Source organism: Protomyctophum bolini (genome assembly GCF_963924005.1).
Source record: "Protomyctophum bolini genome assembly, chromosome: 22".
In the NCBI taxonomy this organism is placed as follows: domain Eukaryota; kingdom Metazoa; phylum Chordata; class Actinopteri; order Myctophiformes; family Myctophidae; genus Protomyctophum; species Protomyctophum bolini.
The window spans coordinates 12,116,049-12,332,921 of record NC_137883.1 but is presented as its reverse complement, the minus strand read 5'-3'; the positions used below and the strand labels follow the sequence as shown (position 1 = coordinate 12,332,921).

Below are 216,873 nucleotides of genomic sequence, written 5' to 3'. Positions count from 1 at the left end.
AAATGTACTGTCACTATGAGACTACTTCCTCATGGGTCTTATTTAGCGAATGTGTACACTCTCTCTCTCTCTCTCTCTCACGCACACGCACGCACACACACACACACTCACACACAAACACACACACACACACACACACACACGCACACACGCACCATGCATTGTGCCACCATACAAATGAACACACAGCTGGTCACATAACATAGACGGTTGGAACCCAAGCTATTGATTGTTACCTTGGGAAATGTCAGAGTTCAGGAGAATAGACCTGATTCCTTCCCACACACACCTGCCGCATTGTGTCACATGATCATTGTCACATCCTTACCCTGGCCGTCTCTCTCTGCCACACACTCTACCACCAGTGGTGGAAAAAAGTACTGACTTTACTTAAGTAAAAGTACCAATACTGCAATGTAGAAATACTCTGCTACAAGTAAAAGTTAGGAATTCAACATTTACTTGAGTAAAAGTACAAAAGTATTGGTATCAAAAAGTACCAAAAGTAGAAAGTATACTCATTATGCAGAATGTCATAGTTATCATCGTCTAAAATGTATTACTAAAGCTTTCAAAATACACGTTGCGCTTTTGTGATCTTGTAGATCGGCTATTTTCAAAATGTATATAGGGCATTGGGTGTTGTATGTTTTGTAATAAAAATCTAAATGTAATTAGCAATGTAACAGTATAGTGATATTATAGTAGGGATCTAATAATGACCTGTGGATATCTGATGTCAAGTAGACGACGTCTATGATGTCAGTTCTGCCCAAATCTGGAGGGAAATATGGCGGGACGGTTCATCGTAGGTTATATAGGTTAGGCGATATGTGAAATCTATACATGAGTGTTTATTTCCGTTTCCTACTGGCAGTGCACACAAGACATTCACTGCCGGCCCAGGGGTTTGTAAGAGACCTGCAGAGACACACAGACAGACACACAGACCCTCTTCTAGATATAGGGCCCATGGCGAAGAAAAAACATTCTGCAAGCTTTCACGCATCAAAAGCTTCATTTAAATGCAGTATCTTTTCCCGGACAAACTTTGGAGCCGTGCCTCAAGCAACAAACAAACCAAACCTCAGTGCAGTGTGTGTGTGGCACGCTCATGTCTACTGTATATGAACATGCTTGGGTCTCTCCATTGTGTTCATTATTACAAAGAGCACAACATCCTTCGATGCCGTAACATCACTTAATATCTCGTCGTCTCTCTCTCTCTCTCTGTCTGTCTCTCTCTCTGTCTGTCTGTCTCTCCCTCTTTGTGTGTCTGTTTCGTTCTTTCTTTTTCTCTCACTCTGTCTATCTGTCTGTCTGTCTCTCTCTCTCCCAGCTTTTCCCAGCTAGAATACACAGGTAACCAGAGCGCCCGTGTGGATCTGGGTGATATTCGACACCACAGAGGAGAGTTGACTCTTTTCTCCGAAGCCACGGGAAACAGTGGATTGCAATCTAGGCCTCTCACAGTCGGCACGCTATCCAGCGACGCAGGTCTGAAGCTCGGGTTACCACTTTAGCCTCTTCCCTTTGTGGATCCCTCCATTCAACAGAGAGGGAGATAACTAGAGCTGTTTCAGGCCCCGAGGACGGATTAACGGCTTCTTGGCACTGAGGTGTCCCCTCTGTAGTGCTGGTGGGAGTCTCCACGTTCACCACAGAGGTGTCCCTCTGTAGTGCTGGTGGGAGACTCCACGTCCACCACAGAGGTGTCCCTCTGTAGTGCTGGTGGGAGACTCCACGTCCACCACAGAGGTGTCCCTCTGTAGTGCTGGTGGGAGTCTCCACGTCCACCACAGAGGTGTCCCTCTGTAGTGCTGGTGGGAGACTCCACGTCCACCACAGAGGTGTCCCTCTGTAGTGCTGGTGGGAGACTCCACGTCCACCACAGAGGAAGGACTTTAAACACTGAAAATGGCCTGATTGTAATTAGCCACGTTCAGCCTGGCACACCTGTTGGACATGTCTATATGTATATATCCAATTTTTTACAGCAAACAAAATAATTACCAAATATATTAAAAAACTATCTTGAAAATGGCACATTGGCTTTCTCCGCCACATGCATGACGCCATCGTACGATGAAGCATAAAACAGCCGGGTGGAAACGGTTACTTTTCAGGATTCAAATAGTAGCAGATCTACTACTTTTGATGCTTTCGTGTGAGGCTTTATAGTATAATCAAATAGGGTATTCATTCACGATAAAAAACACAAAAATCTGGAGGATGAGACTAAGGTTGGCTTTGAGGACCCCCTCGATGATGCATCTCAAGGGCTTTCCTTTAAATAAATAAAATGTCAATATATATATTTTCGTCAAGTGACACTGTCGTATATGATACAGTACAAAAAAGTACAAATCGGACTGAACACCAAAAGAGTGAACACGGATGAGTGAGGAGTGAACTTACATGCGTGTGTGTGCGTGCGTTACACCAGCTTCCCATAGCCTTGGGAAACGTGTTCCGTGAAAGTGATCCACTCTTCTCCGAACATACATTTTTGACATAATTAAACGCACCAGAACATGGCTGAACGAGCTGCCGATGGCAGGAGCGTGTCATCTGTCCCAAGTGGAATTACAATGTTTGGCAAAAATAAGTAGGGGGTATCCACTTTCCACAAGACCTCTAATTACTAATTACCAAGGACTTTTTTTAGTAGAGCGTGGCTTTGAAGCATATCAGCATACTGTAGGTTAGGCTATAGCCAAGGCTATGGCACAGCTTATTTTCATGCCGCACACAAAAACACTGAAAATACTGTAGACATTAAAAAGCAAGTCGATTCAACGGAAGACATGACGATCCAAAACGCCCATGGGTGTTTATCGCACAGCTATGAGCTCTCTGTTGTCTAATTTCCAAAGGCTTTTTTTGTTTAAATACCATTTTCTTCCAGGGAAAATAACTCTCCCAATCAATCGTTTCCCCCGGAGAGAAAGATAAACAATCTTCACACCACCGATCATTAGACAAATGGGCCCACGCCTGTGAACGTCTGTGCCCAGTGAGCCAGCTAACTGGTTTTTGATCAACGTAACGACTACTGGAAATTGCTGTAGCATAATATTGTGCTCTGCAAGTGGAAAGTGGCGATCATTAACATAACAACTGGAGACAACCATCACATTCTACATGAGCACTATCATATGCAGGCGAGGTTTACATTCGTCAACAGAACAAGCCCATTTCTTCTGATTAGAACCTTCTTAAATCAAAGCCATTAGAATGTGTCTCGTTACGGTAGTATCGTTGCAATACGCTAATCACCATTGCTTGATTGTAAATACCCTCATCAGTATATGGAATAAGGCTTGCGTCGAAAGATATATTACGCTTGATTTATAATCCTGAAGCAGTTCTACACATGATAGATCTGCAATGGCAGATCTAAAAACTCACAATGAATCACCAAGTGGCCTGTTGTTAGGTTGTAGATCGGACACTTTTGGCACTTGTACTGTAAAACTGCTGTGATGAAGTAAGCTTCATGCTCAACTTTATGCTAGTGAAGTTTAGCAGAGTCAGGCACTGTGACACCTGTTCAACCAGCCACTATATAGCATCGGATGGAAACCTTCCTATTATATTATTATTGTAAAAACAATTTAAAGTAGTGAAAATAGCCAATCGCGACGCAAGGCGGTTCTCGTTACTTTTGTGAGACACTCTCACTGATGAAGTAGTTGGACATTAATTTACAACAAAACATAAATAGTGGAATAGCAGAAACCTTGTGGAGGTTTCTGCCTGACAGGCGACAGACAGCGATATCGAAACATCTGGCTACATCTGGCTACAACGCTGCCTGGCAGGCAGATGTCTGGGGCTGTGTGCGTGCGTGCGTGCGTGCGTTTGTGTGTGCGTGCGAGAGAGGAGTGTGAAAGAGTAGTGAGCATGACAATATACTGTGGAAGCCCGCACACACACACACACACACACACGAGAGAGAGAGACATGCACTGTACTATAGAATGGAAATATAGCATAGTAATGTTTCATTACTGTGCCAATGAATCATGTTGCTGCCATAAATTACCTATAAAATAAGTCACAGTGCTGGGTGGGAGGTGGCAGAATGATATTACTGCATGTGTAATTAGTGTAATACGCAGTGTACTTAGTATTGTGTAACGCAGTACTAAGTACGGTACAGTATCTTAATGACCTCAGTATCTTGACCCATAGACAGAGACAATGAATCATGTGAACAAGGCAGAGAATTGTAGACCGTTTTGTGAGATAAACGAAAAGAGTGAAGATCACTGATGGTCAATGCTTGTACCCTGAGAAGTTTTATACCTAATGGCCAAAGTCTGACAGACACCAGTCTGGTTACAAGTAAAAGTGCAGAATTAAAAATGTACTTGAGTAAAAGTACAAAATTGTATTGGCAAACAAATGTACCAAAAGTAAAAGTAATCATTATACAGAATGTCACATTTCAAATGTATAAAAATCTTTTGAAAATAACAGATCTACAAATTCACAATGCGTATCGTGACACATTGTGAGCTTACGGCCAAAATTTCCCTGGCCTCTATACCAGATCAGATGCCATTTCCCTGGCCTCTATACCAGATCAGATGCCATTTCCCTGGCCTCTATACCAGATCAGATGCCATTTCCCTGGCCTCTATACCAGATCAGATGCCATTTCCCTGGCCTCTATACCAGATCAGATGCCATTTCCTTGACGTCTATACCAATAATAATAATAATAATTATTTGTTTAAAGCGAACATTTTTAACTCAAATCTTTGCTTCTGGGGGGGTCCCTGGAACAAAATAGTTTTGGGGGGTCGGCGGCCAAATACAAATAATTTTGGGGGTCTTTGACATGAAAACTGATATAGCAAAGTTTTCCAGAAAACCGTTATAGAATCGTCTCAGGTCTAAATGGTTGAAACAATAACACTGTGATTTGACAGTATGTGTGTATACGCAGCTGTGCCGAGCTCCTCTCCTTAACAACACACCAACCATCAGGACTGTCTACAGTGGAACTGTGGAGTTTACTGCAACCTTGTGGCTCTCTTGAGGAAAAGGAACACAGTCAGACCAAGCGTTCTTTTTATGACCACCTAGGTGACGTTTGGAGCCGAGTACAGTACCGTTACTGTAGCTCATCCTCAGACAAAGAGCTACCAGGCTAATAAAAACAAAAAAACACTTTCGGGGTTTGATCCGTGATGTGGACTCTGTTCCTTTTCAGTGCTCGCTTCTTCTGCCCGCGCATGACTTTACGTGCGTGCGTCATTTACTGCTTTTGTTTCTCTTGGGGATAATACCTTTGTTAAATTGTTAAAGAGTTTTAACAATTTGTAACTCTGAGAGTACAAACCGACTGAAACCGTAACCCACCGATGAGAAACAGACAGACAGACAGACAGACAGACAGACAGACAGACAGACAGACAGACAGAACGTGTACAACATGCCAGAGGGCCTCAAAGAAAAAGAAAAACAAGCTGCTAGCTGATTGTTTTTGACGTGTCACCTTATCCACTGTGTGTCATGGTAGCTGATCCTTTCTCTCGGGCGTCACACACGTAACACCTGTTGCTCGCTCGCCGGCCATGAAATGGCAACCTTGCGGCTCCATCATGTTGACACACAAACAACCTGCGACAAAAACACAGCCAGCTTCTGCTCTATTGGCAAGATCAAGATCACCCCTCCCCCCCCCCCCCCCCCCCCCCCTCTTCCCCCACCCCCCTAAGGATGGACAACACCCCCAACAGCTGTGGAGTGGAGAGCAAGTTGATGACGTCCTCGGGGGGTAATTATAGACTGTAAAGTCTGAAGGGGTTAAATAAAGAGATGTAGACTCTGGAATAATGTTAGCCGGACAGAGAGAGAGGGGGAGAGAGAGAGAGAGAGAGAGAGAGAGAGAGAGAGAGAGAGAGAGAGACACACTGAGAAACAGACAAAAGGAGAGACAAGAAAGACAAAGAGAGACAGAGAGAGAGAGAGAGACAGAAAGAAAGAGACGGACAGAGAGTAACATGACACCAACCACCATCCCTCTCATTGAGAGCATCAGCAGCACCACATATGTTCTATATATAGCTTGTGGGCTGCTTTCAGTTTCAGTTTCCACCTTTCATTGTATTTGTCTGTCTGTCTGTCCCTCTTCCTTCTTCGGAGTTCCCACGTTCCCATGGCCTCCAGCACACGACCGCACCACTGTACAACCGCAACGGTATGCTCATATACACATACATACATGTACTGTAGAGTACAGTCATATACATGACATGACATACATACTATACCTGCATATATTGCGCACACACCCCTAGACCCCTGGAAGATGGATGCTGAGGTGGAGTGCCACACATCAGCTCCCAGTACTTATACTGCAAGCCGTGCTACTCAAACGCTGAGTTGGCGGTGCCCGGGACCGAACCCTGTGGCCCAAAGGCCAGAGCTCTACCCTGACACCAAACACAAAGCACAAGCTTTTTGAACAAGTCTCTGGCACAGGGTGGGATTAAGAGAAGTTAAAGTCTTTGAGGTATACAGGACGGTTCTAATTATAACGCTTTGAGTTTTGTCGTTGCCAGCCCACAGACAGTGTTACAGTTACACTTTCTGGAAATGTTAATGGAACGTCACCAACAAGTTGGTTCACAGTTCAGCTTTCTTTTTTCCTGTGGGAAAGTACTGTATGGAGAAATAATGGTACAGTATGTGGGCTACATGAGAATTGATATACTGGGGGGGTCAAATGCGGTGTTATTAATATCACTGTTAGCTGTGTTTGTTATGCGTTTGCGTCAGTCTATTCCGGCAAGTACACTGGCCTGAAAAGAATGTAGTTCCTCCAGAGAGGAGAATTAAGCCACAACATGACACTAGTAAAATATAATTGTAATAATATTAAGTTTAGAATCCAATTTCTCACACCCACAAATTAAGGATTGGCTGTTTGCCCAAACAATTTCCACTTAATGGGACCAGCAATGTGTTAGTCCTTAACAACAACTCAGGCCTTTAATAAAAAAGGGCATATGATTTGAATGTTCAGGACTTTTGCGATGTAGGCCTATTTTAAATTCCATGGAAACTAGGGGTTAGGCGTTAGGCCATAGTACCTCCGGCTTGACCGGGCGCTCCCCAAAAAACAACTGGTCGCGTTCAAGGTTGGGAATTAAGCCTCTCTGTCGCTGCATTAGCAGCATGGCCCAGCCAGCGTGATTTCTGGTCTAGAGGGGCAGGTGCCACTAGGATCACGGCAGTGGATCCGAACTATATATTGGTTCACCGATCTGAGTGCCCACCCCTGCCCCCCTTCTCCCCTCCCCTCCCTGGTAGAAAATAGCGGAAAACACTGAAGTCAACAAATTTGGAGCGACGCCCCTCTGCACTGTAGTTCACTCCCACTCCTAGACCAGGAAATGTGGCTTGTTTGCCCAGGCTTTTCTTTTTTCTTGTGAAAATGAAACGCCTGCGAGTCTCCGAGGCTACTGCATTAGTGACTCCTACTACAAGTTTTTCACGCTGCCCGTTGAGCAGGGAGAGGAACTGAGAGGGATAGCGTGTTCCTCTGCACGTGTTACAACGTCCTGAAATTCCTCATCGCGGTCAGGTGAAAAGAAACTCCTATGCATCGAAGGAGACGTACACGATCCAATGCGGTCAGCAGGGATACACATTCTAGTCCAGGGGACAGATTGGGAATTGGCACAGTGACTTAATTGGGAGGGGGGGAAAGGGAAAATAAAACAAACACTCAAATTAGCTGCGACCTTTCCCAACCAACTATGTTATTTTGTTAGTCATCTTCTACTAGTACAATATGTGCTGCCAGATGTACAATAAAAGCTGTGTTTCTGTTTTGTTTTTCAATCGGACACTAGCAGACGCGCAGGCGGTTCCTAGCTCTTTGTGGTTCCAGCAGTGGGTGGGTGGGTGGCTGGCTGACGGCCGGCCGGGGCTGCCTGACTGACACCCGTTTCCCGCAAGACTCACGAGGAATGACAAAAACTTCGAAAAACAGAGCAGCTAACACTCCAAATCGACTCGTGCCATAAAACCCTAATTAGCTACTGGCAATAATGATAATAAAAATATAGTCTAGACATGCTGTATTGAATAAAAAGAGGGGGTTTTATGACAGTATAATTCTCTGTAAAAAGAGAGAGAGAGAGAGAGAGAGAGAGAGAGAGAGAGAGAGAGAGAGAGAGAGAGAGAATAGAAGAGGCCCCAAAACATTGTCTGCTATGCCAACAACAGCTTATACTATCCTGTTTTATAAATAATAAAGCGGTTTGCAGTTTTCTTGTTTGCTGATGTGAGGGGAAAGTATATGGTGTTGTGTGTGACACTGCCATGCTGGAAACAGCTCAGCATTTTTTATGAGCTTGGCTACTGTCGTTTTATGGTCATTGAAGTGGCTGTTAATTTAACCAAACCATAATGAAGAGCTGTGACAATGGTGTCAAGGATCATGGTGCACTCTTTGACAGTGCACGTCTGCAGAGGCAGGGGCTCAGGGGTAGAGTAGCTGATAAGAGAACCCAAGCTCCCCCAGAGTTGGTGTCGAAGTGTCCTTGAGCAAGACTGTGAACCCCTAATTGCTCCCAATGTGCAGGTTGGTGCCTTGTATGGTTTCCTCTGCTTTCATGGAATGAATGTGTGTGTGTGTGTGTGTGTGTGTGTGTGTGTGTGTGTGTGTGTGTGTGTGTGTGTGTGTGTGTGTGTGTGTGTGTGAGAATGGGTGAATGTAATGCACAATCTATGTAAAGTGCCTTGGATAAAGGCGCTATATAAATTTACCAGGTGGTAAAAGTACTTACATTTCTTACTTAAGTAAAAGTATCAATAATGCAATGTAGAAATACTCTGTTACAAGTAAAAGTATACTTAAAGTACAAAAGTAAAAGTACTCATTATGCAGAATGTCCCAAATCACAAGTTTTCAAATTTATAAAAGTAAAGTACAAATACCTCAAAGTTGTACTTAAGTACAGTACTTAAGTAAATGTAAACACTGCATGTTAGTCTTGTGCATGTGCACGTCTGTCTGCTTGCATGTGTTTTGTACGTAGCCTATCGCAAATGTGATGCTATATCTAAAATGCCCCCATCCCGCACATTATGAAACATTATACGACACAAACAGAAACAGCATCACTGGATATACAGACAGACAGACAGACAGACAGACAGACAGACAGACAGACAGACAGACAGACAGACCAGACAGACAGAGCAGTCGACCTTTATTGATCCTGCGAGGGAGACTGGGTTGTCATAGCAGCGTTGCCGCAGTATCAAACACCAGAATCTAAAAACAGATCTAAACAGAAAATATACAAAGGGACCGTACTATACGTTACTGCTGCTGGCTGGCAATACCTGTTACTCCTGAAATTCAACAAACTGGAGTTTCATTTACATTCCTCTCTGCAGCGTTCTTTTTGGGCAACGGTCAGTGTGAAACCGACATAAGTGTGCCGAACCAGTTCAAAGTGATGTGGAGCAGCCGGGGCATGTCAGGGACAGCAATGTTGTGTTATTTACAATAACGCCCCAAGCTTTGTAAGCCCAGTGGTGGAAAAAAGTACTCAATTATTTTACTAAAGTAAAAGTATAAAAATACTGCAATCTAGCACTACTCCATTACAAGTAGAAGTCCGGAATTCAAAATGTACTTGGGTAAAAGTTTTGGCATCAAAATGTACTTAAATACCAAAAGTACAAGGTGCAGAATGTCCCATTTAAAGTTTTCAAATGTATAAAAATATTCAGAAAATACAGCATATCTAAAGCGCACAATGTGTTGCATGATGGCATCATGGCACAAATATATAGGGCTGAAGTGGTTAATGTATGTTTTGTAATAACAATCAAAGTAACTATGCCCCTGAGATGTAGAAGGAAAAGTATTGGAAATTGGAAATACTCAAGTAAAGTACAAATACCTCAAAACTGTACTTAAGTACAGTACTTAAATAATTGTAGTTAGTTACTTTCCACCACTGTGTAAGCCTCCATAGAAGATAGATGATCTTTAAGACCCCCAACGCGTCACACTTCGACACGTTGTGAGCTTGTAGATCAGCTATTTTTGGCTCGCGGCAACAACATCAAGGAAAATTGGTCTTAATAAGCAGTCCATGTCTGTCTGATGAGATAGGGTGGATGCATTTTTAGGTCATCATGATAAATAGAATTACAGTGTGGCGCTAGTCTTTCATGTGGCCTTTTTAGTTCCATTTTCTTGGAGGCAGGGGAGAATGCCTTGATGTTTCTTAAATGGCTTTATGAGGCAATATTTTAAACGTATAAAACATGATCTTTCTACCACAAGGCTCGGATAGATATTTTCAGTTTTTTTTGCTTGCTAACTGGTGCGTCTTTTTTACAGACACGGTTCGTACCGCTGTAATTTGAATAACTTTTATGGTGGATTTTTTATGTGATTGTTTGGGACTCCTCTCCTCACCAGCTGACCAGTTAATCAATGCATAATGTAGTCTTTCATTGAGAGCGTGAGTGACGTAGGATTGCAAATTCCAAAATCACGACAAATTTCTAAGCCGTTGGTTGTCTTTATACAGTAACACGTCAGTGTACTTGACTTATCTGACATGATTTGTTACTCTGCAAACATCAACAAAAGATCATTCAACTACTAATCAAATGCTGACATACTGTATGTACAGTATGTGTCCTCATGGGTGAATGCCAGAAGAGCAACTCTGTTTTTCCATGATGTCATCAAAGGGATACCTGTGCTACAGCTCTGATGTCACAGCTTTGTTTGAACTATTACATACATTGGAAACTTACTGTACATCAGATATTGAATATTGGTTATTATTATTATTATTATTATTAGATAATCTAAGAAGATACTTTCATGCTTCTATTAAAACAGCTCAACTTCTGACAATACATTTAAATAACTGATCCTAATCAACATTAGTCTTTCAATCATAATGGTTTTAATTTCACTGCTTTTTCTCCCTCATTTTGTTGTTATGCCAATTGATTCCACCCCAGACACACATTCCTGTGTTGTCACTGCTCAAATGCCAATGAGGAGCCCCCACTGGGAGGACGTCATAGAGCCATTTCTTCTTGCTCCTCAACACTCCCTGCGTGCGGACAGGTGCCACCCCAGCCCCGTAGGAGAATACATGCAATGACGAATATCACTCTCCCTCCCAGCCCGACTTGCCTCCCCCGAACACGGGCCAATTGTGTTCTTGTGTTCGTATATAGACGCTCGACAAAGCCAGATGCACCGTGGTAGATTCGAACACACAACCTCCGCGATGGTGGCCCCGGGACTACCACTGTGCCCCCCGAGCTCTGTCAGTGCTTTAACTTACGTGTGACATTATGCTCGATGTGCCACCAAACGGCCAATTACGTCCGTCATTGTATTTCCTAACAGCTTTGTTCTGCGTTGTTCACCCCCCCTGGGCTGGCCTTGTCCTCCCTAACTCGGCTCCCCAGGCGGCTGCCTTGTTGCATCCCCTTAATCAAAGCAGAGTTAAGATTTAGAGAGGAGGTAAACACTCTGGGTTTTTTTATGATTGGGGCCCCTTCTTACGGTGCGGCCTATATAATTGAAAAGCCCTCTGTGACTATTTTAAGACACTAGTGGGAACAGAGTCCCATAGCAGCGTGTGCTGCTATGGCTGGGAATAGGGAATGGGGCTCTGTCATTCTCTGTGCTGCTGGTCACAGATACAGTATAAGCCCGGTTGTTGTACGACCGTGTAGCAGCACCAGCATGCTGAAAATAGATATAAAAGCTCAGATATTGCCACTGTCGGGGGACAATATTTTGTATTATTATTTCAAAAACATAATAAATGGCTACGACATGAGCTTTCTGAAATTCTGCACGACAGCAACGATATAGAGCTTGTATATCTGCTATTCTTGGCTTTGGACGCCATTATAGCCTATAAATTAAGCAATACTCTCTTTGGGGGTGCTTCCCCCCCCACACTATTATTTAATTACGGCACAGTAAATTATAGGAAATATCTGCTGACACAGCAAGTCAGTGTTGTTTCATGAAAAGACATAAGAGAGAGTGTTTCTGAATAGTTTTCACTCAGACATCTGTTCTTCACACCACTCTGTGTTCTGTTCCCCAAACCACCATGCAGGCCACAAACCTAAATGAGCATTGTTTCACTGTGCCCAAAATGTTTTAAACAAACAGAAAATATCAGCAGTCAGCGTCTTTTGCCTCCGCCCGCGAGTGTATCGTAATGGAGGCTCTCATTTTTGACTGCGTGTGTGTCTGTCTTTGTGTGGGTTACATTATTATGCTATCTATGTTTTAAAACTACTAGTGTTGCAACAACAAGGTTTGTGTGCAGCTTTAGGAAGGGATTTAGTGTGCCATATTGTACACTTTAGTCTACTATGTGTGCTCATGTTCCCAGGATTCATTGTCCATCACTGCTTTGAGAACCAGATGTACCAGTTAGTCTCTCAGCAGATTGTAAGCCACTGTACATTGTGTGTTATTGATACCGCACTGCGCACACACACACGGCTGATGTTGGTGTCCATTTCAGTACAGTGTGTATCCATGTGTCAACACATGATATTATATGTAGGAGATTCGAGTCAAACTCCGGTAGTATACTGTCAGATTGTCAAAGGGCTCGATAACGCCAGTATAATGACACCTGCTGATCTCATACTTAAGTACTTAACCACTTTAAAAGCCATAAAATCATTAAATGAAAACTAAATGAAGATGTGTTCAAAACAAAAAGACGATGATTTTTTATGATGTGTGGATCATATTGAACTTCATCGGCGGAGAGGAGAGATCCAGCAGCGGTTACATTCCTAAATGTTCTGATTCTAAAGTGAGTACATTTTGTGACAACGCTTCTTTAAAGTGAGTACAAGTGACAACATAGAAGTATCATAAAACAATATAAACAAATTGTAAAATAACGAACATCCAATAAAAGACAGACACCAAATAATTACGGAAACACCCATCTAAAAACGTGTCGCCTTTAGTCGCTTTTACAAACTTTCCTAACATAAGATGTAGACGTGTAGATGCAAAGGCTCTGTCACCTTTGCTTTGAGCCTTGTATGCAGGTCGGGATGGCCACGCAAACCCTGATCTGGCTGCGTTTACATGGACAGATATATTCCACTTGTAGAATAAAAATGCTCATGTAAACGCCTCAATTGGAATACAATAGAATATTCCATTCCAGTCTGACCCAAATTAATTTTCATTCGGGTTTGGAGGGGTGGTTTACTTTATACAGTACCGTTTGACTCTGGATATATTTACCATGTAAAGACTTTTTTTTCCGAACACTACTGAGAGTTTGGAATATTTTCTTTTACACATGTCTGCCCTTGTGCAATTGTGCTGTTAGACCAAAGCACAGTGCTTTTGGTCATGTAAACGAATGAGGAACGAGGAGGAATACTTTTATTCAGGTTCCATGTAGACAGTTGGGTATGAATCTCTGTTCGGAATGAATTCATTCTGAATGAATACATCTCTTACTTGTAACAGAGTAGTTTTTCCAACAATGGTGAATACGCAGATGCATGACACTGGAATTGATGGCTCTGTACGTGACTACAAGAACTGGTGGGAGGCCATGAGATTGTGAGAATGACCGTCTTTGCGGTTGGAACGCAGTACAGAGGCATAATAAAGTTGAACCAAACAGTGTACACCAATATACAGTAGATCACATTCAATCTTCAAACATTCAGCTTTCTTCCCCTATTTTTCCCTCTGACAACTGGCAGCCTTTTTACCAGGCTGCAGCTAATGAGCCTGGACTGCTACATTTACAGGGGTGTATTCAAACTCTAAAACATACATAAACACACACAAACACATATCACTTACTGTACATATTACAAAACTCTTAAGAACTACAACAATAATGAGTCTTTATCCCTTTTCACACTATACTACCAGTAAGACGCCCTGAGGGCGAGAAGCGACCTCACCCTTCATCCGCCTGACGGCAGACTGCTGGGCGAGCGCTGGTGCTTTGGCATGGGGGGGTCAGATCAACATATGGAATGAATTCTGTACTGGCCATAATATGGAGCGTGTCTTGAGTGTACAGGGTTTGATGAGGTCAGATCAACATATGTAATGTCAGAACAGGAAGGGCGGGTGGGGAGGATCAACATATGGAATGTCAGAACAGGTCAGCTCCATATATGGAGATCTAAGGGTTTGAGGTCAGATGTAGAGTTGCTGGTTGGCTCCATAATATGCAGATCTATAGGTCTCCATGATGTCACGTGATGTCACAAGATGTCATGAGGCATGACCGTATATGGAGGCGTGTTGTCACAAGGCGTGACCATATATGAAGACGTGATGTCACGAGGCGTGACCATATATAGGCGTGGGTGACTAACTAACTAACTAACGGACAGGAGATGCAGGTTCTCAGAGTAAATGCGACTTATGGTCGAACACATCACAACCCCGGACCCCCTCTGACATCCTGACTATGATCCAGCCCAATCCACACACTCACACTCACACTCACACTCACACACAGTTAAGCATTCAATCAGACTCAGCAATAAAACCTCACAATGCATCTAGCACTTAAAACATTACACACATTACACTTAATATTGCACACAATTAAAGTGTCAATGCTGTGCAAATGTTATTCAATAAATAAAAGGTTATAATATAACCTTTACCTTTCAAATATTACGTGCAAAAATGAGTAACAGAGGACCTCTCTCTGTTACAGAGGCCATGATGACAGTGATGTGACACTCTGGCCACCCTGGGCATTGGGCAAGACCTACGCTGTAGAGGCTATCATTTGTTTGGGCGGAAGTTGCGGGATTTTAGCGGAAGTATCACCCAAGCCCCAAGGAAATTACGTTGATGCTTTACAAATCAGTTTACATTCTCCGCGAATGAAACAAGTGTTGTGATTGGTCGGGAAAATATCGTATCCGGGTGAAATACATCTGACGGATGTTCCGGACGATACATCCGCCGATGGCTTCTCTGCCTTACGTTGTGACCAGGCTTTTTTTCCCGCAGATAAGCAAGCCTGGGACCGAGGCTACACTCTGGCAGGATCGTTAAGTTATGGACCAGTTGAAAGCGGTCCACAGACAGATGATGCAATTGTGCATGCAATTTATATGCATACTACATACTAAAAAAGCTATATGTTTTATTTCAATGCACGACTTATCCATACATCTTTAATGCAGTTTTAAGGGTACTTTTGATTTTTGTTGATCTTTAATTCAACAGGTCAAACACCCCCATCTGGTCTTTGTCAGCTAGCTGGATGCTCAGGGGATTATGTTTTTTAACGAGCTACTCTTTATAGGAGGCAGATTATCCTAATCAATATTTCAACGCATCTATTAACATTATCCAAAGTGATTTAGTAGTGCACTGGCATCCTAAAATGTTGTTTATCAAAGCAAAGGTCACTTTATGTAATTAGTTGTTCAACAGGCTGTCTTTCTGTGGAAGACATGGTGTAATATTGATCAATGGTTTAGGAAATTATCAGTGATTTATAATGAATCATATTAATGATTAATTAATTAATCATTATGGAACGGAATGCATTCACCCATTTACAGAATATGCTCTCAATGTTTATGAGAAACTATGCCACACAAAGAACACCCACAAACGGATGCCAAACGTACAGTAAGGAATTAGTAAATAAATGGTGCACTTACTTTATGGCACCATTATCTAAACTAAAGCACTGAAGGGGAGACAGGGATTGAACAGAGAACACAGTGAATTCTCTCATATTAATGTGCCATACTGTAGTGTAGGTTATAGTACAGTATTCCTTATCTGTGTTACAGTAGCTCCTTTCAGTTTCTAGTAGGGGTGTAACAATATACTGTAGTATAACTGCATCGGAAAATCTATTTTAATTTCAAGAATCGAAGTATATCGAAACTCCAAATATCGTATCGTATCATTTTTAATTGCAAATAATCAATTGTATCAATACGAAGCACTACGTGTGTTGTATTTAGCAATTTTAAGAAGAAAAAGGTAAAAGAGAGGTTTAATTAGTTTTCCATTCCATATAGCTACACTTGGTCTATCGATAAATGTGTGTATATTCTCTGTGTTCATGTCAAGGTGCAGGTTTGTTCATAATGTGTTCAAATATAATGTCCATATATTTGCCAGAGATAAATGTTTCCCTTAAAAACCTGCTCTATCCACATTTATCACAGAGATTTAATGTATTTTCTAAATAGTTATTGTATCGATTTTAAATCGCATCGCTGTTAAAATGTATCTTTACACCCTATTTCTAGGTATACAGTAGGCTTGGTTATTTGGTTGTGTTTTAGAGTTTCATGCATTGTAGAGAAACTGGACATGACATCTTGGGAAGAGCTCAAGGTCAAGGATGTGAAATGCATCAATTTCACAGCAGGTTTCTGCCTTCAGACGTGAAGAATAATGCAGATTTTTGTGACTGTTGAAGCCAATATTCAATTCTGTTTTGATGCATCAGAAATATAACATGTACATGTATGCTTTTGACCATGAACCATGAACATACATTGGTTGTACTTTATAGAGGCAGGACAGCATGTGCTTTTGGTGTCACATTATGCTACATTATGATCGCAGCATTTAGACCTTTGTATGTTGTTCAATTGATTCCGTTTCCAATTGATTACTTCTGCTTAAATTTAAGAGGAGAAAAGGTTGCAATCAGAGTGCAAATATCTCTTTAGAATGCAGCGTGAATAACTATAATAACTAGAAAATACTGTCCCTGAAGAAACAGTGTGGGCTCTAGTAGCTCGCCAAGTGCATTCTGGCATCGTGCGGATGAACTGTAACCCCCCCCCCCCCCTCCCTCTGTCTGTCTTCCTATTGGTTGACCTACAGGACGTCACAGGGGCGGACTATAAAACGGGAATTAAGAGTGACAATAATAATAGCCTTATTAATAGTGGGCTTGATACTCATGCCTGCAACTAGAAAATAATGTTCCTGAAGAAACAGTGTGGGCTCGATGATGTATTGACCCACATGACTTCACAGCCTAACCTGACTCCGCCAGATGGGGGCTGTATTGATTCACAAGTTCACAACACAGCCTCCATCTGGAATCGCTGATGTAGTAGCGATGGACCGAGCCGCCCGTGGCTCGGACCAATCAGCGACAGCCATAGACCTATGGCATAGACCTAGCCATAGATCTGCCAATCACCTGCCAAGTAGCTTGACAAAATAGGACTTCTTCAGCAATTGGGCTACATACAGTGAGCCCAGATGGAAGTAGTTTGTGAAACGAGTGTGAAGCAAGGTTCTTCAATTTGGCGGAGTCAGGTTAGTCACAGCCCAGTAGCCAATGAATACCGGGCAGGAATAAAGAGTGGAAATAACATAGTGGGCTCAATAACAATTTTGATAATACTATTATTATTATTACTGTCTTTACAGTACAGTATTCTTTACTGCTTTATTTTGACAGGATGGTAGACAAACTGATGGCAGAGAGGGGAGAAGCCATGCAACATGTCTCAGCTAGAACCCAACCAACCAGCGAAGCTGACATTATGTGGTTGACGGCACTTGACGCACAACCCAGTTATCTACCGACACGCCCCAGTTAGTGGTTTATGGCCAGCACTCCAAACCTGTGATGAGTCATCTGTGGTCAAATTAGTTTTTCACTGATACTGTAGATAATGAGAGAACAGAGCAAATACAGAAAATAGAGCAAATACAGAAAAACTAAGACAAATGATCATGCATAATAAATAACCATGCACAGATGCACTCAAGACTGGAATCGTTTCACACATTGGGAATGCAAATGGAACCACTTCCAGTACGTGCATTATACTCATTAGTGCACAATGGGACATGGTCTAGAAATATAATTAGCTTGGCAGATCACCTTCAACTCCTTGCTTTTTGCTTCTCTCGTGTTTGGGTTATGGCACAAATATACAGATATAATACTCGGACCCTTCATTGTGTCTGGAGGGGATTTACTGTACAATGCCACATGATATAATTATGCCCCACAATAGCCGACTCTAAAACCCCAAAAATGTACCCACAATTCACACGTACTGTATATTTAATCTAATAAATTGGACCACACACAAATATTTTCTTAGTTTAAAACATACTGTATTCATGTTCCACTTCGGGTGCATGCACACGTGTGTGCGTGCCTAGTCAAATTCAATAAGCTATGCATCATTCCTTGATAACTTCAGTTTAAACATTATTAAGTGTGTCACACGTAAGCCAATAAAGCTCCATGTCCACTGCACTGTATTTACTGTGGTTTGAATTCCTGATAGTTAAATGCTTCGGTGAGATTTGACTCAGGGCTAAACAATGCGAGGGCGCTGACAGCAGTCTGAGAGAAACCTTTGTTTCACAATCGCACAATTCCACACCTTGATTGAGGTTTCAGATCCAACCCTCCCAAAGGTAAACAAACTTAAGGCTGGCAGCTCATTCATGAATCTAGGCCTTTTGAGTGAAAGTGCAAGTCTACTGTCTCAAGGCCAAGGGACGGCCCCTGTTTTTCGTCTCTCTCTCTCTCTCTCTCACTCTGTGTCTCTCTGTGTCTCTCTGCCTGTCCCTCCCTCCCTCTCCCTCTCTCCTTTACAACCCATTCATGCCCTGTGAGGCACATCCTACACCCAAACACGTGTGAATGTGTGTGTGTGTGTATCACCATGGTGATGACACACACACATATAGCCCAACCTTTAAGGTGTGTGTTTGTGTTTTCCTTTTTTTTTTCTTCCTCCACCTCCCTACCTCTACGAAAGCAGCCTTTGCACCGTGACAACGGTTGAACTTCCAACGTCAGCAGATAAGGGGCTTCCCTCCCTCACCAAGGCCTCTGGTCGCCCCGGGCAACGCTCCTGACAACATCAACAGAGAATCTCCCAGGAAGAGGACTCTCCCAGGGCTTGCCTGCATGGCCTGCTGTTGCTGTGCTGTTGCTATAGTAGTGATTGCAGACATGGGGACCCCGTGCACCACGTGCAGGTGAAAGCCTCTGGTGCAGCGGCCTCTCTTTAACCATTTAAACCCCAGTAGTTCTCAAACCTTTGTATCAATGCATTGGAATTTTCCGAATGTGTTAAAAAAATAGCAGATGTACAAGCTTGCAGTGTGGCACTTAAGTGACACGCCGTGAGCTTGTATATCTGCTATAGCCAATGTATAAATGGATAAAGTGGTCAAAATGATTGTGAAGCTGTATGAACATGATGTTTTTTTTTGCTGGAGGGCATGTGCAGCTCATAACTCTGATCGATATTAAAGCATTATCTAAAATAGTAATTGCACACAGTGGATCATGCCAGGACTTTTAAACTGTTAATTGATTGATGTGACTTAAAAGCATGCGTCTACATGATAGACATAAACGTTAATGCACTTAAAAACCAAAACAACCCACACGCACGCAAGTGCGGGTGTGTGTTTCTAAGAGCAAAGGGGAGGTTTCTGCAGCAGACTGCAAGCGTCAAAGCAGCACATAGCTACTTAGTGAAACCACAACCCTTCAAATCTCTGTGGACAGTGGGGAGTTTTCAGACCTGACCCTTGGAAAAGTCAGCCTGCATGGTGCTGTGTGTGTGTCTACGCACAAGCACACGTTATGTCATGGTCACTTGGGAGGCGTGAGGCTCGCAGCCGTTCAGCGAAAACACAAACCAGCGCCATCTGCACTCCTGGATCCCTTCCAACCCCAATACCCCCCCCCCACACACACACACACACACACACACACACACACACACAAGCCTGGGCCGTGATATCATGAAACTGGGTGTAAGCAGGCTGAAGCACTGCGTGTTTCAGTGTCAATGTAACAATAAGATCCGGAGCCAAGAAGACAGAGTTATGTGCGTTCATAGTCCTCATGCTTCAGCAACAAACAACTCTGGAAGGGTTTTGCTTTGCGGGGAAAAGCTAAAACAGATGAAATGGAATTGTTGCTGTACAACATTATAATCGATGCCGTCGATGCAAGGAAACCTGCTGTAGAAAAAATATATAGCATAATTATAATCTATGCCGTCGTCTAAATAATAATTTAAAAATAAATCTGATCTACAAGCAACGCCTCGCAACCCGTTAATTTGTAGATTTCAATTATTATTACAAAACATACATTAACCACTTCAGCCCGATATGCTTTGGCCATTTGAAAATAGCTGATCTACAAGCTCACAAAGCTGCAATGCAATTGCTTCTAAAGATTTTTAAACATTTTGAAAACCTGTATGTGAAATGGTACATTATTGCATAATGACTACTTTTACTTTTGGTAGGCCTATTTTAAGTATATTTTGACGCCAATACTTTTGTATTTTTACTCAAGTAAATGTTTAATACTGGACTTTTTCTAGTAACAGAAGTATTTCTACATTGTGGTATTGGTACTTTTACTTATGTAAAAAATAAGTACTTCTTCCATCACTGTGCGTGCGTGTGTGCGTCCGTGCAGCCATGCGTGCATGCTACATACCGCCCCATTAACTCATGCAGGTCTCCAAAAGAGTTAAATTGGTTTAAATTGTATTTGGCATGTCTTATTGTCTTGTCAGCTTCATAGCATGGAATTCACCCACAAAGACGAATGACCTGCAACAGGTTGCCATGACGCTTAATGCACTTCTGATGTTTTTCACGTAAAGAGTTGGGACTGGGCCGCACCGAGTGCTTGGCAGCCTATAGCGAGCAATTCTGTTTGTCAAAATGTGCCGAGAACATAGATTTATCCCTGCAGTACAACCTTCACAGTAAAGTCAATGGAATGTTCACATGGCGATCTGCTTTACATTTTATGTATGTGGTGAGAATACATTTCAGAAATGAGCTGTTGTGTATTCCCCGGGGCAGATCACTACACGCCTGTTGGCCTGTGTGGACCACAGCCCGCCTGGACAACATCTCTCTGACACTTGTCTTTATTATTATGATTCTTTTGCCTACATTTTTAAGTGGTCCCTACACAATAACAAGTAGGAGCATGACAATGCTCAGGGCCCATGTTAATGCTGAGCCCCGACCCTAATTGAACCGAGGGAACATAGGACCCTATAGGTCACATAGAGTAGGAACATACATAGGGGTGACCCCTTAACAGGCCATTGTGTTTCTCAAATCATGCTTGCGTTTGTGTGACATATTTTACATAATGATTATTATCAATAAAGATGTCAAAGTCCCTGTCCCGTATACCTATCTATTATATCAATCTTGTACCTAGAGCGTCGAGCAGCAGGACAGGTAAGATTTTAATTCCAATCGTGTACCAATAAGGTGGTATTATATCACATTGTACTACGTACATAAGCTCTGGTGACTTTGACATTGGAGGGGTGACTGAATCAGTCTAAAAGTGGAGGACACTACAAGGTTTTCAGATAAGGTAATTGACTCTAACCGTTTCATATTGTATGTCAGATGTTTTCAAGGCTTTAACACATGCATATTAGTGACCTTTTGGCTAAAGAAGTCATGCACTTATCCATACATCCTCTGTACATGTAGAAATATACTGTACTTGCATTGAAATAGGGAGGTTTGACTTTTCAAACTGCTTTTCAGAGAACTGTGATTTACTGTAACGTACACCCCTCCCACAGGGGGCCTGTAAGTTGTTTGTATACACAATATATCACCATACACAAATGCATGCATATTCAGCAGCTTGCGTAGCAGGAGAGAGAGGGAATTGTCCAGCAGCAAGGATATAATCCCTATACAATTGTGGGAAGTCAATTCCACATTTGAATATGAGAATCCCATTTTTTTAAATTTGTTTTTGCAAGTGCAGTGATACGAGTCACGCTAGCTTGTCGGTAACCGTAACGGTTTCTTTGAACAACAACGTTGACACAAAGACATGTCGCTACCTGCTCTTCCAGACATCTTTCTGCTACCTGGTCTTATCAGATGTGTGAAGATACAGTAGTTCTGCCAGAGCCAGACCGACATATCGGTTTGGCCGATACACTGTCATTATAACTTAAGGCAATCATTTGTATCTGTATCGGCAATTATGCAGCCGATGCGTCCTGATTTCTGAAGTTTTCCGAAATATTAAAAACTTGCAGATTTACAAGCTCACAACCGCAGTGAGGTTGCAGATCGGCTATTTTAGAATTTTATATTTCTGTGAAACTTTCGTTGAATCTAAGTTTTTAGAATTGATTAGAACTGATTTCACAGTTTTTGACAACAAATTGGTCAAAACATTGGTAATCAGTGGGCTAGGTAGGGCTATACAGTAGGGCCCTCCAAAATCAGGATCTGCAATGGCCCCAAAACCAGTTTGGGCTACTTTCTGCTACCCGTACCCGCTCCCCCATCATAAACCTTTATCAGATGGATGAACATCTTTGCTGTCAATAGAACATGCCATGGTAGTACATCTCCATCAACCCTGCTCACTCTCACATGTGTTAAAGTTCATGTGCGTGCATTGGGTTCAAAGCTGTTTTCATGATACCATCTACACAGCATCACACCCACTGACCTTAATCTCAGTGGGCTATTTAAGGCTCTTGAAAATCTTTATACCATTTATGAGTCACAATTTCCTTTCTGTCCATGGGAGAGAAGCATAACTCAAAGTCTACAGTTTCACCTTTCACGTGAGCATCTCGTATTACTCACCCCCCCCCCCGCCCGACCGTACTACACAAAAACGTAACCTTTACTAATTTGAATACCTTACTTACAGTCCTAGACTTTGTAGGTCAGACAAAACTGAAAGAACATTTTCACGCCATAGCCTTGGGGAAATGCGTTCTCTGCATTATCTACTTGGGGAGCAGTGAGCAGCCACTTGTGCAGCGCTCGGGTAACTACTGAAGTTGTATTGTCGAGTACCTTGCTTCGAGGTTCGAACCCGGGGCCTTCTTGTAGTGAGGTAACAGACAGTGTTAACAACTGTTCCACCTTGCCACTTGTCTGCATGCCATCCGAAAAGCATTGTGTGTTACATTCACTCTTTCCCTCACAGACAGCGGAGCTAGGCAACTGTGTAATTGGCACCAACATGTTCATCTGTGTTCATCAATGTTTTACTCCACTAAATCTCAAAGGCGAATATTGTACTTTTAATCCACTACATTTATCTAGTTACTTTGTAGATTTGAATTTATTATACAAAAATCTGAAGTGAGTGGTACTGTACTGTACTGTACTGTACTGTACTGTACTGTACTGTACCGTAGTACAGTACAAGCTCTCCTCCGTGGCCTCTGTCTGTGTGTTAGGCTGCACAACAGTGACACTTGGTGGTGAAAATATGCTACTTCCTCGGACACAGGGACACAAACACACATAGCTGTCTATAGGAGTGGTTGCACCACTCAAAAATGTACATTAACCACTTCAGCCGTATATATATATACACACACACACACACATTACCGGACTTTTACTTGTAACACAGTAGTTCTACATTGTAGGATTGATACTTTTACTTATGTAACAATTTTTTTCACCACTGCATCTGGGGCAGTTACGGGGTTCAGCGTCTCGCTCACAGACATTTCCGCAATGCTAGAAGGAGCCAGGTATCGAACCAGGAACCTTCCAGTCCTCAGAATATCACATCCAACCAGACAATATACCGTCCTTAATGAGATAATGATGATACAGAAGATTCTTCTGGGTTGAAATGGCCAAATCATAAACAGCTCAAACAGAATCGTACCACCCGTCAGAAATTAGGGGGACTAGACCTGTACGTGCCCGTCGCAGTCGGCCACCAGCCTATTTGGGAACGATGCCACTTGGGAACCTAATGATATACGTTGTCAACTTGTCATATCACCTGGTGTCCCACATGGAGATCTGTGTATGTGACTGTGTGTGAAGACTACAAACTGAAAAGTGTATTTGGCAATCAATTCGGCCCACTGGCAGAGCCTGATTGGTTGAGCCTCAATTAGCTGAGGCAGAGGCTGGAAATTGCACAGGTGAAAGGAGTTGGCCTCATTAGGCCCACTGGCAGAGCCTGGCCCAGGTGAAAGGAGTTGGCCTCATTAGGCCCACTGGCAGAGCCTGACCAGAGCATTTTGTGGCGGTTCTGAAGAAGCGTGGGTCCGACGGTGGGTCAAACGGTTCTCGAGTTACGTGCATTACAACCGTACACACATGCACACACGCGCACACACACACACACGTATGCACGCACACAGATGTGGCGCATTTATAGTAGGATGGAATACAATATCTTGAAACAACCTTTGAAAGGGCTGATAAACTTTACTTGAGAGATTTCACTCACGGACTGAAAGTTTAAAGGTTTCATGACATTTAGGTTTTATGACCTCAATTACACCTCCAAAAACCTGAACTTTGAACATTGAGTGGATTTTCTGGATTTTTAACTTTTTATCTACTGTAGATGTGGTGTGCCAATGAATTTGTGCCCCTCTGCATCCCAAATGCAGGGCCGGGGGTATATTTACTCACGACCCACAATAATCGGTCCGAGCCACGTGTTGGAAACCGTGATCTAAGCTGTTTCCTGTCATGTGACATATAGTGAGCTCAACAAAGGAAGCAGAACGCTGACGTTTACAAAAAGAAGCCAGGTCAGGTCTTAGTTGGTTTTGATTAGAGGCGTCATCTCAGAAATAAAACTAGTCGGTACTGGCAACAAAAAAAAAGTTAACCCTTCAAGCCCTATTTCAAAAACAGCCTAAAATCTCAAACAGTCACGATGCAACAGACTCACTAAAATAATTAAGCATACAACTGTTTACATGTGCAACCTCATCATTGATGACAAGTACAGTATGTTGATTATTAATTAGAGGCTCCTCACTATCGAACACTCTATACCTTCTCTTTGAAATCCTCTACTTTCTCCTTGAGAAGGCAGATGATGAGGAATGAGATCACATACTGTAGGAGTGTAGCCAATATCAACTCAAATCAAACTTCTTTGTATAGCACATTTCCGACGACCAAGGTCGATCCAAAGTACGCCAATGAGCATATACAGACGGGCAAGAAAAGAAAAATAAATTAAGACAAAAGTAGAGAAACGCGAAAATAAAACAATTATATGCAATATATGCAGCATGTCAAAGGTATGCCATGAGGGCCAACAGCATTGAAAGCGAGCGAGAAAAATAAATTGTCTTTAGTGAGGATTTGAAAACCGCCAATGACTGAGCAGAGTGAATGTGGAGTGGCAGGGTGTTCCAGAGTCTGGGCTCGGCCACCGCGAAGGCTTGGGAACATAATATATACTGTATATTATAGGACACTGAACTTGAACTTTCTTGTCCTTTCCTTAATGCAGTGGTTCCCAACACTAACATTGTATCGATAAAATAACACAAACCTATGATTGATCATAGAAATAAACATGCTCTGAAAATGCAAGCAGCCCACCCATCTGGCCCGGGTGATGGGTGGGCCGTGAACGCATCAAGTGAGCCCCGTCCCTGATTCAGAAAAGGTAGTGGCTTAATCATGTACAGCTATATGTTACGTCCAGTATAACATTTTTGCCTGCCTTCCCTCTCAGCATTTGTAAAGACAGATCTGATCCTCTATGAGGCTAAACCACAGAGCGTCAGATGCCAAGAAGAAGCCGCTGGAGTCACATCAGGTGAGTCTATAGTGTCAGCAGCACTAAGTATAACAGAGTGTTCAGAGTAACAGGAATAAGAAGGTTGATAGGACATTACCTCATGATGAAATTAATTCATTACGGCCGGTGCCATTGGTCAGTTGTCCAGGAACAGTGGTGGAATGATTGATCACTCAGTCACATGCTGTAGGTGCCTGGAAAGAAGAATATATTCAACGGACGTGGTTAATCTCGGGTCATCAGTTAGACACACAGCTCAAAGATGGCAAAGAACTATTTGGATCTGATACTTTTGCAGAATGTTTTCCTGTTACCAGAACACAGGGATGCTAGGGTTCATTAACCCATTCTGACCTGAGATCAGATTCATACGAGGTTTCCACTGGACACACAACTGGTCTGATGAACCCATTCTGACCTGAGATCAGATTCTAAAAATGTCAGTCGCTCTTCGATTTTTCAAAAATAGCAGACCTACAAGCTCGTAGCGCGCCACTCGGTGGCGCGCTACGAGCTTGTAGATCTGCTATTTTTCAATAGCTAAAGCACAACATGATGCTAAACACCAAAATGGGTTCCCGTTCAGAATGGGTTAAGCCCCATTTTATACTTGGTTGTGCTATAAAAGTAGGTAAAATAATAACACACTGAGAGCTTGTAGATGTGCTATATTTTTCAAATATGTTTGTACAATGTTTTTTTGACAATTTTGAAAAAAGGTTGAACATTTTTGGTTGGTTGGTTGGTTGGTTGGTTGGGGTGAGAGATCATCAGGGATGGAGCACGTGACATCATCAGGGATGGAGATCCTCATCAATTTTAAGCCCATTATATGGAGACCCTGATGTGATCAATATTGGCCAGCAACTCATCACCTGACCTCAAACCCTTAGATCTCCATATATGGAGCTGACCTGTTCTGATATTCCATATGTTGATCCTTCCCCATCCATCCTTCCTCTTGGATGTCTCCGTGACTGATACCCGTCCATTTAAACTCTAGACGGGCCTGCCGACCATGCCAAAGTGCCAGCGCTCGCCCAGCAGTCTGCTGTCACCCAGGCGGTTGCCTCGCCCTTTAGGGTGAGGTAGCTTCTCGCCCTCAGGCATCTTACTGGTGATTATGTGCTGGTAATGCTTATATATTCTTATAAAATAATCTAGTTTAAGAGGACTCTTTACTTTTAGCTCACACACCATGGATACAGTTTAGAAACACTAAGTAGGTTTACAAGTCAGTGCAGTGAAGAACAAGAATAAAAAGGCAGTTTGTGTACTATGGTCTTTTACAGTAAATGCCAACCAATCACATCCTGTCTTGTGGCACTCTATTTTGTCTGAGACAATGTTTCTGTGAATAAAACTAGAACCGTTCTATTTTTGCTCCCCCGTCTCTGACTGAGACAAGCAGTAGGGAGGGATGAACGCGTGCTGTCTATTACAGGGTGTGTGTAAGACAATGTGCTTCAAAGTGACAGCAGAAGAAGTTGAGGTTAGCGACAACAAGCAGTGGGGAAAGGCGTTTCTGCAAGGGTTTTGTTCTTGAAAATAGAGGATGAATGATGATGGCCTTACTGAGTTGAATCTGGTCCAGCAATCTTCATCTCCATTTCCAGATCTGCTCAATGTATCCCTTTCAATTGATTTCTTACAGTTCGTAATCATTTCTAAATTGGATTGTTTGACTAACACATTCTAAGAATTATCTGGGTTGGGCCACATTGAAAGATTTGACTTTTTGACATTGTAGTAAAGAGCAGACTAATTGCCAATATCTGGAAGCTCATTCCTCAAGTTTTCCCCACCCAGAATGAAGATCTAGAAGATGTATAGGCCTATATCAAGCTATCTCCCAGCATAACATGAAAACTATTCTCTTTATTTACTTTTGATGTACACAGCGAGATGTGTTAACTCTGACCATATAGGTTCATTTTCACTGTATACATGTATACTGGGCCTTGCAAACACATCTTGCTTGTGTTTTCTTTTGCTTTAACTTTAAAGTGCTACAACTGAGTTCAGTGCCTGTATGAAATGGTTGACAATATGCTTTCGTAATGCACACATTTTGTGGAGGGACAGGTCAGAAGTATTTGTATAGGGAAATGGCTTTATTCAAACAAGTTGGATGGTAAGACATTTGGGGGTCTTGGTACTCCATCTAGTGGCTACATGAGATATCTGTTTAGGCAGCTTCCATATTAATTGCATTATAATGAATTACTGACTGTGACTGTCTATATATATAGTCGACCAACAATGAAAAGGAAAGAAAATAGTCTTAAAGCAATTTAAGACTATTCTGATGATAATACTATTTTATGATGATATGACAGGTTTTAAAACTGTTGACATAATATTATCATCAGTTTGTATTCTTTGTTTTGTTATGGGTGACCCATAAGTGAAAGAGCTATACTATATCATACATATTTAGGCCTACATAAACTTCTGTTAATACCAAAGCATGATTATGCTCAGTAGGCCCACTTGTGGCTAGTCTGACAAAATATCTGAAAATGTGTGGCATGAGGCAATATACCCTTAAAAATAAACATACGGTAATTGGTAGGGCATTGTATTACCAGTACAGTGGGCAGTGTGTGAGAAAGAAAGAAAGAAAGAAAGAAAGAAAGAAAGACAGGCACTGGGTCTGCATTTTAAATTGAACATATACTGCCAATGTGAATGTCAATATTGAGCAGACAGGATCACTCATATCACTAGACAGCGGCCCATTGGGCTCCAGCCTACTTAAGAATCAATATTGCAATATAGAAATACTCCGTTACAAGTAAAAGTCCGGAATTCAAAATTGAGTAAAAGTACAGAAGTATTGGCATCAAAATGTACTTAGAGTACCAAAAGTAAAAGTTTTACAAACACAGGATATGTGCCGTGGACTCTGCATGGCAGGGGTGTCCTCCTCCCTGAGCCAAGCTTGCACCTGAACATACCATAACATACTCCTTGTGCAGAATGTGTCATTTCCAGTTGTCAAATAATAATAATAATATATAATAATCTTTTGAAAATAGCAGATCATCACATTGTTGTGAGCTTGCAGATCGGCCATTTTCAAATGGTGCATGTTTTTTTAATAATCAAAATCTAAAAGTAACTATAGTAACTAAAGTTTTCAAATAAATGTAGTGGAGTAAAAGTACAATATTTTCCTCTGAGATGTAGTGTTGTAGTAAAAGTACTGGAAATTGAAAATACTCAAGTAAAGTACAAATACATCAAAATTGTACAGTAAATGTACTTAGTTACTTAGTTTACACCACTGCTGACAGAGTCATGATGGAGCTGTGCAGTCTCAACCTGTGGGCCGTGAGGATACGGTGGGCACGCAAATAATTGGCAAAACACTTACACTTACTAACATTCATATAAGAGGAACCCCAAGGTCTTTTTTTTCTTAAAAAAGCTTGCAAAGTGATTTTCATTGGGATACTGCCTAGCTATAACTTTAGCGTATTACCGGTATGTTAGTTTCATTGACCGAAGCCGGAATGCAATCGATAGATCATAATAATAAACATGCTCTGAAAATGCATGGCTGGCGTGTTGTTACATTTTATTCTCAAATGTCACTAGAGGATATAAGTTGCAGCAACTCGTTTCGAGGGCCCAGGTTGTCCTCAAGTTAAGTGGTCATATGTGTGGGCCGCGAGCGTTTGAGATTTTCAAGTGCGGGTCCCTGACCCAGAAAGGTTGAGAGCTACTGGAGCAGAAAATCCACATGTTTCTGTGCAAAAACATGGGAAACTGTGTCTTTTTACAAATTGCACATAGTCCAAGGACGACAGTTCAACAGAAAAATGAATTATCTTACAGTATTGCAATACATGTATAATTTAAATATGAGATTTAAGATTGGGAATCGCTGATAGTGTGACTGTTTTTTTTGCTTTATACACCCACACATTTTTGTCATTGTGTTGTCACTGCTGTCGTTCATTCATTCAACGATTTATTTTCTCAGAAATGCATTGAGGACAGAGCCCTCATGTTCAATGACGCCGACATTACAAAAGGCAACAGTGTGAGAGTATGAAAACAATAATAAAGGACATCTAAATAAATAATAAATCTCTATAAATGGTCTCGTCTCATGGAGAGAGAGGGCTACCCAACTCTAGTGTATAAAGTAAAACGGGTATATGGGTCACCTGTGATTAACCTTGTATCCTACCGAGTCAGTACTGACACATCTGAGGAAAAACAGCGCTCTCTTTTCCTTTGAATTTGCAAGTCAATACCGACAGACTGACCTGCCAGTGAGGAGCCCCCACCGGGAGGACGTAGAACATTCGTACTACTCCTCTCGCCCAGCACTCCCGGCTGACACGTGCCGCCCCAGCCCGTAGGCGTACTGGTCCCTCCCCAGCCCGTAGGCGCACTGGTCCCTCCCCGCCCAGCTTCCCTCCCCCGAACACATTGTGTTCATATTATAGATGCTCGACAATGCCGGATGCGCCACGGTGGATTCATGACTGTGTTGTGTATTGTTAGATTCAGAAAACATAACAAAAGCCAACTGATAGCATCAACATTATCGCAGACTTTTCTCTTTTCATACAAAAATAGAGAATTTAATTACAAATGGAGTTAGAGTTTCAGGTGATTCACCTGGTCTCACTTTGCTTGCTATTCTATAAACTCCAGGTAAGTTTCATTTTTGGTTTTAATTTTAAACAAAAGTCTAGGAAGACAGAAACATTCCTAACATTATTTAGACATTGTTCCACCTTGTAGGGTGGGTGTGAGTAAGAGAATGCCACACAGGCTACTCCACTGACACTAGAAAAGCATGAGTCCGACATGAACCCATATGAAACGTGTGAGAAATAAGCCTGACCTGGAATGACCGGTAACTGCCGGCCGCCTTCCGAACGTGTCAGTGGTTGTCATAGAAACTCCAGCTGTGAAACACAAGAAGATAAGAATTAGCTGTCCTGATGAATGCACAGGTGTCAAATAAAAAAGGACACACACACACACACACACACACACACACCTTTTCTTCCTTCTTTCATTTTCATTTATGTCTTTACTTACTAAGAAGGGAAGGTTGAAGAGAGAATTTAAGACGTGTTGTATTTTACTTCCTGCTGGTAAGTCCTGGCCTTAATAATTCCATAATTACATTTTATTGTCATGATCTTTGTGTAAAAGTGTATGGCTTTATCTTTGAAGAAAATATTTAGATCTTGCTCGCATCTTCAACAAATAACTACCATCTTCCCTTATGGGAGTGGAGTCCCTACACAAGGTAATATCTAAATGTTTGTTTTGGTGGACTTTTTTCTATTCTTTTTTTCTATCCCATGATTTTGCAACCCATTCGTTTTTTCACCCAGTGTAAATTATCTAATGTAATCATGGGCACTACACCTCCTCTGCCAGCCTGGGGAGAGCAACAGACTGACCTCATGCTTTCTTGTTTTGGGGGTCCTTGACCACTGAATTAGAGACCCTACAACACAATAAATCATACAAACCTATTTAATCAGAGTACAACATTGGTTGCAGTTGGATTGTTTTGAGTCTCCTTATTACTATTGCAAAAATAGAGAATTTAATTACAAATGGAGTTAGAGTTTCAGGTGATTCACCTGGTCTCTGTAAATGAGTCCGTTTGATGAGGGCTAGGTGCACAGAAAAATGACATACCAAAAGATCTCCATCGTTGCCAAAGGTTTATTTCTCAGGAAAATATTTTTCACAAAAATAAACTATAACTTTCAAATAAAATGAAAATAAAATAAAATTACATGCTTAAATTCAAGCATCCAGTGTGGACATTACCAGTCCCTACACTGTCCTAGGGCAGAGCTTCCCGCATTGTGCCCCCTCTCCTTCTCATGTCTCACCATGGACTGACTACATGAAGTCCAACTCAGGCCTCTCCCTAGTGGCCCATACCAACTGTCTCGAGACAGGTTCCCCAAAACATTCACTTACACAACTAGTGAACATGTAACCAAGAAAACATTTCCAAACATTTCCAGTATAATTGTCAATCCTAAAATGATTAACAACCAGGTTTTAAACAACCCGTCCCGTTGTAACCATACTAAATAGTATGTATTACCAGACCCATGCACCCCTGCAACATGGTGCAACCCAATTGAATCCTCCACCTATAAAAGGAGCAGTGGATTCAGTAGTGACTCTTTTGTGGAACTTTGACCAGGAAATGAGGATGGTGTGAGTAGTGGGTGTTTGACAACATAGTACTGGTAACTCAAAACTGTTTGACTTTGAAAGAAATAAAAGTATGTTGACCAACCAATTGTCTCTGTCCAAATGATTAAATTAAATGAATGAATATATGCATATAAAACGGTAGAAGTCACAATCAACTGATTGCTAACTTAGCCGGCATAGTTAAACAGCAAACTGTTGGATAATGACTGAATACCGACATGTGGGAATACCGAGTATGAAATGAGGTTATGCCAAACAGAAAATGAAAAACAATTAAACATGTGTGGCTCAAGAGGAAAAGTGAGAAAGCATTCTGTCTTTATCACAGTCTCGCTTTGCTTGCAATTCTATAAACTCCAGGTTTCATTTTTGGTTTTAAACAAAAGTCTAGGAAGTCAGGCAGAAACACAAACATTCCTTAACATTATTTAGACATTGTTCCACCTTGTAGGGTGGGTGTGATTAAGAGAATGCCACACAGGCTACTCCACTGACACTAGAAAAGCATGAGTCCGACATGAGCCCATATGAAACGTGTGAGAAATAAGCCTGACCTGGAATGACCCGTAACTGCCGGCCGCCTTTCCGAACGTGTCAGTGGTTGTCATAGAAACTCCAGCTGTGAAACACAAGAAGATAATAATTAGCTGTCCTGATGAATGCCTCTTTGTTTAGTTTGTCCATTATGAAATTAGTATGACATAATAGTATGTCAAAACATACTGATCCAATTCCTCTTTGGAGTCTTGTTTGAAGTGTCGCGTGTCGCTTAAATCAGTGGTTTATCAATGGCCATCTGAAAATACCTTAACCCTAGCAGTAATTTGCAACTCTAGATTTTTTTTATAATGGGATGAATCTAGAGTTGCAATACCCTCCATTGACTCCCCATTCATCCAATTTGCGTTTGCGATTTGCTTGTATAAACAACGTTAAACTCGCCAACATTGCAGCTCTAGGCCAAGCTTGAATTATCCTCTTTCAATCTGCCAAGCTTTTGTTTCATAAAAATCCAACTCCAGATTATGAGCTACTTTCCGTCAAGAAATTGTGCACGTGATTCTTTTTAGAATTTGCACATAATGCAGGAGGCAGCAGCACGACCCGTTAATAAAAACGAGTGCTTCCAAACTCCAACACTTGGAAAAAGAATCACCTGCACAGAATTTCTTGACAGAAAGTAGCTCATAATATGTCTATGGTGAATTTTTATGAAACAAAAGCTTGACAGATTGAAAGAGGATAATTCAAGCTTGGCCTAGAGCTGCAATGTTGGCGAGTTTAATATAAGCAGATCGCAAACACAAATTGGCTGAAGGGGGAGTCAATGGAGGGTATTTCAACTCTAGATTCATCCCATTATAAAAAAAAATCTAGAGTTGCAAATCGTGGCTACCTCAACCCTAACCTCTATAACCCTAAATTGAGGGAACCTAGGTCTGAGGGAACATTGTGACCGCCTACTGTAATATATTTTCTAAAGACACCTGCATTATTTGTTTTTGGAGCCTAATTGAGTAAACATTTGTCATGCTGAACTATTCAGCCCTTTTCCCAAAACAGAAAGCATTTGTACGGCAGAACGGCAACCAAAGCAACATAAACAAGCAGAAAGAACAGTCGTCCGTTATTCCGAAATAACGTAACTGCCCACATCGCATTTCCAAACAGATATAAAGCTTTAGTGAGCACCATACCAGCTTCTGATGGCTTTATTGGTCTCTCTGCTTCAGGATAGTGTTCTGCTGCCATGACACTCTGTTATAGCCTGGAGTCCTTTCCTTTGACCAGCTCTGGTCTTTGTTTGTTCATGGTTTGAGCATGTGGAATAAACTAAACTAATGCTAATCTGCTGTGGTTAGGGGGAACATGGTTCCTCAAAGTTGTCCATGCAGGGTTTCCTCATAAAAAAGTATTCCCTCGCTCGGATGCCGCTCTCCAGTGTAGTGCCTCACTGAGTGAGTTCCCATGCCAAAACGTATCTCTCACACAATTCCTTCCAACCTGAAACTAGTCAGTCGTTGAAACAGCTATACCAGGTGAATGTCATTAACATGATTTCTCCTGCCCACCAATCTCATGGCACCATCAACAGGCACTGTGACACAGGGCTTTTTGTGTTATCTTTTAGCATTACTTGTGGAATTGTACTCGCTGTACTAAAAATGTGGACAATTCATGTTAAAGGTTTAAAATGCCTTGTTCAATTAGAGCTGCTCTACAAGCTTAAAGTTCAGCAATTTTTCTTCACTTATTCAAGTTAAAATGCTAGATGTTTACTTAACTTTAATAACTTATCCAAGCTTAAAGGGTAAAGTAGTTTGAAATGTTTAATTTGTTTAAAATGTTGACTTTAATATGTTAATTTAAAAGACTTAATTCAGGCATTCATTGTTTAAGAATACTAATTGTTTAAAGGACATGATTATTTAAGAATATTTAATGTTTAAAATCAAGAATGGTTAAAAAGAGAACCTGCTGTTTTTGAAAGGATTATCATTTGTTGGTTGGCATTGTTGTTAATCTTTGTTTCTCTGTGTTCAAAGGTTTTCAACCTAACTGAAATGACCAGCCAATCAGCAATGAAGCCAACAATGAGATAAAAAGTTGGAAAATAAAGAATCATTGGATTGAGTTGGATATTGGAGTTGCGTCCTTTTATGTCATTTGGAGTGGAACAGAGTAGTCTTTGCGGTTTGCATTCGTTTGTTTTTTGAGAATGACTGAACCTCCATTCCTTTTAAGGTGCTCCTAATCAAGTAACGAGCAGCCATCTTGCTGCTGCATTATGGGAAATGTAGTTTCTGAGGTCTGAGTTGTCATGCTGACCAGATTTGTGGTCCATTTCTGAGTTTTGACTCAACAGTAATGTAATTGTCTGGATTTGCTGTATATTCAATCCCATATTCCCATTCCTTCTCTCTCTCCCCTCACAGCTACAAGGGGAATCATGTTCATATCAGCGCCAAGTGAAGTTGACCGGTCCAACAGCAGTGTAGAGGGCTATGATGACCATGGCTGCTGGCCCTCGGCCTCTCCTTCCCCACCTTCTACTTCTACGACACATACCGGCCGACACACCTGACCGCGGACTACGGGTGATATGGAGACTATGACGCAGCGACCGCTGGTTCAACGGTGGCGATTAATATAACAGATACATCGGCATCCTTGCACGCCGGCGTGGGGAACGCGGTGTGCAGGTTTCGTTTCGAGAACAACGCCATGGCTCGGCAGATGGCGGTCCTGGTCCCCGGCACCCAGATGTTCGTGGGGCTCTACCTTCCTTGGCTGATCGTGGTGTTTTGTTATTCCAAGGTCACCATCATCCTGCTCAGAACCAAGAGACACAAGGAGGTTTGGGTGTTGCTGGTAGTGGTGTTGGTGTTTGTCGCCTGTCACTTTCCATACAACATATCTCTCTATTTCTATATCTTTAATACTTAACACATGAAGGGTACGACCCTCAAGATCGTGGAGTTTTTATGCATTTCTCCATATGTCTTAGAAATGTCAATTTATAAAGCATTTTGGAGAAATAACTCCTTGGTCTTGTCACTCCGACTGTGACACTTATTAAATATTGCAGATTTTACTCCACCATAATCATTTGACAGCTTTATATATTATACTGGTCTATATGATAGCACATAGCAGCATTGTTTGAGTAGGTTAACAGAGCACAAAGATCTACAGAGTGGTTGAACAAATGCAACCGTTTGACATAGCAGCATTGAATGGTAACAAATTAACAATGTTGCTTAATGTTATTCTTCACAGCATGATCAAGTACCAGTGATAATACTTACTTGTGTACTTACGGTGTCCCTCCCCCTCTCTCCATGTGTGTCCGGTGTGGCCATTTAGTGTCACATGACTGAAAGAAAAATAAATCAGTGACATTTATCATATTATTGTGCTTCTTCCTATGGGTCTAAGTGAAAAAAACTGCATTGTGTAGACTAGAGCCTCTCAACGTGTGATTCGAATTTAGAGTCCATCAGCTGCATTCATGATTTGTTGTAAAACATGCCCCTCGATCCCACCAACCTTGGAAAGCAATTGTGGCCTGCAATCTGTATGGAACATCATAAATCTGTATGATAGCCACATGTTTATCACACAAGTCGTAAATTTGAATGAATGTGGTGTGAATTCCTTGAGTTAAATGGATTATGTTATGCATTACGATTAGACTCCAAGAACAAAACAGAAAAGTATTTATAGAAGACATTCTGTTTCTGTGTGTATTTTAATTAAAATGTTATTATTACGAAATCATATAGATTGTATAGATTGTGAAACTATAGCAGCTTTTCCCCCTCATATAGGCCTTGACCATTTATGTAGCTTACAACCTAATAGCACTCAACACGTGGCACTATACTGTACACACACACACACACACACACACACACACACACACACACACACACACGTCTATCAACCAATGTCAATAATAATCCCTGCCAGTATAGGCTATAATATGCATGCTGTCGATTGGACCATACAGCCCCATCCATTCATGACTGCAATCCCTGCTTCACTGATACAACATTGTTAGAGCGACGTTAGCCTAATGCTGTCGTGTGAATCTTACTGGACAGCGGACAGACGAGAGGAGGAGGAGGAGGCGGGGGGGAGCAGGCAGCCAGCATCTCATCTCATCTAGTCTGTCACGCAGCTCTTCCTCAGCATCAGGACCACCGCGCGCGCGCGCACTTTACGCGCTCGATCTAGGAGGCGCGTGCGTACGTGTCGTGTCGGTTTCAACCATATACTCTAAGGTTTCAACCTGTAGAGTCTAGTCTTCCTCTTCGGTTGTGCGTGTGTGTTGTGTAGAGTTGTAGACTTCGACGGGCTGAAAGAATCTCCCCCCTTTTTGTATCCACATCCTCAATCCTCTGAAGATAGAAATCACGTTCAAGTCAACAGGATCAAACAGGTGCGTGAAAGATTATCCTTCGTGTTGTGTTAAGGTCCCTCCACCTCTCTCTCAAAGACTCTCTCCCTCTCCTGTCGAGGATATTCATGGTCTGACGTTAATTTTAACAGCGACACACACGCACACACACCGGACTCGAATTAGCCTAATTGCCTATTAACGCTCATGATGTAGGCCGTCACACAAATACTCGTTTCGTTTCTGCCAAAGTGGTTGTCTATCCTAACAGGCTAATTAGCTATTGTTTAATGAGTTTCTGTACCGTCCACGAAGGCTGGAATTCAGCCACAATTAATTCTTACAGGTGGAATTTCGGTCAGCCAGCAGCAGGAAATACTAGACAAAAATATTTGATTCTTTCTTCTCGCTCTACCTGTCAGACTGGAAATATAGGGCGGTGGCAGCAAAGGAAAAGAAGAGCGTCTAGTCTCGTATTGTCACACGTTTCAACAAATAAAGAGAGAGAGAGACGGCGGTGCTTCAGAAGCCCGAAGAATAACTAGTGTCTGTGTTTTTTAATTTCTTTCTTTCTTATCCAACCAGCTGTGCCTGTGTGCTCTGACTGACTGTTCTGTGACTGTGACCATATCATTTGGGAGTCAAGAGAAGAAAAGGAAACCTGCCAGCAGTGCCATGGACGCGTTAATGAAGGGTTTCTCCAAAGCCAAGGACGGGGTCTGTTTAGTGGCAGAGAAGACCAAGCAGGGGGTGACTGGAGCCGCCGGGATGACCAAAGATGGGGTCATCTTTGTCGGTGGGTAGCCTAATCTAATGCAACTCTGGGAGTTTCTATTTGTAAGCTCTAAGAGTTACAAATGGGCTTCGGTTCCAAAAAATTACATTTAGGCTGAAGTGATCGTTGTAGAATGTAGATTGTCTGTGGGCTTTCAATTTGGTTAATGCTTCATTTGCATCTTTCGACAGGCACCAAAACAAAGGATGGAGTCACTACAGGTAAGAATTAATATATTTTTAAGTGTAGAGTATTACTATTTATGTGAAACTAGGGCTAAATAATATGTATTGCCCCTTGTACTATAGGCAAGACAGTATATAGAACATTCAACATCTGAGCTTTCTACAGATGTCTACTGGAATGCTGTGTCATAGACTACATAATAAATAGTCAGATTGAATGTTAAAATAAAAGTTTTGATCCAGATCTGTAAAGTGGTTAGAGGGAATTTTCACTATGTCCCTCCCTATCCGCCTCCTACTTCCTTCTGTGGGTGGGAACCATATGACACATGACAATCAGAGAGAAAGAAATCACACTTGTGTGAAGTGAGGGGCGCTCATCATCATACATCATCATACATCACATTCTGTGCTTAGCCAAACAAATAATCACTATGGGATACATACACAAAGCTGGGCATAGAGGGACTAGCGCCCCTCAAAAATAGAAGCATGTGGATCTCAGGATCCATAACGACACAGCTTCAATCTCCATCTCTGTGATGTATGAGTCCAAATATGGGCAAGGTATAAGACTGAACAAATTAAGTCTCAAGCCATTCATTAACCCATTCTGACCTGAGATCAGATTCATACGAGGTTTTCCACTGGACACACACATATCATGTTACTAACACCAAAACGGGTTCCCGTTCAGAATGGGTTAATAGAAAGGGGCGATAAACAGCGCAACTTGTCTGTATTAAAATGAAAATGTTATATCATGGTTATCCTGGCCAAAATAATTGCGATTCACGATACAATTCAGATAATCATCAAAATATGCTTAAACATCACAATATAGAACTGATATTAATATTTTGACTTTTTTTTGTATCACAGGACACATTTTGTGAAATCTGTTTTAGTGAAAAGCAAACAAATAAAGATTCAGACTAATCACAATGTGAGAAACAAAATACATTAGTAAAAAAAATATCTAGTTTAAAAAAGCAGATGGCTTGCGCACATCCAGTTCCTGGCTGGTGCTGGACTAAGGTAGATACATACAGTGAAGAAAGTAGTCCGCACACAGTCCGATGAAGGCTGTTCACGGCCGAAACGTCGTGTATTTACTAATGGTGTTTTAGTACAATAAAACTGGAGAAAGCCTGTGTGCGGACTACTTTCTTCAAAAAATCTACCTTTCAACCTGATTCCAAGCTTTCACATATTTAATTTAGTGACTAGTTTTATTTCCAGATCATACAGCACAGCACACGTGCAAAAACCAAACATGAAATCATAATACATTCTTCTTAAATAAGTGAGTAATAAATCATAAGGTCTCTGGATAAATAAAGGGATAAAAGTAGCAACATTGTGTGATTCTGCTCTTAAAAAAAATATATATATACAACTGGCACCATGGCTGAAGAAAACTACTAATTTGTGGTGTTCTTTTAATGGCAACAACACTGTCACTTTTCTGTCATCAAACAGTACTGCTACCCTTGTGACTGAGAGAGTGCGACACGACAAAGCCTTGTTCCTGTTCAAGATAGATTGAAGTGACAAAAATGTCAGCATGTTCACTTTTTCATCTTTAGTTGTGCTGGTAGAGGTGTAAGAATGATCCTACTGGCCCTAGAGTAGACCTTCTCAGAAGGAACATTGTTAGTGGAGTAGGTCAGGTCTACAGATTTTTCATGGTGCCGATATTCATGATTATCCCACTAACGGAAATTCACCACGATAACATTTCCCGTGTATTAGCATTTTTAAAAGGCATCTAGCTATTTTGTCGACTCCAAACATTTCAACAATAGTCAACAAAACCCACTGATGCACCTAAGGCTTGTAGTTGTACGCATGCAAAAGAAAGCAATGTCCACAGGTTGTATATCATTATTTTGGTTTGTATATTTCACTTAACTCATCCATTAAAGAGCATTGGTACAAACTGGAGCAGTTAATGCTCTGATCAAATGTGATTGTGTCCCTTTCAATGCATTGATGGCATTCTGTTCCACAAAGAAGCATTATTAGCATATTAAACTAAAGTTAAAATGTTAGGTTACAATCAGCTAGGTTAACTTGACCTAAAAATACCATCTTGATTCATCACATTGGACCTTGATCTGATCGTGGTATGTCTGAGAATCCAGTTAATATAATATAATAATATAATGTGGATGTAGGCTTTACATTTCAGCCTACAAACGGGAGTAGTTTCAAGAGTGCGGCTAATGTTTGTTCAAGGCGAACGATCTCAATAACATCCTGAAGCCTCATATGTCACTCGTCGTTTTGCAGTCACACAATTATAAACCCTCTGCATCGCATTTGTTTTGTTGACAGCTTCTTTTAGCACTCATTTGCGGAGCATATCGGCATATTGTCAAATCAAGTTTGTATATTTTATTTCCATTACATGCTGTAGCTAAGATATTGATTTGTTATGTAGCCTATGTGGTGGTAATCTAACCGGGTTTTAAAAATGAAGCACACTGATGACTGATTGTCTGTTTTGAAATTCATAACTCGCGTGAAACAGCTGACACATCGTCAGATATTTCCCCAACTCGTCAAGATGGTATGACATGACTTGGGAGTGGGAATATGTTGGGATATGCCACATTGGACTCAATCAAGTCAAGTCAAAGATATCTTCAGCTACCATTCTGGAACAGAACCTAGTTGTAGGACATATAGTGATCAATGCTGTAGTTACATTCAACACACATAACTGAAAGTACTTTGATGTACATTCATTCCGTTATTTTCTGTAAGACAACCCACCCCTTATTGTATCAATTTATTATCTTCATCCTTCCCTGCTCTCCTCTCTTTTCCTCTCTCCTCTCCTCCAGTTGCAGGTAAAACTGTATCAGGTGTGTCCCAGGTGGGCGGGGCAGTGGTTACCGGGGTTACCGCGGTGGCCCAGAAGACTGTGGAGGGGGCAGGGAATATTGTTGCTGCCACAGGATTGGTCAAGAAAGATCCAGCAAAACAAGTGAGATGCCTTGTATACTAGACCACACACACACACACACACACACACACACACACACACACACACACACACACACACACACAGTTTTTGCCATATTATTCTTCACCATACAGCATTGATTATACAGCCCCCTCGTATCAATATGTATCCATAGGGCTTAAACGTCAATGTTTATCTGTCGCTCTGCCTTTCCAAAGTGAGAGCACAGAGGAGAGGTCCCAAATGGAAAACACAATGCACTGATGGTAGTAGCGTTTACAATACTACGACAAGACAAACATCAATAATTGTATAGAGAAATCCTGTTCTATTAGTCTCGCGTAGGCGTAGCAACAACAATAACTATTCCACAATCTCCAAATGCTAAATACTTTCACCTCCTGAAATTCGAGCAAGGAAGCTGCCATTTTGGTTCATGAAAATTGTATTTTAAAATATCTTTCTTTTTTCATTTCTACTAAGCAGCAAGCAATTGATGATATTCATACGGCTGCCATCTTGCCAGCAAGGTGATACCTAGGTGACACTTCCCATAGATTCATCCAAACAGAAACGTCCTCTCTAATTATATTAAACACTGTCAAAATCACCAACATTGCAGCTGTAGGGAAAGCTTGAATTATCCTCTTTCAATCTGTTATCAGTAAAGCAACCTCCTGCTGCCTCCTGCATTATGTGCATTCAAAACAGGTGGTACGCATGGGCCGTTGAGTGATAGTCAACGAGCACTTCCAAACTCCAGCAAATCATCTGCAAGGAATTTCTTGACGGGAAGTAGCTCATAAAATGTCTACGGTGGATTTTTATGAAACAAACACTTTACAGATTGAAAGAGGATAATTCAAGCTTTCCCTACAGCTGCAATGTTGTTGCAATTTTTATGTTGTTTAATATAATTAGAGAGGACTTTTCTGTTTGGATGAATGGGCTGTCTATGGGCAGTGTCACCTAGGTATCACCTTGCTGGCAAGATGGCTGTGGTCTGAATGAAGAGAATATGCTTAGATGATTTCGATTTGTATTAGGATAAATTTGCGCAACTGTAAACGAGGCTTCACTTCCGCTTTATCGCTTGCTCATGACCAGAGCTTCCGTGCTCCAGACTGTATGACGGAAGTATTTGAGGTTTCAGCCTTTTCTGGATTAGGCAGCTGGATCAATCAATCGATCATGTTCTTCTTTCAACGTTTTAAAGGGAAAAAGTGATATTACTTATTTTTTTCATGAATGTTACATTATTATTAGTGTTTTGCCAATTATTTGGGTGCCTACTTGCAGTATCCTCAGGGCCCACCAGTGGGCCCCGGGCCACAGGTTGAGAATCGCTGGGTTACATGAACACAGAAGATAGTTTCCAGCCCCCCATTTTGACAGTGACTGCCAGCCACCACACATCAGCATGTCAAAATGGCCCCCTGACCTTGAGTCTAGTCTCTGCTTCCTCTCTCTCACATTTCTTATGTGCCATTCTCCTTTCCATATAAAAGCCTGTTTTCGCGTTATTGGCTGTGCTACATTTCTCATCTGTCAGGCTGGCCACTGCCAGTCAGAGTCTACCATATTACCACAGATTCAGTTTATCATTCTCCTTTTGGTTTTTTTTACTGCCTGTGCAATTCCCTTGATCCTTCTGTTTGCTAACATTCTGTTTCTGGCTGTCTCTTTCAGTTAGAAAAGACCAGGTATCAGATTTAAAAAAAAAAACTTTTTACTTTAACATTTAGATGTATTTTCATTAATCTTTAGCAGACTGAAACCAGACTGACCACTGCCCTCCGTGCGGCAGGAGGTGGATACTGGATGGCTGAATATATGGGGCTGTATAATCAATACAGTATGGTGAAGATTCAGAATAGAGATACTCAACTGTGTGCACTGCATTGATAAATTGGCAGCTTGTTGACTGGTATGATGATGGTCTGTCTCCTAAAGTAGCTATAAAATACAAAAGTGCACCATAAAACTAATGTAACTAAGAGATTGGCTGATGAGTTTTTACATACTTGCATTATACTGTATTTTCAGCTATGGTCCCATTTCCAACACATTATTATTGCCTTTCACCTCAACATTTCATTCTGCGTGTGTTTGTTTATTGTGGGATGTGATTCTGTTGTGTGACATCATGCACATTTGGTCTATTGTTGGGGGGACAGATATATAGATTTACATTTCAAGTTTTATTTTTAAATAATATGTCTAATATGTCTATGGCTAATTTGTCTGTCATAACCTCTCTTGAATAGTACAAAAGCATTGGGCAGAAACCTTGTATCTCCCTGTTTCAATTATGTTTCATCGTAATTAATGCCCTACTTCATAATATAAGAATATCGCACAAAAGTAGTGAAAATACCTGATCTAGTATGAGCTTCTAGATCGCTGCTGTTTTCACCATTTTAAAATGTTATTATATTTTTAATAACAATACAATGTTTCCGCCCGACAGATAAGCCAATAAAATACTGCACGTCCCTGGGCGAGTGGAATGTATGGCTTCTTACACATAAAGAACAAATGTTCTGTGCTCTGCCTGTTTTTCATGGCCACCTGGCCCACCCCGATGCATTTCCAATGGAAGTCACGTGGTTTGACCAAACACTTGTGTTTGATTGGGGGGAGGGGGGCAATCAACACAGGCAGAGCACAGAACATTTGTCCTTATGTGTGTATGAAGCCTCAAGGTGTTAGTCATGATTCTCATCCTGCTGTTTCTTAATTAGAGACCGAACACTGGGGGATCTCTGCACACACACACACACACACACACACACACACACACACACGTGCACACGAACACACACACACACACACACACACACACACACACACACACACACACACACACACACACACACACACACACACACACACACACACACACACACACACACACACAGATTTGTGAAAACTAATATTGAAGGAAATCGTTAAATGATTTTGGGACCTCAGGGACACCCTTCATGCTGCCGGCAGTCAAAGGCATTTTAACAAAACATATTTGAACATTAGCTAGCTTACTGTATAATGAAGCAATCAGCATGTTTTGTTTCCCGATGCTTTCCCACCTTATTGCTACCGAAGCTCCCTAAGCATCCGATTTAATTTGAATCGGATAGTGGCGTTTCTAATTATCATCCAATTGGACATTTTATCTTCTATAGTGGCTTTGTAGTTTAGGTGACATTTACAGTAGATGAATTATCTGTCCCCAAGTTGAAATACAACTTAAAATAGATTAGCCTCGATCATTTACTTTAAGCCATATTTTACCTTGCTTGTTGTCTCTGGATAAGTGTGTCTGCTAAATGCCTAAATTGTACGTATAGATAGACGGCAGCAGAGCGCTTGAATTTGACTGGCAGTCTCGAGCATTTCAGCCACGTCAAGCCGTTCATGTTGACGGCATTTGAAAATGAAGCCGGGCGGTTGACACGCACGTTGTTTTGTTGTGAGACAGATGCACAGGCCACTCAGCATCACTCACTCACCTGCAGCTGGATGCTGCTGGCACCGATTCGGCTAAATCAATCAACCCAGCTGCATTTCATGCACGCGGTCCTTTCATCAACCAATCAGGCAGACAGCAGACGGTGTTCAGGGATGGATGAAAGAGCAGAACAGCCAGTGAGAGAGTCTGAAAACGTCCAGAATGACAGCTGGAGGCTCCGCTGGCTGCAGAGGCCGTGGGACTCGTGGGAGTCCTGAGACATTCTGTGGGGAAACGAGGAACTTCTCAGGAGAAGCTGCTTAGCCGCATTCAACCTGGAGTTCCCTACATTACATTGAGCATGTTATTATGGTGAAAGTTTGAATATTCTTTCTAATAATCAAATCAAGTGGTGACTTGACATAATTTGGATGTTATCTGCAATCCATTTCAAATGGATACATGTGGTTACTTACAAGACACTACACAGTTCTTGTCGTTCCTCCCACATCAAATGCATGGAAGGAAGCATGAGGTCAGTCCGTTGCTCTCCCCAGGTTGGCAGAGGGAGTGTATCGCCCAGGATTACAAGATTAATGGGTTGAAAAATGGGTTGGATAGGGTTAAAATCTGGGGAGAAAAAGGTAAGGGGTAAGGCAGCCGTCCGTTCCCATAGACCGATTTTTAAAACAATATAAGTCTAGTTATATAAATATCAATGTGCTATATGTGCTGTGTGGATGATCCATATCGTATATCTTTCTTTAAATCAGGGTTAAGTGACATGTATTATCAGAGTAGATGTACCGTAGGTGAATTATTGCTAAGAGATTAGTAGCCATTTTGCTCTTGCGTAACACTCTCACTGCTCATACATATTCAGACATGACAGGCCACGTGATTATGGTCGATATTTCAGTTTTGACTGACTCTTTGATTTGATTGATACAACTTTCACCACAAACACGTTTTGTGGCAGAAAGGTCAGGCAGTTATTAACGATACATGAGGATGATGTCTACAATACGTGTGTGTGTGTGATCTGTATAGTGAACTGTACCTGAGCTAATGTCTCTGGCTATACTGTGTGAACAGATGGAGGCACAACGGGTGGTGTTAAATGGAACAGCAGGAGGATGGTGTGTGTCAGCTCGACACACACACACACACACACACACACACACACACACACACACACAGTCTTTCAACCTGTGTCTCATTAGGGAAGGTCAGTCCAATGGCATGGGCGTAGTAATCAAGGCCTCTCCACTCAGCTGGGTGGTAGAGGAGAGGCGACATAGTCACTCTCTCCTTCATTAACTCTTCTCATCTTTCTCAGCAAAAATGTTACGTTACTTAACGGTAATATTATGAAGAGACTGCCGGTGCCAACTTTATATCGTTGCTGTCGGGCACAAACCTCATGTATCCATATCTGAACATTATCAATTGCCTTGTACATACACTACAGAGTGTCGCACAAACGTGGTGATAACAGCAGATCTACAAGCTCAGATCGGCTATTATCATCTGTGGATGACCATATAGTATGGAGACAACTTGAAACCTGATTTGAAGGCTGTGACTCAGCAGCCTGAAATGTAGTTTTGTGGTTTGAAAATACAGTATATATAATTGTCGCGGTCGTTATATCTCCATATTTCAACTTTCACTGTTACACTATTTCTGAAAAAAAAGGAAGTTCCCTTTCCTGAAAAGTAACGGTTTTCATCACATTCTATATCTTGCTGTTGGGTGGGAAGCTCATGTCAAAAAATATTTTCAGGTTTGAAATTCAAAAGTAGCACAAATGGCCAATCTACACGCACAAAACGGGTATTTTTGCTACTTATTTGACGAAGCACATAAGTGATGAAGCACATAGCGAAGGGCATTCATTTACAAAGAAAAAAGGATTACAAGGTTAAAATAAGGGTGAATTCTCTGCATTCTTTACATTCAATGTTGTGTTATTTCAGAATGAGGACCCTACAGCTGTGCAGAATGCTGTGGAGTCACCGGTAGATGCTGACAACACTGATGCTATGTTGGTAAGACCTAGTAATGCTACTGGTAAACTTAAAAAACGACTTGTGAAATTAGAACGATTACATTTTGAATAAGAATTAACACAACTGTGTGAAAAATGGAATGAGGTCATTTTGAAGGATAAAGATGCTTTTTGTATCAGTCTTCAATTGATATTGCTATCCAAGTCTGCTTACAGGAGTGGTTCCCAAATCCTCCTCTGTAGCCTACAAGTTACTGCTGATTGCTAGTAGAGCCTGACATATTACCCACTTTGGTGATGGCAGGTTGAAAGTGGCTACACTTCAGCTGCATAATTAACATAAATAAAATATGGCTGATATATTGGCCACTGGGAAGATGGACCTAGCCGCAAGCAACTCTTAGGCTTATTACACCGTAGACATGGTATGAGCTAAAGTACAATAAATAGTCAATAAATACCGTGTCAAGGGTTGGTATTGCAACTCTAGATTCCAGATATTAAAAATAAAATCTAAGAGTTCCTTGCAGCTACTGGGAATCAGGACTAAGGGTCACCAACTGCAGTGCTAATTAGGGCCACAACTATTGATTATTTTCTTAGCGATTATCCTGTCGATTACTTGCACACACATCTTACTCCGTTGTTCCGCCGATTAAAACGACTAAATAGGCTACTACTTATTAAGTAAAATTGCAGTGACACGGGTCTCAAAGCCACTCTTTTAGCACATAAACGCAAACAAAGCAGATTCCTGACAATATAACGCGGTAAAATCCAGTATGGAAAAAGTCTGCTTCATGACTTACAAGTGACATTGAGAGCAATTTCATAGTGCAACGCAAATCAATGAGGAGACAATTCCTTTTGTGAATATTAACAGCGCAAGAGAGCAAAATATCATGATGCAAGGCCAATATTTGGTCTTGCATCATGGCAAGGTAACTAGACAAAATAATGTCTACCAAAGTGTCATTATTGTGCATGCAAATCTATGTATTTAAATGATTGACTACCCACAATGTTTTATAATGGAATAATTCCTTTCCCCCCTCCCTCCCTCCATCTCCCCGCCCCACCACCAGGAGTCTGAGGACTAATGATGGTGAACATCACTCACCATCACAAATCAACGATCCGAACATTCCATGTCACTCTGCCAAGTCCTGTTGTGCCTCGTTATGGTCCTGTACGGATTCTCTGCTCTGTCCGAGAATGTTTACTGTGTGTGTGTGCATGAGTGCACGCATTACGTGTGGGGACATTTATTGTATGTTTTCCTATGTATGATGTAGACCCATGTATGTATGTATGTACGTACGTACGAGTGTGTGTTCATGTGTGCGAGTGCAGCTGCAAGTCGTCACCTGTGAGATGGGATGGAAGTAATTTGCCTCAGTTAAAGCACAGTTACGTACCTTGCCATGATGTGACTGGCATCATTATCTTACTGTTTAAATTAAAAACGACTAAATATGCTACTACTTATCGAGTTAAATTGCAGTGACACAGGTCTCAAAGCCACTCTCTTAGCACATAAACAAAGCAGATTCCTGACAATACAACGCCACAAAATATGGAAAAAAGTCTGCTTCGTGAGTTACAATGAAGTGACATTGAGAGCAGTTTCATAGTGCAACGCAAATCAATGAGGAGACAATTCCTTTTGTGAATATTAACAGCGCAACAGAGCAAAATATCATGATGCAAGGCCAATATTTGGTCTTCCATCATGGCAAGGTAACTAGACAACACAAATGTCTACCAAAGTGTCATCATTGTGCATGCAAATCTGGGACAACTGTTTATCCCGTACTAGTTTAACCACTTGCAACCTGGCATCCCTATTTTGGGCACATCATTATTGTTTAACAATTTCAACAAAAAAAATCAACATGTACATGCACAATGTTAGAAAATAGCAAAGAGACAATCTACAAGCTCAGATTGCATAGCAATGTGTTGTCAGCTTGTACTTTGTTTGCGCAACACTGTAATGCATACATTACATACTGTACACTAGTATAAAACAGGGTTTAAGTGGTTAAAAGCTACAGAAGGGTTAAAACATGGCAGGCTGACAAGCAGCTGTGTTGCTTTTGCATTATGGTGTACTATAAAGTCACTAGGTCAGCCTTACGCAGTCAGACATGTTTTAACCTGAAATGGACAACTACAATCAGCTTTAGGTTTCAGACTCCTTTGACGCCAACTGCCTCCAATTGACCCCTGGAGAGAGGCAGGTGTGTGCGTGCGCTCCATTTGTGAGCATGTGAGTGTGCATATGAGTGTTCTGTCAACCCTGTGGCTTTGACGTAAATATTAATATATAAATACTGTATACCACAATATTCCCTCTAAACAGCACCTAAGTGTCTATATAAACAGCGTAAACTAATCTCTTGAAATTGAAATAATTACATACTCTATTTTTGTGTGGATACTGTCCGTTTTTGAGGTTGAATATACTGGAAGTTAGTGTATTCATGTTTGTTTTTTGTATGTTATCAGTTTGCTGAGAGAACAGATGATGTAATGGAATTTTAAAAAGAGAAGATGTAACCAAACCATTCAAATGAAATGCAGAACTGCTGTGACATGAGTTTACTTTGAATTGTTAAATGTTGAATAAAATATAGACAAGAAAAAAAAAAACAATGTCAAGTTGCATGTACTGTATAAATTGGCATCGGAAATCCAACCCGTGACAGGCAATTAATCACCTAGGTAGGGCCCAACAGTTTAAAAGTTTTCATCCCCATCCGAGAGTATTACATTTGGATTTTGGGTGTTGATATTGTTTGGTTAATACAATTTATATTTCTTCACAGAAATAATTCTATAACTTGTGTACTTCAATGTAATTCAAACCTAGGCTATACAATGTTTGTCTCCTCTACCTATCTATAGTTGAACACTTTTTGTTCTCTAATCCCCATTTTGTAGATTGGTCGGCTGTGTAAGCAAAGGGCTTTCATGTAAGCAAAACGCCGACAGAAAGCATCCGATTGAAAGCAGGTTGAATATCATTTGATTTAACATGTTCCTATTTGCAGACACAAAAACATGTCCACACTGGAAGAAGAAAAACAAAAACAAATCCTGCATAGATACGTTAAATGTTATAAGCAGGAAAGTTGTATTTTGTCTTCTGTCTATACAAAAGGTTAACAGGTCCCAACAGCTCCGGTTGCATCTGCAAACAAAACGTCTGCACAGTCTGATGGACGTCAACCTGACGGTCCGTAAAGCAGCTTTACGGACCGTTTCTCTTCCTCCTCTTCAGAGCTTTCCACTCTCCCTCCTGAGTGGCCAGACTGCCAAACAGCTCCTTCACCTTCCTCTTCCTCTCCGCATCCCTGAGACACAAAACCAAACAAAAAGATTTGAAATAGGTAAAAAAAAAAAAACATCTTGCGACACAGGCGCGTTTGTGTAGAAATGGTTTATACATTGTACAAAGAACCAAACGCTTTGCTTTGTGGGCAGAAACAAAGAAAATAATCTACACACTTCACGCCATGTTGTGAGCTTGTCACCATTTTTGATTTTTTTAAAAAAAGCTTTCACTAATAATGACATGACCAAAATAGGGACGCCAGGCTGAAAGTGGTGATCTTTGTCTCTCCTTCCAGATTGCGTCATTGAATTTAATTCACACCTGCTCATGATCTCGCTGAGTTTCTCTCGGGCGAGGAAGCGCGAGTCCTTCCGGACCTCTCTCAGAGCTCCCTTGAACTCTTTCTTGTACTTGTGCTTCAGCCGTTCTCGCTCCCTCTCCTCTCGGTTGCTGCCTTTCTTCCTCCCGTAATCCAAACTGTTGATGAAAACAAGCAGAAGAGTTTTAAAATGGCCACCCCTGGATTAAAATAAACTCTGAAAATGCACGCAGCCCTAGCCTAGCATGGCATGGCCAGAGTATCACTGGTTTCCAGGCTAACGTGGAACCCTTAGGGAGATATTCAAGTGGGCCCTGATCCAGGAAAAGGATGGAAACCACAGGCCTAGTTCAGTTCAATGAGCTTCAGAAGTAGGACTCTGGTCAGCTTACATTTCCACGAGCTTTGGCGTGAACATCTTCAGTGGAATGGGTTTCTTCTTCTCAAACACCAGAGGTCTGAGAATGCTGGGAGCTCCACTGATGCTTTCTAAGATCTCCTGGGTAAGCTCCTGGGACACAAGAACAGCATCGTCAACAAGAGTAACCGATCTACAAGCTCACACAACGCAACAACGCACACTCACACACAGTGGTTGCAGTTAGGCATAAGGACCACATCGCCCAATATCAACCATATCTTCATAGAATTTGTCCTCACTAATAATGCTGCTCATGACAAGATGGTACCATTTCTGTCTACTCGGTCTCAGAGGACTGGACAGTTCAGTTCAGTTCAGATGTTTATTATTGTATTTACAAATAACAATGGCTACTATAAAAGATGCAAGACTGGCTCAGATGCAAATGCCATTATAATTTTGATTGAGAACGCTTTAAACGCACTTCGGCAGCAGCAGTCCTCAGAGCAGATTTTTTTTTTTTCTTTGGGAAAAGAAAAAAGAGAATTTACATCTGGGCCAGTATGGCATCATTTATGCTTTTCAGTATGCTTTTGTGGTTTATGAGTTAAGTTGATTTTATAGCCGGGCACCCGCTGCCTTAACCAAGGGCAGCAACCAGAGAAAGCGCACCTCGAACACTATTTTAGCTGGGGAATTCTTCAAAATGAAGGCGCTAGAGACAAGTGCCAGCAGATACGGCAAATTTTACTCTGAATGGCATAATCTTCTGTTCTTACCTCACGCTGGTCACGCTAAAGTCTCTCTAGAAGCGTTAATATTCCAAACGAGATGCATGCTGAAGTCAGAAATGAAGACAGAACATTGTCCTTTTGGTCAAAACCATGGAGAGTTCCCTAGATTAGGAGTTAAGAGCCATTCTTTTGGAGCCGTAAACAAGGAAGTGAACGGCAGTGTGCATGCATGAAACAAGCCCTTAGTGTCATAAATCACTATCATACATATTCTGAAGAAAACCTGGAGACTGACATTTAGTAATTGGGTCTCATGATCAAAATAAGAACATAAATAATTTCCACAGACAAGGACAAGTCTTGCCACGGACATATTTGTCCGTGTACGGACACATTGATAACCCCCTGTACACAGCCCTCCTCTGAGACACAGAACGAGTAGAGACTATTGCACCGACCTGTAAAACTGTCGGGTATGTTTTGACAGGAAGATGTTTTGAAAGTAGAGTTCCGATGGTCTGGAAGATGTGTGTAAATGAAAGCAGGTCTTTGTAGAGCAGGCAGGAGCGCTTCACTAGGTCCAGGCAGGTGGAGAGACAAGTCAATCTGCAGAGAGGCAATAACAACGTTTTAGGTTTAATTACCGTCTCAAGCATCGGACATTTTCCAAATTAAATTAAAAAAACAACAATGTTACTCTTGGGGATTCTGAAATGTTGAGACAAAAAAAAAGCATGTTTGTATCCTGTGCGTTGAGCATGATGTCATTTCAGTTAGGACAGCTGTGCAATTTGAGTTGTGACTAATCATAGAAGACAGAATGATTCTGTCGGTACGGCGACAGAAAACATCCAACTAGTTAAGACAGGATGTAGTTGGTAGCCATGGCAACGATGGGAGCGCCTGTGGGCACTATTGAACATGAACATTAACAACAGAGTTAACTAGAAATGCACTATCGAGCTGCCAACTTGCGCCATGCACACATGTAGGCCGTAAATGGCCTACGCACAGGATACAAAATATAAAAAGTAAAGACGAAACGTACCCTAGCTACGTCACGATCAACAACCAATAATTGGTCACCATCAACAGTCAATTCGGGACCACCGAGGACAGGCCTACATACGGCATACCATACATACTCAGCCGACCACAGTACTAGAGCAAGTAATAACACTCACTGTTGCAAGTTGGTGAATAAAGTCCCTTCCTTGAATAGATAAACAGACTGTGGCAGTTTCTCAATACCAAGAGCGCAAAGGAAGGATTTGTTGCGTCCTTGGAATTGATCTTTTCTTTTGTGTATATCGTCGACAGAAACCTCTCAATTCCATATTATTTACTATTTTTGTAAATTATTCTTGCCATACTGCCTACTTAATCAAACTACAGCGTCACACAAATCTATCAAAAGTAACAGATTCACAAGCTCAAAACACTACTAGATCTGCTACTTTTGAATGTGAATCCTGAAAAGCAATAGTTTTGGACATTATGAGGTTTCCACCCGACAGACGATATACAGTATACAAACATGTTTGTGTACTGTATACACACAATGCACAGGAGACTATATGCACAAGCGACTGATTTTTAACCATGTACGTTACCTTACGTTTACATTGCTCATATTAAGATACCGGTATCTGACGTTTGACGTGTTTGCAATTTCAGGAAAGGGAGACAAGGCAAATTGTGGGAGCTTGTACAACAAAGAATTTCACCCTCTTTTGCTTTTTACATGAGTAAACTTGTAATGTGACAATAAAGTTGAATCTGTATACAACCCAACGATTTACACATCTATTATACCTTTGCCTTACTTTCAATTCATATTCATAGAGAGTTTTGACTGTCTGTAAACTTTTCCAGCAGCTTCACAGTCGACTTGTTTTGTGATATTTGGGCTGAGGCCTGTTCATAACCCGAGTTGTGTCATGTGTGTATGTGATGCTAGAACCGTGCCCACACGCCAGCTGTCGTGTGAAAGCATGCTGGCTGCTCCGTCACAACAGCACACACATTTAGTTTGTACATAATGTACTTGGCTTGTACAAGGAATGACAGTAAAGGCATAGCTACAGTATGTCTTCAATCCATTTACAGTAGTAAAGGCATAGCTACAGTATGTCTTCAATCAATTTACAGAAGTGGCAAGCATTGAAGTAGCACACTGCACCCTGTCCTTTCCCCGCCCACTTTAATGAATGTATTGGTGATATTAGATTTTTAATTAAAAAATGTATCCCGCAATTTTTGCAACCCATTTTTTTTCACAGAGTGTCAATTGTCTATGTAATCCTGGGCACTACACTCCCTCTGTCAACCTGGGGAGAGCAACAGACTGACCCTCATGCTTCCTTCAATGCATGACAGGGGGAGTTTCCCCAGTTGGACGTAGCACATGGAAGGAACACGTTATTTCAACCAGTTCCTTTTCCCTCCATCAGGCGCCCCGGCTGGCCAGGGGGAGGCAGTTTAGAGACCAGGATTACTGCATGTTTTTTTGTGAGGGTCTACCCTGGGGAACACGGAGATTACACACAAAATTTACTCCACGCAGAAAGGCCCTTTCGCCAACCCCACCCAGGGTATAGGCACCGATGCCCCGGAGAAGAGAACACGCCCTCAGCACCTACAACAACAACGTTACCTGTGATGGTCTCTGTGTGTGTCGTTCTGGAAGTCCAGATGTTGCACAGCCGACAGCGACATCGGGCTCTTGGTCCAGCTGTGACAGGACAGCGGGTCTGACAACACCAGCAGCTCACTGGACCTCCCTGAGCGAGACGGCCTGAACGGTGGCACCACCGAAGAACCTGAAACACCACCAACACCTTGCATTTCAGCCTGCACAGTAGGTAACACCACCAACACCTTGCATTTCAGCCTGAACAGTAGGTAACACCACCAACACCTTGCATTTCAGCCTGAACAGTAGGTAACACCACCAACACCTTGCATTTCAGCCTGAACAGTAGGTAACACCACCAACACCTTGCATTTCAGCCTGAACAGTAGGTAACACCACCAACACCTTGCATTTCAGCCTGAACAGTAGGTAACACCACCAACACCTTGCATTTCAGCCTGAACAGTAGGTAACACCACCAATACCTTGCATTTCAGCCGGTCATCTCTAGTGTGTAAGCTACCTTTAGAGGTCCTGTCATCTCTAGTGTGTAAGCTACCTATAGAGTTCATCTCTAGTGTGTAAACTACCTATAGAGTTCATCTCTAGTGTGTAAGCTACCTATAGAGTTCATCTCTAGTGTGTAAGCTACCTATAGAGGTCTTCTCTAGTGTGTAAGCTACCTATAGAGGTCATCTCTAGTGTGTAAGCTACCTATAGAGGTCATCTCTAGTGTGTAAGCTACCTATAGAGGTCATCTCTAGTGTGTAAACTACCTATAGAGGTCATCTCTAGTGTGTAAACTACCTATAGAGTTCATCTCTAGTGTGTAAGCTACCTATAGAGGTCATCTCTAGTGTGTAAACTACATATAGAGGTCATCTCTAGTGTGTAAGCTACCTATAGAGTTCATCTCTAGTGTGTAAGCTACCTATAGAGGTCCTGTCCGGCACTGCCAGGTCCAGCGTTCCACACAGGAAGTTGATGAGCTCGGGCAGGAAGCGCTTGGAGAGGGACACGTATTCCACCGCCAAACAGCACAGCGCCAGGCCTGAAGTCACATCCTGCAGTGACCTTACTGGACACTAGGGGCACCATGAACACAGATTAAAAGGGCATTTTGGAAAAAAAGATAAATGTTCATTCCTCACAATAAAAATAAAAAAAACTGGGTAAACTCAAATCTGATGGATTGTCTCTGTATTAATACGTACTGAATGATTACGGCTAAATTGGTTCTAGAAAACAAAACGCTAATTCATTCAAGATAAAGAGACAAACACGGCACGTTGACCGCGAGAAGGTTATCTCAGGGAGACTGCAGACTCCCACACCATCCAATTATTTGTGTGACAATTAAGTCAAGTGAAATGTCACGGTCATGACCAGTGGTGGAAAAATAACTCAAATGTTTTATTTAAGTAAAAGCATCAATACTGCAAAATAGAAACACTCCGTTACAAGTAAAGGTCCGGAATTCAAAATGTACTTGAGCAAAAGTACAAACGTAGTGCCAAAATGTACTTAAAGTACCAAAAGCAAAAGTACTCATTAGGCAGAAATATTTTGAAAATAGCAGATCTACATGCTCACAATGTGTCGCATTGCGGCGCATTGTAACTAGTAACTACATTTTTCTAATAAATGTAGTGGAGCAAAAGTACAATATTTGCCTCTGAGGTGTAGTGATGTAGAAATGAAAGTACTGGAAGTCGGAAATACACAAGTAAAGTACTACAAATAGCTCAAAATTGTCCGTCCGTACCTTGTTGAGAGCCTGAGTGGTGTACAGAAGTGCAGGAGTGGTGGCCGGGTGTCTGAAGTCTGAGGTGGGGAACAACAGGGCCGTCACCTTCACGTAGATCACCTAATAATTACACATGGCAGACACACACACACACACACACACACACACACAATTTGTGGGAAAACTGTGGGACACTATAGCGAGATTTTAAACTAAAGTGTAGGCCTGTCACAATAATCACGTAATCGTCTAATCACAATTATTCGAGATAATCGCAATTGTTTTGTCATAATTGTTGTTGAAACATTTTCATACATTAAAAACAAAGCAACTTCAATAGCTGATCTACAAGCGTGTAGATCAGCCAATAACACAATTAAATCATTCATCGCAATTATTTGTGTGGCAATAAATCGTCAACTTAAAATGTGGAATCGTGACAGCCCTACTGAAGAGCATTTAATTTTTTTAATAGCTTACATCCTGGCCGGTGAAACCCACATAATTAACCAAACCAATGCTTCTCACATTAACCAATGCATTCTCACAAACGGATATAATTAGGCTGTGTGTAATTAATATTAGCAAACAGATCTATAAAAGAGTTAGTGTCATTCAATACGAGTCTCTGGATTCATAATAATGAACCTCATTTGTATAGCACTTTTAAAGAAATGGATCGACAAAAGCACTTCACACAGCCAACAACGATAAAAACAACACAAATGGTGTGATTAACTTCATCAAAGTGCACGAAAAGGAATTCCTACCATGTCTAGGGATGGGAAGGCAGCGTGACCCTTGACCGTCAGCTCCTCCTCCATTGTCCGCGCCCCTCCTGCTAGGATGGCCTGCATGACCTGGCAGGAAGCATCTGGAAACATCTGGCTCAGAGCATACAGCTGACTGGAGTGAGAGGAGGGGAGGAGCGAGAGATTAACGTGACGGGCCATGGAAAGAGAGACGAGTCACACTTTGATAAATACACTGTTGAAAGAATGAGAGTAGAGCCAGCCAGACTGACACATCAACACTGTTGAAAGAATGAGAGTAGAGCCAGCCAGACTGACACATCAACACTGTTGAAAGAATGAGAGTAGAGCCAGCCAGACTGACACATCAACACTGCTGAAAGAATGAGAGTAGAGCCAGCCAGACTGACACATCAACACTGTTGAAAGAATGAGAGTAGAGCCAGCCAGACTGACACATCAACACTGCTGAAAGAATGAGAGTAGAGCCAGCCAGACTGACACATCAACACTGTTGAAAGAATGAGAGTATATACAGTATTTTATATACACACATTGTGCCCAATATTCCAGTTTCTTTCTGACATCGGCAAATACACTGCCCAACATGTCAAGATCTTTAACCACCTTTAACCCAGTGTGCCTATATTTTGTGCTCGTCAACACTCATTATGATTGGACATTTTGAAGCCTTTTCAAAAACAGCTGATTCTACAGGCGTACATTGGTTAGAATTGATTGCACCCGAAAATCTGGCATCGGCCGGCTTAAGTGAAAGAAACTCACGGTATGATCTTGTCGATGGTGGCGAGCTCGGGTGGATTCCTGGTGGCCAGCTCTCCCACATACTCCAACAAGAAACCAACCAGTTTCTGATGGGGACACAGATGGAAATCATGCAACAGCGTTCAGGCATGTCGTTTCCACAACGACTGCTTACATCCACTTCACCCATCATTACAATAAAACGAATAAATACGAAAAGATTAATGCATTATCATCCTCTTTTACAGTTTTCTATCCCCCAATGTGTAACCAGCTCAGTGGCCTTGTGGTTAGAGTGTTCGCCCTGCGACTGGGAGGTCGGGGGTTCGATCCCCGGCCGGGTCATACCAAAGACTGTAAAAATGGGACCCAGTGCCTCCCTGCTTGACACTCGGCATCAAGGGTTGGTTTGGGGGTAAGTCCCTGCGACATACTAGCGTCATGTCCAGGGGGTGTACTTGTACATCAAGCTGCCTCACGCTACAGATACAGGAGATAGGATCCTGCCATGGCTCGGCAAGGCTACTTACTTATCCCCCAATGTCTATTGCTTGTTTTGTGTCAGGGATGTTGTATATTTGTAGTGTTATTGTGGAATATGCAGTTTATGTACAGCTCTGGTGAGTGTAGAGTAGGCCAATAACGTGGAGGTAGTCAGAATAGGCGAGTGTGTAGTGGGCTCCCCCAACTGCGCTGAGCTGCGACAGGTACGTTCACAACTACTGTACAGTGCCTCGCTGTTTATAAAACCAAAACCCTTAGAAAAGCTTTCATAATGTCATACACAACAATTACCAAGGCTTTGTAAAGGTCTGGCAACCACTCCAGGTCCAATACTCTGTTGTCAATGTGAAGGTGTTTTGAGCCCTGTACCTTTGATGTGATGTTTGTTTTAGTTTTAGTTCTAGTTTGTGTGCTTCTTTTCTGTATGGTTTTGTTTGTTAAATGTAACAAAAATGAGGTTATGTCTGAGCAGGAGTGATTCTGATATATGCTGTATTGTGACTTGAACCTAATAAATTGTATTTAAAAGAATAGCCAAATGCCATTTTCTTTTTTATCCCACGGTTTTGTAACCCATTTTTTCACCCAGTGTCAATTATTTAATGTAATCCTGGGCGCGACACTTCCTCTGCCAACCTGGGGGGGGGCAGTGTACTGAGTCCAAGCTTCTTTTCATCCGACAGGGGAGATTCCCCAGTTGGACGTAGCGCGTGGAAGGAACACGTTATTCCAACCAGTTCCTATCCCCTCCATCAGGCGCCCCGGCTGGCCAGGGGGAGGTAGTTTAGAGCCCAGGATTACTGCATGTTTTTGTGAGGGTACCTAACATGCAAACTCCACACAGAACGGCACTTTCGCCAACTCGGGTATGGGTGCCGATGATGCGGAGGACGCCCACAGCGGGAATCGAACCCAGGCCCTTCTAGCTGTGAGGCGACAGTACTACAGACTGTGCCACCGCTGTTGTTTCCGTTTTCAACGGCACTCGCATGCGGGGGAGGGATGTGTGCGGACGTCTAGTGACGCCGCTGTGCGTATACCTGCAGCTTGAGCTTGTTGCCCACAGCCAGACTGGGGTGGTTACACTTCTGCGTCCTGGCCAGTATGATGACCTGGTTGTCAGGGGAGTGTCCATGGAGCAAAGCCTTCAACTCACTGAACTTCTCTGGAGCTAGAGGACGACGAGAGTGGAAGAAGGGTTCAGCATAATTCTCGTCAAGACAAAGGAGAGAATCCTTTTTTACAAAACATAATTTTATGTTTGTGCAAAGTGCAATTTATGTTTGCAAAAAGCATCTCGGTATCCACATGGGGTGGATGATCTCAGACTTCATGTGACGTCACACAGTCATCTATGACTCCAACTGTGGGTAAGGTTTCAGCCCTTTGACTTCCATTATAAAATGTAAGTTAAATATTTCAAAAAGGTATAAAATATAACTAGAAAAGCAGTTCCTGCAGAAGCTGCGTGGGCTTGCTGAAAACCCACAATGTATATGATGTACTGTACAGTAAAATTTTTTATTAAAGCTGAAAAAAAGTACAACAAAAATGGACCATTGGCCCGGCTCCGTAATGACGGTTTGAATGTGTTATAGGAACCAATAGATAGCACTTATGTGTGAACCTAGAAAGACCTGACCCTTCTTCACACAAAAGGCCGATTTAACGTTATTCTGAAAGACATGTAAACATGCAATGTACCTGTGAAGGTGTACGGTGGTTTGATCATGATGTCATAATGTGTACGGTGGTTTGATCATGATGTCATAATGTGTACGGTGGTTTGATCATGATGTCATAATGTGTACGGTGGTTTGATCATGATGTCATAATGTGTACGGTGGTTTGATCATGATGTCATAATGTGTACGGTGGTTTGATCATGATGTCATAATGTGTACGGTGGTTTGATCATGATGTCATAATGTGTACGGTGGTTTGATCATGATGTCATAATGTGTACGGTGGTTTTGATCATGATGTACCTGTGAAGGTGTACGGTAGTTCTGCCATGGCCGCCTCCTGTTGGCTCTTCTTCTCTTCTTCAGTCAGACTCCTCTGGGCTGTGACATCACTCTGTGGCTCCTCCTCCTCTTCTCCTCCACTCTCCTTCTCCGAGTCCAGGTCTGAGTGACTGTCTTCCTCCAACTCCTCCTCCTCCTCCTCCTCCTCATCTTCTACCTCTTCTTCATCTCCTTCATCTTCTTCTTCTGATCCTCCCTCCTCACATTCTCCGTCTTCACCATCATCATTTTCTTCCTCCTCCTCGTCGTCTCCCACGTCCCCCGACTCTTCCTCTACGTTCCACTTTCCGTCCTTGTGAGGAAATAAAGAGATTAAGCTGCAACTCAAAACTAATTTTAACCCATTAACATTAACCCATTTAGAGACCAGAGGTCGAGCCTACAAAATGTCTTCTAAATCTTGATGTTTCTATGTCAGAGGACCCCCAAAATTATATGTAATTGGCTGCCGACCCCCCATCTGGTTGTTCCAGGGACCCCCAGACGCAAATATACGAGTTAAAAACATTTGCTGTGAAAGAATTTATATTCAAAGATTTGAGACATTTTCAAGACATTTCGAAAATAGCTGATCAACAACCTTGTATGTAGATCTGCTATTTTTCAACAGCTGAAGTTTAAAATAATGGTTAAAGTGGTTAAACACACTATAGATGCGTTCCAGGAATTAATGGGTTAAAGCTGCAATGCAAAATTGATTTTAACCCATTAAGACCAGAGGCCAATTCTACAAATGCCTTCGAAAATCCGCAGTTCTCACACTTTCAAGATTTGTGTTAAAAAATAGCAGATCTACAACTACAAGCGTGCATCGCAGCTCATTTAGCTTATGTGTTTTCATAAGTTCATTGACCCACATCTTATATACAAGTGAAAAGGTGTACCCATACTCATTCTTCATGCTCTATCTCCGACCGAACCACACTTTTACCACACATCTCTATATGCAAAATAAATTCGCCACCCTCCCCGAACTGACATAGCCTATTTTTTAGCCGTTCAAGTTTCTTATTTACTCTGCAAATATTACTTTTATGAAAATCACGATCGAGCCAGCAGATAAACGGGTGCCACAACACGCCGAGAAACAAGGAATTTAACCACGCTACTTGCATACACTGCAACTCGCTTACAATTCGCAAACCTGGCAACACTGCCTGCCTCTTACGTCACCAGCTCTGCTCCTCCTGGCCTCCGTAGTCCGTCGCGCTCACAATCTGTCGCAGCCATCTTGCTTTTCTTTTGGATGGGCGAGTGGACATTTAATGCTAATAAATTAATTATAGGTCCAGCAAGCAAATCATGATGGTCTGATTGTGCTCAATAGGTCACAATAACATTCCGAAATTAGGTGTTGTGTTTTGTATGGCATTTTCCCCAGTAGTAGTTGCATATCTATCTCAGCTTTTGCCTGATAGCACACATGCTAACGTCAGCAGCCATAGCAACATACAGTGTGCGCAGACATAACATGAGTTGTTTACAACACAAACACACGGCCTTTTCACCACGCAATACACACAACAGCTCGGGAGTTATTAAACCGAACGTGGACGCTGTTTCAGTGTTACATTTGCTGCGCATATCGGAATAATTGTAACGGCATGCATGATAAATGTAACAACGCTAAAAAACACCATTAAACATATCGTTTTCACCTTAAAGCTATTACATTTCATTGAAGCAACTCCTTAGCATTGTTTTCATACCATGGATGTGATAAGATAATGTATCAAACATAAGGGAAATATTAAATAGGATCGGGTGTACCAGTTTGGCCATTTCTTTTTTTTCAATGGGGCAATACATTGATTAAACAAACGTTTGATTGATTGAGTTGTACAACGTTATAGAACCCTAAACTAATTTTAGAATACACTACACAATACAATACAATTTTAGAACATATTTTGCACGTTCCATTTTTTTACTCAGAGATCCCTTTAGCTACACATGTAATATTTCCAGGCAACGGACCTACACATGTCAGCTACCATAAACCACTTCAAGTTATTAGGACGAAATAACTGACAGGAGTGACGGTGCTGTGCTGTGAGTAAACTAATAGGGGAGAGCCGCCAAGGATGTAACATTTTGCACGTTTCATTCTTTTACTCAGAGATCCGTTTAGCTACACATGTAATATTTTCAGGCAACGGACCTACACATGTCAGCTACCATAAACCACTTCAAGTTATTTTTTTGATAAAACAGGTCGGGAGTTATTCAACCGAACGTGGACGCTGTTTCAGTGTTACATTTGCTGCGCATATCGGATCAATTGTAACGGCATGCATGATAAATGTAACAACGCTAAAAAACACCATTAAACATATCGTTCTCAGCTTAAAGCAATTACATTTCATTGAAGCAACTCCTTAGCATTGTTTTTATACCATGGATGTGATAAGAAAATGTATCAAACATAAGGGAAATATTAAATAGTATCGGGTGTACCAGTACCAGTTTGGCCATTTCTTTTTTTTCAATGGGGCAATACATTGATTAAACAAACGTTTGATTGATTGAGTTGTACAACGTTATACAACCCTAAACTAATTTCAGAATACACTACACGATACAATACCATTTCAGAACATATAATATTGGCCAATATGTCAAATATGTAAATATTACATATAATGGCATTGAATGGAAGCGGACCATTTGTAACACATGTTACAAATGACCCGCTTTTGCAAGTTTTCTTTGCAGTTGCTTACAGACCAGAATGAACGTGAATTCCGTCTAAACACGATGCAAACTAATGAAGAACATAAGCATGAACACATCCATGTGGATTTTTATTCACCAACACCAAAGACAAAAATTGTACCACACATATACTCCAGGTGTAAAATTAGACGCATTTTGAAGGTAAACACTTCAAACTTCAAACTCCTGGCCACGTAGAGTACGTTGCTGTACACATACTGACGCGATGGCGTCATGGTGGCGTTGACCAATCAAGATATAACGTCCATGTTACAACCGTGAAGCGTTACAACCTTGGCGGCTCTCCCCTACATTTGTTACTAACATTAGGTTGTGGCGAAGTAGACACGTGGCCAGCAGATACTGTGTTTTGGACAAACAGGCTAGGTATTGGTGTTGATTTGGGTCAACTGGACAAACAGCGTGGTGTTGTTTTGTGTCTGTGTTTGTGTTGGAGCGCCTCAGTGTGGCCGTACAGGTCATGTGCAACCTCTTCCACAGAGAGATGGAGACACTAAATCTCAGCTGGACAAACATGTTTGCATGCATGCATCGCTGCCTTGCATGCTGTGTGCTACTGTTGAGTCTGTCACTTACTTTGACTGATTTATGGCATTGTCTTTCTGTTAAAATCCAACTATGTTAATTTAAGAACTCTGGGCATATAGGTCATTGTTTATTCACTGTGCACACGTGTAGCCTATTGTATGTCAGACTGTATGTCTGTCCCACAGTCACAATCCTTTAGTACTTAGGCTGTGGAAATATTCAGGACAAAACAATGGTACATTTCCAATAACCCATTCGTTACTACATGTGGAGTCAACTCCCGCCATTTATTTCTTCCCATAGTGCGTGGCAAAGTCGCTCTGGGATGAGTGCGCGCGTAGCGCGCACGAAATTCTAGTGTTGATACATTTGAGCAACCCCATTTGAGTGTGACTGACAGAACCCTCATTGAGATCCACGTTGTAATCTTTCCCCAGACACATGGAATGGGGTCAGATGGGTAGTGATTGGTATAATCATTGGGACAGTCATTCATCCTCTCACAAAGCAGAGAGATCTACAGTTAGTCAACCTTTCCATTTCATCAGATTTTAAAACCCATTAAGAGCTGAGGCTGAGTCTACAAATATTTTAATCCAATCTTATCTTAATATTATCTCCCGTGCCCTAGCCCCTAGACCCTCAAATCCTGGGCTGGCTCATAAATGTTACGTATTAAGGCTTTTAACAACAAAACACTGACCTGATAGGCCAGAGTCTTCCTGTCGTCCTTGTCCAGGATGAAGCCATCATTGAGGTCATCAGCAGACATGTGGGTGCGAGTCTGCGTACTGTCCTGGACTACATCTCCCAGCATCCTCCTCTGACGGTCCGCCTAAGCAAAATGACCAAGTAGAAACCGATTTGTACACAAACACTTTTAGCTGCGACACAAAAAAATCTATTCATACTTAAATAGTGTGAATGACAATAGAACCCTCATTGAGATCCAAGACATAATCTTTCCCCACGGAATGGGGTCAGATGGGTAGTGATTGGTATAATCATTGGGACAGTCAGAATATACAGTACATGGGTTGCACAATATTGAAATGTTGGCCGATATCCAATTACAGATTATTTTCATGGTCAAATCGACTGTTGGCAACAACAATACCTTAACCCTGTTGTACAGTAACTGTGATTCTGGGTGCAGATGCAGACTTTCTTATGACCTGATTTATAACATTAGTAACTCTCTATAGAGTAGACAACGTGCCAGTTGTGTGTTGACAGACCTCGAGTCTCTGCAGTCTCTCCTTGGTCTCCATGGCCACTTCCTCCGGGGTTTTCAGCTTCTCTGACGGCTGGGCCTTCATCTCAAAGGCCAGCTCCCTCACCCGCATGTCATACTCCTCCAGCTGGAGGGACAGGGAGAGGACACAAGTAGGGCTGTCATGTCACCATAGAATTGTGTATTTTGCGTTGTAACATTGTAATGTTACCAATACATTTGTATTTCCGCTTGCCTTTTAGGCTTCGTAATCACAGACTGCACAAGGCAGATATGACAAATACATTAAATGTGCAAAGAAATCACTGACACATTTCTAAAAAGAAATTGTTGCAATTTCTTACTTTCCAAAGGATTTACTAAAAAGAAATAGTTGATCTGCTATTTCTGCCAATTTCGAAAAATGTTTGAAAATGTATGCACGTTTTTCAACATGGAAACGATTGACGATTATGCAAACGTGATTGCAATTATCTCAAATAATTACAATTAGGCGATTATGCAATAATTGTGACAGGCCCTCAACACAAGACCACAACAATGTGAAGCCTGCCAGCCGCTACACAATACAATACATTATTATATAGAGGTTACAGTAGGTACAGCAGTGATCCTCAAAGAATATATATTTTAAGGACCCATCCCCGAGTTTAATATACATTAGGCCACTGGTTCCCTAACACCCATTCCGTGACCCATTTATGTCCCTTGATTTTCCGCACCAGAATTCAAAATGAGCCTTCACACGACGCGCCGTTTCGGACAATACGCAGTAGGATTAGTTTTAATCGCAGTAGAACATTCTGGTGTGAAGGAGACCTTATAGACCAGGTTACATTATAAAGTGCAGCAGAGTCATATGAAACGAAACTGTGAATGACAGAACCCTCATTGAGATCCACGTTGTAATCTTTCCCCAGACACATGGAATGGGGTCAGATGGGTAGTGATTGGTATAATCATTGGGACAGTCATTCTTCCTCTCACAAAGCAGAGATCTAAGGATGCAACAGTTAGTCATAGATGGAGATGTGCGTGCTTCCTGTTGTATCCTATCCGCAACAGTTAGTCAACCTTACATCATCACTGATTAAAAAAATTGTACAAAAGTACATTTGCATTTACATAGTCAAGTGCAGCAGAGTCGTATGAAACTAACTCGGGAAGAAAATAAAGAGACAAAAAAAACACAACAAATCAAGTGCTTGAATCAAAGAATCTCAGGCCAACTGAGGGGTTTTTCAGGGGGGAGCCCTAGTATTCAGACCCTGAACTAGACCTGGTCATAGTACCTTGGGTTTGTCGTCCTGCCGGTCAGAGGGGCCTCCTCCTCTGCAGGGGTTCTTGTGTGTCAACAGAGAGCGGATGCTCTGCCACTCCTGGTCCAACTTCTCCGTCAGCTCGTGAGTCTCCTCCTTGTGAGCCTGACGCTCCCGCTGATGGAAGGAAGACGATGAACGGTTAACACCGTCGTTCATATCAACTCAAACTTCTCATTCCATCCCCCACCCCCGTGCATGTTGGTACATTTGAGCAACATTGGAGTGTGACTGACAGAACCCTCATTGAGATCCATGTTGTAATCTTTCCCCAGACACATGGAATGGGGTCAGATGGGTAGTGATTGGTATAATCATTGGGACAGTCATTCATCCTCTCACAAAGCAGAGAGATCGAGAACAACAGTTAGTCAACAAAATATAAATAGGGATTAATGTTACCGGAAAATCAGATTTTGTACATTATATGCAGGGGAAACAATATTAATCGACAAAGTAAATGATGTAATATTATTAATCAACCCTATGCATTATTAGTGAGGTGACGTGAGCATGTCATCTAACCTTCTCCTGTTTAGACTTCTGGATGAGTTCCTCAATTAGTTCTTGTCTGGATTTGGCCTTCAGACTTCCTCCTCGTCCTCCTCCCCCCTCCTGCTCTCCTGGGGTCTTCTTCCTCAGAAGACCACCCCCACCGCCGAAGTGGGACGCAGTCAGCTCAGCTAGTGGACACAAAGAGGCAGGTTAGTCACTGTAAAATTAAAACAGAGTCAGTCATGAAAGTAAGGTATTCTCAAAATAGTAACTGCCTGTCAATAATTAGATCAGGAACGCAAGAGTTAAGCATTACGTGTTCAATTTATTTATAGACAGCTATGCGTGTCCCTGTGTCTGTCCGAGCACGAAAATAGCGTTTGTTCACCACCAAGTGTCACTGTTGCACAGCCTAACACAGACACACACAGGCCAGGGAGGAGGGCGTGTACTGTACTGTACAGTACCACTCACTTCAGACGGGTCTGTTGTACATCTGTATTTACTTTATTCAGGACCCCAGAAAGACTAGAGGCTCATCTCACTCACCTGACAAGGAGCCCCTCTCCTCTGGTTCGTCGTCACTGTCTCCTAGATGAGTGAACTTCTCCATCTCTGCCAACGACTGGCCGTAGTGAGTGAGCTCCTCCTCCTCATTCAGGTTGTAGATGTCCTTCTTCTCATGAGTGCGCTGAAAGTCATTGGACAATGAATTAAGCATAGAAAATGGTTAATGGCAGGTAGGGCTTAAAATATATTCAACAGACTCAAAATCTCAGGGAAAGATGGAAGATACACGACATGAAAACAATGTGGGTTTCCCATTTCTCAACCAAGGACACGGCCAATTGTGTTCATTGGCGGCTACACTGATGACTCAAACCTAGCTTCGCGTAACGATACCAATATCACTGTGTGGCTATTAGTCTCGTCCCACTCAGTATTCGTTTTTTTCCCCCTGCAATGTCCCGTTGTCAGACGAATCTGGTTGGCTCGTCACCATTGTGGCCATGAAGTCCTCCCACAATTGAGAGGGGCCAGACTTAAGGTCATTACACACTGGTGAATTAGCGACGCGATTTATTTGTGCGAATAATTCGCTTTTTAAAAAAAACCAATTGAAGTCAATGCAAGCTTCCACATCAATGGTGAATGTGCGAAAATGCGACAGTTTTCGCTCTTTATTTGTTCGCTCTGGTGTCGAATTTTGCAGACATTCGCAGGCGAACTGCAACACCTCTGACCAATCAGAATGCAGCCCAAACTGCGTTGCTGTGTGTAAACAGCAGCGTACCGTACAGTAGCTGTCAACAGAGCAGCAGCCGGTCCGGCTAAGCAGGTCGGGATAGCACAGCAGCACACACTGTTGCACACTTCCCCTCCTACAACTCTGTTGAGTGTGTGTGTGTGATGTGTGTGATGTGTGATGTGTGATGTGTGTGTGTGTGTGTGTGTGTGCGTGCGTGGACATGGCACATGGGTGTGCTAACAGCAGCGAGCAACGGGACCTGCCAAACTTTGGTCTGTATGTAGGGTTTAATTCAAATCCAAATTGACTGACATCACCCTATTTATAATTTTAATAATTTATAATTTTATCGACGGCACGGGTGAGCAGCCGACCGGCCGTCGATCCCAAATGACTCTGGACTCCACATCACGGTAGTGAAGAAGACAAGAAGTGGTGGAAAGGATAGTAGGATATACCAATACAAACAAAAGAGGTATTAGCGCACGCTGCACACCAATAGTGAGGAGGTGCTGACCACGGGACGGGAGACAAACTTGTAAAGGAAGGAGAGGTTGCACAGCTCGTAGTCACGAATCACGATACAAAAAACTTCTATTAAAGACCAACGTTTCGGCACCTGAGTGCCTTCTCTTCAGGGTATGAAAGAAAGGATACCAATTCTGACATAACGCAGGAGAATAGTCGTCGAGTGGAGGAGGAGGAGGAGAGGACATTGAGTGGAGGGGTGGCGAATATAATCGCACAATACGCGTCGCATTTATGTGTACAGACGCAACTTAATTTGCAGGGCAAATATTTAGCATTTTTTGGATCGCTTATTCGCACCCCGAACCCCTAGTCTTCATGGTAGTGGGCAGCATATGTCTCCCCGTGCCAGCCAGACACCCTACCTACTGTATGTGTAACGTAGTGGCCAATGCCCATTGCACACATTCCACATATTGTATCCAGATTCAGCATCAGTAGATTTGACTCACCTGTCTCTCCAAGGCAAATCTCTGCAGGATCTTTTCCTCTGGTTCCATCTTGGAATCATACTCCCCAAACCTTTTGTCAACGAATTTGTTGGACTTGCCCTTGGATTTGTATTCTTTCAGAAGCGTCTCCTTTCTCTGTGGATTATGACAAACATTCTGTGATCGCTCACCAAAAAAAGCTGGAAAAACGTATGTTACTCGTTTTAAATCTTAAGCCCCCTTTGTTGCAACGACATTTGAGTGAATGACAGAACCCTCATTGCGATCAAGTTGTAATCTTTCCCCAGACACATGGAATGGGGTCAGATGGGTAGTGATTGGTATAATCATTGGGACAGTCATTCATCCTCTCACAAAGAAAGAACTAACAGTTAATCAACCTATTAGCGATTGAAATATAAAATATAATTTATTAGCAAAAACACTGAAAAAAGTGAAAATAGCTACTGTACATCACAGTGCACTTTGAACTTGTACATTGGCTATTTTTCGCACAACACGAATAATTATTAACCTACAGTACATCAGTACAACAGAATCAATTAATCTGGTCAACCACTCAAGTTCTGTATAATAGTACTTCAAGTGCATTCATCTGTTCTGATTAATTGAAAATGGATGACCCTTAATGTAAGACCCTTTTGTGCTTCTGGTTATATGCTTTTAGCAGATTTTGTATTGACCTGTACTTTCATTGAACTGTACCCATTCTACAAACTATTAATACAATTATCAATCAATCAATCCAATGCTACACCCATTAAAGTGACTGGGAACAGCCCCTTTCTTACCTTGTTGATGGCTTTGGATCGAGACACACCAGGCAAACCGACGTCATGCTTTGTTTTTCTGCCCAAGATGTCAAATTTCTTCCTGTTGATTTTCACCTCGAACGGGTTGTTCTTGATCTGAGTGGAGGTCTTGGTCTTACGAACCTTGTCAGCAAGACTCGCGTTGCTTTTCTGGGGCTTTTTCTGGGGCTTTCTCTGTGGCTTCCCCATCTAGTAGTAATAATAATATTGAAATAAAGCAGAAAAGTAGTCACAAATATCTACTACTACAGTATGTCTCTGTAGCATTAGCTAACATTTGCAAATGCCCACTAATAATCACTGTGACTGATTACAGTTAAACTAGTAAATAAATGTAGCATTGACAACTTAGCACTGTCTCAGCAAAACAAATCCCAAATACAGAATGTGCTTGTGTTGCCTACCTTGTAGTTTTGTTGAGAAGTTTCCTAATTGCAATCCAGATGATAAGATGATTGTAGAAAAAGTTCTAATAGTAACAATATCCCAACATTAACCTTTAAAATCCATCATTTATTCTCCTTTCCACGCTGTTGCAAGAATCCAGCGTGCATGGAGCTGCTGGCTGGGTTAAAGTTCAAATTAAAGAGCGACTTGAGTCGTGAGAGTTTGAAGTGAAAATCTTGCAGCGCCTCTAATGGTGGCTAAAAAGAATGACTCCCCCAGCAGTAGTGTTATTTTATGCAGTGGTTCTCAAACTTAATTAAACGTAATTTTAAAGGACCCCCATGTACACATGGAGATGGAACCAAATGCACCCGTAAATAGAACCCCCTGAGAAAGTGGAATATTGCTGTGACAATGCTTCTTGACTGTGACTGTGTGCCCATCATGACCCTGTGGGAAAACATCACATTCCTCTGAAAGATTCACACCAGCTTTATGTCCAGACTAGAGCTAGCTCCGGTATGATACGAGCACACAATAATAACTAGAACTGCCTACTTCCGTTCGTAGAGCGCGCAAGTAGGCCTACTGCCGAGTCGACCTCTACGAACTTACTATCAGCCCCTCTGTAAAATATTGAAATTAAATACTAAAACAACAAATAAACCCTTTAATATAAAATACATGTAGGCTATGTAACTTGAAAGTAGTAGGCTACTGTGGTCGGCTGGACCGAAAGTGGCATGTATGGTAGGCTTGGCACTGGTAGTGGTTATAATTAAGATATGTTTCAATGTTGGGTGGGTACAAGGTAACGTATGTATGTAACCTGAAACCTATAACCTTAATTACATCACCATCAACAGCCAACTATAACCACGCCTACCACACGTACCACTTTCGGTCCGGCCGACAACAATACTTGCACACTCTGTTTGTGCAAGTAGCTAGAAAAACAAAACTGTTGGGGTTCGAGTAACTCGCCATGTACAGTATGATGATGATCTACGTATGGTGATGATAGACCTCCACCTGATGTACCCACATGATGTTACATAGGGGCCAAAAGAAATCACACTAGTGTGAAGTGCCTTCGACGAGTTGATATGCTGCACCCACTACCAGTAAGACGCCCTAAAGGGCGAGGTTGCACTGTAACAGCAGAGCTTCTTAATACGGCACAGTTGAAAAGCAGGAGTTAAACTATTAATCTGGTGTCAGTGAGGTCAAATGTAGAGTTTCTGGACGGCTCCATACATTCAGATCTAGTATGTCAAACCAGGTATGGCTATCCAGGGTTTGATGAGGTCAGTGCCGTGATCTTCATAGATGGAGATCAAGGTGATGATAGTCAGCTCCACATATGGAGATCCATGTGTTGTACCAACTTGGTTCATTTGCGAGTCTGAGTCGCGGCAACCAGTGGTTGGACTGACAACCATATATGGAGATCTAAGGGTCTCCATGATGTCACGAGGTGTGACCATAATATATGGGGGCGTGTTATATATGAAACATGTGGAGGCACGCAACGAACGAACGGGAACTGTAGGTTTTCATAGTAAATCAACTACATGACGTCATAGTAATTTACTTTGCCATTGACTTCAATGGGAATTAGGGGGGGATAATAATGAGCCAACAGGGCAGAAAATAAAGAAGAAACATCTCCGGCACAAATCACATTCCTTGCCAGGGTTGGCACCATATTTGGGCAATGCTGGTGATGTCACATGACACCACAAATTACATTTATATAAGGCGCAGGTCACACATGAACCCGACATGTAGGTTTTAGTTGCTGTAGAAATGTCAAGCGCAGTGATCAGATATCATAAGGATCTGTCCATTCTAGCGCCGGATCCCGAAGATCTAGAGGATGTTTACAGCAGATTCAAGAAGCTGCAGCAGGAGCTGGAGTTCCTGAAGGTGCAGGAGGAGTACATCAAGGACGAACAGAAGAACCTGAAGAAGGAGTACCGCCACGCCCAGGAGGAGGTGAAGAGGATACAGAGCATCCCGCTGGTCATCGGCCAGTTCCTGGAGGCCATAGACCAGAACACGGCCATCGTGAGCTCCACGGCGGGCTCCAACTACTATGTGCGCATCCTGAGCACCATCGACCGGGAGCTGCTGAAGCCCAACGCCTCCGTGGCCCTGCACAAGCACAGCAACGCCCTGGTGGACGTCCTGCCCCCGGAGGCCGACAGCAGCATCATGATGCTGACGTCCGACCAGAAGCCTGACGTCATGTACGCCGACATCGGAGGGATGGACATACAGAAGCAGGAGGTCAGGGAGGCCGTGGAGCTGCCCCTCACACACTTTGAGCTCTACAAGCAGATCGGCATCGACCCGCCCAGGGGCGTCCTCATGTACGGGCCTCCGGGCTGTGGCAAGACCATGCTGGCCAAGGCCGTGGCTCACCACACCACGGCTGCCTTCATTCGCGTCGTGGGCTCCGAGTTTGTCCAGAAGTACCTGGGCGAGGGACCTCGCATGGTGCGCGACGTCTTCAGGCTGGCAAAGGAGAACGCCCCCGCCATCATCTTCATCGACGAGATCGACGCCATCGCCACGAAGCGTTTCGATGCACAGACCGGAGCCGACAGGGAGGTCCAGAGAATCCTGCTCGAGCTTCTCAATCAGATGGATGGCTTTGACCAGAACGTCAACGTCAAGGTGATCATGGCCACCAACAGGGCAGACACGCTGGATCCGGCGCTGCTGCGTCCTGGACGTCTGGACAGGAAGATTGAGTTTCCCCTTCCAGACCGCAGACAGAAACGCCTGATCTTCACCACCGTGACGAGCAAGATGAACCTGTCTGAAGAGGTGGACCTGGAGGACAGTGTGGCCAGGCCAGACAAGATCTCCGGGGCCGACATCAACTCCATCTGCCAGGAGGCTGGCATGTTGGCAGTGCGTGAGAACAGATACATCATCCTGGCCAAAGACTTTGAGAAAGCTTACAAGGCGGTTATCAAGAAGGATGAACAGGAACACGAGTTCTACAAGTAGATATACAATACATTCTCTAACAATTTCCCTCTTTGGGGACGAAGGCAAGGCATTCAGACACCGTTTGTTTTGATGTACAGTATATGATTGTCTATCTATAAAGTATCTGTGGTGGATTCCCTGACAGACCCTATAACTTGCATTGATGTTGGACTTTGACGTACCATCTCTTAGAGCCTTTTGAGGGGGGCTAGCCCCTCCAACGCCCGGCTTTGTGTGTTCCGCCTGTGACGTCATGTGTGTGGCCAAGTCTGGATTTTTATGACGAAAGTTCTTCCGTACATCGCTGTCAACATACATGATCATGATACAAAGGCGCCCCTCACTTCACATGAGTGTGATTTTTTTTAGGTGGGGCTCCATTTTACTTTTAGACGTAGAGTGACAGGAGGCCAAGGACAGACATCTTTTTTTATGGAGACGTGTCCCCAGACCTATGCCCAAATACGGAGCTTTTTGTCTTTAACAGCACTCAGTCACATAATATAATAGGGTCCTGACTCCTGACTGAGCGGCTGGCTACAAAATATTCTCTAAAGTTTCATCCATTATATTTGATTTGATTTAATTTATGTAATTGCTTGCAACCAACATGCAAAGAAGGTTAAAGTCAATTGAAGGTTAAAAAAAAGTCACTTATTTCCACAGTGGTTCCCATACATAAATCAACAGACATTGACTAACATACTCCACATTGTTCTAACAAAAGCCAATAATAAAAACAAAGCAGCTACTTACATCATTACTCTGCTACCCTCTGAAGTTAGCCAATATTTAACTTTTAAAAGTGCTTAGGGTAGGAACTCCTGCGAAGTAAATGTCCAGAGTTTTAAATGTATACTTGAGTAAAAGAGTACAAAAGGTATTGGCATCAAAATGTAGGACTACCTTAGGTACCAACAGTAGAAAGTACTCACTATGCAGAATGTCCCATTTAAGTTTTCAAATGTGTAAAAATTGTGAGCTTGTAGATCTGTTATTTTCAAATGGCCAAAATGTATATAGGGCTGGAGTGTTTAATGCACACACACACACACACACACACACACACATACATATATTCAATCAACCAATCAAAAGATGCAATGATTGCACTTCAGATAACTACTAATGTCCACTAATAAGTAGAAATAAGGTACCTGCACTCCGTTTAAGCATACTTTTCAAGGTAATGTTTATTCACAAATGAAAAAGAAACAGAACCATGAAAGAAGAGGTGGTGGTATTAACTATATATGGTATAATGATGTAACACATTTAAATGGGATTCACTTCAGAGAATACTATAATCAGCAATAACTGTGAATCTGGATGACTCAAATGAAAACCATGACTATAAAGGAACCTTAGTATTATTAGCACAAAATTAAAATTAGGATGTATGTTACCGTCTTATATCAATACATAAAACAATACAAGCTCAAAGCATTGTTATATACAAGGACTGTATACGGTCCTTGATGAATCAGACTCTCTCAGGCTTGCATGTCGTTTGTATACATGCACCTTAACATTGCCCAGGTTTGATCAATCATCCCATTATTAGGTGGTACTTCCCACAAGGCCTAATGGATTCTAATATCAGATTTATGACTTGACTTCATTCACTGTGGCCCAGGGGAATTCACTGACCGTGATCGGCACAGCTTAACCACTGAAGTTGTGAGTTTGTAGATCATCTTGATAATATTCACCTACAATATGCCCAAATACGGACAGCAAGTTGAATGTGGTTATATGGGCCCAAAATGTTTTATGCATATCGGGGTTTGACATTTGCGTTCAATTTGAATGCCCAGCAACTTTTCACACTCATCTTTCACTTATGCCAGAGGTTGCACGTGGCAAATAAATTGTTCATAGTAGTGTCTTTTGTGCAATTTATTGAGGTTCATTTTGTCTGCAGTGATTTTCACAGGACACTCCATAATGAGTGGTTGTAATATGTACTGTCATACACCATTGGAATAGTGATTGAATCAGTTACATGTGTTTATTAACTTTGATATACTGTACTAACAGAGCTGGTAGCATTGGGATTCTAAAGGGTTCAAAATAAACCGGGTTCGCAGTGCTCTCTCACAGCAAGTCATAATGGCTCGTTCGCTATATAGCTAGATTTCATATTCTACAACAAAATTAAACAAAATAAATGTTAGTACAGGCCCAATATGAGACATGCGTGTTGTCAAGGGGAAGGATGTGGGGTCCAAGAGATGCTGAACCAAGCTCAGAGGACTTCAAAGGAATAGGGGACATGTTTAATTCAAGAGAATCTTGAACACATTCCTTCATATTGAACAGCATTGTGTGCTACTGCACTGAAAACTTTAAACACAAACGCAGTTTCACCTAGAATCACCATCACACACGTTGCAATGTTGGCCATGAAAATACTAATTGCAGTTATTCTGCTGGGCAGAATAACTGCAATTTGAAGTAGTCTCTGAAATTGTAGACTAGAGCAATGTTCACAGCATAAATGTGACTTAAAAGCTGCAATCATTTTTTATGTTTGTTAATTTTAACCAATCTGTGTGGTAAAGTATAAATATAATTTACACAAGGTCTCTTCTATTGAGACACTTGGACCCTGTAGGCTGGGCAGGACCATTACTGGTTGTATTGCTCGCCGGTCACAACAATTGTGGATCTCACGTGGGGGACCCGGCTTAGGATCCTGGCTAGGACAGATTGCAGCTCCAACTATGTCACGGCCCGGGTGGCTTCACCTACTGATCGTGGGTGAAAGATGTTACGGTCACCCAAGTCACTGAGATTCCAGTGTGGAGAATATGAAACAACAAATATGCGTACAAGCATTTTAGATTTGAATCCATCAAAGAATATCTATTGTGACATTCATGATCTGCTCACATTAACTTAATCCAATGAGATATAAAATAAGCAATTTGGTAGTCATCACCATCATAAATTGCCACCAGTTAAATCAGACAAAAGCTTCTTTTTGCATCCTTTTTGACTTTTAAAGACACTTTACTTTTTTACGCGTTTACAATCCCGATACATTCTAGTGGTTACCAACAGTTTAAGTAATATTCTTAAAAAAAAAAAATGAGGGCAATAAAAACCTAAATCTCACATCAAGTGTATGGGCTCCTAGTAGCTGGCATGCATAAAACGCAGTGGAAACTGGACAAGACAGAATGCATCTCTCACTCACCACTAAAAGCCACTGCTCATTAGAACCTTGGAGCAACTGACCCTTTTTACACTGCATATAAAATTGGCAAACGCTAAACAAGTTAATATGCCATAATAGACCAGTGGTTCTCAAAGTGGGGTCCAGGGACCCTCAAGTTTCCTTGAGGGGCATCAAAACGGATCCTTGCAGGTCTGTAACTCAGAGAGTGTACAAATGGACCTTTACGGGACCATGTGGCTCAACACCCTCAGAGTTACAGGGGTCCATGAAATTAAAACATTTGAGATCCACTGCCATAGACAAAAAAAAAAAGAAAAAAAAAAGCATATACATTTCAACATGTGTGAGTGTGGTTTGCTCAAAGGGTACAATGGTGAGCAGACGGAAATAAAACTAATTAAAGAGATGAAAAGGCCAGGCCTTGAGGACCACTCTACGATTCTTTCTTTTTGTTTTTCTTTAGGAAGGAAGGCGTGCGGAATTTCTTCTTCTTCTTGGAGGGCGATTTGCTCGGGGACTCGTCGCCCTCCTGTTCGCCGGTGTCGGCTGGCTCCTCCCCCTCGGCCGTTTCTGTGGCAACGGTGTCGGGGGCGGGGTCTTCGGCAGGAAGTGCAGGGGCGTCGGAGGGGTCGTCAGGGGTCAGGTCTGGGAGGGTCTGCCTCAGGGTGGCTGCGTCGCTCTCGTCCTTAAAGGTCTGCTCCGGCAAGGATTCTGTAGAGGGACATGGCAGAGGGCTAGTTAGTTCAAATCCTTTTGGAGTCGCACTCGCATATGGCACCGGTGCAGCCAAAGGAGAGGGTTGACTAGTACTACTTATCTGTCTATCGGTCTACCAATGAAGCTGCTAAACACTATGAACCAACTACTTACCCTTACTTACTTACTTACTTCTCTCCACAACTTCATGTCACTTTTTAAATCAAAACATCTGTTGTGATTTTAGCTGACGTACATTATTCCACTTGTGACAGCAGACTCCGTAGTAACACCACTAGCCATAATATATCGGTTTTCTAAAGTCTTCATTTCAAGGACCCTCATAAGTCTGACGGACCTGCATGGGTCCATTTGGAACCCCCCACAAGGAACCCTGAGGGTACCTGGACCCCAGCTTGAGACCCACTGCACTTAACATGTTCACATATAAATACATACATATGCTTTAATATGCAATCTTCAACAACTAACAAGTGTGGCCCTTCCACATTCTCAGCACAAACATCCAAAGGAACAAGAAAACATACTTCACAAGAACTACATAGAATAAACAAAACAAAAACTCTTAAATAGCCATTCCACGCCAATAAATATCCTATGAAAAATAAGCTACATTTCTTTCTTTTGTCCATAGTCTGCATTAATGTCTCTTTATGACTTGAAACATGATATGTCTGATTCATCATGCGTGCTGGTGCACACACAGCATTGGTTTATTTTACCTTCACTTATGCAGGGCAAACTTAATGAGCACTGTTCTCGTGTTCATTTGCACCCTGTGTACAAACAAAACAAATTATTAAAGTAAAGTTTGAGTTTAGAGGCCAGATAATCTATGTTCTGTGAGTAGATAAACTCATTACTACATTAATCATGCAGGTCAAAGAACATAATGCACTTCATCCTGCAAGTAATGTTAATTTTAATTCCATGAATGCAATTAGAATCTAAACTTACATTTTCAGGTGATATAGATTATAAATTACCAAGGTGTCTTTAATATAAAAAGTATACTATTTAAGGAAAAGAAGTATAATGGTTACTGGTTACCCAAAAATTGTGTACGACCTCGTCTTATACTAGCATGGCCATGTGCAAAGGTTAAAATATGAATTCTTATTTGAGGCAATATGCTCCCTACGTATTAACCTTACATACTTTGTACCATTTATCATTATTTTACCATTATTATATTACCAGGTGAGTCACACTGAGAATGCAATCTCTTTTACAAGTGAGCCCTGGCCAAGAGATCAAACAAGCAACCTGGTACAAGCTGTCTGAGTCATGGATAGCACTAGCTAAAATCACTTGGCAATAAATAGACACAACTTATACTTTACTAGATTTGTATTGCAACTATACCTATGGTAGCTCAAATAACGATTAATACAGTTATTACACATTTTAAATGGGAGCGGAATTAATGCACACCCTCCTGCCAATTACAAATGTGAATCCTTTGTGGCCATGGTAGAACACTGGATAATATGAATAAATGCAAAGTAATCTATTTATTTCTATATTTATATGATCAATTTAGCTGAATTAATGATTCCATACAATATGTTTTTTTAACCTATTGATGAGTATTTAAAATGAATTTCTGATTTTCAAATGTGTAATGTATAATATAATATGGTTGCCTGAATGAATGACTTAATATGAATCTGGATTTTATGCGATATTTTATATTAAGTGCACCACAGCCAACAGATTAAAACAGCAGATGCAAAAGATCTTCAAGTTATGTTAAAATACAACTCGACACATCCACAAGGCCTAGTGAGACGCATCCAAACCACCACATATACAATCACGGCACGCACTGCAAAGTCATTTGCAAAACAACTCGCTCAGTTAATTGTTTGTCTTGCAGACAAATGATTGCCCAAAACTCCCCGTCACACTCAGTCATGTAGCCAAACACCACTTGAAGCATTGTCTCTCTCTATTTGGGGTCAATTCTCTAAAAATAGCAGCTCTACAAGCTCACAAAGCGTCGCAATGCAACACGTTGAGAGCTTGTAGATCAGCTATTTTTGCCAAAGACACATTGTGTAGGGTGGGTGGAAGCACACCAACTATAGAGCCTGGTCAACTAAGTATTAGTTAGTTTACTAAGTATAAAGGAAATAAGTGGTTAAAATACTTATGAAAGCATAGTTTGTTTTAATTACCCAACGCCTCAGAAAAAAAAAGGTATGTCACACAGACAAAATCCAAACTACACATCACACAGCCAAGCTCCGGGCTGCCGTAACCATTAAAGCTAAACCAACAGCATTTTCTCAGCAAAGCCAAAAGAGCAAGTTTGGTTCTAAAGCCACACGCCAGTAAAAGCATTGATGTACCTGTTAAAGGCCTCATCTGAAAAGGAAACGTCAACACATTTTCACATTTTGAGACAAAGTTGTAGGTTTTCATGTAGACCGGTAAAGATGTGTGTTATGCACAATACACGTGGGTTTAATTTGACCAGTCAGGTCGACGCCAGGAAGAAAAGCGAGGTAACACAAGAGCTTGGGTTGTGAGATTTGTTTCAGATTACTCCACTCCTGCCCAGGTTGGGACTGTATAGCACACGATTAATCGATGTGATTTAGGCCTCACGTTAAAAGTTATCCCCAACTTATAACTTTCATAGGCGGTAAAAGCAAGTCGTGTAATTTGGAAAATACATCTCCCTTTTCTGATTATGAATTTGCATTCACAGAGGAAGCCATTTTCACTGCACACAGTGATAGTGATAGTGAATGAAGGCAAAGGATTGACTGACTATGGCCCGATCTACCAGCTCTAAGGCACGCTGTGAGCTCGGCCTCGTACATCAGATATTTCATTGTGCAACGTCATCATACGGGGATCGCCGGGAAAGGAGGGGATCTGAAACAACCCCCATCAACACCAGGAAACAGATCGAGAAGTCAGTCAGAGACGGGTGGGGGGGATCGAGGACCCCCACCCAGCCCGTGGGGTTAGTGAAGAGCACTGAGCAGCCATGCAAGGGAAGGGTTAATGGTCCAACAGAAAACATGGAGGTGAGAGGGTGAGGAGGAGAGTGGAACAGTACGTACTTACTATGGCAACAGGTACTCTTTTGTAATTCCATCTCCTGATTTGTAAACGCAGCCACAAAGAAGGAAAAAAAAGCACAAGTAGAAACAAATGTCTATGCAGGTCAAACCACCACAGCCACCGTGTTAAAACTAATTAAAAAAATTATAAAAACGTGAAATAGAGTCCAAACCACCAAAGATCAGGATAAATAAAGAATGGATAGAAAGTACCATTCTTAAGAAATCACCCCCCAAAAAGATGGAGAATGGAAGTGAAGTGGTAGAGAAGAAACCGTACACAGACAGACACAAATCTTTAATAAGGTTTCCGTTATTAGATTACACCTGGTTGATACCGACCAATAGCTTGGATGACGTATACAGGGTTAAGTGCAAAAACATTTCCGTGACACAGATAATACATTACGTTGCTGTCGGGGTGGAAATCTCATATGTCCAAAGTCTTTCCTTTTATATTTAAAAAAACGTTTTTAAATAGTGAAAAGACTGTGTACAAGCTCACATTGTGAGCTTGTACATCTGCTATTTTCACTACTTTTGTATGATAAAGTAGGATATAACAAAACAAAAGAAACAAACAGAAAATGTTGAAATATGGAGATATTAGGTTTCTGCCCGACATCAACGATTATTATTATTTATGTATATGCCATGTCAAGCTATTCTCCAAGCTCTTTCAGGGACAGTCGTATCATCAGGAATGATATAATAATATGCATTAGGTGTAATCCAATAGTAATAAAGACCAAGAAGGGAAGCTAAAAAAAAGAAGACCCTGGAGGACTTAAATGTTATGGTTTGTCATTCTGTTGCAGTCATTGGAGTCACTATACCTTATAAAGATATCCAGGTGATTGTGTGATCTGTACACCTTAGAGCTATATGTAATATTGTGTCATCATGGTTTGTATGGTTGGTTATGATGTATTATACAGAACAAACTAAACTACTTACTTGATGGTATTGACGGATTGTTATATTTGTTTTATTATTTATATTTGTGAAGAATTGGAAAATCTATTAAAATGATATACTGTTTATCAAAAAATATATATTTCTATCCAAGAGATCCCTCCACTAACTATGTTTTAACATCACTTGTGATTACTGCGTAAGCCTGTGCTTTTCCCCATCTCCCCTTATACAAATAAATCCTCTTGGTCTGTTATTACTTAAAACACAGCACAGCACCTGGAGTAGTTTTGTTAAAGACCAGACCACCACAAACAACCAGACCAAGAAGCAGATGGACCAGGGCCCCAAACTACCATGCCAGAGGACCTGGGAAATCAAGGAAGAGCCAGACCAGGCCATAGATGTCCTCAGATCAACCTACCTTCTTCTTCTTCCGCTCTCACTGGCGTACTCGGAGGTGTGCGAGTGGGGCTTTGACCTTTGACCTCCTCTTCAGGCTCCACTTGCTGCTCTGGTTCTGAGAGGTCAACAAGAACAAACGATAAGAAACTGCCTACCCACAATAAATAAATAAATAAACACAAGAAATCACTACACAAATGGGCTTTTTAACAACTTTCTTAAGCCCAATTATATACTTTGGGTATTCAAAAACGTCGCATGAGCTTGTAGATCGTATGTTTTCAAATGAATTTGAAAAGTGGGTTGACAGAGGCTAAATATGTTTGAGGGATTAAAACCAAACACCTCCAGAAATTCTGGTATTAAACATATTGCCACTCATTAGATCCCAACAAATTGCAAAAATCACTTCAACACAGGTAAAAAAAAAAAAAGGAAATGGAGGAGCAAGCCTTAATTGGGTGCGACAAACTTTGTACACACAAAAGTATAGCCCAGGAGTTAAGTCCACCTTTCAAAACATCTCAAAACACACCCAAAGAAACCCAAGAATCAAGCTTTTCAGATCCGTGTTTTTGTGTCAGTAATTTTGCATCCAAGAAGTCGAGGCTTGATTTGGACATGTAGAAAAAATAGTTAATTTGTAACTACACCAACAAGCATTTCCACCCCTCCTATACCACATCAAAGAGGATGACAATGAATACATGTCCATGATAAATATGACACCACTTGTTCAAATCAACCCATAACATTCTGCAATCGTTTGACTGCTATAAAACACAATTAAGGCTCCATTATTAAAAGAACAGGTTTCAAATTTAAGTGAAGGGGGTATCCAAGGGAAAAAGGGAGTGACTTCAATCTCAAAATGTAGTTGCTTTTGCTTTACATCTCCCAGTCCTCTCTCCTCAACTTCTCATCCAATCAAACTGGAGAAGAATATTTGAGTAGATATGCGCCTCAAATACTCTTGACTCCCCCTTAATGCATTTTGAGGAGTACACGAAGCGAGTCGATGGGGAAGCAAATCAAGCAAACACTTTGGAGATTCAACTGCTGGTTGGAGGGTGTTTGCACCGCGGGTGGTAAATCAAAACGACAGCAAACTCCAAAAGCCCAAGAAAAAGGAGAGGATACAACAGGCAGGGGATCCCCAGACATCCCAGTGCAGCAGGAGGTAGTTCAGGTCCAGGGCTGGGACAGGGAGGAAGGGAAGCGGAGGACCAAAGCTGAACATGACTAACGCTTCACATGGAGTACCTGAAGCCTGGCAGGCCTCAACTTCCTCTCCCACCGACTGCTTTCTGGTGAGAGCTTCCAGTACGGCGCAGTGGAACTCCTTGTGCGGGGACTCTGGCGTTCTCTGACCCTGGTCTCCAGGACTCTGGGGAGTGTCTACTACGTTCTCTTGGGCTACGTCAGCCCCGGGAGAGGAGACCTCCACAGAGGCCGGGGTACTGGAAGGGGCAACCGGCAAGGGAGGCTTCTCCGAATGGGAACCTTCTTGCTGCGGTTGAGGTGTGTGGGTGGAGACGGAGGTGTTTCCAGTGGCATTGGAGACAGAGGTGTTTCCACCGTCAGTGGAAACGGATGCTTTTCTACTGGTGGGCTCCTCTGGCTCGGCAGGCGGCATGTCGCCGCTAGTGATTGAATCCACCTTCTGATCAGCGTCCTGTCTCTGCACTAAGGGGGGGACTTTGTGTTTACATAAGGGCAACACACTTTGGCAGACCTACCGTATCATTCTATTAAAAGGGTCATATGACCAACTAATGTTAAGCTATTACCCAACAAGAACTACTACCACTAACTAGACCTAGTAACTAACTACTAATAATGATAATAGTAATAACTAGTATACTATCCACATTATTTTATTCCTACAGATATACATAGCCAAATTGGCTTTGACAGACGAGCTGAAATGGTTATTAAGTGTCTAACTTCCGTACAGTGACTTATTTCAGAGTGAAACAATATAAGCAAGCAGAACACAACGGTGGGCACTGCAGGAGCTGCGCCTGTCTCAGCCAATCACAGTGATGGGGTGGGGTTAGTAGTATTCATATTTGGTATTGCAGGAAGTAATACACCGTAGATATGTTCTTAAAATGTTACATAAATGTTCCATTTCAGCTCTATTGTATGTCCTATTCTAGTTTCAAATCCTAGTTTAACCCATTTTAAGCGGGAACCCCTTTTGGTGTTTTAAACCAGTTATAATTTAGCTATTGAAAAATAGCAGATCTACAAGCTCATAGCGCACCACCGAGTGGCGCGCTACAAGCTTGTAGGTCTGCTATTTTTTAACTCAGGTCTAAATGGGTTAAGGTAAAACAGCCAACATATCCGGACAACCTGCCACTGTGTCCTGTTCTGAATCTGATTCTAAACATCAAAAGCAACGGTTGGAGAACAGCATTCTACTTTCCCTGCGAGTGAGACTTTAATAATAGTCTCGTTTACCTTCATTCCCTTTCTGTTTCTGCTCCACCTCTTTGTAATAGTCCTCCATTTCCTGGTCGTTGACCTTAGTGAAGGGGTTGGGACCCTTCTTGCTGACGATCACCCTGGGTTGGTATTCCTTCTCGATGATGGCCTTGGAGGCCGTCACCAGCTCCCCCTACAGGAGACACAGAGGATAGACCAAAAGGGGACAGCATGAGACAGATGTAGAAATCTTAAACATGGAATATGTTCAAGTCATACAAATTAAGGATGAAAATTTTTAAATAAAACAAACCGTTGAGCATTCTACAATTGCCAAACATACTATTATCAGATTAAAGGCTGTTTATTCATACATGAATACAAACATCATCAACAAATTCAGCATAGACAATTCTATAGCCCAATTAACACACAGGACATTCATAAAGATGTTACGGTCAATCAATCTATTGGCTAAAAACAGTTCATGCCATTAACCACTTTAGCCTATTTTATACTTTCAAGAATTCTCAAAAATAGCTAGTCTACAAGTTCACAACGACTATTCTTGCCCAAAATAGAAGTGGTTGAAATCAATGAGATTACAGCTACGCCAGGCACTGTGACCATTACAAATAAGTTGGGACATGGAAAATCCAAGTGACATCAACAAATGTAATTACCGGTATTCAAACAAATGCACTTAAGATTCAACTTATCTCTAGCTCTCTGGCCCTGGATGCATAAAGAATCTAAAGATGCATCACTTTAAATCAGATTACATTGAACACACAGTTCAGCCTGCCCGAGGAGGCCAAGCAATTGTTGACCATATTCACATGGCGGCCATTTTGATCATAAATGATACTTGGGCAAGCTCCCAGAATGGCTGAGCAACGTTGAAGTCGTTTGGTACTGCAGGCGGGTTGGGCCAAGGTTAAATGTATGAATGAATCGTGATGTAGGACGTGACACAGAGGTACCACAAGAACAGCGCGAGGAGCCAAACAATCATATCAACGCTCGAGGGGTACTTCCCGGAAGACTTCGTCGTCCTTCCAGGTGCTTCAATACAGCACTGTGCAACTTCCATTGAAGTGAGTGAGTGGGGGGCGGGGCTGTCGCTCCTCAATCCGTTCTCTAGATATATTATAGCTTAGCTCTATGGGTATGGGGTGCGGGGGTCCCCAACACGAGGAGGGAATCGTCTTCGGATTCGGGTTCTTGGAAACGCCCCCCGCCACTGTGTTAGTTTTACTGAGGTTAGGTTTAGGTATAGTTTACTGAGGTTAGGTATAGTTTTACTGAGGTTAAGGTTAGGGTTAGGTTTAGGTATAGTTTTACTGAGGTTAAGGTTAGGGTTAGGTTTAGGTATAGTTTTACTGAGGTTAAGGTTAGGGTTAGGTTTAGGTATAGTTTTACTGAGGTTAGGGTTAGGTTTAGGTATAGTTTTACTGAGGTTACGGTTAGGGATAGGTTTAGGTGTAGGCTGTCAATCACAGCGACTGGCCAGTCACAGCCCACCTCTACGTCACTCAATTCGAAGACGAAACCATGCTTGCGTCCCCAACACGAATATGAGGTAAGAGGAAAATGGCCTCCATGTGAATATGATAATTTGTGCTGGGGCAGGGTGGCCCCGGCCCCACTCCCCCCTGCCTGAGTATGATGTAAGTGCCTGAGTTGTGCTGCTGCTGCGTCAGAACTGGGGAATGGTCTGTCCATTCAAAAAACCAATAAAAGGAGTAAGCCGCAAAAAAAAAGAAAAAAGAAAAAAAAGAATCACCACCAGAAGCGGTGATTTAAGCACTGTATATTTCATGACGCATGATGAGCAAGTATTCAGTGCTTAAAGCACTGAATACCAACCAACCCCATTGCTCTCCGTGGGTTCAACAAATTAATCTACAATTGCACGTCCAATGGACTTTTCCCCAAACACACCCTGACAGCAAGGCTACTTTCACCAATGGCCTCTAAGCATACACGCCATTTTGGAAAGAACTTGGGCCCCTTCCCTACAGATACTAATGAAGGCTCTGTTCCATTCTGGTCAAACAGAGTCAGGGTGCCCATTTGGTTCTGAATGTGTTTGTGTCAGTGAAGGAAGTAGGGACGGGGCCCGGCCCGGAAGTAGGAAGAGTTATTCTGTGTGCATATAGCCCATTGCTCATGTTATATTGTTTTTATTACATTAAATATTGCTGCTCCTTACATTTTACTGGGTTCTCCTACATTTCTTCTGGTGCTCCAACATTTTTTACATGCAAGCACCAGAGCAACCCTGAACAAAGTTACATTCAGTCCCTCATATACTCCGCACAGTGCATAACCCAAATACGTAGGGTGCTCATATCCCCACCAGACGGGTATGGACTAGTAATATTTTATGATGACAAGGTATGTTTGGGAATGAAACGCAAAAGGTACAATATATTTGTTAAACCACCTGTAATCATTCCATGGTCCGAGAACCACTGGTTGAGAAACAGTGGCTTAAAGCAGAGGTTCTCAACCTTTTGGTCTGGGGAACCCTAAAAAAATACACGACCCCCCCCCCCCCCCCCTCCTCCAATACAAATTGAAGGCTACAATACTCTTAACCAATAAAGAAAATACATCATAAATAACTACTGAAACCAGATATAATCGTTAAGGATTATGACATGGTTTTGGAACAGGTGGATTCAATGTTGGTTTGATTGGTACACAAAGCAAAACCATATGCTCTGTATTAGCAATAAGCTCTTCTGGCTTACATAGAAAACAATCTGTCGGACCCCCCCCCCCCCCCCCCCCGAAATAATTTGGCGACCCACAGGTTGAGAAGACCTGGCTTAAAGCACCACCTTCGGCAGGGATGCACTAGAAGGGATACACAGGCCATGGTGGGTGACGGGAGGGAGTAGTAAATAAATACCTTTCTAAAAGACTTAGCAGGGCTATAGGAACCCTCGGACACATCAAGGCCATCAATAGTGTCCGTAGAGTCAGACAGAGGGGCATCCTGCAACGGTAAACCCAGCTCTTAAACACTGACACATCGTCGCCGAAACCTTGTATCTCCATATTTCAACGTTTAGCGTTGATTAACGCTATACTTCCTCATGCAATGGAGTGTCACGCAAAAAGTAGCAAAAATAACCCAACTAGAGGTTGTAGATCTTTTTTATTTTACGACTTTTAAGTCTGTCTGTGGGTTTTATAATAAACATTTAGACTTAATAATCACATTGTATCCATTGGAGCACAGGCTATTTTTTCCATTTCCTGAAAAGCAACGGTTTTGGACATACAAGGTTTCCACCTGACAGCCACAATATTCAATTTACTTCTTCTCTAGTAGGTGTTCATGCGCTCAATATTCTCCCTCCTCTCGCTTTCACACACACACACACACACACACACACACACACACAATCCCCCCCCCCCCCCATAAACACGTGCAAAAGTAAAATATAGGGCAGGCGGTCTTGAAACAAAGGTCGGGGGCTGGAGATGGAATGATCAGACAAACACTCAAGCTAATGAGTTACATTGACATACTGCACGCACAGGGGGGCACTAGTTATTCACCATTATTATGCCTCCCTACGGTTCATGATAATCAGGTGTTAAATCATGTTCTAATAAGCACATTTTAGTCATATTGATGCAAGATGCAAATTTAAAGCAAAATATGCAAATTGCTGATGTCTGCCCTCATTCAGATGGATTCAGAGATGCAATGTCCAAGCAGCAGCAATCTCAATCTGAATGAATACCCCAGGAAGAACAATGTTATGTAACAGCATATCATGCAAAACTGGAACTCAAAAAGCCAAATGCAAAGTCTGTAATCCTTTTTGCACTTGTGATTTTAAAATAGGCTAAATGTGGATTTTCTTTTTTTTTACCATTTAGATATGGATTTGTTATTTTGTGGCTCTGTTGGGGGTGAGCCATCCAGCTAGAAGAGGGTCTGCGTGTGTTTGTTTGTGTCGGTTTGTCTGTCCGGGTTAGCTTTAGGCTGGAACTGATCAGTGGTTTTATATATTTTTGGAAATATTGAACTTGGGCGTTCAAATCGGACAGAAACCTTGCAGGTGTCATACATCATAGAGCAGTGGTTCCCAAACCTTTCAGGGCGAGACCCAAAAGAGAGATTGGACATTTGCCCCGGATCCAAACTAGTGAAAAAAGCTATTTTCACAAGTTCTTAATTTTATAAATGTATTTATTTTATTTTAATTTCGGTTTTTTAATCTCTCTCTCTTTTACTCGAACCGTGACCCATAACAATTGGTCCATGACCCACAAATGGGTCCCGACCCACTGTTTGGGAAACAATGTCATAGATGACTGACGTCATAGACTGATCCACACAAGATGTCTGAGATCCACATGGAAGCCACATTATTAGAGCCAGTCTTGTTTGAGTGCACTGTACAGAGAAAAGACTTTAGGAGAGGTGTACAGTATAGGGGATTTAGGTGCACTGTACAGAGAAAAGACTTTAGGAGAGGTGTACAGTATAGGGGATTTAGGTGCACTGTACAGAGAAAAGACTTTAGGAGAGGTGTACAGTATAGGGGATTTACTGTACAGAGAAAAGACTTTAGGAGAGGTGTACAGTATAGGGGATTTACTGTACAGAGAAAATACTTTAGGAGATGTGTACAGTATAGTGCACTGTACAGAGAAAAGACTTTAGGAGAGGTGTACAGTATAGGGGATTTAGGTGAGTGCACTGTACAGAGAAAAGACTTTAGGAGAGGTGTACAGTATAGGGGATTTAGGTGCAAGTTGTACAAGACCAAAATGAGAACAAATGACACCGTTTCTCGTCTCTTAATGACAAATCAAAGAGAAGACAAAAATGCACTTTAAAAAAAATGAACAGCAAAATCAAGGAAGGGCAGTGGACGCAACCTGCAGCATGAAGTCACATCTCTCCCACATTACATATAAGTACTACTCACCTGCCACAGTGACACTCTCTGCAGTCAAAGAATAATGCCACAGTTACAGACCTCACCAGTTGTGTAAAGTAACTAAGTAAATTAACTTTGAGTATTTCCGATTTCCAATACTTCGACTCCATTACATGTCAGAGGCAAATATTATACATTTATTCCCCTAAAGTCGTACGATTTGTCACACACGTTACAGCAGTGAAATTTGTTCTCTGCATATGAGCCCGGTAATCATTTTATTTGACCCCCCCAATCCAACCCATTGATGGCGAGTGCCAAGCAGGGAGGCATTAAGGTCCCATTTTTACAGTCTTTGGTATGACCCGGCCGGGGATCGAACCGCGACCTTCCACATTAATTTGAAAACTTTAGTTAGTTACTTTGTAGATAAAACATTTTGGCCATTTGAAAGTAGCCGATTTACAAGCTCACAATGTGTCGCATTGTAGTTCTGCTATTTTCAAAAGATTTTTACACATTTGAAAACTTTGAATGAGACACTTTCCTGGCCTCTAAACTCCACGTGCTACGTCTGGCCAGGGAAATTCCCCCCTGTCAGGTGAAAAGAAGAAGCTTGAACTCCTCATGCATAGAAGGATGCTCTGCCCCCTCAGGTTGGCAGAGGAAGTGTAGCGCCCAGCATTACATTAGATAATTAATGACACGGCATGAAAAAAAAGGGTTGCAAAATCGTGGGATAAAAACTTTAAAATTCCCCGTTAGGCCCAAAACAAACATTAAAAGTCCATAGACTTGGCTGGCCTATGACGTAATTTCGGAAAGCCATGCATTGAAGGAGCTAAACCCCCCCCCCCCCCCCCCCCCAAAAAAAAAAAACCCCAGGACCAAACCATTTAAGCATTAAACTAGATATGTTGGAGGTCTAGTTAACTGTGTCTGGGAAGCAGCTAGTCCTGTGGCAGATGGGTGTATATTATGTTTGTAAAGGCTGACCTGGGTGTAGACGCGTTCCACAACGGAGCCAGCACACAGCAACTGAGACTGGGGTCCCGCTGTCTTTATGTCCTGGAGATTCTGCTCTCGGATCTGCAGGCAGAAAATGAAAATGGGTGTTGTGAGGGACGGCACACAGACAAATCTAATGTAAAGGACATTGGATAAAGGTACTATTATAAATGCACCATTTACTGTTATTAAATGCACCATTTACTGTGAGAACAGACAGAACGGGGAAATCTTCAGAAATAAAAGTGACAGACATCAGCTATCACGATTTACTAGAAGGGAATTTCGCAAGCCAAATGAAGGTCAACTCTGATAATAATCAAACATTTCAAATATCAGAAAGCTGCCCTACCTTATTTCTCATCTCCTGGACGTCTTTCGCGTTGGTATTCATCGGGATGAACTGATTGGCTACAGCGGCCTGGCGAAGCCCATCCTCCTTAGTCCACTGTAAACACGACAACAAGCGTTAAAAACTTAAACTAGAAAACGTACACGGACAAAAAGGACAAAACAACATGGAAGCCCAAGAACAAAAAATGCAGGCGTTACAATACAAGAAGAATCATGCTTGTCAAACTGAAATGGAGAATTTTTGGATGGCTGTAAAAAAGGATTCAAATGGCAGTTTGGGCCCAAATGCAGTGAACCAATGATGATGCGCTTCCTGTTACAAAGATGGGGAAGGGCCATAGCTGTGTATGGAGATATCCATTTGAAAATGAAGCCATTCTACTCGATTGCTTACATCTTTGAATGCTTCAGTGACCGATAGAAACTTAGAAAGGTTGATATTAGACGGCATGGATTTTCCTGCAGTAATGCAGGTATCAAATGCATGTTTTCTGAACCCTATGGGATGCATGTAAATGTACAGATGTGTGAGGGGTGGCTAGGATGCATGTATCAAACATGTGATTTGCTCATTGTCACATTTGTGTGATTCAACACCAACACTGGCCCCCATGATATGTTCACTGACGGGCGGAAACCTTGTATGTCCAAAACAATTACGTTTAGGGAAATGTAAACAATACAATAAATGTAATGTGTTCCAATGGATATAGTTATTATTTAGCCACAAGCTTTTGTTAATTATTTTCATTGGTTAAACCTAAATGGCACATGCCATTACACTACAGGTGAGTTTTTCAAAAATAGCTGTTGATTTAACAATACATACAACGGTCACACGACCGAGTACAAAACAATAAAACAAGGCCATGTTCTTTCTGAAAAAATAAATAAATTGTTAAGGTTTCTGTCTGACAGTTTCAATATCAGGTTTGGAATCACCCTCACCAGTACTGTGGAGAATAGCGAACCTGACATAAGTAAAACCATTGACATTTCCATCATCATTGATATACCATTACTACAACTCAAAACCAGGAACTAAAAATAGTAGAGAACACTGAGAAATCAACTCAAAAAAGTCACATAATTGTAAAACCTAAACAAATGACAAAGTGAAGATAGGGGAGACAGAGGGGTGAGGGATGCGTGGGGAGAGGAGAGGGGAAGTAGGTGAGACGATGGGGGGCTTGCTTACGAAGCGAGTGTGGCAGTGAGGGAGGGGTGAGCTGGCATCACCAAAGTCATTTCCCAGGCTAATACAGGACAATTAACAAAAAGGATGACTGAAGAGAGAGAGACACAGCCCAAGACACTTGTCCTCTATGGAACTAAAGTCCCATCGTTTCATTCCAAACAGATGATGAAACTTTCCCTGTCTAGTTAAAATGTTCCTCTTAATCTGATCACATGACCAAAAATATCTAACCAAAACCCACCAAAAGTCCAGGTTTAGTTTGACAAAAACTAGAAGGGACAAATAAATGTATTAACCCGGTAATGCTCAGCTTGAAAACAAAAAAAGAAACAAATTCTGCACCCATTATCTTATACAAATGTAACTGAATGAGCAGCGTGTGAATATAATATTAACACAATATTTTGCTCTCATGCAATTTTAGGATCATTTTTTTTGTAATACGCAGTAAGAAGCATTAAGCTTATGGGTACATTCTTGGTCCTATTTGAAGCTAAGCCGTTAAGTGCCAAACCAAGGGGCTAGAATGAGGATGGGATGAACATGTATGCACGATATACTCACTGAGAAAGAGTCTCACAACACAACACTTCCTACTTTCCCAACAGGAGATAATTGATTCAAAAGTCAGATCAAATCTTTCATTTTTCTTTCTTTTTTTCCCTTGATTTATGCAAATCATTCATGCAGGCGTACACCTTCTGGGGGGTTTGGGGGGGGAGGGAGGAGGTCGTTTGAAATAATCTTTAGATTCAAACTGAAATAAAACGGGAGAAACAAAAATATGGGCAATTCAAACGTACGTACAACTAATAATAGCTGCAGGTATTTGGAAGGAAAGAGTCAAAAAGCGGGCTGCATGACTCTGTTGTGGAAGTCATTTCAAAGCGCTAAAAATAAGGCATCTTTGTAACAGATGTCTAATATATTTTAGGTAACCAACAACAAGCCACCTTTCTCTGTTCTCATAAGACTTTAAACTTTGAGAAAATGTGCAAATAGCTGAACATTCAATTATAATAGATTATGCTTCAATATTCACTCAATGTATCACACTAGAGATTGGGGCCGTGCCCTCACACCTACGTCGCACCGCCGAGCCGACCAATGTCTGAGTCATATGCTGCGTTCACAGTGCAAAGATACAGTCCCAAGTCCACCATTCATTGGCAATGGAAGCCAGAGAGATACAAAAGATGCATCCGATGTTTGTAGCTACTACAAAAGATACCAAGCTACAAATACGCTGTGTAGCTTTGCATCTTTGAATCTTTTGCATCTGCCAGTGTGAACGCAGAAATGTTGTACCCGTCTGTGTCACTTTGAGATATCTGTATGTCAGTCCTGATATTGTCATCAGTATATGCCCATAGATTGGCATGCCCATATATGGGCAATTGGACATGCATCGGCAGTTGTGGACAACTGGATATTCATTTTTTCCTATGTAGGGCATAGCAGTGGGCATGGTTTTCTGGTTCCCCTGAAAAATCGGCCATTCATTTTTCCCATAGAGATTTACAAATTATCATGACCTTGATTTTGTGATTCTTCTTTTAAAATGGAAACCTCTAAACAAAGGGTATTTATTAAATGTAGTATATCATCATATAATTAAATATTCCACAGAATCAACAGTTTTATGGTCATGATTCACCTGGATGGCTTGATATAATTGATATAAATACTTTTGTAAAACTCTATGGGAAACATGAATGGCCGATTGTTCAGTGAAACCAGAAAACCATGCACGCTGTTATGGTCGGCCTTGGTCCTGTTATGGTCTGTCTGCCTTGGTCCTGCCTATACAGTATATGGGCATATAGGGTTCGTTTATAGTGATGTCTAGAGTCATAGGGCTGATGTCCGCCAGTCGGCTCTCCTAGTAGCCAATTTTAATTATAGGACACTATCCTAGAACCTTGATATACTTTCCTGGCATAGATGCTTTAACCGAAATATTTCCTTATAAACAAACAATTAAATTAAAGATGCACGGACAACAGATATAAAACAAGAGTTTGTGTTTGTAATCTGTAAAGCAGTAGTGTAGTTAGCGACAAACACCTGCCATAACACACAAGGGACTCATGCCACACTCCTGCCACTCACTCCTCTGGGAAGAACACCAACAGAGCATTTCACTACTAATCATGCGACATGGCATGCAGCGGGCAGCTGGCCTGGCATCCGGAAGCTTTAGGTTAGGAGATCAGTGTAAAGACAGGGGAACTATCTCAGAAAAAAGTGTTTGAGATAGATATGGTAGGAAGGTTAGTAGTCAGTGTAGAAGAGGGAAAATTCCAGTAACAGGCTAACACAGAGGAACATTTACTGAAACGTACAGAAAGATCTGTAAAATCTCAAGTCTACAACTGGTTTGAAAAAGCATGGTTATATCAGCAACATGGCTACATGCCGACATTGCTACAGTATCATTTAAATATCTTCACGAAGGAGACAGCGTTCAAGAGAACGCCAGGAACAGATAAAACGATCTATCCGTACTCCGCAATGCACCCGTAGCCTCAGGATGCCAACAACCAGCCACCCCATTTCCCCAAGAACAACGGTAGGTAGCCGCAAAGGACTTTACTATGAACAATAAGGTAGGCACAGACCAAGCAGTTGGTTATACAGCTTGGCACGCAGACACCGGACGAGAGAGACTGCAGCAAGGGTTTGACGTGATCGTGTGTTATGTTCGTCCACACCTTAGGCTTCGACTTGGGGCTGGCGCCGTCGGGCCCGTCCTCGTAAGGCTCGTCGGGCCGGCCACTGGCATTGAGCCAGCGACCCTTGTCTCGCACGCCACGCTGGAAGCTGTGTTTCAGCGGGGAGCGAGCCCCTGAGTCACTGTCCTCCCCGTAGGAGTAGCTGCCGTGGGCGGAGGGAGCAATCTCCACGTCACTGTACTTTTTGTTTTTGTCCCGCAGGGATGGGCAGCGGTATGGGTAGCCTGTCCTGTAGCCCTGAGAGACAAGAAAAACAAGGTTAGAAGCTGCATGTTGTCAATAAATATATTGTTTAAAAAAAGAAGCTGCATGTGTGCGACCGTGGACCTGGCCTCTTCACGGAGCCTATGAAGAGTGTGACCGTGGACCAGGCCTCTTCACGGAGCCTATGAAGAGTGTGACCGTGGACCAGGCCTCTTCACGGAGCCTTTGAAGAGTGTGACCGTGGACCAGGCCTCTTCACGGAGCCTATGAAGAGTGTGACCGTGGACCAGGCCTCTTCACGGAGCCTTTGAAGAGTGTGACCGTGGACCTGGCCTCTTCACGGAGCCTTTGAAGAGTGTGACCGTGGACCTGGCCTCTTCATGGAGCCTATGAAGAGTGTGACCGTGGACCTGGCCTCTTCACGGAGCCTATGAAGAGTGTGACCGTGGACCTGGCCTCTTCAGAGCACGGCCATAGACTGCTACCATATTATAATATATTATATCACTCACTACACTGTATTTTATCTTTACATTATTTTACCACTATATATTATCTGACATCATTGTTATACCATATTATATTATTATGTTATCTTACACCATTTCATTTATTATTATTGCTAATGCTACGCCTACTACTTGTATGTGCCTGTATCGTCTCTCTGTCTCTCCCTTTCTCTTCCCCAACACAGTCGAGGCAGATGGCCGCCCGCCCACCCTAGAATCGGGTTCTACTTGACGTTTCTTCCTAAGGGGGGCATTTTTCATTAGCACAGTCGTAAAATTGGTTGCTCAGGGAGGGCTCTCTGTTGATTCTCTGCTCTACATGTAAAGTGCCTTGAGACAACTTTTGGAGAGTCATAGATCACCGGATTATTGAAAAGATAAAGATATCAAGAATATCAGAACTACAAACTTCACAATGTGTGTTTTCCTAAAATGACATGCCCAAAAATAAGGACACCAGTGGTTAAAAATCAGGACACAATCAGGTATTTTCAATACCGAAAACATCTAATCTAATAATAGCTGGCCAATATGTCGGCCAAACTGATATACACTATTGGCTGGACTCTAAAAACACTTCTACTCAAGAGCAAGCTATATAATAATAATAATAATAATAATAAGAGCTCATTCAAAGAATAATAGACTAATAATATATAATAATATGTTCGTAGGTTCTTACCAGGTTGTCCAACATTCTCATGAGAGCCTCAAACTCCTGCTCCCCAATCTGCCACTTGGGGTGTCCAGGAGTCCCGTCAGCAGCTGGCTCAGGGACCCGCGGGCGTGACTTGTACTTGGCTGGGTCCAGCATCACCAAGTTATCTGGCCCTCCAGCACTGGCTAAGGTTCGCACCTAGAAGGTCATTAGGATGGGATGGGTGGTACAGACAGACATACAGACAACACACGATAGAGGGGAACATGAGGACATTATGTAGACACACAAAGACACATACAGACATCCAAATATATGAAATACATACACATGGCTCAAAGACATATATACATACACACACATGGAGCCTATTTTTGATAAGCGCACATGATAATGCACATCAAACCATAATGATGCGAGTCATAACGAGCTGTGTGTCTGCGTGTGCCTTACCTGGATCTCACAGGCAGTAACCAGGTTATGGATGTAATAGAAGGCCTCCTCCACGGTCTCTCCTACAGACACCAAGCCATGGTTCCTCAGGATTAGAACCTGGGTGATACAAGAAACTTTGTCAACTATTTACCTTATGTACGATACCTGTACTTTTACTAGGTAGAGCGAATTTGTAATTATTGTGGCACCAATGAAATTGAGAATGAGTTCCATTTTGTGTTTGATTGTCCTTCATATAAATTTTGTTTAAAATGTAATAGGTTTCAAAACTACTAACTAAATTGTTACAGTAAGTCATTAAGACAGACTTAAATAACGTTTTAAATACACAGTATTTTGTTTTATTGCGTTTTGTTTATAATCCAGTAAGAGGTGAGTCATAAGGACAAGATATGAAATCAAAGTTCATTCATTCACTAATCATGTCATTTTAGAGTCTGTGTGGACATTTGTGGCAGATATGAAAATGTTCTGTCAGCGGTGACTTCTATTATTCATACTGTGCATATATATATATATATATATATATATATATATATATATATATATATATATATGTGTGTATATGATATGAAATTTAAAAATGAATATAACCCGCACACTCACATACTCCAATATCAGAGCAGGTGAGTGTTCGAGTTCTAGTCTTTTTCATGAGCCCATCTTAAACCAGAACGACAGCAACCAGGCCTCACACATTTCCTGACACCATCTCCACAGGACTTGCGTTCCAAGAACTGGGAGCAGCAATGATCCCAGTGGAAAAGGTGGCATCTACGATCTCGACTCCAGTCGATTGGATGATCGACCCAGTACTACTACAACAAGTGATGTGCGTTACGTTACTTATGTATCCTATCAGCTACTTATAAAATACACAATTGAATGTACCTTGCTGCTGGGGCCAAGGTTCCGCTGTATGAGAACAGTCTCCTCCTCGTCCACTAGTATGCCATGATAGTCATGGTATGCCACCTCACCCAGGGACAGAGCCTCTGGTGAGATGGGCAACAGACCACACTTCATGGCAGACACCTAGAACATAAACATCACAATGTGACTAATATGTTTGGTTGTTGTTTTTCATTATATCGTTGCTGTTGGGCAGAAACCTTGCATATCCACTGTACATTTTCTTTCAACCGTTGAGAGGTAAATGAATGCACGACAGCTAAAATAGCCAATCGGCAAGCTCTCCCCGTGGTGTAATATGAGTATGTGTTGTGAGCTTGTAGGTCTGCTATTTGTTAATGTTTTGAAGTGAACATGGTTACGTCTATGATTTTTATAAATATTTAATCAGTTAAATGTATTACTTGGAGCTTGTGAGTAAATTAGGGCTGTCAAATGATTAACATTTTTAATCAGATTAATCACAGCTTCAAAATTAATTAATCATGATTAAGCACCATTTGAACTATGGTTCGAAAATATGCCATGTTTTCCTGTTTATTGTTGTGGAAATGGAAATATAAATGACAGATAGAAATTGTTTTTTAATGTTTTTTGTTTTCTAATGCATTAGTATAGGCTATGATGTGATGTGAGCATTTGTAGGCCTAGCCTGTCAGTGTTTTCGTTGGTACCTGGAGTTGTGCATTATCTCAGGGGAACAGTCTTATATCCATGGTGGTTTTCAGTTGCTTTCCATGTGCGACACAAAAGTACCATGTGTTTGTTTTGCGACGGACCCGACGGTACTATAAAACATGTGAGTGATTCTTGCAGCGCGCTGATAGCTACACACTAGTAGTACTAGTGTGCGTGTGACCATGTGTGCATGCGTGCAGAGGACTCCTCCATGACACCACGAGGAGGAAGACTGGAGTAGGTGACGGGGTGTGCGTGTGTGTGTGTGTGTTACAGAATCAAACCACTTGGCAACCCAACTACAATACACAAGCTATCTCTGGTGTTGTTCAATCATGACTGTGTGCTACACAGTGACAGATTTGTTATGCGCTGGAACGTTCCTGAGCCGCGTGTACGGGCACACGTTGGGGGGAACACTGTACATGCGTTAATTGTGTTAAATATGTTAACGCAATTAATTAACTAAATTAATTAACGCTGTTAACGCGTTACTTTTGACAGCCTTAAGAGTAAATAATAACTAAACTGGACTGGACTAAATGAAACACAAGAATAAAGGGAAAAGTAAAACAAGGATTCCAAGAGCAACGATATACTCTGTTATAAGCTGTTCCTTACCGCGGCACCGGCCGGTGTGTGTATATGTACAATGCACTTGATGTCAGGCCGGGCAGCATAGATGGCAGAATGGAGGGTGAAGCCAGCCTGGTTGACTCCCAGGTTGGTGCTTCCCCGATCCACGATCTCACTTTGAAGGTCGATCTTCACCTGGAGGAGGGACAACCACAGTATATTTTTAAAGGGAAACTCTGAATTCCATTGTTCTGATAGGAGATTATTTATAGTGTGCATGCGCACGTGTGTACTGTATGTGTATGTGTGTGTGTGTGTGTGTGTGTGTGTGTGTGTGTGTGTGTAAAAAAAACAATCAAAAACAATACAATCTATGTCTTGTACATCTGAAGACAGAAAACAACAGACTGTGAAATAACACAGATTCAACGATGCATTAAATGTAAAAGTAACATTGTAGTAGGGTACCCGGTATGTTGAATTGAAAAAAAGAAAAGAAAAAGGTTTAAAAGAATAATAAAGATTTTAAAAGAATACTAAAGATGATTTAGGCTATTAAAGATAACAAATTTAGTTAGTTTAAAATAGTAACGGAGACAAACGAAGTGAGGGGTTGACGTGCAGGCTCACAACTTCTAGACACTACATTAGTTGACCAGAAGGAGAAAGAGCTGAAATAAAGAGGAGAGAAAATAGGTAGATACTCACCAGACTAGAGGCAGTGACTTCACTGTATAGGAGCCCAAAAGGAACAATCAGAAAGCGCTCCTGGTCCGAGTTCACCCTCACCTACAGGACAAAGAAGGAGAACGTTGGCAAAAGGACGTACACCACTCTGTCCACAACAGTGGGTCCGGACCCACTTGTGGGCCGTGGTCACATTGTTATGGGTGCCCTTAGTTTTTGTTTCCTACATTTGGTTTTTAATTATTTCAAAACATTTTCAAAAAATTATCCCCAAAAAAGCAAAGATCTTCATGAATTATTTTTCAGTAATTTCATTAAGAAATAAAAGAAAGCCTCCCCGTGGCCAGCCGGGGCGCCTGATGGTGAGGAAAGGAACTGGTTCGAATAACGTGTTCCTTCCACACACTACGTCCAACCAGGGAAACTCCCCCCTGTCAGGTGTAAAGGAGCAACTTGGACACTCATGCATGAAGGAAGCATGAGTTCAAGTCCGTTGCTCTCCCCAGGTTGCCGGAGGGTGTGTAGAGCCCAGGATCACATTAGATAATTGACACAGGGGTGAAAAATGGGTTACAAAATCGTGGGATAATTTCAAAACAAATATTTAAGTGTGAACTTGTAGATAGGCCATTTTCACGAGTTTGTGTCCGGGGAACCTCGTTTCCGTTTCTGGTCACAGGCTAAAAATTTTGGGAACCACTGATCTACAGTCTTAGGAATAGGTTTTCACCGCTATATGTATGAAAAGATAATATCAGGAATTTCATCCTGTTGACTGTACACTGTGTGCTCGCGAGAACATGTCTTACTGTGAGGTAGTTGTAGATGAGCTGGGACCAGCCAAACTAGAACATGTCTTACTGTGAGGTAGTGCTGTCAGAACGAATTTCATAATATGAAAGAAATTCGAATATTAAAAAATATATATATATTCGAAAGCTAAAATTGCCATTCGAATGGAGCTTTTATCATTTATTAATTCTATTTAATATATTTATTTTGTTTTATGTTATTTTATCCGCTCACTAAATGTATTGAGTAACGAATCTACCGCTGTGAAATCTCCACGGCCGCTTCCACTGCATGTGAAAAGGTGCACGTCCGGTCACGTCGCAGAAGAGGTCAATGATTGGCTAACGTAGGGCCAGATTTCAGGGTAAGCCAATCAGAGACAGTCTACAGGGTGGGCGGGCTTACTGGCTGTAACTCTTTTAATCACAGACACACAAACCCTTGTAACACATGCATAGATACGTCTAGTATACTACACAGACAGAAATCGCCGGTAGAACGAAAATCATAATACAGTCTCATGACACAACTTTATTGCACATCTGTGCTTGCCTTTCATCCACGCTTCTATAGCCTTTTAAATCTCATTTCCCATCCACGGGCACAAGCAAAGTGGTATCAGCATCTTCCACCCGATCTGTGGTGTTGTTTTTGACGAGGGTAGCAACTAGTTAGCATGGGAGCTAACATTAGTTTAACGCCAAGGAGTCCTCCTTAATAACACTATGGTACACGGGAGGCGGCCTTTTTTCCGACAGCATTCTAGCCGACGGGGCAACGGTCCGCTCCGCAGCGGGGGGACAATGCTGCGTTTACACGGGCAGACACAGACGAATGCTAATATCATTTGGAGCAGCTACTGTACACGTCTGTTTGCATCAACATGTTGCTGGCTTCACAATGAATGATAGACTTTATCGTTGCGTCTGCCCGTGTGTAATGGTCAGGGTTTCAATGTCCACAGCAGGCAGACCTGTCAAAAACCTTGCACTTCCCAAAACTCACAAGACATGCCAGCCACGTGTATTATTATAGGCTAAATATGAGCTAAAATAAACAATGTAAATATTCGAATATATTCGAAAATTACAAATAATCAAGCAATGAAATTCGAATTGGATTATAGAGGTGAACTGACAGCCCTACTGTGAGGTGGTTGTAGATGAGCTGGGACCAGCCAAACTAGAACATGTCTTACTGTGAGGTGGTTGTAGATGAGCTGGGACCAGCCAAACTAGAACATGTCTTACTGTGAGGTGGTTGTAGATGAGCTGGGACCAGCCAAACTAGAACATGTCTTACTGTGAGGTGGTTGTAGATGAGCTGGGACCAGCCAAACTAGAACATGTCTTACTGTGAGGTGGTTGTAGATGAGCTGGGAGCAGCCAAACTAGAACATGTCTTACTGTGAGGTGGTTGTAGATGAGCTGGGACCAGCCAAACTAGAACATGTCTTACTGTGAGGTGGTTGTAGATGAGCTGGGACCAGCCAAACTAGAACATGTCTTACTGTGAGGTGGTTGTAGATGAGCTGGGACCAGCCAAACAAGTCTGTGAGGCGGTAGAAAGCAGCCAGCTTGCATCGCAGCAGCTTCTCGCCCTTATCATAGGAGATGGAGTCTGAGCCACGCAGATCATTCACTGGGGTCACCATGCCCAAACCTAAGGGAAATAGTTACAAACTGTCAATAAAAAAAAACCCAACAACAACATATTCTGTATGTTGAAAGGATGCCTTTCAAATCGCCAATATCAGAGCACTTTCAAATCACTTACAACATGAGGATTAGAGGAAAGGGTTGAGGCCATTTAGCCTGTAAAACTAAAATAGGATTTCTAGGATGCATATTATGGGAAAGACAACAGGAAAGATGTCATCGGGTCATAATAACCAATTCCACCAAATTCTTCAGCGACTGGGCTGTTAGGGGTTAAGACGAATCTTTCTCAGGGACAAATCGACACGTGAAGTGGGTGAGCCGAGGGTGGAACTGGTGGCCATGTGATTCCCAGACAGCCAGAGTGGTCACTGGCAGTGGTGGAAAAAGGCATCAAAATGTACTTAAAGTACCAGAAGTAGAAAGTGCTCTTCAGGCAGAATGTCTCACTTCAACTTACTCACGACATGATGAACCACGGACATAGCTGCGCCCTGCGAGCATGGAAGGGATGCTGTGTACTTACTCATGTTGAGTGCGGCCATGCCCCCCTGCGGTGCAGCGGGGTACATGGAAGGGATGCTGGTGGTCATGAAGTCAGCGATCTGCTGCAGGGCCAGCAGGCTGGTGGGCGTCTTCCCTTTCTTCAGCTGGTCCTGGATCATTGTCTCCAGCTCGTCACAGAATGCCTGGGAGCCACAGGGCCACAGTGCAGTGTTCATTTTGACAGCAAATATTATATTTTTTTAGTCGTAGTTTTTTGAGTGGGTTTCATTTAGTTTGAGTCACATTTTAGTCACCTGGAATGTTTAAATATAAATATAAGGTTTTGGTCTTCTGAATTTACTAATATACGAATTTACTAATGATGATCTACAAGCTCACAACTTGTAGATCTGCTATTTTCAGCTTGCAACAAAGTGTAAAACTGGATCTCTTGCCCACTAGTCCCTTCCTAACATTTTAGTCTAGTTGTTATTTGTTTCCGTTTAGTTTGTCAGTAAAAAAATGGTAGTCGACAAAGTTTTTCGTCAAACCCAATGACACGGGAGGACACACACTCCCGTACGACACACTATCGTACGACAGTATGAATCAGGCTTCACGCTCTCTCCCTCTTTCTCTCACACATACACACACACTTTATATAAACACAGCATCATAAGATAGATGGTGGTTCTTGAACTCATCAGTGTCTTTCATACATACACAGGAGGTTATTACACTGTGCATTCATTGTAGACAGACGCGTGATAAACTTAGTATGAACTGTTGTTGCATCATGTGCTACTGGGAAGGGAGATGCCATTTAGGCTCAAAGAATCCATTCACATGGCAGAAACGGTTGCCACGGTGACGCGAAAAACGTTACCGTTAAGTACTGCTCAGCACAGTGGAATTTATCATCAGCGGATTTATGGCATTACACACGGCAAACGCCAATCGTTCTGGTGGAAACATTGTATGTCCGAAACCATTCATTTTTTATTATTGCTATTTGACAAACAAAACATTATAAATAGATAGCCGCTTTATCGTGCATCTATAGGAAAACAATAGGCCTATCTCACAGCCCTTCCCCGCCCCTTTCCTGCACCATTTAAGGCCGTTTCCAAATGTAAGGACCAATATTATTATGAAGAAAACAAGATGGTAAGACAGCTAACACAAATAGAATAAAGTTTACCTTCAGAAAAAGCATTGTTTATGGATTCTGAATGTAGGTATTTTAACACACGTTTATGGAGTGACGTCACGTCAACACCACTAGCTCAGAAAAGGGGGCGGGGAAGGGCTGTGAGATAGGCCTATTGGCCCCGTGTATGATGGAGGGAAGCCGTGCAGGGAGGGTGATATTTGGTACTGCTTGTACTAAGGAGCGGGGAGTGTATGACAAAGGCGTTACGTTCTCCCGGTGGGGGCTCCTCACTGGCAGGTGAGCCAGTGGGAACACAGAGAAATGTGTGCAGGGAGGAATTGGAGAGAACATTTTTTTTGTGAAAATGGCCGATCCGCAAGCTCACAACATGTCGCATCGCGACATAAGCTTGCCTGTAAGATGTACAATTAAGAAGTTTAAATATGGAGAAAAGGCACAATAATGCTGTCATTGGCTGTGTGTGTGTGCGTGTGGTTGCGTGCGTGGGGTTTCTCTCTCCCTCCCACTGACCGGGCTCTGCAGTATCATGGACACCCTCTTCCTCTGCTCCATCATGTTGAAGTCCTGCCGCAGGTCAGGGGCCATGTTCCTCTCCCTCTGGTACTCCGGGCTGCTCTCGTCCACCCGGTCGAAGTAGCGCTCCTTGTGGGGGGCCATGGTAGGAGGGGGCGCCGTCACCACCTCGGCACCTGACTCACCGTTCATCGTGGGTTGGCCTCCTACACAGAGTGAGAGACCACACAGATGCGTATTAACACGCAATGTTATATCTGCATTCTGCACATAAACGCACGAGTGGCTACAGCATTCAGGAAGCATCCGTGAAAGTAATTTCAAGAAATGTCTGGTATGGCATTTAAACTTAAAACCCCCAGCATCCGTATTCTTGGGGGAGAATTTTTCACAGAAAATAGCCGAGTTACAAGTTTACAACACATAGCCTTGCAACAGGTTATAAGCTTGTAGATCGGCTATTTTCAGTGTGTAAATTTAATGTCAAGTGAAAACAGAAAAGACAGCAAAATAATGCTGTTTTTGTGTGTGCTCAACAACGTATAGGATTTAAGTAGTTAAGAACAAATGAATACAATAAACCCTTGCGGTTTGACTTAAAGGGTGACGGTACTACATTTCATTGTTTACATTACATTGTGTGCCACATATTCACTCAGTAACTAGTGTCAACAGCAGAAACTGTAGAACAAGGCCTGATCATTTCACTGTCAAATTGTTCCTGACCAGAGTGAGACCATGTCCTGGTTTACCCGGTCCAGTGTGGTGCACTACCTTAAACGGGTTTGATTTTATGTGGACTGAGTGACAAGTCAGAAGTAGCCTACCACAGCAATATGCAATTAAACGCATATTGCTGACACTGATCTTCCAGTTACGAGGAGATAAGATTTCATATAAATTAAATGCAAAAACAGGAAATGAAGGCATTGCCATGTGCTGGCTGCCCTGACAGACCAGCCCTCTCATCCTGTGACTGGCTGCTGTCCCTCAGCAGAGTGCTTTGCATTGATTTCCTCAGTGTTTCCTGTAGCTCGGCCAGAGAGCATGCAATAACAGTCACTCAACTGTCAACGGCTAGACAAGGTGGGGGGAAAAAAACAAAAGCCCAATGGAAAATTATCCGCGGTTGTCGTTTTGCAGCAACATGGCAAACGCCACCTCCCTGCACAGACAACAAGTCAACAACAACTCGTCAAAACGTGTCCTCAATTAGCCACAGTGTGACTTGGAAGATAGACACACAATGTGTTGCTTACACTGGTTGAAGACAGTTGATAATTACAGATTACTAGTGGCAGCCCATCTACAGTATATATACATTTGAGAGGATTCTGCCTGTGTTTACAATCGGGTGGCCAAGTCATATACCGTGACGGATGCGGAGTATGCAGAAGTGCCGTTTACGCCTGTGCTCTGACATCACTCACTATACCTCTGCTTTTACAACCTGGACCAAAACAACAAACGCAGTGAGCGCACTTGGCTTCTCTTCTCAGTGCTGCTTATATTTTCACTCACTCTGTTGCACCACTCTTCAACATTCATAGACAAACAACCACAACACGGAACACACACGGTCAGTGGACTCGAAGACCCGCCGTCCAGCTTTAATCTACAAGATGAGGACCTTTTTCAACAGGCATGACGTTCATGAAACCAATTAAACAATATATGAAGATAACAGCTGAAAGGAGAACAAAATAAATGGTTTCCAATACATGAAATAGATATCCAAATGTTTCAGTGAAAATTGCCAATTTGACAAAGCACTTTCCAATCACACATGAGAAAAAGGTTTGACACCTGTAAAGATTAAAAATAAAAATAAAGGATTTCCAGAACATTTCCATGCATATGGCAAAAACATCATCATACAGTATGTCATCATCTCAACAAATGCCAAATTCTTCACCGACTGGGAAAGGGGCTCACAATGCTTTGCAAAGTGTTGTGACTCGTGAGCTAGTATATCTGCTATAATTCAATTGAGAACTGGGTGGAAATCTGAGAAAATGTTCACCTATGACATACGCAAAATATGGACACCTGATTGAAAGTGGTTAAGATGAATGCTCTCCGTGTGTGCGCGGGCCTAGAGCAGACAATACCTGTCCTACACAAAAGCAATTTGAAGGGGCAATATCCTATATAAATTCAGTCCACTTGCACATGGGTATGATGGGTTTATGTATGTGTACAGTACATGTGCTCTTTGATAAGCACAACTGTACAATTACATTATTCTACATCAATATAAGAGAGACAGCCAAGTTCCCACACAGCGACACCATGACAACTACCGACCAAACACAAAGCATCCAGAATCACAGCAGAGGACAGAAAAACAACCCTCCAACTAGTTTGTATCTCTCTCTCTCTCTCCGCATTAGTAACCTCAAAATAACATATGCCTGAAAATATAACTTGTCACTGGTTAAGAACTTAGCTCTGATTGATCGACCACTGATATAAATTGGCCAATTTTCACCCCAAATGACTTAATCTGTGAAATGCCAAATGAATGAATTAATTAATCAGCCCAGCTATTATGTGTGTACTGTGTATATTATGTTTATATTAAACGTGTGTGTGTGTGTGTGTGTGTGTGTGTGTGTGTGTGTGTGTGTGTGTGTGTGTGTGTGTGTGTGTGTGTGTGTGTGTGTGTGTGTGAGAGAGAATTCAAGAGTTTAATTAATGTTTAATAATGGGAAAATCAAACCACTATGTATGCAACAACGCAATGGTGTCATAAAATGAGTACAATAAGGTAATAAGGGTAAGACCATTTTAAGAATAGACAACCAGTACAGATACTGTGGTAACAAAGTGTAAACTTCCTTTCTTTTAAACTTTTTAATTTAATCATATCTGTTCACTCATAGTAAATAATTAGCAGCTGGTTGAAAAAATATCGTAAAGCCTAAATTAAGATAAACCAAACTGCTATGGTAAGGGAGAGACAAAATATATAGTCTTACGCCTTCCTCGTCTGAACAAATTCAGGATCGTCCCCAAAGTAGAGATATAATTCAGATATTTCTCCTCAGAGTCCACCCTCTGCAGGGTCCCTCTAATAATCCTTTCCATCTTAAATCTCAAAGAGAAATGATGAATATTTGAGAGAAACAGACTGCCTCCTCTTCCACAGAATTCAGGATGGAAGCCACTTTTGTTCCATCTCACTGGGGTCATTAGGATTCAAATCAGTGATTATTGACACAAGAATAAAGAAAGACGCCAGTCCAGTGCCACTGCCAAATAGGCTATAGTCATCATGAGTGAGAGATAGCTCTAATCCCTGTGCGTTTATAAATATGACTAGCCTATATATCCTGATAATGATAATGGTCACTGTAAATGACCCTCTGAACAGTCAAAAGTCTTAAAGTTCAACATGTGCTTTTGTCTTACAGTTATAGGAGATTAGAACACCAACCTGCTTAGTTACTGAATGTCACTTATCATGGTCGCAAACTAATGATCATGAATAGAGTATAGGCTTGTTTAAGTTGTTTTTCTTATGAAAACTATACACACATAGCACAATTAACAAATCAAGGGGCTGGTTCCTGGCAACAACCATGATGACAACAATATACGTCAACCAACAACAGTTTCTTTGTAAAAATCGTCAGAAGTCATCTGCCTGGCAAGTGAAAACTGTAAACCTAAATATCTACAGTAACTCAGCCAGGCACATTCACCCGCTGTAATTGTACTGCATTTAAAATGCATAGCCAAAGTGCATTCATCATAAGGGTACTTATTATTTGGGAGTGGAATATGAGTGAGAATAACAGTGAAAGGGTTTAAACTAAATCTATCTTAGGTTGATTTCATCCCCACCACGGCTGCCTTACCCACAATCCATCAGTCTCTCAGCTATAGAGCACTGCAGGAAAAAAAACTAAGCTGCTGTGTAACATGATCCTATACGTCTGCTTCCAGGCTGCCTTGGTTGAGGTTATTCCAATATTTTGCTTCACTCAATGCAATAGCTAATAATCAAGAATCGCAGACTGAAAAAGAAGAGACTGTGCCAAAATGTGTCTCAAAATGCCTCTTCAGCCCAGCAGGTCTGCTGCCATGTCCCAGCATTATCAACTTGACACCATGTTGTGTATTAACCATTATGAATCTACAGAATAACAAAGCATAACCAAGATAACTTTCTTCCTCCGTCCTCTCAGACTTTTTGTTTATGTAAACACATTTTCTGGTACTCTGCAGGTTAATTCAGCCCAGCTGGCGGCCCGTATAGAAGAAACCATTCCAGTCACACCACTCTACTTCATTGTCATACTGTGGCATATTAACCACCATAATTAGTCTAATGTAAGATGTTTATCGCTAGTGGGCAATAAAGAAATGCACTGATCTCTCATCTCTCTTTGTGAATGTAGCTGCAGGGCCACAGATAACTGTGGCCATGATCCTTCTCAGACACACAACTCTCTATGGAAGCCAAATACATCACCATGGAAACTGGGATATATGCTCAGATGTACTTATGTAACACCACAGCCGTCAGCTTTACAAGGCTTTCACTGACAAACTGACACATTACCAATTATTTTTGGATCGCAGCCACAGAGAGTTTAGAAAACCAACAGCTGACCATGTGGCATAAGGTGGCATATACTATGAGGTGACCATGTGGCATAGGTGGCATATACTATGAGGTGACCATGTGGCATAGGTAGCATATACTATGTGAGGTGGGTCTGACAAGGATCAACAGAAACATTTCCAACCAAATGATGCAACCTTTGAATGCAAATTCAACTAATAATTTAAGACTAGCACGGAGATCCGGCAAAAAAGATTACAGCTTCTGTTTGTGGTGTTCAGAGGGCGTAGTTTTAGACACTGTAGCATTTCGAGGATTGTATGGAATAGTGGCCTGGCTTGAGAGACTGCTCTCCTCTAATCACAGTGTTACAGGTGTTACTCAGAGAGACAAACAAATGCTGCTAGGAAAGAACATTCTCTCAAACCCAAGCCAGTTTCAGATTGTAGATGAGCTATTTTTGACCAGTGTTCGCCCCAGAGTAGGGATGTTAGGGTTCATGAGGTTAAATAACACACTTATCAAAGAGTGAGCTTGTACTGTATGTTATAGGCAGTATCTTATTACATTGTGTTAACTTGTGTTTAGTTGAGTTGTGAAACCGATAGGCTAAAATTGGACTATGGCAGCTCGGCAGCTCACACAGTACAGAATTGCATACGAACACCAGTGTGGTAGTTAGTGAGGCAGCTTGACAGACCCATAGGAAAATAGACAGAAAATAGGGCTGTCTCCATTATAAAACAAAATACAATGCTTTTCTCCCCACACTAGCACATGCCTTCTTGATACAAACTAATGAGAAAACAATATGGGTAGACCTAATCAAACAAATCAATCAATGTTGTGCTGTTGTGTTTCCTGACATCTGTGAACTGAATCGTGACGCATTAGGAGCTTGTAGATATTTTTTATGTTTGAAAAGTAGCAAGAGAATTTCACAAACTCCAAAAAGACCCTATGGGAGGGGCCGTTATGAGGCAATGATGAAAGAATGGAGAGAGATTGAAGGAAAGAGGGCGAAATAAGTTGTACAGAAAGGGGTGGAGTAATACCAAAATCAGCCTCGTATTAAATGTTCTCTGCCTAGTCCGTGGCTGTGCCAAGAAATCTTATTGTACACATTCTGCCTCGCTGTTGAGAGACGGAAGCTGTGCTCGAGTTCTTTTCAACTTGACTGAGCTGAAACAGCGCTACTGAAAAACTTCCATTTAGTTTCGTCCAAAAATATGCTAGTCAAGTCAAGTGCATGTATGCTAATAAAAGGTTTATTATGGTGAGAGAGAAAAAAGCACCATAGCCCAAACTTTCACTGTTCTTTTCTGGAACTTCCTCGTGTTGGCCTGTGGCAGTTCCCCCATGTCCTAGTGAGGCTAAATCAATCAAGACTCGGAGCAGGATGTTGTTGGTTATGGGACATTGCCCATTAACTTTGCTGTTAATTATCTGTACATATATTCCTATTGCACAGAATCACATATTAACTAGAAATACACCGTACATGAATAACTACGATATGTCATTTTACTGTACATCAGATTTATTTGTGCCCGGTTAGGCCTAAAAAAAGTATCCAAACAGACGTTATCAAATATAACTAGTGTAAACGACAGTCACAAACCTAAGACAAATCACTGAATAACTTTCTATTTATGTCATCACAGGCAAAAGATTACAAAGATTTTCAATTAAATGTTCAATTTCTTTTGTCAAAAATAAACCATCTACTACAGGACAGTCAGCATTTGAGCTGATCTGGAGTGTGCAGCCTGCATGCTTTGCATCTTCCTTCAACGATAGACCTGTTAATCAAGTTTAGTACGACACGATAACATAAATATTCACACGACACAAAAGCCAGCCAGCTACTGTATCAAAACAACTATGTGAAATTAGAAAGAAGAAAGAAGTTTTTTTGATGAGTCTCCACTCGGAGCCCCACACACAGTGACAGCCGTCCATATTTACGCAAAGTCAAACAGACAGACGATTCTGTACACTGCAGTGTTTTATGTGTTTCCTTAAGCAATTAATGTGCTCGTCTGACCATATTTCAATGAGGGCTTCATACAATGTACAGACAAGGACGGCTCGGACTGTTAGCCGCGCAAGTTTGTAAACGATATTAAAGTTTGTAGTGTCTACATTGCGGTTATGTTAATTATGCATGCCGTATACACAAGACCGGTAAACCTCCCAAAATTCCAGAGAAAGCTGTAGTACACATGCCCGGCCTGTAGATAGCCACAAAAAAACTGTAGTATGAAAAATGCATGTGAATGCACTGTAGCTGATGTTTTTCTTGCTTTTCATTACTCATTACAATTTTAATGATTTTACATAGGCCTACTAACTACCCTCTTCTGCAAGAAGTATAGGCTACAAAGTATACATACCTAAGCATGAGATTCATAGGTTGCAGATCTTAAAGCTCACAACGAGGGCCGGCATGATGCATTGTGAATTTATGAGTTTGAATTTGGAGATTATATTCAGGGCTCAACACTTCTGAATGTCAGATAATTGCTCGTTAATAGATTCCACCTGCTGCCTGCATAGCGCTAAACATTTTGCCTAATCTGCAGCTTAAAAAGAGAAATTGCACATAGGCTACTATACAGGCCGTTTATCGAGGAATATGGACAGTAAACCAAGTGTTGGTTTATCCTACCTGGGGTCTCTCAATGCAAAGCCGGTTTGAAGTTACACAAAGGCTTTGCCCGCGTGACATTTTGGCTGCTTGCTTGCAAAGAATATAATTTAGAGAGCAAGTTGAAGCATGGATAGCAGCACCTTCAGAATGTTTAATTTCCACCCAAGAAGAAGAAGCACTTTGACAGGTGAAGGCTCATACATAGTCTGGATTTACGGTGGTGGGGTGACCACCGAACTACAACATGACGTCACGAGCCGCGGTGAAGAGAAAACCACCGCCACCGCTCCAGCCCTTCTCTCTGTTTTTACTCACCACCGCTCAACGTTATTTCAGTTCCGGTGGTCAGCTCACCACCGAAGCGGTGGTCACCTTACCACCGAAAATCCAGACTATGAATAGGCCTTATGAATAGGCCTTGAGTCCATGCTGCTGTTCTGTGCACCTCGCAGAGGAACCAGCCTGGCTGTGCTAGCCTTAGATATAGCCTATAATCTATTCTACACTACACCATTATAGTAACAATAATGACTTTTTTTCTTGTCTTTCCAGATTGGTAATGACCATAATTTATATCTGTTCTCCAAAACATAGCTCATCTACAAGCTCGTGCATGGGTTGCAGATCGGCTATTTTCGGAGAAATGTGTGTGCAAATATAAAATAGTTGTGATACTCATGTAAGTGGTTATGATGAAATAAACCATTAACTCTGGTTAGTTTGAAGGGGGCGAGGGGACTATGACATCACCGTTTCAGCAAATATAGGCGGCATTCGCTATACACACACGGAGACGACAAACTTTCCCACTCTGGAAGGTGGTTTCAAAATGAGCCGGTTAAGTCCCCAAAAACGCAGTGTCGGTGTGGCAGAAAGGGCAGATCCCGGGCTAAATACTTGCCCGGGTAACGCAGAATACATCCTCGTCTGGACATAGCATCAGTCTCCTTATTTGACCACATCTATCCACGGTAACGGGACATCTTTGCGCTGCGTAAAATAAAATATGCCTCCTCCGTCTCCAACTGTGTTTACTCCACATTCATACGCCACATTGTTTGCTTCATTCCCATTATTTGCTGCGGATTGCATTCACACCTGCAGTGAATTGAAGTCAAGTGGAAGCGAGGTGAAACCCCTGTCTTTAGGCAAAGTAGAAGTATTCGAATGTGCCTTCTCAGCTGCCAAACGAAGCACACTTACAGACAATATGCAGCGGGATTCATATTAATCGCAGAGCATGCTGGTGTGAATGGGACCTTGAACACACTTTTCACTTGTCAACCATTTAGCGACAGCGACCGTCACAATCTAAAATGTTATGTAAATGCTTCACATTTAGAGTGCTGATGATCTTCTAATATCAATCCTACAATGTGTTCGCCACTTTAGACTTTAGCTTTGCAAGGTGAAGGGACAGTCCATTATTATGTGGGATTTTGTGTCCGAGGTTATATTTCTAGGCTTGTGTATTGAATATAGCCTACACACAAAACACATATATAAAAGTCTTCCTATGCATGTCCAATAGGGCTACAACAGTTAATTTGATTAATTAATGTTAGCGATTCCCCCAAAACTCTGCCTGATCCTGCAATGTGCGAGATGATTAGCCTTGGACACACACAAACACACCCACACCCCCACACAATGTATTTACCAAAAAACTTGCATCTCCATTATTCATCAATAGAATATAATATCGTAATCGCCATTAAGAAAGCAATCAATAGTTTCTTCTCTTGCACTATACTAAGTGACCTTTCCCACGCAGCCTGCGTTATCCACATGATTAGCCACTTAACACAGTCATCAAGGTGTTATGTTAGTGTGGGGACAGTAGCCTAGCAGTACATGAGGGGGCCACCATGGCCCCCTAGCTTTATCTGACTGTCCCATGTTGTCATGTGTGAGAAAGCAGTGGTAGATCACTGTCTGAAACAACAAACCCCTCCCTGTCCCCTGCCTGCCCTGTACAGTACACTGTAGTGTACACTGTGACTGTACAGTAGTGTCCCCAGCCTAATGTCTTTGCTGAAAAATGTATTTGAGTGTCACATTTCTTGTCATTTGCACACATGTTCTGCAGCACAAGTGCATGCTAAATGTAGACACCAGTCAGTCACGTTATGAATGAGAAAACCACGTACGCCCCTCTCTCTACCCTGCACGGTGTGTGTGTGTGTGTGTGTGTGTGTGTGTGTGTGTAAAGGTTCAGGAAAGACCGTTTCCAAGGCTAAATGAACAGTCTCTGAACCTCTCCAGCTGTTAAAAAGTGAAATCCCACAGGCCGCATATAGGGAGGAGATCAACAAGGGAAAATTACAAAATGAGCAAGACAAATGGGACTTGAAATGAGGAACACATTTTCATCTGCACTGCGGCCGGTCAGGGGTGTGGGTGTGTGGAGTAGGAGTAAAACAAACAAGACATACGTAATGTGTGTAGGGTCAGTGTGTGTGTGTGTGTGTGTGTGTGTGTGTGTGTGTGTGTGTGTGTGTGTGTGTGTGTGTGTGTGTGTGAGTGCGCGCGTAAGAGTCAGATGGACAGATCGAACTAGTAACTATTTCCTTCAGTGTTCCTCGCATTCTAACAGAATCATGAAATCCAGGGAGGAGTTAGTAGCCATAAAACACACACATAAACAAACACAGATACACAGCCAGCTGGGTTTTCACTCAGTCACAAACAGGACTAACCCTTGCATACATACAGTGAGGGGGCTGGGACTTTACTGGACACATAATTTGCAAACGTGAGCAACTGTATAATTTAGTGATGTCCAGTACAGACCTAAAAATCAACAGCAAACTATACCAGACTCGGAGGCAAATGTAAAAGCAAAGAACTGGTTCTCTAAAGTGTGCCAACATTTTGGACTTTAAGACTGTAATAATTAATGTATTTTATCAATTCAGATATTTGTGTCCACAGAGGGACGTCCCTCTGTGGACACTGTGGAATTCCATGTTGAATGCGTCTCTACTTCTTGATATCATGAACAGTATACATCTGCTGCTATGCCTTTATATCATATCTTATCTCAGGTACTACTATGTGTAAATAATACTAAATATGTCTTTTTTTGGTTTCTTGTTTTCTTGTCTGATCTCCTTCCCACTCCCGGGGTTCTTCTTGTGTAATTACAAGTGAGTTATTACGGCCAATAACAAACAAAGAAAAACATTATCACCCTACATGAGTTCCAGAGTCAAAACAGAAAAGAAGATCAAAGCAGATTCCGACTGATTTGGTTCTCTGTTCTTTTGTTTCATAATATGCCGTTAAGGTGAAATGACACGGGGAGGCTCCCAGGCTTAGCACGGCTTGGACACACAGCCACCCAACAACTCCAGTATCCAGTCCACACGACGGTCAAAACAAGTTTTATAATCGTCTCGAACCCGTCGTTTTAGTTTCAAAACAAACTAGGCGGATTAGGGATAAAAACAGAAACATTTCAGTTAAATCTCTGTGTGAGTTTTCTTGGGATGAATTTGAGTGTAGGTTTACATTGCATTTGCAATTGCAAACGAACCTACGAGTCCAGAGATTAATATTATGAACGCATCATCCGCACTAGCTAGCCAACGTCTAATTAAACTGCACACATACACCAGTCAGATAGACCGTTTCACATCCAATTAATGCATCTGCAGTTAAGTATAGATAACTGTAACGAATGAAAACATTATGCGGCACACGCCCCTCTGCTGCGGGCTCCATTGATTATGATGGCAACACTGTGGCGAGTGGCGACGCATTTAGCATTACTGGTGGTACTACTACTACTACTGCTACTACTGCTGCTGCTGCTGCAAAGAGCGATACAGGAACTACATTTGTACGTTTATGTGCGCACACCAATGACATTCCGAAATGTAAAGTACGATGTTATATTATTACTTACCCTCTCTTTGTTGTTAATAAATATCTAGAGTGTTTTATATATGGTGTAAAAGGCCCTGGCCGCCCTCCCTGCCTGGTTGTTTTCAAAGGCGATTCTCCTCTCTTCTCAAATTGGCTCCGCCCCTCTGCTGGGTGCGGCTAAACTGGGATCAGATCCTGTCTAGAACGGATCATAAGTACGAAAACGTCCTGTGTCGAAATAAATGACCGGATACCGCCGGATACAGTAGGCAGGGCAACAGACCGGATATGAGCACTAAGCAGTAAATAGAAACCAACCTTTCGACAAGTGGTGGGAGCCTATGGGTGGGAGGAAAAAAAGTACTCAACACCAGGCCAGCAGACCTGAGTGAGTCACTCAAAGTATGGTCCTGCATGGATCAAATATTACTTACAAATATTAACAAAACGCATGCAGTCTCCGAGGCTAAATATTACAGTACAAGTGAAAGTGAATTGCTCAGTCAGATATGTAGACCTATTTGAGTTTATACTGCCTGGAGCTATGTGCCAAAACATGGTGGCCTGGATCAGGGACTGGTTTTGTATAAACTTTTCCAGAATGTGTAATTCTGCTGACAATTCCTTCCTAAGTTCCTGCTGCTCTAGGAAAGGCGAGAATTGACTACTTTGTGAGGAAGTCCAAGCTGATCCTGTGACTTCCATTTCAGCCTGCCAGGGTGAGTTTCTTTCCAACTCCAACAATGTGGATTTGGTGATAAGAAGAGGGATAAAAGGGACAAGAGTTCAGGTATCTGTCCATACCTGGGCTTAGAGAGGTCAAAGGTCACAAACTCACAAACCTCTAGAAGCGAGTGTAGAATACCATGTGGAACACTAAAAATCTGATGATGACAGCTTAGGCAATTGGCACAGCATGAAACATGGGTTACAAAAAACAAAAAACAAAACAAAAGCTATAAAAAAGCTATGTTCTGTTAGATCACACGTGTCACGTGTGTGTGTGTGTGTGTGTGTGTGTGTGTGTGTGTGTGTGTGTGCGTGTGTGTGTGTGTGTGTGTGTGTGTGTGTGTGTGTGTGTGTGTGTGTGTGTGTGTGTGTGTGTGTGTGTGCGCGTGCGTGTGATGGGCTCAGGCTGCCTGGACAGCAGAGTTGGTAGAGTTGTCTTGTGATTGATACAGACACCAAGCTGCTCAGTCCAAGACAATTAGGCCTCAAGATTGAACTCTAACCCTCTTCACCATTGATCCATTCCAGTAGACACAGACCAACATATCAAGGTAATACCTACCCAGAGAGGTGGCTGAGGTTCAGGTTCAGGTACAGCCTAACACGGCTGACACAGGGGGCAAATAGTCTAGAAAGAAGATAAGCGACATGAGTACCAGTCACTCGGATGTTGAATCGTGAGAAATCTAGTGATTTATTGGTAGAATTGGCTTAATTATGTGTGTCGCCCCCTCCCACAGGAACTCACTGAGACGACAAGAATCTTATGGAAATTATATAAATTAATTTATGTAAACAGATCTGCTGTTGGCCCAGTGCAAGATCAGACCAATCCTTTAGTTTAAACTATTTATCCAGTGGCAAATGTGGAAATATTGCTTAATAATTTTTATCATACAATATAATCAGTAAACAGGTAAAACTCATAAATCAAATCATAATGCTGCTGTGGCATGCTGGCCCCTGTATCATGCAATAAAATAACCTCAATGTTATCAATTTTGAAATGTATAAGTAACATAGCCTACTGTAATTTGCTGTACTTGCAGCACACTATCTCGCTTCTTGTTGCTTTGTGAGGAAGTCCAAGCTGATCCTGTGACTTCCATTTCAGCCTGCCAGGGTGAGTTTCTTTCCACCTCTAACAATGTGAACTTGGTGATAAGAAGAGGGGAAAAGAGTGCAGGGTTAGTGTCCATGCATGGGTTTAGGGAGGTCAAAGGTAATACTGCAAATTCAAACCTTCCGTTGATGTGTGTAGACTACTGTATGTGGATTTACCATTTGTTGCATGAAGACCCATGTCCCTGTGTCCCCTACCGGTTCTGGTCTAGTGAACTGCACCTGACGAACACTACACCTGCTGCTACTTTTAATCTCGTCTCATGGTGGCACGATTATGTACACATCTGCATATGATGCTATTGTTTTGAACATGTAGTACCTACCGGCTACTATTTGTATATTACGGTATGTATAGTATGTTATGATTATTTGACCTGTTTCTAGATATATTCTGTGTTTTTCTCATGCACTTGATCTTATCTGATCTCGATCCTCCTCCCTCCTCACAAAACACTACAAATGATGGTGCGCATGAAAGAAAACTTGATTTCACATGTAAACCTGTGACAATAAAGTTGATTCTGAGCTAAAATAAAAATACCGTTTTATATGATTTTGAAACTGAATGGTATATGTAAACTTGGCCATTGTGTTTCATAATTATTTGGTTTTTAATCATTCAAATTTGTCTGGGTGGTTTATAACACATACCGGTATCGGTATGTCTACATTCGTGGGAAAATAGGATTATTAAAATACAACAAGGGACAACGCTGCATGTGTTTCAATTATTTTGTTGACATTATAATGAACTAGATCAGGGGTTCTCAACTGATTGTGAACGAGGGACCACCACCCTGATTTAGAATCAACCTGGGGACCACTGTTGTGTTGGGTGGGGCTTTTCTGTTGAATGTCTTGACCTCCAACTTGTCAGTACATTGCTACATAAAATAATGACTACTAGTTCTCCACAAGTGGACAGAAAATAAAATAAATCAACAAATCCTACATTACTAAAGCCATGGTCAGGGACCACATGCAATACCTGCATGGACCACCAGTGGTCCACGGACCACCTGTTTAAAACCTCTGCAGTAGATCCTTCAAGGACCCAAAACCTAGACATTTAGTTGTGTGGGCTTTCCTCCTGCTCTGTCTGTACCACTCCCCCAAGCCACTGAGGATGTCCTCATTGTCCTGTGTGTGTGTGTGTGTGTGTGTGTGTGTGTGTGTGTGTGTGTGTGTGTGTGTGTGTGTGTGTGTGTGTGTGTGTGTGTGTGTGTGTGTGTGCGCGCGTGTGCGTGCGTGCGTGCGTGCGATGGGAGGGGAGAAGCTCAGGCTGCCTGACTGCCCAGATAGTTCAGGACAGCAGAGTTGGAGTAGAGTTGACTTGTTGTGATTGACACAAACCCCAGGCTGCTCACATTAAGACGAACCCTCCCTCTTCATCATTGATCCTTTCCACACCAACATATCAAGGTAATGTGACCAATTTTCTGCCTCACATTCAAGTGATGAGGTTTGCTTAGAATTAGATGATTTTGTGAATGATACATTTGTGTATATTGAGTGTTGTACATTAATATCCTCTTATCACTGTGTGTGGATTGTTGATAGTTAGAGATCACAAAGGAACTGTGAGTGAATCCTATAGCCTTGCATGGCCAGACTAATATCGCTGCGTGGGCTTTTTTATTTATTTTCAGGCTAACTGAACCCGTTAACAGCAAGCAATTCAAAGCAAGCGTGTCTAGACCCTCCTGTTGTGCTGTGCTTTTCTTAGTTAATGTTTGAAAACACTTTGAGCCAGAATCTGAAACGTCCTCTCTGCTTTTAACCCCAGACCATGTCGCTTGAAGACAACAACAGCAACCACTCCTTCCACAACGACACGTTGTGGTGGTTCCACGGTGTCGGGTGCACCCTCGACCTTGACGCGGACGGCCGGCGCATTGCACTCTTCATCCTCTACCTGTTCTTCTTCACCGTGGGCCTGTTGGAGAACGTTGTGGTCGTCTGGGTCAACTGGCGCCGGCGCCACTCGGCCAACGGGGTCCTCTTCTGCATCATCAACATGAGCCTGTCGGACCTCATGATGATTATGATCTTGCCCTTCTCCATGATGGAGGTGACCATGAACGAAGTCTGGCTGTGGGGCCGCTTCCTCTGCAAGGCCACCAACCTCATCTACGGGGTCAACTTCTACAGCAGCACCTTCTTCCTGGCCTTCATGACCCTGGAGCGTTACTTATCCCTGACCAGGCCTTCATCTGCCACCTGCTTCCCTGTGGTGGGCCGGCGCCGCTGGTTGCTCTGCGGAGGCCTGTGGCTGCTATCCTTAGTCCTGGCACTGTTGGAGAACGTTCATGTGGACCTCGTGGAATGGGATGAACCGGGCTGCTACTCGATGCCTGAGCACAGTGAAGTGACGTGGTACATCGTGAATGATTTATTAGCTGTGGTGTTCCAGTTCCTGGGTCCTGCAGCCATCATCATCACCTTCAACATCCTCATAGCTCGCGCGATTCGCACGGCTCCGGAAGTGCAGGGCCGGCGAGATGTGTGGCTGGTGCACGTTTATTCACTGGTGTTCATGGTGTGCTGGCTGCCATTCCAGCTGGTGAAGACACTAATACTCATAGACTTCGCACATCCCGACTCATTCGAAGACCCCTGGGTTGTTTTTAGTTGTAATACGTTTGAGGTGATCTACTTCTCATACACCGTGTTGCATTGCCTGACGCTCTTCCACTGCATCGCCAACCCCATTCTCTACAACTTCCTCAGCAAGAGCTTTCGCAACAACCTGATCAATACCGTGGTGAACTACCTACCCAGAGAGGCGGCAGGTGTTCCGATGGGACCAGGGTCCCAGCCTAACACGGCTGACACAGGGGGTAAAGATGCTGGGAAGCAGCAGATGATAAGCGACATGAGTACCAGTCACTCAGATGTTCAGTCATAAGAAAGCTGGAGGAAAGAATGTTTTCAGTTTTCAGTTTTCAATCCCACACAAACTCATAGCAACATCCAGGATCTTACAGTATAGTGTAAATGAATTGTAATAACAAATAATTTATGTAAACAGATCTGCTGTTGGGCCAGTAGAAGATAAGACTGATTCATTTTACTATAAAGCCACTTGAAAACATTGGAATGTAATGACATTTTTCTTTTTTACTATAATTACGAAGCAGATAAAACGTACATTACATTTTCTGGTTCTGAATGCTGCTGTAAACACAAAATAATAAGATAACCCCAATGTTATCCATTTTAACTAGGAAATGCAAGTAACATAGACTACTGTAATTTGCTGTAGTTGCAGTACAGTACACTATCTCGCTTTGTGAGGAAGTCCAAGCTGATCCTGTGACTTCCATTTCAGCCTGCCAGGGTGAGTTTCTTTCCACCTCTAACAATGTGGACTTGGTGATAAGAAGAGGGGAAAAGAGGAGTACAGGGTTTCTGTCCATAGTCACAAACCTCTGGAATTCAAACCTCCCGTGGATTTCCCTGATGTGGATTTTTACCTGATGTGGGTTAACCTGTGGACTACTGTCTTTACAGTATGTGGCTTTATTTAGACTCATGTCCCTATGAATATTATATATAATCACACAGGAATGTGGTGAAGTACCGGTATGGATTTATAAAATTAATAATAAAAAACGAAATATTCATGCATTTGTTATTGATCAACAATAAATGTTATTATATAGGCCAAGTAGAGATGGACATGAAAACATGTATAGGCCTACATAAAAGCCTAGTTATACCAAAAATATGCATATCATGGGTGTATGTATGATTGCATATTTCTGTATTCTTGGTTTGTCTCTTGCAAAAATCTACTGATGTATTGATTTTATTTTTGTCTCTATGTGGTATTGTTTTGCAACTAAGAAAGTTACTCTTCAATTTCGTATAGGCTACACTGCTACAGCCTAGGCATAGTAGGCAAAATAAAGGCCTATAACTTTTCCGTGTTGTTGCCTCTGTATGTTTAAAGCACTTACTGTAAATAAGCACAATTATAAGTGATGCAAAGTGTCATGAATCTCATGATCATATTCAAGTGCTGTCCCATTCCTTTCACTACAATTAGTGGGGTTCCGTCTCCATGTTAGATTTAGTTTTAATTTACAACTCATGTAAAAGTTTCACTTTCACTACTAATTTGAAGGTGAGGGTCTATACCATTTTGGTTCGAGTGGCAAGCACCCAAGATAAAATAAATCACACCCGTGTGAAGGGAGGGGCGCTCTGGTGTTAATGAAAGTCCAGACCATTGTGGTGGTGTCCAACTTGTAGATTAAAGTCTGTGTTGTGATCTGTGTTTAATACAATGCAATTAGAATGGGAGTCACATGGTATGACCAAACATTTGTGTTTGATGGCTGTGTTCTGCCCATCAAACACAAAGTGGCCATGCAGTCCACACGTGTCATTCAATGAATGCGACCCGTCTAATATAGTCTAGACCACCAAGATGACCACCAGGGGAAAGCGGGTGGACTTTCTGATAGTAATTTCTCCCTATTATGTTCCATTGTGTTTCAAGATGTTATTAATAATTTTAAATTAAAAAGTTCATTTTTTGGTGAGCGGGGAAAATAGAACCTTTTTTCTTTTTAGGTCAACAGCGAACATAGAACCATTTTTAGTTGAGTGGGAACATAGAACCCTGGGAACATAGAACCCAAACCTTTTTTGGGTAAGCGGGGAACATGGGTACACTCCCTTCAGGTCTGTAACAAAAAACTAATTTGATCATTTTGATTTAGCTGTTAATCTTATCTACAGTGTGAATAAATTAAAAAAGCATCTAAGGCCTTTCATTATAACATCACTTTGCTTGCTTTGTGCCAGTTAGTTACTCATTTGATTTGTCATCTATGCTGCCCTCTTGTGGTCTACAATGTATACAGCACATAAGGTTCTGCTCCCCATCTTGAAACACATCATTCTAGGAAAACAATTACTTAGAGCACACAAGTACTGCGGGTATGTATGTCGGTGTCCTTCAACAGCCAATAAGGGACCACCATTTTTGGTGACGTTACTAAGTATGTTTCAAGGTTGACCAATATCAGAGCAGCAGTCTTACCAGCAGTGGTGAGCACACCTCATGGGGAGCTCTGCTTGCACACAAGGCCATACATGGCCTACTTGTGTGCAAGGCCAAGGCGCAAGTTGGCTTTTCTATTTGCATTCTGGTAAGAGTATGAATTCACATTATCATGAGTCTTCTCCCCAGGGACGGATTAACCCCCACCTGGGCCCCTGTGCCGATCATCTTTTGTTTTGGCTTGTACGATTTCCTCATTTTTTATTCTAATTCAATTGATGTAAGCTTAAGTTTGATGTTGGTAATAAAGTGTACACTTTTTGTGATACTTTAGATGTTAGTTTGTTACTCCTTTCTAGTGTCTTTAGACTACATCATGACAATGTTTTAAATTAATGCAAGTTAGTTCAATTCTCATGACATACTTCAAACTCCTTCAAATAAGTGAACAAGAGTCATGAAAGTCATGGCATAGATTAGAGTTTTTGTATATTTTAATTCTGTAGAAATGACAGGAGGGATGGTATGTCACAGGGCCAACGAGTATATAGATGTTTCAGGATTATAGACTTTATTACATAAGCCACAATGATGCCTGTCTTCTTACAAAGCTGTTGTCCACAAGACACACTTTGATTATTTGCATGCAGTCAGATATTGTAATTTTACTAGAAAATATATAAAACAAAACATTTACCATAACATGTTCATCATTTAGAAATCTTTAGTAATCAAAAACAGCTGCTATAACATCTAGGAATCGCAGTAACTGGAAAGTGAAAATAGAACGAGAACCAATTCACATAACAGGTGCAGGAAAATGTCACCTTCCTACAATAATGGTCCAAGTCATTTTCCCCCCAAGCTTTTCAGAAAACACGGCTGTCTGTTAACTACACGTAACATAAGAGAATTAAAAGGCTTAAGCCAATTTGCATTGAATTTGTGACTTTGGCCACATTTTTAAGTGATTTCTTGTTCCACCTTGAAAAGATGTAAAAGTCACATTGCCTTGTGTGACTTGCACAAAATAGGTCACTCTTGACATAGGCCATTATACTACTGGGGTTCAGCATGATCCTTTCAATAAAGATATATAGTCAATTTTATTAGAGGTGGCCAGCATCATGAAGAGATGATTTAGGCATGAGAAATATATCAATTTAATTAAAAAAAGAAAAGAAAAAAAGACTGAGGCCATTGATTTAGGAAGGTGACGAAAACCTCCCTAATCCTGGAGTCAACTACCTTTCATCATCCTATTTGGTAGATGCTGTTTTGTTTATCTTTTCCTAGGATCATTTTGGTTTATAGTAGCAATCAATACAGATACATTGTGAGATTTACTTAAATGTTCTCCATTGTGAGATTTACTTAAATGTTCTCCATTGTGAGATTTACTTAAATGTTCTCCATTTTTAACTGATCAGAACCAACAGTTCTGACACACCATGTACATTTTAACCACTCGAACCATAAAACGTGGTTAAGTTCTTGTAAATATGTCTCTACATAAAAGAAATTAACAAAAATGTAGAAGGCCTGTAATTGTTTGTGCATCCAATGTGATCAATCCAAAAGCAGAGGTTGGAAATAAAACAGTTTAAATAACTACTTCTGTATTAATCATCGTCAAAGTTCTGTTGTAAGAGGAAGTTTGCTGCCAAGTTCTCGTTCTTCTCACAGGCAAAGTAGGCTTGTATAACAAGTCCCTCTGGAAATCCTAGAGCTTTTAGCTGGAATGACAAAGACAGAGGTTAGAAGTAAGATAGTAACCAAGAAAGGCAGATTGACTGTACATTTGGGCCTTTTCTTAATCAACTGACAGTAGAGCACACTCAGAGCTTGGCACTCATTTTATTGGGTGAACTACTCCTTTAAATATATCAGTTATGTCTGTGTATTTAGTCATATCTGCCCCATGGAATGTTTGATCACAATGGCAAACGGAAATGTAATTTTGATGTACACAGTTTAAATGTTTCAAAACTATTAAATTGCTAATCGCAATTATTTGTATGATAATTTATCCTAAATGTATATATACACACTGTACCAAAATACAGAAATCACTGTACCGGTAATTACACTTGTAAGTAAAACAGTGTGGTACATTTTAAGTGTTCTAGCAAGCGCATTCTTTTCTGTGTGCGTGTACTGTCTTGTGTATTACTAAATACAGAATGTTAACTTTGTGTTTAGCTCCCACACTGCGCTGTCGTGCACAGAATCTACAAATCTACAAACTCACAATGTATCGCATCAGGTCGCATTGTGAGCTTGTATATCGGGCCATTTCCGGTGTGCAAGAAACATTGTGCGACGGAGTAGAACTAAAACAATGTCAAAGCAGGTGGTATGGTCCTCACCCTTTCAATGGCCTCTTTCTCCTGGGGAGTTACTTGGATGTAGTTCATAGGGTTTCCACTGGCGGCATCACCTGTTCCACCTGCACCAACCCTGCTGCTGCTGCTGCTGTCCTGTACCCCCTCTGGGTTGGGCTCATTCAGCATCTGGATGAATTGTTCCTGATGGTTGCTGATCTCCTACAGGAGGAAACAAAACAAGAGACGTCACCAGTGTTGCCATTTTGCCTATTACAAGCGACTTTCGGCATGTTTTTCCTGTAAAGCCGCTCCTAAGGTTGTTTAAACCAGTTTGTTTTCTCAAACATTTTCATGTCAAGTAAATGGAATCCCAAAGTAATATACATTTGTTGACAGCTGGTGGTTGAAATGTAAATGTAAAAGTACGACTTTGTAGATTTAGTAAAATAAAATATCCCTTTGAAGAGCTGTAAGTGGAAGAGGTATCCACATCTGGCACCAAGCCAACCAAGTCACTCAAAATCAGCTCTTGCCTCAACCAATTCAAAGTAATCTTCCTCTGTGTACAACACATCATCGTTTAGTTTTTTGAGATTGTGGAATTTTCCCACAGAAAACGGAATGTTCTATGTAAAAAAATGTAAGAGATACTACGGAACCCATAAAGACACTAAGCACATAGTTTGGCATCTCAGCAGACAGCAAAGCCCAAGTAATGATCACAAACTGCTGCTGCAGAAAGAGAGATGGCACTGCAAGACCTTGCTTTTCGTGATCAGCTAAAAGGTTAACAAACGTTAGCACTCAAGAACCTATATGCACTGAGCCATAGGAAAGAAACATCGTGTGCTGCTAAATGTCATCTACATTCCTGCTGCAGTAACACAATTTGTAATTTAAGACAGACAGACTTGTCTTGTCATGATGCTACGAGAGACTTTAAGACATCAGCCGTGGCGACTGAGAACTTGAATCCATGGTGTTGGTACCTGCAAGAGCTCTGGGTTCTCTCGGCCTATCTCCTGCAGCAGGGCTGGAAGCAGGCTGGCGTTCTGTTGGATGAGCTGCCTCATGGTGTGGAACTGGGGCTGGCTGGCCAGGTAGCTCAGGGGGTTGCCTGGAGAACAGCAGGGTCATCATCAATCAATGAGCCTGTACATTATATTTATATATACACACACACACACACACACACACACACACACATCGATTAACCACTTATGCTTTATTTTATACTTCATAACATTCATAACATTGCATGCATTGAGAGTATCAGAGTATCAAATTCTGCACAAACCTAGACCAAACCTGGAAACTACATTTCTATTAAATTGATTATTTTGAATAAGTGTTGCAATCACCTCCACTGTCGCCCTGTGAGGAGCCGGTTGTGGAGGGAAGACTCAGACCAGCTGTAGAAATGGCTGCCGTTCCTCCTACTGGAGGAGGGGCCACTGTGTCGGCTCCTCCCCCTCCTGTGCTGCGTTCCTCCCTGGCTGGGATGCCCTGGACAACAATTAACAGGTTGAATGCCTGCAATGTACGGGGTGCGCACGCTTTTCTGACACACCGAAGATCCGAAGCGGGGGGACATGCGGTGCGATGCGAAAAAGCGATGGTCCGACATGCGCTGCTCCCGTGCTTGCGGTAGGGTTAGGTTAGGATTGAGGTTTCGGATCAATAGTATGTCGGAACTAAAGCCTGCACCCGCAATGTACGGCGGTCTAATAGCCTAGACTGCCTAAGTATAACGTTACCTTTGAACAGCCACTGCACCGACTGTTGAGTTGCTTGTCATGAAAATCCACTTTAAAATGGTGTAATCGCTTGTTGTAGTGTTGAAAAATATTCCAAGGTGCCGATCACAGCCTGGACGGGCACAGCTATGCAACTTTCCCATTGTTTTCCCATGTCCCTTTGTACGACGGCAAAGGGTAACCACTTAACCCTGTGTTATCTTTCGTTGTACAGTTATTGTACAGTGGAGTACAATAAAAGTGAAACTAGCCAATTTGAATCGGCAAGCTCACGTGTCGCAGATAGGTAGTGATTGGTATAAATAATCATTGGGACAGTCATTCATCTTCTCAGAGGGCTTTGAGACATACAAGGCTTAAAGCACCACCTTTGCCACTTGGACACAACACACATTGAGGTGTAGAGCAGTATGATGCTTTGAAAATCACCCCCGAAAAAAAGGTGTTACACATTAGCTGTAGTGTAGCATGGGTATACAGGTGTGGTGCAGTAGGACGACGAGTTCACATCAGATGGAGTGCAGTACGAGTACACAGCAGGCACTTGATGTAGTGTAGTGCAGCATGTCGAGTACACGTCTATACGTTGGTGTGGTCGTTCTTACCGAGAGCAGATACTCCACAGCTCTGTCTGGGTTGTTGTAGCTGGCTCGGAGAGCCGCCACCACCTGCTCCCTCTCGTACCCCATCAGCATCATCTCCACCACCATGGATTCATATGACTGGCCCGTCACTGAGAAGTGAACACACACACACACACACGTTTGTATTAATATAATTAGGCTTGTGAGGACATACATATTTTGGCATGACTTGTCGGTTTTATGAATGCTTTCGTTTTAATTTTTGTGCCCTCTTTAAGCCTAACCATAAAGCCGAAAATGGCCATTCTACAAGCTCACAACAGCACAACTAATTATAAATCAGGTATATTACTCATTTCTGCGCAAAGCATGTTTTATTGTTGATTTAATGTTTTACCTGTAATGATTTATACTGTTTATACTGATCAACTGTTCTTGGACTGCAGAGAAAACAAAGTGTCTGTAAAGTAGTTTCCCCACATTTGACCATTGAGAGGCCTTGAACACCGTTAAAAGTGTCGCTGACAGCAACTTGATTTATCTTTTTATTGCCCCCCGTTTTGTTTTGCTGCTGCCAACAACACCAATGCCCTTGGAGAACAATGAAGTTTGTATTCATTACGGTCACACAAACAATGTCAAATGCTCAAGAGGAGATGGTGGCCGCACTGGCCGGTGGTAGAGAAGAATGATGTGACATGACTACTACTCAATTTCAGCCTCATTAAAACCCTCGATATAAACAGACACAGTTCAAACAGGAAAGCTTGCACTCGGTAGAGTGCGTGTCTCTGCAAACAATGTAACCGAATTATAATCTATGACATTTTCTTGTCGGGACAGTCAGTGACCGTAGATTTGTCGTCCGGCGTCTTGCCGGAGATCTTAAAGCTCTACATAATGGTAGATTTATTCTAATCAATAATTCATGACATAACTGTTGACGTTAGTAAGGTCTTACCAAGAGCTGAAAGTGCTTCATCGATTAAATCAGGATTAGTTCCCTCTTCAGTGGTACTGCAGGAGAGCAATGAACATGTAATAATGAATACAAATAATGATTTGTATGTAGAGGACGTATCTGTGAAACAAATTATATAACCGAGACAACGGATTTAACCACGTTATGTTTTCAATTCATTTTATCCGGTTATGGCGTTAGTACACAACATTAAGCATCATAATAGTGAGTGTCCTGACAGCATGACTGATCCTAGAATGAAAGTGCGAGTATGACAGGAGAATGAAAATAGTGCTTAAACAATTTTGATAATGGTTTAATTTAGTGTTAGTGGTAACGTGTTGGGTGTTATACCTTCCACGGCCATATATAGACAAGTTACCAAACCTCTTGTATATTTCATTAACTCAACAGGGCGTCTTTGTTTTGTGAACGTCATTGTTAGAACATTTTCAAAACCTTTCACATTAAAACAAAACTCCAAAGACTTGAAAATGCTCAAAAGATATTTTCGCTCTTTGTTATATGACCAAGTGTCTAGGGCCTAAGTAGCCAAGAGAGATATACCCTGTAGCTGTACACGGTGCAGCAGTTGTGGGTGGACTGTCGTCCGTCTTGTCATCTTTAGGTGCATCTTCTGGTGGGGTGTCATTGCCCGACGCCGACACACCTGGAGCTGCTGGGGATGATGTAGTGACAGAGCCCGAGGGTGCAGCTGACGGGGCTGGTTTAGGCTGCAAAGAAGAAAAAGAGTGCCTTTAGGACCGTGCGAAAAAAATACTAACTGTCATTACATAGCAATACCATCATTGTTTTAGCATCATGTGAACACGTTCCCTCCCATTAATATGAGGCCAGTTCTACTGAAATGCGCGGAAAAACCAAAAGAAAAGAGGAACCCCCTGGCCAAGCTTGGATTAATGTTTTATATAAACACCCAAACATTGTACTAGTTTGAGCAGAGGAAAAAAAAAAAAGAATTGTACCGAAAGTGTTAAAATTATGTTTTTATGTGGCCGGTGGCCACCCCCACCAGTTCATTAAGTATACCTGGTTTTCACCTTAGCACCAAAGGCTTTCAGCTTTCAGGAAGAAACAAAAAATACACAGGGAATACATATTTGAATATTCTAATCTAGTCTATTAGAATTAGAGTACCGGTAATGTTAACTCCATAGACACACACAAAACAGAAAGAGTACAAAAATCATGGCACTCCATCTTTAATAAAAAATATATATAATCATTAAACAATTAATGTAATCCACATTATACTGAACAGAGGCGGATCATTACGTGTCCTGGTTGTAATCTAGATGAGTTTAAGTGCAAACACTTGACCCTGGGGTTAAAGTCCCACGTGTTGGCAGAGTATAAAATGATCTTACACAATACCACACTCCTGATGAATTTAGTAAAATTACACCCTGACCTGGAGTTCATGCCTTCATAATATTTCCATTACGTTACTTCTATTAAGCTTCATGTCTTTAACCCATTAAGACGAGGCCGAACAGTTTTCAGAAAAATGACAAACCTTTTCAAGTCAAGGACCCCCAAAACTATATGCATTTGGCCACGGAGCATCATCTTAAAATGTTTGTTTCAGGGACCCCCAGAAGCAAATATTTGAGTTAAAAAGAAATTGCTTTAAAGGTGATATAGGCAAGTTTTCAGCCAAAAATCAACATATTTATCTATCTATATTTGTGGCCTTATTCCCTCTATCTTCCCCTATATTTTGATGCTGAGCTGCTGCCCTGTAGACATACACTCTCCCTTTGTCTCCCTCTATGTGTTTGTATCTGTTTATATCCACTGTTGTTTATGTCGCGGGACGGAAGCGTCGTGTTGGGAGGAGGGTCTGTGTGGGGGGTGACGCGGAGTCTTAGCCAATTGCAGCGCGAGGCTGTGACTGCATGTGTGTTCGACCCAGCAGTATTATAATGAAAACGCAATGCGAATGAAATCGCATTGGTGAAACTAAGATATGGGGATAATATTATACTTGCAATTTGCAAGTATAATAATATCTTAGTTTCACCATTGTTCATGTGAAATAGTATGTTTATGATGTAATATGTAAGCCTGTTGAAATTATGAGAATCGCTATGTATAGCGCATGGTTTGGTGGTCCGGCCGGCTTGAAGCTTGCATTCAACCCGTGCTCGCCAACGGTGACAAGCCGTCGCTGATCATCATAGCGATGAATAACCGTGGACAAAGTAGTTCACATGAACGATGCTGTAGTGGCTGGGGCATTTGAGGGGCAATATGTTTTATATGCACGATTACAAATGAAAGATAATTGAATTGAGAGCCAGTGAGTCTGCTCCACTACTTCCTACTTCCTCATTTGCGGGACTCGTCGTGTCAGTCTTGTGATATTGTGATTACGCTACAGTTACCCTTAAAAAAACATGTCAACTCAATGTCATTGTTGTAACTATGATATCGATAGAAATTCATAATTTTTTAATGTCATATTTAGCCATACGAGCGCAATATCCATAGCGTCCCTCCCAGCAGCAACAACAACCCCATAGCCTGAAGTGACCTGGCTCAGCCAATAGAATGACGGGGGGAGGGGGGTGGAGCTAGATTTTAATTTGTTTGGAAACACTCGATCAATTCTGTGTACAAACACTGAAAACTTGCCTATATCACCTTTAAAAAAAAGAAGACATTTTCATGATTTTTTTATTTCAGATTGTGGCATTTAGTGATGCGCTATGAGCTTGTATATCTGTTATTGAATTGCCAAAGTATAAAATAATGGTTAAAGTGGTTAAAATCTAAAGTGACAAAGATACTTTCCCGGTTTTAATGGGTTAAATGGCTTAAGGTCAAAGCAGTCAGCTTTTTGTGGCAGTCACAGACTTGTCTTTCCACAGACACAATTACATTTGTCATTTATTGTAAAATGACATGACATTGTCCTGGTGTTCATCCTCTTTTTTTCTCTCCCCATCACTAGTGCCAACCCCTTATTTCTGGTATGGTGGGGGTGTAGAGTAGACAACCACGTTTCTCCTCCTATAGTGTACAAATTGACATCATGGCGCCCGGGCCAAACCAAAGGCACCGTGGAGGAATAAAACCCCATTGTCCATGGTTGTGGGCAGTAACCAATATTTAAAGCTACAGCATCAAGAAAACTGCCCACCCAGGCTAAACAACTATTTCTCTACTGGCCTTTGGCACAGCAAGAGAGACTAATAATTGTGTTTAAATATCTCAATATCTGGCAAAATAACTTTACCCAAAAACATAATTCCGCACCCTTCACATACAGTATTATACTATTATCACTCAAATGTGTCACAAACTGTGACCCATCCTGCATACAGGCTAGAGGCCAGTACATGAAAATATGCACAAAACTATTCTTCTGCTTCTTCTTCTGCTACGACCATGGTCATAGCTGTGACATGTACAGGTCAGGAGGAGCACAAACAGCTAAGACATTTAAGAGAGGCAGGGAGGTTTCTAAAGCGAAATTGACATGACATTTGCCATATTTATTTTTAAAACGCTGCAATAGACTCACAAAAGCCAAATAGACAACCTGTATTCTCCGTCTCTCTCCGTTATGCACATGACGCACCTTCCTCCAATGACATGGAAAGTTAATTAACCATCTGCCATCGTCGGCGGTGGTCAGTTTGAGCTGAACAAGGCCTCTTAAAACCAGACACACATGCATGGTTGAACATACAAGGCCATGGTTTAAATGTCGTTTCATGTCCAATCATGGCGTCGAAAATCTCAAAGTGTGTGTTTCAGAGTGTTTAATAAGTGAACATCGGATCACTTTAAAGTCACTTAATCAGATGGTTATTGGGCAGCGTGCATTTCAACATCATGTTTATATTAATGATCAATCAATCGTGTTTTGGTTTGAATCAGTGGAACTAACGTAGTATGATTACATTTATACTAATGTATAATAAAAAGGTTTTAAAGAAAACAAAAAAATACAAAAGATGTTTGTTTTTAAGGTTATATTATCATCATAATCTTAACTGTTTTGCCAATTATTTGGGACTTGCTATATCCTCACATCTAATGTTCAGAAGAAGAGAGAATGAATATAAACTGATCACACTCCTACCTTTGCAACCATGACAACCACAAAGTTCTTCTCATCTATTTTGTACTCTTTGAGCGCCGTGTCATCACTCAGAATTTTACCTAGGAGGGGAAAACATGAATGAGTGTTCATTAACAACCATGGACACATTTTTACCATTTTGGTGACAGCACAATACTGGTGTCCTTAAACAAGGGCCCCCTATGCGAGTGAGACTCTGGCATGACCCGACCTGTATACATTAGTTTTTTAGCATTGCTGGCGGGAGGACCACCTAACTCCATTTTCTTCTCTCCCATAAATCAATGCTATTGAACACTCTTTATGTCTGTGTGTTGGTTAAAAAAAATATTGAATCCATGAAAAGCATTAAAAGGTGCTTCGGACAAAACCAGTCCATTGGACCCTCAAACTCTCTGCTACAGCAGCCAACTCCACCACCTACCCCCCTCACAAGTAATTGACAATGTATAAAGTCACAATACCAACTTCGGTGAGGCAGTATTTCATCGTTTTAAAAATATAACGTTTTCTTGATTTCCTGAGAAATCTATATTTTTCATTTCCTGAAAAGGGAACATTTTGGAGTTGAAGGTAATGAAGGTATGTTCAAAATAAAATGGAGTGTTCAGCTGATATGTGACTAAAGCAAGTGCATTACTGCACCGATATGAGCAGGAATTCATCATTATAACATACCTGCATATATCAATTTCTGTCCATCGACTGGAAAACCGTCCTTCCCCTTCTCATGTTCAATCCTTTCTTTCAATGTCTTGACCTGTGGAAACATATAAAGACATGTTGTTAAGTATCCTAAATGTTACCGTACAGAAAGTGCAGTTCCCAATATCATTGGACAGAACATCTGGAGAGAGAACTACACAGAGACCATTATCCTTATCGTGGTTCTCAAACATTTTCATGTCAAGGAACCTCAATATTTTAAAGAAACTGTACAGAGAAAAACAAGCCCAAAGTAGAGTATAATGAGCAGACTTGGCAACACTACATGTAGCTTGGACAGATCTACAAGCTCACAATAATATAAGGAATTACAAAAGTTCAATCTGACTTGCCTAAACCAGTTTAATTCAGAATGGAGTTTTTTCTTTTGGTCATGAGCCATAACAGCAATTAATTATATCGGATATCGATATCGGCCAAAATGTCCCATCGGTACATTCCTTAAAAAAAAATCTATCACTATCTATTTCACAGAGATGAGCTCGTTCATTTATCACTTCATGTATCTGGGGTGAACAGGCTGGTTTTAATTTTATGAACACTGGATCAGATCAACCTTGCAGCCGTTGGGGTCAAAGTTTTGATAGCTCATGCTTTGTAAACAGCACACTGCATGTACAGTACACTGTCAGTGAAATATGATCTCACTCGATGTTGCCGCCGGTGGCTCAGCAGTCAATCCCCTCTGTTTGATGCCTCCATTTCCTGTTTTTCATGGTCAACATGTAGATCGAACAAGTCACAAGCTGTGAGCGGCAAGCTCTTTTTTTTGCATCAACTGCTTCCTGTAATACATGACTGTTGCACTAGCGAAATGTCCGGGCGGGATGCCTAACAGAACTGTCCACAGTGCAGCGCTACCGAGTCCGACACCATCCCAACCGCACCCAGCCTGCTGCACAGCTCCATTTGTAAAATGTTAATCAGGTCGTCATATTTCCTATTACTAATGTAATAACAGATGGATTTAGCAATGTCGGTAAGGTAACTAGACGTGATGTTGTCGGCATAGGTTTCTGTTGATTTTTACTCGCTACATCTCACATCTCATAACATAACATACGTATACCGTCAGTCAGTCAATAACATAAAATCAACTCATGAAAACAAGTCCAAAGAAGCGAGTATAGGGCACATGATCATTGGCTATTTAAAGTTGTACAGTTACAGTTGTATATCACTCACCACATACATCAACTATTAAAAAATTGGCGATCTACAAGCTTACTATTTTCAAATAAATCTTGATGTACAAATTGTGGAATGTATTTTGTAACATGTATTTGAATGGGGGTCCCTCCCTGGTATTCCTTGGCATGAAAATGTTCGAGCATCACGGCCAAATAAACTACTACACTTTGGAAACAAGCCCAAAAAACATCAACCGGCAAATACCAATATTTACAAGCGACTTCACTTTACAGTCGATTATAATAAGCAGACATGGCTGGCTTCCTGAGACCCGAGGAAGAGAAGCTGCTGTCACGTACAGCAAGCTAATGGGGATCTAATAAATAAATCAAATCAAACCACTGGTCATTGGTGACCCCAAGTCTTCACAATCTGGCTTCCTAACGTCATCCTCAAAGATGACAATGCTGGCCCCTGCAGAGCCAGCATTGTTATTATTTTTCTTTTTTCTTTTTTGAATATTTTGTTTTCAATTTTTCACAAAATACACAGAACGCCCGTCCACAGCCCTCCCACCTCCCCACATACAAACCCACATACATAGAAGAGAACCGATGTGTCGTTTTCAAAAATGTTCTTACGTTTTAAAAAACAGACGATCTACAAGCTCACAACACGTAGCAGATATGACAAATACCTTATGCACAGAAATGCAATAAATAAGACAGAACAAATGTTTTGTTCTGTAAAATAAAATAAGCCGATCTACAAATTCCCATTGCAATTATCTAAAATAATTCCTTCAGATGAGGCGATTATGTAAGAATCGAGACATGTCTCCTGCTGTTTTTTTTTCAAAGAATACAGCATAGAAATGGCCAATTATGTCCCGCCTGAGTTGGCTGTTCTGTTGTGCACAGATAACAGCAATGTGGGCGCATTTCACTGGAGAGTAGACCCACCCACATAATCAGCATGTGTTGCTCATCCCACAAATGCATGAACAGTACATTACAAAGGGCACATCAATTTAAATGGGAATTAAATTGGAACCTCACAATCCGCTGTACCTAGGAGAAAAGGTTCTGTGGCGAGGTATCCCTGCAGTGGCAAAAAACCTTTTTGCAGTATCGTATCCAAAATCATACCTGTGTGAAGTGAGGGGCGATCTCATCATTATACATCATCATACATCATCTCATGAACAACTGAATTGATGTGATTGGTTTAAATTTACATCATATTTGGCAGACATTTGACCTAATTTCTCCTTTCATTGTCTATGAGACGTGTGGGGACAGGATTTACGTCATATTTGGCAGACATTTGTCACCTAATTCTCCTGTCAATGGCAAATATTGAGACGTGCGAGGACAAAAGCTGTATATAGGAGGGGCTAGTGCCCCTAAAAAAGTTACGGTATTTCTGCAGAGCTACGGATGATAAACTTAGTTGTGGAAAGTCAAACTTTTAGAGCGGGGTGAAACCAGGCACGTAGTGTGGATCAAATGATTGACTGGGAAAATTAGGGGGGGGGTAGGTGTGAACTGTGAACGACTTGGGGGACCATTTCAAACAAAGGCGGCCTGCATGCCGTTTGCTATACTAAACAGAATGCATGCACATGGTCTGCCAAAGTAGGCTATCTGTTGTTTTTTCACCCCCTCTCTTCAAAGTTAGACTAAGCCACGGTGAAACAACCACTTCCAAAGCTTATGAAGTCAGCCAGTGCCATGTTTTGCCAATGCAATCTTACGGAAGCAGTACTGTTGTGGATGGGGTTGACTGTCAAATAAGCAATTTCAGCCTGGTTTAAGGTTCCAAACAGGACTAGAGCAAGGTCATGATCAAACACATATTTCCACAAACTTTCTGAGGGGTTTGCATGCAGCCAGACAGACTTACCAGTACACATTCACTTTTGATCACAACTTGGCAGTCTTAAGTCAATTTAGTTTTTAGATATGTCCAGTCAAGTTCATTCTCTATAAAGTACATCTGCATATTACAGGAAGAGTGGACACCAAGGATGAGTGGGCAGACAGTGGGCACCAAGGATGAGTGTGCAGACAGTGGGCACAAAGGATGAGTGTGCAGACAGTGGGCACCAAGGAACAGAGGGCACCTCGATTTTAAATTGGCTATTTCTTTATATATTGTTTTCCCAGAATGTTAAAAAATAAACTATTTTGGAATATACAATATTCGGATAAATGATAATTATGATATTAGAACAAAGAGCTACAAAACCTGTATAATATCCAGCCCTTTTAATTGGGCATAAAACTTGAAGGGTAAATAAATAAAGTCGTGCATGTTCAAATCTGTATACTAATATAGTTTACATTACTGAGAAAGAAATGTCAATGTGCATGTCCAAATCTGTAGTTTACATTAATTACCATTTCCCAAATATCTTATTTTGGTTAACTATTGAGACTGTAACACCGAGCGAGGTGACCACTCATCCTTGGTGCCCACTTTTCATGGCCCTTACAATTTTCAATTTGGTTTCCATCTTCTATGGGATACGTCTATGTGCTGGACCCGACTAATTAATTTACCTGACTAGTCAACACAAGCGATTAATTAATCCGTCTCTAAATGACCCACCAACGTCACGTAACAGTTTCGCCACGCAGGAAAGACTAGACGGAAAACTCGACTTAAATAAATAAATATCACGTCACAGTCTATTAACAAACTAGACTTGCGTTGGGAACTTGCAATAAGTTAATATTCCGTTCCAGGACATAGTCGACTCCCTGTGTCCAACCCCCAACGGTACATGACAAGCATTAATTCAAACACTCACCGTCTCCTCTCCGTCTATATCTATTTTGAACGTCTGCTGCTGCAGTGTTTTCAGCGTGATCTGCATTTTGTTCGACGTTTAGTTGGACTTTCTCGGCCTCCCTGGTCCCTTTGAAACACAACTTGAAGTCTTGTTGTCTTCTCACTGCCTCATCATGAGCTGCTGACAACCAACCGCCATTGCGCTTGTTTTGATTTCTTCTTCTCTTCTCTCTCTCTCGCTCGCATTTTCTATCTACACAGAAGGGAAAGGTTGGGCAACAATGGCGCCCTCTACTGGTTGTTGTCAACACTCGAGAATCAAGAAGGTTTTATTACAATAATCTAACATGATAATATTGAAGCAAAAAATAAATACTACTACTACTTCTACTACTACTACTACTACTACTACTACTACTACTACTACTACTACTACTACTAAATTTTTTATATTTTAACACACTTGCTTTGGCAATGTAATCAGACATCTTTAGTAATGTCATTGATTTTGATCAACCCTTTTAACCAAAACAAGGATCAAGGTTCAATGTTTTTATATCACATCATTCACATGCGTTTACAATGCCAGCTGTGGCAGCATTGCAGGAAGTGATATTGTTCTTTGAGCCTCTTGTGACAACACAATAAAAACACAATAAGCATATCAAAACATCATGATAAAAATCAGACCCGTCTTAACTAAGTGGTGCTGTTGGGGTGTCAAAATATTGGTTGTCGAACTATTGGAGTAGTGGGACTGTTGGTTGTCAGACTATTGTTGAAGACACTTCGACACCAACTCTGGGGGAGCACGGGATATAGGAACCTCATCTGGCCATTCTACCGGCCACGTTATTCCTGACCCACAGTCGCTTCCACGATTTTATAAAACTAATGTTTGATGTTCTCATTATTGAGACCTCAGAGAACTTTTTACAACTGCAGTATTTATTTCTGAAGAAAGAACTGCTGCAGCAGAAGGCATGACTAAACACTTGTACTGCAAAGCATCATAATATCACATAAGTGAGTCAGTGCAATGAGAAAAATGCTCCTATTTGTCTCAAAGTGACTGCAAAAGATGTTTAAAAAAGCTTGTATAACACCACAATGTGCCATAGCTCTGTTTACACACTGCTGTACCCCCTCCAACAGTAGGCTATAGGCTATACTTCCCCCTTTTCTACAGTTTTTATATTTTACCACTTGCTTTGGCAATGTAATCAGATTTCTTTCTCATGCCAATAAAGCTCATTTGAATTGAATTGAGTCAAGAAGAAATGCCAACGAACAAAACAAAGGCTCAATCATGTTCTCATATAGAAACTGCTCTAATCAAACGAAGCTAACCTTTTAAACCAGGGGTGCCCACACTTTTCTGACTCGAGAACCACTTTCAAAATGACCAGTTCAATAAGATCTACCCACCCAAAGATGATCCCAATGCTGAAATGTACCTGAGGGGGCTTTGGAATAGTGGTGCTGGCTACTATATTATAGTAATCAAACACATCTGGAATGGGACATGGAGGGAAAAATGGAATTGGTAGGGTATTTGTTTTTGTATAACTTGCTACTGATGTTTGTGCACAACAATCTTGAAAACAAAGTATTTCATTATGGGTGAGTTGACAGGCCCTTCTAGATGTCAATCAATCAAGTCACCTTAATTCAAGTTGCTGATGCGAAAAATTATTTTTTAATATATTTAAATGATATATATTTTCAGGACCATGTCATCAATGTGGTCTACCTGCACAGCCTTTGTGATCTACTGGTAGATCACCATCTACCTTTTGGGCACCCCTGTTTTAAACCATTGGTTCTCAACCTTTTCCGGATCAGAGGCCCACTTGAAAATCTCTAAAGCGTTCGCGGCCCACCCATCTGACCACCTACATGTATCAGCTGCCATGTTAACTAAGTGGTCAGATAGATGCTGGGCCACGTGCATTTTCAGAACATGTTTATTTCAATGATCAATCTGTACGTTCCAGTTTGGATCAAGGGAACACTATTAAGTTCCTTTTAGCGATATCTAGGCCTGTATCTTTTAGCTCACTTTTCCAAGGTTTTAAAGAAAAAAGTACAAACACATTTGGTTTGTTTTTTACATAATGTATTTTTTTTTAATGTTATGTTATCATTAACATCTAGTGTTTTGGCAATTATTTGGGGTCCCACTTGTAAATATCCTCACGGCACACCACTGTGCTCCCGGCCGGCCCACAGGTTTAGAACTACTGTGATTTATATTGGGTTGGTCTGTCCTGCAGCCTGGCTCCCTCCTGCGTTTCAGTGTGACTCACGTCATCTATAGCCGTGTATTCAGAGCCTTCAGTGATTTGTGTCTGACAGGCTGACAAACCCAGCAGCTCTGTGTAAGAGATAATGCGCTTGGAGCTCAATACGGTGACACTTCGTCCTTACTTGCTGTCTCTGTGGTTGTCTTCTATCTCTCTCTCTCCCTCTCTCTCTCTCTCTCTCTCTCTCTCTACATAAACTACACTTTCTCTCTTCCTCTACCACCCCTTCTTTCATATCTCTTCAGCATCCATCCCCCTCTCTCTTGCTGGGTCATTAAAGAGGGGGCAGCAGTGTCTTCACTTGCCTTGGCTTGCACGCTCACTCATCAGGCATTCAGCATGTTTCTCATGTGTCCTCCTATCCCCTCTTCTCTCTGTGGCTACTCCTCCTCCTGCGTCTGTCTCCAGGGGTCGGCGGGCTGCCGTCGGCCCTTCTGAAGTGTTGAGCCGTGGAGATTATACCGTCTGATCCCGGGAGACATGGAGATATTTTTAAAAGATGATGTTAGACCTGTGAAATAAGTAGTTGTGCCCTCAGTCCCCCATATAGGCAGCAAAGAAAATGGTATGTATAAAAAAGAGAGAGAGAGCGAAAGAGAGACTTTGAATATGAAGTCTTCATATTGATAAAAGACTTGTCAACAGTAAAATAGACTTTGAAACATGTTATACAACCCGGGTCAGAAGTGTGGGCCCCACAGTCTCTAATGTTTGTCCTGTTATCTGAATCTGTTTCCTCTGTTCTTTTTCTTTTCTATTTTCTATTCTTATTTCTATTTGATTTGACAATGCAAAACATTGGGATCTTGTACTAAACAATTCCACCCTGATACCCTAGCCCGTCCCTAAATCTGATAAACTTGAAGTTGGAGCAGCATATGAACACAATTTGTACAAATATTGTTTGTGGGTGTCAAATTTGCATGTGCACATGCCGCACGCACGCACGCAGGCAGGAACGCATGCATGCATGATGCCCCCCCCCCACGCACACACACAATGTTATAATTTCATGTTTTATGATCATACATTTGGATAGCTAGGTTGTAATGAAGCGGTTATGATCATACTACCGACATATTTATTTTCTCTGGGTTATCAGATTTTAAATACAGGCGACCACATGGAAGTTTTCTGACACTCAGTATCACCAAAATATATATATAATAATAATAATATAGGCCTAATAAAATAGGGAAAAACAGTACAGTACAGTAAATACCTCACATGGCCAGATTTATTAAGATATGTGTTAGTTAGATGATATATATATTTCTACTATAACACAGTGAGAAAAATAAGTGAATTGAAATTGAACATGCTTTGAACTGGTTCCAAGGGTGAATGTGAAACCTTTGATTGTCTCCTAACCTGGTCATCACCAAGGCCTGTGGATAGAATGGACGTCTCTGATGCAAACATCGCCGAGCTTTGTCACTGTTCCTTTTGAAGTGACTGCTTGTCACATCTTTTTATCCGTGCCCAAGGTGAAGTGACTACTCAATGGCCTCTAATGTCACACCTCTTTTGTCCCAGTCCGGCCGGAGGGTCGCTTGGCACAATGGAAGCTATGTGTATATGAAGACATCTGATTAAATTCCTGATACTGTATGCCGGAAGGTTGGAGGAAGGTTATGTTGAACTACTTTCAACCTTGAGCATGTATTATGCATAATAGGTGAAAAATGTCCTCAAATTTCCCCTTGAAAACAGACAAATTGTTAACACTGCTAGGTTATCACTGTTTGTCTGTTTCCCTTCAACATACTGTAATTATACCACTCTGTCAAGTTATACTGTATTGATCCGCATGGGTAGGCAACATTTCTCATCTGCAATGACCCCCCCAGTGTTGGAAAGTAACTAAGTACAATTTCGAGGTATTTTTTTAATATTTTATATGGTATTGTATTGTTTGTATTTTATATTGTATTGTTTTTATTATTTGAAAACTTCAGTTACTAATTACTTTGTAGATTTAGATTCAGCCTGTACATTTCGGCCATTTGAAAATAGCCCATCTATATTGCAGTATTGATACTTTTACCTAAGTAAAACAGTACTTTGGTTCTGCACTGTCACGACTGAACAGAAGATAGAACCCAAGCGCAGAGCCACAAGCAGAGAGTTCAAATTAACTTATTTATTGAATCCAAACAAGGGTAAAGCTTACACAAAATGACAAAGGTTGCAAGCAAAAACTAAACTGTTCAAACTTAAAGCAGGGATGCAAAACAGTTCAAAGAGTCCAAAAAGCCAACCTTACACGAAGCGTAATGTCCAAAATACCAAGGCACATGACGAAGACAGAACTGCAAGGAAAACATCTCAGGAACAGAGTGTATGTACTGGAACAGAATGTATGTACTGGCAATGTTTGTGTGGAATGAGTCCAGTCTTATGGGGAGCAGGATGATTGGAGAAGTGTCCTCAGGTGTGAAAGGGGCATGGCACTGTGGGGATAATGAGAGTGTGAGCAGGTGTGTGGCAAGGACTGAGAGAAGCATGTAATGTGGGAGTGGCTGACAAGGAAACATGGTCTGTAGGGAGACAGACCATGACACTGCACTGCTCCTTATCATTGTGGACAGAGGCCAGCTCCAACTGAAGACCACTGCCTTGCTCAAAGGCGCTGGCAGGAGGATGTCACAAACATGTATGTGTTCTGGTACGACAGGAAACCGGAGCAACTAGCCACGTTTAGGTCAAAACATTGTATAAATAAATGCTTTTCTCATGTAGCTGTTATTCTTTATCCTGACAACTGTTTTTCAGACGTGCATGCGTTCCTACAGAGAACATGCAAACTCCACACAGAAATAAAAGGCTCCAGACTTGGAGGTTTGAAGCTGGAGATCCACACTTACTTTATCATTTATCTCGCTTGAGTTATGAGTTGACACATGGCTGTCTTGATATGCATCCAATCTCATTTGTTCAAGAAATTAATGAGTCTAAGTGATGTATTTAGCATACTGTAGGGTGTAGAGTAGGCTACCATGTGATACTGTATGGGAAACGTCAGCTTGAATCCCTCTTACAACTGCATTATATCAAATGAGCATGAACAGAGGAAGCACACAGTTGAACTGTTATCTGATAACTTTATTATCAAGTTAAAAAAGACAATGAATTACAATATTTACATAATATCCAGAGATAAATGGAATAAAATTGTAAACAATCATTCTAGGCAACATCACAACCCATCATCAGGTAATCTGATTTATATTGGAAGAAAGGCAAGATGGAGAAAATCTAGGACTCAAACTATGGAGAGAACAGTCTGAAAAACAAACTAAACATATATACAAGTATCCAGTGTGTTGTCAGCAGGGGCTAAATTGGGGGCAAATTGCATTTCAAGAATAATCTAGTTTATCTCCCGTATGGAGATATGAGACTGTACACAGTGAGTTGTTTAGAGTGATCTTCTGTTAACCAGCTTCACTACCGGCAATGTCCCAATTTATCCCCTGGTTTTGAGTGGGCTTGCGAGCCTAGTCTGAACAAGCTCCCACTGCAAAGCTTATTTCCATAACATTTTTTTTAGAACGGTTATAACTTTTAAAAAGCTACATGGTAGACATGTAAATAGAGAGAAACAAAACAAAAATAAAAAAGGGTTTTGAGTTTCAGCACAAACTCAGCCTGTGTTTCTGAGGTACTAAGGCTGAGGAGGGACGTTGTTGGGAGAGGGCAGCTACATTCCCACCTGTTAGTGTCTCATCTATGACACACAGGGATCAATGTGAGGCTTAACACCCCGGGGCAACTTTAGCTTGTTAGCCGGGTTGACCACAGATGAATGGACTGCTTTCTTCTCTGTTACTCGGGAGTGGCAGGGGGACCTTATGGGTATTAGATACTGGAGTTTCTGGCTTTTGGATTGACCCGGCCTCTCCTTAACTGTGAGTTTGTTGGTTTACTGGTAAACCAGATAGCGACTTAGCGAGTGACCAAACAGGTAAAAACTCAGACGCTCCTGAAGGGTTTTCAAAGTGGGCTGAAAGGCTAGGGTGAATTGAAAGGAAGACGGAAATGGAAAATAAATAAAATAAAATAAAAGCATACATAAATATTGTGCCAGTCATTTTGCAAAGTGGGGGCCACAGTTAGGCTATTTGGGGGTCCTTGACATGGAAATTGAGAACCGCTGCCCTAGGGAACCGGACGTTTTCACTTTCTGTCTTGCTGTTTTTCCCTGCCTACAATAAAATCCCCATGTCATTGATCAGTAACTACGTGTTAATATAGAGGACAACCTGCCCAGTCCCAATACAGTACAACAAAGAGGAGATAGGAGATAATTTCATTGCAACCAGACATTGTACAACAGCATAATTACATTGGATGGGGGGCTAAGAAGCCCCCAAGGGTTATCTATTATCTTTTGATTTATTTACTTTTTTGTTTATCATGAGAACAACACCTAAAGGAAAAAGGGTTAAAGTATTCTTTCTGAAACACCACAGTTCAAACACTTGACAAGTAGTTTTGTTTTCTATACATGGCTGCAAACATGCAGATGATCCGGGTTCGTACCCACAGAATTAAAAAATCTGCTTCTAAAATTCCATGGTTCCCATTTCCATCAATGGTTCATTGCTCAGGAAAGACAATCACAGCAAACATCGCCAGCTTGCTAGACATTTTGGTAACAAGAACTCCATTCCCATGTGTTCTCTGCCTACACACCTCACTCCCAGGTCGTAACATGTGGCAAGTTGGGAAAAGATTGACCATCGCGTCAGAAGACGTGTCGGGGGCTCCCGTGTCACGTCGCCGTGGACGCGTGCAGTAAAAAAACATTTAAAACAAGACAGCAGAAGCAGACTTGAGCCCCGCGCGGCACGCACAAGAAATGTCTGCTTCTGCCGACATCGTGCCGTTCGAGTTGCATACCGATTGGCTTTGAATCGAAAATTTATGCCTGACACCTGGTCAGGAGGTGTCACCGATGTACGACCCGGCTGTGAGGATGTGTCGTCTCTGCAACTTTGACTGCTCAAAGGAGTTACAAGTAACCATTAATTATTTCAGACTGTTAAAATGTTGCTTACTGATCTCATCAGAATTTGAAATTAAAAGCTGAATTAATTGCTATTCATTTCTAATAAGGCTTTGGGGTATTAAAGCAGCAACTTCCAACAAAATACAATCTCTGCCTTATTCGTCAATAACATAAAAAAAAACAACAACACAGCTTTGTTTAAAAAGAAGAAGCACACAAATGCAGGCTCTGACGGTTGCCTCATGAGTCAACACAGAGCAATATAATATTATAGCCTCGCATTTGAGGTCCGGGGAACAACAATGTATACAGCTTAAAATAATTATTCAATCTTCACATTACGGCCCTCCACTAAACACACTCCCATTAGCATACATCAGCATACATGTATGTGCAAACAAATGCTGTTCCGAAATGTCTTTTAGCCACTTTCCCCCTGGTGACCCTGTGTGGGGAATTTTCCAAAATGTCCCTAACAATTCCAAAACATTTCAAAAATAGATATAGTTGTATATCCGTTATTTTTGTGTTTTGAATAGGGCTTAAGTAGTTAATGAGGAAAGAAAAGACATACCACAAGTATATTACTACTAGACGAGTTGTGTTCCAGGGTATGACTCAGCTCAACGGTATACTTATGACACGTTAGCATACCTGCTGAGCTGGTATCCTGGAATACAATCACAATATACAGATTTATAGGGCAGAGAATTCAACGCAACATAGTCCCTTCATTATGTTATTATCAAAGAAATTATTATTAGCCAACAACAACTAACAAACAAACAAACAAACAAACAAATAAATGTTGGAGTGGAAATACTAGGGGGAGACAAAGGCTGAAGACTTTTGTGAAGTACATCAAGGGAATTATGATGTAGCATGATGCAAAGGAGGGGGTAGGGGGTGTCCTACAAATCAATGAAAAAATAATTATTATGTATAACTAGGATAAATAAGGTGCAACTATTCCTCAAGGAATACCTCTACTCAATTACTGTAATACTAGGCTAAGATGCAAAAAACAAAACAAAAAAAAACAAGAAAGAAATCAACTTTGATTTTAAATAAACAACAAACGGTAGCACAGCGGGGATGCTTATATTTTTAATACCAAATTAGTTCCTTTTAGGTAAAAGGTGAAAGGTAAAAGGTGCTTAAAACAGTGAATTCTTAAAATTTGGATTCGGAAACATGTTTTTACTAAACATATCAGTAGATTTATATAGGAGGGAGGATTCCCTGTAGTTTATGACCAAAATGTCAGCACTAAGAGATCTGTCTACTATTGGTTACCAATATATTAAGATCTGTTCTAGGGGACTGCCCGTTTTAAAATGAGTACTGTAGATGCAGTACAACTTAATACTTCTAATGTGTAACTCGAGTAATCTAATAATATGTACACACAAGAGAATTCACTTCAGTTTTCCTTTTGTTTTTTTTGCATCGTCATTTCCTTTAGCATCCTACTTTGATACCCAACTCAGCATTGTTCCTATCAAATATTTAGGATTTTCTAGCTCAAATATCATGTTAGGCAACGATTCTTCTTCAACCAAACTGTTGATTGTTTTTGGTCTCAAGCAATTCTTTGTCTTCCACAAACAGATCTTGACTTCCCTGTGACACGTCGGTAGGACTGATGCTCGATAGATCCATGCCAGCCGGTCCTCCTGTGGGTGTTCCTGGGGTGCTGCTGGTGTCCATAATGGTCCTACGAGAGGAAACAGTTCAAAAAGCAAAGGTCTACTCTACATCACGGTATAACAACAAGAAATGGACACAAAAAAGCTTGTGGTTGTGTGGAAGTCAAAGGGTATAGGCCAGGGCATCGATGCCTAGTGCTTACATACAGCAATTAGACCATTTAGCATCCTTAAAGCTATAACCTTTTCAATTAAACACCACAGATTACAAGAAGCTCTCTGCACTGAGCCCAGCGAAAAGACCAGAAACCCAAATCAACAGCATTCATCACCAGAGTATTGCAATGTCCTTTTTGTTAAAAGAAGCCATCCGATTCTAAATACTGAGCCTGAGTAGCCTGAGGGACAAGAAAAACGGAACACCTTCCTATACGATACAGAACGATAAGCAGTGTTTTATTTTAACAGCAGGCTTAAAGGGGTGATCACACGAGGTCAATCACTACAGGCGCAGAGGCTTCAGAAAAGCTTTGGCCAAACAGCCAGGCATGCCATATCATTTGCAAATAATGATTTTATTGGAGATGTGTCTCCCTATGGATCGTCTCAGTCAGTGTGATCTATACGATCTATACATCTATACGTTCGCGAGACATGGCCAAAGCATTTCCGGGGGTCCCCAGCCAAAAAACGTTGAGAACCCCTGACCTAGGGTATGGGGTGCCGATTGCGCGGAGGAGAGAAACTGCCCCCCAGTGCCCACAGTGTCGCTGGCGGGATTCGAACCCGGGATATTGTGTGAGGTGACTGCGCTCTATCCTTGAAGTGGCTGGCTCTAGCTTAGAGGAAGCTTTAATGACCAAAGTCATTAAACACCAGCTGCTCCTCAATACCATTATAGGTGAGGTGTAATCTACTTGACTTTGTTTTTGGCAGTTTACGACTATGTTCATAGGTTGGCCGTAAGGGGCTTCCAACAACTCGCAAAATGTTGTACCGTCCCTTCCATTATTCCTATCCGCCAAACATGGCACAGACGCTGGTACTTATACCCCTGAGAGATTTATAAGTAATGTTGATACTTACACCGCTGAGGTTTGTTCGTACATTTGTCCGGGATTAGCTAACTATATTTTGTCATATTACATTTGTCATATTACAGTGCCATGCAAAAGTAGTGAACATCATTAAACTCAACATGTTTTTGAGCTTGTAAATTAATCATTAAATAAAAACAATCTCTGCCTATTATGATATATTCCAGTCTGGTTCTTAGATATTTAACCATAGGAAGGGTGGAAAAAAGGAACAAGACCATGTACCATTGGAACACATGATCACAGGAAAACAGTTTTTCTTTCTACCCAAGATCAACAATACACTATGAAACCCTTGACATAACACTCAAATTAATCAACATTTGAGTGTGAATGAAAGAACCCTCATTGAGATACACGTTGTAATCTTTCCCCAGAAACATGGAATGGGGTCAGATGGGTAGTGATTGGTATAATCATTGGGACAGTCATTAATCTACTCACAAAGAAAGAGAAAACGTTTCTGCCCCACAGTTACCACTAGGTAAGGAGAGCAGAATACTTACATGCCATGTCGCTGGACATGTCGCTCCCACTCGGTGCTGTTGGTGAAGCAGCGACCACAGAACTCACAGGGCAGACGCTTCTCCACGCCGCTCAGCCCATTGGGAGTGCTACTGGTAGGAGCTGCAAAGGCTTCTGGGAAAGAAATGTGAAAGTCGATATGAGGATTATAATCGAACTATAAATGCACCAAGTCTCTGTGTGTGTGTACGTCTGTAATGCACGTAACTCGCGAACCGTTTGCCCCACCGACTTAAAATTCCACACGCGCGTACCACACACCCACAGGGAGTGCAGTGCCCGTTGTCGAGTCGGTCGGACCCACGGTTGACTCTGGACCTGATCTCCATATGGAGCTGTCCTGTTCTGACATCATTCTACATCTCCATAGACTCTATATTTGGGCATGCCTGACAAAGAACTCCATATATGGGCATAAAAGGGGCACAGACATTTTAACTGGGTGGGGCATGCATTTCCAACTTGCATCGTTCCAAGTAGGTCAGAGCCCAATGGGCACCACTCTAGAGGCTCTGGACAGGGCCCCTGCCCAGGCTCTGGACAGGGCCCAGATTAGTCAATTGACCACACCTGATCACTCCTAGATCTCAATCATTAACTCAATGGCAAGATGGCCGTGGTCTGCATAAGGGTGATCATGTTACCTTGCAGGGCCGGTGTCTCTGCTTCCATCTCCTCCGCTCGGTCCTCCTCCTCCAGCTCCTCCTCCTCCTCCTGCTCCTCCTCCTCCTCCTTAATGTCTCCCTCCAGGACACGGAGGTCCACGTCTCTCCGTTCCTCCACCTCGCTGTCCATCGTGTCCATCCTGTCGTCGTCGTCCTCCTCTGCAGCCGCTGCTCCAGCATCTATCCTTAAGTCTGCCTTGTCCTCGTCTTCCTCCTCCACCTCCTCCTCCACCTCCTCCTCACTGCTCCCTCGTCCCTTCATCATCTCCAGCTGGTCCAGGTTGACGCGGCCCATCAGCTCAAAGTTTCGGATAACCTGGAGAAATTACAGCAAGTAGATTGGTCAAGCAACGTCGATCCAACATGCGATAGATGCCACCGGGCTCCAGCTAATCTTCTTCATACGTTTTGGACTTGTCCTGCCGTACAGCCTTATTGGTCAGTTATATATATATTTTTTTTATAACTTTATTTATAGGATTTTCAATTTTGGTAGACAAACAACCCCACATATACCCCACCCTCCCCGGTTCCATCACAAAAGAAGACAACAACAACAAAAGCAACAATAATAAAACCATAAACCACGATAATAATAAAAAATAACAGGTAATAAAGGATATAATTAATAAATGAATAAAATAAGAAATACAATAAAATGTGTCTTTTACTAGATTAAGGGGCTACACAGTGAACCAACCAGACTCTAACCAGACAGTAGTACAATTGAAAAAGGAAAATAGGTTACCACACATCCAATTATCACTATAAAACATGACAAGCTAAAATTAAAAACGTTGAAAGATTTAAGAGTGTACATCGTTTCTAGAAATCAAGGGAAATGACATGTAGGAAAACACTTATAACAGCTAGGATACAGCAAGGGTGAATTCAATGAAAGGGGACCAAGCCTTTACAAATGTCTGGCGAGATTTGTACCTGTTGTATCTGAGCTTCTCCAATGGTATAAAGGATAGAACATCCTTGACCCAACTTGTGTGGTCAGTTATATTTGATACTATTTCAGATGTGTTACAGTTGCCCAGATGCCCTATTATTTCCCTATTTGGCGTCCTTCCTGAAACCATCCCCCTGCCTAAATATCAATCTGACCGTGTCACTTTTGTGACTCTTCTGGTAAGACGTCTTATTTTCATCCACTAGAAAAAAACATACCCTCCCTCACATTCCCGTTGGATATCTGATATACTATACTTTTTAAAATTGGAAAAAAATTAAATATACATTGCGTGGCTCAATCTCCAAATTCGGTTACAATATAGAAATTTTATCTATTTCTCTGAAACAACAAACAAGAGGTTTATCACTAAAGGAGTTAGACTTTAAATGGCAAACTAACAATCATTCTTTTTGGGTGTATTTCCACAAAATATGACAGAAGCAAAGAAGAATGTGGCGACAGAACTTCAGAGCGATAGCCTGACAATTTCGTTTCACTTTTTGAGTGGTGCAACCACTCCAAGGAACAGCAATGTCCGTGTTCACCTATGCCTGTGTTCACCTATGTGTGTCTGTGTTGGTTAATGATCACCAGTATATGACTACCAGTAGGGGCGCTGTTGTGCCAGAAACAGAGAGAGGGATAGTGCTGCACTGTTGCCTGCTAATGAGAGAGAGGTGGGGGGGAGTTGCACCACACGGTACGGCAGGCGGCACGGCAGCCTGACGTCGGTCAGAACCGGCGACGGTAACGACAGACGCCATTGCCGTTCAAAGCTCAAAATATTTGATCTATTTTTACCGTGATACCGGATGGAATCTAGAACTGGATGTTACGTAGCTCCATATCGCATTCGCAGGACAAATCTCAGCATATTTTTGGATGTGTTTTACCGTTCCGCGCTGTCCAGCAGTTGCTGCCGTCTGCCTACGCCCATGTGAGTGCAGAATTATTTCTTGAGGTCAGCAGTGGTTTTCAAACGTTTTCATGTCAAGGACACAGACATTGATATGAATTTGGCCGTGAAACCCAATCTTAAAATAGTTTGTGCCAGGGACGGGGACCCCATAACATGTGTTCTTTAAAATATTAGATTTTTGGATAGCCAATATATAAATAGGGTTGAAGCGGTTGGTGATATATTAATCAATTCGGCTGGGGGACCCCCTGGAATGCCTGCAGGGACCCCTGGTGGTCCCCGAAACACACTTTGAGAAGCACTGATCTACAGACAGCCGTGTGACATCACATCCCTCACAGAACACACAAGTGTTACGGGTAAGGTGGAGTCTGAAGAGACTTCATTCAATTCGTTTATTTTTCCAGAGATGTCGAGTCCCTCTTCCACACTATTTCCAGACATTCCCGCCCCTGAACTATATCCAAAACGAGTCTGTTAACACAAAATTTCCAGACATTTGACCCCTCCCCCCATGACTTACAGAATGACCAGTTTCCACGTTCCTCCAACCCAGATCTGCAGTTTGTCAGCTCTCTCTAGCTAACTTCACTAAAGAACCAGGACTCTCATTACCTTCCCGGTATGATGATTCTATAATTCACTGTATTAGTCAGCCAGTAGACCCACCCTATTCAGAAAGGTCTCACTGGGTATCTGACCCAAATCCATTTGATTGGCCAACCATAACTGACTTCACTGTATCTTTTGGTGCTTTTCCAACACATAGTCCTGTCACGGCTCTACCCTTCTAGTTTTTCAAGGTAGTAACGCGTACGTATTTTTCTTCTTTTTCTTTTTTTGCATCTGTCGTGTCCAACTATCTACAAACATCCATACGTACGACGTACATACACCTTTTCCAATACCTATGATGAAATGCTTTCTATAGTGTGACCTATAGTCGAATACGCATAAAAACAACCAGTAAGACGCGTTAACGCGGGAAGCAAACGCAGCTGTTGTGGCAGTCTGACACACACACACACACACACACACACACACACACACACACACACACACACACACACACTTTTATGTTTATTTTGTGTGTGTGATACAGCTGCGCCCTCTGGTGGCGGGCGGGTGGTGTAACAGACAGACACACAGACAGACAGACAGACAGACACACAGACATGATCTGCAGGGTCTCATAGTTCGCAATCACTGCGTTCGCAATAACAACTGCACTCTAAGTAGTGGTTATGCCAATTATTTCTCTGTTTTTACTGACTATATTGCCGTCCTTCCGTGTAGCTTCAAATGTGCATCTGTGCGTCTCTCCTTAAAATTATTTCTGTCTGAAAGATGTAGGAATCTGTTCCTGTCACACGAGTCACATGAGCAGAGACGCATGGAATTACATCTGTTAGAAGTTTTTAAGATAAGAACTGTAAGTAGTTGTTTATTGCCTTGTCATTCTCTAAAGCCTCATCTACAGTATATCACCCAGCTAAAGCCTCATCTACAGTATATCACCCAGCTAAAGCCTCATCTACAGTATATCACCCAGCTAAAGCCTCATCTACAGTATATCACCCAGCTAAAGCCTCATCTACAGTATATCACCCAGCTAAAGCCTCATCTACAGTATATCACCCAGCTAAAGCCTCATCTACAGTATATCACCCAGCTAAAGCCTCATCTACAGTATATCACCCAGCTAAAGCCTCATCTACAGTATATCACCCAGCTAAAGCCTCATCTACAGTATATCACCCAGCTAAAGCCTCATCTACAGTATATCACCCAGCTAAAGCCTCATCTACAGTATATCACCCAGCTAAAGCCTCATCTACAGTATATCACCCAGCTAAAGCCTCATCTACAGTATATCACCCAGCTAAAGCCTCATCTACAGTATATCACCCAGCTCTAAAGCCTCATCTACAGTATATCACCCAGCTAAAGCCTCATCTACAGCATATCACCCAGCTCTAAAGCCTCATCTACAGTATATCACCCAGCTAAAGCCTCATCTACAGCATATCACCCAGCTAAAGCCTCATCTACAGTATATCACCCAGCTAAAGCCTCATCTACAGTATATCACCCAGCTAAAGCCTCATCTACAGTATATCACCCAGCTAAAGCCTCATCTACAGTATATCACCCAGCTAAAGCCTCATCTACAGTATATCACCCAGCTAAAGCCTCATCTACAGTATATCACCCAGCTAAAGCACTTATTTCATCACTCAAGTCGCTCTGGACTCTATACTAGTAGCCTGGAATGGCCTTTAAACCTGATAAACCCGCCACCACATCTGCATACTGGGCCCTGATTCGTGCCCCACAACTTCGGGGGCAGGGAAATCCAACCAGAACCGAGCGGGGCCAGACCAAATCTGCTGAGGGCTTTTTTCCCCCTCGCACTGGCTGATTCGTCTGGTTTCTTATTACTATTTTTGCCCTACATTTGCTGAAAACAGCCGATCTACGACCTTAGATCTGCAAAGGTTTTCCCCAAAATAGGCATGCTGGGGTTCAAGCGGTTAATGAGATACATACTGTACATATAGTTGATTTAAAAATATAAATGCCACTTATTATACACAACACAAATTAGTATTTGTATGCAACGTATGAATTTCAAAACAAACCCCTCAGGACAAGCATGACAATGACAAACTCATTTCACCGGTAATTCTCTGCATAAAATAAAGTATACAGACAGAAAACTGTAGCTTCCCCCACCCCATTTCATTAAAAACAGCAGGCGCAACCGTTTTAAGTATAATGTATACTTCAACCTTCCGAAAATGTCGGATGCCCTCTCCTGGCGTCTCCTGCATTATCTCCATTAAGGGATTGTGGGAGATGAAACGCATTCTCTTTCTGGCTGCGTTTGGAATTGATGAGCTTTAAGCAGTGTGATCTGTATGCACCCGGTGTACCGCCCGCTGCACTCTTTTTCCTTTTCTTTTCATCATCATGGCGCTACAAGAAGTATGATTTGGATTTATAATAACTCTAACGGCATGTTATCTTGTCATTTGGAGCCAAATCTGTGACTAAATCAGTAACGTGAAATGCAACTGACGTTTTTCTTTTTTTCTTTTTACACATTTTCGGGTTCTACTCGGTTAGGCCTAAGTGAACGTCTCTAGAATGCAGGAGAAATCCATGCCAAAACACATGAATACCCTTACGTCTCTAGAATGCATTTACTGAAAGGAGAAATTCATGCCAAAACACATGAATACCCCGAATCAGCCTATAATCCTGTCCCAACATACATGTTGGCCTTGATTTGTTTTATAGATGCCCTCTGTCCATTTTCCCCACCCGTCCCACAGTAAAATGCAGTTCAAATGGAGCTAGTTGTCTTCATTCTAATGTGGGTATTTTAGTAGCTCCAAACCTTTTTCTTTCTTTCTTCTTTTTTTAATCACGATTCGTCTATTAATAGTGTCACTGTTTGTCACAGTCGAGCTGCCGTTCATACCGAACCCAGCATTAGAGTTTTAACTAAGACAACAAGCTCCATTCTAACTTCATTTTGGGAGGGAGGGGTGGGGAAAATGGAGAACAGGGGCATCTATGAAACAATTCAAGGTCAAAGTGTATGTTGGGACAGGATTATAGGCGGATTCAGGGTGTTTAGGTCTGGATTTCTCCTTTAAAAAAACAAACAACATTTACTAGAGTTTGTGACAAAATAATAACTACATTGTATCCACCAGTGAAAAAGCAACACTTTAGGACATGGTCGCCGTCGAGGGCCAGTGAGCGAGCGCACTGACCTTGTGCTCCAGGCGGAGGTGCTCCTCCAGCTGTGCGTTGTGGCTGCTGTCGTAGTAGCACAGTTGGCACTGGTAGGGCCTGAGCTGGGCGTGCTTGTTCTGGACGTGCTGCTGCAGCGCCTGGTCGCTGGAGCACGTGAACGTGCACGTGTGACAGCGGAACACCAGGCCCTGGAGGTGGCGCGACAGCTTGGAGCGGCTCACCTCCAGTGGTGCGACTCGCTCCTCTGAGGGGGAGAGGGGAGGGGGGGGGGGGGGTATGAGACACAGAACGAGTAGGGGAAAAAATGGGGCATTTTATCATGAACATTAGGGAGGACCAATTACTGTATATGAAGGTAGGTTGCAAAGTGGTCCTAAACGTGATCATGCTACATGACATTTGCGGCGGTCAGGTAAAAGACCTGAAGACGTGCGGTGTTACCTCTGTGCAGGACGATGTGGTCGATCATGTTGCTCTTGTGCTGGGTGTGGTAGAGGCAGAGGGGACAGCGCAGGTCTTTAGGACCCTCCTCTGGGGCCATGACGTTGTGGCCCGCCTCCACGTGCAGGCTGAACGTATTCCTGACGCACGCACAGTCACACAAACGCACACGTCATTTCTTTCACTACGTGTGGTCAATCACGTCATTGAGCACGTGCAAATACTCTTTCGATAAGTATTCGAGAATAATGACCAGTACATTTCTTGATGCAAATTTAATGAAAGATTATATCAAAAATAACCTTTATTCAGTTGAAAAAGTTACACCGTGACCCCTTGATGTTATAATGGAAACCAATGGCCCAATATGGAGTCATATGTCATGGACATGAAGTTCAAGATCCACATGGGAGCCGGACATTGCACATCCATTCTTACTTGTAGCAGGTGAAGAAGGAGCAGTCTTTACACTTGAATAGCTTCTTGCCGCCGTGGCGGTCGCGGTAGTGCCGCCGGAGGCTCTGCATGTAACCGGAGCTGAACTCGCAGAACTCGCAGGTCAGGATGCCGTCCGGACGTCCGTCCGCGCCTGTCGAACCGCCGGCGCTCGGCGGCATCGGACCGTTGCCGCGGGAGGAGGTCATGTGACTGCTGCGGGAGGCCAGCTGGTAGTGGTTGAGCTGCTGGCGAACGTCGGCCGGCTCCAGGTACGACGGGTCTGTGGTGACACAACATGTCCATCAGACCAGTGGTGGAAAAAGTACTCAGATGTTTTACTTAAGTAAAAGTACCAATACTGCAATATAGAAGTACTCCGTTACAAGTAAAAGTCCGGAATTCAAAAAGAAATGTACAAAAGTATTGACATGTACTTAAAGTACGAAAACACAACGTTTGAAAAATAATTCCTCAACGCCGCTTAGTGCATTGAGAGTAAATAAATGGGGGTCCGTACGCTTTTACGAACCATTCATTGGTCTGACATGCGGAAAACGACCGGATTAAGGTTGGCGAACATGCATTAAGGTTGGCGAACATGCATTAAGGTTGGCGAACATGCATTAAGGTTGGCGACCGGATTAAGGTTGGCGAACATGCATTAAGGTTGGCGAACATGCATTAAGTTTGGCGAACATGCGCTGCTCCGTGCTTGCATTTATGTTTGGGTTTGAGGTAGGTTGTATTTGTCGGACCAATGACTGGTTACTGCACCCAATAAATGTGTTTGGCGGTTTTGTCGCAGGATTTTGTAAAATAGATTAAAATCAACAGGAGCTGCTCAAACAGGAATGTCCTGTTTTTTTGATTGATTGAATGTAAAAACATTCCAAAAAGGGATATTTTTTTATAGTACAATGGTCCGGCTGATGACACCTCTGCACACAATTAATAAGCTAGCGATGTCTCCTATTCTTACACACAATATGTCATGTCGTGTTCACAAAAACATGAACGTCACCAACGTCTGGGGACGCCTGGGGACACCCAGGGGTCCTTGAGGGGCTTCCGGGGGATCCCGGCTAAATTAGTTTAACCATTTTAACCCCATATACATCTGCGATTTGAAAACATGTGATCTACAAGATCACAGAGCGTCACATCTTGAAATAAAATGGAAACATTTTGAATATGTCTTGATTGGGTCATATTAATTTGGGTGTCCATGACATGAAAACGACTACACTACAGAACTCTTGCTTGACGCTATGTCACTGGATTATTGGGAGCTCTGTCTGCCCCTCGCCCCCTCCTCGCCCTCCCACCTGCCCCTCGCCCCCTCCTCGCCCTCTCCTCGCCCCCTCCTCGCCCTCTCCTCGCCCCCTCCTCGCCCTCCCACCTGCCCCTCGCCCTCTCCTCGCCCCCTCCTCGCCCTCCCACCTGCCCCTCACCCTCTCCTCGCCCCCTCCTCGCCCTCTCACCTGCCCCTCACCCTCTCCTTGCCCTCTCCTCGCCCCCTCCTCGCCCTCGCCCTCCCACCTGCCCCTCGCCCCCTCCTCGCCCTCTCCTCGCCCTCCCACCTGCCCCTCGCCCTCTCCTCGCCCTCCCACCTGCCCCTCGCCCCCTCCTCGCCCTCCCACCTGCCCCTCGCCCTCCCACCTGCCCCTCGCCCTCTCCTCGCCCTCTCCTCGCCCCCTCCTCGCCCTCCCACCTGCCCCTCGCCCCCTCCTCGCCCTCCCACCTGCCCCTCGCCCCCTCCTCGCCCCCTCCCACCCTTCAGTCTATAATATCTCTGTCTGCCTCTCCCCCCCCCCGGTCCCCTCCTCGCCCTCCCACCCCTCAGTCTATAATATCACTGAACAAGCTTCTTGTCCCAGTTTGAGCCTCCACCACATCAATAAATAAAGCCTGGTGATGCTAATAGAAAGTCTATCCACGTGAAAAAATGCCTCATTCAGCACCGGGAGAGAGCGTGAGGTGGCCAAGAGAGAGAAAATCCCCACACTTTCTCTTTTGACTCTTATTTAAAATGCTTGTGATCCAGTTTTCTCAATATTTTTTGCATAAGGGGCAGATTTCACATGAATCAAACAATGCCACAGTTGATTCATGCTGGCAATAAATTCTCCATTTTCCAGGGGGTTTTGTGGTGATAAGTCTTCCTGGAGTGACTGAGGCTGGTCGATGCCGTCGAGAGATATAATATTAACATCAGTGTGCAAAAACGAATAGAGGAAACCTCTGTTAGAAAGTGGACGAGACGGGAGTCGGTAGTGCTGTGAGCCTCACAGCTAGAAGGTCCTGGGTTCGATTCCCGCTGGGGACGCTGCGTGACGGCGTGTTCCCTCCTCCGCGTCATACGTGCCCATACCCTAGGTGAGGTTGGCAAAAGGGCTTTTCTGTGTGGAGTTTGCATGTTCTCCCCGTGTCCGCTAGGGTAGGTACCCACGCAAAAAAAACATGCAGTAATCCTGGTCTCTAAACTGCCTCCCCCTGGCCAGCCGGAGTGCCTGATGGAGGGGAAAGGAACTGGTCGGAATAACGTGTTCCTTCCACGGTCTATGTCCGGCTGGGGAAACTGTCCCCTGTCAGGTGAAAAGAAGCAGCTTGGACTCCTCATGCATAGAAGGAAGCATGAGGTCAGTCTGCTGCCCCCTCAGGTTGGCAGTGGAAGTGAAAGAATTTCTAACACTTGTGCAGACAGAACTGTCTTAGCACAAAACATCATCATTGATATTCATTGTTTAGTCTTACAATGCCATTGGTCATGATATTTGCATATAAATATACCTCCCCACAGAGGCAGAAATTCACACAACTTCGATATCTCTGGAATTTTACCGTAATTTCCTCTACAAAGTCCTAGTAGTACAAAGTAGTAGTAAGGTTGCAATCTCTTTTTTGAAAGTAGAAATATATTCGGGTCTTGCAGGTCTAAATTAGGCGTATGCAAAGACTAAACTGTAATTTAGATTTAGTGTAGACATAGCACTCTATAGTGTATACTCTTACTCATAGCTTTACTGTACATATTTTCTACTGTTAAACAGATGCTAGGTTCTTAGCTTCCTTTATGATTCTTGAGGACTATGTCTTTTATTACGTATTACCATCTGCTAACTGCCTAAATTGTAAATTGTATTGAGACACTCTGGTAGAGTAGAGATAAGTTCAAATTGAATTCATTAAAATAAGTCCTGGATTGCAGATTCAATAATTAGTAAGTCATTTCCCTAAGCACTCGATTATCAGCAAAGGGTTGTTTGAAAAAGTCAAGGTTGTCAGGCAAACATTATCTTATTTTAATGAATAAAGATAATTCTGAAGAAGGCCAGCAAGCCAACGTCAATAAAAAATAAAACTTCACATGCAGCCAGAGCATGCCTCACCTTTTTCCTCATTTTAATGAATGAAGATAAACACAGTAAAAATCTATCAAATCAAGTGATCCTTCATAGCGCAATTTCTAAAAAAAATAGTCTGAATAGAATACTTGCAACCCTGCAGCTTCTGTGACACCAAACTATAATGCTTTAAAGTTTAACTTTGCAAAAATAGATATTTGATATTCTCTGGCCTTTCTCAATGCTTCGTTTGTCTCCGTAGGACCTGGCCGACATCGGTTGTTTGGTGCACCGAGGAATGCTGCTCTGTGTGCTTCTCCTCCTGGGAAGATTCCACAGCTCCAGCAGAGCTATAGGTGACACCTACTGCCAAAGACCTGTCGCTAATCTACAACAGCAGCTTAGCTGCTGTAGCACCAAAGAACCAGTGGGGTAGAGTAACTAAGTATATCAAGAACTTAAAAGGTATATTCAGTGATTTCACTTAATTCAAATATCACTTCTTTTTTTGTTTTGTTGTGATAATCCCCCCTACTATAGAGTGTGCTGACCATATAAGGAGTTCCTCCCTGTCCCCAGTTAACCCCTGGGGGTCAAGAGGCCGTAGGTTTCGTTTTTGGCTAGGTGGCCCAGCCTTCATCCTATCAGGATAGAGAGGGGCCTTCCTCCAATCATAAACAAAATTATACAGGATAACTGGCAGAAGTGTGAAAGTAACAGATACTAATACTTGGGGTTACACTGCCTGTCGTGTTATGCATGCAAATACATCAAATACACCGATAAGTATACATGAGTACTATATAGTTCCAGAAAGAAAATAGGCAAATCAGAATAAACACAACATTTCTACTTAAAGGGATAGTTCAGATTTTTTTAACTTAAGCTGTATGAAATACTTGCCATTCATATAGTGGTTGCAACTGTATTAATTGATTGCCCGAGTCCCGTGGTGGGAGTTCTGCTCTAGTTTTGGTGAATATTAAGTAGTTCGGGTCATTTTGTGGGGGGCACTGGGGCCACGCAGTATTATTGACCTATTTGTATTGTTATTCCTAAAATATTAGTGCAACTTTCGTTCAACTTTGACCCCTCTATCACATGGAACAATTTTTTGGGCGTAGTGAAAAAAGCATAGTTCCATGTGATAGAGGGGTAAAGAATTTATGAAAGTTGGCCTGAGCCGTGGCTCAGCGGTCCAGGCCCTCTGGCAGTGTGCCGCGTGTTCGACTCTCGATCCTGACGGCCTTTACCGCATGTCACTCCCCCATCTCTCTCCCCCATTTCCTGTCAGCCTACTGTCTGGTAGGTTGAGAACCACTGCAGTGTACATCATACTGTTGTACGTCCCCTGGGACATGCAGCGAGACAGCACAAACTCTGCTTTAGAGATGTGTCGTTACAGAGTGACATCATTATAGGGTAGGGTATATCTCTCTTACCATCTGGGGCCAAGGCGGGAGCCTGCTCTGTGTCACTGGTGGGTCTGGAGGTCCGGAGGAGGCTGCCGTGCGCCGCCGCAGACTGACTGGCAGCCCGCAGCTTGGGGAGGGTCAGGGTCTCGCCGTGGTCCCTGAGGGAGTGCTCCTTCAGCTGGCTGATGGTCATGGACGAGAACGGACAGGACAGGCACTTGTACGTGTGCTCTCCTGAAAGGAAGAAGAAGAATATAGAATTAGAAAATAATACTTTATTGGCAGTTTTTTTTTCTTTTTTTTTTACTTTCTTTTTTATCCCACGATTTTGCAACCCAGTTCTTTCATCCAGTGGCCAATTATCTAATGTATTCCTGGGCCTACACTTCCTCTGCCAACCTGGGGGAGGCAGCGGACTGACCTCATGCCTCCTTCTATGCATGAGGAGTCCAAGCTGCTTCTTTTCACCTGACGGGGGAATTTTCCTGGCCGGACGTAGCGCGTGGAAGGAACACGTTATTCCTTTCCCCTCCATCAGGCACCGCGGCTGGCCATGGGAGGTAGTTTTAGAGACCAGGATTACTGCATGTTTTTGTGAGGGTACCTACCCTAGGGGACACGGGGAGAACATGCAAACTCCACACAGAAAGGCCCTTTCGCCAACCCCACCTCGGGTATGGGCACTGATGATGCGGAGGAGAGAACATGCCCCCAGTGCCCACAGCATCCCCAGCGGGAATCAAACCCAGGACCTTCTAGCTGTGAGGCGACAGCACTACCGACTGTGCCACCGTGCCCCTCTTTATTGGCAGTTTAACCCATTCATTAAGACCTGAGACTAGATCCTGCAAATGTCTTAGTAAATCCTGACGGTTTTCTGAAATGTTTCCATATCGGCGGTGCTCAAATTATTTCATGTGAAAGACCCCCAAAATGATATGTATTCGGCCGCCGGCCGACCCCCAACTGAAAATGTTTTGTACCAGGGACCCCCAGAAGTAAAGATTTGAGATTTGAAAAACATTTGTTGTGAAAGAATATATATTTAAAATGTCAAATATTTGCGCCACATTTTCACGATAAAAAAAAAAAAGCAGATCTACAGAGCCTGTAGATCTGCAATTGTTCAACAGTTAAAGTTGGTTAAAGTGGTTAAAAGCTAAGGCGACACAGATGTATTCCAGTCTTCCAGGTCTTAAAAAAAGATCACAACAGTGTCAACATTTAGAAAATGGTCAACGACGCGGATTATAGACAAAAAAAATCGAAGCTTGTGGTTCATTTTTAGACACACGACAAACTGCAAAAACAAGAAGCTAGCACACCAAATGAGTTTAGAAGAAACCTATAAATGATGCTAACAAAATGGTGCATTGTGTTTTAGGTAGGGTTGCGTCAATTATCTTCTTAGAGATAGAGATGTTAACTATTTTTGATTACAAATAATCGAGAAGCAGCTTTTTTATCGTTTATGTTTATTTTTTACTTTTTAAATAGTGCATCAACGAAAAGATTTTGAAAATCAATTACTTTTTAAATAATCAATTCAATAATTTAGTTCGAATAACTGTTGCCCCTAGTTCAAAACATTGTGTTAATTCATAAGTAAAAGTAAAACAAATGATCATAACTCCAACGATGCTTGCTGAATTAGGCTGCGCCTCGTTCCGAATCCTGACCACATCACTGTCGTCCTGTAATAATTGCTTATAATTTTCCAATCAACCAATTAATTCCATTGTTGTCAATAAGATATTGTCCTTGATGCTGTTGTACCAGTCCAACTTGGACTGATATTCCACTGAACACAAGAACAAGTCCAGAACCACGGGCTACAACAAATTAAAAATCTGCCTCATTCTCCAATTTTCTATTTTGGCAGCACAAATATATGCGAGTAGGGCAACCAAATTGTCAGCGACGTCCCAGTTATTCCCACAGCATACAAAACAGTTACCGGCGCAACACAAAGGCAGAGATTCATGGAGCGTGGTGTTTTCAACAGACAAACAATCAAATTGAATGCTAAGAAAGACACCGGCCTCCACTTTCCAAACATAATCACTATTCTAAATAGATTTTTTTGGTTTGTGTCCATTATTCACAGCATCTGTCAAATTTGACTGGTATTCCTTGTATGCTCCTCCTGGCACAAAGATGAGAACATTCTTTACATTTTGAAAGAAGGTCCTCCTCTATTGTTATTTTTAATGAGAGGCTATTGTGCTACTCTGGTGTTGCAGCATCTGTCAGCCTTCAGAATAGATTTCTGCTGCCTGGCCTCTTCAAAACAAACATGACAGCGCTACAGGTATATGTTCCACTTTGTGCCAGGATGGACATTTTCTTAAGCAACAAACCTGGGGTACTGTCCCTATTTTGTCATTTGGTCATAATTACAGGCCAAAATGTTCAAAAACTTACAACACATTGTGAGCTTGTAAATCTAAAGCTCAGAAATAAAGCATGGGTACGGTTATGCAGTGGTGTAAACTGTAAAGTAAGTAAGTAAATTTAGTAGTTACTTTGTAGATGTTGGTTATTATTACAAAACATACATTAACCACTTCAGCCCTACATACATTTCGGCCATTTGAAAATAGCAGATCTAGGAGCCTGCGATGCGACGCATTGGGAGCTTGTAGACCTGCTAATTTCAAAAGAGTTTTTATACATTTGAAAACTTGAAATGGGACATTTTGCATCATGAGTACTTGGTACTTTAAGTACATTACAGACTTTTATTTGTAACAAGAGTATTTCCACATTGCAGTATTGATACTTTTACTTCAGTAAAACATGAGAGTACTTTTCCCACCATTGGGTGCGTTTGTTTTATTTACCTGCGTGTGCCTTGTGCAGGTGACTCTTCAGGCGGCTCAAGTAGGACGACTTAAAGGGACACAGCTTACATTTGAACGGCTTGTGGTGCCCGTGATGAGACTGAATGTGTCTGTCCAGGCTGGAAACAACACAAAAAACGTGTGCATTGGGTATAAAAATAGACAGATAAGAGGCGATAGGGGGATAAAAGAAAAGCAGAACAAAGACAGGACAAAGAGGTTCAGATAAGGTAAAGAGAATACGGAACAAGTGAGATGGGATGGAAACAGAAGAGATGCTCAGACGAAGCAGAGAGACAGACAAACAGAGACAGGGAGTACAGCTAGATTGTGATATATCAGTTTAGCAGATATATCGGCCATTATATGACTTCTTTGACGACATTGGTATTGGCAATTTTGCACCACTTTAGACGGGGCATCCTTATTTCAGGCATGATATTATAGGTGAAACAATCTTCCAAAGATGTTAGAAAATAGCCGAGCTAACAGTAGCAAAAAAAAAAAAAAAGAGTCTGGAACCTGGAATGTTTTTCCGTTTCCGTTTGTTTAATGTAATGTCTGTTTGTATTGTGATACTGTTTATCTATGTTGTGCTAAAAGAAAATGGGTGGTTCTATAATATGCATTGTACAAATGTGAAATTTCAGAGCCTCAATTTAAAAACATTGGAAAAAAAGAAGACAAGCTACAAGAGATCTGACCGCTGTCAGACCGGTCAAAAATATCGGTAATCAGTGAATCTAGGATAGTGGTTTTCAAGGTGGGGTCCAGGGACCCTCTGGATTCCTTCGGTCTGTATGTACTGTAACTCTGAAAAAATTATGTGAGTCGTTGGAAATTTGAGAACCACTGGTCTAGGACTTTCCGAATTCTGGATAAGCGTTGGGACTCAAACCTCTGGCATGGGTCAGGCTTTAACAGAGAGATTCACTGATGTCCCACAGCATCAGCTTTGATGGTCTCTCCAGCAGGACATCTAGCACCCTCTGAGCACTTGATTCTGTTTATCTCTCAACAAGCAGCAGCGGCAGCAACACATTTCCAATGACTACAAAACAGGGAACCCGCGGGGTGGTGAACTCATCTACCCACAATCCCCCCCCCGGGGGGAGAATGCATGTGTGCGAGTGTCTGGCTGCCTGCAGGGATTGCGGTGTTTTTTTTTTAATGCCAACCTCATAGGTGGGCATGAGAATAACGGCTTCTTTCTAGGTCAGGGCACATACAGAACAGAGGGATTACACCAGGGAGCTGAGAGAAGATGAGGCCTGTCTCTGTCTCTCTCTCTCTCTCTCTCTCTCTGATGAATAAAACAAATTATACCATCAGATATCTGTCTCACTAGAATGTTTGTTCCTACGTCTGCCTGTCTCACAGGACTGCGTCTCAAACATTTCTATGTCAAGGTTTTCCGACTTTATATAAGCATTTTTCAAGATTTAAAAAAAGTGCAAACGGAGTGCATCCAAGGATGACATTTATTTTACACTACAGTGTAAACGCTACACCGAGTTCTACCAAGGCCACATGTTGCACTTAACGTCTTTGTCTGGTATTTAAAGCTGCGATCCATACGATACATGTCCTGCCCAGGATTCAAACCCACGTCGTCCATACGAGGGTGTCTACTGCCGAACCAAGAGGGAACGTCCACTCGGACAGGGGAGATACATGCACTACGAGCTTCTTCTGCAGTAATACTACACCGTGACCAGACCAGAGTCTACTTTTGTCAATGTAAAGGTGGGGAGACCTCCAACCATTTGGTCAAATAACATTTTATTCATGCTATGCTATTGTATGCTATTTTTGGCTTTTAAAAAGATTGTTCGCCGATAATGACATGTCCAAAATAGGGATGTGAGATTGAAAGTGGTATAAAATAATAATCAGCTGTATAATTGCCAATAGCGATGACGCCAAATAGCCTAAGTAAAACAAGGACCGACATAATGGCAAGACCAATATTTCAGTCCGCCTCTAAAGGCAATCCTTCCTGTCGTCATTTGACCATGCATGCATACCAACTATAAACCAAAAACAACCGTTACACTCATCTCAACATACTTGTGTCTGAACGGGGAGATGAACTGGCAGTACTGGCAGCTGTACTTGTCCTCCTTGCTGAACAGGGCCATGGCCGAGTGGCTCCTCTCGTGGGACCGGAGGCCCTGCATGGACATGAACACCCGGTCACACTGGCCACACGGGTGGCCCCCGGACGTCAGGCGCTGCTTCAGCTGCCCCCCCGCCGCCGAGACGGCCGCTCTCGCCGCGGCCACCAGAGCCGCCGCTCGGCTACTGCCGGCCGTTCGGGGGGCTCCCGTCGAGCCCTCGGGTGGGTCTGTTGTGGTGGTGGAGGTGGTCTCTAAGCAGTCGGACGGTACTTCTGCTTCTCCGTTAGTCATGCTGTCCTCTGCTGGGAGGGACAGGGCCAGCTCACTGGACTCCTGCTGCAACGGGAAGGAGAAGAGACAGTGGCTGTCACCGTTACGCATTTAAGTAGACGATAAATTGTCACACAAATAATTGCGATTAACGATTTCATTGTGTTTTTTTGCATTGGACATTGGAACTTGTAGCCGTTTTAGGCTTCGTAATCACAAATTGCACGGGACAGATATGACGAATAACATACAAAGAAATCACTGACTTTTCTTTCCAAAAAATCTGTAAGCTTGTTGTCAGATCGGTTATCTAGATTAGTCCCGGACTGACAGACAGACCCACAGACCCATTTCTAGACGGTTCCCTGCAATAATAACTGGCTGCCTCTAATGAAATTTAATTATACAATGTTTTAAAAAATATATATGTAAGTAAAGATTTAATTAAACATAAACTTTACTACTCTATTTAAATGAGTCCCTGGTTAAATGTAGATAGCTATTAGCCTTGATTAAACTCCCGTCATCCCTACTACCCTAAACATTGGCAGACTTGCAGATGACAAAGCGGTGCTTTCGTCATCTGTAAGAGTGCAGGCTAGTTCTTGTAGCCATCACAAACAAACAGTCTTTTTTTTATGTCCTCCAGGAAGCATATTTCTTTATGTGGCTGGACCTGACCCTGCACTTCTTACAGACATAAATAACATATAGCGTCTATGAGGGTGCCATTCTGGCAGTGTTCCTAAAGATCCAACATCAGCGTGTGACTTCCTTCTCACTTTCAGCATTATGACATTTTTTGGACCTTTCAACTCAAAGCACCACTTGAGAATACAGGTGAACAACACAGGTGGTTATCAACACATTGTCTGCTATTGACGTATACGTGTTTTAATGGCCATCTGCTGTCTGCGATTGACGTATATGGTTAATATCGCTTTATATGGATCTGAAACGACACCGCTAAAAAAAAAACTGCCCTGAGCCGGTTGCTAGGCAACGCCTTGTTGTCCCCTGCACGCACGGAGCATGCTCACGCATGCGTAGAGACTACTGTTATAAATAGGAACAAATCCAATATTTATTTATTTTTAAATTTCAATCTTAGTTCATGTTCACTGAGCTTAGTTAGAAATGTGTCTACTAGCGATGATGGCTCACCATTCTTCAGCATTGGTGAAAAGCACCTAAGTACATTTACTTAAGTACTGTTAACTACTATTTTGAGGTATTTTATTCTACTTGTAATGTTGTATTTCTACATTGCAGTATTGATACTTTTTAACAGGTCCACTTGCGTCAATTTATACATTCTCAGAGATAAATGAACACAGAGGATTTTACAGTATAGATTGAGGTACAAGAGATAAAAAAGTAAATATTATTAGCCCATTTTGGGCGGAAACCCCTTTTGGTGTAAGCATTATGTTATGCTTTAGCTATTGAAAAATAGCAGACCTACAAGCTCTACGAGCTTGTAGGTCTGCTATTTTTGAAAAATCGAAGAACAACTGACATAGAAACAGCTTTTTCAGAAAACTGTCAGGATGTAGAAGACATTTTTAGAATCTGATCTCAGGTCAGAATGGATGATTTTACAGTATAGATTGAGGTACAAGATATGAAGAAAAAAAAATAATATTAGTATAAAGGCTCTATCAAACGTGTGTTTCACCTTGACGTGTCCCTGTTTGACCTCTCCGTACTGCACATGTTTCCTCAGGTGGTTGCAGATGGCTCTGAGGGTCTGGTGAACCTCCACGCAGAAGTTACAGCGGAAACCTACGGGCGTTTTGCTTGTAGTGGTTTGACTCTCCTGTTAACGGAAAGGCGAAGGAGACAAACACATGGTTATATATGCAACACTTCAAACCCATTTTGACCTGAGATCATAATTCATATTCTAAAAAATGTCTTCTACATCCTGACAGTTTTCTGAAAAAGCTATGTTTCTGTCAGTCGTTCTTCGATTTTTCTAAAATAGTCCTTTGAAACATCTACAAGCTTGTATATCTGCTATTTTCATAAGGTTTTAATACATTTGAATGGGACATTTTGCATAATGAGTACTTTTACTTTTGGTACTTTAAGTACATTTTGATGCCAATACTTTTATACTTTTAGTCAAGTACATTTTGAATTCTGGACTTTTACCAGTATCTCTATATTGCAGTATTGATATTTTTACTTAAGTAAAGAATTTGAGCACTTTTTCCAACACTTGTATGAACTTCTGCATCTAACTAACCTTGTCGGACTTGGCGTCGGGCGGCAGGTCTGTGCTCTTCTGCTTCCTCCTCCGCTCTTGCCGCGTGGCCCTCTTCTCGAAGTCCTCTATGTGGTTCATCAGATGGATGGCGAGCACCGGCAGGTCCAGGAACGTCAGCTCGCAGTGAGAACACTGGTACGACTCCGAGGAACCCACGTCCTCCTCCTCCTCCTCCCCGGGGGGCCCGACCGACACCGCAAAGTCCCTCTTCAGGTCTTTGCCGTGCTGGTCGTTGTAGTGCATGGAGAGCAGCTCGGCCGTGCTGAAGGACAGCCGGTAGCATTTCAGACACTTGAACGGCAGCCACTCGCCATCGCCGTCGCCGCCATCTTCCTTGGACCGAATTTGGGCCTTCACGTCGTCCTTGTCGTCCTCCTCCTCCTCCGGTTCCTTAGCGTAGATCACCGTGAAGTAGCGGCCCAGCTTGCTAGCGTGCTGCTTCTTGGGGAAGACGCCCGGGTGGCGTTTGATGTAGTGCGAGACGATGCTCTTGCGGCTGAAGGCCTGGAAGCTGCAGAGGGAACACTTTTTCCTCTCCACGGCCAGACGCAGCTCCTCGCTCATCTCGGAGCCGTCCCCTTCCGTCGCCGCGGGCACCGTCACCTTGACGATGGGCTTGTCCGTCATCGTCTTGGAGGCGGCCAGACAGTGGGTGTAGTAGGCGTCGATGTCGTGCCGTTTCTGGTAGTGCGCCGCGAGGCCTTTGCGTATGGGGTTCGTGTATGGACACAGGGCACACTTGAAGACGTTGTTCTTGCCTTCGGGCTGCGCGCGCACATTGTTGTGCTTGATGCGGTAGTGGCGCGCGATGCCTTTCCTAGTGGAGCAGAAGTATTTGCACAGCTGACAGTTGAAAATGGTGTGTTTCTCTGTCTTGTTGACGGGGAACTGGGAGAGGGCGTGTTCAAAGTCTGATAGGACCTGGGGTGCCGCCGACGACACACTCGTTGAACTGCATTCCCCTACGGCCTCTGAGTCTTTACTGAAGGAGAAATGTGCGTGACTGAATATATCGGTGGCTGGTTGATTGTGATATTTTTCGTAGTGGATTTTGAGTTTCTCCATTGTCCCATGTGTGTAGGGGCAAATTTTGCATCTGTATGCTCCGTAGCCCTGCCGTTGCGTTTTGCACTTGTCGTCTCCTTCGTTTAGATCTGGGATCTGCTCTATGTCATCTGCAAAGTCCTCTGCAGTGACTTTCACTAACGGGTGTCGTTTCTGATAGTGGGTAAGGACCCCGTGGATCCGAGAATTCACATATGGACAGTGACGGCACTTGTAAACGGAACTGGGGTTGATGTCGGCCTCCTGTGCGAAATCTGCAGCTTTTACCTTCATGCCGGGATGCTTCTTCCCATAGTGTGTAAGGAGGCCATGGAGGCTGTTGTATTCAGACAAACAAACAGTACACTGATATGCGTTGTTGGAAATGGACAGACGTGAATGAGAGTGGTGGGAGACACTTTCTTGGGGTGGGGTAGCAATGACCAGCGCTCCATCGTCTTCGACAAACTGGAAATTGAACGTCGAATGCTCTTTGGCCATTGGCGGTGTCAGCTTTTCAGGTGGCCTATTGCCTTTGATAATATCCAAAAGTATAGATTCGTCCCCTTTGATGACCCACGGGTGAACTGCTTGGTAGTGACTAGTGATATCCCATATGGTACAGGCCTCAAAAGCACAGTCTCTACAGCGGTAGTGTTTAGTGTCTAAGCTGCCCTCTTGCTGGGTCGTTTCGGGTCCAGCCCATAGCTTACTGGCCATGTATGTGTAGTCTACGTTGTGCTCAGGATGGCGTCTTTGGTAATGCAGCAGCAGACCCTGGGGTTCCGCGTGGTTATAGATGCACCACTCACAATGATAACCAGCCTCTAGGATGCCATCCTGGAAGGCCCAATGTAAAATAGTCATTGCCGTGGCCTTCACAGTGGGATGATCTTTCTTCAGATGTTTCTTCAGGGCATAGACATAGGGGGAGGCGTAGGAACAGTGTCTGCACTTTAACGAGCGGAGACTCGCAGAGTTGTCAGGGTCTGGGGGGGCTGCCGGTGTCACGACTCCGACAGACGACACATTTGCCGATTGTCCCATCTGAGCACGCTCACGCTGACTCCGGACAACCGCCGTGTGGCGCCGTACGAGATCTGCGTTAGCTTTGGTGTCCTTATGTTTCTTCTGGTAGTGAATGAGTACTCCTTTTACGGTACGGTTGCCATAGTCACAGTGCTGGCAAAAGAACAGCATCTCTGCCTCTCCCTTGTCTCCACTTCCAGTTTTGGGACTTGAGCTACTAGACGCATCATGTCCATTATTGTGGAATTGCTTCAGGAACTGTTTGGGAGTTGCGATCTGCAATTCGTCCATTAGTTTCATCAGCCCAGGAGTGGGAGCGCCGTGTTTGATGTATTTTGCCGTCACCTTTACTTCTGGGTGTCTCTTTTGATAATGGACCAGCACGCCCACCACAGACCTGTTACTGTACACGCAGTGTTTACAGTAGAAGATGTCCTCGTCAGATCCATACAACGAGGAGGTGGCGGAGGGCTTCGGTGACGTGGCAGCGCTGAGGTTGAACGCAGAGTTGGCGGCAGGTTGTGAGCTATCTACCGAGATGACCTTCATGGTTTTTTGTATGCGGAAATAAGACGCCTTTTGCTCTGGATGTTTCTTCTGGTAGTGGACCAAAACGGAGTGCATGTTTGGGCTGGAGAAGGAACACACGTCGCAGTCGTAGATCACAACATTTCCAGCCACCGCCTCTTTCAGAGCCTCCGTCTCAGCAACGGTGGCTTCGGGGGTTTTCGAGGTGCTTTTCGGTGCCGGACTAGAAGAGGACCTTGGGGTGGAGGTGGTGGAATTGAAATTCTTGGGACCAGAGTTCAATATTTCCCTCAGTGTTTGAGATTCTCCGCCCTTCTGAGTTTGCTCCACCACATAACTGGAGAAGATCATGGCATTGTTGATTTTTACAGTGGGATGCATTCTTTGGTAATGAGGCATTAGGCTCCTGACATTGGGGCTTGTGTATGAGCAGAAGCGACACATGTACACCAGGTTTGGCTGATTAAAGTTGAGGACATTGCTGGCTTCGGGGTGGTGTTCCATATAGTGTTGGTGTAAATCATTATAATTTGTGTACTCAATGTAGCACTCGAGGCAGCGGAAGACGCAACTCTGATCCTCAGGATCTAGAATGTATTTAAAGCTGAATTTGATGTACGGGTGCATTCTCTGGTAATGGGTGCTGACACTGCGGGCTGACTTGTTGTGGTAATCACAGTGTTTACAGTAGAAGCGTGCTATTCCAGGTTGATCCGTGTAGTCTGCGTTCTCCTGGAAGGTGTCCCTGCTGTCTTGGTTATTCTGGTCGTGGAGGTCATTAGGGTCAGCGGACACGTTTTCACTGTCATCGGAGAGTGTCAGAGTGATGGGAATGTTTCTAGATTTAGACTTGGGGTTGCTTTTCCTTTTGCCTATTCTGCCACTCTCGTGAGAGTTGACGGCTCCTCTTGCTTTAAGTTGCTGTGCGTTGTAGCGGCTTTTACTGCTATGGCTGCTCGCGTCGTCATCGAGACCGGTGTGATTCTCTGCCCCATCTTCCTCGTCCATGTCGTCTAGGTTTATTATCATATCCTGTTGGCTTTGGCTGATCTTGCTCTGAAGGTTGCTTGCAATCTCATCAATTCTAGTTCGTTTCTTAACCGAAGACAAATCCAAAGGCAAGTCATTGATGGACTTCCTTGCTCTTTTCCCTGCCACAAGGGGCTTTTTGGTGGCAAGACCAAGAATGGAGGTTTGGGTTTTTTGTAGAAAAATCGGGGAACTCTCCTCTTCGGTGTCTGGCTGGTCAGCCCCTTGGCCTTCAAAGACTGTGGTCTGGAGGTCATCACAGTACGAGTGCTTATGCTGCTGGTGAACCCTCAGGCCCTTTAGCGAGGTGGTGGAGAAGCTGCACAGCGTGCAGCGGTGAGGATTCTGATTTAAATCACTAAATGCGGTGCACGCTCTTTTCCCATTGACTCTGGAGCCTACACTCCTTCCGTTTACCGGGTCTGCTGCTGCAGCAGCAGCGTCATCCTGTGGCTCTGGGCTATCACTCGTCAGGTCCATAGTGTCCAGGTCCGAGGAGTTGTGGCTCTGCTTGTGTGTTCCTAGTTTGAGTGGGCTGGTACATATGAACGGGCACTGGTCGCATTTATACACCGTGGTTTTGCCAGACAGGTGGATGTTCTCGATGTGCCGGGAGATGCTCCGCCGGTGCATGGTGACGAAGGAACAGAAGGGGCACTGGAAGCGATTCATGTACTTTCTGAACGGTATCCCTTTGGTCTCCAGTAATTTGTTACTCTCGTCATCAGTCAAAAGCTCCTTGACATCGGCCGACAGCGTTCCAGTATAGCTGGGGTCATCTATGTCACCTAAATCCTCATCGTTCTCTTCCAAGCTGCTCTGCGAGTCCTCGTCGTTGAGCATGCTGGCGTCCACCTCGCTGGCGGCATCGGAGACATTCGACACGGCGGAAAACCTCTTGGACAAAATGGAGGAGCCAATGCTGTTTGGTGTCGCCGCAGCAGAGATGTGCGCGTGCAGCAAGGACGGGATGTCGGCAGGTGGCTTCCCCGAGTCGTGTTCTGGCGTCTGCGCCGTGGATCCCTCGTTTGCGCTCACATCATTAGGTGTCATGTTTGACCTCGACGGGCTTCTGGAAGAGGAGGGCGAATTTGGTTTGGAGGAGCTTGTGCTCGCCTCGCCGTCCAACTCTTCGCTACAGGAAACTATCTTCACTTTGTCTCCATGCTCCTTCACCACATGATCGGTCCAGCTATCCCTCCGATTAGTCTGATAGTCACACCATTCACAGGCAAACGTTCCCTTGAGGAATTCACTGGACGCCTCCGTTCCCTCTTCTGCCTCAGCCTGTGCTGAAGCATCCTCCGTACCTTCAGAGGTCATTTTGTAATGATATAGTTGGTGTTTCACGATTCTTGATTTGCGTGGGGACTTATATGTGCAAAACTGACAGCAGTACACTTTAGAACCGTCATTGTGCATTACGATAGTGTAACTGGGGTTCTTCGATGCCTGGGGGACGGAGGAGTTACTGATATCCGAATCTTCCTGTACATTATGCACCTTTTTGTTGTGATTCCTCAAGATGGACTTTGATCTGAAGTAACGGACACAGAACTTGCACTGGTAAAATCGGAGGGATTCAGCCGTTTGGTTTTGTAATGTCTGACTGGAACTTTCATGGGAGTTGGGACCTGAAAGAAGAAAAAAAAGAGAAAAAAAGCGTGTGTTAGTGTTGTTGATAACAAGAAGTATTACAAAAGCAAAACAAAAAAAACAATTGTACTGCAGTGTACTATTTGGCCTGCAGAGTACAGCTTCCCTATGTCACTGATCTAGACGTCCAATTCTAGGCTAAATAGAAGGAGACTTCTTTATTTAAGTTTTTTTTCAGTAATTTCACGAAGAAATAAATATAAGAAATTCCATAAATTAGAAAACAAATGTTTAAGAAGTAGTGAAAATAGCCAATCTACAAGCTCACAACGCGAAGGCACATTGTGAGCACGTTGTATAGACGTGCTCTTTGCTTTGAGCTTGTAGATCGGCTATTTTTGGTGAAATCTCCCCCCCGAATAGGCATAGGCATGCCATTCATGCATTCACTAACAAGCCTATGATGCTCACCAACACGGCTATGATGAGTGTCCGCATGGGATTGTGAATATAACTGTTAATTATAATGAGAAGTCTGATGGTTTACAAATATACTACAAATACTATAAAAAATTGTTGTTGTTGCTCATACTGTAGTAGGAGGTATGTCACTATTGACTTAAATACAAAGAACATAAATCTCAGTGTAAGTAGCTCTGTCTGGATAAGAACATCTGCTAAATGTCTAAATTCAAATTGTCATTATAATTGACAATCCAAGTACTGCATCAAGCCACAACAGCATGATAACTTCCCAAGTGTCTCCACACACAAGTATATTTTAATCATACCAAAGAACAAACTCAGATGGGAGGGGAAAAAAAGGCAAATGGAAATGATCATATTCAGTATATACAGTACACATATACAGTGCACATTTGGTGAATGAGTTTTATGTACGTCCATTGTTGCCCCAATTATTAAATTAATTGCTCCCCACTTCTTCTGTAGTGACTTTGGCTTTTTGTTCTCACATGTAGTGCATCATTGCTGTAACCAACTTTGAAACTCGGGTGACAGTTTGGTCAAATTGAAAGCACTGTAGGCACTTGGGAACAACAGTAAGCGACCTCAGGTGGGGAAAAGGTCAGATGAACCAGTATTCTAGAGTCTGTACCGATATTGAGTACTGACCCAATTCGAGCACTGTCTGTAACAACTTTGTTGTGGCCTTCATCCGAACATGAAGCACAATCAAGTGATCATGAAACTTCCCTTTCCCGTTCACGAATAGTCAAATTCCGGAGCGTAGTCTAATTGAAAGTAACGTTTGAACACCCACGCCTCCCAGTGTGCTACGGCAGGCCGTGTCCAATATTATAATCAGACAAAAAAGACCAAGAGAATAAATGACTTTGGTTTGTCTTGCAGTTGACTGTGAAAATACCCTACAAGGTCTCCAATTGTCCCTTTGTTACTTGATTCCATGATTCGATCTGCCTTTAGGTCATTGCACACAGCCGAAGGTTAACCAATGCCTTTTTTGTATGAATGATCAATCATGGCTACTGACTTTTCTTTTATGTTTGTTTTTTCTCTCTTTATCTTCCTTTTCTCTTTACTATTATTAGTATTATAACCTATGTCTGAAGTTAGCTGAAGAAACATACGTTTTACTCTTACAGTATGTATTCTACTAGTAACTAGTAAAAAGCTTGCACAGTACTGTGCACAAGATGAAACAAAAGAACCTTAAACTTTTACTAGTAGAATGATGATATATAAAAAACCACAGAGAATGGACCGAGAATAATAATATCCGATGTCCAAAAAGTCACGCATCTGCGTCGCGTCGTCGCGGCTATTCTCGGCACAAAGACACTGTCGCGCAACCAAGCATGAACAACACTTACTAGGTCCCGCGTTAGGAGGAGGCGAACAATCCTTGTCCTCTTTGTTGTCGGAATCCTCTTGGTCTTCTTCCTCCTCCTCCTCTTGGTCCTCCTCCTCCTCCTCGTCATCCCTCGCGGACTCTGACTCGTCCGCGTCGGCCGGCTGCAGGAAGGCCGTGTGCACCTCCTGGATGTGGCTCTTCAGGTCGTCGTAGGACTCGGCGCGGAAGTCACAGCCGTCACACTGCAACACCTCCATCCTGGAGGAGTGGAACCACCACGCCCTGGAAGATCAGGGACACCTGGGAGAGGACAAAAAGGGACAATATGTTCAAGTTCAAGTTGACGTTTGTTGTTTGCAACTTGCTGGGGGTGAGGGTTTCAGAAAGGAGAGAGATACACGATGACTAGCATAATCAGAATGTCCCATTTTAAGTTTTCAAATGTATCAAAAAAAATCCTTTGAAAATTAGCAGATCTACAAGTTCACAATGAGTCACAATTGTGAGCTTGTAGATCTGCTATTTTCAAATGGCCGAAATGAATTGGTTAATGTATGTTTTGAAATAATTATCAAAATCTACAAAGTAACTAAACTAAAGTTTTCAAATAATTGTAGTGGAGTAAAAGTACAAGCATCGGTACGAGTAACTATCCATCTTTTTTTTTTTATCAGGTGACTAATACCATTGTTCTCGCTGATGTGCTCAAGGTAAATGAAACAACGCCAAATGGTCTGAAACAATCTAACACTACTTGAGACCATATTTCATCATAATAATGAAAAAATGTATACACTCGTAGCTGCCAAGGCCAAACATTTTATTGTGGACACAGAGATGAGACCAACGTTTCGGACAGACAAAACTTCTTCAGGGTGCAAAAACAATGGTATGGGTGACATTAAATACCCGGATGGCACCTACAGGGAGTGACACTCAATCAGCCCTTTGCTGATGGAAAACTACTGGGTTGAGATGGAGCAATATTATAATGCATGTTTAAATGGCCTAATCGAATACATACAGAAGAAAAATAACAGAACCACAAAAGAAAAGAAAAAAAACTCACACCAATAAGTCACGTGTAATAATAAGTCCTTGATGTCATTCATCTAACCATTACAGCCTCTACCTTAGTTCATGTTAAATGTAATTTAAAGTCAGATGTCTAAAAAGTTCAAATTTGGTTCCCAGACTGCGTAGACAAGCATTTTCCAACCCTATATGCTCTTTCTGGGGCAAATACAACCGTGCTTGGTGTCAGGGTTGTTTCTTTTGTCTGTCAGCTGTTATAGCCTCGCTTACCAGCCTTTAACAGTTTCAGCTGAAGAAAGGACGAGCGCAGTTATTACAAATCAAACATTAATTTCCCAAGCTTAGTTTATGCGTGGAGATATATAGATAGGCCTACAGTATACAGTATAATATATTTGAGATTATGCAAAAGTTAATGAGGAACATTGTTTGTATATCAAGTTCTTGCAATGTATCAAGCTTTATTAGCCGGTGAGAGTGATGTAATTCTCTGGTGTGAAAAAAGAACCAGCTGAAAGATGTAACTATGGTAACACTTGTACACAAGACAAGGTACCGTGAAAATAAATTATCATCAAATGCTTAATCTATAGTCTCTCTAAGATGACAGCCTGACAGGTTAGAAGTTAATTTTAATTCATTGCGTGACCATATTTTCAAAAGCCCAGACCCTTAATCAAAATTCAAAGATAGCTAAAATATTGACAATTTCGTTGACTATTATTTCAGCACTTAGCACACCTAGTAGTCACTGCACCTTCCAACAGAACAGAACATTAAACGTCTACTACTGCATGTAATCACTCAAAACAAGTGCTATTTTGACTGTGGTGAAAACCGGGACAATTAGCGCTGGAATCCAGGACATTTGAGAGTTTAGGCCATACTTGCCGGGACTCTGAACACCTAGCTTGAAACCGGCCAAACCCTTGGTATGTTCACTATAGTTTAACATCAGGTCTTTCATCCGCCGGGTCCTCACAGGGACACGCAGCTTGTTGTTGGTGGACCTCAAGGATTCGTTTCTCGTGGTGGGGCGGCAGAAGGTTTTGTCACCAGGGACAGAAACAAAGGGAGCTTGAGCCACACTGACTCGTTACCTTGACAACAAAAAGGTAAGAGTCTTTGAAGTCGGGCTGTGGGGAAGCAGCGATAGCCGAGAGGTCTTCCACAGACGTCCGTAGTGTGATGATGAATAAGCGTCACTGGAATTATTCCGCTCTGGAGCTGAGGAGGCCTAGAAAAAGATCTGCTGCTTATAGGCAACAAAAGAGTTCCTTCTCACCGTCAGCAGAGAGTTGTCCGATTGTACAATAATCTTGGGCTTATGTGACAGGCAGGCCAGCAGATACTGAACGTAGTTGAAGAAGGAGCCATGTTTAGCCATAAAACCAGCTGAAAATGGCCAGTGAGAGCTTAGAGATGTGATAATAATAGTAAGTAATAATGGAACAGTCAATTCAGGAAAAGTAGACAGTGTCCAACTCAACATGACCTTGGGGAGTGGCCACACTTTTCCGGATGTTTGAAAACATCCCACCAAAAGTCAAAGGATTGTCCTAGTTTTAAGAGGTTTGTACTGTGGACCTAAACGTACTCTAGCTAGTCTCCCCATCAAACAGATCACAAAGTGTATTCTTTTCTATTAAGGTTTTTAGGAAAGTATTATCTCAGGAGAAAACGTTCCTGTGTGGTCTGGCAAAGAGTCCATTTAGTTGATCCATATAGGTTTGTAAGAGAGGAAGAGGCAGGAAGAGGCAGACAGGGTTTTAGGAGTGGAGAGAGGTGCTGTGTTGTGGGGTGGTTTAGACTTGGCTTCCTCTCCTCCATCCTGTTTTCCACAAAGTTCTCCTCTGAAGTATATCCTGTCAGTTACGCAAAACCTGTTTCCGATGAAGCACTGTTGAAAAGCCCTTCATCCTCGCCAGTAGAACAGACATGATGAAACTGTGTGTTTCATGTCTGAAACGTGAATGAAACACTTCTGTTTAATTCAGTTAATAAAACAACTGTACAATAAAATGTGTGATTCTGGTTGAACATGAAACCGTTTGTTCTCCTCAGTCACCTCAGAGGGAGGCATGGTGGCAATACTTCAGGGAAAATACCAGTGGTGTGTTCTATATTTGGATGAGTTGCACTTCTAGTTACCAGGCCAACCTGGGAGTAAACCCTGAAGAACTTAGTTTAGATGTTGACAAGAGTGGAAGCCAAGAGAAGCAAATCTGCTTTGCTTGCCGAGAGAGATTTGGCACTCTGTAATCTAACGTGATTTCATGCAGCTGAAGCTAAAGTTAAGGATTGTGTTGAGCAGAGGTTCCCAAACGGCAGGGGGGCAAGAAGGCACACTGGTGTGCCGTGTGATTCACAAAAGCCACACATTATTTATTATTGCAACTAAAATAAATAGCAAAAATAGCAGATCTACAAGCTTGTATAATGCATTGCAATGCATTGCTTTGTGAGCTTACAGATCGGCTATTCTTTGCTATGAATACAGGACAGGTGTATCTTCAGATTTTGATTAATTGGTGTGCCGCGAGCACATGCATTTATATTCTGTAGAGAATCACTGACTGACTTCAACGTGCAATGAAATATCAAAGCTGTCTTTTCTAATCTTTGTATTTTGCTAGCCCTGTGGGATATAACATATTACCTGTTATAAATTTAATGTAACAATATAGGGCTATATAGGAATACAGGAAGGTGAATTAACCATTATTTGGTGCGTGGGATTATAAACAGAGAAAAATCTAAAACTTTTGACACATTTCTACAAATTTCTAGAAGTTCTAAATTAGAAAAAAAAAACAGCAGAAAGTGCATAGGGCTTAAGTGGTGGGATAAAATACAGAAGCTGTGTTTTATAATCTTTCTATTTAGCTAGTCCTGTAGGACAGATAACCTGTTGAGAAAATATGTAAAATAGAAATGGACTGTGTGTGGATCATGAAGATTATTCAAACAGACTTAATTCCATATTCCTTTTAGCCACAAAGTACTGATTTTATCATATGGTTCACTGTGGGGAAGAATGGAGGATGGGATAAATACAAAATCCTCATTACAAATACTGTCACGTTCTGTGAGGAAATACCAAAGGGAATAAATGGACTTGGTGTGTGATCTGGTTGGAATAAATAAGCTACATAGATTTGGAAGATACTTTACAGTAATCACGGATCATAAGCTCTTGATCACAACGTAATGCCATAAAAAGCCACTGACACATCCGTCTCGACACTAAACACCTGTACGACCAGGGGGGTGTGTGTGGTTGTTCTGGTTTACACAGGCTGACCTGAAGTCTAAAAGCAGCAGCAGCTAGCATAGTCTTCCTTTAGCCAGCTAGCTCAGTCCTTAATGCACCCAACTGGAAATGCTGTCCCAATAGTGGCAGTGGCACTAGAGGAAAGGTCATGTATGTCACCCTCAGCAGGGGCCTGTCGTCTGGGGCAGCATGAGGAAGGTGCACGGCAAATTCCAATCCAGCCCTACCAAACCTTTGGATAGGTTTGGTAGGGCTGTCAGGATTGTTTGTCACACAAATAATTGTGATTAACGATTTAATTGTGTTTTTGGCATTGGATATGACAAATAACTGAAATATACCAAGAAATTACTGCCATTCTTCTACATTTTATACTTAAAAGAATTGTGGAAATGGCAGACAGACAGACAGACAGACAGACAGACAGACAGACAGACAGACAGACAGACAGACAGACAGAGCCATTCTTCCCTACTGCCGGTAACGGTACTGTAAGATAAAGGCAGAAAAGGCACCAAAAATGTATTTAAAAAAAAAAGACGAAAAAAATGGTTTACGATACTGTTCGTTACCGTCGGCCTTAGATTACAATACTTGTTCTGATGCAGTCCTAGGTAGCTTCCCTTGAGTATGTATTGATGCTGCTGCAGTGAGACAGCTCGATCAAGTGCTGATGCTGATTTTAATGATACAAGCCGTGTCCTCTACATAAAGCAGAGCCTCGGTTATAGTGCATCCCATGAATACCTCAGGTAACCTCACCAAACGTTTAATAATAGTCCACAAAGGGGGCTCAGCCATACCAAGGCTACTGTACAGTACACTGTACAAGGATGTAGACGCAAAAGACAATTGATCGGACGCCTGGCTGCACATGGAAGTCCATCCATACACAGAATCTGTGCATATGAAGTCCTCTAGATATTAAATATCTTGAGGACTTCATATGGATTAAGTACATTAATTCTCGCTCCGGTTCGGTCTCTATCCTTTATAGCTCTATGACTGAAACACATAAGCTCTATATATACGTTTCATACAATCAAAGGCGAAAATAGCCGATTTACAAGCTCACAACCATTTACAAGCTCGTGAAAATTGAAACTGTTCGCAGATTACCACAGATGGGTGAGTGATAATGCATAATGCTGTGTTAACTACCCATTGCTAGACCTTTGAGTAAAAAAATTAATCAAATATGACATAAACATCTTTGCACCATTCATCAAATGCACTGGCGTGAGTTATAATGATGGATGGGGGAAAGGTTCCTAAATAAATTATTAACATGACACTGCACCAACAAAGACTTGTATACAGCAACAAAAATATACTTTGACAGATGTTAATGTTAATAATAATATAATACAAAAATAGAAAGGAAATAACATACATGAAAAATGATTCATGACACAAAGTGCAAGGCTTAAGGTTTTTCACCTGCAGACAGTGGAGGAAAGTAACCACGTACATTTACTCAAGTATTGTCCTTGAGGACTATTATTTATTATTATTTAAAAAATGAATTACGTTACTTGAGTATTTCCATTTTCCTATACATTATGCTCCACTAAATCTCAGAGGAAAATATTGTATATTTTAAAAGAAGTTTAGGGATATGGGGCAAGGGGTGGCGCAACATAGGGCCCTAACTGAACTCCACAACACACCTGATTATACCTGAGAACTGTCATGAAGTAACTCACTTGCACCAGAGGATGGAGCTATTTCTACAACTCCATCAAGCACAATGCAGTGTGTGTGTGTGTGTGTGTGTGTGTGTGTGTGTGTGTGTGCTCATGTGTGTACATGACCATGTGCGCGTGCGTGGGTGCGCATGAGTGTGTTCACAGATTATAAATATTCCTGCCTTGTGCTAGTATGTCCTCGAGTTGAGATTGTTAGTTACTTTTTTGGACATAATGGAAAACGTACAGATTATATAGCTTTACTCTAAAACATTTAGAGAATCCAACTTTTTGTGAGAGATTTCACTCTTTATTGTTATTCAGGGTTGAGAAACCCGCCCTGTCAGGTTGAAGAGTCTCACCCCTGAACTTGACATAAGAGGAAAATGGCCACCACGTAGTTATGGTTCATGCAGGGACCGAAGGGGATGATTATATAATTATTAATTTCATTATCCATTTCATTACTTTGGGATAAGCAACAGATGGAGACAGAGGGTAGTAGGCCAACAGACTACCAGACTATCAACAGTCTCAAATAAAATAAGACACAGGGATTAAGGATTTGTGTCTTTGAACTGTTGCTTGACCTCAACCACTGTAAAATAAATAAATAAAAAATACAATGTTACAAAATGTGTGGGTCTTGTGTAGGCCAGTTCTGAACTCCTAGTTAAAGCTAATACTTAAAAAAACAAAACAATATTAGGTAGATTTTGTTCTGCAGATGGTACTCAACTCATATTGTCAATATACCATATCCACTAGTGAGAGAAAAACAGTGAACGGTATCCCACTCTCATGAGAGCAGGTGTGCCACGGGATTTTGTGACAACCACCACATTTTATAAATTATTACAACATACGTAAACCAAAAAATAAATAAAATGTTATATTATAATTGTTGATTATTTAGATAGTGTCCCTTGAGATTTTGACTTGTCCTTTGGTGTGTCTATTGGGCACCAATATGTTTTGAAATCCACTTTCTACTGTAAACCTGAGAGACAGGTGTTGTAACGCAAGAGAAAGAAACTGTCTATGACAAAAAATAAACTATCAGAGGCTGCGTGGCGGGCAGCATGGCAGCTTTCTCCTCAAATAGGTTTTTCCTCGTGTCCACACAGTTGCTTTGTTTGCTGACCCAGCAGGGCACTTTTCATTTAAATATAACTCATTAGCATTCAAAATGGTCATGGCTTGATGTGCTCCTTGCCAGTGCGAGCCAAACTAAATCACCATTTGATGACTTCTTTGGTCATCTGCTCATACTTTCAGGCAAACACTGTAATATTTCACATCTTATTAAAACATGTTCACACATACCATTATGTGGTGTGCGTGTGCCATTTATGATAGCTAACCAGAATATTATTAAATATAATCGTGTTGTTGTAAGTGTCATCATAAATCATGAATCAATGCAATCAATGGTGCTTTCACTGTACTATACTGGATTGCACTATATTACAGTAGGCCTATATGGTATTTGTTTTACATACTATAGACATAATATATAATAAAAACTACAGAACCCCCCCCCCCCCCCCTTAAAGGTTATCACTTTGACTGGATTACAGATTATATTTGCATATGCTTTCCAGACAGTATTTTAATTTCAGAACATTATGCAGTAACAGTAATCTGTCAAAGCCAAAATTATTCATCAACATAACTTTTAAATAAATAAAAACTGAAAAGATTATGCTTGCAGAAGTATTCAACCCCTATGCATTGTTCTTGGTAATAACAGCTTGAAATTTGCAATCCATGACTTCAATGTCCGACCCGGGATTCAAATCCAGGTCACTCTCCAGCATTAGAGACCACCTACTGCTAAAGGCCAAGACGTAGTCTCTGCTTGGCCAGGTTGAATTATTTTTGCAAGCTGCCGCAAATGTTCAGTATTCCCCCCGCAGAACTTTCCACCCACCGACATGAATAGGAGGAGGACCACATTCCACCAACATGTACCCCTCTGGACCTGTGGTGGTACAATGGCATCTTGGAGAACAACAACCTTCAGCACGGAACCAACCTATAGTACAACCACAACCCACATGCAGCAGCACCGTGCAAGCATTTCTCCCTCTTGTATGAAAAACAACCTGCGACAGGAGAGAAACTTCATAGTGGTTCATCACAAACCCAGTGCTAGCCTAGGCTAGAACCAATCCGATCTACAAGCTCAAGTTTGCCTATTTTCGCCGAAGATATATTGTAGAGCAAAAACAGGAGGGGGCCTAGTAGTTGAGCTCCTTGGGACTCCGCTGAACATAGCATAGGGTTTAAGATAGCGATAATTACCATTATCAGTTTCACCATGGAAATCATTCAAAACATCAATGCCATATTCAGTTTTTGTTGCCATCTTCATCACATATAAAAGCCAGGCCTTCACCCAACTAGCCAGACAGTTGAGTATTCCATGTGAGCAGGCCAAGCTGCCAGTGTGTCCCAGCAGGACCAGAGGGGCTCCATTGTTGCTCAGGGTCGGGTTACAGCCCCGCGAGGGGCCCCACCCTACTCTCTTGGCAGTTCATTGCTGGTGTGAACAAAGTTGCCTTCTAATGCCAGGTTCCTTGACATGGATATCAAGAGAATCCTCCAGGAGAAGGAGGGGAGAGGAATGTGTGAGGAGAAGGGCAAAAAACGAAACCGCCTAGATGTAGCTCCATCTGCCTTTAGTGTCGGCTGTGTGTCTCTCCTCAGCCTGGCAGTCCTATATGCCACACCAAGTTAATGGGTGAGCTTGTGTAAATGCTTTCATGTGCTCAGCTGGGGCTCTCACAGGCAGCCTCTGAGCTGCTCAGATCCTCCTGCGAGCTGTGCTTCAAGGGCAGCCATTTTAGAAGCTGACTATGTACGCTTAGGTGTTCAGCCAGCACACAACATGGACTCACTAGATCTGATCCTCTTCCTCGCAGGCAGGCAGGCAGCCGTGTCATTGGAGAGCTGCTGACAGAAATCTATCTGCCAGATGTAGCGTACTGTACCCACACAGCTCAGCAGAAAACACCTTGCACTCTTGCCAGGATTGACTTTGCCTATAGTCCTTTCATTTCTGGAGGACATTATCTCTCACTCACATCAGAAAATTCCCAAAGCAATGCTGGTGCCCCGTTCCAAAAAAAGACAGGAGGGAGAGCAGATCAGAGCAAACACGTTGACCATACCAAAAGATATAAATACGTTTTATCTATTTATTTGCCAACTTAGCTCCAGAATAGGGTCTAATTTTATTTTTATGTAACAGCGCAGAAAACATCTGCAACCTTGAGCTCAGGAGCAGAGGAGGAGGGGGGGGGGACACACACATACGTAGAGGACAAGTCCAAGAGGACAGACGTAAGAGGAGCTGAAGAGACATAAAGGGAGCGAGAGAGGGAGAGAGGGGTGGGTGGGATGAGAGCGTGACAGCATGACCAAGCCACCTGGATGAAGCTCACTGGTGAACGACACAACACAACACTAGGACAAAGCCATCAGACTGGGCTCCCCAGATTCCAAAGTCTAGTTGACATTTATTAATCACCAACCGGTCTCCCTGCATCGCCGAGCCCGTGCCAAGGAGTCACACCCTCTACTCAAACTGGCCGACGGCAGCTGCTCGGCTCTGAAAGAGGGCCTTGAATAAGCCAGCGTTTAAGCTGATTAGAAGCACAGAGGTTCTGTCCTTAACCGTTGGTTAGGGCCACCGTCTCAGGCCGTCGAGGAGAGTTAAGGCCGTTTGGATACCGTTACAATATATGGCCGGGATCATAGGTGCAGATAATTCATCTGGCAAACAAGACAGAACATGCATCTTGTCGACTCAATAATTAATGACCCACCAACCGAAAATGACAGCCAGCATTAGGAAGGGAAAATACCATGATGGCGGTGATAGCAGAGAGCCCGGACCGACGGGCCGTGGACATTGATTTTTGTTTTGCAGAGATGAGATGACAACATCAGAGGAAAATCAATATTTGATTTCTCAGTTTGTAGCAAAGTTTGGGGGGGAAAAAGAAGGTTGGAAAAAAAGAACGGCTAATGAATTGCTTCAAAATTCAGACCTCTTCAACCAAATGAGACTTCCAGATTAGTGCCCGAACGATGCCAGATTACTGGGTCTGATGTTGATCCCAATTTTGTGTGCAAAATCAATTCTAAATATCATCAAACATGTTAATGAACTAAGACATTTTGACGATGTCGTCAAAAGAGTCACACGATGGCTGATATATCTGCCAAACCGATATATCAGTCTGGCTCCATTCCAGATGTAGTGAACTTCTGGCAAGACCTAGCCTGGCTAGGTCCTGACCTGATTGGTCAGACAACAAACATGGCTGCCCCCACTGCGGTAACTCACGACCATATCAATCTGGCTGTTAAATCGACGTATTTTAACCGCTTTTGTTTGTATACTAGTAGCACTTGTTGGCTGTGTTTGGTTAGCAACGGGTTAGCCATAGCCACATGATTGACAACAACGTCATCTGCTTTCCTACTATTCTGATTGGTTGGTATGAATCTATGAACCAATCACAGAAGACTGGCGCTTTGACGACACCCATCCCATAAACTGCTGCTGTGGGGAGGCCTTTCAGTCTGAATAATGAAGTGAAACGAAATGAAAATTCAGACTGAGTGACAGGCTAGGCAAGACCCCTATGAAGAATAAAGCCTCATTTATGCTCTTTCACGCCAAAAATAGCAGACCTACAAGATCACTCTCTCGCGTGTGATCTTGTAGGTCTGCTATTTTTGGCATGAAAGAGTATAAATTGTGCACTGTTGTGCGACGAAGTGTAATGAATCTGGCTTAAGTTAAGATAGCAGGTTGCATCACAGCACTAGTGAGAACATTGGCCTCTTGCACAAGCAGAAGACAACATGCTTTCTTCTGTCAGCAATAATGGAGACCTTGAAGTACTTGGTTTCAAAATGAAATATTTCCAAATAACCAAAATGGTAAATCTATTGTGGCATGGATGAGCAGAAACCTAGCTAGCTTCAAAATAATAGATAGGTGTGTTTCTCCCATCATTTTTTTATTAAAGTATAATCCTTGCCATGTATTCCAACGAGCTACAAATCCTTACAACTAAACGGCCGACTTACATGAAAAGTAATCAAAACTTATCAATTGTATGTATTTTTCGTACAGCCAAATAGTGGATTATATAGTAACTATTAACTAACACATTATTTTTAATGTTTTACAACTGTAATTAAAATACTATAGCACTGATCGTCCCGATCTGAGCATGCTCTACCGACAGTAGTTTAAGCAGGCACGTGCACAGACATCAAAGCCCCTGCCCTTTTACCCGTCTGTAAAAAACTGACCTCTCCAGACCATGATTTTACTATGGAGAAAGAAATGCAAATGTCCCCCCATTCCTTTCCATTCAATACCCGAAGGCAGCATTCAGGAGAATTGCCTTTTTCCGAACCCTCCTGAACTTGAACATTTTACGTTGTTCTACGTAATGCCACATCTCCAGTAGCTAAAGAGTTCGAGTCGCACCCGAAAATAGCTGATCTACAAGCTCTCAACACTCGTGCACGTGACGTGTTGTGAGCTTTTAGATCAGCTATTTTTGCCATTTTGGGCCTTTTAGGGCATTTCAGCCCCTGCCTCTCCAACATTCTCTGCACATCCCCGAGTTTAAGGAATCAAGGCCAGTTACAGGCTTAGTATGCAAACAGTCTTAAGACTCTGGCCTAGTGGTCCAGGCGCATGCCACATATAGGCTTTGGCCTATATGTGGTGGTCGTGTGTCCCGTTCATGATGACCTTTGCTGCATGTATCTCCCCTTCTCTCTTAGCCTGGCGCACTTCTCTCTCTCCCTCTTTGCTGTCCATACATCTTCACTTGAAAGACGGAGAAATACCAAAGCAGGCCCAAAACTAACTTCAGATGAAACCAGGAAACAGTCTGTGAAGTAGTCAGAGGCTACAACCACCACCGCCACTGCTATGCTATGTAGGCTGGCCTGAGCTGCAGATACCAACACCACCAACACATGCAGTGTGAGTGTCTGGAGGGTCAGCAGCACAACTAACTGACTCACTACTTTCCAAGTTTCCATGTCTGTGGGGAATCTTAACAAACCCTTTGGAATCCAGCTCAACCCACTTAAACCAGAGGTTTAACAATTCTTAAAAGTCACTGTAAACATTAAGTTTAATTATGACACCACATCGAATGTTATATTTCCAGCTGATTTTGATTGTCCATAGGATATACAAAAACAATGTTTATTTTGTAATATTTTCAGGATGTAATCATTACTCAATAGCAATAACCCACCAATCTCCCACAGTCCCTGCACAATCAGAGCTACAGTTTGAATGAATGGAGAATTATGTACAGGATGCAATTTGTATGTGAGTCGACTTAATTTGACTAAACTTCTTTTCTTTTTTTAACAGAACAAAACGCTTTCAAACTTATGCCAGTGTGCCAGTGATCACCCTCCCGTGCCACTTTTAACTTAAGGTTGTTTCTTAACCTTTTTAATTTCATGGACCCCCCCCCCCATACATTAGGCCAAAGGGGGGTCCCCTTTGTTTAATCTCTGGGACCCCACTCTACATTGTAAAATGATCAGTGTTAATTTGGAATACAGGTCCATTTGATCCATCTGTACACTCTCGGAACTACAGACATGTAAGGTTCCATTTGGAGTGGACCCCTGGTGGTCCCCGGGCCCCATGTTGAGAACCAGTGGACTATAGTGCCTACAGTTAAGACAAGACAAAATGCTACTCTCTAAATACAATGTAAAACAAAGTGCAGAACCGTTGCTATATCAATATGTCTCAAACCTAACCTATGGCCTAAATATTTAATATAGATTAATATTTCATATATTATATTTGATAAAAGTAGTTTTGAAGTGTCCCCGAGGTGACATGCAGAAAAAATTACATCTCAGTTAAAGTCATACGTTAACTACTTACTGTGTATATGATATTTCATACTTCGTTGTGAATGGAATTGTGAAAATAGCTGATCTAACGCTCCACCCGCTTCAAATGTTATCAACCTGTAATCACCAGTAGGTTACTTATCTCTTGAATACCAATCGAGCAAGCAGGCTCCCCTGGAGCCTACTGGCTGCGATTAGGAAACTTACTGCTGCCGAAGCGAAAACACTGTGAAACTGACTTACGTGGCCGGTTAAGACTGATATGAGGTTAGGGGACTTACGTGGCCGGTTAAGACTGATATGAGGTTAGGGGACTTACATGGCCGGTTAAGACTGATATGAGGTTAGGGGACTTACATGGCCGGTTAAGACTGATATGAGGTTAGGGGACTTACATGGCCGGTTAAGACTGATATGAGGTTAGGGGACTTACATGGCCGGTTAAGACTGATATGAGGTTAGGGGACTTACGTGGCCGGTTAAGACTGATATGAGGTTAGGGGACTTACATGGCCGGTTAAGACTGATATGAGGTTAGGGGACTTACATGGCCGGTTAAGACTGATATGAGGTTAGGGGACTTACATGGCCGGTTAAGACTGAGGTTTGGGTCTGAGGGTTAAAGTGGGACGTCTCCGTGTTTCCTAATCACAGCCAGTAGGTTCAGGAGAGCCTGCTTGAGTGATAAGTATTAAGTAACCTACTAGTGATTATCGGTTGATTTTCACTTGAATCTGCTAGATCTACAGGCTCACGTGTCACATCGCATTGTCTGCTTAGTTGTAGATAAGCTTTTTTTATGTTGACATTTTTTTAAAGCTTCCCTCCTATAAGGACATGCTTCAAATAGGGATTGATTATTAATTGATTATTTCCTTATTATTCATAATCCATTAAATCGATTAGTTGGATCAAATGTTGCACCCCTACTCTGGTTGCAAGCTCTGTTTTCCATACAGGGTGATATAACATTCTGGCCATATTATTGATGGTGAACAGAGTCAACAGACTGACCTCAAGCTAGTCAGAGTAGTTTTATTTCTATTTATCGTTTGAATCCATTAAGACCGGGAAGGTATCTGACTGTGTCACTTCACACTTCACACAAATCTTTGAATAAACAGTATTCTTTTAAAGCGAACATTTTTAACTCAAATCTTTGCATCTTAAGGGGTCCCTGGAACAAATATATTTTGAGATGGGGGTCCTTGACCGAATACATGAAAGGGGTCCTCGACATGAACAAGTTTGAGCACCACTGACATAGAAACATACGTTTTTATGATAACTGTCTTCTTTACTTCTGTCTACACAAAATCTCCCAAACATAGCCGATCTACAAGCTGATAGCTCACAGTGAACTTGTAGATTGGCTATTTTTGGCTAATGTTCCCTCGAGAATATGGATGCTGGGATTCAAGTTCAAGTTTGTTTGCTAAAGCAGTACCTAAATGCAGCTTGGGGAAATCTACCTACTGTATGTACGTGCACACAATAAGAGGCACGTGCGCACGCATGCATGCACACACACAGCCACCGCAGTCTCTACTGAATACAGAATTGTACTGTCACCATGTCATGGATTTGTAATAGCTTAAGCTTTACCTGGAGACTTCAACGTCTGAATATGTCACAAGACATAACTGCAGCCCACGGATCACGCAGCATGCTGTGGGGGAGTTATTTTAGGTTCACATTGAGAACAGCGGCGGCATGCAAAGTTACTGTATGCACACACCAACCGAAAGACCTGTCTCTGGTTGGAATAGAATGCTTACAAGTCTCAATATACCATTATATCTGTAGTGGATAACAACACGTGTGATCTCCCTGCACAAAAAGCACACAAGAATGACTGTTTTTGTTCAATTTGGACCTAAAAAGATGGGGGGTTGCAAGGCTCAGCAAAGCTCATGAATGTATAACTTAAAATATAAAGAAAATGATACCAGCACAATGTAGCACAAATCCAGCACTAAAGAATGACAACAATTTAATTGTATTCATGTTTTCATCATATGGGGTATTAACTTCACTGAGGTCTCTGACATTCATACTGTATATCCGACATGACTCCGATGGCAACACTAGGCCTGTCACAATTATTCCATAATCGTTTAATCTCAATTATTTTTACATAATCTCAATTATCTTTACATAATCGTCAAACGTTTCCATGTGGAAAAATGTCCATACATTTTTTTTCTTCTCCAAAAATAGCAGTTCTACAAGCTTAAAATATAAAAAAAGTTATTTATGATATCTGCCCTGTGCAATTTGTGATTACGAAGCCTAAAATGCAAACAGAAATAAAAATTGTAACGTTACAATATTTAATGCAAAAAAACAATTAAATCGTTAATCACAATTGTGTGACATTTAATGGTCAACCCTAGGCAACACTGCCAACACTGTCTGTCTGTCTCTGCCTCATCCCTTTCCCAGGGAAATACCAAACAACAGGGGTCTCCGAGGACCATAAGGCACAGACCCCCCCATTTGATATTTATTAATTTATTTTAATCTCTGGGGAGGGACCCAATCTACAGTGTAGTAGTGGAACCAAATGGACTCGTAACTGTCAATTTAGTTCAATTATTTTGTACAGTCTCAAGACTTTACAGACATTCAAGTGTCTTATGCCACGTCTTTATGCCACTAGTATAAGTGGTTCTGAAAGGACTCCAGGGGGTCTCCAACAAAATGATTGATAGTATAGGAACCAAGTGGACCCTTACACTATGTAACTCAAAGTGTACAATTAGAACAAATTTGTTTCCAATTGTAATAATGCTAATACAAATAATAATGGATTGCATTTTTACAGCGCTCATTTTTACAGCACTCAAAGCGCTTTACAGCGGTCCATTCATTCATACATTGGGAGGTGAAGCGGCGAACAGTCAACGTCAGCGTCCTCACTTCCCACATTCACACATGCAACCACTGGGAGCAATTCAGGGTTCAGAGTCTTGCTCAAGGACACTTCCACACTAACTCTCGGGGAGCCCGGGATCGAACCGGGAACATTGCGGTTGCCAACAGGCTGTTCTACTGGCCACTCTACCCCTGAGCCACTGCCGCCCTCAGTTGTACACTCTTAAGAGTTAAATTAACACTGTAACACTGTAATTTAACAGTATAGATTCCGTCCAAGAGATAAAAACCCCTATCAAAATGGGAGTCTAATGCATATCGAACTGGGGGTCCTTGAAATGAAAAAGACTCTGAATCATTGCTGTACTGCAGCTCATCCCTTCACCGAGACACACCGTATTGATGGATCAAACCAACACACTGCTGAGTCACTTGTTATGCTAACAGGCATGAATCTGTAGACTGTGTAATCTGTAAATATACAATGTGATAATAATATAAGATGGCTCGGCCATCCATACAATAAACTACACTGACTCCCAGTCCCAGGTGCTGGACAGAAGAACGGGTGAAAACTGAGAAAAATCACCAGACTTTCCACACCGGAGGAAAGCATGGTCTGTGTTACTAAATCGCCCGTGTGATCCGGTCTAGGCGTGGTCTGGACCGGATGATTAAAAACTTAAAAGAAATGACAAACCTCTGCATTTCTTTGTTTTGGTCATCCCACCCAACCACCAATAGAGTTATGGTCCCACTTCCACCTGTTTGTTTTTAGTTTCGCTAGTCGCTACGAGTTGGAATAAAAGATGGATAATACCAAACAAACTATTCCAAGAAGTACTTGAAGAAACTTGTCCGATCCATACGCCACAATGGCCACATCAAGGCTTCTATTGGGTAGGCCCTAAAACTATGATGCAGGGAAATATTTTTAGTAAATCTGATTCCGGTTTGGGGGGTTCCGTCCTGATGACCACAAAGCAGACTGCAATATAACGTAAATTATCATCTGCTTCCGACCGGATCATAAACCCGAAATGGTATGCCTCACAGGCTACAAAATATAGAGTCCACACACACACTGGTCTAGGAAGGAGCTAGAGACACTCACATGTAAACCTATATAATAATAGAATAAATATAATCCACGGGAACATGATCCAGTGTGCACAGGCAGACTCTATTTGACTATTGGTGAATATCCCATGCATTCAAACACCAGTGAATTAGTACGGCAAACATTTCGACCTCATTGGGTAAATACATTCTAATACAATGTTAATAATGTGCTGGAGCTCAGTGTAAATGTTGAAACCTTTTCTTTTGTATTAAAGGTTTTACACAAATCTTAAATCATGAATGAATACCTATCGTAGTACAAAGGTATTCAAACGACATTCTTCACGGCTAAGCTCCAGCTTCTATAAAAAGGTAATATAAAAGAATGTATCAAATGGTGGTGATGCATATCAAACTGGGAGTGCTTGAAATTAAAAAGGTTGAGAATGACTGCTATTAACAGACACGAGACAGACAGACAATGACCTCATCTGTTACCTCTGTCCTCACACCTCCCTGTCGGAAAGTAACTAAGTACATGTACTCAAGTAGACAAGTACTGTACTTTGAGGTTTACAATTTTCCTATTTGTGACTTCACTGGAGTATTTCCAATTTTCAACACTTTTACTCCACTACAATTATTTGAGAACTTCAGCTCTATATACATTTGAAAATAGACGATCTACAAGCTCACAATGCGTGGCGATTGTGAGCTTCTAGATCTGCTATTTTCAAAAGATCTTTGTATAAATTGTATACATTTGAAAACTTGTGAAATGGGACATTCTGCATAATGAGTACTTCCTACTTTCGGTACTTTACGTATACATTTTGATACCAACACTTTTGTACTTTTACTCAAGTAAATTTTGAATTCTGGACGTTTACTTGTTTTAACAGAATATTTCTACCTTGCAGTATTGATACTTTCACTTAAGTAAAAAATGTGAGCACTTTTTTCCCCCCCACCACCTCCCTGTGGTCACGGCAGAGAGCTTCCTTCACATCATGGCGACATTCGTTTGGAGAAGGTCTGAATGCGCCCAGAGATGAGACATCGATCCTCAGCCTGGCTAATCAATGGACCTGGCCTATTCAGAGAGGACGTGACCAATCAATAGTGTTTCAGTAGGAGCTCCTTGTCATAACAGCCATCACACACACGTCTACTGGACTGGAATGAAAACTAGACTTGAACAGCACAGACTGGTTGGAATGCGACGGAATGGAACAAAAACCAAGAATAGATCAACAAAAAGGGCTGAACAAACTGCAACAGAGCAGGACGGTAGCCGGTACACAAGAAGGACCGTTTTGTTTTGTTTTTTGAGGCCCCCCCCCCCTTCACACATGCGCGCATTAATGCATGAACACACGTACCTACTACCGACACACTATATACTTTTTGTACAACGAAAAAAGCTAAATAAATACCAGCTCTACAAGCTCTGGCAGGCTCTGTGTGCAGATTACTCTTGCTGTGTTGAGCTGGTATTTTGGCCTTATTTTGGATTATTTCTAAACCATCTAACCATGTAAATAATGGCATGGCCAAAATAGGGATGCCAGGTTCAAAGTGGATGAAAACACGTTATTATTTTTGTGCAGCACGTTTAAAATCACTCCAAACAGACAATGGTGCACGGACCCTACACAATAAAAGCGCAGATGTTGAAGCCAGTGGTGGAAAGTAACTAAGTACATTTCTTCAAGTGCTGTACTTAAGTACAACTTTGAGGTATTTGTACTTTAGTATTTCCAATTTCCAATACTTCCAGACTTTTACTTGTAACAAGAGTATTTCTACATTGCAGTATTGATACTTTTACAAAATGTGAGTACTTTTTCCACCACTGGAAACAACACTGATTTGCATGACTAACAATGCTGATTGACACAGGTGTCGCAGCAGTTCGGGCATGTCATGTGTCCTGAATTTTGCCACTGAATGCCCGCAGCTCGAACCGGACAACGCTGGGAGAAAAACAGAATAGAAACTGGCCAATGATGTCCTCAAAGAGAGAAATGCCAAGTGTGGCAGATATGTAGGCCAACCTTCCAAGTTCCAAGCATATTGGCATTGTATTAAACCTGGCCCAGACCCTATATGCCCATATTGCTTGTGAGAACATGAATCAACCATGAAGTAGCCAATAAAATATCTCTGGAAAAACAATCTTTTGACAAGTGACAACCTTTTAGGGGTGAAGATTTGCAATCTAAAATGAATTTACACTGGATGCAGCCGTTCTTTCACAGCGTATAAATGTAAATTCATAACAAGTGCTACAATTACCCAGACTCCCCCTGTGTCAGTCTGACACTGGTGGAAAAACGCTTGATTGGATCTAAAAAAAAAAGAAGAAAGAAATTCATTTAAAATAATATAGAATGCAGACGATCAACCGGTACATCTAGCCTTAAACATCACATACAGTAAACGACTGCGGCCACACTTTGGTGCGACATGCCGTAAAGGAGAAGTACAGTAGCAGCATAATGTGTCACGGGACAAGGAGAGCCCTAACTCTACTCAGCGTAGCATGTGAGAGGTGCCTGCAGTCGTCAGGTCAGCTGTGTGGACTGTGGAGGTATTTTAAGCTTATTATGGCGGAAAAAGCTAAAACAGCCAAATGCAATGCATGCCGTGTTAAACTGTTAATTAAGTTAATTCTGAACTGGGTAAGACTGCCTTTCATCATTATGCCCCTCACACGTGGAACTGTCTACAATCTGTTTTAAAACTGAAGAACTTGATTTCACTTGATCGATTTAAAAGTCTTGTAAGGAATAATCTGACATATAGCTGTACTGAATGGGCCTTTCTGTGTGGAGTTTGCATGTTCTCCCCGTGTCCCCTAGGGTAGGTACCCTCACATGTTCTCCCCGTGTCCCCTAGGGTAGGTACCCTCACATGTTCTCCCCGTGTCCCCTAGGGTAGGTATACCCTCACATGTTCTCCCCGTGTCCCCTAGGGTATAGGTACCCTCACATGTTCTCCCCGTGTCCCCTAGGGTAGGTACCCTCACATGTTCTCCCCGTGTCCCCTAGGGTAGGTACCCTCACATGTTCTCCCCGTGTCCCCTAGGGTAGGTATACCCTCACATGTTCTCCCCGTGTCCCCTAGGGTATAGGTACCCTCACATGTTCTCCCCGTGTCCCCTAGGGTAGGTACCCTCACATGTTCTCCCCGTGTCCCCTAGGGTAGGTACCCTCACATGTTCTCCCCGTGTCCCCTAGGGTAGGGGACACGGACACGGACAACTGCAGATATCCTGGACTCTAAACTGCCTCCGCCTGGCCAGCCAGATGGAGGGGAAAGGAACTGGTTGGAATAATGTGTTCCTTCCATGTTCTACGTCCAACCAGGGAAACGTCCCTCTGTCAGATGAAAAGAAGCGGCTTGGACTCCTCATGCATTTTCATGAGATCAGTCCGTTGCTCTCCCCAGGTTGGCAGAGGAAGTGTAGAGCACAGGATTACATTAGATAATTGACACTGTGTAAAAACATGGGTTACAAAATCATGGGATAGAATTTTAAAAGAAAGAATGGCCAGTTTAAAGATTTCAAATTTCAAATTTCAGATTTCAAAATAATCTTCTGAAAATAGCAGATCTACAAGCTTATCTGCATTTTTCTAATGTATAGGGCTGAAGTGGGTAATGTAGGCCTATGTTTTGTAATATTAATAAAAAGTAACTAATAACAAAAGTTTTCAATAGTGGTAGTAAATAGTACAATATTTACCTCTGAGATGTAGTGGAGTAGAAGTAAAAGTATTTAAATTTGGAAATAGTCCAGTAAAGAGATATATTGTGTATATCACAGATTTTTCTATTGGCATTAAAATGATGAATTAAAAAGATGAATAGTGCAGGTAGAAGGCACAATCCACTGTAAATGAGGGTGGCCATAAGGGGGATAATGTTAAATGATGAAGTGAGTTGGGAATTGCCATTGCACCCATTAGTTAAGCATTTATCAAATGTCTTAGACAAGTAGAATTACGATGGGCTTTGCCTTGTACATTATTTAGGCCCTTCATTCATGTGTGTGTACTGTAGGTAAGACAGTGGTTCTTAAATGTGGGGCTTGGGGACCCCCAGGGGTCCTTGAGGGCGTTTCGGGTCCCCAGCTAAATTAGTTAAGCATCAAAATCAGCTAAACCAGTTTAACCGTATTTTAAACTTTTACACAACTATTCGAAAATGGCCGATCTAAAAACTCATCATAACCTGTGTGACGTGTTGTGAGCTTGTAGATTGCTAAAATATATTTTTTATATCTATATCTCTACACACTTTGGATGTGTATCCAAGTAACAACGTCACTGTCCGCCCCTCTTCCATTGTGATTGGACGGCTGGATAAAAGGTGACCGGGATGAGTGTAGATCAGCATACCATATTACCATATATAGAGGCCTCAGGAGGAGAAAGAAAAAACACTATGTGGCCTCAAGGTAGAGCTAACAAGGTGAATGAATGACATCACCACCCACACATACAGCATCAACACAGTTCCGTATGCAACAGCGATGGATCCTTGAAGGACAGGTGGGCGGAGGTAACGGTAAGCAGCCTTGGGGATCAACGGTTCCTGAGCCATGTGGCCCTTGGGTCAGGAGGAGGTTTTCTTTTTGAGCCCAATGCAAAAAATAAAATAAAAGCCTGGGTACTGAGGCTAGTTTCCTTAGCGGGAGGCAGCTTTATGTACGACATTAACTTTTTGCATTTTAAATTAACTAACTGTAAGTTGGTTTTGGTGAATACATGTTTGAATATTAGTTGAATATTCTCAGTTTACAAGTTAATAGCCCTAGAATATCTGTGATCTAACAAACATTTCATGTATTCCAAATACACAGCCATAGATCGTTTCTTTCCGCGCACGGTTAGCAAACTGACCTTGTCGGCATTTCAACTGCGTGTGTTGTGCACTCACCTAATAATTAATTCCTAAGGCTTGGAGTCGTTTCATATTAATTTGAAAGTACTGGCATAAAACTTATATTTAGTAAAATATCTCTACTTTTCCACGAGCTGCACACGGACGACATTCTCTCCAGCGAGGGGCACAGAATGAGCGCAGGCAGGACTGAGAACATACCAACAATGTATGGGCCACATAAAAATAGGTGGTGTGATCAATTACAACCTGTCAATTGTGTGGCCTAAACGTTCGTGCTTCCCAAAAGAAGCGTTTGTGCTTCCAAAAAGTTTTCATATTTTCAGTCCAGGTTTTCCTCGTGTAAAAGTGGTGATATTTTACTTAAAACACGTTCTCTGCCAGAATTCAAATTGATATGAAACTAGAGCACAATATCTGACTCCAAATCTTAGGAATGAATTACTGGGTGGGTACAAACTACAAACGCTGTAGTACAAACGCATTGCTACAAGTTTAAATGCCGACATGGTCAGTCTGCTAAACGTGCGTGGATAGGACCAATCTATTGCTATGTATTTGGAATAAATGAAATCTATGTAAGATCAGACATTCTAGGGCTATTACCAATATTGGAAAGGTGATTATTAGGAAAGCCAGACAATAATGCCAGACAATATTCTTGGCTGCTAGGAGTGAAACCAGGAGGTACAATTTTGAACCACTTGTCCGGAAAGATTTATTACAAGCGGACAAGCCTTAATGTCAATTAATGCCCTGCATTAGGTACCATTTTTACCCACTGGGCCTCGGCCGGGAATTGAACCCCAGACCTCCCAATCTGAGGAGGGATAGCTAACGCTAGCTAGGCCACTGAGCTGGTGGGTAATTCATGCACAGAAATATGTGCACAGATTTGAAGAAATCTGGATATCTTCCTTCTTGGCCCACTGGCAGCATACAAGCAGTTTGGTGCCGATTGGTCCAGCACTTTGCAAGATTAGCACACACGCATGCGCACCAAGTAAGGGGTTTCCAGATATTTAAAAGCTTGTTTCACAAACAGCACAACCGTAGGGTCTCTCTTATCATTATTTACCATGGCGGCTCTTTACCACAAGACAAATTAAACATAGTACCTGAGATTATATATATATGGTGCAGGACGTTAATCAAGGCGCAACATTGTTCAACATATGTATAATACCTCAGTGATAAAGAGCAACGTGTAGGTAGGGCCTCAAGAGAGGGGGAGAATCCTGATCTTTGGACCTCAAGATATACTGCTGCTATACTTCAAATGACACACTCACACTCACACACTCACACACACACACACACACACACACACACACACACACACACACACACACACACACACACACACACACACACACACAATTATATACCCTTAGCGCGATTCCTGTAGCTGCTTCTATACTATGCTAATCCTGGGGGAGAGATGATAATTTGCTATTTGACGTCTGGGTCGTCCATACTGCAAGGTCAGACGGAGCCTGTGTGTGTCAGCCTCTCTCTCTCTCTCTCTCTCTCTCCCCCTCCCTGACTCTGACAGATGGTTGCCTGACATCACCCACCAGTTCAGTCAGCCTTTATTACTTTACATCTCTGACACTGTTCTCCTCTTCATGGGGGCTTTCTTTACCAAGATATGTCCTTTCTCCATTCAAGGGGTTTTTTATCTTGCTGACTTGTCTTCACATATCGTTCTACGACTGAACCGCAAATGAATGAACCTGCGAACATCACACTACTATAGTAACCTTGCTCTGAGGAGGGAGGCTGCCTTTTGTTTCTATAGCAGGAAGCTCTGATCGTTCCATCTTGGAAACGGATGACTGCAACGCAGAGCACATCATCACGAGACTCCCTCTCTGGCGCAAATGGCCATCTTTGATCTGACTACTGCCTTCCGGTTGTCATGGTGAAAAACCTATAAAAGAAAAAGGCTGCTAAAAAAAGAGACTGTTCACAAATGTTACTGTAACTCAAGAACAGCCTTTCAAAGCGTTCACGGCCGTTCATCCATCCTGCATTTAAATCACGAGCTTCAGTAAAAATAAGAGGTCTGGCGATGTGTTTTTATCCAAGTGACCTTCAAACATAGCATTGCAAACAGAACACAACGAGGCTGGTAGGATAAATCCCTGAGCTAAAGCACGCAGGTTTTGAAGGTTAGCTGAGGTATATACCCAACCACAGGCTCTCCTCATTCCAATGACTATCCAAAAATGACTCAGTTCTAACATTCCTCTGGTTTTACACGAACCACCCACCATTTTATCTTGGATGATTTTCTTTTTGCTGGTCTAGGATTGTCGCAGACAGACAGACGTCACATTATCTGTGTCGATGTAAAATGTAATGCAGATCAAACTGCAAATCTAACAGAAGTCAAGAAGAAGGTTGTCCTGGGAGGGAGCTCAAGCTTTCTGGGTGGATAAGGGGTGGAAACAGACAGACATGCATGGTTAGGATTCACTGTCAGGCTATTGCTCAACCTGTTTTAGTATAGTCACCTCACTTGGCTGCTCTCTCTTCTCTCTCCCTCTCCCTCTCTCTCTCTCAGGGCTGACAGAATTATCTTCTGCATCAGAGCAGAGGCTGGGCCAAACGTTACACACACAGACAGACAGAGGAATCCATTTTCACACAGCAGCGGGACCTACTGTGGCTAAGGAGACACAACCAGTCACACAAGAGTATCAGTGGCATGTATGACCATCCACCATTTTGTGCTCCTCAAGGTCTCAGCAGGCTGGCCAACCTGTTCCCCTCCCTGTCCTGTTTCAGCCAAGAGGAGTTGCCTCTGCTCGCTGCTGCTATCTTGTTACACAGATGGAACTGTTTAGCTTTAAGAACACAGAGACCTGGGCAAGCAACCTCCCTCTCATTGGTTCCTCTACTAGGTTTGGCTTGTCGTGGCAGCCAGCGAAAGCAGAACTGTGAACTGCGTTCGGTACAAAGACAGCGACCAATACTGTGTGTGTGTGTGTGTGTGTGTGTGGGGGGGGGGGGGGCTTCTCTTTTCATCGCTAGCTGCAGACGATCTTCTCAAGAGATCTCAGCATGACTCCAAATATGGCGCTATGGATCAATCCCCCCTTTGGGTTACTGTGGTTTAAAGCAGAGCTTCAAGGAGATATCTGCACAAAGGTTCTACAGCAAAAGGACTCAGCCCTGTATGACGCAATGTTTCTGTGTACACATTTTTAAACAGGTTCTTCATACATTCTAATAGCCTCAGAGGTGGAGGGGAAAAAAACTATTCATACATTAAAAGAAAACACAAATAGACAAAGCTCAAAATGAACCCAGCAACATAGTTAAGTAAATATTCCATGCCATAGAAAATGGCTAACTAATTGCAAGCCTCTGGCAACATACATTTATTATATTTTGTTTGTCCAAATCTGTATGGGAATAGGTATTTTGGTTGTCTCAATAGGTTTTCTTTCCTTAAGCTTAAAGAGAGAAATAGAAAAGGTACCTAGTTCAGCATGAAAAAATAAAACTGTTGCTATTGTATTGTACGTTTTTCCACAGCATAATTCTCTTTGTATATTCCTCGTAGTCCGAACACAAAACACAGGACCATGGACTAAACCAAGTGGGATTGAAAAGAGACACAGCTGAAGGACAGGTCTGGAGAGAAACCAGGAAGTGTTTTTCCACAAGGACAATTGCTCCAGGAAACCAGCAGACATTCCATGCAGCGATGAAGCCCATCTCTCACAGAGCACCGTTTCCTGGAGGCAAAGCTGCTGTTGTCTCCTATGAACAGGCAACCAGGTCTATGAAAACAAGCCCAAAGGGAGCGAGTACTCACTAGGCCACATGAGCACTTCAATCTATAAACTCACAACGCCTAGCATCACGGCATGTTGTGAGCTAACTGAGCTTGTAGATCGGCTATTTTCAAAGGAATCTTGAAGAACGTGGAATATGTGGAACACAAATGTTGGGGGTCCGTGGCACAATAATTGAGGCTCGGTGGACAAATACATATTCATTTATGAGGGGTCCTTAGCATGAAAATGTTTGAAACGAACAAGCCCAAAGTAATAAGCGGACATGGCAACACTGCCCATGAATTCTAACGTAGCCTATGTCAACCTGATGGTATACAAAATTGCTGTTGGTAGGTTTAGAGTTAGTATGATCCTAAACTAGATTCCTTTTTTGTACATATTTATATTATCTCCACGTGAATGTTACTGGTCTTTTGGTTAAACGAGGCCACAATAAACGAGACCACATCCAAGCAATGACGTTAATGATATTATAAGGTTGAGTTTCTCTTCACAAAATTTAACGAATGTATAATTGGTATAATATCCATTTAATGAAGTTGTGGCTACTTTTCCTGCCAGAGAAACATATTAGCGTTAATTTGTTGTCCCTCTCTCCTGTCACACAAACTCACAAAGGCTAAGAGGTATGTTTCTTTTCAGCCTCTCCCCTTCAATAAAGTAGGCCTACATCCTCACATGCGTGTGTATAAAATATATATAAAATGATGGAGCTTTCCCAAAAACGAATATTTTAGATGCTCTGAATGTGTATGTTGTAACGTGTTAGCCTGGCATGGCCAGACTAATATCACTGTGTAGATATTAGTCTGGAATTTTGGAGTACAGACCAATCTCCCCAGGGATTTGTGTTCTTCCCGTGGCAGATTTGTCTGGTTTCCAGGCTAGTATCTTGTAACTGTACAGAAGATGGTGCATTGGTGACTTCCCTGCAACCCTGACATGCCAGTGAGTTCCTTCAGTTACAGACAGTGGGTGAGGTTACCAACTGGTCAGGATGATGAATCTCCCTCAAACTGACCAGGAAGTAAAAGAGTGGATCATAATGGGCTCTATGCACACACGCCATTTTGGAAAGTTTAAGTAGGAACTGTTATTCTGTGTACATATAGTCCATATAGACTGTGATACACACAAGACATTTGAACAAGACTGCCAGACTGGGATTAGTTTCCTTAATTTGTTTAGTTTTTTCCTAACACAATTTGCCATGTTGGTGGGTAGGAAGCGTGTTCTGTCACTGCACCATAGCGCCTCCTACAGACAGGTCGGGATACCAGTTCAACTGGGAACAGAACTGGGAGGGATGGCATGTTTTCCTCTGCACGTGCTCTGCGAGGTGTAAAGAAGCATCTGGTGAGTGGTGACTTTATGTTTATTAGAGGGGGACGCGTGGATGTAATGTCTACACTCTCCCAAGACCAGCATTAAGGGTTGGCACATGGCAGTGACAGAGGGGGACAATATAAAAACATGGGGGGGGGGGGTGGATTAAACTAAAATTGTCTAGCAACAAAAAAAACTGATAAAAGAGTTGATCAAGTTCTACCTTTGCAGTAATGCTGTTAAAGGCATAGTATGTAACTTCACTTTGCCTTGTGTTTACATAACAAAACGATAAAAGCACCCAACCGCCATTTCCCTCTTTACCTGCAGAGACACACTGCCCTAGGACTAGGTTAGCAGTTATCACTGTATTTTGGTTTGTTTTTGTAGACGCCAGGGACATTTTTGGTGAAACCAAAACAAACCATGAAAACACCTACAGTGAGTGAGTGTTTCTGCATGTAAACACCACCACACTGCTCCACTGGCTGATAACTGCTGGTACAGAGGGAAATGTTAAAAATGTGTTTTGTCATGTAAACACAGGGGAAAGGTTACACATTATGCCTTTAAAGACTGATCTGGCAGTGATCTTTTGAAACGAGTGCTTAGCCTGGAAGAGAAGAAAAAGCGAGGTTCCTTCCTCTCTAGGTGCACCGAGCCAACCTCTCGAGGTAAGTCGACAAGAGTTTGAGAAGGAAAGATGAGAGACCCATCAATATTAACTCACCACGAGACCTCCTTTCCAAGCCCTTAAATATTTAATCGTCCTCGGACAGCTCTGTTGCTTCGCATAGGCCCGAGTCAGTGGATCCCTCCCTTCTACAAGACCACTCCTGTTCCTGCTCAATGAAGGCCTTGTCCAGTGCCACCACGCTGCCCAAGGAACGGCCAGGCTCTAAAGAATTCAGGTTTTTTCCACCCCAGGCAGTGTGTGTGTGTGTGTGTGTGTGTGTGTGTGTGTGTGTGTGTGTGAGGCTGACAGAGGTGCTTTACTGTATCTTGTAAGGAGCAGGGGAAGGAGCCTTAACTTAACCTGTGGAACGGGTTTTTTCGATTACTTGATTTGTCCTATGAAGAAGACAATTGGCTGGACGACTGTGGGCTATCATGCTGAGTTTTTCAATTTAGGCTAAATAACGTACATGTCTGTCTGATGGAGTATATTGAAGTCATATGAAATATGTTACTTTCAATTGACAGCAAGATATAACTTTTTGTACTGGCAATTTAAGAGTAGGTGTTGCAACAGTCAACAATACAACCCGAGACTGGAAGACAAGTCACCTTGAGAGCCAATGCCTTGTTCTATTGAAACAAACTCCTAATAACAATTGCATACTGTCAGTGCTATTACTTAGTTACTACTACTTAGTTATGGAAAAATAGTAAATACCAAGATTCAAAGTGATACTACAATGACTTTGGATAGCTTCATATAACACTTATTTTAACAATAAAAGCAAAAAGCAACAGCAATGGCACAGGGGACGTCACTGAAAATCACAGCGGTAGATAGAAGTGGTTATATTATGGTGACGAGAGACTTTCTGAAATGGGGCCAGCATGTTTCTATACATGCACAAACTGCATCTGATGAGCCATGCATCATGGCAAGAATGCACTCGCTGGAGCATTTCAATTGGCTTTTGTGTGTCTCTCCAGCCTCCTCCACTGCCCCAGGTAGAGAGAAGAGTAATGCCAGATGTATACACGGTTGTATGGCGGTGTTGCGCACCGGAAATAGCAGATCTACAAGCTCACAAAGCGTTGCAAAACAACACGTTGTGAGCTTGTAGATCTGCTTGTCCGCATGCAACGAAGGATGAATCAGGCTTGGTCTTGGTGCTTGCGCTTGATGTGTGTGTGTGTGTGTGTGTGTGTGTGTGTGTGTGTGTGTGTGTGTGTGTGTGTGTGTACATGTGTTACAGGGGGAGAGGTTGTGTGTGCACGCACACATGTGTATGATACATAGAGAGAGACACACACAAGGAGACCAGAGTGTCAGAGTGAGTAATGAGCTATACAACCACTTCCTTCCACCCAGCATTCAAACCAAAGTTTTGTGACATTGTGCATTTGTTTGTTTAACTGTATGTAATGTTTTTGTTATTATTATTTTTTTAATTTGTTCTGTATTTATGGACATTTCCTGATGTTTCTTCGAATATTTTGTTTTGTATTTGTGCTGCCATGGGGATGTGGGGGGGGGGGGGGGGGGATATGTGAATAATAGCTTTGAAATTACTATTTTGTAAAGAAAAATCAATAAACATATGTTTTAAAAAAAAAGTTTTGTCTTTTTCTTTCAAAATGGTCACTTTTTAGGGCAATCCTTAGATAGATACCAAACAACAAATAGCTCTTTGATCTTTGTTTTTGTTCTAAAGTATCTTGTCTAGCGTAGCACGGGCCACGGCACCATCTCCTTAAAAATGAATACAGCAACACCTAGTATCAACTAATATTCTGGGCTACAAGTCAAGTCACCTACAGTATGACTTGGTTTAAAGTTGGCTAGACTATAGATTAGTCCAATATTTGGCCTAAAGGTTTGTCCTAATCCTGCACAATTGGTTACTGACACATCCAGTCTTAAACGGTAGGCTATGTTTACTTACTGTAAATAGGTTTTCAATGTAATGGGTCCCGGGACCCAGGGGTGGTCTTCTAAATGGGTCCCAGGGATATTTTATGAGTCCTACTTCAACAACGTTAGAGTACAGTACTGAGTACAGTATTGCATCCCAGGTCCCCCAGAGGGTGACATGATTGGGTCCTTTCTCAATTTAGTGAGTCTACGGATGCAGGAGGCAGGCTATTTGCATCACTGTCTAGGTACAGACAACAATGTAGTCAAATAATTGCACTACTTTACGCAGCCCAATTATACAAACCTGATGAGAGCATGTTGTTCACTTGACTGACTGACTCCTTCATAATGCTATTGTAGATGTAATCAAAACTTGAATACCCAAAGATGTACAGTAGGGTTTAAAAAAAACCCTACACTTTAACTGCTGACCTGAGCTGAAAAACGAAACTGGTCTGTGTCACTTCAGAAGTTGACATTCACTGGAGAACATGTGAGAGCTATGAAAGCAAACTGCATAAGTGAGAAAACGTCACGTCTACTAATATTTTTTATAATCCAAGATTTACCGGTTCCTTCAACAACAACAACTAAAAAAACATCAGACAAAAGTCCAACATTAAAACATTCAGCCCATCTGCTGAGCATACTTCACTGGAGGAAACCAACGTGTCTAGCCTGAAACCAATCTGTCAGCCATATAGCAGAATCATACCCAGTCTCCCCTATCAGCTTCTCCTTGAGAACCTGTTTGCCCTGTGACTGCCACACCACCAGGGAGAAGGGAGAGCGCCACCATTTTGATTGCTCTTCTCAGCCCTGTTGTCGCAGCACCGTGTGTCAAGCTCACTCTCCTTGTCAGCAAGATTTCACAGTGGCCAGGGGAACTGCAGAGCATAGCACAGCCATGCACACAGCAACTCTCTCTCTCTCACACACACACACACACACACACATGTATGCATGCATGCACGCAAGAGCACACAACACATGCACAGATGAAAACACACCTCCTTCACTCCAGACAAATGGGTCTGGTCTACAGAGAGAGAGAGAGAGAGAGAGAGAGAGAGAGAGAGAGAGAGAGAGAGAGAGAGAGAGAGAGAGAGAGATCTCTGGAATATAATTCCTACAGAAGTCACTGATGGTTGTACCACTGTCTGGCATACATCATTAACTAAAGTGCATTACAACTTGTGTCCTGCTGAGAGATAAACCCACTAAAATCCTGTAATAAATGTCTAAATACAACATTATAGCATTGCAGCAAGCAATATCCTTGTATTGTAATAACAGGTGTGTAGCCAGCCCAATATAAATGCATGATAATAAAAGTTGAGTTTAAAACACACACACGCGCACGCACGCACACACACACACACACACACGCACACGCACACACACACACACACTTTATGCCATAAAAACAAAAAAATATTTAAAATAGTTCCATTTGGACTTTAAATCCCTCCATCAATGTTCATACAGTGTTTGATTTCACATCTGACCAGAACTGACCCTGCAACAAGCTGGAGAGAATATTCTTGAGAATCTTCTTGAGAACTTCTACGCATAAAGTATCTACCAGTGCAATCACTCTCTCTTCCAGAATATGTGTGTGTGTGTGTGTGTGTGTGTGTGTGTGTGTGTGTGTGTGTGTGTGTGTGTGTGTGTGTGTCACTTTGTAGAACATTAACTACCTGCACGCTAAAACACTGCATTATTCAGCATTAAAATTCCCATCTCACCCATGTGTCCCTCTGCAACCACCACAGTCGCAAGGAATGTCAAATAGTATTAAGGAAGCCACAATATTACATGACATAATGTAGGTAAGTGGGTATGTGTTAGGGCACAAATGACTGAAATACGTTTTTGGACAATAAACTACTTTAACCTTGACTTTTATTCCACAATTCCATCATTTAACCCACTTTTCAGAGTTCTTCTGCCTCCACAAGCGGTCAAACTTTCAAACTAAAACCAAAAACCAAAAAAATCTAACGATTGTGGCTATTTTCAGGACCAAGAGAGTCAACCTTTGTTCTGGCGTGAGGGATCATTCCTGCCTGTCTGACTCCAGGGCTCTCCTTGGAGACTCATCTGCCTTCCACCATTTTATGGTGAAGCCCCACTATGACACTGCCTAGTGCCTACCTGACTTCAGTTCAGACCACTGACAGACAGTGTAATAATACCTAATACGCATCCAAAACACTCGACACGAGCATGCTAAAATAACCCACCAAAAAGTCACCCTGGGCTAAAAAAGAAATAGAAATCTGCCCGTCGCTATTAAGGCAGCCCTTATCTAAGATAGTTCCAAATGTGGTGGAGATCACCGTCTCAAATTGGGGGGTGTTAGGGGGGGGGGGTGTTAATTGAAGGAAAGCCGTCCGGTGGAGAGAGCGGCACATACGCACACAGTCTCCAATGGACAAGGCTCTTTCATGGTGTGTGTGTGTGTGTGTGTGTGTGTGTGTGTGTGTTCTACTACTAGTCTGGACGTGGACCAGCGGCTATGCCAGCCAGACTGGGTCGCTAATGGAGGCTCGGCTCCTACAGCAGCGCAGGAGAGGCTGGTTGGGAGAGGATAGCAGAGCAGAGTCGGTGCAATGGCTTCTCCTCTCCATGAAGCTAAAGCAAGCACACACACAACAACACGGCGCACACACACCGCCAGTGTGGGACAACAACGGACGCTAATTCCTCCCCAGAGCAGACATCTAGTCAGAATAAAGAGGAAAAACTAAACACTGAAACCAACGCGCTATCTATGGCAACAACGTCCGTTTCGCGGTGTCCATTTCCTCATGTCACTGACAACAAGCCGAGAGAAGGCGACATTGTAGCGAAGCTATAGGTTGAATATGTATTGAGAAGCTATGAAGAACCCACTTGACTTTGCCTACCATGGGTGCCAGCCAGGGCTGAGCGCTCACCCCGTGTTTGTATTGTCGCCCCGGCTGCTTCTTTCTCTCCGAAGTCGGGCTGGTCCTGAAACTAAACCGAAAAGAGGGGGGATAAGCTCTTCTTTCCAGGTCATTCACGAGGCGCTCTCCAAATTATATCCCATGATCTACCATAACGACGTTCTCGCACAGACCGCGATCAAGCCCCCATCCAAAGCCTGAAATCTCGTGGCCGAAACTGGGAAATATGGTGTTAAAAAACTCACTGGTGCGACGTTCTCCCGAAGCGATCTTCCCAAAAGTTGTCCCCGTGTGTCCTGTCCTCGTATTTCATGCGTGTGTGCCCGGTCCGGTCTAATGGATGATCGCCATCTTTCCTCCTCCTGCTTCTCCTTTGCTGCAGCTGCAGATGACCTGAGATCTGCCGTCTGTCTCTGAATAATGAGCAACCACACAGACAAGGAAGACAATCTGCAACGCAGGCTACACACAAAGAAGTTTGGGAGACTACCAAGCACCAGAGGGTGCACAAGAGTTTACGACGAGACGAGGAGGGAGCATGATCGGCGGGGTGGACATCATCAACGACTCTGTCTGAGGAGGACAAGCTCATCATCATCCTTCTCATCAACGCACACCGAAGTCAAATTGCTAAAGCAGACCCTTTTTTTTTTTTTTTTTTTTTTTTTAGATCAGCGGCTTCATCAATCCACCAGCGGACACATATGGAATGAGAATGTTATATCTATATAGGCTTTCCATATGTCTGCTGCTGCCTGCTACGTCATGGGGTTATCCACAGTTCACAGTTCACACAACTGATGATGATGATGCTGCTATACTGCTGCTTATGCACAGATCATAATAAATGTAGATAGATAGATAGATAGATAGATAGATAGATAGATAGATAGATAGATAGATAGATAGATAGATAGATAGATATTCACACAACAAATTATTATAAAAGACACATTTGCAACTACACATTTATCTAGACACAGCTGAATCAAAAAAGATATATTATGAATTCAGCCAGATCTATGTAACTGCATGAAATACTGTATAGTCTAGATATTGTGCTACATATCAAGATGTGAAAATAAAATATTTTTTTGTATTACTTACTTATTTTTTTGTCGTCAAAGTGTTTTAATTATTTTTTTCAATAAAGCATACAAAATTCACATGACTTACACAAAAGAAAAAGACAAGAAAAAACAAACAAAACACAACTAGCAGTCAAAAAAAAGGAAAGCCCCTGGACAACACCCCTCCACACTCTGTTGTTGACACTCGTGGTTATTGTATTACCTACTTATTAAGAGCTAGTAAATAATGTCTGAGAAAAGTTTGTGTGCACATTTCTCATTATATGATGAATTTATAATTGTGTTTCTGTAAAAGTTTCATAATAAAAAACCATGTGATGCTGAGGCATGTGGCTAAAATATAAGACTGAATCATGTGAATATAATTTTATATAAGGTATATTTATTATCTATTTCTCTCATATACTATAATACTACTACTACTAGTAATCAGTGGTCATCAACAGGTCTGTGTTTTTCTATCCTAAGATACTGAATGTCAAGTCTCTGGATTTTCTTCAGAATATGCATGACACTGATTTACTACGAAACTATGGCCTATGGGAGTCCAACAGTACTAGTGGTTTGCAAATGATTTATTTGCAAAGATCCCTTAACTCTGCAAATGTACAAATGTAACCAAATGTATTATTAATTATTATTATTATTATTATTATTATTATATTGTTGTGTTAGCGAAGTCTCTGTGGAACATATCCCACCAACATTCCACTGCTTGCACCTGTATTGTATGAGTAAGTGATAAAGTAACTCAATCCCAGTACTTATATATCAAAACAAAGTATACAGAATTCTCCTGGTCTTAATTCTTTCTTCTTGAGTATCTTGATGTAAACTTCAATGCACAGTATTGTGTGGTGCAGTGGTTGAAAAGTATACTCACATTATTTAGGCCTACTTAAAGTATCAATACCGCAATGTAGAAGTATGCTATTCTGTTAAGTAAAAGACTAAGTCCGATATTAAAAATGTACTTAAAATGACAAAAGTATTGGTATAAAAATGGTTGAAAGTATATGAAAGTAGAAAGTACACATTATGCTAAAATCTGAAAAAGAACTAACTAAAGCTGTCAAATAAATGTAGTGGAGTAAAAGTAAAATAAAATTTGGACCTGAGATGTAGCCTATAGTGGAGTAGAGGTAAAAGTATTGGAAATACTCAAGTAAAGTACAAAGACCTAAGAAATTGTACTATACTTTCCACCACTGGTGTGGTGTCAATATAGTATAGTAATAATAATAATAATAATAATAATAATAATAATAATGGTAATAATAATGGTAATAATAATAATAGTCATAATAAAAAAAAAAATAATAATAATAATAATAATGGTAATAATAATAATAATAATAATAGTCATAATATCCGCAGTAAGACGCCCTGGGCGAGAAGCGACCTCGCCCGACGATGCCACGGCGTGACAGTATGGAGGCGTTTTGTGACACACGGAAATGCAGGTTTTCATAGTAAATGCGACACTGGTGATAATAACAATGCTGTAACTGGAGATTATTGTAACTTAAATTTATTTTATTGTGCCTTTTAGGCATGCAATGATTCACTGAACTCATGATAGGGTTTGAAACACATAAGGTTCACGATATAAAATGTAATTATTTCTTTAAACTAAATTATTTTCCAGACAAAAATATATTTTATTATTATTTCTCGTAGCCAAATCCAGTATATTCTTTCTCTTTTAATGTACTTCAATACAATATAGCAAATTACTGTAAACTAATTTTCTAATCAATTGTCTTACAAAGATCCTCTATTTATTTCTCTTTCTTTTTTTTTACACACCTGCAATTTAAATTGTCACCATTCAGTTCCAATCGATTTTAATCGATTTACGATGCTTTTCAAGAAATCCAAGGACACTTTACACTGTGTAAAGTTTACTGCAAAACAACGTTGAGCGTGAGATGGCAGATGGAAACAGGAATAAAGCTGTGTTTATGGAAGTTCTTCTGTTGTTCTGACGTATGTAGCCCCATGCATTTCCACTACTTTGGCAAATGCATACTTGGCTCAAAAGCATGTTGTCATGAGGCGAGCACTGCTAAGGATGCCTGGATGTTAGAGAACTCAGTCCAGGACCAGAACCTGGTGTCCCTGTTTTGGGCATAAAGGCAAAAACTAATTCAAAATAATTTCACAATATTCAATATATGAAAAATAATATAGCCTACTAATAAGAAAGAAAGACAGAAAGAAAAGAGCAGATCTATACAAGCTTACAAAGTGTTGAGATGCTAGGCAATTCTCTCTCTAATTGTCATATGGCGAAGTAGGGGATTAAGTGCAGGTTCATTTTATATATGCTCAGAAAACAGAAGCAAACATCATACTGTATACAACACAGGTTCATTTTATGGTAATAACATTTTTGAGGTCTCGGAAGATCACTGAAGGAACGTTTCTGGTTGAAAAAAAACCCCACGCACACACACACACACACGCACACACACACACACACACACACACACACACACACACACACACACACACACACCACACACACACACACACACACACACACACACACACACACACACACACACACACACACACACACACACACACACACACACACACACACACACGCGCGCGCACACACACAGTGTTGACAGTGAGTCCTGTGGGTGCTGGGGAGCGGCCAGGGTTTATCATGCTGCTCGGACATATGGCTACATGCGGCAAATCTGATGAATATGGGATGGCCTGGAGGTGGGCCGACTGCACTGGGACAACCCAAGCGCTCGGCCTCCCCCGTGCCATGCACCGAGCCAGGCCTCCGTCCAAGGCAGCTAAAAACAGACCACACGTCAGGGATTCAGATGGTCCAAGCGGTGGGAGAGGAGGAGGAGGAGGGGGCACGGGAACATGGGTATACAGATTTAGAAAGTGACCGGTGGCTTTTTGGACAAATTATAGACGTGCCCGCTGCAAGACTGAATTGTTATCATTATGGTGATGCATTATTAAGGATGGCACGATGCATGGTATTCAAGGGCTAAAATGTATAAGCCTTGACTTTTGCATTACCGCCCATTAGTCAGTGAAATTAGTCAATCAGTGAATATGATATATGCATGAATATATGTCACCTACAGTATAAATGGATAATATATATGTCAGACAATCAACAGTGAATATAATATTAGTGGTGTGCAGGGGGTCGGTGTCTGTGGCTGAATGTGCTCCTCATCCAGAATGAGGAGCACATCAGGCTCAGAATAGCAACCAGCCTTCTCATCCTCTCCTCAATGTGCATTACATTCATCCATTCACAACACACAACGATGGTGGGGGAAACCATACAAGGCAACCAACCAACCTGCACATCAGGAGCAGGTGTTCGGTGTCTTACTCGAGGACACTAACCCAGTATGAGCCTGCAGGGATCGAACCGGGAACCTTCCAATTCCCGCGCTCTACGACTATCTGCTATCTGCTGTTGCACACATTGAATGACCTAAGCCTCATCAAGAAGAAGGGCTTCTTGTAGACGTCCTCAGAGTTGTATTTATTGTTCATGCACCCCCAGGAACCTGTAGGTGTCCAACACATCCACCTGTTCCCCCCAGACGGTGCTGGGCTTTGGGCTCCATCACCATCTCCTTGGCCATCACAGTGTTACGCTTAAAGATGGAGTGACGTGAATCTGATTCCCCCCCCCCCCCCCCCGCGCCTCTACCCCCCAAAAAAGAAAAGAAAAACAAAACAACATGATAATCAGGTACTATGATTATACTAGTAGGAGGAAGATCATTTTTCAAAGAAGTGTACAGAAAGTGTTCAAATTATGTTTTGATGTGCCCACACCCACCAATTCATTAAGTATAGCTGGTTTTCATTTTAGCACCACCCACCTGAACTTAAGCCTTGCCCACAGCTGTTGTTGCATGGTAAACAGAAAAGTCCTATCTGATTAGATTAAATGACACTAAACAACATTAAACTCACGTTTCCACTCACTTTGACACTCGATTTGCCATTCACTTTATGCATGCGCATACCCTCTATTATTGGGCTTGTTTTGGCTTGTTTTTCAAGGGGAGATTTTGCTTTATTTCTCTAGCAAGACTTGGCTTGTTTTTGGCTTGTTTTTAGAGGTGGGACTTTAGACTTTAGTGTTAACTTCATAGACACAAACCAGAAAAAGTACAAAAATCTGCTGCTGCCTCCTAGGGGGCTGGGTCCGGCATAAGATAGCCTAGATAGGTGAGGATAAAGGGGCACAGGTCCTTGGGGGTGGGGGGCCAGCCAGGGGGTGTGTTGTTTGTGAATGGGGCCACTGGAGCGAGATAGTGGGGAGTCGGGACCCATCAGGCTGCCCTGATGAGATGGTTGTGGGCAAACCTGTTGAAAAACAGGTCCAGCTCATTTGCATGTTCCAGTATCCCCTCAACAGCAGCGTGTAAAGTTTTGTAGCCAATATTTCTACTCACTCACACACACACACACACACACACACACACACACACACACACACACACACACACACACACACACACACACACACACACACACACACACACACACACACACACACACACACACACACACACACACACACACACACAAACACACACACACACACACACACACACTCAGCTATTGGCCCGTGGCCTACTGTCCAGTCAGTTAAACGCCAGCACCATAGCCCCAAAGCCCCATTTTAGTTTGTAAGTAATTTACACATAAGTGGCTGTGGTGTTTAAAAGCTAAAAGTGCCCCATTAAAGTGTTTCCATGGGTATTAGGCACTATGGACTCCTGAGTGGGATATTGCATACACATTTATGAGAAGTCAGAAGAGGAAAAGGATGAGAGGAGAACACATTTTAGATATGAACCATTGTCCTGCTAGTGTGCCCACTGCCTATTCATGGGCAAACCGTATCCACGTACTGTACAAGTTGAATTATGCAATATGTTTTCTTTTGCTCCCTGATGTACCTGTCTCGAGTGGAATTTATACTCCATCTGTCTCTCTCTGTTTCTCTGTCACATGCAGCCACATGGACACATCACTCACACGCATGCAGAACTTCATCAGAAGACACTTTAATAACAAAGTGAGAACAGGATTTGGAATACCATGAAACGGTGCGAATGGTTAAAGAGCTATTTGAAAGTGATTTGGTGGTTTTAAGATATCTCCAACTATAAGGGGCACATATCTCTCGCATACAGTTTACGGTATCATGCACCACCACGCATCTCATGTAGGATACTGGAGTGGAAGTCATTGGTTGCCTGAGGAAGCTGCAGCTTTTTGTTATTGTAATAAATAGGGCCCTCCTGCAGATCTTGGAAGCCAATTACAGGCAGTTTGACACTGATTGCCATGACTCTCAAGTCACCTGTGACATCAGTCATCTGTGAAGTTACGTAAGTGCCAAGGTCACAGTGTGTCCAAAGCCCCATTGACCTCCATTATAAATATTACAGTGAAAAAAGACAAGACAGCTAGGGTATAATAATGGCGTGGGTCTCAGACTTCATTTGGACAGCTTGTAACATCAGTCTTCTAGAATGTATCTATGATGTACTGTATGACTCAAAAAGAAAGATTCAGTTGTAGCTCGCTCTGAATTGAGCCAAATTGACTTGCATTATTATAATAAATTAAAATATAAATAAGAATATAAACTTGAAAGAAATCGCAATAGTTTTAAGGTCAACCACACCAAGTAGCACCAGTAGTTGCAATTAGTTGCATGTTGCAAGGCGTTGCATGGCGAATCATTGAAGGAAATTACATGTTCAACTTTTTGCATTTGTGGTGCCCTCTATTATCAGAAGAGGAAGAGAGACAACAGCGAAAACAAAATCATTTGTCAGTTTTTGTGGTTTATGTTAAATGTTTTTCAAAGAGCAGGGAATAGCGATATCGATAGCACCGGATTGTGGAAAGCAGCTGAGTGAACTACCGGTAGATAGTTCTATCCTCAGATGATGCTGCATCACATGTGTACAATTATAGTACACGTATGTTTGCGCGGTGGAGAGTGATTTAGCTTGTAGTGCAATATTGTGTGTTGTGCTCTAAGGGGAGGTCATTCTGAATCTGGAGTGTGTTGCAGTGCAGTGTTAGATTGCAGTGCCCAGGGGGTTGTAATCTCTGTGTGGGGTATTCCAGATTGGCAGGTGCCCATACACCTGTTTCAATGCCTGCCCATGCGTGGCTGGCATTGAAAGGGAGTATAGAACTCGGACTGTGTCCGACATACCTGTGTAAATGGCTGTCTCCAGTACGAATTTGTTGGGGGGAAAGATGATTTACTGTTACTCCGTTACTGTTTCCTCCTCCTGTTATTATTTACATTAATAGAAACATTCTGTGTGTGGGCTCTCTCATATCTGAGACAAGTTATACTGGTAATCTGTAATTTTTTAAACCACTCAGGGTCTGAGCTTTGGCACTTGTCCAGCTTCAGTCAGAGATTGCTGTGGGTGTGAACACACCACTCCAGCACAGTGAGGCATCTCGCCACACGGGAGGCAGGAGAGCTCCTCTCAACAGGCTGGGAGAGCTCATAAAATGTTTCCCCGCTATCACTAATTCTATCACTAATTCAGCCATATCTCAGACAGGCTGCAAATATTTATCAACACTCGCCTCAGGAGAATCCTACACATCTGGTGGAGAGACAAAGTAATCAATGTGGACCTGTGCAAAAGAGGAAAAGGAAGAAACCTCTGCACACTTGTTTACACTTGTTGAAAAGAACAAGCCAGGATCCCATTGACTTACAAATCTGTGTCTGGCTGCAGAACTGATCATGTGACCAGCTGGCAGCTGCAAGCTTCTCTACAAATCCGAAAGACAAAGTGGAGTTTGATTGGCCACACCCTCAGAAAACGTGCTACAAACATCACCCGACAAGCCCTGGCTAAAATGGAACCCTGAAGGAAAAAGGAAACATGGTCGCCCCAGGAACAGGCTAGCTAAGAGTGTCAAGGCAGAAATGTCAGAGAGTGCATGGGCTCAACTGGAGAGATCTCGAAAGAACCGCTAAAAGCTGAGTAATATATGGAGGACATTTGTCAACGGCCTATTTACCATGTGGAGCAAAGGGCTTAAGTCAAGTCAAGCATGTACCTGTCAAACTACTTCAATAACGTGAGAGACACATCGTGCAGGCAACATTATAAGAACATTGTTAATCAATGGGTATCTGCACAAGACTGTGTACACTGTACAGCAATGTTCTATATATGCAGGATTGCATATTCACTATTCAGTAATACATATATACAAAGGTTCCACTGACATTTGAACTCGGACCCCAGGATTCAGAGTCCTGTGTGGTAACCGTGGAACCATGGAACCTGATATTTAAAATTGGGTGTTGCCACTGTTGCCCCATCTTCTGGAGAACTCTGAAGTATTTGAAAAAGTTCATGTCCTAAGAATGTGCATGTTCAGACGCAGTCAGGGAGCTCCACTGATATCGTTCAACCCAGATTCAGCACACTCACGGGGTTAAAGTCGTTCTATGTTTGTTAGCTACCAAAATGAGGAATGCATCAAAAATTGTGACTTCTTACCCTCCTTCAAAACCGCCATCAAAGAGCACCTCACCTGTCTGCAATTTGCAACTGGTCCTAGACAAGTCTTCTAGAAATGACCCCCCCCCCCTCCCGAAATTGGACATTCTGCATAATGACTACTGTACTACTGTACTACTGTACTAAATAAGAAAAATAACTTTTTTAATGTCAAATCCCTTTAAGTAGGTTACATTTTGATGCCAATACTTTTGTACTTTTTACTCAAGTACATATTTAATTCCAGGCTTTTACTTGAGTATTTCTACATTGCAGTATGTCAAAAATGTGAGACTTTTTCCACCACTGCCTGCAACTGAGTCCACATGGTGCAAAGCTCTGCAACTCAAGTTCACAACTGGGAGATCAAGTTCATGTGGTTGAGCTCAAATTGAATGTACAATATTCTGATTGTTATTTTATTTAAGGATTCACATAATTCTATCAATAAGACAACTGACCACATGATCATATGCAGTAGAATATTGTTTTGAATGTATATGTTTGTAGATGATCTTTTCCTTTTACTTCCCAGTGTCCCATTGCTTATTGCATCATCAAACGGAAAATCAAAAATAGTCAAAAATATTTCTGAATAACTGAATCAGATGATGCATTAACCGGCACTCCTCTACAGCGTTTTATTTTTATGCTGGCGAGGCAGTCTCAAATGCATGAATAGTAAGTAACATGCAGGTGCTCAAAGGCCAGACAGACAGTACGTTGTTTGAATCTAGTAATCATTTCACTATTATGCACCACAAACCTGGAATAATTGGAATAATATTCCAGGTTACATTAGGAAATCCCCAACCATAGCTTATTTTAAGTCAAATGTAAAAACATATTTATTTAACATTGCCTATCCTAATGATGTTTAATAACAGCTAGGACTTGCCTGGCCTTTTAATCAAAGGTGGGAGTATTTGTTCTAATTTGTATGCTCTTTTATCTTACAATATTTAATTGTGTCTATATATTCATTTTTGAAGTGCACTGTTGCACTCTGTATTTGTTTTATTCTGTAAAGCACTTTGAATTGCCTTGCCTTGCCTTGCCTTGCCTTGCCTTGCCTTGCCTGGCCTGGCCTGGCCTGGCCTGGCCTGGCCTGGCCTGGCCTGGCCTGGCCTGGGCCTGTTGATACCAATGTCATACCCTCACCCTGCTTATGAGCAGATCACTGCCGAGGCAAATGGAAGAAATACGCAATTGATGTAATGTCTTCTCGAGTTCCTGAGCTTAAATAGTGCTGCTAAATTCTGGATAAGCTGGCTTAACCTCTCCTAGTGTATTTAATTTGAATAAAGAGATGACCTATTAATCAAGTCACAAATTAGAATATGAATTAAAAGTATTTTAAGTTAACCACTTAAGTCCTATTATATAATTCAGCTATTACGACAATAGCTTGAAACATTTTTTTATGTGGAAAACTTTGAGATTTATCTTCCTTTCTCCGCTATAATAATGACAGTCACATGCCTGAAATAGGGACACCAGGGTGATAATGTACTCTAAAATCAGGATCTTTTGGGGGGAAATTGACACTCCAAGGTCACACAACACAGTAGTAGATCATCATTCAATATACGGTTTGAGTCAATATTCCTGATCAATAGCAGCCGATTGATTGAGTACAGAGAGATGATGAATGCAATAATTTGATGCACGCGACATGTGCATGCTGCCTAAATGCGTTTGTGCTTGCGTAATCCATTTTCTGAAGAACCGTAGGAACCTGTTTTCTGAAGAACCTGTAACTCTGAAGAACCTCCTGCCTCTCTATTCCTCCATCTCTCCCTCTATGTCTCTTGCACTGTCCAAGGTGGCCAATCCTTATCCCCGTCCATGTAACAATAAATCCGCTCTGCCACAGGAACTAAAAAGTCCCCAGGTGAGAGGACCGTCCTATCAGGGAACAGCCAAGCATACAGTGGACAGTGGCGTCGCTGGGATTAAAAAGTGCTGCATCCACTGTTCCCCTGGCCCATTGACGGATGGATAAAGCCTTGGACTTCACCTTATTGAAAGAGGGAGAGAGCGCCCGGGGAGCCATGAAATCCATAGACCCTGCTTTAAATGGGTTTGTAAGAGGCTTCCGCAGAGCAGACCACGGCTGAAAGAGCCCATTAAATAAAGCCCAGCTCCTCAGCCCAGGAGCTGGGGCAGATTCATCAGAGAGGGAGAAGGCAAAGATAATGATAGCTCATGGCCAGTTGTGAGACATTGGCTCCACCAGGCTGCCATGGGGGACCCTGTCAATAACAATAATATACAGTCTCTTCTTTCTTTGATAGTAGCCTTTCTCTATGTTTGGAGTTCATGCAGACCCCCCCCCCCCCCCCCCCCCACCCACCCACCCACCCACCCCCACCCACACACACACACACACACACACACACACACACACACACACACACACACACACACACACACACACACACACACACACACACACACACACACACACACACACACACACACACACACACACACACACACACACACACACACACACACACACACACACACACACACGGCATGGATGCATACACAGACAGACACAATGCATTATGCGTACACACATACACACAAAACAGAGGTTTGAGACAACGAGCAAGACTGAGCATTTCTGAAGCGGAAACATCCTTTTAGCCTCATTCTGAGTCTTCTTATTAGTTACACAAAGGCCTTGTAGACCATCAACCCACTGGGACAAATATACGCACGCTACTTTCACAAATATGGAGCACAGAGGTGATCTGCCATTTCATGTGACATATCAGACATATGTCACCTTCTCTCTCTCTCTCTCTCTCTCTCTCTCTCTCTCTCTCTCTCTGGGTAGGGTTATTGTAGCGAGGCCTTTGTGGTGGGAGAGGGTGTAACACTGCCGGGGTACATTTGAATATCAATGTGGCCAGATAGGATGGAAAGGTGGTGGTGAGAGGGAGGAGGGCTGGAGGGCCTCTGGCAGGACACTGGGGGAGATGGAGAGAGAGAGAGAGAGAGAGAGAGAGAGAGAGAGAGAGAGAGAGAGAGAGATGGAGGGAGGGACGCAGGGAGAGATTTGTCATTTGCTCTCCGTTCCACCTGCTCCCCTGTCATGCATCCTGCCGGGGGGGGGGGGGAATACACCCTGATGTCTGAGAGAGAGAGAGAGAGAGAGAGAGAGAGAGAGAGAGAGAGACACGAGGGAGCAAGGGAGCAGAAAAGGCATACAGGAGGAAGGAACAAATGGAAGAGGGAGAGAGATGGACAGGAGGTGGAGAGCCGGCAGACAAAGAAAGAGGAGATACAGAGGGAGTGCAGGGGATGAAAAATATCTGCATAGCATTGTGCATTCGAGATGCCAGGGCCTGAGATGCAGTATAGTAACTAACTGGAGGGGCAAACATGGAGGACGCACCAGTGTGGCCACCAGATTACCTTCCCTGCATTTACTATTCATATATTTGCAAGGTGACTCACTTCAGACAAAGCAGCTAGGTGATCAAGAGCACTCTCTCCCGGTCCCTCCCTCCCCCCTCCTCCATTCTCCCTCCACGTCTGAGATGCAAGGAGGAGGAGAGCAAGGAAGGCATGATGGATCCACGGGCTCAGCAGAAGTCATAAGCCTTGCAAATGCCGCAGCCCACAATTGCATGCCCGCAGATTTGATATGTGTTCCGTCAGCAAACCCCATTTAATCCATTTTGCTGTCAGCCTCCCTTAAAAAGCACCTCAAGTAAGACAGGGAGTGTTTAGGGTGGAAGGAAAGAGACAAAAACAAGCCACAGACACGTGTAGCCAGCAATCACAACCTTCTCAGTCCCCCTTTCTTCCTTTCCTCAATCTTCAAAAATGTCTCTTGCCAGCTGCAGTACATCGTTAGAAGTGTTCTACTTCTACTACACACAGGGCTGACATCTTAATTAGTGCTAAAGTACCGCATTTCATCTCCTTGATTAACGTGACAACGTCAAACTTTGAGGTGAAA

At 42.3% G+C, this 216,873-nt stretch overlaps 7 protein-coding genes across 16 annotated transcripts; 3 read left to right on the top strand and 4 right to left on the bottom strand.

Annotated features, from left to right (window-relative positions):
* Positions 1-37,195: 37,195 nt before the first annotated feature.
* Positions 37,196-48,758, top strand: LOC308310118 (uncharacterized protein). The gene is made up of 5 exons (XM_080756236.1): positions 37,196-37,561; positions 37,732-37,761; positions 40,578-40,720; positions 46,130-46,201; positions 47,247-48,758. The coding sequence occupies exons 1-5, from the start codon at positions 37,441-37,443 to the stop codon at positions 47,259-47,261; spliced, it is 381 nt and encodes a 126-aa protein (XP_080612362.1). The 5' UTR covers positions 37,196-37,440; the 3' UTR covers positions 47,262-48,758.
* On the bottom strand, positions 48,751-69,255 carry nop14 (NOP14 nucleolar protein homolog (yeast)). The gene is made up of 19 exons (XM_080756220.1): positions 69,103-69,255; positions 68,678-68,887; positions 67,887-68,021; positions 66,207-66,348; positions 65,688-65,845; positions 65,136-65,279; positions 63,848-63,970; positions 63,313-63,444; positions 59,307-59,637; positions 58,359-58,489; positions 56,836-56,921; positions 56,068-56,203; positions 55,316-55,417; positions 54,482-54,635; positions 53,572-53,737; positions 51,374-51,521; positions 50,213-50,331; positions 49,823-49,978; positions 48,751-49,520 (listed from the first exon to the last, which is right to left on the bottom strand). The coding sequence occupies exons 2-19, from the start codon at positions 68,885-68,887 to the stop codon at positions 49,418-49,420; spliced, it is 2,676 nt and encodes an 891-aa protein (XP_080612346.1). The 5' UTR covers positions 69,103-69,255; the 3' UTR covers positions 48,751-49,417.
* A 1,639-nt stretch (positions 69,256-70,894) lies between these two features.
* LOC308309623 (26S proteasome regulatory subunit 6B-like) lies at positions 70,895-72,106 on the top strand (the record flags this gene model as incomplete). The annotated part of the gene is made up of 1 exon (XM_080755534.1): positions 70,895-72,106. The coding sequence occupies one exon, from the start codon at positions 70,895-70,897 to the stop codon at positions 72,104-72,106; it is 1,212 nt and encodes a 403-aa protein (XP_080611660.1).
* A 1,149-nt stretch (positions 72,107-73,255) lies between these two features.
* Positions 73,256-113,589, bottom strand: add1 (adducin 1 (alpha)). 8 transcript variants are annotated; one of them, XM_080756222.1, is made up of 18 exons: positions 113,467-113,589; positions 102,328-102,536; positions 100,684-100,846; positions 100,010-100,161; positions 97,729-97,809; positions 97,066-97,215; positions 95,746-95,889; positions 94,852-94,950; positions 94,423-94,596; positions 93,007-93,264; positions 89,093-89,188; positions 88,729-88,821; positions 82,856-83,012; positions 81,650-82,072; positions 80,406-80,501; positions 78,344-78,359; positions 76,712-76,765; positions 75,845-75,983 (listed from the first exon to the last, which is right to left on the bottom strand). In XM_080756222.1, the coding sequence occupies exons 2-17, from the start codon at positions 102,520-102,522 to the stop codon at positions 76,714-76,716; spliced, it is 2,349 nt and encodes a 782-aa protein (XP_080612348.1). In that variant the 5' UTR covers positions 102,523-102,536; positions 113,467-113,589; the 3' UTR covers positions 75,845-75,983; positions 76,712-76,713. The 8 variants fall into 8 exon arrangements, with proteins under 8 accessions (XP_080612347.1, XP_080612352.1, XP_080612349.1 ...); XM_080756223.1 differs by lacking the exon at positions 76,712-76,765 and having other exon boundaries at positions 75,820-75,983; XM_080756224.1 differs by lacking the exons at positions 76,712-76,765; positions 78,344-78,359 and adding an exon at positions 79,067-79,104.
* Positions 113,590-117,141: 3,552 nt separating this feature from the next.
* On the top strand, positions 117,142-119,094 carry LOC308309622 (G-protein coupled receptor 182-like; the record flags this gene model as incomplete). Its single annotated transcript, XM_080755533.1, has 1 exon — positions 117,142-119,094. A coding segment is annotated over one exon (1,047 nt), but the record flags the coding sequence as incomplete, so codon positions are not given.
* Positions 119,095-121,473: 2,379 nt separating this feature from the next.
* On the bottom strand, positions 121,474-134,904 carry rad23b (RAD23 homolog B, nucleotide excision repair protein). Its single transcript, XM_080756574.1, has 10 exons — positions 134,710-134,904; positions 130,716-130,797; positions 130,038-130,117; positions 126,491-126,657; positions 125,924-125,979; positions 124,984-125,111; positions 123,983-124,127; positions 123,611-123,738; positions 122,664-122,840; positions 121,474-122,030 (listed from the first exon to the last, which is right to left on the bottom strand). Exons 1-10 carry the CDS (start codon positions 134,773-134,775, stop codon positions 121,917-121,919), a joined length of 1,143 nt encoding a protein of 380 aa, XP_080612700.1. The 5' UTR covers positions 134,776-134,904; the 3' UTR covers positions 121,474-121,916.
* Positions 134,905-140,089: 5,185 nt separating this feature from the next.
* On the bottom strand, positions 140,090-205,349 carry znf462 (zinc finger protein 462). Of its 3 annotated transcripts, none has more exons than XM_080756211.1 (13): positions 204,481-205,349; positions 171,817-172,097; positions 164,717-170,001; positions 164,144-164,284; positions 162,146-162,531; positions 160,076-160,194; positions 157,260-157,466; positions 152,474-152,753; positions 152,036-152,175; positions 151,612-151,838; positions 145,926-146,262; positions 145,263-145,395; positions 140,090-143,727 (listed from the first exon to the last, which is right to left on the bottom strand). In XM_080756211.1, exons 2-13 carry the CDS (start codon positions 172,052-172,054, stop codon positions 143,565-143,567), a joined length of 7,656 nt encoding a protein of 2,551 aa, XP_080612337.1. In that variant the 5' UTR covers positions 172,055-172,097; positions 204,481-205,349; the 3' UTR covers positions 140,090-143,564. The 3 variants fall into 3 exon arrangements, with proteins under 3 accessions (XP_080612337.1, XP_080612338.1, XP_080612339.1); XM_080756212.1 differs by lacking the exon at positions 204,481-205,349 and adding an exon at positions 199,440-199,565; XM_080756213.1 differs by lacking the exon at positions 204,481-205,349 and adding an exon at positions 196,091-196,107.
* Positions 205,350-216,873: the final 11,524 nt, after the last annotated feature.

What these genes read in the sequence shown, in the direction of transcription:
- LOC308310118 (XM_080756236.1), top strand. Translation starts at nt 37,441, where the DNA reads ATGGACGCGTTAATGAAGGGTTTCTCCAAAGCCAAGGACGGGGTCTGT. An exon ending in AGATGGGGTCATCTTTGTCG is followed by an intron (nt 37,562 to 37,731) that starts GTGGGTAGCCTA and finishes ATCTTTCGACAG; the next exon opens with GCACCAAAACAAAGGATGGA. An exon ending in AGAAAGATCCAGCAAAACAA is followed by an intron (nt 40,721 to 46,129) that starts GTGAGATGCCTT and finishes GTGTTATTTCAG; the next exon opens with AATGAGGACCCTACAGCTGT.
- nop14 (XM_080756220.1), bottom strand. Translation starts at nt 68,887, where the DNA reads ATGGGGAAGCCACAGAGAAAGCCCCAGAAAAAGCCCCAGAAAAGCAAC. An exon ending in GATCCAAAGCCATCAACAAG is followed by an intron (nt 68,022 to 68,677) that starts GTAAGAAAGGGG and finishes CATAATCCACAG; the next exon opens with AGAAAGGAGACGCTTCTGAA. An exon ending in GGAGAGGGGCTCCTTGTCAG is followed by an intron (nt 65,846 to 66,206) that starts GTGAGTGAGATG and finishes TGTGTCCACTAG; the next exon opens with CTGAGCTGACTGCGTCCCAC.
- add1 (XM_080756221.1), bottom strand. Translation starts at nt 102,522, where the DNA reads ATGAACGGTGAGTCAGGTGCCGAGGTGGTGACGGCGCCCCCTCCTACC. An exon ending in ACACACCGGCCGGTGCCGCG is followed by an intron (nt 95,890 to 97,065) that starts GTAAGGAACAGC and finishes TTTATGTTCTAG; the next exon opens with GTGTCTGCCATGAAGTGTGG. An exon ending in TGGAACGCGTCTACACCCAG is followed by an intron (nt 83,013 to 88,728) that starts GTCAGCCTTTAC and finishes TGTCTCCTGTAG; the next exon opens with GGGGAGCTGGTGACGGCCTC.
- rad23b (XM_080756574.1), bottom strand. Translation starts at nt 134,775, where the DNA reads ATGCAGATCACGCTGAAAACACTGCAGCAGCAGACGTTCAAAATAGAT. An exon ending in ACAGAAATTGATATATGCAG is followed by an intron (nt 130,118 to 130,715) that starts GTATGTTATAAT and finishes TTCCCCTCCTAG; the next exon opens with GTAAAATTCTGAGTGATGAC. An exon ending in GCACCGTGTACAGCTACAGG is followed by an intron (nt 125,980 to 126,490) that starts GTATATCTCTCT and finishes GCTCTCCTGCAG; the next exon opens with TACCACTGAAGAGGGAACTA.
- znf462 (XM_080756211.1), bottom strand. Translation starts at nt 172,054, where the DNA reads ATGGAGGTGTTGCAGTGTGACGGCTGTGACTTCCGCGCCGAGTCCTAC. An exon ending in CCGACGCCAAGTCCGACAAG is followed by an intron (nt 164,285 to 164,716) that starts GTTAGTTAGATG and finishes TTCCGTTAACAG; the next exon opens with GAGAGTCAAACCACTACAAG. An exon ending in CCTGCACAAGGCACACGCAG is followed by an intron (nt 157,467 to 160,075) that starts GTAAATAAAACA and finishes TCTTCCTTTCAG; the next exon opens with GAGAGCACACGTACAAGTGC.